At 41.7% G+C, this 288358-nt stretch overlaps 2 protein-coding genes and 1 long non-coding RNA gene across 5 annotated transcripts; 1 reads left to right on the top strand and 2 right to left on the bottom strand.

The window, feature by feature from the left end:
* Positions 1-346: 346 nt before the first annotated feature.
* Positions 347-230136, bottom strand: adcy8 (adenylate cyclase 8 (brain)). Of its 2 annotated transcripts, XM_033998809.3 has the most exons (18): positions 228028-230136; positions 174900-175049; positions 144178-144308; positions 142541-142652; positions 134744-134871; positions 131144-131302; positions 129399-129669; positions 101783-101980; positions 100471-100571; positions 98961-99162; positions 97472-97561; positions 90846-91018; positions 73057-73138; positions 63319-63477; positions 57532-57678; positions 48407-48499; positions 6620-6734; positions 347-2195 (listed from the first exon to the last, which is right to left on the bottom strand). In XM_033998809.3, the coding sequence occupies exons 1-18, from the start codon at positions 228895-228897 to the stop codon at positions 1708-1710; spliced, it is 3669 nt and encodes a 1222-aa protein (XP_033854700.2). In that variant the 5' UTR covers positions 228898-230136; the 3' UTR covers positions 347-1707. The 2 variants fall into 2 exon arrangements, with proteins under 2 accessions (XP_033854700.2, XP_033854701.2); XM_033998810.3 differs by lacking the exon at positions 101783-101980.
* LOC131736907 (SCAN domain-containing protein 3-like) lies at positions 211855-216908 on the top strand. The gene is made up of 2 exons (XM_059022600.1): positions 211855-212866; positions 216651-216908. The coding sequence occupies exon 1, from the start codon at positions 211861-211863 to the stop codon at positions 212557-212559; it is 699 nt and encodes a 232-aa protein (XP_058878583.1). The 5' UTR covers positions 211855-211860; the 3' UTR covers positions 212560-212866; positions 216651-216908.
* An 18449-nt stretch (positions 230137-248585) lies between the features above and the next one.
* On the bottom strand, positions 248586-253390 carry LOC117399553 (uncharacterized). Of its 2 annotated transcripts, none has more exons than XR_009328494.1 (3): positions 253316-253390; positions 252211-253219; positions 248586-252110 (listed from the first exon to the last, which is right to left on the bottom strand). It is a non-coding gene; the product is annotated as an uncharacterized LOC117399553 (long non-coding RNA). The 2 variants fall into 2 exon arrangements; XR_004663371.2 differs by having other exon boundaries at positions 252211-252438; positions 253316-253385.
* Between the last annotated feature and the right edge of the window lie 34968 nt (positions 253391-288358).

Here is a 288358-nt window from a genome sequence, read left to right on the forward strand (position 1 = left end):
AGCAGGAAGTATCTTCAACTATTCAACCTAGGTTGGTACCAGGACTGTATCTGAAAAAGACCACGTGAAAGACTGTTTTTCAAAGTCACATGCCACTGTTTTTCTAGTAATGATTAAACAAGTATTACATTCCAGCCAACTTAAATTCAAGATGGCTGTCTAACCAACCCCTTATCATTCAAATAATGCCCCTAGTATTTCCAGTTCTACTAGTTATTTCTTCTTTTTGTAACTGGGCAATGAAAAAAAAATGGGATGCAGTTTTCCAAAACGCACTCAGTCCACCAGCACTAGTTGTGAGATAATCAAGAATAAATAAATAAACACAGCTGTATTTTTTTGTCTTCAAAACTTTAATCCAGAAGAATGTATTCACATCAGTCAGATCAATTATATGTTGAACACTCAATAACACATTTTGTGATGGTACAGAAATAAGCAGCTAAAATGTATGGGTTTCACAAAACATCCTCAGTCCAGGACTTGGTGGCTTTTGCAAATTTAGGCACCAAATCCAAGACTGAGGACTTTGTACGTAGTTAAGAAATTATTAAATTATATAATATATGAAACACATATACAGTATATGTATATGAAGTGTTCAAAATGGTATATACAGCAAGTGAACATATTTTCAGTCAGTATTAAAAGTGCACAATAAAAATAAAAAAAAAACTCTAAAAAGGAAGTGCTATAAATAAAGGGCTATAAAGTTAACTTTCTTGTTTTTCTTTTACATTTACTTGGCTGTTTTAAAATGTATGCTGTCATGACATAACCATTCTTTTTTCCTTGCTCCCCCCTACTCACGGTTAAGGTCAGGTGCCGAAAAATGTCTGGGCACTCAAGTTATGCTATCAATAAAGATAGTTGTACATTAACACTGTCATGAGTTTAGCCTCTAACTACAGTATAGCCGATGTTAAGAACCCAGGAAATTAATGCTGCAATCTCGAAGTAGTACCTAGCACAGCTTATATCTGCTAAAAATAACTTAAAATGTGTGTTTTTAAATGTAGAAATTATTATTTGTGTTTTATGAAGTGACTAAGTCCTCAGATTTAACTTTACAGTGGTTTTAAACCTTCAACTCACTAATATCAAGTGAGTCAGGCAATCTGCTATCATTGTGCTACTTGCATTTCACATATCTCTCTCTATTCTTCCAGCAGTTACTAGAATCACAGGGTTTCTTCCTGTCCATTTTACTTTCATTTATTGGTAATATAAAATCCTCCAGCAGCTCTCAAGCTCCCCCTATGATGGCAGCCATTTGAAAGAACACAACTCAGTGGACTGAGTGCCTTTTGCAGAATCAGGAAAGGACTTAGTGCGCTTTGGAAATCGTACCTGTCTTTCGTTGCTAGAAACACAATGACTAAACCTTTTATAACCCTTTTGAGTGACATTATAATAGTATATTCTGTGTATGATGCAAGCCTTATCTCATTAGACCAATTTTTGACCACCATTTTAGAAACCCACTCTTAAATTGTGACTAGTTTAAGTTTGCTCAGTAAGAATGAGGTAAGCCCCAACAGCAAAGGTATTCATTGTAAAAGTGCCCTCATAGTTCACTTAAAAAAAAATAGACAAACTTCTAAATGACAATAGGCTGAAACCAGTTATAAAAAAACTAACCCCCTTTTTATTATTTTATATATAAAAGAAATACAAAAAGACATCAACACAAATAAAATAATATAATTATGGCAATTCAGTTTTGTCAGCAGCTTCGGCCTGGGTGACAGTTTCAGGTCCTCCAGATGTTAGCAATGTCCTCCTGTTATAGTGTCCCTTCATGATACCGGAATTGTTGTTCTCATTAAGAATCTGCTTCTGTTTTTGCCTGTTAAGAGACTGTACAAGCCCTAGAACAACGGCTGCTAAGGAATATTGGCCAGTCAGTTTTCTGGGCTGCATGATTAGTGGGTTTGGCTGAACTCTTCCCAGTAGGAAGTAGGTCTTGAGCTTTCCTTCTTGTTCGCTTATACCTTTAACGTAGATATCCCCCCGGTACTCAAAGGCAAAGCCACGCTCCTTCAGGATTAGGTAAGTTTCTTCAGGCACTTGTATTTTGCCACTGATGCCTGTGCTGTCCATTCGACTGGCCAAGTTTACCGTCTTGCCCCAGATGTCATACTGGGGTTTCTTAGCACCTATTACTCCAGCGACTACAGAGCCATGGGCAATGCCTAAAGATGAAATGAATAAATTGATTTTAATTGTGTAATAATAATCAAATACAAATTCAATATTTCTCAGTTTTCTTGTTACTCAGTGGCACAAGGGATCAAGAGTTTAGCATGACAATGCTGGAGTTCTGGGACCAATTACTGGTTCTAGGTTCAAGTGCCTCAAAGTAAAGAATGATGGCAACTTTTTCCCTCTAGCCTGTCTGCATACGACATGCCTTTTAAACCCGGGATAATTCTGGTCGCTCTTCTTTGCACTCTTTCTAGAGCAGCAATATCCTTTTTGTAACGAGGTGACCAGAACTGAACACTTCCAGATGAGGTCTTACTAATGCATTGCAAAGTTTTAGCATTACTTCCCTTGATTTAAATTCAACACTTTTCACAATATATCCGAGCATCTTGTTGGCCTTTTTTACAGTTTCCCCACACTGTCTAGATGAACACATTTTTGAGTCAACATAAACTCCTAGGTCTTTTTCATAGATTCCTTCTTCAATTTCAGTATCTCCCATATGATATTTATAATACCTAACAGCGCTTTGGAAGATGCCATCCACTAGTCAGGTCTGTACCCTCCACCCCACCGCTCCCACTGTACCTATTTGTCTCACCTGTCCTGCTATGACTGTCTCTCACATCCCTGTTCTGTCCTCTCGCCCTCGCCCTCTGCCCTCTCTCCGCTGCTGCTCCTCCAACCCCTCTAACCTCATCCCCCTGCCTCTCCCCCCTCCCGCACACTCTCTGGTGCACTCTGGATCTGTCACTCTTCTGCTAACAAAGCTGATTTCATCTCTCCCTTTGCCTCCCATCTCTCTCTCGATTTCCTTGCTCTCACTGAAAGCTGGCTGTCCCCTGATAACACTGTAACTCCTGCCGCCCTGTCCTCTCTCTACGTCCTGTCCCATACCCCGTGTCTCACTGGACGGGGAGGTGGGACTAGTCTCCTCTTCTCTCCCTCCTTACTCTTTTCTGTCCCCTCCGACCTCTCCTCATTCTCTGTTAACTCCTTTGAATTTCATGCTGTCCAACTTTGTCTCCCCGTCCACTACTGCTAATTGTACTGTACCGCCCCCCTGGACCCCTCGCTCACCTTCTCGATGAACTCGACTATCTACTCTCCTCCCTCCCCTCTCTGTTCACCCCAACTGTCCTGTTAGGTGACTTCAGTATCCATCTCTCCAACCCCAGCCACTCTGCCGGATTCCTCCCTCTCCTTCACTCCTTCGACTTCTGTCTCTCTCCATCCACCCCTACCCACAAAGCTGGCAGTCAACTGGACCTCACATTCTCCAGGGCCTGCCTCCCCTCCACCTTCTCTGTCACACCCCTGGACCTCTCTGATCACTATTTCATCTCTTTTTCTCTCTCTCTCCCCCTCTGTCCTTGCCTCCACTGCTCTCTCTCACCTCCCTCCTTTCGACTCCTTCTCACAACTCTGTAGACTCTGCTACCTCCACCCTCTTCTACTCCCTCACCTCCTCCCTCGACTCCCTCTGTCCCCTCACCTCCTGACCTGCTCGTCCCTCCACCGCCAGCTCTCTGCTTTCCTGTCCAACCACTCTCTGCTCGACCTTCTCCAATCTGGCTTCCGCTCTGCTCACTCCACTGAAACCGCCCTCCTGTCTGTCACCAACTCACTAAACTCTGCCCGAGCTGCCTCTCTCTCCTCTGTCCTAATTCTCCTTGACCTCTCTGCTGCCTTTGACACTGTTGATCACTCTATTCTACTATCCTCTCTCGCTGACCTGGGAATCTCTGGCATTGCTCTGGCCTGGTTCTCCTCCTACCTCTCCAACCAGGTAACCTGGTGTGGAGCAACCTCCACACCTCGCCCTCTCTCAACAGGAGTCCCCCAAGGGTCAGTCTTGGGTCCTCTCCTGTTATCTCTCTACACCCGCTCCCTGGGCCCCCTCATCGCATCCTATGGTTTCTCATACCATTTCTATGCTGATGATGCTTAGATTTTCCTCTCCTTCCCCACCTCTGACTCCACCATCCCCTCCTGTATCTTTACCTGTCTGTCTGCTATCTCCTCCTGGATGCAGTCGCATCACCTCAAACTCAACCTCTCTAAATCTGACCTCCTTTTCTTTCCCTCCTCCTCCTCCCCCTCCTCTGATCTCTCTATCTCCGTTCCTCTGGAATCTACCACACTCTCTCCCTCCTCCTCAGCTAAGAATCTGAGTCACCCTGGACCCCTGCCTCTCTTATTCCCAGCACATCTCCACTCTGGTACGCACTTGCCGATTCTTCCTGAGCAACATACGAAGAATCCGACCCTTCCTCACCAACTACGCCACCCAGCTCCTTGTTCAGGCCCTGGTACTCTCCCGCCTAGACTACTGCAACTCCCTCCTGGCTGGTCTCCCTGCGTCCGCCACCCGTCCGCTCCAGCTCATCCAGAACTCTGCTACTCGCCTGGTGTTCTCTCTGCCTCGCTTCTCCCACGCAACTCCACTGCTCCGCTCACTCCACTAGCTCCCGATCACCACTCGCATCCAGTTCAAGACTCTTGTACTAGCCTACAGATGCCTTGACCAGACTGCACCCAGCTACCTCCAGACCCTCATCTCTCCCTACACCCCCACTCAACCTCTCCGCTCCTCCTGCACTAGAAGACTGGCTCTACCTCCTCTATGCTCCCCTGCCTCCAGAGCCCGCTCCTTCTCCACCCTTGCCCCGCAGTGGTGGAATGACCTTCCTACAGATGTCAGGACTGCCCAGTCCCTGACCACCTTCCGGCGCCTCCTCAAGACTCACCTCTTCAGACAGCACCTGTAGAACTCCTCTTTTTTTCCCTATGGACACTCTTCCTTAAATGTGCTTTACTTGCTCTTATCTGCCCCCCTATTTTACTGCATTTAATCCTGTACTTTAGAGTACTGTAATCTGTCACAAGTGTTATTTAATCTGTAGTATTTTGTATTTAATTATATCCTGATGTAACTATCACTGACACTGTTATCTGCTCCATTATTGAATCGTATTTTGTTATACTTGTGCTTGCTAGAACCAAAGTCTTTGTATTTTTATCTTGGTCCTAATTGTATTATTACTTATACTGTGATTCTTGAAATGTATTTTTATTTACGACTGTAAGGGTGTCTGCTAAGAAATAAATAATAATAAATAATAATAATGCACATTTTTGTTGCCTGCATGCAATACCTTACACTTTTCTCTATTAAATATCATTTGCCACGTGTCTGCCCAGTTCTGAATGCTGTCTAGATAATTTTGAATGACCTTTGCTGCTGCAACATGTACTGTGTATCACAATTCTCAACATTGAAAACACATGTACTGTGTATCACAATTCTGAACATTTTGATTGCATGTCTCCATACTCCAGGGGAAAAGCATGGGTAATTAAGCAGCTTTGTATCTGGCTTTATAAGTATAGCAGCTATTTCAGGTTAACCTTATACTGTTATTTACAATGCTCACCCAAGGCTGACTGCTAGACAAGGATGCTGCTATCCACCCACAAAGGTCAAATATAAGTTGAGGAGACAGGTGATTGATCAGATTAAAAGGGTTGCTTTCCTCTCTAGTCTCCATGGACATTTTTAATCAGGTGGGATTGATTCTACTGTTAGATAGCTATCCTGACTCAACCCCACCTAACCCATGGCCACCTTGTCAAAGAGCATCTAAGGTTATGATGAAAAGTCTCAGGGCTACCTTTTCCTTAATTTATAAAATAACAGGCTTATCTTTTGAGTCCTGACAATTCCATATTCCATAATTTATTTATGTAGCACGACAATATTTGCAAAATACCATTTCTTAACACATCTCAGTGTACTCAGTTTCTTCAGTTTTCTTGTTTTAAAACACATTTAAACATTTAAAATTGCACCTGGTTTGGGTACTGTAGGGCCTTTTTCCATATAATTGGACACTTTCAACTTATTAAATTACTCAGATAAAAGGTTTACTAAATTTAAAATAATAAAGTAGAAGAATGAAAGCAGTTTTAGGTTTTCCTGGCCAAGGAGCACATAACAGTCTAATTCTGAGTTGCATACTTATAAAGAATTCAATAATTAAGTAAATTTATATTACTAGGGGTTTTCAAGTGACAAATGGTGAAAGCACATTACCTACTAAAAGAACTTTAAAAGAAAATACTTGAATAATGTGTAGAAAGTAGAACAATAAATAGAAATCATACACATTCCGACATAAAAGTCCTTCAGCTAAAAGGCCACATAGTACATCACAAAGTTTGTTTTCCAAACAAATGTCCCCGTCATGGCACAATGCTCGCTCCACGAGGTTCTGAGGTGTCCAGTTTGAATATCAACCCAACAGTAATTTTCAGGGATTATTAGCTTGCTGCCAAGAATTACCTTGTGCTTTGTGTTCAGTGTGCTAGCCAGCGAAACTGAAAATGGTCTTTATTAAGATGTACTCACCTATCCGCAGTTCAAAGTTATTAAAGGAGTGTTTGTTTATCTCTTGTATACTTTCATTAAGGGCTATGGTAAAGTCTGCCAAAGCACAAAGATGGCCCCATTTATCTTCACATTGCTGAAATGAAAAGGGAAAAAATGCATAAACTGGGTATAATTTAACATGTGCCGACACCATGGTGCTTTTATTATAGGGTTATATGTTATAGAACAGTGAATATCATTGTATGATGGAATACCTGCACAAGTAAGAGAACAAGTCAAGGCTGAAATCAGACAATTGTGATCCTATAACTATTTACTATATAGGGCAGCAGTGTGGAGTAGTGGTTAGGGCTCTGGACTCTTGACCGGAGGGTTGTGGGTTCAATCCCCGGTGGGGGACACTGCTGCTGTACCCTTGAGCAAGGTACTTTACCTAGATTGCTCCAGTAAAAACCCAACTGTATAAATGGGTAATTGTATGTAAAAATAATGTGATATCTTGTAACAATTGTAAGTCGCCCTGGATAAGGGCGTCGGCTAAGAAATAAATAATAATAATATATTGCTTTTTTGTTTATGTATAGTACAAGTTAAAATTCAACTATATATATATATATATATATATATATATATATATATATATATATATATATATATATATATATTGTAACAAGAATCACACCACTCACGGTTCTTTGCCCCTTTAAGAATAGACCCAGGACGCAATAATGGATTTTTCACGTGCTGACGCGCTATATTTTTAATAAACAAAACACAAAATAAACACCTAGCTCTATTGAGCACTAACTGAACCACATGAAACTCAAATAAACAGCAGGCTAAGCCGTTTACCTGCTAAACACCAAAAACACTCTGTTCTTTAAACTTACTTCTTTGTCCTTTTAGTGACTGCTTGGAAGCAGAGCACACCTTCTGCCTCCTTCTCCTAAGCAGCCCTGAGCAGACTGACTGCTTCTCCTTTATACCCTGCACCTGGTCCTAATTTACAATTACTATCCAGATACAGGGGATAATTAAACAATAGAACAATTAACAAATTAAATTAAACAATACAGCAGAACAATTAAATAAACTAACAAAAATGTGCCTGCGCACATGTCTTACGCAGGGAGGATTTTACCCCCCTCCCTGCTATGTTACAATATATATATATATATATTATGAAACAGAAGACAGACAACAAAGTTCATGCTCCAAACAGGTTTTATTTTTATAATCCTGGTCTGGTGACCACAAAGAATAATCCCAGGATGGCAGGGCGGCACTCCAGCAGTAGCGCTGGCAACAACAGTGCTGGGCACTCCGGCAGTGGCGCTGGCAACAACAGCGCTGGGCACTCCGGCAGTGGCGCTGTCCCATCTGGATGCGTAGATGGTAGGGTCGCTGATGGTAGCATGCCTGGCTTCTGTCGCGCTCCCCTCAGCATCATGAAGCTACCGTGCCACTCTCAGCAGTGCAGGGACTGCTGAGAGTGGCATGGTAGCTCCACTCCTCCTGTCGCTCTGTCCTCCTGTCCTCCCCCTTGGGCACACAGGATGGTAACTCCTCCCTCTGTGGCACGTAGGATGGCAACTCCTCCCTCTGTGGCACACAGGACGGCAACTCCTCCCTCTCTGGCTCTGGGGCAGGCAGTTCCATCTTCTGGCTCTTGGGCAGGCAGCTCCTCTTTTTCTGACTCTCGGGATGACAGCCCCTCTTTTCCGCTTTTCCTCAGTAGCGCTTCTGGTGGCTGCTTGTCCATGCCACCCCAACAAAAATTTCGGGGGGAAACCTCCTACAGGAGTATCGCCAGCTGTGGCAGGTCTGAGCACGGCAGTGGCTCTTCCTCTTCTTCTTCCTGCAGCTCTTCTGACTCGCTCTGGACCTCAAGCTCTTCCCACTCTAGGTCCATGTCCTCGTTCTGCTCATGGCAGTTGGCTTCCACATGCCCATAGTCCAGGGAAATAGAGCACATTGGTGCCCTGGCCCAGGATAACTGGGACTGCTCCACCTCCCAACACTCTCGGGGGATCCGGCTGACCACCTTGTCCATCGCATTCAAGTCCCCCTCTAGTGCAGGGTACTGCCCTCGGATCCCCTTCAGCTGGACCTCAGGCGGCAACTGCACAAAGTCCTGCAGCATCTCGCGGTGCCTGGTCTCCAGGTGTTTTCTCCCCTCCGTTTTTAGCCACTGGAGGGTGCTGGGGTCCAAAAGCCAAACCAAACAGCTTCCCGTTTGCAGCTGGCTTACCTGTAAAGTAGCTGCATGCTCTTCTATTCGTACAGTTTGTACTGTTCTTGGCTCCACATCCTCTTCATCATCATCGCTGAGTGATAAGTCAGCATCACTGTCGCTGGTATCGAAATCCTCTGAACCAACTTCACTCCCATTGCTCATTATAGAAAGACCACGTATGTTGCCATGTTTAGCTTTTCGCTACAAACTATAAAAACTACAACTAAACAAGTAAAACTAATAATAAAACAAAAAATAATAATTTAAAACACTATATATATATATATATATACACTTGTAAAAGTTGAATGGCTTCCCGCAATATATCTCTGTCTTCTAAACGCCCACAGGTAGATTGGAATCGCTACATGACACGCAATTGGATACAAATGTCAAATGACCCTCCCCTGACAGACATTCTACAGTACTAGCACTGCCTTAGAGAATGAAACCTGAAAAACTAGACTGAGAAACCGATCACAGAATAGAATGGGAAACTTGACGTACGCACGTACAGAATGGTACTGAAAGTGAGTTTTCATTTGACGTATGTGCATACGTCATTTTTGTTTATTTAGCAGTCATGGTGTTGAAGTGGTTAACCATATCATACAATCATAGAAAATGATGCACTAAAAATGGGATCAGCTGCATGCTATGCAATTAAGCGATTTACACAGTTACCCAGTATGCAAAAAAGTGGAGTCGACTGTACACATAATACAAAGCAGCAATTTTAAAGTTACATTAAAACCTGCTAAGATAAGAAAGCCGTTTTATAAAAGTGCGTTTTTAGTCTTGACTTGAAAACCATAACGGTCCCGGCTTCCCTGACAAACGAAGGCAGAGCACTCCATAATTTAGGTGCTCTACAAGAAAAAGCCCTATCTCCCGTGTTGCTTTTGTTGACCCTAGGAATAACCAGCAGCCCCGCATCCTGTGATCTCAGAGTGCGGCTTGGAAGATACAGGGTCAGTAACTCCTGCAAATAACTAGGTGCTAATCCATTCAGGGCCTTGTAAGTTAACTGGAAAACCTTAAAATCAATTCTATACTGCACAGGGAGCCAGTGTAAAGAGGCCAAAATGGGTAATATGTTCACTTTTCCTGGTTTTAGTCAGAATTCTAGCAGCGGTATTCTGAACAAGCTGCAAGCGGGATACCACACGTTTTGGGACACCAGAAAGAAGTGCATTACAATAATCAATTCTAGATGAAACAAAGGCATGCAGTAGTCTCTCTGCATCAGATACGGAAATAATTGGTCTACGTTTGGCTATATTTCTCAAATGGTAAAAAGATACTTTAGTAACTTCACTAATGAGTCTCAAATGATAGATCAGGATCAAAGATGAACTCTTAATTTCTAGTGTAAGTTTTGATGAGAGACAGCAAGGGTCGAGCTCATGTAATCCCGCATTTCCTTTTAGTTGGTTCTGTGAGCCCACTAGCATAACCTCTGTTTTATCTGAATTCAATAAAACAAAATTCTGTGACATCCAATGCTTGATGTCTGTAAGGTAAGTAATTAATAACACCCAGGCAGAAGAAATTCCTGGCTTTAGGGACAAATGTAGCTGGGTATCATCAGCATAGCAATGGAATTTCACCCCCTGTCTGTTTATAATGTCACCTAACGGTAGCATATATAATGAAAACAGCAAGGGACCTGGAATGGAGCCCTGTGTAACACCACAGACAAGGCAGCACTTGGATCTAGAAGAACTAAAACTGATGGAAAGCCTGAGTCAGAGCTTATCAGCAGATCATTCACAACTCTGACAAGAGCCGTATCGGTGCTATGTGCAGCAAAAACCAGACTGAAACTTCTTGAACATACCATTAAGAGTTAGAAATGTTTGTAATTGCTCGCCCCTCCCCTCCCCAACCCTGGCTCTCCTCTGTGCTCCGCTCAGCAAGAACCACACTGCAATCTGCTGAAAAGAAATGGAAGAGAACCAAACTCCCTGCTGCCCTAGACCTCTACCACTCTTCTCTCCTCCTTCTCCTCTATCTCCTCTGATGACTTTGCCTCTTCTCTTCTAAAATCTCAGATATCTGCAAACTCTTTAACACCTCTCCCTCCCCCCCAGCTGCTGCTCCTGCTCTACTTCCCTTCATCTCCTCCCTTCTCAACACCTCTCTCCTTTCTGGTCTCTTTGCCTCTGCCTTCAAACAAGCCTCTATCACTCCCCTCCTCAAAAAACCTACCCTCGACCCCACCTCCCTCCAGAACTATCATCCTGTCTCCCTCCTACCCTTCCTCTCCAAAACCCTCGAGCGGGCTGTACACCGCCAGCTCTCTGCTTTCCTGTCCAACCACTCTCTGCACGACCCTCTCCAATCTGGCTTCTGCTCTGCTCACTCCACTGAAACCGCCCTCCTGTCTGTCACTAACTCACTAAACTCTGCCCAAGCTGCCCCTCTCTCCTCTGTCCTAATTCTCCTCCACCTCTCTGCTGCCTTTGACACTGTCGATCTCTCTATTCTACTATCCTCTCTCACTGACCTGGGAATCTCTGGCAGTTCTGGCCTGGTTCTCCTCCTACCTCTCCAACCGCACTTACCAGGTAACCTGGCGTGGAGCAACCTCCACACCTCGCCCTCTCTCAACAGGAGTCCCCCAAGGGTCAGTCTTGGGTCCTCTCCTGTTCTCTCCCTATTTACTGCATTTAATCCTTACTTTAGAGTACTGTAATCTGTCACAAGTGTTATTTAATCTGTAGTATTTTGTATTTAATTATATACTGATATAACTATCACTGACACTGTTATCTGCTCCGTTATTGAATCATATTTTGTCATATACTTGTACTTGCTAGAACCAAAGTAATTGTGTTAATACTTGTACTATGATTCTTGAAATGTATTTTTGTTTACGACTGTAAGTCGCCCTGGATAAGGGTGTCTGCCAAGAAATAAATAATAATAATAATAATAACACTGTGTAACAAATTTTATTTTTTTTGGTTCCTGGGTAGTAAGTGTTATTTCCTAATTGCTTATGCCTCAAAAGTATAGAAAATGGCTATTATTCCCCACAAACTTTGCTTTTGTGACCAGGACAGTGATATTTTGAAATTGACCTATTTTCCAGAACATTCCAGATAGATTCAGTGCTGGGTGAAATAAATGTATTTTTGTAGGATGGTACAGAGGGGAAAAGAGAGCCAGTTCACTATCCCAAGAATTTGGCGGGAACCCACTGACCACTCAAGCAACTGCTACTTCTGCATGGTGGACCCTTCCAAACGTCGGACTGGCAAGAATGCACCTGCTATCACGTATCCGGACCTTCCTTCATCCATCGCCCCGGTGCCACACTGCCACGAGCTCCCCGTACCCACTCCTCCGGAGAGAGAGCAGCCGTCTTTAGAAGAGAGCAGCAAGTCAGAGAGCGAGGAAGACGTTGTAGATCCAGATGACAATTTCAGAGGTGGAGCTGAGGAGAGAAACCCATACTACCCCAACCAAAAAGACCTCAACGACTTGATTAGAGATCTTGGTCTCACCATGTCCAATGCCGAGCTTTTGACGTCTAGGCTCAAGCAGTGGAACTTGTTGGATGAAAGTGTACAAGTCGCAGATCAGAGGAAGCGTCACCAACCTTCGCGCGTCAAGATGGGCTCTGCTTCTGCCACAATGTGACCAGTCTGTTCGAGGCAATCGGAATCGCCTGTAACCAGAATGAGTGGTGCCTCTTCATTGACAGCTCATCCAGGAGCCTCAAAGCCGTGCTGCTCCATAATGGTAACAAGTACCCGTCTCTTCCCCTGGCTCACTCGGTGCACCTCAAAGAGGATTACAACAGCATCAAGACCTTGCTGGACGCCTTGAATTATGATGAGTACGGCTGGGAGGTCATAGGAGACTTCAAAATGGTGGCATTCCTGATGGGTCTCCAAGGCGCTTTTACCAAGTTTCCCTGCTGCCATTGGGACTGGCCACAGCGGACCGAGTTCTCTGTGGGGAGGAACATCGTCAAGTGGGAGCCACTGGTGGACCCCCAGAAGGTGCTGATGCCACCACTGCACATCAAATTGGGCCTTATGAAACAAGACTTCTTCCCTGAGCTGTCTGAGGCAAAGGTCAAAGCGGGTGTCTTCGTCGGACCACAGATAAAGAAGATCCTGGAGTGCAATGAATTCCCAAAGAAGCTTACTAGTAAGGAGAAAGCGGCTTGGAACAGCTTTGTCGCAGTGGTTCGGGGCTTCCTGGGCAATCACAAGGCCGAAAACTATGTGGAGCTGGTTGAGACTCTGGTGAAGAACTACGGCACAATGGGCTGTAGGATGTCCCTCAAAGTCCATATCCTTGATGCTCATCTTGATAAATTCAAGGAGATCATGGGAGCGTACTCGGAGGAGCAAGGCGAGCGCTTCCACCAGGATATACTGGACTTTGAACGCCGCTACCAAGGACAGTATAACGAGAACATGATGGGAGACTACATTTGGGGGCTGATTCGTGAAAGTGATTTACATTATAATCGTAAATCTCGAAAAACTACTCACTTCTAAATCTTTTGTAGTCATTTTTGTATTACTTTAGTATAAATACATGTTAATTTGGATTCATATGTTGTTTTTTTCTGACTTTATGTGAACGAAAAGACACAAATTCGCCCGTTTTCTCATTGGAAATAGGTAAATTTCAAAATATCACCGTCCTGGTCACAAAAGCAAAGTTTGTGGGGAATAATAGCCATTTTCTATACTTTTGAGGCATAAGCAATTAGGAAATAATACTTACTACCCAGGAACAAAAATTGTGTTACATAGTGTAATAATAATAATAATAATAATAATAATAATAATTATTGAACTGAAACAACTCGCTCTAGAACCTTATCTAAGAATGGTAGGTTGGAGATTGGCCTATAGTTATTGAGGACTTTAGGGTCCAAATTGTGTTTCTTAACCCTATCCGGTCCAATGTCGGACCCTGTCTGACATCATCAAAAAGACGCAAAAAACGTGTTTTAGTCGTTTTTTCTCCGGAAAAAGCAGAGAAAACCATTCAATGGCCGAGTGGGAGCGACAGGAGCCGAGACAAGCCGAAAAAAAAGGGCGTATCTCATTAATAGTCATACTTGCCCCTGGGATCAGATAGGGGCGCCATAAGGAAACAAGCTGCCTGTGCCTGCATCAGCGCTCAGAGAATATCACGGACATTTGCAGAGCTTTTTTCAGATGTTATAGTAATAAAATAATGATGTGGATCGCATTATTGAGGCGTTTGGTGATAAAATGAGTGATCAGGAGATGATTGATGGGTATGTACGACTATTATTATTATTATTATTTATTTCTTAGCATATGTGAACGCTATAGCGAACGAAAGGGTGGGGCGGGGCTGGAGATGCCTAGTGAGTGCTTTGTTGATATGCAGGGCCTTTTAAACCTGTTTGACTGTGGAAAAAAAATACTTTTAAACAGTGTGTCTAAAATTAACTGCGTGTGTGAAAATAAATTGGACCTGACGCGCCTGACACGCACTTAATAAATGGACTGCAGAGGGTTAAGCATTGGCTTTACCACAGCTACCTTAAGTGCTGAGGGAACTATACCGGAGGAAAGTGAACCATTTATAATTTTTAAAATGTGGGTATTAATAGCACCAAGAACATATTTTAATAGTTTTGTAGGATCAAGAGAGCATGTAGTAGCTCTCATATGTTGAATTAGCTCTGTCAATTCCTGTAAGGTAATCAAAGAAAAACCCCCATAGTAGCCTTAATAGAGGTAGTTGGTAAAATTGTGCTGGAGTCCTCATTAATAGAAAGTGTCTGTGGAATCTCAATTCTGATGTCTAGTATTTTATTTTTAAAGGACTATTAGGGGAAGGATTAATTAAAAGCAAAAAGCAAAAAGAAATCTAGGATTATTTATTTGTTTAAATCAAATTAGAATAATATGATGATCTAGCCAAAGCCAGAGCCTTCCTATATTGAACCAGGTGGCCCTTCCATGCGATGTAATGAATGTGCAATTTAGATTCCCGCCATCTCCATTCTATTTTACGACCCTCATATTTCACCTTACGAGTTGTATCATTAAACCACTGGAGCTTTTTTTAAAAGTCACTCTGAGTTTTGATTGGCGCTACAGTATCTAAGATACCAGTCAAGGTGGTGTTGTAGGTATTAACCAGCTCATCTACTGGTAATGAGCTCAAGAAAGCTTAACCGCAGTTGAAGAATTAATTACCTGGGATTTAAATGTACGGTCCACAGTCTGTAGATACTGGCAGATTCACATCAAAAAGAATGGCAAGATGATCATAAATAGTAAGATCTAGTTATGATGTTCTTAACAGCTAAACCACGAGAAATTACCAGATCTAAAGTATGGCCATGATTATGTGTAGAGCCTTTGACATGCTGGATATAATACAAGGAATCCAGTAGCCTCACAAATTCCAAGAATCAATGTATTACTAATCAACACATCAAACAGCTTTTACCACATTATATATAATACAATATGTAAGTAGTCTGCATTTCTTTCCCCTTTATCCCCTTGTTTCACTGCTCTGGAAAAAACGATAGCTTGCAGATGCAACCCCGATTCCCTGAAAGAGAAAATAACCATCAAGTATGGGATATCGCCATCAGGCGGTAGGAATTGGCTGAGCTTTATAGCAAAGCTGCCGATAGGCCTCTGCGCGAGCTGACGTGTAATCCCACCCCCCTGGTGGCTTACAATACATAGCACGCAGAGATCCACATCCTCTTTTGCTTCAGGCCGTGAAGGCTTCCGGAGCGACCTCGCGGCTTGATGGTTATTTTCTATTTCAGGGAACCGGGGTTCCATCCACAACAATCATTCTCTTTCAATTCGAAAGAGAACAGTGAACCCAAGCCATCGCGAGGGAGGGTTCTCGGCAGTAGGACAGCCTTATGTCATAACGCAACTGTGCAGGCAATCCATCTACGCATATACGGAGCAACGCCTCAGTGCTCGCAATGACACCTGTCCTAAGGTGGAATAATCAACACCATATTGTCAAATTACTCTATATGTCCGCATCTTGAGGCGTCATAGAGTGTAGCACAGATGCTTCAAATGATGGAGCAGAGGAATCCAGTACATTTAACCGGTAGAACCTCATAAAAGTATGTGGTGTAGTCCAGCTGGCTGCAGCGCAAATGTCAGACATGAATGTGCCTTCAGCTGCCCTGGCGGCGGAAGGTCTGCTGATTCATATGCTAATTTAATAGCATCCACTATCCAATGGGAAAGGCGTTGTTTAGACAACTGCTGGCCCAGAGTCCTAGAACCATGGCATACGAACAACTGTTCTGTTTGCCTCACGCTCCTCGTACGGTCGATATAACACTGTAATGCCTGCACCAGGCAGAGCACGTGTAACCGTTCTTCCTCTGGGGAAGAGAAGGGGGGAGGATGGAACACCATCAACATGGGACGGGGATATGACCTTGGGCAAGAAGGCCGAATTTGGGCGCATGGAGACTCTAGATGCGTCTCCTGCGAAACGAGTACAGGATGGATGTACTGAAAGTGCATGTAACTCGCCCACATGTTTCGCTGATACTATAGATAACAGAAACGCGGTCTTCATAGACACAAACTTCATATCCACTCTGTGGATAGGCTCGAACGGGGTCATGGCAAGGGCTTCTAGCACCACGTCAAGGCTCCACGACGGTAAACTGGTTCTTGGAGGTCGCAAGCGTCTTGCGCCTTTTAGGAACTGAGATGCCAGAAAATGGCAACCTGGCGATAGACCGTGAATACGTACATGGCAAGCCGATATTGCGGCTAAATACACCTTAAGTGTAGAGGGAGACTTCCCTTCATCCAACAGTTTCTGCAAAAACTGTAATATCACTGCCATAGGGCAAGATATTGGGACATGGCCCTCAGCCAGACACCAATCTTGAAACAACTGCCATTTGTAAGTATATTGCGACCTAGTAGAGGGCGCTCTCGCACTCTGAATGGTCAAAATAACTGCTGTCGAAAGCCCTAAGGCTGACAGACACTCCCGTTCAGGGGCCCGGCCCATAGCTGCATGAGCTCGGGATTCGGATGCCACAGCCCTCCCTGGGCTTGGGATAACAGGTCTGCTCACAGAGGGAGTTCCCTCAGGCAACCGTGCAATAATTGTACCAGGCTCGAGAACTATATTCTCCGTGGCCACCGAGGAGCGATCAGAATTACTTTCGCCTGCTCTACCCTGACCTTCTCCAAGAAGGCGGGGAGCATTGGTATCGGTGGAAAGGCATATAGGATCCCTGGTGGCCATTCTTGAGCCAGTGCGTTGACTCCTAGGGAGCTGTCGAGGTCCTTTACCGAGAACCACAGCGGGCAGTGCGTGGACTCTCGTGAGACAAAGAGATCCGCTCGCGCTGTGCCGAACCACTCCCAAATGCGCTCTACCACCCGAGGGTGAAGGTGCCATTCGCCCACAAGGGGACCTCCTCTGGATAGGAGATCCACTGCGTGGTTGACTCTGCCCGGTAGATGGACCGCTCGAAGGGAGGTTAGTCGTGGTTGCGTCCATAGAAACAACCGGGTTACCATCCGGTGAAGACCGGGGGACCGTAAGCCTCCCTGGCGGTTGATATACGCCACTACCGTCGTGTTGTCTGACTGCACTAACACGTGCTTGCCTAGAAGCACTAGCAAGAAATGCCGCAGGGTGAGGTCCACCGCTCTGAGCTCCAGAGCATTGATGTGGGCTGACCTCCAAGGTCCTGACCACACTCCACAGGTCCCTGTCCTGTTCCAGACCGCTCCCCAACCCTCGTTGGAAGCGTCGGTGGTGATCACTTCCCTCTGGAAGATAGGACCGAAGAGTACGCTCTGGCGGATGTTCGAAGGAACTTTCCACCAGCGTAGAGCTTCCCAGCAGGTTTGGGAAATTTTCAACCTGTGGCGTTTTTCTCTCCGTGGATGCAGCGTGAAGGCATTGAACCATGCCTGTAGAGGTCTCTGGTGTAGTAAGCCCAAAGGAAGGGCTTGCGAGGCGGCAGCCATCAACCCCAGCATGCGCTGACACAGCTCCATGCTGACTGTTTCTCTCAACCTGAATAGGGAGAGACACCGCTCCATCGAGGCAACTCTTTGTGTCGAAAGGGTCGCTTCAATGGAAACAGTCCAGATGCAGACCTAAAAATTTGGTCTGTTGGCTCGGCACAAGGCGACTTTTCTCTGAATTCACCTTCAGACCTAGACGCTGAAGATGGTCTGTGACAATCACTGTGTGCTGTGCCAACTGCTCCTTCAACTGCGCGCAGATGAGCCAGTCGTCCAGATAGTTCAGCAGTCGGACGCCTTGAGTCCGCAAGGGAGCCAAAATGGCATCCATACACTTCGAAAAGGTTCGAGGAGTCAGTGACAAGCCGAATGGAATGACATGGAATTTGTATGCCTTGCCCAGAAAGGCGAAACGCAAGTACTTCCTGTGACCCGGACAGATGGGGACGTGAAAGTATGCATCTGTTAGGTCCACGTGGTAAACCAGTCGCTGCGATGGTAAGACTGGATGGTGTGCCTGGATTTGTTCAGTATTCACAGATCTAGAATAGGACGGAGCCTGTCGTCTTTCTTAGGCACTAGGAAGTATTTTGAATAGAACCCTTGCTCGATCGAAGCAGGGTCTACTTGCTGAATAGCATGCATTCTGAGCAATGCTTGTATTTCCACATTCAGAGCTGATGACTGAGCGAAGTCCTTCACTGCAGTTACCATCACTCCCCGAAAGGGGGGGGGGGGGGGGGGGGTGTTAACCGGAATTGAAGGGTGTAACCAGTGAAAATGTTTTTTTGCACCCAGGTGTCGTCGGTGCACAGTTGCCAGAAATGGAGCTGTGGGAGAGTGTAGGGGTGGGTTGAAAGCTGCCTGGATGTTTCAGGGCTGCTTTGGTTGTGCTCGCTCACGAGGGGCCTGACCGGAGCCACGAGGGCGTGGTCTACCGCCTCCTCTAGGATGCCACCCCCCGCGCTGCGGCCTTACAAAGGTAGGCTGACCGCGCGCTGCAGTACTCCCGGGAGAGGACGTGCTTGATGCTGTGGTGGTGTCCTATGCCACTGTTGTTCTTGTGGGCGATTGGGCTGAAAGGGCTTATGCGGCCACATTTTCGCCATCTGCTGCGATGCCTCCCGGGCCTTAGCATCTCCTCTACTGCTAGGCCAAACGTGTGCCCCGGTGTAATTGGAGCATCTAATAAAGGGGCTTTGTCAGGTTCCTGAACTCTGGCCTGCGAGAGCCAGAGCTGCCTTCTGGCCACCACCAGCTGGTGTTCAGCTGAGCTAGTTTTACCAAGAGTTGGGCGATTAGCCCCAACTCAGTCCTAAGAGACACTGAAGTGTACTCTGGGAGGTCTTTTATAAGCGCCGCCTGATATACTGATAGGAGGCTGGCCACGTTGGACAGCTTAACCACCTCTGTAGCCGCCAAGTACCCCTTCTTGCGGTGCACCTCAGTGACCCTACATTGCCTGTTAGGGCACGCAGGATCCTTTGCCAGTCCTGAGAGCGTTGGCGTCTTCACCAAGGCTGCAAAGGCAGCGTCAACTGGTGGAAAGTATGCCAGGCCAGCTTCGCTCGCTCCCTGCATGGCAAAAACGGAAGCCTTCCGTGAAGTTGCAGGGGAAGAAGCCAGAGCCCCCCACGTGGACTGCACCTTCTTAATGAAATCAGGGAAGGCCGGGAGCATCCTGGGCTGCTGTGACTGTGCCGAAGGCGACTCAAAAAGAGACTGCCAAGGTTGTTCTACGGCTGGCCATTCGATCCCCAAATGCTTGCTCCACCAGTGACCATAGAGGGTCATTGGTTTCCAACACCTCCAACTCAGTCTCTTGCTCTGAGTGTTGGGAGGTTAACTCTACACTGTCCTCTTCAAGAAAAGGCTCCCCTTCTGATGCATCCCTCAAGATGGCATCCACGTCCCACACTCCTTGGGGTTGTTGCACGACCGGGACGGACAGAGGCTGTGGAGGAACCATCGGCTGGTTGGCAATCAGCCCGACCAGTTCATCTGTGGCTCATGCTTATAGTAATAGAAGTTAATGTAAAAAAAGAGGCTATATTTGTTGCTTGACTTGTGAACTGTACCGTAGTGTGAATGATCTATTTCAGCTCCATGTTATTATATAGGTTTATTCAGCCAGGTTTGACCCTTTGCAGTCCATTTATTAAGTGCGTGTCAGGCACGTCAGGTCCAATTTATTTTCACACGCACAGTTAATTTTAAACGCGCTGTTTAAAAGTATTTTTCTCCATAGTCAGACGGGTTTAAAAGGCCCTGCATATCAACAAAGCACTCACTAGGCATCTCCAGCCCCGCCCACCCTTTCGTTCGCTATAGCTTTCACCTATGTAAGAAATAAATAAAAATAATAATAATAGTCGTACATACCGATAAATCATCTCCTGATCACTCGTTTTATCACCAAACTCCTCAATAATGCGATCCAAGTCATTATTTTATTACTATAACATCTGAAAAAAGCTCTGCAAATGTCCGTGTTCTCTGTGCGCTGATGCACTGTCAGCCAGCTTGTTTACTTATGACCGCCCCGTTATCTGATACCAGGGCCTTGTATGACTAATCATGAGATACGCCTTTTTATTATTATTTTTTTGTCGACTTGTCTCGGCTCCTGTCGCTCCCTCTCGGCCATTGAATGGTTTTCTCGGCTTTTTCCGGAGAAAAAACGACTAGAAACCCGTTTTTTGCGTTTCTATAATGATGTCGGACCCATGGACCTGATAGGAATAATTGCAATGTTGGACCAGGTCCGACAATGGACTGCAAAGGGTTAATATCTCGCAAGACTATATGCCAAAAATAAATTCTCTTAACACTACTTCTGGAAACACTCTCCAATAATAAAAATGTTCAAATTGCTTCCCACCCACCTCATCTTTGTATTCTGGTGTGTTTTTTATATTTACATCGACATAAGTTGGCGACTCAGTGAGTGCAATAAGTTGTGGGGACCAACACTGGTATTTACATTTACTGGACCCGAGGACGACCCAAAGCCCCAGTGCATTATTTGTCAGGAGGTTTTGTCAAACCAAACTTAAATCTGCAAAATTGAGATGGCATTTATCTACAAAGCATTCAGAATGTGAAAATAATATTTTTTTTTAAACAAAAGAAATGGGAACTTTGCCATCAACAACTTTCAATGCGCAAATTGACAACATTCCTTGATGAACTGGTAGAGAAGAGTCAAGCCCAAGGATCTTGTTAAGTTAGGTACGTTATACAAATACCCAGTGCCCAGTACACTATCAAAGGATGAGATACCCTGGCGTAATAGACATTTTTTTGAATCTGCACAAAATAAGGATTTTAGAAATGGGTAAAATAATATCTCCAATGGTTTGTGTGGCAGAGCAGGGCTCTGCCCTTAGAAATACTGGCAGGGAAGGAGTTAAATTCTCCTCCCTGCCCAGATTGATTGCATTAGGTGGGAGCAATCAACCCATTAATCATTCAATTAAGGACTCAGCCACCTAGCATAAAAGGAGGCATCAGCCTCCCATTTGGGGGAGAGTTCTGGAAGGAGAAGAAGAGTGTTTTCTGTTTGTGCTGTGTTTTTGAATCCAGTGAAGGCAACGCCCAGCCTGGAAACCTTATTTTGTAAGTTTCGTTTTGTGTTTATTTTGTGCCTTAAAAACCTTTTTGTTTGGCCCTCGTGCCGATTTATTTTGAATTTTTGTATATTAAAAACTTTATTTTTGAACTTTTATACTGTCTCTGAGTCTCAAACCTCGGTCAATCCTGTCACAGTTTGTTATCCATAATCCTTCTGGAGCCCTAGGTAATGCTGTGTTTAATCCGGTGCTTGATAGCTCATCACAAAGCATGGCCTTGTCTCTCCCTTCCGCTTCCAGATATTTTCAAAAGTTTGTGCAAGAACTAAATGTTTGGGATGCGTGGCTGTGACAGAAATACAATGAGTTCTGGTGATAAATCTTCCTCCCGACCTGTGAGGGCGCTAAAGAACGGGAGGAGAAGTATCTGGAAGGGCTGGCCTGACAGTTCATTTCCGGGACCGGGAAGTGGGTCAGCCTGGAAGGAAGCGAGACTCTGTTGTAAGACCGTATTGATTTGACAGGTAAACGGGGGGCAGCTGCAAGTAATAAGGCAGCTGCAACCGTTTACCTAGATATCATGCGGGATTACATATAGGGGCCAGGGTAACGCTGTTCTTTTCCTTCGTTTGGGTTAAACCAAGGACCGAGAAGGACGAGACAGTAAAGTACTGTGATACTGTAAAGAGTTGCGTGTGTGTGTGTGTTTGTGTTTTGTTGAAAGCACTGTAAAAAAATAACTGTCTGTGTTTTTACAACCACCAGACAGCTAAAGCACATCCGGAGCTGTCGCCTTGGGCCAGCACAAGCCGGATCACCACTTCACGAACTGTCACCGAATAAAAAGTGTATTCACTCACCACCAGCACGACTGCACGCACCCGAGACGGGTGAACGTGTTTTTGTTTTCTTTATTTCAGGACTGTAACCTGTCGTTTTCATCCCCGCGCTCTACACATCGTTGTGTATTGCCGGGGTTTATTATTTACGGTCGCCAGACCAGGAAACAAAATAAATAAAAACATTTGTCACTGGATTATCGTTGTCTGCCTGTCACTCCCGCACTGCATCACCGCTACACCTGTTCCCCTTACTAACCACTTTGCCACACGTGGTGTCAGAGCACGGGACTATGGACCGCAACGCACTGGCGGAGCTGCTGCAGGCGCTGGAGAGCAGACGCGACGCAGAGGAGAGAAGGAGGGAGGAGCGCTACACGGCGCTCATTGAACGGGTAGGGCTGGCCGTTGCTGCAGCGACGACCCCTACCACAACACCGCTGATGTCGCCCCCGAAGGCACGGGCAATGAAGATGTCGGCGGAGGATGACCTGGAGGCGTATTTGGTGGCGTTCGAGTGGCTGGCTACCGCGGCGGCTTGGCCACGGGGGTTCTGGGCCAGCCAGTTGGGACCCTGCCTGATTGGGGAGGCTCAGGCAGCCTACCAAGCCATGAGTGACCATCACGCCACCGATTATGACCTGGTCAAGCAGGCTATCCTCCGCCGCCTAAACATCACTACGGAGACCCACCGGGCACGGTTTAGGGAGTACCGGAGAGCCCCGGAGACACACCCAGGGTGGTTGCAGAGCGGTTGTGCGACCACATGGTGCATTGGCTGACCCCCGGGAAGAAGACCGCCCAGCAGATGGGGGAAGCCATTGTGGTAGAGCAGTTCTGCCATGTGGTCGGCGCCGAGACCCAGGCGTGGATACGGCGCCACAACCCCGACACCCTGGAGGAGGCGGTCAAATTGGCAGAAGATTTCGAGGACTCCCTGACTTCTGCCCGGATCGGGATCCTGTCGGCCCCTGCCCTTCGGAGCAGCCGACCTCTCCCTCCCTCTCCTCCAACACCACCACCACCACCCCCGCGTTACAGGGACCCAGACCTCCTAGAGCACCGACCCCATTGGGCCCCCTTGCCTCCCCCCCATGGAGACCAAGGTTGGCCCCCAGCTGGGGTAGAGGTGCTGCCCCTGCCCCGTTGCCATACCAGCAGCGGGACAGATTTCTAACCTATGCCCCCTCTGTCCCTCCTATCTGTTTTAGGTGCCACCAGCCGGGACATCTGGCCAGGTCATGCCCCGCTGCCATGGAGTGTGACGTGGCCGCGTGCAATTGGGCACCTGAAACTGGTAAGCGTGGGGAAAATGGTCAGGAGGGGCCTTGTTTGATTAATGTTGTGTTAGGGAATGTGAAAACCCACGCATTAGTGGACACAGGGTGTGAGCAGACTTTGATTAGGACAGCTCTCCTGGGCGGTGTGTCGTGGCGGCCACGAGGTCAGGTGGCCATCTCCTGTATCCATGGAGACACGGCGGCATACCCCACATTAAAAGTATATTTATCGGTAGGACCGATAAAACGTCACCTTGTAGTCAGGGTGGCGGAAAGGTTGCCACACCCAGTTATTCTGGGCCGAGACTGGCCAAAATTCAAAGAATTGATGCAAATAATGGCAGTCTCAGCCACACACGTAAACGTGGCAGAGAAAGAAAAAAAAAGGAACGGATTGGTGATGTGTTTCCTTTTCACACTGAAATGTTTTCCCCTCTTTTCCGTCCTAGAAAAACAAATAAGGAGAGACGGACCGCGAAATGGAAGGGAGCATTTGTGAGACAAGGCTGGGGTCTGGTGGGAGAGTGCTGCAATGGTAACAAACGCCAGTCGAAAGGAGTGGGAATGCAGTGTGACCGAGAGAGCGAGGTTACTGGACCGACTAGAGCAGAGGTTATTCCAGCCCCTCTCGATGTACCGGACCCGTGGTACTCAAGCGCGGACCTAGTGTGGGGCCAACATAATGACCCGTCACTGGTGCACGCTTGGGGGCAGGTCCGGTCCATTGAAGGTAAGGATGTTGACGGTGCTGGGGCGCTAGTATATCCACATTTCAGTATCAAGGGGCAATTACTGTATAGGGTAAACCTAGCCGCGGGCACAGGACAGCCTGTAACACAATTGTTGGTTCCCCCGTCTTGTCGGACCGAGGTCATGAGGCTGGCGCATGATATCCCTTTTGCGGGGCACCTCGGAGCCGAGAAGACAAGGGAACGGATATTGGCTCGATTCTATTGGGTAGGTCTTCATACTGATGTGTCGAGATATGTAGCCACATGCCCAGACTGCCAGCGAGTAGCGCCGGGTCGAGTGCGCCCCGCCCCTTTGGTCCCACTGCCGATTATTTCCACTCCTTTCGAGCGCATTGCAATGGACATAGTGGGCCCTTTGCTACCTTCTGACTCCGGGTATACGCATATATTAGTGGTGGTGGATTACGCAACGCGATACCTGGAGGCAGTTCCATTGAGGTCCACTAGTGCCGCTGCAATAGCCACTGAGTTAGCGCAGATTATGGCTAGAGTAGGGATCCCCAAGGAGATTTTGACCGATCACGGGACCAATTTTCTGTCCAATACGTTACAACAGGTGTACAAAATATTGAAAATACGTCCCATCAGGACGTCCGTTTATCATCCACAATCGGACGGTCTGGTTGAACGTTTTAATCAGACCTTAAAGTCGATGCTGAGGCGATTTGTAACACAAGAGCAGAAACATTGGGCATCGCTTCTTCCCTACCTCCTTTTTGCGGTGAGAGAGGTGCCGCAGAGTTCAACGGGGTTCTCCCCCTTTGAGCTCCTGTACGGCCGGCAGCCTCGCGGCATTCTCGACCTGCTGAGAGAGGGGTGGGAGGAGCACAAAGGCTCGTCTAAAAATGTAGTGAAGTATGTGCTCCTACTCAGAGATCGCCTGGATTTGGTCGGTCGTTTGGCCCAAGACAACCTCAGATCGGCTCAGCACCGACAGCAGCAGCATTACAACAAAAATGCACGGATTCGAACCTTTCGACCAGGGGACAAGGTAATGCTGCTACTTCCCTCATCAGAATCAAAACTGTGTGCTAAATGGCAGGGGCCGTATGAGGTGATTCGGGCTATAGGGAAAGTAAATTATGAAATTAGACAGCCCGATCGCCGGAATGAACGTGAAATTTACCATGTTAATTTGTTAAAGCCCTGGCAGGCAAGGGAGGTCTTATTTATAGCCCCAGGCAATATGGAGGATGATTTAGGCCCCTGTCCAGAGACCCCGAGCACAAGAGCGATTTCAATGGGGGAACAGTTGGTTCCGGATCAGCAAAGAGAGCTGCGTAAGCTTATTGAGGAGTTCAGTGATGTTTTTTCTGACGTGCCCGGCAGAACAAACTTAGTTGAATAGGACATTATCTCTCCACCAGGGGTCACAGTGCGAGAGAGACCGTACCGGATCCCGGAAAGTCGACGAAGTGGCGTGCGCAAAGAGGTATGGGATATGCTCGAGCTTGGGGTGATTGAACCTTCCAGGAGCGAGTGGTGCAGCCCCATTGTCATAGTGGCTAAGAAGGACGGCACCAACCGCTTCTGCATGGATTTCAGAAAGGTAAAAGCTATTGCTAAGTTCGATGCGTATCCCATGCCTCGGGTCGACGAGCTTTTAGACAGACTGGGAAAAGCGAGGTTTATTTCCACTCTGGACCTGACGAAGGGATACTGGCAAATCCCTTTAACCCGCAGCTCCAGAGAGAAAACCGCATTTTCAACACCAGAAGGGCTGTTCCACTTTAAAACCATGCCATTTGGGCTACATGGTGCGCCCGCTGCCTTTCAGAGACTGATGGACCAGGTTTTACGCCCACATCATGAATATGCAGCAGCGTATATTGATGACGTGGTGATTTACAGCTCCACCTGGCGAGAGCATTTGGCTAGGCTTGCAGCCGTTCTTCAGTCTCTAAGAGCAGCCCGGCTGACAGCTAACTTGAGAAAATGTGCGTTTGCCAAAACAGAGACTCAATATTTGGGATTTTTAATGGGAAATGGAAGGGTGAGACCTGTGGTCACCAAAATCCAGGCTTTGGTTGATGCAGCGATCCCCAAAACCAAGACTCAGGTAAGGTCACTACTGGGCTTAGCCGGTTATTACCGCCGCTTCATCCCCGAGTACGTCACAGTGGTTAACCCGTTAGTCAACCTCACCAAAAAGAGTGCGCCAAATTTAATTAAATGGTCAGCTGAGTGTCAGGGGGCGTTTGATACGATTAAGCGTAATCTTTGCCAGGCCCCCACTCTTATTACCCCAGATTTCACCAAGAGATTCATCCTCCACACCGACGCCTCGGATGTAGGTTTGGGTGCAGTCTTGTCCCAAAAAGTAGCTGGAGTAGAACACCCGATATTGTACCTGAGCAAAAAAATGTTACCTCGGGAACGTAACTACTCCGTAGTCGAAAAAGAGTGTTTGGCCATTAAATGGGCTACTCACTCTTTACGATACTACCTGCTGGGACACTCATTTGATCTGGTCACAGACCACGCCCCACTCAAGTGGTTAAGCACAATGAAGGACAGCAATGCCCGGATAACTCAGTGGTATCTGGCATTGCAGCCCTTCATGTACCACATGGTACACCGTGCGGGGAAAGACCGTCAAAATGCGGATTATTTTTCCCGGGAGGGGGGAGTAATGGGAAAGGTAGGTTCAGCCGAGTGTTCCTTGGCTCCACTCTGAGCAGTGGGATATGTGACAGAAATACAATGAGTTCTGGTGATAAATCTTCCTCCCGACCTGTGAGGGCGCTAAAGAACGGGAGGAGAAGTATCTGGAAGGGCTGGCCTGACAGTTCGTTTCCGGGACCGGGAAGTGGGTCAGCCTGGAAGGAAGCGAGACTCTGTTGTAAGACCGTATTGATTTGACAGGTAAACGAGGGGCAGCTGCAAGTAATAAGGCAGCTGCAACCGTTTACCTAGATATCATGCGGGATTACATATAGGGGCCAGGGTAACGCTGTTCTTTTCCTTCGTTTGGGTTAAGCCAAGGACCGAGAAGGACGAGACAGTAAAGTACTGTGATACTGTAAAGAGTTGCGTGTGTGTGTGTTTGTGTTTTGTTGAAAGCACTGTAAAAAAATAACTGTCTGTGTTTTTACAACCACCAGACAGCTAAAGCACATCCGGAGCTGTCGCCTTGGGCCAGCACAAGCCGGATCACCACTTCACGAACTGTCACTGAATAAAAAGTGTATTCACTCACCACTAGCATGACTGCACGCACCCGAGACGGGTGAACATGTTTTTGTTTTCTTTATTTCAGGACTGTAACCTGTCATTTTCATCCCCGCGCTCTACACATCGTTGTGTATTGCCAGGGTTTATTATTTACGGTCGCCAGACCAGGAAACAAAATAAATAAAAACATTTGTCACTGGATTATCGTTGTCTGCCTGTCATTCCTGCACTGCATCACCGCTACACCTGTTCCCCTTACTAACCACTTTGCCACAGTGGCGTATCAGAAATCCAGATGTTAAGACTGAAAAATGTTTTTTCGCATACACAAAATATACTCTCGTATTGACTATATTTTCATTTCCCCAAATATCTTTCAGCATGTTATCTCCATGTATATACAGCCAATTATTTTATCTTATCATGCTGGCACTTCAATTCTTTCCTACTTCAGAATGAAGAATGTTTAAAACATCTGGTGAAGGTTTGAGAAACTTCCTAGAAATTAACTCTGATACTGAAATCAACCTTCATTATGGTAGGTCACTAAATGCTTTATTAGGCTGCTGGTACCTGATTTGCTTCAAATCTGAATAAAACATGGAATAAACAAATTCTCCAGTTAGAAGCCTCAATTATGCATCTGGTAAGCATGCAACATCCCCCAGCAGTTGCTGCCAACATTCTCTGTCTGGTGTGGACTTGCCCATACATTGAGACTGCACATTCTTCACCCACTGAATTGGTTGGAAGTGTAAGGCAAAACTTTGCCAAGTTATACAGATGTGGAAATCGATTAGAAACAGTCCCAAAACTCAGTTACTCAAGGGCATCTGGCATACTTTAATAAAGGCAATATATGCAGCACGTTCGTTTTCATGTTATTTGTCCCATCCAATAATTTATTTTATTAGTACTGAGTCAAAACCAAAAAAACGTGCCTATTCGGTTCTAAAATTCGAACTGTGTTTAAAAAGTAAGCAGCAGGTTTTTGAAGCGAGGTGGTTGTGCTAGATCGTACCTGTAGTACTGATTTAACTTGGCTACAATCAACAGGAATACTTTTTGTCTGGGTTGACTTTCCAGTTTGTTTTCTGAAAGCTGTTTATTTTATGTTCTGTTCAGCAGCCTCTGTAGTAGCCTTTCATTTAATGTGTGATTCTGAAGCTAAATAGCAATCGATCATATTTTCTCCAAAGATATATTACAAGATGTGCAACACAATTACCTCCATCTGCATGTACAGTTTCTTTGGGAAATATCTTGAAACGATCAGCATCCAAAATATATTTTGCTTTTTTTGCTTTGTCGTCCATTTCTAGTATTTTACATCCAATGCTGAAAACTAGATTATAGCAACCTAAATCAAAACAATGCAACACTGACTTTGTCCCACACCCTACTGTACAGTACATGTCACAGAAAGGCCAGTACAGACGCACAGGCTGATTAAAACGTTGTTGTCATTTGAATAGTAAACAAGAACGTTAACAGCTTTGGGAGCATTTTTTGTAAATGTTACTTGTCTAATGGTGTTTTTTTTTCTTTTGCCTAAGTGCAATGCACACGGGACGGTGAATGTATAAAAAAAAGACTATCTACAGAAGGAAGACACATAGTTTGCGTCGCTTGCGTTGTGCAGTAGTTCATTTAAACAAGGTTTCTTTTTTTTCTCTCCGTACTTGTCCGGTATACATTGGCCCCTAAAAGAGGTGAATTTCGTGGTGACCCCTCAATTTCCCGATTTCCACGAAATCGCAATTTAGGTAGACCCCTATACATAAGACAAGGCAGCTTTATTATGAATGCGCAGAACGGCTGAGTAGATTACTTGCATTAAGGTTAAAACAATCTGAACATTAAAGCTTCTATTGATGCAATTAAGGACTGCAATGGTGTCTTGCTTTCTAAATTTGAGCAAGTCAATAATGTTTTTCAATACTTTTATTCACACCAGATCTGGTTAAAATCAGGGATTTCTTAGACCTACTAGATTTACCTAGCTTAACTCAGGTTGAGATTTTAGAGACTCATTTAACACTGCAAGACTTGGAGCCAGCAGCACAATCTATGCAGAAACGAAAGCTATTGTTCTCGATATGGGATCAAGTTGGTCCACTAATACTAAGTTCTATTGATTTATCACTGCAAACTGGCTCATTCACAGAGATCAGAATCGGCATTGATTTCCTTGCTTGTTAAAAAAGGCAAAGATCCACTAGAATATTCTCACTATAGGCCTCTATCATTATTAAACTCCAATTTAAAATGATTTGCAAAGGCTTTTTCCAGGAGGCTGGAATTATGTATAAGCAACCTAATACACCATGATCAGACAGGTTTCTTGAAAGACCGACTTGCATCTGACAATATAAGTTGTTTTTTTATATTCTAAACTTGGCCCCGCATGAACCACTCTCTTGCGCAGTATTTTCTTTAGATGCTGAGAAAGCATTCAACCGCCTCGAATGGAATTACCAATGGGCAGCTCTGGAACACTTTAGCTTAATATGATCCGCAATCCTACTGCGTGCATGCAGACAGGGTCAGTTATGCCTCTGAACCTTTCGACTAAGAATACCCCTCTCCCCACTATATCCCTTTTCAAACACAGCTTACAGGTTTTACCTTCATGGGTATTAAGATATTCCCCAATTTCCAACAGATTTGTAAATAAAATATGGGAGATTCCTTGAATAAAATAAAAACAGATTTGGCAAGATGGTCTCCCTTACAGCTCACATTACATGATAGGCTCTCTATTATAAAAATGAATATACTCACTGGTATAATTATTTTTTTCATGCTTTTTATCTCTCTCCTAATAAATACTTAGAACAAATTAACTCCATAATAACTGGTTTTATTTGGAGGGGCAAGAGGCCAAGAATTAAACTGATGACCTTGCAGTGCCCCAAAACATTGAGTGGTTTGGCTGTGTCTGATTTTAAGTATTATTATTGGGCCTTTCAGCTAAGGGTTTTTAAATCATGGCTGGATTTAAGGATGACAGCTTCGAGGCAACCAATTGAAGAAGCCTATTAAACCAATTAGGCTTCAAGATCTCTTATTTTCCACCCCTAAAAATAGGGCTTTCTCTCTTCGAATTATTTAAAACTCATTGGATATATGGAAGAAAATTGACAGTTTTCTTGGCAACCCTCTGAAATTCCATGCTCTCACCTATTTTGAATAATTCCCATCTACTGACAGGCTCTCAGCCTTTTACCTATCCACCCTGGTCCACAAGAAATATACATATTTTTGATGACAAAGGCCTCCGCACGTTCCAGGATCTTGGGGAAGACTTATGTGCTTCCTGGTCTTTTTTTACTTTTTGTATCTTAGACTGCTCAGCACTCTGTGTCTATGGGGTACCACGGGATACTGCACTGCCTTCTCACCCTGTGTTGATCCTCATTGAACAGAAATGAAAGCTACACGCAGACTATTTTAAATTCACTCTGGATGTATCACAGCACAAGGTAGTGCTAGCATTGAAGCAAGTTATGAATTAGGTTTAACAACTGTGTTACATCAATGGTATTTTATCCGTGTAACATAATGAAATTGGAACCACCGACCCATTATTTGCTCGATAAGAGATCCTGTGTAAAAATAACAGAAATCCAACATTTTTTTTTTTTAAATAGCAGTTAAGGGTTTAAGATAAAGTAAACACTTTTGTTAGTGTTGAGCGACACACTGCAAGCAAGTAAGCAAGCCTGCCTGTCTCAGAGTCTAAAGGTCTTTTCACACCAAGCATGTCGCGTCAGCGTCCAGTGTAACAATTTCTTTTAGAATGCTGTACATGTTATGGAGGCTTTCATACCAGCTGTAATTGTTTTGATTGCTGTGTTCAAAATTAAACCATATATATTATTTTCCTTAATAATAACATTTAGATTGTGAACAAACTGAAAAAAAAACAGAGAGTAGGAAGGTCACAGCACACAGGCAGGCACCTACAGTGTCCAAGAAATGGGTTTCGGAAAGATAGAAGACAGAAAAAAGACTAGAAAGCAGATAAACCTCTCGTTTATCTACATTTTTCCAAAAGATGTTTACCCAACCAGACTTAAGTATTTTGTTGAGCAATGTTTAATTTTGGAGAACATTTGAATTTACTTTCAACAGAATTACAGAAGTGAACAAGCAAGCCTCCCAAAAACATGCCTCACTGGCATGGCACAGGCACAGCATTTCTCACAGTCCTTAGTGCAGATACAGTGCCTATAGTAAGTATTCACCCCCCTTGGACATTTTCACAGTTTGTTGTGTTACAACCTGAAATCTTGAGGCATTTAAATGGGATTTTTTTTTTCCTTTGATTTACACAACCTACTTAACACTTTCAATGTGTGAAAAAATGGGGGGTGGGGTGAAAAAACAAATCAATTAAAAATAAAAACCTGAAAAGTCTTCATTAGATAAGTATTCACCCCCTTTGCTATGACACTCCTAAATACGCTCAGGTGCAACCAATTGCCTTCAGAATTCACACAATAAGTTAAATGGAGTCCATCTGTGTGCAATAAAAGTGGTTCACATGATTACAGATTAAATAGACTTGTCTCTTTAAGGTCCCGCTTGTTGGGTAGTGCATTCAAAGCAAAGACACTACCATGAAGACCAAGGAGCATTCAAAACAACTCAGAGATAAAGTTGTGGAAAGGCACAGATCAGGGGAGGGGTATAAAAAGATTACAAATGCATTGAATATCCCTTGGAGCACAGTCATATCGATCATTAAGAGGTGGAAGGTATACGGCACCACCCAGAATCTGCTTAGAGCAGGCTATGCTCCCAAACTGAGCAGCCAGGTAAGACGGGCATTGGTCAGAGAAGCCAGCAAGAGGCCAATGACATCTCTGAAAGACAGCATTCCATGACTGAGATGGAAGAAACTGTCCATGTGTCAACAATAGCTCAGGTACTCCACAAATCTGGCCTGTATGGAAAAGTGGCAAGAAGGAAGTCATTTCTAAAAAAAGCCCATGTAAAATCCCACTTGGAATTTGCAAAAAGGCATGTGGGAGACTCTGAAAAGATGTGGCAAAAGATTCTGTGGTCTGACGGTGGTGGCAGCATCATGCTATGGGGATGCTTTTCATCGGCAGGGACTGGGAAGCTTGTCAGGGTAGAGGGCAAAATGGATGGAGCTAAATACAGGCAAATCCTTGAGGAAAACCTGCTTCAGACTGCAAAAGACCTAAGACTGGGACGGAGATTCACCTTTCAGCAGGACAATGACCCCAAGCACACAGCCAAAGCGACACTGGAGTGGCTAAAAAACAAGAAAGTGAATGTCCTAGAGTAGCTCAGACAAAGCCTGGACTTGAATCCGATTGAAAATCTGTGTCAAGACTTGAAGATTGCTGTCCACCAACGATCCCTATCCAACTTGACAGAGCTTGAACAATTTTGCCAAGAACAATGGTGTAATTGCTGCCAAAGGTGATTCTACTAAGTATTGACTCGGGGAGTGAATACTTATCTAACCAAGACATTTCAGTTTTTTTTTATTTTTCATTAACTGCTGTTTCACAATAAAAATTCTCTTGCCTCTTCAAAGTGTTGAGTAGGTTGTGTAAATCAAAGGGAAAAAAATCAAATTTAAATGCATCAAGATTTCAGGTTGTAACACAACAATCTGTGAAAACGTCCAAGGGGGGTGACTAGTTACTATAGGCACTGTATATGCGTATACAGTAATGTTGTTGAAGCTGACACCCTGGGATCCTTCAAGAAGCTGCTTGATGGGATTCTGGGATCAATAAGCTACTAACAACCAAACGAGTAAGATGGGCTGAATGGCCTCCTCTCGTTTGTAAACGTTCTTATGTATGTGCCACTTTTAAAGGTATGAGCATTTCTGCCAGTCCTTACTGCAGATCTAATATATCAAAACATAACTATTAAAGCCTTGCTTAAAATGTGATGTATTAGTCTATTAACATTAGAACTGCCACAGTAGTCATTTTGACGGTTTTCACTTTTAAATTTTAAATTACTCTGCATGTGTTAAAGGTCCGCGGTTGTCTGTTCTTGACTTTTCTTAAATACGTGTGTTAAATATACTGACGGCGTTTGAAAGTCTGAATCACAAAAATAAAAAAAGTTATGAGCACTTCTACCTAGAACCGCCAAAAGTAGTCATACATGCTTTTATTGTTAGTATAACCTACAATCACTATTTTTTATATGTATACAAGCCAGTTTGTTATCTATACCTCCGTTGAGTTTACAACAGTATGTACTTGAATAAAGGGGCATTCAGAACAGAAAATAGGAGGTACTTTTTTACACAGAGAATTGTGAGGGTATGGAACCAACTCCCCAGTAATGTTGTTGAAGCTGACACCCTGGGATCTTTCAAGAAGCTGCTTGATGAGATTCTGTGATCAATAAGCTACTAACAACCAAACGAGCAAGATGGGCTGAATGGCCTCCTCTCGTTTGTAAACTTTCTTATGTTCTTCTTATGTTCTTATATAGACTGCTGTCTTATAATATTACCATTACAAGAATTTTTCGTGAAATCTTGATATTTTTCCGTTTTGATTTGAGAGCAACTAAGATATATTTGCCTTGGCATCAGAAATTTGGAACGCCTTCATTGAAAACAGCATTGCCTGTTTCAAGCTAAACATAAAACATTACATGGACAAGCAGCTGTTTCTGACAAAAGCACGGTATCGCTGGACAAACAAACTTGTCAAATTTGGGATCACTTGTCTTGGCTGGCAGCGGAACCTACCTGTGCAAAGATGAAAATCTGGCCAGCTGGTCAGAGACTGGGTGACAATGTGTTAGGCTGATGTAACCATGCTTAGGAAAATAGATTAATGTTACTGTGTCAATGTGCCCCGCCCCTGTGTGCAATTGTGTGTTATGTGTTGTATGTTGCGTGTGTAAATGTTGGTGCATAGTCATTGGTACACGGGATATAAACGGGTCTGTGTTTCACGTGTATTTAAAAAGTGTATATTTGTATTTAGGCACGGGATTGCACATCACGCACGTGCATTTAAAATATAATGTGTGGCACGGGGTTGCACGTAATGAATTCACGTGCTGGGATTCAAGTGAATAATTAATTAGTAATTGAATCCCAGCACAAACAGTATAAATAGACGCACGTTTCTTGCACTCAGGGTTGGTGTTCGGTGAGTGGAGAACGGGATTGGAGACGGAGGTGAAATAATAATAATAATAGTAAAAGTAAAAGTAGTAGTTAACGTGTTTTCACTCACCGTGTTTGTTTGTCTCCGTGCACCGTTTGTCTGTGTAGTCCGTTTTGTTTGTCTATTTATTTTGGCGTGTAGTGCCGTGTCCAGTGTTTTTGTCTGTTCCAACCTTTTATTTTCTGTTCTGTTTATTAAACAGAACAGAAAATACAAAACCCCATCTCTCTGTCGTTTGTGTTCCTGTTTCTGGTCTGACGCCACTCACTCCGGCCGTCTTTGTGACAGTTACCAATATATATATATATATATATATATATATATATATATATATATATATATATATATATATATATATATATATACACATACCGCGCAGACATAGTTAAGGTTTGAACGAAGGTTCTGTTTAAAGTCGATTTTACAACCAGCTCAAAAGGGGGGTAAATCCCCTTCGATATGCATGAAAATTGGTGTGTGTGGTCGGATTGACAGGCTCAACAAACCCAGTGAACGGGGTAGCATTTGGTGAACTTTTTGAGATACAGCATGGCGATAAAAATAGCTGTTTAAAACAACAAAAAAAGACGCTTTTGAAAACACCTGTTGTAACAGAGGACAGGGACCTCTTCAGGCTAGACTAGTTCTTTTGGTGAAGTTGAACAGATGCCTAAGGATAGGCTCACGGTCAGATGAGTAGACACGGGGAGACAGGTAATTCCAGAACGTGTGGGTTTATTCAGAACGTGCATCAAGTAAACAATCCGTGTTTATAATCACCAATGAGGAGATAATATTATCCGTGTTATACTAGTATCTGTGTTATACTAGTATCTGGGTAATGCTAGTATCTGTGGTCTGTAATAAACAAGAAACAACAATTTCTATAAACCCTGCTTGTTCCAATAAACAAGGGATTAAGTAAACTAAGGAAACATTGCGATTGGCAGAGTGAATATGCATGAGCTTACTATGCTATGTTTACAATCATTAAACTTAAATCTTACGTATAAGTACTGATATCAACTTAAACAGAAATGATGATGAAATACTTATAACTAAGATTATTACTTACATTTCGGCACTGACGCACAGATAGATGAATTATTCGTGTAAGAAAGGGCTTGCTTACTCTCAGCCGTCTATGACAATACAGAAAAACCGACTTTCTAAGCTGACTCATAAGGAAACTGTCTCACTAAGATGACGTGTATAAAGAGAACAATATAACATTCATGAACACTAGAGGGGAGCATTTAACTGTAAATCAAAGACTTTCTAACACAGCCGCCCCCAAATTTGTATAGAAAATTTGCAAGTCAGGAGGAAAGTCTCTGGCTGTTCAGTTGGTTTGGATATCCTCATCCTCTTCCTTGAGAAAGGGAAGCCGGATCAGTCTGGCTACTGGACGGATGTAGGCCCGGTCCCGGACCTGGACTTTGGCTGTTCGGATGCGACCATCTGGTCCTCGGTGGGTCTCTGTAACCTTGCCGGTCGGCCACAGAGCACGAGGTAGCTGGGGGTCGACGATCATGACAACCTGATCAACTGTCAAGTCTTTGCAGTCCTTGTGCCACTTCTGGCGTACCTGAAGATCTGGGAGATAATGTCTTACAAAGTTGGCCCAAAAGTGGTCTGCAAGAATCTGGCTGTGGCGCCAACGGCGTCGGCCTAACAGATCGTTTGATGGGTATATCACCTGAGGAAGGGATGCATCCCGACATCCCATTAGAAGCACATTGGGAGTAATTGGATCCGGATCAGCTACATCTGAAGACACGTAGCCAAGGGGCTTAGAATTCAGAATCCCTTCAACTTCGATGAGGACGGTGCATAGAACAGGCTCAGTCACAGTACGGTCACCAAGCACCACGCGCAGAGCATTCTTCACCGATTTAATCTCACGTTCCCAGGTTCCACCGAAATGCGGAGCGTTTGGCGGGTTGAATCGGAAGGTCACTTTCTGATCGGCAAGCTGCTGTTTAAGTGAAGGCTCCATGCTGGCGATAGCCTCTTGTAGTTCATTATCTCCACCACGAAAGTTGGTGCCTCGATCAGAAAGGATTTCAAAGGGCTTGCCCCGTCGAGAGACGAAGCGTCGGAATGCCATCAGGAAGGCATCCGTGTCGAGGTTCTCCAAGAGGTCAAGGTGGACGCAACGGGTCGTTAGGCACTTGAATATAATGCCCCAGCGTTTCTCTGTTCTCCGACCAATTTTGATGGTGAAAGGACCGAAGCAGTCTACTCCTGTAGACCAGAAAGGGGGCTTATAAAGGCGTAAGCGTGCAGGAGGCAAGTCTGCCATCTTCGGCACTTCAGGGTTGGCCCGCCACCTACGGCATTGTTGGCAGGTGTATTGGTGTCGGCGGATGGCCTCTCGGCCGCGTAGTATCCAATACTTACGCCTGATTTCAGCAAGGACTCGTTCTGGTCCAGGATGGAGAAGCCTTTCATCGTAGTCTTGTATGAGGAGCTTTGTTATTGGATGGCTCGGGTCCAACACAATGGGATGGATTGAATCTGGGTCCAGGCCCTCAGCTCGGCGTAGCCTACCCCCTACTCTAATGAGTCTGGGGCACTGGTCATACTCGGGTGAAAGAGTCCATAGACGGCTATTTGCTGGTATATCTTTGCCTGTCTCAAGGGCATTCAACTCCCCTGAAAAGCTATCTGCCTGAACTTGCTGTAAGAGGAGGATCTCGGCCTCCATCCGGCATTCAGCTGTCTGTGTGGAACTTGTATCGCTGCTGGCCGCCCCATCAAGGGACTGCTGTGTGGCTACGATCAGGTCATTCCAGGTGCTGAACTGACTAGGATTGGGAAGGTTGATAGACTGTTGTATGGAGACATTTCCACAGAACACTGCTTTCTTCAATTCAGCAGGATCCTCTCCATACTCCGCGGATGGTATTGCCGGCCATTTCTCTGGTGGCTGAGACAGAAAGGGGGGACCATGTCTCCAGCGGTTGTGCTGACCTAGTTCTCGCAGGGATTTACCTCGTGTTATGTCGTCTGCCGGATAATTGGCCGTGAGATTCTGAATCTCTGAAATACCTTGTACCTGCAGGAGTCGGATTTCAGCCAGGTGAGGACAGTTGTGGAGTCGCTCCATAAAAGCACCTGTGTGATAGGCAGAGTCAGTTCTGTGCAGAGCATTTGGGCGAGCTGGGCTCCGGTGAGCGCTGCACAGAGTTCGAAGCGTGGCATGGAAAGCTGGCGTTTGGGAGCTACACGGGATCTAGCCATGACGAAGCTGACGTGGATGTGGCCATAATTGTCTTCCGTGCGAAGGTAAGCGACTGAGCCATATATGCGCTCAGCAGCGTCACAGAAGATATGAAGGTCCCTCCTTGAGGTTGATACGTTGGCACAAGGTGGGGTGTAGCACCTTGGCATTGTAACTCTCGGTAGGTCACTGAGCTCACTCTCCCAGGTAAGCCATCGCTCCAGCAGACTCTGAGGTTTGATAGGATCATCCCAACCTCTTTCTGTCTTCCATAGATCTTGGACGAGTACCTTGGCTCTGGCTGTATATGGAGTGATATAACCAAGGGGGTCATATTGACTGGCGAGAACCTTATAAATATTCCTCATGGTTGGCTCTGGGTACTCTACTGGGCGGTGTTTATAGCCTATCTCATCTGTACTGCAGTTCCAGCGTAGCCCAAGAGTAGGTTCTTGGGGGTCCCCGCTGCTCTGAGAGAGCCACAATTCACAGCTTTCAGATCTCGCTTCGGGAGGTAGGTGTTCGACTACAGAGGGCAAGTTTCTGGCCCACTGTCTGATTTCAAAGCCGCCGGATGACAGTTGATCGCGCATCTTGTCGATGAGCTGTTTAGCGGCAGCTGCCGTAGTCAAACTTTGTAAGCAGTTGTCGACATAGAAGGCCTTGTCGATGGAGTCTAGGACATCTTCATTTCCATCACTGTTGTCATGTGCATGCTTACGTAAGGCGAAAGTGGCACAGCAGGGGCTGCAGGTAGTGCCAAAGGGCAAGACTTGCCATTCGTAGACATTTGGGGGTTTGTCCCGTTCCATGCCTCTCCAAATGAATCTGAGCAGCGGCTTGTCTGCAGGCAAGAGGCGTACCTGGTGAAACATAGCTTTTATGTCACCACAGATTGCGACTGTGTGTTGTCTGAATCTGAGTAGTACTCCTAGCAGGGATGGACCGAGGGTAGGTCCCGGGAGCAGATGATTATTCAGCACTAGACCATCATGTTGGTAGGAGCAGTTGAACACCAGTCGGTTCTTGCCATTGTGCTGCACTACGTGATGCGGGAAATACCAAGATTCTTCTGAAGCTTCAACTTCTTCTTGACTCAGTATCTTTACATACCCTGCATCTACTAGCTGTTGGATTAGTTGGTTATGAACTTGAGCAAGTTGTGGATCCTTTGCAAGGCGTTGCTCCGTGCGTCGAAGGTTGGGGAGTACCGCCTCCTTCGTTGCTTGGAAGTGGGGGCTGTCTTGGACTCGAAGTAATGGTGTGGCGTAGCGCTGTACTCCCCTTTCGTCCACTCTGATGGTCTTTGTCTCCAGTAGTTCTATAGCCTGCTGATCTTGCTTTGATCGGGTTGCATGTTTCTCATTAATGAATGGTAGGGTGTCCACCTGCCAGAGTCTCTCAACATTCTTCAGCAGATCAGATGTTGAAGGCATAATAGCCGTCAGCAAACATTGCTGTTCACTGGTTTGTTGCTTGAGAAAACTAGCAGGACCCTGTAGCGCCCAGCCTAGGTTGGTACAAACTGCAACTGGAGCCCCAGGCGGGCCTAAATTCACTGGCTTTATGGGTATTACCAGATGTGGGAAGTCTGAACCAATTAGGACCATCGGATGAGCCTTGTCTATCTGGGGTAATGGGAGCCCACGAAGATGAGGGTAGCGCTTCTGTAGGACATTAGTTGGGTAAGAATACTCTGAAAGACCGAGAGTATCCGCTGTGAAGGCATGGTGTATCTTGTACTTCGTGCTGGGATCATCAGCAGGGGATATGTCAAACGTGACTGAAGCACCATGAACTTGTACAATGTCCTGTCGCACTGTTCGGAGTGTCATCGTTTCTGGTTGTTTTTTTAACTTGAGCTGTTGGACTGCTGGAGTCAAGACGACTGTCCTCTCGGATCCATCATCCTGTACAGCATAAGTTTCGATGGTTTGGCCTGCATGGTGTAGAAGCACTTTCACCACCTTCAGCATCACATTGTGAGGGCGGTTTGGCCGGTCGAAGTAGATAGTTTCAGGCTCGATGCCAGTCATAAGAACGTTCTTGCATCCTTTCTGAACAGCATCATGCAGGACAGTAAGGTGCAGCTCCTTACATGTGTTGCAAGGCTTCTTGAGGGTGCAAAACTCTGGAGAGTGTGATCGTCCACATCTCCAACAGCGTTCTTTCTCTGTAATCCACTTGATAATCTGTTCCGTGGAGAGCTTCTTGAACTCTGCACATGCATTGAGATAGTGTTCACTATTATCGCAACGGGGGCAGTATGGTTTCGGCTTGTCTTTCCTCTTTGTAGGTGATATCGGACTGGTTGAGGAGTGTGACGTTGGATTGGCTGGCATGGACTCTGTATTGTAGTACACTGATGTTGGTTGCTGTTTCTTCTTGAATGTACAGCGTTGCTCCTTCTTATCTGGCTTTTGGGTCTCTCCCTTATAGAGGACGGCTGCCCGGTTAGAGATTCGTTTAGCACGTGACTTGGTCTGCAGCCAGGCGGACAAGTCACAGAGAGTGTAAGTTTGGTCTGCATCAGCTCTCAGTATGCCACGGTTGATGCAGTACTCCACGAATCCATCACGGTAGCTTGCAGGTAGCTTGCTCATGAGTCGGTCGACGTGTGAGCCGCACTTTAGTTCGTATCCATTCTCTCCTTCGAGAGATTGCAGCATGCCAACCAGGGAGTGCACCGCTAGAGCGAAGTCATCAAAGTCTTCAGCGTCTCCAAACTTAATTGGTGGAGCATTCATGATGGTACCTATCTCACACTGAACAAGTTGACGTGGCTGCCCATATTTATCCTTCAGGGCCTGGAGTGCAGCAGTGTATGGCTTGGGGTCGTGCATATAAGCCTTGGCTAACTTGTATGCACTGGGGAGTTTTAGGCGACCTAACAGCACTTGGTACTTGTACTGCTCGGTGAGGTGACTATGGTTGTTCATAAGGCTGTCTAGTGCCATCTTGAGGAGGGCAAAGTCACTCCCTTTACCATTCTCGAAGTAGGGAAGGGTAGGCTTTGGTATACCATGTGAGGAGGCAATTAGCAGGTCCATCAGGTTTGGTGCAGGAAGTACCCCAGGTGGATACATAGGTTGCATGTATGGTGATGCTGCTGGTAATGCCTGGTAGGCTACCGATGAACAGGGTGTTTCTCCTACTGAGGGGTGAAGAGGCGTATTGACAGGGTGAGGCTGTTGTAGGTTAGCTTCTCCAGGTATAAACGATGAGACTGTGTCATGGACAGCAGGTGGTAAGTTGGCTGGAGAAACCTGATTGACTAGGTAAATAGGTACTGATCCCGTAGGTAGCACATTGTGGCCCGGGTCAGTCCCTGTGGTGGTGGGAGGGTAGGGCGTTGCCTCAGCGTTCAGAGTGCTCTGTTGGGCATTAGAACCAGTCTTGGTCTGCTGGGGGCCTGTAGGAGGCATTGCAGTGTTGCTCACTGAAGTAATGGTAAGCTGTTCTGCACAGGCATCACCTGAAAGTGACGTGATGCCCTCACTTTGTTCATTTTCTTTGATGAATGATGTAATCATCTGAGCTTCTTCTAGTTGTCTTTCTACCTTCCTGAGGCGCCGTTGTCTCAACAGTTGTTGTGTAAACATTTCTCTCTGTCGGAGGGCCTCACGGGCTTGATAATCTAGTTGTCTGTATTGTTCATCAGCCCTGTTGTCCTCAGCTATCTGACGTTTCAGCTCTTCCAGTTCGGCTCGTTTTTGTTCTTCCCGGAGAATGGCTGACTGTGAATCCCTGAGTGATGTGCTTGAGGCATGGCTGCGTGCGGTGCGTGAGCTGAGCTGTGTGATACGGCTGCTTCGCTGAGATGCGATATCAAACTTTCTGCTCTGGCATGAGCGTGATCTGCTTTGTGTGCTTGCCTCGCTCTGTGGTGCTCGGGCATGTTGTGTGGTGGAGGGTGCCCGTGACGGGTGGTATCCCATGTCATAGTCTGAAAGGTATTGCGGAATTTGTCTCTCCCGGTGGATACGGGCACGCACTGATGGCTGGCTACCTGTACTGATGGTTGGGCCCAGTGGTTGGGATATTGTCACTGTACAGACAGTCGGGGTGTCCACTACGGTGGTGGTGGCAACAGCAGGATAAGGTAGGCTGGTAGTTAATGGGTTAACTGGGTTCACAGCACTGGAGATATCCATGCTGTCTGCACTGGCGCCGTGGGTGACAGGATTAGGTCCATCAGCGTTTTGCTTGTTATCCATTTTATCCTTAGGTCAGTCTGTTCAGTAAGCTCCGGCTCGAAGGACCATGTAACAGAGGACAGGGACCTCTTCAGGCTAGACTAGTTCTTTTGGTGAAGTTGAACAGATGCCTAAGGATAGGCTCACGGTCAGATGAGTAGACACGGGGAGACAGGTAATTCCAGAACGTGTGGGTTTATTCAGAACGTGCATCAAGTAACAATCCGTGTTTATAATCACCAATGAGGAGATAATATTATCCGTGTTATACTAGTATCTGTGTTATACTAGTATCTGGGTAATGCTAGTATCTGTGGTCTGTAATAAACAAGAAACAACAATTTCTATAAACCCTGCTTGTTCCAATAAACAAGGGATTAAGTAAACTAAGGAAACATTGCCATTGGCAGAGTGAATATGCATGAGCTTACTATGCTATGTTTACAATCATTAAACTTAAATCTTACGTATAAGTACTGATATCAACTTAAACAGAAATGATGATGAAATACTTATAACTAAGATTATTACTTACATTTCGGCACTGACGCACAGATAGATGAATTATTCGTGTAAGAAAGGGCTTGCTTACTCTCAGCCGTCTATGACAATACAGAAAAACCGACTTTCTAAGCTGACTCATAAGGAAACTGTCTCACTAAGATGACGTGTATAAAGAGAACAATATAACATTCATGAACACTAGAGGGCAGCATTTAACCGTAAATCAAAGACTTTCTAACACCTGTACTGCTAATTAAGGAACCACACTTGGCATACACATAGTCCCGGAGTTTAGATGTGCAACAGGGTATTAATATTTTCGGGGGGTCCTGGTTTTACCAAAATTGAACCAAAAAAGATAACTGTCTGACGTCACTTCTGTCTGATGTCGGTGCTTGGCAGCGTTGCTTTCGACCATTCCATTTCACTGAATAGGGAGACATTGAATAGCCTATAGTTCAGCACACTTGTCAGATCTGTGTTTCTGTCTGGATAAAACTGGTAATCAGTAATAATAATTGGTGTTTGTGCCTTCAGTACTAGGGAAACTAATAATAATTTGTTTATCTAGGTAATACGCCCCCCCCCCAAAAAAAAACAAAACATTACAATAGTAATATTCGTATTGCAATTGTTTATGTGTAAAACTCGTCAAGACAGTACAGTAAAGTACAACTATACAGAATTCTATTTATTACATTTCGAGTAAACTTTTGGGCAATTCAATTTAGAAATGCATGTAACCTGTTATTGTTTTTATTTCATGTTTAATAAATACTCTTAGTATATCATAGATTATTATATACATTTTCAGATATCCAAATCACTATACATAATTCTATTTATTACATTTCAGAAACCTTTTTTTCCTTTGGTGGTTGATCCAAATATCTCCTATCTAATTCAGGTAAGAACTGATAAGACTTGAAAGATGCGCCTGACAGATAGAAGAGAGAAGAAGCAACGACAAATCTAATATGGCATCAAGACCTTAAATTGCACACAACGCATCCGTCTGCCTAAAAACCTGCAGGATTCTTACACAATCTTTCTAGAGAGAGTGGACAGAGCCACACAACATAACAAGAATAACTGCTCCCTGGCAGTACTGTTCAAATAATGTCACCAGCTCTTCAGCCTCAGGAACAGCCCTTGCTTTCCCCACCTTTCCAGCCTCAGATAGAGCCATTGCTGTCCCCATCTCTCCAACCTCAGGTACAGGCCTTGCTGTCGCCATATCTGCAGCCTCTCTGGCAGCCATTGCTGTCCCGACCTCTCCAGCCTCAGGTACAGCCGTTGCTGCTTCCACCTCTTCAGCCTCCAAGGCAGCCATTGCTGTCCCCACCTCTCCAGCCTCAGTTACGGCCATTGCTGTCGTCACATCTGCAGCCTCAGGTACAGATGTTACTGTCCCCACCTCTCCAGTCTCAGGTACAGCCATTGCTGCTTCCACGTCTTCAGCCTCAGGTACAGTCCTTGCTGTCCCCACCTCTGTAGCCTCCAGGGCAGGCGTTGCTGTCCCCACCTCTGTAGCCTCCAGGGCAGACTTTGCTTTCCCCACCTCTCCAGCCTCAGGTACAGCCGTTGCTTTCCCCACCTCTGTAGCCTCCAGGGCAGGCGTTGCTGTCCCCACCTCTGTAGCCTCCAGGGCAGGCGTTGCTGTCCCCACCTCTCCAGCCTCAGGTACAGTCCTTGCTGTCCCCATCTCTCCAGCCTCAGGTACAGTCCTTGCTGTCTCCACCTCTCCAGCCTCCAGGGTCAGTCTTTGCTTTCCCCCCTCCTCTAGCCTCAGGGGCAGGGATTAACAACATTTGATTTTGCCTCAATAAACCTGGCTTTTAAAAAAAATCTTTACATACTTGTTGTTGGTTGTTTGAATTTCCAAGATGCCTTCTGCAAAACTATGGAAATTCAGTGGCAAAAACTTTGTTAAAGTAACGTTAAGGTTTGTTTGCAAATGTCCAAAAGGTTAGGAAATTGCAAGTTAAGGTAGCCACGCAACCTTAACTCTGCACCCTTATGTGTATGTTTCCTGTCACACCTGACATCACATATGACATCATCAATGACATGGGCAATGACATCACTAAGCACATGACAAATTCTCCCCCAAGACTGGCCATACGGAAGTCATTGTGATTGGTAACATGTTCAGTAACAGCATTATCTTTGCTGTCGAAATGTGCTTTAACCAACAACAGATTTCCATGTACTCAGAAATGTGTAATTCATGTTGACGTATATAGTGATGAGTATTTGATGTTTGGAAAGGAGTACCTGAAAATGGATGGGACATGCAATATGTGAAACCCTACATATAAGATAACACTCCATCCATTAAATTTCACTCAGAAGACGCCAGTGAAATAGAAAAGGAATGTTCTGTAGTACTGTATGGTATACTGCTGCTCCATGTATACTGTGGTACACAAAGCAGTGTTTTATGTTTCTTGAAAGCATAAAATCCACACATTACAATCCACTTCTGCTTTATGTACTTCATTGAACTGCAGAAATCTGCAATTTTACCTAAACATTACAATGTCATAATTGGCTTCCAGCCATAAGATTATGTTAGCAAGAATTCTTACTGAAGTGTAAAGTTTGAAAGAAGAATGGGTAACAGTGCAAAAATAAAATGAATAATAATACTGTAGAAAATGCAGTGACTCCTTTTGCCATGTGAAACAGTGTAGTTCATACAAGAAAGCCAATTATTATTATTATATATTTCTTAGCAGACGCCCTTATCCAGGGCGACTTACAATCGCAAGCAAATACAAATACATTCAAGTGTTACAATACAAGTCATACAATAAGAGCAAGAAATACAATAATTTTTTTCAAGTGTGACAAACCACAATTCAATAATACAGCAGATAATAGTGAAAGTTACATCAGGATATGATTAAATAGTGATAGTTACATCAGGATATGATTAAGTACAAAATACTACAGGTTAAACACTTGGCAGATTACAATATTCTGAAGTACTGGATTAAATGTAGTAAAATAGGGGGCAGATAAGAGCAAAATAAAGCATATTTAAATGAAGGGTGATAGTGTCCCAGGATACAACAGAGGAGTTCTACAGGTGCTGTTTGAAGAGGTGAGTCTTAAGGAGGCGCCGGAATGTGGTCAGGGACTGGGCAGTCCTGACATCTGTAGGAAGGTCGTTCCACCACTGCGGAGCAAGGGTGGAGAAGGAGCGGGCTCTGGAGGCAGGGGAGCGTAGCGGAGGTAGAGCCAGTCTTCTAGTGCAGGCGGAGCGGAGAGGTCGAGTGGGGGTGTAGGGAGAGATGAGGGTCTGGAGGCAGCTGGGTGCAGACTGGTCAAGGCATCTGTAGGCTAATACAAGAGTCTTGAACTGGATGCGAGCGGAGATCGGGAGCCAGTGGAGTGAGCGGAGTAGTGGAGTAGCGTGGGCGAAGCGAGGCAGAGAACACCAGGCGGGCAGCAGAGTTCCAATGTTGTGGATTCCAGTATTAGAGTTTGGAGTTAATTGGTTTTATTTAAACATTGGTGAAATAATGAGCTTGACAGCAAAGATTGTGGGAATGCAGTTACTGAACATGTTACCAATCACAATGACTTCCGTATGGACAGTCTTCAGGGAGAATTTGTCATGTGCTTAGTGATGTCATTGCCGATGTCATTGATGATGTCATATGTGATGTCAAGTGTGACAGGAAACATACACATAAGGGTGCAGAGTTAAGGTTGCGTGGCTACCTTAACTTGCAATTTCCTAACCTTTTGGACATTTGCAAACAAACCTTAACGTTACTTTAACAAAGTTTTTGCTATTGAATATATATATATATATATATATATATACTGTATATATAAATGTACACGTCAAAATGATTACTGCTGGCGGTTCTAGGTAGTAGCATAAACCTGGGGGTTCTAGTGTTAAAAAATATTATTATCCCTGTGCTGCAATCATTTCTAAAACATATTTTTGAGGTTAAAAAAACCCCCTGTATCATACACTCAACACTGGGTGAAGCTCGCTCCGCCCCACCCGAATCACTGTTGCACTGTTGGTTTAAATGACGATGCATTATAGACACCTTCAACAGCAAATAGTGTAAATCTTACTTTGGCCCTGTGACAAGGATGACAGAGTTTTGAGGCTCAGAGACAGTGAAAAGGGCAAAATAACGATCTTTATTAAACAAAAAATAATCAAATAAATAGGCACAAGGGCCAAACAAAAAGGTTTTAAACACAAAATAATAAACACAAAACAAAACTTACAAATAAAGCTTCCAGGCTGGGCGTTGCCTTCACTGGTCAAAAACTTACAAAACACAGCACACACAGAAAAACACTTCTTCTCCTTCCAGAACTCTCTCACCAACTGGGAGGCTGAGGTCTCCTTTTATGCTAGGTGGCTGAATAATAATTGAATAATTAATTGGTGGATTGCTCCCACCTGAAGCAATCAACCTGGGCAGGGAGGAGAATTTAACTCCATCCCTGCCAGTAATTCTAAGGGCAGAGCCCTGCTCTGCCACAGGCCCCGATTGTTTTTTAAAATTTCAGAGTAAAGAAAGAAATACGTCTTTTTCACCTTTCTGTATGTCCTAAGATCAAGGGCCTATACTGTCAGAAAGCTTAGACTGTCTACAAACATGAATCAACATCGACAAAGACTCGAAATGGAGCTTGAATAAGAGTAGCGCTAAAAAACAAAAACTCGATGCCACGGAACTGCAGCATTTCGCGCTGTCATCATATTTTGACCAGGGCGGAGTTTTGAGATCACAGAAAGAAACTACAAGCAAAAATAAAAATAAGTTGCACATGGTATTTTTTCTTCAATTCTTTTACTATACTTAAATTTTCGACCAGCTTCAAAACGCTTGAGATGATGATATTTCTGAAATTGTACATCTTTAAAAGGAAAATAAAATAAAAACCAATAAAGTATTTATACTTCTAAATAATGCAGAAAGATTGTGCCTCACTGATTAGTATTCAATTATACGAGTAAACTGCAAAATTCATGAACAGCACCGATCATTCTGAGCAGAACTCTCCTTAGAGGCAGAATCGCCAGATGCCTGCTTCACCCACCCAATGTATATTAAATATTTATAACACATTCTCATTTAAATTTGTTCTGCAAAATACATATAACTATTATTAGTGCTCATGAAATAGTACTAATGTTACAGCACTGAGTGCTGAAAGATATAAAAAATGTAATTCTGAGACTAAGGAAATGGTGTGTTCAGTGACTTCAGATTGATTGACGCCTTTGGTGTGAAAGCAACTTGACGGCGTCAAAATACACTGGAAGCTGAAGCTTTGACACGACGCACTTATTGAGAAAAGATCTTAACTTGTCGTGAGAATGACAGCTTGCTGTTTAAAATGTAAAGGTGCAGAGCGTCATTATTGTGAAGATAAAATGTACATACCATTGTGTATAAAAATGTAGTGTTAAAACAATACACTCAAGCTGCAATATAAAAATAAAAAAGTAAATAAATTAACAATTAAGCTGTAATAAATTCTTCAAGACAATTTGTAGACATTACAGCTAAAGTATTTTGTGCTTGTGGAAGACACTTTCAATAAAAATTAATTTCAAGTTTAATCTTTTAGTTTTCTATACATATATAGAGCAATTTTGCAATTTTATAAGCACAATATTGAGAATAAAGCATGGTAGAAAGTCATTGCGGTACAGTTGATGTGAAGAATGGGATTTCTTGATGTGTTAGAGCATGCAGCTGGCATAACTGGTGCAATAACCAACAGATGAAATGTTAAAATATACATACATTAGCAAATGTGGAGCACATGCAGAGGGCTAATACCTGTTTTTCAGGTGACAGTCCTGACACAGCCATGTAGGTGCTCCCGATAGTTTTAATTTTTTCAATATCTTGAAATCGTTCTTCACCAAGTAACTAAAAAAAGAATAGAAAATGTATCATTCAGCTTTCATCTCAATTTAGATTAAAATAAATTAAATTAAATTAAATGGCATCTGTCTCCTGAGATAGAAACAACAGGGATAGTGGAGGCAGGTAACCCACATACACAGTAATGGGTGTTTGCAATAAACTTTAGATAATACATTTTATTTTTTCAATGACAGTAGAGAACTATGCTGCCTCCTGTACAATCAAATATGTTCAATGTATTCAAGTCAGATGGCCTTTTGCCAGATAAATGAATCAGTAGCAAAAAAAATAAAAACACTTAATGGCAACAAGGTCAGAGAGGTACCGTATTCCTTCGAATTTAAAGGGTATATAAGGACCTTTTTATTTTATTGTGTTACATGTTCCCATGTGTTGCTACAACTGTTTACGTAAGGTGTGTGTATTGTTTTAATTATTATTTTATTTTACATTTTGACCACTTTTTAAAATTTTTAAATTGCATTCCCTGCCTCAAGATGGCTTCCCATGGACCTCAGAACTACATTTCCTATTATCCTCCTGCTCACTGGTGAATCCATCTCAGTTACATATGTGAGCAGGAGGATGATGAAGCCATCTTGAGGCAGGGAATGCAATTTAAAAATTTTAAAAAGTCAAAATGTAAAAAAAAAAAATTAAAACAAACAAAAAAAAAATTAAAACAATACACACATCTTACATAAACAGTTGTAGCAATGTTGAAATGCTACAAACTCGTCTATTAGGCATATTGGTAATGCATATTGTAATAATGGTAAATGAACACATGGTATCTGTACAACAATGAATCTCTCCATTATCCTCATCCTCGGAGTTGGAGGAGCCCTCTTTATTGCTTGACATCTCCCAGACAATGTCATCTTCTGTTCCGTCAAACTAGTTTGATATATAACATTTTCTGAAGGAGTGCACCACAGTCTCTGTTGACAATCCATTCACACAGAGGGGCAGATGTGCACGGTGCATTTGTCCAGTAAGTGTCAGTTGTTTATCGCCATTCCCAAGCCATTTCTGATAAAGATGTTTAAGTGTATCTTTAAATGGCTTGTTCACACAGATGTCCAGGTCTGTTTTATGGTCACGCAGTGTTTTTTGTTAACTGCATCGGTTGTAAGCATCCAGCACAAGCATTGCATTCAATTTTAGCAAGGCTCCAGGACGCCGAAACCACACTTTCTGCAGACAATCCAGTACAAGCTCCTCCGTCATCCATCCTTTTTCTGTACTTGAACAAAAATGCCTTTTGGGAATTTTTCTTTCGGCAGGGTTTACGCTTACAAATGACATATGGAGGCAGTTTGTGGCAGTCTGCTGTCACACAGAGCATTACAGTAATGCGCTACTTCTCATTTCCAGTTGCGATTAATCTCACCTGTTTTTCTCCCTTTTTATGAACTGGCATTGCTTGGCATGTCAAAAATATAAGGGAGTCTGATCAGCATTTCCAATCTGTCCAAGCTGGTACTGTTTGTTACAACAGAGCCGAATAACGAAACGCTGGAATTGTACAGCTTCTCTTCGAATCCGTCAGGCAGCTTCTGACACAGAGGTTCGTATGCATAATGAAAAGCCTTGACGTTTCATAAACTTCTCCACCCAATCTAAACTTGCTTTAAATTGTGAACGCTGTATGCAAGCTGCATCAGCCACCTCACAGGCTTTGGCACGAATCACGTCTCGACTGACAAGTAAGCCAGAATTTCGTTGTTGAATTAAAAAATCACCAACACTCTTCTCGATTTCTGGAAACCGCACATGTTTTGATCCACTAAATCTTTAACTTGTTTTTTTTTGCTGTCTGAAAGCTTCAATTTAACACTAGAACGACCAAAGTGGTCATTTTGATCGTTTTTGGAATTTAAATTTAGATTGCGGTGTGTGTGTTTAAGATACAGAGTTGTGCTTTACTGCCTTTTCTTAAATATATGTACTAATTACCCTGACAAAGAAAGAATCATGTAGCTGCAAAAATGAGCGAGATTAAATACAATCATACCTATTCTGACCAGGAGCGGTCAAATTGACAGCGACATATAAAACATATTATAACAATTAAATTTTGCTGTATTATTTGTATTTATCAGTCGGGACTTGCCGGCATGTATTGCAGTTTGATTATATCAGTCTGCATTCCTCAAGTAAGCGGTCTTCTGACATTTTTATTGTTTCAATGAGCCTCCTGACAGCCCATCAATCAGCCTTGAGAGTGCACGGCATCTGGATGTCTGTCTGCACTGTTTACTATACAAGTCACTCGTTTTTCTAAGAAATTCATTGTTACCCCAATACATGTTGAAAATGGATCGCGGGAGACAGAGGACAGCAAAGCAGTGTTTGGAATTACTGCAAAGTTTACCAAACAACGATTCTGATGCAACAGAGACAGACAATGACGAATCTGGCTCTGAAGTAGACTGGGTTTGCGAAGATGAATCTTCTAGCAGCAGTGACAGTGAGAAGGATGCCAGAGAAGTGCCAGAACCTAGCGCGCGAAGAGGGTGAAGGAGATCCCATGGGAGAAGAAACAATCCTGTGGCAGCCCCTGCAAGGATGCCAGCCACTTCACCTGCAAAAGCCCCTGCACCTGATCCAGCCACTACTTCACCTGAGGCAGCCGCTTCTCCAGTGGTAGCGCCAGAACCACCTGGCACTCAAGAGGCTGGTAATGATGGCACTGTTTGGAACACTATAAGTCCTGGTGTTGAAGCTGCAGGTAGAAGGGGTGAACATAATATTTTGAGTGAAGTTCCAGGATCCACGGCATATGCAAAACGCAACATTGAATGCTTTTCGCCAATTGATTGACATGCATACGCTTCACCACAAACAACATTGCACTGAAGCAGAAGCCCACCGACAACTACAAGATGATTCCTGGTCAACGCCCTTGGAGGAATTAGAAGCTTTCATTGCACTAGTAAATGCCAATGGAGCATTTGGTGCCAGAAGCCTGAGTTACTGTTGATAGCTGTGCCAAATGCACAAAAGCAGTCTGTGGGTAAGGGCACTGCACATATTGAAAAGCGCAGGATCTTTGTGATTTGTGCCAGCACAAATGTAAATTATGCCCATTCTGTTCAAATGTTTATTTATTCATGTCATTTTGATTATAGTATGTCTGTGCATAAACACATAGCTTCGGTTGCATATATGCACTTTGTTATGTAGACAATATAAACCCATTTATTAAAAAAAAATTGATACTCATTTACATTGTTTCAGTTGTACAGTTTTGTTTGTACATGATATACCTGTATATACATAAATTTATTTTCAAATATTTGTTTATTTAATTTTTTACCATTTTTTGAGGTTGCGCTTTATGTAATATGTCTGTATATAAACACATTTCTGTTCAAATGGCAAGTATCTCATTCGTCATTTGTCCAGTGATCAACTAGAAAGGGTTTTATACCTTACTTCAATCCATTCATCCCTGCTGTACATCAGAGTTCACTCTCGTTCGGCTGCCCCAGTGTGTTTTTCCACATTTTCCTGTGTGGATCATTATGAATTTAGATATCAGCTCAGGTGAAGAAGCAAGCCTTCTGGGGGAATTTCCTGAATTTTTTGATTAGGGCGCCGCTGTGGAAGATCCTAAGCCTTCTCCATCTCTGTTTCTAAAAACAGAATCCTCCCCTGCAGCTCCAAGACATAATACTCAATTGTCTCTTAAGGTTCCTCGTATAGCCAACTGGCCAATTCCATGACTTCTAGAAACTTTATTTTCCCATGGCATCCCAGTTAACCCGGAGACTTCCCATTCCAAAATGTTTCGGCTATACTTGGATAAAATTTAACGTGCAAGCAACTTGACTTCCGTAACTGCAGTTACAAAATCTGCTTCCCCTGAACCTCAAGATAATAAAAAAGGACTGCCAAAACCTGCACTACTCCAGAAAAACTAAAGTCCCCTACCTGGCTTCCCCCGAAAGGCAGCAGTTTCCAGTCTTCCCCACTAATGAAAATTGCGGCTTCCTTTCAGCAATTCTGGACTTCAAAATTTGGAACAAATCAACAACCATCTCAAAATGCTACAAAGCAAATCCCTGCTACCATCTCCACAACCGGAAGTCTCAAGGTCCTTCCACTGGATCTCTCTTCATCCCGCTAGCTGCTGCAGTCTCTGCTCGAGTCAGGAGCCAAATCATCTCAGGTAAAGAGATAAATTTAGTTTCCATTTTGCTTTCTGCTTCTGCTGATGTTATTGACAAATGCATGGTTGATTGTGGTGATTTATCAGTTATATTAAAAAACAGTGACCCACATCAAAAAATCTCAGCGCTGCTTTTGGGGTATATCGGGACATTTTATGTGAATCTTTTCCAGACAGTGGTACAGTGGTAGCCATAATCAGCTATAAAATGGCAAAATATGGTACTGCGATAAAACTGTAGTCAATGCAATATGCAGTTTTGCTAGCCTGTCCTGCAGCTTCTGTATGCTAGAGCCAGCCGATTATCTGACTAGAAACTGGTTTGTCACAGATTACTACTGAAATACAGTGTAAAATGCGTATGCACACCAACAGTGTGTTGATGGCTGAAGTGTAATGCTGGCTCCAGGGATCAACCACAGTGCAGCCTTCCAAGCACATCAGCATGACAACCGTCTGGACTGAGCTGAGTAGGGCACTTCTCTGGGGTCTTCAAGTGGGCACCTTCCATCCTTGGTGTTTCCTCGACCAGCCCATGACACCTTAAGAGGGCTTGTGACCGGGTCTTACGTCACGTGCGTGGATAGCCGCTGTTAAACAACACAGAGAGACAACTGGGGGTGGAGTTGAAACACCGGCACAGGTGCGCAGGATTTATTAATACAAACAGAAATGAAAGTAAAGGTGGTCATGTGACGTTACCAGCCATGGTAACGCACAGAGGACACATACAGCAAGCTGTACAAAAGGCAAAATAAAACATAGTACAAAAACTACAAATAAGCGCTAGCCTTATAAACGAGGCGTCCCGCTCCAGGAACCGGCTACACTACGGAACCCTCGCTATACATCACATGGGATCACTATCCTCTAACTAACCTACTCATGAGCCGCTATTCATACAACGACTCATGCTGCTTCATACAGCCTTGGCTGGGCATTGCCTTCACAAGCACCGCTTGCAGTCTCAGGGTTGCGTAGCTGTCGTTCCTGCAGAATGGACCCTCTCCTGAGTATACGCCGCTCCCCTCTGGCATGGCGTTACAGTCGCCCCAAACCATCTCCCGCGGATGCTTTTGAACTGACGGACACTCGGTCAAGACCCACCCACCTGCTGATTGAGGTCCAGCACAGCCAATCACTTGCTGCCCTTCCGCTCAACCAAGCCTAGCAGGCAGCAAGTCTCAATCAAGCGCCCGTCTGTAAACAATAATGTAATGAAACAAATCAACTCCAAAACGACATACAATAAACCCATTTCCCCATACAAATGATACCAACACTAAATACACACGTGCAGGGCAATCGCCCTACTACAGGGCTCAACAGTGATTCTGGCGTCCCAGCATCACCTCCCTCCATCCCCTGCTCAGCTAAGCCCAGCTTACTTACCTTCCTTTCCATCAACGTTGCTTTCTTTCTAATATGCTTGAGGTCCCCATCCAGAATCTTTTCGTCTAAACCAGAGCCAGTTGCTGCTCCTCTCTGCTGCTTCAGATAAGTTCTTCACTATGCGTCGCAACTCTTGACCACTGAATCTGATGTCTGAGAAACCGGGTTGTGAGAGTGTGCCACAAATCCACAACAACCCACCTCCACTGGGTAAACCTGGACTCTCCATCCTCGCTGTTCCACTTCAGCAGCTAGTTGAGCGTACCGAAGCATCCTCCCATGGCACTATTAACTCTACCAGGTGACCAAGGCGTGCTGATCCAGACCACAAGACAATATCAGGTCGAAGGTTAGTGGTGGCAATCTCAGGTGGGAAAATAAGCAGTTTCCAGTTGTCCTAGACAAGTTTTAGTTTTAATGACTTTTCTTGGAGGTTGCTCCCCTGGAAGAAGGAATGTTGTTCTTTGTGTGTCATATATTTTGGCATTGGTGGCAACCTGTTGGTCATGCTGCGCTTGTCTTCCAATGCTAAGGCCAAACATTGCAAAACCTGGTCATTATGCCAAGTGAACCGTCCTTGACCTGCCAAAATGTGTCTTAATGTAGCTGGTGGTGAACACAAAGGACACCATGGATCCTCTCCTACCCATAGATTAAGATTCTGTGATGATGGGAGAACATCATATGTTGACCTGACGAGGAAACTGTGTTCCATTGTCCATAGATCTTGCCAGCCAATCTTGCGTTGTTCCACACTCTCCCATCTCATCCATTCTCCCTGCTTGGCCTGGGAAATTGCCTTTATGCACCTCATCCTCTCCTCCTGCTTTTGCACCTCGTTGACTACCTCCATTGAGCTGGGGATGCTTTGTGCCATGTAGGAGCTGAACTGAGACCAAGGCCTCCTCTTCCATGCTGTACTTGCCCCATGATATCACCGATATGAAGGGCAGCCTTTGCATCTTCCACAGCTTCCTTTGCCTCCCTCACGCATTCGTCGTGTACTCTACCAGTGTTATTTCCAACTGAACCTTGGTGCACTTAAACTCCTTGGTTAGAGCTGAGACTGGCAGCTGTAGTATCCCTTTACCATACAGTCCCACTCTGCTGATGTATGAACTGATTAATGCTTCCAGCTTCTCTGCTGCTGTCAAGGAAACCTCATATACAGTGAGTGGCCACAGCAGTCTTGGCAGTGGACCAGACTGAAAGCACCAGAGTTTAAGTTTGCCTGGTAAAGTGCTGCTGTCTATGCTCTTCAACTCTTGCACTGCTTGTTGTCTCACTTCTCCCACGTAGTTTAAGTAAGGTTTAATACAAATCTCTGTTGAAATGTAGTTAAAATTTCAGTTTAACAATTGTAGATTACCTTTTGTACTTCATCCCCTTGATGATTTTTTAGTTATTGACTTCCTGTACTCCTGCTCGTATATCAACGTTCAGAAAAACTTGACAAATTTGTGTGCCCCTTTTGGAGGAGAAAAGAAAACATCCTTCTACTTCAGAGTTTCTAGATATAGTTTTTGACAGCGTTAAAATGCAGGCTTCCTTACCCCAAGAGCAATGACAGCGTATTTACTTTTTTTATAGAAGCATACCTTGTGGTAGACACAATTACAAAATGAGTGCTTCTCTCATTACTCGGCCACTTGAATTTTGCCATGCGTATAATTCCTCAAGGTAGATCATTTATATCCAGGTTATTAGATTTAGAAAAGTCTATGGATTCTCTCCAATCGCAGTTTAAACTAGATGAAGGCTGCTGTTCAGATCTAAAATTTTGGTCTCTGTTTTGTAACCATTGGAAGGGCATCTCTTTTTTTTTATAATGACCATTATGATACCTCTCCTTCTATAATGATTTCCATTACACAAGAGTAGATGTTAAAACTTCAAGCTGATTTGAACTCGGCTCTCGCCAAGATAAGCACCAACTAAGATGCAGCTTTACAGTAAACTAATGTGATCCATATGTGTCTCCATCCATTTGCGCTTCCTTCTGTATGATGATGTAGATTTCCTTCTGTCTGGTGTTGATGGCTGAAGTGTAATGCTGGCTCCAGGGATCAGCTTATTACCTCCCTAGCGCATCAGCACACACAACGGCTGCGATGCTGGCTCTGAGGATCAACCACAGTGCGGTCTCCCCAGCGCATCAGCATGACAACCGTCTGGATTGAGCTAATTAGAGTACATTTCTGGGGTCTTCAAGTGGGCACCTTCCATCCTCTGTGTTTCGTCGACTAGCCCACGACACCTCAAGAGGGTTTTTACAATTTTTACAATTTTACACTGATGTGGCTCCCTCTATCGGTTTCGAGGTCTGTGGTTTGCAGAATCCTGGCCTCACAAATTAAATATTCCCTGACAGCAAAATCCATAGCTCTTTTCGAGCTCTACCGTATCGTTGCGGCTTGTTCAATTTCGGGCCACTCATGGAAATGGAAACAAATTATAGTTAATTGCGATATTGAGGCTACCGTCCAAATCATTAACAAAGGTCAGTCACCTATTCCAATAATTATGAAATTAATGAGACGTCTCACTTGACTTACTTACAGCAAGTTTCACCTTGCATGCTGCTTCCATCCCTAGGCCGATTTAACACAGTTGCTGATGCCTTGTCCCGATTTCAATTTCAGGAATTCCATCGTCTGTGCTAGGATGCCCCAGGGGGCAGCATCGGCTGCTCAGGTGGCTAACGTATTCCAACTGAGCTAGTGCCGTTAAGTAGTAAAATATAATCAAACTACAATTTGGCATTTAAAAATGGCTCCTTATTTGGGGAGTGGCAGCTCCTGCCCCCTCGTAGCTACCAAAGGCCAGGTAGTATCAATTGGTTTTGCGGTCCAATGGCCTCATCTTTTTAGGGAAGGCAGATAGCCTGCCCTCCTGCCCATGCCTTCTCTCCAGTCAGCTTCTCCACTATCAACAAACTAAATTATGGGCAGGGGTACCTCGAAGGGCAAGGCCAAAGATGTAATGGAAATATGTATAATGTATTATTTGTTGTCTAAGCTTTAATAAATATTGTTCTATTGCATGAGTTTTCTTAACTGAAATTTAGCTAAGCGGTGGTTCAGGCAGGGAACTCACTTTTAAGCTAGATTAAAACTGTAAACATCAAGCATATCTCATTTGCATTTTCTAATAAAAAAGAAAAAATGAATGAATGAATAAATAAATAAATACATACAACAATGATTTTCCTGTTCCTGGTATTTACAGTATATATAGCCTTGATGGCCATTGTAAAATTTGTAAAAATGTAGCTTTTTTATTTAGTAGTTCCTATATCAACCTGATAGGTAGTTTCAGAAGAATTTATTGTCTCTAATAAAAGTACAAAATAAATTGTAGAAAATGTTGATCTGTTCATGTTTAAAGAGTAATGGATATTTTTGTGATATGTTTTAGATTGGATAATACAATCATCATGTATGGCAGTTTTAACATAATAAATCACCTCATCAAAGTCAGCGATGATTTCATTGAGAAGACGTAAACATTCCACTCCTTGGTTATTCATCTCAGTTTGGGAGTAAAAGTCAGCAAATCCTGGGATTGATGCAAACATCACTCCAACTGCATCGTACGACTGAGAGTACAGTTCCTAAAAGAAGAAGAATACAAGACACTGTATTAAACTGTAAACATTTCAATTAAAATAAAAAGTAAGCAATGCTCCACAATCCACACATTATCTGTAATTTGCCCACTGTAGAAACTAAATTATCTTTGAAGTTATTAAAGTACACTTAATATGCTTCCTTAAAGTGACCTTCATTTTCTTTTTTTAAGTCCACCGCTTTAGCAAATCTTACTAAATAGAATATTAAGACATTTCCATATACAAATTTCATAGCAGTAGCAATAACTGAACTGATCTGTTACTGTTAATAGCTGTATGCTAATTGAATTGTTGTTCTTCGCATTTCCCTTGTTTCAGGATTGCCTTAATCTGTAGATGTAAATTGAAGGTTTCATTTATAATTTTGTAGTTTTTACTTTATATTAAGAATATAATAAACATACTTTAATAGGGTTACCAGTCTATTTTTGCCATGTCTAATAGCAAATGTCCACCACTAGAAACTGTATATGGCTACACTGTATATATCACTGTCAGTGTATACAGCTACACTGTATATATCACTGTCAGTGTATACCGCTACACTGTATATCACTGTCAGTGTATACTGCTACACTGTATATATCACTCAGTGTATACTGCTATACTGTATTATTATTATTTATTATTTATTTCTTAGCAGACGCCCTTATCCAGGGCAACTTACAATCGTAAGCAAATACATTTCAAGTATCACAGTACAAGTAATAATACAATTAAGAGCAAGATAAATACGGGAGGCGATACGGGAGGGGGTGGTGGAGTCAGAGGTGGGGAAGGAGAGGAAAATCGGAGCATCATCAGCATAGAAATGGTATGAGAAACCATAGGATGCGATGAGGGGGCCCAGGGAGCGGGTGTAGAGAGAGAACAGGACCCAAGACTGACCCTTGGGGGACTCCTGTTGAGAGAGGGCGAGGTGTGGAGGTTGCTCCACGCCAGGCTACCTGGTAAGTGCAGTTGGAGAGGTAGGAGGAGAACCAGGCCAGAGCAGTGCCAGAGATTCCCAGGTCAGCGAGAGATGATAGTAGAATAGAGTGATCAACAGTGTCAAAGGCAGCAGAGAGGTCAAGGAGAATTAGGACAGAGGAGAGAGAGGCAGCTCGGGCAGACTTTAGTGAGTTGGTGTATATATAATGAGTTGGTGTCAGTGTATACGGCTATACTGTATATATCACTGTCAGTGTATACTGCTACACTGTATATAATTCTGTCAGTGTATACTGCTACACTGTATATAATTCTGTCAGTGTATACTGCTACACTGTATATAATTCTGTCAGTGTATACTGCTACACTGTATATAATTCTGTCAGTGTATACTGCTACACTGTATATAATTCTGTCAGTGTATACTGCTACACTGTATATAATTCTGTCAGTTTATACTGCTACACTGTATATAATTCTGTCAGTGTATACCGCTACACTGTATATATCTCTGGCAGACAGATATTGCAATTATCACACCAAATGAGGAAAAAGGGAAATTATATTTATGAACCCATTTCCTCAGTACTTTCTTATACACAGTTAGTGAGATTGAATAAGCTGAAATACCAGAAACCACGCAGGTATCTATTGAATAGTCTATAGATTTAGCTTTACTGAATAATAGATGCCGTGGGTTATTAAAAGCTTTGTAAACACAAGGTGAAAGTATACAGATTTAAAACCAAGTTAACAAAGGCTTGATGTTTGACTGAAATGCTTTAGTTTTTATAGTAAAATGTTTAAGGTTATGGCTTAGTCACCAGAGTGAAGTGTAGCAAGTGGTGAATGGGCTACAAAATGAAACATTGCCATTGTGTTCTTCTTCTTGTGTCTTTACACCATGTTTGACCATTTTTCTACACATGCATTTGCCTGTTTGTTGTTCTTTGCAAGGTCATTGTGCATGTGCGGACACTGCAGCAGATGTCGTATAGTCTGAGGCTCAGTGCTGCAATCACAGGTGGTTGAGCACATGGTATAGCCCCACTTCCTCATTGCTTCCTTTGAGCGTCCGACTCTGGTGTGTAGGCAGTTGAGACATCGCCACCTTTGCTATGGTTCATCAGCCCCTGGTGGTAAGGACTCGGCTGCTGGTATATCAATTTTTTCTACGTCACATTTGGTCTCTAGCCTCTCATTCCACATCGTAATCAGGTTTCTTTGGGTGTGGCATGGAGAGGTTGGGTGCTGGTGAGGAAGCTCCTGCGTGACCAGTCGCTTGCGTGCTGGGGAGTGGTCATACAACAAGTGTCTCACATCTGCTTGTCTTGATCGTTCTGTTACAAACTGTTAAGGTTGCTAGGCTTCTGACATTCTGTGATGCATCAGTAACTGGCATTCAGGCTGGGGTCGAGCCTCTTGGCATCTCTCCCATACAGAACATGCATACTCGGCGGTGGAAAAGCTGAGAGTCAAGGCAGTGGTTCAAATGGTTAAGGGGCTAGCTCCCCATTTTGAGTTGGTGAGCTTGTATAGAATGTTGTTACGGGTGCTCACCCTCGCTTTTGTCTTTGTGATATGTGCTTTGTATGAGAGGCTTCGATCAAGAGTAACACCAAGGTAGACTAGTTTCGATTAGTGAGATAGCGGGGTCCCAGACCATGTGACGTTGAGCTGATGAATGGCCTTATGGTTTTTCAGGTGGAAGGCACAGACTTATGTTTTCGTTGGGTTGGCACGTAATTGGTTTCTATCATAGTGTGAAGTTAGTCCGGTTAGCGCCTCAGTTAAGAGTTGTTTCAACGTAATCAAAGTGTTTTGGGCTGTTATGCGCAGATTATCTGCATAAATTAAATGTTTTCTTATTGAGTCGTTTGTTTGGTCATTCATATAGATGTTATATAGCAGTGGTGCAAGTACACTCCCTTGAGGGAGGCAGTTTTGCTGTCACCGCCATTGGTTTCACTTCTCGTCCAACTCGACAAAGAAACATCTGTTTTCGAGAAGTGTTCATATAAGCTCTGTAAGGTGTAGATCTTTTGTCATTTCCAGCGTCTTGTAGAGGAGTCGACAGTGGTTGACAGTATCGTAGGCGGCTGTTAGGTCAACGAACACAGCTCTGTGATTTGACCTCTTTCGAATCACTTTCAGTATGTTGGGTTATGTTGAGCAGCTGACTTCTTGTTTTTCCAGGATGAAAACCACCCTTTTTGTGGATTAGGTGTTTATCCACGTGTGGAGCAAGCCAGTTCAGTATGAGTCTTTTGTACAGTTTGTACGTGTGGCATAGCAACGAGATGGGTCTGATGCTCTTTGGATCAGATGGATTTTTCCCTGGCTTCAGGAGTGCCATGACATGAGCATGTCGCCATATCTTTGGAATTTTTTGACTGGCTGTGCTTGAGTTGTATAGGCAGAGGGGCCATTCTTGGGTCTGTGGTCTAAACTGTTTGATTTGTTCAGCTGCAGGGATGACGTCAAGCCAGAAAGAAGCACAAACAGACAGGCAGTACTCGGGTGAAACTGAGACGCAAAAGCTGCGCTAAGTGCGTTTAATAAACAAACAAAAATAAAAAGGTTGAACACAACACATGACACAGCACTTTACGCCAAAATAAGTAGACAAACAAAACTGACTTACACTTAAACAGTGGACGAACAGACAAACGAACACGGTAAGTAAAAAATAAACTATTTTAAATATTTCCTTTTTCCTTAGTTTTTAAATTCTCTCCACTCCACACCCGTTCTCCACTCACCGAACACACAACCCCGAGTGAATGAAACGTGCATTCACTCCAAATAATTAATTATTCACTTGAATCCCAGCACGTGAACTAAATTTGTGCAACCCCGTGCTCACTTGCCCCGCCACTGTGTGTATTTTATGTTTATGTTGCGTGTGGTGTATTAATGTTGGTGTATCGGTATTGGTGCACGGGATATAATGTGGGGTTATGTAGCACGAGTGTTATAAAATGTATATTTGTATTTAGACACGAGGATGGCACAATCGGGAAGTGCACAAAGTAGTTCACGTGCAGATGTACCGAGATTCCAATTGAATGATTGATTAGCAATCCAGTGTAGGTACAGCTGCATAAAAGGGTGAATGTTTCACTCACTCAGGGTTAATGTGTTCAGGAGTGGAGAAGAGAGTAAAAACTAAAAATAATTAAAACAATTTCTACATATGCTGGTTTTGCCATCAGCATACTATTTGTCACTGTTTGTTGTTTGTTTGTTTGTTTGGCCAATGTGCCCTTTTGTTTTGTGTCAGTGTTTTGGCTTTGTTTAAATCTTTTATTTTGAATTAAATGTGCCACAGCGCTTTTCATTACACCAGTCTGTTGTTGTCTCCATTCATTTCCTGGCCTGACGTCACCCCCAAAGCCATCCTGTTCACAGTGGGTCATTGCTTAATTTAAGTATTATTGTCCATGCCTTTTTGCTGTTGTGTGTCATGTCAGTTGACTCGATCAGGGTCTGCCAGGATTCCCGGCATTCTTAATACCACAATTTTGGTCATTGTGTTATATTTGGATGAAAGGCCAGTGTTCCAAATGTATACACATTGGCTTAGGATGAGCATACAAGCAAGTCATTTACAAGGACATGAATCATTTCTCTGTCAGTGTATGGATGAAGATACCTAAACATAATGATGTGATTGATTGACAGCAATAAAGCTTATGGAACACTTTAATTAAATGGTTATTAATTGCAGTGCAATGTATAGGAACATTTTAACATGTTTAACAATTAAAGGAAAAAGCAACATTTCCAGGGGTAGCAGGCCGATCAGTGACAGAAAACCAGTTCCAGACAGATGTTTGTGAAATTAATCCAGGTAACGTTTATTCGTGTGTCTCCCGGATATCTATTAAGTTGATTATGCCTTTTCTCCGATATTACAAACAGGATATTCTTGCAAGTTTGAAGCTGCCAAAGTAATGCACAGACTACACGCTAACACTTAAAAGTAAAGAAAAAACTAAAAACTAAAAAATGTGTCCACCATTGGAAATTTCTTTAGCTTTTATCAGCTTACGTTTCAACTCTCCTAACAGCAAACATGATCTATATAGACTGCAGGTAAATCACTAAGCCAGCCAGTTTTTCAAACAAATGTTTTTCAGTATCAATTTTCTGATACCATTTTAAAGAAATGTGTTGACTAAAAAGAAAAAAATCTACTTAGTTGTGACCAAGATGATATAATAAACTTGTAGTACTGCCGTAAAAGAAAGCACCGATGAGCAAATGCTGCAAGTTGCAGTCATCCTGAGATGTTGGATATACCTTCCTGTAAGCACCCGGGCACCGTTTCTTGATACCGCACTCAGGTAGACAAGATTAAAATCGATACATTTTTTTTAATCAAAGCCCATCAGTGTGATTAAATCGATTAAAACCCCTACAAAAACACACATTCATGTTATTGCCCCTCTGTTTTGACCTAAAATTAAATTTTTAACCCCCCTCGGTGCCATTATCTGAATATTTTAATTTCAAACCAAGTTTCAAAAGCAACTATGAACATAAATACACAGTAGAGGAAATAGCAGAGTAGGTACAGAATTAGATAAAGTGACCTCATTATATATGCCCCTGGCAAAACAACACATTAGCATATAACATGGGGCTCTCTGCTTCTAAACAACATATTTATTCAAGCTGTGTCCCAACCTCATTGTCTCTATCCTTCTCCAGGAAGTGCCGAGCAACGTGACTGGGCAGAATGTTCCGGAGCATGTTCTCGTTATGTTCTCGTAGCTCCTTCATTTCATTGATTTCCTCTTTGGCCTGCACACGCCAGAGGAAGTCTAGGCGGGCTGTGTATTCCAGCTGCAGATTAACATACAAGAGAAATTAACTGGGTTAAGGAGCTGAAGTATTAGTAAAGTGTGACTGGAGTATTAGTAATCAAATTGCTAGAATTAGGTATTTTCTCAGGTTGTTTGTTTATCATTTTGTTGCTGTTAACACATTTAAAATATATCAAGGTTTATCACTTTTCTTTTTACTGAAATAAAGCTGTTGTTTATTTCAAGCAGATTGGCAAGATACTTTATACCAACTGTTTTAGTTGCATTGAAGTTACAGTAAACCAGAAAATGGCCTTTGTGTTCCCCACAGGGTTTAGTATCCAAGAAAATGTTCACCCCACAGAGAAACCTGCATAATATATGGTGAACTTTATATGCTATATATACATTCACTCACTCTGTACATTAGCTTGTAATTTGCCTTAAAGGTTAGTGTCTCACAAAGCAGGATTGGAATTCTTACTGCTATAGTGTTTACTCTAACAAAATACCATTGGGATACCAGTATAATGCCATTATTGGCATAATTTAATTACTTTTCTGTGGCTTGTTGATATAAATTAAAGAAAACTGTTGTTTTAGACAGATGATGCGTCTACATTTACCATTTGCTCCTAATAGCAGAATATTGTATTTAAAGTAAATAAAACTTTGGTCATTCAGTTGCAGTCATGGTACAGAAATATTGATTTTGCTAACAAGCGTAAATTGCAGTAAACCGTTTATAATAACCATGGTTATACCAACACAATAGTATCATATTGAGGAAAATAAAGAAGGCATGCACATTAAATCACACTAACGGTATTTAACTAATAAGGTCAACTGCCTACAATATTACATGGAAAGTCAGTTTATCCATGGCAATATCAATACAACAATTTGTGCAGGTTTGTACAGTAACAAGACAGAACAATACATGTTTATTGCGGCTTACTCAGAGTTCTGAGGGAAGTTCTCACAGCCCCTGGCAGCATCATGCCTGATCTCAATGCTAAGTCCTGAATTCCCACCAAAATTTAAGAAAGAAAAGTGATCCTGTACCATTTTGTACAATGGTAAATGCCTTTTTTTGACTAGTCTAAATGCGTGTCTGCCAAATAAATACATTATAAATACCAATAAATAATGTATATGCTTTACTGTACCTATCTGTGCTTGACAAAGCTTACCTATGCTTTTACCATGCTTTCATTATGTTTTACTACACTTTGATTTGCTTTTACTATGGTCAACTTTTATAAGGGACAAGCCATACCACACAGAAGAATCTGAGGATTCATTTTTGGAGAACATGATGGTTGTATGTTATTATTATTAATGTAATTCCTAATTCCGAGTTGTTACCTATTGCTAATAGATGCTTTACTGCTGCTTGTTTATATAGTACTCACATTTCCTTTTTCACCTTGTGGTGAGGGTGTCTGAGGCGGTCAGGAGGTATGAAGGAGACTCAGAGTTCAAGAACTGCGGTTTTAAGCACTGGGGAGCGCATTTATTTCACACAAATAATCAACAAAAAACACTGCTCACAACAAAATACATAGGAACAAAATAACCTACTCAAGGACCAAAATAAAAGGTTCAAACAAAAGACCAAACCGTTGTAGGCTGGGCATTAGCCGTCACTCTAAAGTTTTAAATATAATGCCAACAAACACTCACAGTGTAAACTCACCCAACTCCCTTCCTCCAAACAAAACATTTTCCCTTCCTAAATACCATGTGTCTGGAGCCTCATTACTCATCAATCATTCAATTAAGACTCCAGCCACATTCTCACATATATTTGGCAGGGATAAGAAATGAATCCCATCCCTGACAACCACCACCAACACATAATACATTTTAAATTATAATACAATACTTACAAGCAAGGCTTAGCCCTGCCTCCTCTAATTATGTGCAGGGCTTTTCTTCTGCCCTGCCACACACCCACATTGTCACAAGTTACAGCATGACATCTGTCATTAATAAGCAATTGTACAAGATTATTAATGAATTTAGTTTTTGTGAATTGTGAATTTAGTTTTCAAAACTTGCGGGTGTGCCTGATCATGGGAGCAAAAACAGATTGAATTATTGCCCTAACATCCTTACACCACTGGGCAATAGTCTCCATCTGTCATGTGATTGGTTCACATCACTGTCAGTCGTGCCCCTTTTTAAATGAACACCTTTCATCTCCACTCTTCACAACAAGAGAAAATGTCTAAATGTGAAAAAACTGCTGAATAGCGATTCTGTGACTTAACAGAAAACAAATTAGAAAACATACTGCAAAAGAAAGATGCTCCAAACACTAAAATGGTGATTAAAATGTCACTGCCACTATTTTGTGACTTTCTGAAATTCAGACAAATTCAACTCGACGATATAAACAAATTTGACGGCCTGGATATAAACTGGATTATGCACACCAAAAAGACTTTGCGGTATGAATTTCAAAAACAATTTCTGTTATTTATTTATTTATTTACTTATGCTGCATCAGCTATATTTAAACAAAATATATAAGTCAATGTTTACTTATATATGCTTGTGACAGGATTGACCGAGGTTTGAGACTCAGAGACAGTTTTAAGTTCAAAAGTAAAGTTTTTAATAAACACAAATACAAAATAAACCGGCACGAGGGCCAAACAAAAAGGTTTTAAACATAAAATAAACACAAAGCAAAACTTACAAAATAAGCTTTCCAGACTGGGCGTTGCCTTCACTGGATGCAAAAACAGAAAACACAGCACAAACAAAACACTCCTTCTCTTCTAGAACTCTCTCCTTCCAACCCTCCCCCAGCCAGGGCCTCTCCCCTGGCTTTTATTCCCTGTGGCTGGAGCCCAATTAATCAATAATAGCTAATTATTCAATTAGGCCTCCAGCCACAGTCTCACATGTTTTCCTGGCAGGGAGGAATTTTAACCCCCTCCCTGCCAGTCCCAACCATGATCATAAAGACAGGGCAGTCCCCCGTCACATATCCCCCCCCTTGTGCCAAGCACAACATGGCCTAAATGGCCACCTCCCCCCTCAGTCTTAGTCCCAGAAGAGGGGGAAGCACAGTGTCCATGGGGGTGGCCATGGTGGGACGTCCGGCACCACACAATTCTTCGTGGCCGGCAGCTCCCTCTTCCGGGGCTCCGGCCACACACTATCTTGCCACGAAAGTGCCGCTGGGGGAGCTGGTCTCCTGACCTCCCTCCCCCTCTTCTTGGCCAGCAACTCCCCTCCGTAGGGCTCCAGCCATAGTGTAGTGACCCCAGGCGAAGCAGGATCCCTGGCAACCCCAGGCGAAGCAGGATTCCCGAAGACCCCAAGCGACGGCAGCAGCAGCGGACCCTCGGGAGGCGACGGCAGCAGCAGCGGACCCTTGGGAGGCGACGGCAGCAGCAGCGGACCCTCGGGAGGCGACGGCAGCAGCAGCGGACCCTCGGGAGGCGACGGCAGCAGCAGCGGACCCTCGGGAGGCGGAGACGGGAACGGCGGCCCGGCTCCCTCTGGTGGCGGAGGCGGGAACGGCGGCCCGGCTCCCTCTGGTGGCGGAGGCGGGAACGGCGGCCCGGCTCCCTCTGGTGGCGGAGGCGGGAACGGCGGCCCGGCTCCCTCTGGTGGCGGAGGCGGGAACAGCGGCCCGGCTCCCTCTACTGGCGAAGGCGGGAACGGCAACTCGTCTCCCTCTGCTGGCGGAGGCGGGAACAGCAACTCGTCTCCCTCTGCTGGCGGAGGCGGGAACAGCAACTCGTCTCCCTCTGCTGGCGGAGGCGGGAACAGCAACTCGTCTCCCTCTGCTGGCGGAGGCGGGAACAGCAGCTCGTCTCCCTCTGCTGGCGGAGGCGGGAACAGCAGCTCGTCTCCCTCTGCTGGCGGAGGCGGGAACAGCAGCTCGTCTCCCTCTGCTGGCGGAGGCGGGAACAGCAGCTCGTCTCCCTCTGCTGGCGGAGGCGGAAACAACAGCAACTCGTCTCCCTCTGCTGGCGGAGGCGGGATAGACAGCTCCGACTGTTCCCCATCTGCTGGCGGCGGAGGGAGAGACAGCTCCGACTGTTCTCCCTCTGCTGGCGGTGGAGGTGGGAACAGCCTGTATTCTTCCCCTGCGGGTCCCTTCAGCCCTGGGCCTGTGGGCTTCCCCTTCTCGGGCCGTGGACGCACCGACTCCTCCCGCTCGGGCCGTGGACGCACCGACTCCTCCCGCTCGGGCCGTGGGCGCACCGACTCCTCCCGCTCGGGCCGTGGACGCACCGACTCCTCCCGCTCGGGCCGTGGACGCACCGACTCCTCCCGCTCGGGCTCCTCCCCCTCGGGCTGTGGACGTTCGGGCTCCTCCCTCTCGGGCTGTGGACGTTCGGGCTCCTCCCTCTCGGGCTCCTCCCTCTCGGGCTGTGGACGTTCGGGCTCCTCCCTCTCGGGCTGTGGACGTTCGGGCTCCCCCTCTCTGGGCGACGGCAGCGGCCCCCATTCTGGCTCTCGGGACGGCAGCTCCTCCCCTTCTGGCTCTCGGGACGGCGGCTCCTCCCCTTCTGGCTCTCGGGACAGCGGCTCCTCCCCTTCTGGCTCTCGGGACGACAGCTCACCCCTCTCTGGCTCTCGGGACGACGGCTCACCCCTCTCTGGCTCTAGGGACGACAACTCACCCCTCTCTGGCTCTCGGGACGACAGCTCACCCCTCTCTGGCTCTCGGGAAGACGGCTGCTCCCTCTCTGGCTCTCGGGACGGCAGCTCAACCTCCTCTTCAGACTCCTCCACGTCTGGCTCCCAGTCGAGCTCTCGACACGCGTCCTCTTCATGCCCGTACTGGCAGCAGTGAGCGCACCACTCCTCTACTTCACTGACGGGAGCCCCTCCCATGTCTACCTCCAGGTAATCCAGCACCATGCTGGCAATATCCTGGAGGGAAACCAGGTGGTGTCGTCTCTCCCACTCTTCCCACCTCTCCCCATCTCGACGCCACAGCGTGCGGATGGCTATGGGAAGGTCGTGGGGGAGGTCTGCTTCGGGGTGCACCAGCCACTCCCAGATCTCCCATGATGGTGGTGAAGGCGGTGATGTTGGAAGTGGTGGGGTGGCTGCCGAGGACGGGGTTTGCAGCTGCTCCTGGTCCGGGTTGTGGTGGCATCCTGCCCAGCTGTGGCCATCCGCCTCACAGCGCCCACACCAGTCAGCTGGTGGCCCATCTGGACAGGACCTCCACCGATGATCCTCCTTCCCGCACCAAGAGCACCACGGAAAAAGGCTGGCTGGGTCCTACAGCTGGGGTGGCTGTTGTTGCAGCAGCTTACATTTCTTCGGCTGCTGCATCTCCTGCCTTTGCCGCTGTCTGCTCTTCTTCCCCATTTAAATAAAGTTTCCAAAAAAAAAAACTCCCAAAATTCAAGAAAAAAAAATTACTGCTGTGAGCCTCCAGGTGGCGCTATCCCACTTCTGACACCAACTGTGACAGGATTGACCGAGGTTTGAGACTCAGAGACAGTTTTAAGTTAAAAAATAAAGTTTTTAATAAACACAAATATAAAATAAACCGGCACGAGGGCCAAACAAAAAGGTTTTAAACATAAAATAAACACAAAGCAAAACTTACAAAATAAGCTTTCCAGGCTGGGCGTTGCCTTCACTGGATGCAAAAACAGAAAACACAGCACAAACAAAACACTCCTTCTCTTCTAGAACTCTCTCCTTCCAACCCTCCCCCAGCCAGGGCCTCTCCCCTGGCTTTTATTCCCTGTGGCTCCCCCCTCAGTCTTCCCTAGGGCTCCAGCCACATTCTCACATGTTTTCCTGGCAGGGAGGAATCTAAATTTACTGCCCAGTTTACTAACAGAGAATGCATTAATTTATATTCACAGTATTTGGCTAATTTAGATACCATACTATGCACACTACATGTATTGTGAATGATAATTTAATGTGTACGATAATGTCAGAGACTTACCCGTGACCACCGTGATATCAAAAGCCCCAGCAGTCCAGGCGTATCTTTTGGTCAGTAGCTTATTGTGAAGGTGGAGGTGGCTTACATTGACCCTTTAAGCCAATCACAGCTCACAGAGGTAGTAAAATAGCCAATCAAATAGTACACAGGATCCGTTTTCTCACACACACAGCACACATCATTTTGATTAGGATAGCGAAGCGAAGGCTTGTTTAAATTATTTATTTTACTTTGTGTAAAATTTAAAATCAGTAGCCAAAAAGTTGTTGGAGATGTCACGGAAGCAAAAGGTGGAGGCGGAACACAGAAGATTCCAAAATCGTTAGCCAGATGATTACTTGTTTAATGAATAATTTTGACGGCAAGGCAATATGTCTGATTTGCAGTGCAACGGTTGCAGTTATGAAAGATTATAACTATGGACAAAGAGTGGACTGGCTAGCAGAGTGCTGGAAAAAATTAAAGAAAGAAATGCAGAAGCACCAATTTTCTTACACAGGATTCTGCATCAACAGACATTATATGTAAAAGTTGCAGAATTAGAACACGTTGAAAGGGCTCCCGAGTGGTCCGTAAAGGCGCTCCACGTGGAGTGCAGGATGCACCCTATGGCCTGGAGGTCCTGGTTTGAATCCAGGCTATTCCTCTGCCGACCATGGACGGGAGTTCCCAGGGGGGCGGTTCACAAAATTGGGGAGTGGTCAGCCAGGGTGCCCTCGGCTCACTGCGCACCAGCGACCCCTGTAGAGTGGCCGGGCGCCTTCGGGTTTGCCTGTAAACTGCCCAGTGCTGCAATGTTGTAGCTCTGGGTTGGCTGCATGTTGGGCCTGCAAACTGAGAAGAAGCGGCTGGCTGACGGCACACGCTTTGGAGGACAGCATGTGTTCATCTTCGCCACTCCCTAGTCAGCGCAGGGGTGATAGCGGTGAGCTGGGCATAAAAAACAATTGGATATTTCAAATTGGGAGAAAAACGGGGTCAAATCAATTGGCGACTACTAAATTAAAAAAAAAAAGAACACGTTGAGCATTGTTATCAAGTGTGCAGGAAAAGAAGTGCATTTCAAAATGGTACTGTTTACTATTTTGCATTTTCACAGTCAGTATCTTTTTTCCAGTGCTGTTAAGAATGTTATATTTTGGAATATACGTTAAATATTTAGCATTATACATCTTTTTTTTTTTTTTTTTTTACTGTTTGAGATTTCCATTGAAATAAAATACTATATTTCCCATTATATTACATTTGTGATTGTGGCGGAGTGTCCCGCCCCTTTGTTTGTTATTTATTTATATTATGATTTATGTTTATATTACGGTGAAGCGCCGCATATTTTGTTATTGTTTTGTATTTTAAAAACTGCGCGAGGATGCATGACTGATCAGCTAGTGATTTATTTAACTAGCTGACAGTCATGCATCCTTACTAAACTTGTGCAGACTATGGCCGAGGGTTAATAAGATAATTAACAGCTAGTTAACCCCTCGGCCAGGATATCAAAGCCTCCAGCTGTCCGCGCTAAAGCGAAGAGTGTACAGAGTAGAGTACAGGAGAGCGAGCAAGGAGAGAGTGTTATTAAAATATAAACAACTGCTAAGCGTGCTGGTTTTTACACCAGCACGATACTTATTTGTTTATTTCTGTTTGTTTGGTCAACGCGCCTTTTTGGTCAACATCCTTTAGTAAATACCATGTGAATACAGCTCATCTCATTATTCTGAGCTGGATGTTCATTTAAATACATTATCATGCATTACCATACAAATCACATATTCATTCTGATTACCATAGTATGGCACAATAAAATTAGTGTGCACCATAATATGACCACTATTTTGTGCAATAATGTATACAATTGCAATAATAAATACGGAAATCATTAACACGCACAGTAATTGCAATTATTGCACACCATAAAGTTTAGCACCCTTTCGTAAATGAGGCCCTAAATATGTACTGTAGACTCGGCTCATAATGGAAAATGAAATGTCCCTCGGGAAGACTATTGTTACCTGCAGGGTCCCATTTAGCACCCTGTCGGTAACAATAGTTTTCCCTCAGGTCGATAGTTTTTCACTAAGCCCTCCTCTCCAGTCCGTATTTACTATATATATGAAAATGTAGTCCAGCCAGGATGAGAATCACCTGGCACTCATTTAATTAGGGACACCTGCATGTAATTAAGCAGGCAGGTATAAAGAACAGGTCTGAAATGTTTGTGAGTGTCTGCATGAAGGCTACCTGTGTGAAGCTTATATGAAGTCTGTGTGTGTTCAGACCTGAAAAAATGGAATTTAATACTTCTATTTGTATAAGTGTTGGTTTTTTGGTTACCTATTATTATTATTATTATTATTATTATTATTATTATTATTATTATTATTAATAATAATTTATTTTTTTCCTAGCAGACGCCCTTATCCAGGGTGACTTACAGTCGTAAACAAACAGATCTTTACTCAAAACCTGCTGATATACATCGATACCTACATGTCACCTGCACATCCTATTCATACAAAAAGAGCCATTCCCGAACAATTGGGTATAAGGTTACAAATAATCTGTTCTGACAAAACTGTCTCTAAAAAACAGAGGAAGGAATTGAAAATACCTTTAAAAAAAGTATATGAAGAACAGATTATTGAGAAAGAATGTTTTAAAAGTGAATAGTTGACAAACTGAACAGAAAAACTACTTGAGTATAATAAAAGAGAAAAAAGGTTAAAAGAGTACATTGATAATATATTCAAAATGATTACCCAACATTTCAAAAACAGTTTGGAAGCATTTAGGAAACTTCATAATTCAGAAAAAAAAGTACCAGTAGTGGCTTTTAGATGGGATGCAAATTTAGCTGACATCAACACAAACATGTGCAAAGACAAAAGTAAATCGCAAATAGAGAAAATAAATATTTAGTCTTAAGGGACCTGTCATGCCAAACTAGCAACCTTGTTAATGGTATATTTTGCCAAAAAATGTAACAAAATATCAAAGAATACAGAATCACCTATCAAACATAAGAAATACAAATGTAAATGAACCAAAAGTTCAATACTTTACAAAAAAAAAAAAAAAACATAACAGGAATGACCTCAAATTTGTAGGTTTAGAAGATACAAAATTAGAAAATGTACAATACAGAAGAATAAAGGAAAATAAATGGATAATAGACTTAATACCATGATGCCTGAAGGTTTAAATAGTAAAGAATGGTAGATCATTACATCATTAACTATGTTATAAACTACATCACAAGCACATTAATAGATTTAAATAGAAATAGATGAGTACAGATACCATGGCATCAAAAGAGCTAAAATACCTCCACTGTTTGTTTTCAAACACACTTTCCCTTGACAAAGATATGTTAAATATAACAAAATGATAATTAAAATATATAAAACAAATGTGTCATCTTAGCATATACACATTTTTGTTTTATATTTTAACTTTAAACATTGCAGCATATATACTGGTAAGGTTAACTTTATTTAAAACCTGTAAATTAAAAAAAAAAAAAAGTAAATTATTTAGTATGTTATTTGTAACAAACTTTGGTATGGCCTTTCTCAGACGCTAAATAAATGAAATGTTGTCATATTTCTGTGAATTGATTAAATGTAGATGTGAGGCTTCATGGTAAAAATAGAATTTAAGTACTTGCTATACCTGTTGGCCATGATAAAACACTGCTAACAGAAACATTCCCATCAACAGCAGGGATGTCTCCTTGGTACCCAGAAAGTCTTTGCTGTAAATACAGAAAAGAAAAACCATTAAGAATGACTTTTTTGAGTTTATTTCAGTTTAGTTCATTCACTTTGTGCCCGCAGGGCCTGCACAGGTACATATCGCAATAGTGCAAGCAAAGAGAGCAATGATTCTCAGAGCAGCTCTGTGGAGATTTCTCAGACTGACATAGAGGTAGAACACAGTGAATGTAAAACCTTCTAGAAGTGAGCAAGGTGAGCAAGTGGCAGAAGGTCACCAAGTGACCTTCTGCCACTTGATGGTTTAAGAGAGGAGTGACTAAGAAGGTTATCATAATTAGAATCCCAATTTTAGTAATTTCATAGAACCCTACAAGCAAATTTTTGTATAGACTCAAGCTTCTTAGTATTGTATTTTTTAAATAGATCCCAGGCAAAACAGTTGTGCTCTAAGATAGGTCTTACCAAGCCTTTGTAAAGATGTAAAACAACATTTGGACGGGCCTCTCTAAAGGAACGAAAAGTAAACCCCAAAACTCTTCTTGCTTTATCACAGACATAATCAACGTGCTGTGCCCAGAGCAAGTTATCGGATACTGAAACCCCCCTGCTCCAAACAAAGGCATTGTTGGAGCTGGTTTCCTGGATGGGGAAATAATCATACATTTAGTTTTGGAACTGTTCAGTTTCAAGTAATTAATCCAAACCAATCATAAACTACATCAATATAATTTAGAAAATCTACTGAATCTGTTCCTGGAAGTATAATTGTTTTATAAAACGTAGTGAAATCTATAAACATAATAATACTGGTATATTCTGAAAAATGAACAGTTGCCAAGTCATTAACATACAAATTAAACAAAAAAGGATGCAAAACAGACCCCTGAAGAATGCCAGATATCACTGGTAGCTTAGAAGAAAGTTGTCCCTGGACAACAACACTTTGCCAACACTTTGCCAACACCCCATAAAACCAGCCTAAGATACCTTAACTAAACCCGTATTTAGAAAGTTTTGATGAAAGGGCTTATGTGGAACTGTGCCAAAGGCTCTGGGGAGGTAAAACAGCTGTACCGTAACTGGAAATCAAGTTATAGCATGGATCAAGAAATGTTAGAAGTGCATCCCGTTCCTGAAGTTCGAAATCCAAACTGAGATTTCTTTAAAGCCTGGTTAAAGGAAAGGTAATTTTCACAAGAACTGTACACAATCCTCTTCAGAACCTTAGAGACAATAGGTAAATGGAAACTGGCCTAGAATTAGAAACCAATCCTGAATCACCTCCTTTCTGAATTGGAGTGGCCCATGAGTGCTTCCATTGTGAAGGAATCACTCCCTGACTTAGGGACAAATTAAACAAGAAAGATGTGGAGCAATGGTTTGAGCAGTGTACCTAAGCATTGTAGCAGAAATGCCATCTGGGCCAGTAGCTGAGTCCACAATCTGGACTGGGGAGCATTGTATATCCTCTAATAAAGATGTCGGCAAATGTGTACTGGAATCAAATGGAGTATCAACTGGATTAAAACAAGGAACAGAAAGCATATTTAAAAGATCAGCTATCAGCTACAGTCTGCTGAGACTTGCCCATCTGACATAAAGCAAGGCACTGTCCCCTTCCTAGAACTGGCCTTCATCATAGACCAAAACGTCTTAGGATTTGAAAAGTTTTGATGAATACTTTCTATCCATTAAGTTTTAACTTGCCTTAGTAAGCTAGTTTATTTTTATGACTATGAAAGGTTTCCCAAGCAAAAAGAACATAAGAAAGTTTACAAACGAGAGGAGGCCATTTGGCCCATCTTGCTCGTTTGTTTGTTAGTAGCTTATTGATCCCAGAATCTCATCAAGCAGCTTCTTGAAGGATCCCAGGGTGTCAGCTTCAACAACATTACTGGGGAGTTGGTTCCAGACCCTCACAATTCTCTGTGTAAAAAAGTGCCTCCTATTTTCTGTGACTGAATGCCCCTTTATCTAATCTCCATTTGTGACCCCTGGTCCTTGTTTCTTTTTTCAGGTTGAAAAAGTCCCCTGGGTCGACATTGTCTATACCATTTAGGATTTTGAATGTTTGAATCAGATCGCCGCGTAGTCTTTTTTGTTCAAGACTGAATAGATTCAATTATTTTAACCTGTCTGCATATGACATGCCTTTTAAACTCAGAATAATTCTGGTCGCTTTTCTTTGCACTCTTTCTAGAGCAGCAATATCCTTTTTGTAACGAGGTGACCAGAACTGAACACAATATTCTAGATGAGGTCTTACTAATGCATTGTAAAGTTTTAATGTTACTTCCCTTGATTTAAATTCAACACTTCTCACAATATATCTGAGCATCTTGCTGGCCTTTCTTATAGCTTCCCCACATTGTCTAGATGAAGACATTTCATAAACATAGGTCTCCTAGGTCTTTTTCATAGATTCCTTCTTCAATTTCAGTATCTCCCATATGATATTTATAATGCACATCTTTATTGCCTGCGTGCAATACTTTACACTTTTCTCTATTAAATGTAATTTGCCATGTGTCTGCCCAGTTCTGAATGCTGTCTAGATCATTTTGAATGACCGTTGCTGCTGCAACAGTGTTTGCCACTTCTTCTATTTTTGTGTTGTCTGCAAACTTACAAGTTTGCTTACTATACCAGAATCTAAGTCATTAATGTAGGTTAGGAATAGCAGAGGACCTAATACTGATCCCTGTGGTACTCCACTGGTTACCTCGCTCGACTTTGAGGTTTCTCCTCTTATCAGTATTTTCTGTTTTCTACATGTTAACCACTCCCTAATCCATGTGCATGCATTTCATTGAATCCCTACTCCATTCAATTTGAGAATTGACAATTTTTGTGGAAAAGTTATATAGTCTCATTGGACCAGATCATTTTGTTGAAGAATGCTTCAGATTCCTGTTCATACTTGCCAAATTTTAGATATTTTTAGCTGCTCGGACGATTCTCCTACCTGCTGTACCTGTAATTTTCTTTGGATGTCCACTTCTGTTTTAAGCATTTCAATTTAATTTGTGCTGTGGGTCTTCTTGATTATTGCTATGATTGTGGATTTTGGTATTCCATATTTTTTATACTGTTCTGTAGCCATTTCTTTTGTTGTAGTTTGCTATGAGTGCTTTTCTCAAATGTGAAAAGCAGCTCCTGACAAAAACAAAAATTGTGGATGGGAAGGATACATTTAAAGCTGACTGGTATTCAGATTTGAAACATCTTGCTAGTGGGTTCAGATGGTTTACTGCTACACCTTAATTTCCCATACAGTTTGGTAATGGAATCTGCTAATATTGATCTGTGCCAATGGGACCCATAGGCTGCCATTCATAAGAAAAGGTGTTAAAATACAACATGTTTTTTTACATTATAATATATATACTTGCTTCAATGAAGCAGAAAAGTTGGGTTGACTCACCATGAAATTGCTATAATGTTGGAATCTTTGATTTCTTAAATGTCTGATTGCTAAAACAGAAAGACAGAGTGTGGGGGCAGGTAAGAGTTCAATAAATACCAATCTATTTTCCCATAAGACACTGTGACAGGATGAGGCCAGAGACAGACTGCAGTTCAAACTAAATACTTTTATTAAATAAAAGACTCAAAATAAACAGGCACGAGGGCCAAACAAAAAGGTTCTTAAACACAAACAATAAACACAAAGTAAAACTTGCAGAAATAAGGCTTCCAGGCTGAGCTATGCCTTCACTGGAAAGCAAAATTTAAAAAAAAAAAAAACAGCACACAAAGAAAAACCCCACTTGCTTCCACAGCTACCTCTCTCTACTGAGGCACTGAGGCCTCCTTTTATGTCATGTGGCTGGGTGCTGTTGTTAATTATTCCCACCTGACACAATAAACCTGGGCAGGGAGGAGAATTTAACCCCATCCCTGCCAATATTTACAAAGGCAGAGCCCTGCTCTGCCACACACCTCCCCCCACGTACAAAGTACGCAGGCCGCAATCGGCCAAACTCCTCGTTTTGGGACAAAATCACGATTTTTGAAAATGCTTCGGGAAACTGGGACAGCCTTTCTGACACTGGGACTGTCCCAGCCACACCGGGACGTTTGGTAGTGTCAACCTTTTTGGGTTAAATTAAATTCGGTGATATGCTTGGTGGCACAATAACTTTTAAATACATTTCCAAATTGCATCAGCTGAACACAGGCTGTCGGTTTTGCTGCTCTTTCCTGCTGTTTTAACCTTTAGCGGTCCATTTATTCAGCGCGTCTCAGGCGCATCAGGTCCAATTTATTTTCACACACGCATTTTATTTTAGACGCACTGTTTAAAAGTATTTTTTTCACAGTAAAACAGGTTTAAAAAGGCACTGCATATCAACAGGACACTCAGTACAGCCCCGTCCTACCCCTTGTTCGCTATATTTTTCAAATACCTCTTAATAATAGTACATACCGATAAATCATCTCTTGATCACTCGTTTTATCACCAAACTCCTCAATAATGCGATCCAAGTCGTTACTTTATTATTATAACATCTAAAAAAAGCTCTGCAATGTCTGCGATGTTCTTTGAGCACTGGATGCAGAAGCAGCTATCTTGTTTGTTTATGTCCGTGTTATCTATGTGGTGTCGGGGCTATCAGTATTCATGAGATACGCCCTTTTTTTTGGGGGGGTTCTCTCGGCTCCTATTAGTGTCACTCAGCCACTGAATGGTTTTCTCGGCTTTTTCCAGAGAAAAACTGACTAGAGATCGACATTGGACCGGAAAGGGAAAATTGCGATGTCGGACCAGGTCAGGGTTAATCCATCAGCAAGGACAAATCTTACTGTGTTTTAATTTAACACTGCCTAACCTTGTGGTTCGACAGTGCTAATATTGCACACTAACCAGGTCCCACTTCATACTTAGGGATACTGGATGATAAGATTTCACTGTGCCTTGCATACACAAGAAGTTCTATAAATTGAAACCTACAGTGCCTATAGAAAGTCTACACTCCCTTGAACTTTTTTCACATTTTGTTGTGTCAGTGCCTCAGAGTTTCATGCATTTAAATGAGGATTTTTTTCCCACTTATCTACACACCATACTCCATACTGTTAAGGGGAAACAAGTTTTTATTGAGAAATATATATATATATTAAAAATACAAAACTGAAAGATCATAATTGGACAAGTCTCCACCCACCTGAGTTAATACTTGGTGGAAGCACCTTTGGCAGCAATTACAGCTGTGAGTCTGTTGGGATAGGTCTCTACCAACTTTGCACACCTAGATTTGACCATTCTTTTTTACAAAACTGTTAAAGCTCTGTCAAGTTCCTTTGGGAGTGTTGATGGACAGCAATCTTCAAGTCATGCCACAAATTTTTGATTGGAGTTTGGTCGGGGCTCTTTTGTTCCTTAGCCACTCCACTGTAGCTTTGGCTGTGTGCTTTGGGTCGTTGTCATGCTGAAAGGTGAATTTCCGTCCCAGTTTCAGCTTTCTTGCAGAGGGCAGCAGGTTTTCCTCAAGGACTTCTCTGTACTTTGCTCCATTCATTTTCCCTTCTATCCTGACAAGTGCCCCAGTCCCTGCCGATGAGAAACATCCCATAACATGATGCTGCCACCACCATGCTTCACAGTAAGGATGGTGTTCTTTAGGAGATGCGCTGTGTTGGGTTTGCGCCAAACATAATGCTTTGCATTTAGGCCAAAATGTTCTATTTTAGTTTCGTCAGACCACAAAACTTTTTGCCACATGGCTACAGAATCTCCCGAGTGTTTTTTTTTTGCATACTTCAAAAAGGATTCAAAGTGGGCTTTCTTGAGTAATGGCTTCCTTCTTGCCATACAGGCCAGATCTGTGGTGTGCTTGGGATATTGTTGTCACATGCACACTTTGACCAGTCTTGGCCATAAAAGCCCGTAGCTCTTGCAAAGTTGCCATTGGCCTCTTGGTAGCCTCTCTGATCAGTCTCCTTCTTGCTCGGTCATCCAGTTTGGAGGGACGGCCTGATCTAGACAGGGTCTTGGTGGTGCCATACACCTTCCACTTCTTAATAATCGTCTTAACCGTGTTCCAAGGTATATTCAAGGCCTTTGATATTTTTTTATACCCATCCCCTGATCTGTGCCTTTCAACAACTTTGTCCCAGCGTTCTTTTGAAAGCGCCTTGGTGCTCATGGTTGAGTCTTTGCTTTGAAATGCACTACCCAGCAGAGGGAACCTACAGGAACTGCTGAATTTATCCTGAAATCATGTCAACAGTCTCTTGACACAGGGGTTGTACCGACAGACTGGAAAATAGCAAACGTAATACCTAGCCACAAAAAGCGAGACAAAACCGAACCAGGTAACTACAGACCAATAAGCCTGACTTCTATTATATGTAAACTTATGGAAACTATAATAAGATCCAAAATGGAAAATTACATATTTGGTAATAGTATCCTGGGAGACAGTCAGCATGGTTTTAGGAAAGGGAGATTGTGTCTAACTAACCTGCTTGATTTTTTTTGAGGATGCAACATCGACAGTGGATAATTGCAAAGCATACGACATGGTTTATTTAGATTTCCAGAAAGCTTTTGACAAAGTCCCACATAAAAGATTAATTCTCAAACTGAACGCAGTAGTGATTCAAGGAAATGCATGCACATGGATTAGGAAGTGGTTAACATGTGGAAGACAGAAAGTACAGATTAGAGGAGAAACCTCAAAATGGAGCAAGGTAACCAGTGGTGTAACACAGGGATCAGTATTAGGTCCTCTGCTATTCCTAATCTACATTAATGATTTAGATTCTGGTATAGTAAGCAAACTCGTTAAATTTGCAGACAACACAAAAATAGGAGGAGTGGCAAACACTGTTGCAGCAGCAAAGGTCATTCAAAATTATCTAGACAGCATTCAGAACTGGGCAGACACATGGCAAATTACATTTAATAGAGAAAAGTGTAAAGTATTGCACACAGGCAATAAAAATGTGCATTATAAATATCAAATGGGAGATACTGAAACTGAAGACGGGATCTATGAAAAAGACCTAGGAGTTTATGTTGACTCAGAAATGTCTTCATCTAGACAATGTGGGGAAGCTATAAAAAAGGCCAACAAGATGCTCGGATATGTTGTGAGAAGTGTTGAATTTAAATCAAGGGAAGTAATGTTAAAACTTTACAATGCATTAGTAAGACCTCTTCTAGAATATTGTGTTCAGTTCTGGTCACCTCGTTACAAAAAGGATATTGCTGCTCTAGAAAGAGTGCAAAGAAGAGCAACTAGAATCATCCCGGGTTTAAAAGGCATGTCGTATGCAGACAGGCTAAAAGAATTGAATCTATTCAGTCTTGAACAAAGAAGACTACGCAGTGATCTGATTCAAGCATTCAAAATCCTAAAAGGGGACTTTTTTGTAGTTATTTTTTAAAACATACTTTTATATTTCACTCATTGCCTTTAAACATTCAATCATAACATTGTCTGGAACTTATGTAAGTAGAAGGCATAATAATGATCACATTGACAAAGATTTCTTAAACGATTTCTTTACCTAATATATATATATATATATATATATATATATATATATATATATATATATATATATATATGTTTTATTACTGATGCGGCTATTATTATTATTATTATTATTATTATTATTATTATTATTATTATTATTATTTTTATTATTATTCATCGAAAAAACAACCCAGCATAAAAAAAAACCCTGTTGTACTATTCCTGGATTAATACTACTGCCCCCTTCTTTATAGTTTGAAATTTATTTACACAGAATTATAAAGAAAAAATCCAACATTTGGTGTTAAATTGTTTGAACCAACTGCTAAATCACAATGGAGTCAGTTTATTACTCACTTTAATGCATTTAAAATTATACTGTATATTTTCTTATCAGTTTACTTTAAAAGGGTATTCTTTACTGATGTTTTTCATTGTCGTTTAAAAAAAAAAAGTATTTGCTTTTATTCATAACTTTGTCTAAGCAAAACAAAGCATTCATTGAATAATGCTTATAATCTCCTTATTTGTAAATACTATTAGGCTACATACACACACGGGCTAAAAGTGGTTGTGAGTACACCTTTTGCTCTTAATACGGTTTGTATACACACACAGATCGGTTACAAAGGGCAGCAACAACTGCACTAGTTAATTCTGTTCAGAACAAGTAGCAAGTTTGGTAGTTAATTCAGTTTGGTTTGTGTGTGTGTCTGCATTTTTGCACACTTTTCACATTGTATTTGGTCAGATTTTTTTGTGGGTTGTAGTAGTATAGTAGTAGTAAGTTCCTGCTTCTAGTAATTTTAACTAACTACATTTGGTGATATTGTAAGGTGGTGTTTGAATTGGCTGAGTTAGTGTGTGAGTAGTACCAGGTGAGTGGCTAAATTGATTAGCATTTGATTTTGCTATTTGATTGGTTTCCACACAGTTTAGTTGGTTCTTTTGCCAAGCAGGTGTAACATTTAATCAAGCAGCTTATTTCGGCGCCAGCACGAAGTGCCAGCAAACAGAAGAGCCTCAACAAAAGAGCCGGGAGTCTAGCTGTGGGAGTCCAGCAAGGGGAGGCCTGCGCTGAGACGCTGTTCGACTGGATTCAAACCTAACGGGGCTCTGGAAGAAGCTATCTACTAGTCAGGTCTGTACCCTCCACCCTACTGCTCCTACTGTGCCTTTTGTCTTGCTTGTCCTGCTATGACTGTCTCTCACATCCCTGTTCTGTCCTCCCGTCCTCGTCCTCTGCCCTCCATCCGCTGCTGCTCCTCCAACCCCTCTAACCTCATTTCTCTGCCTCTCCCCCCCTCCCGCACACTCTCTGGTGCACTCTGGAACTGTCACTCTTCTGCTAACAAAGCTGATTTCATATCTGCCTTTGCCTCCCACCTCTCGCTCGATTTCCTTGCTCTCACTGAAACCTGGCTGTCCCCTGATAACACTGTTACTCCTGCTGCCCTGTCCTCTCTCTACGTCCTGTCCCATACCCCGCGTCTCACTGGACGGGGAGGTGGGACGGGTCTTCTCCTCTCTCCCTCCTTACTCTTTTCTGTCCCCTCCGATCTCACCTCACTCTCTGTCAATACCTTTGAATTTCATGCAGTCCAAATAACCTCTCCCTGTCAACTCCTGCTCATTGTTCTGTACCGCCCCCCTCGGCCTCTCACTCACTTTCTGGATGAACTCGACTATCTACTCTCCTCCCTCCCCTCTCTGTCTACCCCGACTGTCCTGTTGGGTGACTTCAACATCCATCTCTCCAACCCCAGCCACTCTGCTGGATTCCTCCCTCTCCTTCACTCCTTCGACTTCTGTCTCTCTCCGTCCCCTCCTACCCACAAAGCTGGCCGTCAACTGGACCTCACCTTCTCCAGGGCCTGCTGCCCCTCCACCCTCTCTGTCACCCCCCTGGACCTCTCTGATCACTATTTCATCTCTTTTTCTCTGTCTCTCCCCCCTCTCCCTGCTCCTCCTACCCCCACTATCACCTCTCTCCGTAACCTCCGCTCTCTCTCCCCCTCTGTCCTTGCCTCCACTGCTCTCTCTCTCACCTCCCTCCTATCGACTCCTTTTCACAACTCTCCGTAGACTCTGCTACCTCCACCCTCTTCTCCTCACTCACCTCCTCCCTCGACTCCCTCTGTCCCCTCACCTCCCGACCTGCTCGCCCCTCCCCTCCCCATCCCTGGCTCTCCTCTGCTCTCCGCTCGGCAAGAATCACACTGCGATCTGCTGAAAAGAAATGGAAGAGAACCAAACTCCCTGCTGCCCTAGACCTTTACCGCACTCTCCTCTCCTCCTTCTCCTCTACTCTCTCCTCTGCTAAATGTGCTTATTTCCAATCTGTAATCCAAGCCTCTACTAACAACCCACATAAACTATTCTCTACCTTCTCCTCCCTCCTAAACCCTCCCCCCCTCCTCCTCCCTCCTCTATCTCCCCTGACGACTTTGCCTCCTTCTTCTCTTCTAAAATCTCAGATATCCGCAAACTCTTTAACACCTCTCCCTCCCCCGCACCCCCTCCTGCTCCAACCCCTACACCCACTACATCCCCTACTAACTCGCCCTCCTTCTCCACCTTCTTGCCCCTCTCAGACTCTGACCTCTCCTCCCTGCTCCAGGGTCACAAACCCACCACGTGTGCCTTGGACCCCCTCCCCACTCACCTCTTTCAAGCTGCTGCTCCTGCTCTACTCCCCTTCATCTCCTCCCTCCTCAACACCTCTCTACTTTCTGGTATCTTTCCCTCTGCCTTCAAAAAAGCCTCTATCACTCCCCTCCTCAAAAAACCTACCCTCGACCCCACCTCCCTCCAGCGCTACCGTCCTGTCTCCCTCCTACCCTTCCTCCTACCCTTCCTCTCCAAAACCCTCGAGCGGACTGTACACCGCCAGCTCTCTGCTTTCCTGTCCAACCACTCTCTGCTTGACCCTCTCCAATCTGGCTTCCGCTCTGCCCACTCCACTGAAACCGCCCTCCTGTCTGTCACCAACTCACTTAAGTGTGCCCGAGCTGCCTCTCTCTCCTCTGTCCTAATTCTCCTCGACCTCTCTCTTGCTGACCTGGGGATCTCTGGCACTGCTCTGGCCTGGTTCTCCTCCTACCTCTCCAACCGCACTTACCAGGTAGCCTGGCGTGGAGCAACCTCCACACCTCACCCTCTCTTAACTGGAGTCTTGGGTCCTCTCCTGTTCTCTCTCTACACCCGCTCCCTGGGCCCCCTCATCGCATCCTATGGTTTCTCATACCATTTCTATGCTGATGATGCTCAGATTTTCCTCTCCTTCCCCACCTCTGACTCCACCATCTCCTCCCGTATCTCTACCTGTTTCTCTGCTATTTCCTCCTGGATGCACTCGCATCATCTCAAACTCAACCTCTCTAAATCTGACCTCCTTTTCTTTCCCTCCTCCTCCCCCTCCTCTGATATCTCTATCTCTGTTCCTCTGGAATCTACCACACTCTCTCCCTCTTCCTCCGCTAAGAACCTTGGAGTCACCCTGGACCCCTGCCTCTCTTATTCCCAGCACATCTCCACTCTGGCACGCACTTGCCGATTCTTCCTGAGCAACATCCAAAGAATCCGACCCTTCCTCACCAACTATGCTACCCAGCTCCTGGTCCAGGCCCTGGTACTCTCCCGCCTAGACTACTGCAACTCCCTCCTGGCTGGCCTCCCTGCGTCCGCCACCCGTCCGCTCCAGCTCATCCAGAACTCTGCTGCCTGCCTGGTGTTCTCTCTGCCTCGCTTCGCCCACGCTACTCCACTACTCTGCTCGCTCCACTGGCTCCCGATCACCGCTTGCATCCAGTTCAAGACTTTTGTACTAGCCTACAGATGCCTTGACCAGACTGCACCCAGCTACCTCCAGACCCTCATCTCTCCCTACACCCCCACTCGACCTCTCCGCTCCGCCTGTACTAGAAGACTAGCTCTACCTCCGCTACGCTCCCCTGCCTCCAGAGCCCGCTCCTTCTCCACCCTTGCTCCGCAGTGGTGGAATGACCTTCCTACAGATGTCAGGACTGCCCAGTCCCTGACCACATTCCGGCGCCTCCTTAAGACTCACCTCTTCAAACAGCACCTGTAGAACTCCTCTGTTTGTATCCTGGGACACTATCACCCTTCATGTAAATGTGCTTTTTTTGCTCTTATCTGCCCCCTATTTTACTGCATTTAATCCTGTACTTCAGAATACTGTAATCTGCCAAGTGTTTAACCTGTAGTACTTTGTATTTAATCATATCCTGATGTAACTATCACTATTTAATCATATCCTGATGTAACTATCACTATTATCTGCTGTATTATTGAATTGTGGTTTGTCACACTTGTACTTTGCTTGAACAAAAGTTATTGTATTTCTTGCTCTTATTGTATTACTTGTATTGTAACACTTGAAATGTATTTGCTTACGATTGTAAGTCGCCCTGGATAAGGGCGTCTGCTAAGAAATAAATAATAATAATAATAATAATAATAATAGTATATAGAGGGAGTCTGAGAGAAAAAATGACACCAAAGTTTGGTGCTTCTTTCATTTGTTTGGTCTGCAAGGTAATCAAACATGCAATTTTCAGGTGTGAAAAAGTTATTGCCCCCCCCCCCCCCCCCCCCCCCCGTTAACTCAACCCAATTAAAGGAATAATTAGGGTCAGCTGTTTGAGTACTTGGTTAACAACCAGGCCTGATCTGGGCCAGCCCTGGCCAATATAAATCTGACTAACTTTGGCCCTTATCATCAGAGTGAAGTTGTCAGCAACAGGTTCTAGAGGCACATCATGCCACGAACAAAAGAAATTCCTTAAGACCTCCGGAAAAAAATTGTTGATGCCTATCAGTCTGGAAAGGGTTACAAAGCCATTTCTAAGGCTCTGGGGCTCCACCGAACCACAGTCAGAGCCATATTGTCCAAATGGAGAAAGTTTGGGACAGTAGTGAATCTTCCCAGGAGTGGCTGTCCTGCCAAAATCTCTCCAAGAGCAAGGCGTAAAATTGTCCAGGAAGTCACAAAGAACCCTAGAACGACATCCAGGGATCTGCAGGCCTCTCTCGCCTCGGCTAAGGTCAGTGTTCATGACTCCACCATCAGAAAGACACTGGGCAAAAATGGGATTCATGGCAGAGTAGCAGGGCAGAAACCATTGCTCACTAAGAAGAACATGAATGCTTGTCTCAAGTTTGCCAAAAAGCACCTGGATGATCCTCAAGAGTTCTGGAACAATGTTCTATGGACAGATGAGTCAAAAGTGGAACTTTTTGGCCGACATGGGCCCCGTTATGTCTGGCGAAAACCAAACACTGCATTCCACAGTAAGAACCTCATGCCAACAGTTAAGCACGGTGGTGGTAGTGTCATGGTTTGGGGATGCTTTGCTGCATCAGGACCTGGGTGCTGTGAGAGACTAATCAATAATTACAGGAAGCGTTTGGTTGCAGTTATTGCTGCTAAAGGTGGCGTAACCAGTTATTGAGTCTAAGAAGGCGATTACTTTTTCACACGGGGGCATTGGGTGTTGCATAACTTTCTTTAATAAATAAATGAAATATGTATAACAATTTTGTGTTATTTGTTCACTGAGGGTCCCTGTTATCTAATATTAGGTTTTGGTTGGAGACCTGATAACATTCAGTGTCAAAAATATGTAAAAATGCAGAAAATCAGAGGGGTCAAATACTTTTTCACTGCACTGTATATCTATCTATCTATCTATCTATCTATCTATCTATCTATCTATCTATCTATCTATCTATCTATCTATCTATCTATATATATATATATATATATATATATATATATATATATATATATATATATATATATATAAATACACACACACACACACATATACCGGTAGGTGCCTGATGACCTAAGTTGATTTTGTAATATTGATGAACAGTAAATGTATAGCAATGGTAAATAGTGCATACATGTAATATACTTTTTTGTTATTTAATCAAAGTACAGTTGTATAATATTTTGTTGTAAGAAAAAACAAACGGATTTTTGGTTTTGCAACTTAAATAAAACAATGTGGGACAATTCGTATCCCCAATGGTACAGTGTGACCGTAGCTTGTTTTTCCACCGATATTGAACCTCTCATCTGTGTGTTTTGGTACTCCAGGAAATGTCTCTGGAAATGACAAAGATGCATATACGACTCCTGAGACATGCGTACATTTTTAATCCAGTTATTTGGAAACCACTCAAGTCGTTCCCACCAGCCTTCTGGTCGGAAGATCGCCTAAATGTTTCGGTCTACTGTCATGGTAATGCAGATCGTCGCCACTGTATTTAGCAGTGCAGAAAAAGCAAAACGACGTCTCCGCTGGTTTTGCAGAAAAGAGCATAGCTGTGCTTGACGAGCTCTCAATCGAGTACGTACAGTACTTTCTTCCAAAAGCATAAACAAAAGAAGCATCCATGTTGTCACACAAAACCTCACGATCGGCATGTAATGATGACCCGAGTTCAGTGGTTCGTTTAAACAGGGACTGCACTCACATCAATAATGAAAGGTGTATGTGTGTGTACAACAAACAAACACAGTGAGTGCCGTTTGTAAATACAGTTGTCGGGCCAACTGCAGTGTGTGTGTACGTAGCCTTATAGTATTATACTTTTAGTACTTTGCTCCATAATGCAGTTATATGACTTACTTTCTGTACAAATGCCAGCTGCACTCATTGCGTCAAATGTGCTTTAGTATATTCTTAAAATGGTGCTGCAGGGAATTAATTACGGTATGCTAAGCGGTACAAAACAGAGGAGAGTGCGATTAACATAACATGCACATAAAAAAAGAAAGTGAAACAATATCACAAAAATAGAACACTGATGACACAGAGTCAGAAAATGAATATCCTAAAACACACATACAATATATATAAATATATATGTACAGTACATATGTGCAGACCAAAGAATCTGGGGACCTCGGTTTGAATTGAAGTGTTCTGTAACACAAACCGTAATGCAGAACTGTCATGCACGAAAAGGCTGATTCTGTGGCTCTTTAAATGCAAGTCTGCCAGTGTGTGGGGTTCACGGTGCACTTACTGAGGCAAGTGTGCATATTTGTATAGGGTGGCTATCCATGGATCTGAATTCATCCTGCTAATATTTTGTATGATTTTTCTTGTTTGTTTATTTGTATTTCTAGATAAAAAAAAAAAATAATATATGATTTATTTGCAACAGGGGTGTGAAAAGAGAGAAAGGATCAATGTTGTAAATCTCCCTCCCGACTGGAAAGGGCGCTGTGTAAGGATGGTGGTATGCTGCCTCCTAGATGGACTGCCTTGATGGTAGGTGGAAACCGGAAGGTGACCATATTAGGGGGAGAGCGTAGTTGCACGTACCCGGAAAGACTCCATTGCAATCCGCTGCGGGACGACCCTCTATTGGAGAAACCATGGCAACGGGTTGATTGCAGGGAGGACTTTGTGGGTACAAAGGGGAAGCAGCTATGTCAGTACGCCGCCTTACGCTGACAAACGTAACCAGACAGCCGGAGACTGTATGGTTTGTTTTGTTACGTTTATGTTTTGTATTTGCAGAGGAGGATTGAGCACCCTAGAGCTGTCGCTAAAAAGCCAGCAGTCGCTTCGGAGCACTTCCCTGCACTAACACCACATTCTTGTTCACCCGATCCGTGGAACCGAGCACGTACCCTTTCGTGCACTGAGGACGTGGGACCGACCAAGTCCATTGGATTATTGTTGTAATTATTATTTTTGGGTTTGCAAGCCCGCCGTGTACCCCCCAAATACCACTGCTGGTAGAGGGGCGGACTGTTTATATTGTGTTAAAATAAACACAGATTGTTTTTGGGAGACGTACTGTTTGGACAGCCACTTTGTTGCACCACACCACTTGCACCTGACGACAGGGGTCAACATGCCTTTAAAGTGTGACAATGTTTAAATTATATATGCCAATATGGATTAAAATAATGAAACTGGAAGCAGAACAAGCTCTGCAATGTTATACAGCTAACTATATTATAACAGCCGCCTGGTCAAGTAAATGCCTTGTTTTTTTTTGTTTTTTTTTTATGAAAGTTGTTTTTAATGGTAATGGTAAAATGTATTGTACTCTATTTTTACCATTGAAAATTGAATGCACAGCAGTCTCAGTTTATTGCAGGACCTCATCTTCACCAGGGACTGCTTGCCCCTTGCCCTCTCGGACACTCCTCTTGACTGACCACTACTGACCATCTCTGACCACTACTTTATCTCCTTCTCTGTCGCTCCCATCCCTTCCTGCTCCGCCGACCCCCTCTGTTACCTTCCGTCAAAACCTCAGTTCCCTCTCCCCCTCTGTCTTCTCCTCTGCTAGTCTCTCGCTCCTCCCCACTATCGACTTCTCCAAACTCTCTGTAGACTCAACTTCCTTCCTTCTCTTCTACACTACTCTCTGCCAAACACTTCTACTTCCACTCTATCATTCTGTCTTCTATCAACAATCCCTGTAAACTTTTCTCTACCTCCTCCCTCCTTAGCCCTCCCCACCTCTCCTAACCCATACCCTGTCCTCTGCTCACTCCCTCCCCTTAACACTCTGCAACCCCTACTATCCTACCCTCCCTCCTCCTCCTTCTTGCCCCTCTCGGACTCCGATCTCTGCTCCCTGATCCAGAGCTATAAACCCACCATATGTGCTCTGGACCCCCTCCCCACTCACTTCCAGGCTGCTGCCCCTGCTCTACTCCCTTTTATTTCCTCTCTCCTCAACACCTATCTGCTCTCTGGCTGCTTCCCCTCTGCCTTCAAAGAAGCCTGCATTGCCCCCATCTTAAAAAAAACCCTACCTGGATCCCTCATCCCTCCAGAACTACTGTACTGTCTCCTGCCACCCGTTCCTCTCAAAAACCTTTAAGCGAGCGGTACACCATCAGCTCTCTGTTTTCCTGTCAACACATTCCCTGCTCGACCCCCTCCAATCTGGCTTTCGCCCAGCACACTCCACTGAAACTGCTCTGCTCTCCATCACGAACTCTCTTTGCTCATGCCGCCTCCCTCTCCTCTGTCCTAATTCTCCTCAACCTCTCTGCTGCCTTTGACACAGCTGACCACTCTTTTCTCTTGTCCTCCCTTGCTGACTTGGGACTCTCTGGCACTGCTCTTGCCTGGTTCTCCTCCTACCTACCGGGTGTCCTGGCGTGGCTGACCCTCTGCCTCTTGCTCTCTTTCGAGAGGTGTTCCCCAAGGTCCTGGGACCCCTCCTGTTTTCTCTCTACACCCGCTCCCTGGGTCCCCTCATCTCCTCCCATGGCTTCTCGTATCACTTCTATGCTGATGATGCCCAGATCTTCCTCTCCTTTCCCACCTCTGACTCTGACATTTCCTCCTGTATCTCTACCTTTCTCGGACATCTCTTCCTGGATGCACTTGCATCATCTCAAACTCAACCTCTCCAAATCAGACCTCCTTTTGTCCCCCACTGCTGATCTATCTCTATTCCGCTGTAATCCACCATCCTCTCTCCCTCCTCATCCACCAAGAACCTTGGTGTCACCTTGACCCCTCCCTTTCCTACTTGCAGCACATCTCTACTCTGGCACGCTGCTGTTGCTTCTTCATCTTGGTTCATGCACAAACACCATTTTTGAAAAAGTCAATTGTACTGACACAGGCATGATGGTTTTCAGGTTTGAATTTAATCAAGTAAACTGTTTTTAAACTGAAGCAGTTTTAAATTTAATTTGAAAATGTAGATCCGGCAGCCATCTTGTTTAACAAAACAACACCATTTTGCCATATTTGAATTCTATTGTCACTGGGATGATGCCTACCAAGTTGGGAGTAAGGTGGTTAAATGGCAAGGTTGTCTATCAAGTTTGTGCAAAGCAAGTCGCTACATAAAAAACGTGGCCACCGTGAGCCAATCAAATTTTGCGTTTTGGCAAAATCCTAACAATAACAATAGGTTTCCCAGCCTCTCTGGCTTGGAAGCCTAATAGCCTAACCAGCTGCTTCTCTTATTGCCTGACATGCTTCCAGGCAGTAATATGCTTTAACCCAAAAGAACATGCTAGGAAGCGCAAGCATAACAATTTAAAGGCATGGAAACTGAACTTTATTTAACCTAATGTAGTACCAGATACAGATACAATCACTTTAACTGTGCTGAAAGTTTCTTAGTCTGTCTGCAGAGACACAATGGCAAATGGCTTATGTAAAAGTATGTTGTTTGCGATTAAGCTGTGAGATAGCTGGAATTATAAGTAGTAAGTTGCTTGTTTACTTACTCAGCATTGTGGTGGAAGCTGTCATAGCGCACAAAGAGTGAGGTGTAAATAGTCTCGGTCAGCAGTGAATAGATGGTTATCATAATAAGTAGTACTGCTAGCTTCAGGACTGAGTTGAGGCGAAGAAACACAGCACAAGTCACCATAGCCAGGATACCAGTGAAGACAAAGTACTGGAAACAAGAAGAAATAAAATACACTTGTATTAGCTTATCCTTTTGTATTTTTGAAGGAGCTGAAGTTTGTAGCACAGCTGCAGCACAACCTAAAAGAAACCCCTTTGAAAATAAATACATCAGCAGCAAAATTTGAATCTGTCAAAAACGCAGTTTTTTCTTTTATTTTTCAACAAAACATATTCTAACGTTACTAAGCTGACTGTGAACAACACAGTAATCAATGAAGTAATAGTACTGTATATCCAAACATTTTAATAAATCAGTTATTTAACAATATTAATCAATTTGAGTAAGAACTCGATTTAGTTACTATTGAAACATATTAATAGCTTCAAATTAGGTCACAAAACGTATTAATCATAGGCATCAATTGGATTTCTAAATTAATGTTATCAAGTACAAGTTAGTATGAAAACATTTCTATGAAAACATCTCAAAACATAGCCCATTTGAGCTCAGAAAAAAAGGAAATGGGCTCAGGACTGTGCGCACCTAAAGGCTGGGCCCGGTTGCAGACGCGTCCCTTGCACCTCTCCTCACGCTGGCACTTGCTTTGTTTGTCTGTGTTTATTATTTGTTATTTATTATTTTTTTTGCCAATGTGCCTTTTGTTTTGTGGTTAGTGTTTTGTTTGTTTAATAAAGAAAGAGCGCATTTGCGCCTCACCACACAGTACTGAGCCTGGGTCTATTTCCTGGTCTAATGTCACCCACGAGGGAGAGCCTTCATGCAGTGTATATGCCTGCAAGGTTACACAGAGTAACCACAGCATTTAACACCAGAAGTCTAATTAAGGTGTGTGGCTAACTACCCCGATAAAAGTGTGTTAAAAGGCAGAATCAGTGGCTGTCCTTAACACGGGTCCCAAAACTAGGGTTCTGTTCCTCTATGACATTCATTCGGTAAAATCTTGTAAAAGGCGTGACCCAAACTGCAGCGTTGCAATTCTCTGCGACAGATGCGCCCTGGAATAACGCTCAAGAGGTTGCAAGACCTCTTGTGGAGTAACCAGTGATCTTCTCTGGAGGGGGCAGATTGGCTAGATTGTATACAATCCTGACCGTGTGTACAGTCCACCTCGACAGCCGCAGTTTAGAAAGGGCTTGTTCATGAAGCTTAGACCCGAAGCAAACAAACAATTGATACCAACATAATACGCCAGCAGGGTTGCCAGATTGGGCGGATTCATGCCCAATTGTGCTTGTAATTTTATTTATTGTGCGTGAAAAAAATAATCGTTTTAAAGTCTTAACTATATTTTTATGCAAAATAAAAGGTATATGATACACAACCCTTAGTGTTTACATCACTGTTGCTAAACATTGTAACAATAACAAGCATCAACATCTGTGGATATGATGTACATTGCATTATGGGTAGCGTATGTTTCATGCACGCCTGTTAACAGAAGATATATACTGATTTAAAATACAGTATACAGGACAGAGTGGGAGTCTGATCGTGAATTAAACATAGCGTGTGTTCTCTCAGATGTCATTTGTTGCAGATGACAGTTGAAATAGAATTGGACTAAAACTGCTGTCAAACATACTCCACATTTGATTTAGACTGTAAAGAAACAGCCTAACCTCAACCTCATTTACAGCAGGCCCCTCGGGAGCTGCTGGCAAAGTTTCACAGCAGCATGTATAGCAGCTATACAAACAATTTCAAGGTGACTGCAGGTGCACATAGTTTAATGAACGTTTAAAGACTTACGCATTTTAGTTCATACATAAAGGACATTTTCTTTACATTTTTTGTACATACATTCTTGGATATATATCTTCACACAGACAAACCTGTAATCAGAATTCAGGTAGGTTAGAAATGTTTTTCGCTTTAAATGTAAAGGTTTATTGATGTATATTATCAATTATAATAAGGAAAGCAATTGTATTTTTTCATTAAAATAGCTGTGTAGCTTTACTAGTCGCTTAACCCTGGCTACAAGCTATTTTTTTCCTTTGAAGACCTTTGCTTATGCAGTTCCAAATGCTCTAACCACTCTGCTATGCTGAGTTCTGATCATTCTAATACCTTAAGATAAAAATGTAGTAAGAAACTGGAATACAGCATGTATATCGGGTTATTTTTTAGCTAGTCTAGGCAAATATTAATATTGGGCTACTTTTGGGCTGGTATTTAGTTGACTTTGGGCAACAAACGTATTTTAATTTCTGGCAACCCTATAGGCCAGTGCCCTAACTGGACACAGTGTATGGCGCTTTCTCTCCCCGTCAAACTGGAAAGGGGATGGATGGAAGGCCTCCAATTCCACTGACTGCTTGATATGGAAAGCAGAAATGCTTTTAGGGAGAAAAGCCTGCCAGGTAGACCTTAAGCGTGGAGGGAGATTTCCCTTCGTCAAAAAGGTCCTGCAAAAATTGCAGTATATCTGCCATGGGAAGATACTGATATTAATAAATCTACAGGCTCACAGGAACCATGTTTAGTTTTATGTGATACAGCTACCTCAGCCTGCAGCAAGAATTGCACAACAGCGATATGTAGAGGGTCCTGCTATTAGAGATGCATGGCTATCTTTATTTTTGTAACCCGACAGTGTACTTTTATTTTGTATCACATTTTTGTTTCATTAGCTTATTTTGTATCTCTTTATACCAAATATAGCATCCTCATTTGCACTGTACTTATATGACTGTTTCTGCTTAATGTCGCGTCAGAGTGGTTCATAATATGAGGTTGGTCCTAAGCCATTATCTGTATCTACTTGGTTTCTGGTCACAAACCCACACTGACAAAGAATGTTTTTAAAAAGAATCGTAAACTAAATACTGGACAAGTGGTTTATCTTCACCATCGCTGAATGAATCCTTTGGCAACAGCAGTGTCTTGCAGAGGGTACAAACCAGACGGTTTGAATCTCGGACAGTAAACAGTCCATCTCATAAATCCAGCCAACAGGGTCGAAACAGCAGATCAATTGAGAACAATGGGCTGTCTCGGAACGAGAACAACCAATGGGAAACACTCCACGTGGACTCGGGCACAGCCCAAAATGAACAAACTGTCCAATCACAGGGGTAAAGAGAAAGTTACAAAAGCATGTGTGTGACGCTCAAACAGGGTTCCCGACACGAAATCCAAGGCTCTTGATACACAAACAAGTCTCTGAACTGTGATAATCTGAAGATCCAGCCTGCGACCGGCTGGAACAGAGATACTGTTTTCGGACACTCTAGTATGAGATAACTACTCCAGTGTTTGCCTTGGTGTGAGAGTCTGCAGCGTAAGACGTCTAAAATCCTAAAAGTACATGTAATCAAATCTCTAACTTAGCCCCAATTGATCACCGGAGAAAGACTTGTATGAACATTTGAAGTCGACGGAGATTTAAATATATTCAGTCTTGTATTAGCTAGCAGTGCCAGAGTTTTGCGATGGAATATTCCAGACATAACCGGATGAAGAGTGCACATCTTGTGGAGGATTTGCTGTTTCAATGGAATACCTAAATAGTTAATGACTCTTGTTTTTGCAAAGACATTTCTTTCGTACCCTGAAGTGGAGACGAAACGCGAGGAAGGCAGATCCCGGAACCTGGACCTTTCCTTGCCAGCAGGAGAGCCTTCGAGTTGAAGACACGGATCAGCTGGAGGAAGCAATGAACGACCGTTAAGTATTCAATAAGTAGTGTTTTAATCCTCTTATGAACTTGAGAATAAGCAGACCTTAAAGTAAAATTAATGTTTTGTTTTAGGTAGAATGTAGAAGTACTATTGCTTTCAATTCATACTTTGGGTTAATGAACACTATAGTAATTGTTTGTATGTGATTTATACAAATTGATGTGGGTTTTACAAGGCAATTATCATTCTGTGTTTAAGGCTAGAATCCAAATTTAGCTGTCTGATAATAGATAATTCTCGATAGGTTGTCTGGATGCAAAGAATCTCCCATTGATTGTGATGGACCGCTAATCAACTATCGGGAGTGGAGTGTCGTTGTTTATATTTTCTTTTATTTTGTACTGTTTAGTTTAGTTAATTCTTCCTTTCTGTATTACTTTAGTTAAGTTGTTGCACTTTTATTATTTTTCCTTTATTTAGTATTATTTCTAATAAAACTGTTCCTTGATATTCACTAAAAGCGTTGTCTAGTCTGATTATTTCAATAAAGGTGGGTTCTACATGATTTTGAATTCAAATATGATATTATATGATTACAACTTAAATTAGTCCAAATACAAATATACACTGCACACTACATTAATACAGAATTGGAATATCGAATAGCATTGTTGATTGCCAATAAATAAGTCGTGAAAATTCCACACCACATTTTATTTTGAGAGTGGGTTAAACAATGTTTGTGTTGTGCATTGTATCAAGCTGCCTCATCACATCCTCTTTCCTTATAGATATTAACACCTGACTCTCTTCATCGCTTCAACGGACATAAGTGGAGGATGGACTGTATGATACTTTACAAACACATTTAGATCCGTGTAAGATAAGCATTATGCAAAGTTCTAGGGAAGACGGAGAAAAAAGTGGGGTTATCTGCTAAATATGATAATACATGAACGTGTATTAGAAATGTAACTGGATTCATTAATGAAACTGTGTGTTTTGATTAACAGGGCAAACTGCTGTGTCTTTAGAAGGGTGCCTCTGGCTTGCAGACATACTGAACTATGAGACTTACTAATTAGAGGACCGGCGCCTGAACTGGATTAGGCTGAGCGGACAGTTGAATTATGTACTGTAGTCGCTGTAAACCTTACAGAGACTGTTATCAGACAAACCAGTCTGGGTCTGTTGTACACCTAAAACCACAGTATCCAAAATAAACTGTGCCCTGCTACCTGCGTAGCTAAAAGATTCAGCGAAGAGGACAGAGCGGATGGGCGCTGTTGTGGATCCTATACTGAGGACTGAAGACTGAGGACTGTTGCAGCTGTTTGTTGATTCTATCGAGAATTGAGAGGAGAGCTTTTTGTACTGGACACTTCAACAGATTGAGTTTCCAAAACAGTGGACCAAAAGCCTAAGCTTCAAGGAACTGTTGAGTATAATTCCAGTTGCATTTTCCTTTCATGGAACTAAATTAATTAATTGTAACACATTCACATAGAATTGAACTGTTAATTATTTAGTTTGCACACTTTGCGTGTGAATTAACTTTTAATGAAACTTGATGAAGTAACTATAAGTAATCCACCTCAGAATTTCTTTAAAAGTAAACTTGCTATATACTTAATCTACATACCATTAACAAGCTTAATGTGATATATTCTAAGATTGTCTGCATCATTTCAGTTAGGCTGGGTGTGTGCTTGTATGTGGGCATGTGTGTGTGTGTGAGCAAGCAAGTTACTAGCTACGTCGAGCTACTGCTTTGTGTGTGAGGAGACAGGCGGTGTCATATTTCAATTGCCTGCTAGCCAGCATGAGTGCAGTGAGACTTTTGAATTGTGTTTGTGCTTAGAGACTAAGAGATTTACTTTCTGACTTTTCTGATTTCTGTTTATTATTTGTGTACTTAATAAAATACTACTGTTGATTAAACATCCCTTGTGTCTGCGCATGAATGTGTGTTCATAGTAAATCCTCAATCTTTGTAACACGTCAATTAAATATTATTAATAAGAGAACTAATCAACCCAGATAAACATTAAAATATCAATTATTGAATTGTTCCTACACTACAACATCAATCTGATAAAGGAAATACTGAAAACAAAACATTGATTTCACCGCTGCAATCTTTGGACCATGGTAACTTACGTATTCCCCTGTGACTTTTATAGCAGCTTTAGGAAAGGACTTGAATGAGCTAATTAACATTTTCACGAGAAACCCATGTCTACATGTGTAAGTGGGCGTTGATTTCACAAGCATTTCCTGGAATCTCACAAGTAATTGAGACTTTCACTTAAAATACTGAGTTTCACGAGCTTTCTCTGCCAAGTTTCACGCGCATTGTCCATTCACGTGGAATAAACCAACAAGTAAACTGACCTATTGAGGCACAGCAACTATCAATCAACCAGGTAAAAATCCTTTCACAAAGGATGGAAATCAAACTTTACAGGGAATGTACAAGTGGCATGCAGCACACACATGAAAGGGGGCAGGAAAGTATTTGTATCATCATTTTATAATGCAGGGATTCGATCAATGCATTATTTTCATGCAGGGCTTGTTACCATTCAGAGATGTTCATAGAAACATGGGCTCAGATATCAATTTCCTGAGCTTGACGCACTTGTACCTTGAGTGAATACAATGAATGGCTGCAGCAGCAGTATGTGTCAGAGTACCTTTGAATTTATGTAGAGCTAGGTTTAGCCAAGCTGATACTTCATTTTCATTAATTCAGCAAATAAAGCAGTTTTTAAACATCAGAAGAAAAATCAGCCAAGCACATCAGTCTTCTTTTATTTCAATTGACTATTTCAACTGGTTAAAATGTAAATACCTCTGGGTAGAAGCAGATATCTGGAATTGAAGCAGATGCATTGAAAGTCTGGTTTCTAAAGGTGGTTGATTTGTCAAAATCACACCATAGCTGTAAAGAAAATATAAAGATGTGAGCACTAAAAAAGGCAAGATATTTCCATACCTTTGAAACAACTTGCATATCTTTATAGCACAAACATCACATTTATTAACCTCTTGTGTGGGCTTATTTTCATTGTATTTTTATGAATAAGTGGTTCAATAAAATCATCCCTTTGGTAAAACATTAGAAGGAGTGATATAGTTAAAAAGCAGTGGTAATAAAATCTATCACTGCGCATTCAAATAGAACACGCAGCTCCCAAACCATGGGAATGGGATTTTGACAATGTTAACTACCATGTGGATAACCATTTTATTATCTTTAAACTGAATACCCTGGGGAAAGGAGACTGACATTTTGGAGGTAAAGTAACTATCCATGATGAAAAAGCTGGACAATAATTAGAGCTGCTTAACAATACAAAGTGTTGTTTAATGCAAACAATGCAAAAAAAGTATGCCCACCACTGCCTTGAGGAAATCATTTTCTAAGGGTTAGGTAAAGGTTAACAGAAATATTATGTTGATTGCCTCATGTTGATGACAGGAGTAACATACTGGAAGTGCATTATATGTCCCCAAGTCAAAAGAAGTGTGAAGTCAAGCTGTTTGTCTATGTCATCTTTTACTGTCATCAACACTAACATGATAGTGGTTGTACACTTTAGTAAAGATGTATATACAAGATGTGGGGCATTAACATCGGGATATCATTAACAATAGTGCATTACCCTGAAAAACAAACAAAAGCTCAGAAGAACCATTATCGTAACAGACAACAACATTAAGCAATGGCAACAGAATGGATTTGGAATATTGTACAGTTATCCTTGTATGGTACAATACTAATAGAAGTATGGTAGCATGATAATGCCATAGAATGCCACAGTGTATAAATACAATTGTATAAATCATTGTGTGAGGATGTGTGGGGGAGTTGGAAGATATACTGAAGAAAAATAAATTCAATGGACTAGCTGCTTGCGGTTCTCTATTACTTCAGTATGTGAATATTGTTTGGTCTGCCAGCAGAACTGTCATTTTTTGACAGTTCATGCCAATTATATTTCTATTATTAAAATTACTGCAGCAGCTGAAACAGTAACAGCAATAGTGCAGCACAAGTGGAAGAACAAGTAAAATAGTATCAATGTCATAGTATCAATGCCTAGACTAGAAGACCAGGCATCACTTACTCTCATATAATACATTAAAGAAACACAGATTTTGCCTGTTTATTTTTATGACTGGATGAAGGAAATTTGAAAAAGTGTCCTTGTTAGGTCAGGTAAGCATGAAAAATGCAGTTCAAGTGTACAAAGAGGGGCACAAAGGAAACCGACAAACAGCCTTTTAAGAGCATATTATTTTTCCTATCACACAAGTAATCACAGTGTCATACTTACAATATTTATCACGGCTCCAAGGAAATTTATGAGAATGGATGCGAAGATGATGACATTCCTGGCTAAGTAGGTCTCATTAATCCAGCAGCAGGTTTTGCGGAGCACCAACGGCAAACATTTGTAATCCTCTGCGGTGGTTATTAGCACAAGGGCAGAATGCAGCATGATGAGAATAGAAAACTGTATCACCATTGTTATCATCCTGCGAAGACACACAGCAGAAGATCAAGAGGTCAGAGCTCCACACAGCCTCTTTAATCCAGGGGTATTCAATTACATTCAGGGCCAGATAAGGAAATGTCCAAATGTTGGGGGGCCACAGGGTGCTCATGGTGTGTGTATCGGGGGGGGGGGGGGGGGTAACCACTTACAATGATACAATTTCTGATTGCCATTTAATAATACAAAGCAAATATAGTTATCACTGTAATGCTATTAAAACTGCATGCAAGTAATCTTCATTTTATTAAAACTATTACATTAAAATGGACATCTAATTTCCTTTCTTTGTCTAAAATGTTGACACTTGCTCGCACCGTCTTTGTTTTTGAATAATTACTGCGCAACAAGTATGCCAGTTACGTAATGAAAGCTTGTCAATTAGTAACGTTGGCATGGCAAATTTACATTGACAGCGGCGCCAGCCTTTCCATTATGAGCATTTTGCTAAAACTGCCCAAAAATAGACAACCCATCTAGCATCATTTTCTCCTGCAAAACATAAGTTAAAACATCCCAATTTTGCGGAACACAACACCCAGTTGGCAGCACTGCTGACGGGCCAGACAGAAGGCTCCCGCGGGCCGTCAATTGAAGAATGCCGCTTTAATCTGTAACCATAATGGCCCACCCACACCACTTGCTGGTATGTAGTATGTGATGCAAAAGAATAAAGTTATACTGCACCTTCTGCCTAACTTTATATTGTTTGGCTCATATACGAAATTAAATAGAAAATGAAATACATTTGTATTAGCTCATTTGATGACAAACATGCAATAGCTTGTTGTGTTTACTCTAGTTATAATGATGCATTACATATAATATACATTTATTCTACTAATTTGTTATATATTTCAAAAACTACATCTCCACCTCCACCATAAATTCATAAATACCTCATTAACACTTTTTAGATTCTAAATAAATTATGTACATTTTATTAATTGTGCATGATAAATGTAGTACTGTAGTAAAAGATTTACTTATTTTTTGGGGAGTCATATTTGAATAAATATACCTTGGGGTTAAAAATCAACTATATGATGTCCCTGTTACTGCAGTTTATAAAGAAAGCAGAGACTCACATCCAAAATACTGTAGTTTTCTAGCACTAAGTCTCCCGTGGGTTTTCCTAATGTGCATAAATAAATAAATCACAAGGAAGTACCACATTCCTTGTTTAAATATGCATGGTGATATGTGCACAGAAACATTTACTCATGTTAAAAGTTACTAGCCCATGCAGATTCATTTGTCAACATGCCTTAACGTCATGCTTTGCCTTTACCTTGACGAAGGAAGTAAACTCTGGATAGTCGTGATAAATATGAGAACTATATAAGCACAGACCAGGTTTGACTTGAACACTTCATCCCTCATCTGAGAATACTGTGGAAAATTAAAACAAACAAAAAAGTCAACTCACTTGAAATATCCCACAGTGCACTGCTTTGAACATGCTACTTCTGCAAGCAAGGGGTAGAGTGCAATGGGCTTCTTTGGGGCTGAGCAATTTACTTTTGGAAGTATGATTCAATTTAAAATGGCAATTCACGGTTTAATAAATTAGTCTGTTATAATCAAGGATTTTAAGAGATGCAAGCCCCATGATCACCCAGCACTGAACCTCTCTCTAAAAGGGCGCTGGGAAATTAGCAAGAGGATGTCTAGTATGTTTAACAGCTATGCCAACAATGGAGGACTAACATCTACTAACTCTACATTAAACCAAATAAAATAAAACAGGTTTAAATTATAGAAAATAAAACTAGTTAAATAATAATATTATAAAAAAAATAATTAAACACTAAGGATACATAAAGAGGGATACAAAAGGGAAAAAAATTGCAAAAAAAAATGAAAGAATGTAAAACGTCAACTCTTTCAACAAGACTTGTACTGACAACAAGTCCACAGCATACATTTCATCATGAGTAAACTAAAGGGCTACCTTGTGTAATAATTTCATTTTTTTTTTTATAACAAAGCTACAAAAGACATGCCAAATACCATTTAAAACATGGTTAAGGCTTTGTGTTACTGCAGCAACATACATGACCTAAGAATGTATCTTTCTGCGATAGAGCAGGTTTATGGGTTTTAGGCAGTTCAAGATTTCCAGACCCCAGAGTGATTTAAACACACACTGTTAACATCATGTGAATACATTCGAAAAACTGATAAAAACATAAAAATGCAATTTAACCAAAGACAGACCTACTAAGGCACTGCCAAATTACAGTTTAAAGCCAGAATAGAAAGCGACAATAAATGTAGAATCGTGGGGAGTTCTGAGTTAAAAAAAAAAAAAAAAAGTGTAAATTGCGCAAACTGAATCCCACTTGAATGAAAAATGACTTAAATAGCTAAAATTAGTTTTCTGTTTTGTTTTGATGTTTTTGTGTAAAAAAGTTTTTTGAATATAATTGTTTTTGGTAATATAGCAAATTGTGTAAATAATATGTGCCTCACCTGCATCTCAAAAAACACAAACCACCTAGATGAGACTACAAACAATCTTTAGCTTACTCATGGTAAAGGTATAGTAGATCTTTTCAAATCTTACTCTGATACAAAAAGGCTATCTAAGACCCAGCTACCTTCTCTTCCAGGTTGGAGTCTTTAAACATCAGTGAGAAAGGCTTGATATGCTCTCTTCTCAATTTATCGCCACTCCGTAAGTCGATGGCATGCTCTATGCGCTTGTTAATTTCCTCAGGACCAGACTGGACATGCAAAGCTTGCGCAAGATGGTTTGGAAGCAGATTTATTGAATTTCTTGTGAGGGCAGCCAGAGTCTAGGGGAAAGCACATGCAAATAGAATAAACCTGCTAGTCCCCTCTGGTTACAATGAGATGTTCTAGATTAAATGGCTCATAGCATTTCATGCATTTTCACCAAACATTCATACAAGGTCTTAAAAACAGTGCTGGTTGCTTGAGATAATACTTACTTTTATATTTGAGATTTTATCTATCAAACCTTTCTTAATGGACAACCAAGCTTTAACATAATGGTCATTAATAACAAAGCTTTTTCTGAAAGTCTGTTTTGATGGATTAAATAAAGTGTTGTATGCATGAAACAAATAACCATTTAAAACAGTTTCATGAACATGGAAGTGTATCCATCAAAACAGACTTTAAATAACTTATAAGTGAATTGGTTTAACAAGGCCCAATACTTGAAAATAATCTTCTTTCACTGTTCTACATTATGAGTGGAAGCTAATAAATCCAATGAATAGTAGTGGTACTGAAATTAATATTATTTTAATATAATGTTTTATGGTGCAAAACCTTATTTATAAACACAAATGTGTAGTTTATATCATATATGTGGATTTGATTAAAGTTATAACGAATGAAGTGCTATGGACGAATACAGAGCCTAAATATGTCAGAATTTCCAATACAAAACCCCTTCTGTGACAGTTAACATGCAAGTTACTCGTGGGTACAAAAATACAACGTAACATACTCATATAATGTTGTTGCAGCTGACAAATGTTGTTGAAACTGATAAATGTTGTTGAAGCTGATAAATGTTGTTGAAGCCGACACCCTGAGATCCTTCAAGAAGCTGCTTGATGAGATTCTGGGATCAATAAGCTACTAACAACCAAACGAGCAAGATGGGCTGAATGGCCTCCTCTCGTCTGTAAACTTTCTTATGTTCTTATGTTCTTATATGTGGTGTCCGTTTTCAGCAATGACCTTGATTTTTGCATGTAAAAGCTCCATAAAGCACCATGAGTGGTGTAGCCAATAAAAGTCAATAAAAATTCCCAGGTGCTGCTTTACTTTAGGATTGAGGTTCATTCACAAAAGGCAAACTCTCGTAGTGTGTGTTGGCAGCTAATAGCCAGTGCCATTGTCCTTCAGCTGAATTCAAAATCACTAACTCTTATAATACTCTGTTCACTTTGTACATAAAAGAGACTTAAAGTTGTTTGGTTCTCAGCTGTCCAACAGATAATTAAGCCATAAAGGTTGAGTAATATTCAACAATCAATAAATCATGTACAATAAGCCTCCTACACTCAGTTACTATCACAGTGAAATGTTCAAGTCAAATAGAAACATAAATGATGTCTTTGTGAAGAAAGATTTTGATTATGTCATATAATGTCTATTAAATCAATAAGGGGGCGGATGAGCAGCCTTGTCAGCTCTACTGCATCTTATCAAAACTGCATTTAGAAGCTTTTATAGACGCTTCCTAAAAACGATCCATCGTCTTTCTTGCCAAATTACTCTTGTTATGTTGTCAAGGTCTCTTTTCAATTGCCAGCACAATAGGATTTACTGTCAGTTTGAAGGCTAAGTGAAATATTACCTTTCAATGCAGAGTTAACTACAACATAAGACCCTGAATATTTAACACCTGTATGTCAACCCTCTCTCAAAACAAACTAGGAGTCTTAACAACATTTGAAATATTTGACAAGGATACAATGCAGTTTGTATCTCAATAGTGTTGGCTTTTAGGGTGTATTCTTTTGATGGGTGTGGCATTTGTTCTACAGAGGGAGGAAGCCTTGAGGTGGAGATATCCCCATGGCCAATATGGAAATGACAGTCAAGAGTTTTAGGAAAAACAGAACCAACTTAAAATGATCTTGTTTTTTAATAGCTGGGCTCATAATGTAGGACTTCATTTGATAGAGCCCAAAAGCCTAGACACACGTGATTAGTGCCACTGCTCTACACATACCTTTAATGATTAATGCTCAGAGAATAAGCTATTCCTCCATCTTGCTTCTCAATGCTGTAGGTTTTACCCCACGTGACATGTGCTGCAATCCAATCCAAAAGTTCAGACAGGTGTACTGCTTTGATCGTGTGTGTCCAGGCCTTAAAGAGTAAGTAGCGGAGTTCTGAAAAATGTAGCGTTATACGTCCCCACGTGTTGCTACAACTGTTTAAATAACATACCTGTAATTGTTCTTTGAATTGTTAGCATCCTGACAACATTTCACACTTATAACTTTAAAGTGTGTTTCAAAGCTGTTTCGTACCACATCATGGACGTACCACGTCAGGATGTTAATGAAAAGAAAAATTATAGGTACATGATTTAACCCTTTCAGGATCAAGCATTTATCAGGACTAGGCGTTTTTTGGCTGTAGTTGACTCTCTTCCTATAAAAATTCACTAAAAATCTAAATTATCAGTAATAAGAAGAAAAAAACGTACTGGATTCATTTAGTTCATGAAATAGTATATGTATATATCCACTCGTTTCTTGATATTTATACATGTAAAAACATATATATTTAAAACACGAGACTGAGTAACTGTTCTAATATAATTATAAGTTAAATACATCAGATTTACAGTGTTTCCCCCTTTTTTTATTAGCCTTAAACAAGTTCCCTTGATGTTTTGTTTCAGTCACTCCCCTATCCATTGATGTGTGTTTCAAGCCTGTACTGCAAAGTACGGTAGCCCTGTAAGTCATCAAAACTAAGTGCTTTTTTTATCGTGTGTACATGGTCACGGTCCTAGAAGCCCACTTCAGTATGATCGTGTTAACACGATCTCGGTCTTGGGGACGTGAAACTATATTTTTCGGAACTCTGCTACTTACTCTTTAATTGTGGAGATCCTTGTGATGGATCGATTTCTGCGATCCATGCTTTAGCTTTGGGAAAGTGGGTTGGACAAGGAGATCCTGCTAATTTGGATGAGTTTGTTGCAGTGGTTGAGAGACAACTAGCGGAAGAGCTCCTAAGCTATCCACTCACAAATCCTTTGACCCGGAGCACATGCTTTCTGACTTTGGGAAGCTGTCAAGTATATCATTATATATATGAGCTCATTATTTACTGACTGTGGCAATGCGCCCCGCCCCTGTGTGCATTTGTGTGTTGTGTTGTATGTTGCGTGTGTTAATGTTGGTGTATAGATTGGTACACGGGGATATAAACGGGTCTGTGTTTCACGTGTATTTAAAAAGTGTAGATTTGTATTTAGGCACAAGGAGAGCACAAATCACTTCACGTGCTGGTTAAATGTAATATGTGAGCACGGGGTTGCACAGAATTAATTCACGTGCTGGGATTCAAGTGAATAATTAATTAGTAATTGAATCCCAGCACAACAGTATATAGACGCACATTTCTTGCACTCAGGGTTGGGTGTTCGAGAGTGGAGAACGGGTGAGAGAGAAGGAGAACGTAAAGTAAAGGAAAATAATAATCTATAAGTGTTTGTACTCACCGTGTTTGTTTGTCTCTCCGTGCACCGTTTGTTAAGTGTTTATTACGTTTTGTTTACCTGTTTATTTTGGCGTGTAGTGCCGTGTCCTGTTTTGTTTTGTGTTAAAACCTTTTATTTGTCAATAAACGCTGAGTGCCGCCATTGCACTCAGCTCATCACAACCCCAAGTCTCTCTGTATTCCTTCCTGCTTCTGGTTTGACGCCACCCACTCTGGCCGTCTTTGTGACACGTGGTGTCATCGTGGGATACTAGCGCCTCCAAGCGTCAGACCAGGAGAGGGGGTTTTGTGAAAAAAAAAAAAAAAAAAAGAAAATAGTAAAGCGAGGATGGGAAGAAAGAGCTGCAGGAAGCAGCAGAAGCAGCAGCAGCAACAACAGCTGCAGCCCTCATCCTGCATGCCGGGCTGGGAGGAGGACAGCCACAACGGGGCAGTAGCCACCCCTCTACCCCCACTGCCACCGGGTTCCCCACCGTCCCGGGAAATATGGGACTGGCTGGTGCACCCCGAGGGGAACTTCGCCAGTGACCTCCCCTGGGTTATTCACGCACTGCAGATGCGAGATGGGAAACGATGGGAGGACTGGGAGCAACAGCACAACCCGGCATCCGTTCGTGACCTCACCATGGTGGTGCTGGGTTACCTAGCTGCAGACATGGGAGGGATGCCTTCCAGTGAGCAAGAGGGAGAGGAGCAGTCGCTGCCCTCTCCAGTACCTGAGTGGGAGGAGCCTGAGCGTCCACAGCCCGAGTGGGAGGAGCCTGAGCGTCCACAGCCCGAGTGGGAGGAGCCTGAGCGTCCTACGCCCAAGTGGGAGGAGCCTGAGCGTCCTACGCCTGAGTGGGAGGAACCCGAACGTCCTACGCCTGAGTGGGAGGAACCCGAACGTCCTACGTCTGAGTGGGGGGAACCCGAGTGTCCACAGCCCAAAAGGGAGGAGTCGGGGCGTCCACAGCCCAAAAGGGAGGAGGTCGGGGATGATGGCTGGGAGGTTTTTTTAAAGAACCTCGCAGCAGAGTTATGCCCTGGCTGTGGGGCTTATGGGCACACGTTAGCCATATGCCCCACCCAGTATGAAGAGGAGGAACTAGCGCCCAGACGGGGGGACCGCGAGCGTCCAGCGCCCAGACGGGGGGACCGCGGGAATCCGAAGCCTGAGAGGCAGCTGTTCCCACCTTCACCAGCAGAGCAAGAATGCCTGCTGGTTTCCCCATCACAACCAGCAGAGGAAGAATGCCTGCTGGTTTCCCCATCACAACCAGAAGAGGAAGAATGCCTGCTGGTTTCCCCAGCACAACCAGCAGAGGAAGAATGCCTGCTGGTTTCCCCAGCACAACCAGCAGAGGAAGAATGCCTGTTGGTTTCCCCAGCACAACCAGCAGAGGAAGAATGCCTGCTGGTTTCCCCAGCACAACCAGCAGAGGAAGAATGCCTGTTGGTTTCCCCAGCACAACCAGCAGAGGAAGAATGCCTGCTGGTTTCCCCAGCACAACCAGCAGAGGAAGAATGCCTGCTGGTTTCCCCTTCAGAGGCAGAGCCGCACCAGTCCGCTGCAAGAGAGGCAGAGCAGCACCAGTCCCCTGAAAAAGGGGGAGACTACACGCTGCTCCCACCTCAGTCGCCAGGAGACTACACGCTGCTCCCACCTCAGTCGCCAGGAGACTACACGCTGCACCCACCTTCATCGGCAGGAGCAGAGCAGCCGGAGCTGCCTCTGCCTCTGCCACCTACACCGAAAGGAGCAGAGCAGCAGGAGCTGCCTCTGCCTTCGCCACCGCCAGGAGCAGAGGAGCAGGAGCTGCCTCTGCCACTTCCAGGAGCAGAGGAGCAGGAGCTGCCTCCGCCACTGCCAGAAGCAGAACAGCAGGAGCTGTCTCTGCTTCCCGTACCTCCACCACGGGGAGTACGGTGGCCGGAGCCCCAGAAAGGGGAGCTGTCGGCCATGAAGAAGGGGGAGGAGGTCTGGAGACCACCAACCCCAGCAGCAGTTTCGCTGCCGGAGATCATGGGGGAGGTCAGGAGACCTGCTCCCACTGCAGCAGTTTCGCTGCCGGAGATCGTGGGGGAGGTCCGGAGACCTGCTCCCACTGCAGCAGTTTCGCTGCCGGAGATCGTGGGGGAGGTCCGGAGACCTGCTCCCACTGCAGCTTCTTCGCTGCCGGCAGTACTGTGGTCGGAGCCCCATCAAAGGGAGCTACCGGCTACAAAGACAGGGGGAGAGGTCAGGAGACCACTTTCCCCAGCAGCAGTTTCGCTGCAGGAGTGGACCAACAGGCTGTCAGCCGTGCCACTACCGGCAGGGGTGCTGACAGCATGGCCAGCCATGGGCCCACTGAAGCCTCCCTTCCCAGCCCGAGACTTTGTCCTGGACTGCTGGATTTTTAAGGGGGGAGGTGGCCGTTAAGGCCATGTGTGCTGCGCACAAGGGGGGGTATATGTGGCAATGCGCCCCGCCCCTGTGTGCATTTGTGTGTTGTGTTGTATGTTGCGTGTGTTAATGTTGGTGTATAGATTGGTACACGGGGATATAAACGGGTCTGTGTTTCACGTGTATTTAAAAAGTGTAGATTTGTATTTAGGCACGAGGAGAGCACAAATCACTTCACGTGCTGGTTAAATGTAATATGTGAGCACGGGGTTGCACAGAATTAATTCACATGCTGGGATTCAAGTGAATAATTAATTAGTAATTGAATCCCAGCACAACAGTATATAGACGCACATTTCTTGCACTCAGGGTTGGGTGTTCGAGAGTGGAGAACGGGTGAGAGAGAAGGAGAACGTAAAGTAAAGGAAAATAATAATCTATAAGTGTTTGTACTCACCGTGTTTGTTTGTCTCTCCGTGCACCGTTTGTTAAGTGTTTATTACGTTTTGTTTACCTGTTTATTTTGGCGTGTAGTGCCGTGTCCTGTTTTGTTTTGTGTTAAAACCTTTTATTTGTTAATAAACGCTGAGTGCCGCCATTGCACTCAGCTCATCACAACCCCAAGTCTCTCTGTATTCCTTCCTGCTTCTGGTCTGACGCCACCCACTCTGGCCGTCTTTGTGACACTGACACATTGCTTTTAAAAGGTTTATAAATGTTGTCTATGTACTGCATGGGAAGTCGAAAACTGAAATTCCTTAACAAAAGCTATTGACCTTAATTAATGTCACCAATACGATTCAGCATTAACATTGCAGAATATAGCTTTAACTTTGGTGGAATAACCCTTAGAATGTTGTTAAACAATGGCTCTTCATATTCTCATACTAATACCTTGTTTCCATCAGAACCATGAAACCATCTCATCTCTTTTCAAAATAAACTACAATGCTTACTAGAACCTGCAGTCCCAAATAAAAGAGGTTTGTCTCCTACCAATAGAAATTGGTAAAAATGTGAAAATGTAAGATTGAACCCATGGAACCGATCGGGTTAGTATGATAGACGTTATGAAATATGTTGGCCCATTCATTAGCCGAAGCAAAGGCCTCAAACTTTCAATTTACTGTAACATTGTTTCTATCCCCACCCCCTCTTGTTTTATCACCATCTTTAGAAACAGATTTTTCTAACCAAATATTTAAATGAAGTCCATTCATTTCAGATAAAAAGAAAATTCAAAATAAGTTTGTCTGCACTCTAAAATAAATGTATTGCTGTTGTGAGAGTGTAGTCCTAGGAAAAAAAGGACTACATCTCCCAGAAGGTCACAGGCTGAAAAGCCTTCATTTTGTTTAATTGTTTTATTAGTGATTATCCCCTGCACCTGGTGATTATTGTAAATTAGAGCCAGGTGCAGGGTATAAAAGAAAAGCAGCTAGTCTGTTCTGGGTTGCTGTGTGGAGAGCCCGCTTGTTAGTGTGCACAAGCATAGGAAAAATAAAGGTAGTGTAAACCTGTGTGGTTTTGTTTGTATGTTTTGTATTACAGGTAAACAGCTTAGCTGTCCTGCTTGATAGTTAAGTTCCTGTTGTGTATTTTGAACGGGACGAACCCCAGCTCTCTCTCCCATCTCTTCTTCTGCTCTTTCTGGGCAGTGGTATTTCGATTGATCTTGTCAATCAATTCTTTAAAATCCATTTTTCTGGGTTATAGGGCCGCCCACACATGCTGCCACCACATGTAACCCGGCCGGCACTCACTGTCGTTCGTTTGCCCCTTTAAAAACACTGACCCAGGACACAGAAATGGAGGTTTTTAAAGCGCAGACGCGCTATTTTAATAAACACAAACAAAACACAAAACAAAACAAACACCTAGCTCTTTTTTGAGCACTTAACTAGAACACAGAACAGGAACTTAACTATCAAACAGGACAGCTAAGCTGTTTACCTGTAATACAAAACATACAAACAAAACAAAACCACACAGGTTTACACTACCTTTACTTTTCCTACGCTTGTGCACACTAACAAGCGGGCTCTCCACACAGCAACCCAGAACAGACTGGCTGCTTTTCTTTTATACCCTGCACCTGGCTCTAATTTACAATAATCACCAGGTGCAGGGGATAATCACTAATAAAACAATTAAACAAAATGAAGGCTTTTCAGCCTGTGACCTTCTGGGAGATGTAGTCCTTTTTTTTCCTAGGACTACACTCTCACACTGTATAAATTAAAGTAAATATTTTTTTAGGTTTGGAAGTTACAGAGCTTACCTTCATTTCATATAATATTCCTATTACTTTTAATTTAAGTATCTCAACTCAGAAATTGTAAACAAGGAGGATCGTGTGACCTTTGTGAATGATGGCTGCGTAGATCTTCTCCTTGACTCACCTTGTTTATTTTGTTATTCTAAAATATTAAAACTCTGTTTTTTCACTAGTTTTCTGTACATCCGTGATCAGTAAGATGAGAGCTATTACAGCCGACCAGTCCAAATCAACGGACAGGCCTCGCACTCTTATTTTCAAAATGCTGAGGTACTCGGATCGTCAGGCAGTGTTGCAGGCAGCCAGAAAGAATGCCTATCAGTCTATGGCTGGCAATATTAGGGTTTACCCAGACTACAGTAACATCACGGCTCAGTGCCGCAGGGCCTTCTCTCACCCCATCACCTTCACTCGTTCCAGAGGCATCAGGAGTTCCTCCTTTATCCAGTGACTCAAGATTCATCACGGCTCCACGGACCATCTCTTCCAGTCTCCTGACGATTCCCAGGCCTTTTTGGACTCCCTCGGCCTTGCTGGCCCACTCCAGGATCGGTCCTTCTCCCATGTCCCTGATGATGAGACTCTTACGGATAAAAGGAAGATGAGTGTCGTCGCCTAGATCTCAGTATGGGGGTTTCTCTTTTCGGCCGCTGCCTGCTTGCAATAACGTGGATCATCTGCAGTGACTGTGGGACTTTTTTGTTAATTTCTTTTTTCTTATTTTTTCTTATATTTCTGTTGCATTTTTTCTTGAATGTGATATCGACATAACTGAGGTAACACTTATTTCCTGTAAAAGTTGTTATACTCGTGTTGATTATTTGTAATTTGGAGATTTGTATAATATTTCTAATGAGGGGGGTGAGCAATGCTCTGTTTGCCATGTTCACCAGTGTCACGAGCATTTATTGTGCAGGGTGGGGGGGGGGGGGGGGGGGGTGTGTGCTGGTCGTTCGTTTTACCAGTACCATACTAATGGTTCTGTGGGGTGGGATAGTGGGATTGGGGGGGGGGGGGGCGAGGGGTTTTGGTGGCAACCTCTTAGGGGGGGTATTGAGAGGGATCTCGATGAAACCACTGCTGTGTTTTTTTGGTATAACCTGATTGACCTATTCCCGCTTGAGAGAATCTTGATAGGATTTTTCTCTGACCCGTATATTTAGTTTTTACTATCTTGCATATCGATCTCTGATCTCTGAATTTGTTTTTGATACTGATAAATGTGTTGTCTTGGAATATGTGGGGGCTTAACTCTCCCAACAAATGGGTTTGCTGTCTTGATCTTTTGTGTAGAAAAAAAATAGATGCTGTCATGGTGCAGGAGTCTCACCTTAAACAACAAGACGTTCCTAGATTTGCTAACAGACACTTTTACGTGGCCGCTTCCTCTTCTGCACATAATAAAACAAAGGGCTTGTTGATGTTATTGCGCCACAGTTTTCAGATCTCTATCTTGGGTACGGGGGAGACGGGGAGGGATGAATAACTTATTTAAAAACCTGCATTTCGGATAAAAAAATTGCTTTTGTTTACGCCCCAACAATGTTTGATCCAGACTTTTTTAATTCATTGACTTAATTACTAGCTGTCTGACTTTAGATTAATGATTGGTGCTGATATGAATGCTGTGATGAACTCGGCTCTTGATAGATCAAGTATGCAGCGGGGAAGTATGCAGACTTTGGCATCCTCCACACTGCAGAGTTTTACATATAATTTCAGTCTTGTTGATGCTTGGCGGGTTTTCAATCCATCAGTTACAGAATTCACTTTTCTTTCGGCGAGACATAAATCCTTCTCTAGGAAGAATTTCATTTTTGTATCGAAATCTCTCTTTTCCAAAGTGCATATTTTTAGAATGGGGTACCCCTCTGCACCTGGGCAATTTATTATTTTGCATTTGTTTTGTTTTATTATTATTATTATTATTATTATTATTATTATTATTATTATTATTATTATTATTATTATGTATTTATGTATTTTAAATGACGGCATAGCCGTTTTGTTTTGTTATTTTTTTATTAAATGTGACAGCGAAGAGCCGTAGGTTTTGTTTGGCAGCGTGGATGGTAAGCCCCATCCACAATTTAAAAAACCTTGTGTAGAAGGTGGCCATCTCCCAAATTAATTAAGTGATTAATTTGTTGCTAATCGGCAGATGGTCACCTGGATAAAAGCTTGCAGCTCTCTGCACCCGGGGTGGGTGTTCGAGAGGAGGAACGAGAGCGAGAGAAACAAAAGTAAAAAGAACAACTAGCTTAAGGATCCGTGAAGGCTACTGCCCAGCCGGACCTTAGGGTTGTATTTGGTGTTCGTGATTTAGTTTTGTTTAAATCTTTTGTTTTGCTCTGTGAGCAAGTGGGTTTTTTTGTTAGACCTTTTATTTTATTTTTTAAATAAACGACGCCACAGCGTCTTTTGCCCTGCAGTACTTGTTAGTTTTCCTTCCTGCTTCTGGCCTGACGTCACCACTACAGCCATCCCTGTCACACGTGGTGTCCATTCTGGGATTCACCAGCGCCTCCTTGACTCAGGCCAGAAAAAGTACTGCAGGTGCCTTAAATTATTTTTTTGGGGATTATTGTTTTTCTTTTTGGAGTGAGGAAGAAAAGGATGGGGAGGAAGAGCTGCAAAAAGCAGCAGCAGCAACCACAGCAGAGCACGAGGTGGTGGTCCCGGGTGCCAACTCAGTTTGGACCCACCAGACTGGGCGACTGAGCAGGAACAATGGAGGGCTGAAGGGGCCCCCATGTGCAGCGCCTGTGGTGAGTTTGGGCATGACAGGGAGGACTGCCCCTACGGTGATCCCCAGTACGAAGAGGCCTGGAACCAGGGCCTGGTTGGGGACGCTGCAGAATGGTTCTGGGCAGTCAACCAGACCCAGGTGTCCTCAACGCTCAAGAGTGAGGAGCCCGAACGACCACCACCCAAGCCTGCACCAGCAGAGAAAGAGTGCCTGCTGGTTCCACCACCATCACCAGAGGAGATCAGCTGGGAGGCCCTCCTCCACACTGTAGAGGCATCCTACTGGTGCCCCATCTGCGGAGAGCAGGGGCATTCCCCACTCAACTGCCCCCTCCTACCAGAGGGGTGCCTGCTGCCTTCACCACCAGAAGGGGAGGAGCCCCTGCTGCCTTCACCACCAGAAGGGGAGGAGCCCCTGCTGCCTTCGCCACCAGAAGGGGAGGAGCTGCCTCTGCCTTCACCACTAGAAGGACCAGGACAGGATGCTGGCGGTCCTCAGCAGCTCCTGCATATGCTGCTGAGCAGAGCACGGGGGAAAACCACCTGGGCCGTAGCGGCCACGAAGAGGGTCAACCCCAGCACCCCAGCTAGTCCTGATTCCTTCACCAGGGGGAGAAGTAGAGCTCCCGCTGTTGCCTTCATGGCCAGGGGCTTCCCTCCCGCCATCACCTCCCGAGGGTCCGCTGCCGCCGTCGCCTCCCAAGGGTCCACTGCCGCTGTCGCCTCCCGAGGGTCCTCTGCTACCATCGCCCGGGGATGCCACACCTGCTCTGCTCGGGGATGCCACGCCCACTTCACTCGGGGGTGCCATGTCTGGATCGCCTGGGGTTGCCTGCGACAGGCACCAGCCACCCTGGATCGGGCGATCCAGCTGGCAGCACAGTACCAGGCAGCAGAACCAACGGCCGTTAAGCTGCCTGGAAACAGTGTTACTCTAGCATCATCCCCTCTCTACTGGCCCTAGGGAAGGCAAAGGGACTGGGGGGGAGGGGTAGTCTGATCTTTGGATGGAGTGGGGTGGCGGGAGCTCCCGGCCCGAGAACTGGGGTGGTGGGGTCACCCACGGGCTGCTGCGGTGCTGGACCAGGGTCTCTTGCATCCCCGCCATGGGATGTGACCTCATCCGACTTGCCCCTTAGATAAAGGGGCATTCAGAACAGAAAATAGGAGGCACTTTTTTACACAGAGAATTGTGAGGGTCTGGAACCAACTCTGCTTGAGATGAGATTCTAGGATCAATAAGCTACTAACAACCAAACAAGCAAGATGGGCTGAATGGCCTCCTCTCGTTTGTAAACTTTCTTATGTTCTTATGTTCTTAAGACTCCAGCAGACGGGTTTTGTGATTCCTGTTTCAGTGGATGATACACAAACCCAGGCCCTCTTAGATTCACGGTGTAGTCCGTCCTTAATAGAGGAGAGCTTAATCTCACCGGGGCATAAGCAAATAACAGGACAGGTGCAAATTAAATGTATTCATGGGGATGTGCGCTCTTATCCCAAAATGTATTTGAATTAAAAAATTGGTCAGCAGGTGAGGCGAGTGCAACTGGGTTTGTGTCCTCGGTTGCCAGTGCCTGTAGTTCTGGGGCGGGACTGCGAGCAGTTCAAAGATTGGTTGGCTGCTGTGACAGCCCTGTCCTCCCTATTGGCTAAGAAAGAGGAAGTAATTGGAAAGATCTTCCCCTTTCGCGACACGGCATGGTATTGCCATAGATTTAACACTAGAACCGCCACAGTAGTCATTTTGACAGTTTTCACTTTTAAAATTTAAGTTACTCTGCATTTGTTAAAGATCCCCAGTTCTTGACTTTTCCTAAATACATGAATTAAATATACTGACTGCGTTTGAAAGTCAGATTCACAAAAATAAAAAATTTGTGAGCACTTCTACCTAGAACCGCCAAAAGTAGTCATTTTGACTGCTTGTTACAATACATGCGTTTATTGTCAGTATAACCTACAATACGCTATTTATATATGTATACAATCCAGTTTGTTATCTGTACTTCTGCTGAGTTTACAGCAGTATGTATTTGAAAAGAATATTGCTTTTGACATCTAGATATGTGTTATCCAAATATCTATTGTAATCCTATCAATTCCTTGAAGAACTGCCGTCTGGCTGTCTACGTGAGCATATATAGTCTGCTGTCTTATAATATTACTATTACAATCATTTTTCGAGAAATCTTGATATTTTTGCATTTGATTTGAGAGCAACTACTTTGCCTTGGCATCAGAAATTTGGAACGACTTCATTGAAAACAACATTGCCTATTTCAAGCTAAACATAAAACATTCCATGGACAAGCAGCTGTTTCCAACAAAAGCACGGTGTCGCTGGACAAACAAACCTGTCAAATTTGGGATCAAATTTTGGCTGGCAGCGGACCCTACCCCTACCTGTGCAAAGATGAAACTCGCCCAGCTGGTCAGAGACTGGGTGACAATATGTTAGGCTGATGTAACCATGCTTAGGAAAATAGATGAATGTTACCAATATATATATATTTTTTTATTTCACTGTAATTAGCAAAACAGTTGAAGAAAAAAAAAAAACAGCCTGGTTGCAAGAGAAGAAGAAGAGCGTTTCTACCATCTGCGCAAAACCTCACCGGTGTCCAGTTGCTGTATCTTACAATGTACTGGACATGGCAGCCATCAATTCCTTAGTTTTGCACAATGAATGCACTGGGGAAAATATCATCTTATGATGCCAGCGAGTTATTTTATTTTTTATTTTATTTTTTATAAATAATTATTTTGATTTTACAATTGTGTATGTAGGCCTACATACAACCAGTTTACAGCTGGTTACACAATATTTTCTTTTGAAATGTTTATTTTATTATAGTTTTTCATTTTTTGAAGTCGTGCTATGCAGTAGGCTAATGTGAAAACAAGGCTTTTATGTTATTTTTGTAAATAATGACTTTGTTTTCACAATTTTGTATGTACATATAGCAGTTTACACTATCTTCTTCTGAAATGTTTATTTTATTATAGTTTTTCATTCTTTACATCATGCATTATATGCGCAAATTTTTCGAAAATAAAGTCTTTTATGTTATTTTTGTAAATAATTACTTCATTTTTACAATTTCGTATATACATATAGCAGTTTACAACTGTTTACACAATATCTTCTTTTGAAATGTTTATTATAGTTTTCCTTTTTGCATTACATGTGTTAATTTCGAAAATAAAGCCTTTTCTGTTCATTTTTTCATTTAAATACGATGTTTCTGCTATGCAAATGTTAGATGTGATGTTCATAAATAAAACTTGAGTTGTATCTGATAGTTTGTGTTTCATTTTCATATCGAAGCTGATTAAAAATGTACCTGTCAAAATGACTACTACTGGCGGTTCTAGGTAGTAGCATAAACCCGGCGGTTCTAGTGTTAAACTGTTAAATCACCAGCAGGTGGGCGTTTGGGGTGTTTTGGAGGATTGGTTAGTTTGAGGATCAGTAAATATGCTTGCTTTGGTCTCCCACCATAATGAAGCTGTACTTTCAGATTAATCCAACAAGACGTTTGTTCAACTTCACATGCTTTCATGGAAACAAACAAAAATAAAATACATACAAACAGTACATGCACTGCATATGCAGCTCACAGCTATAATAAAAAGTAACATGGAGACCACATTTATCCATCAGTAGCTTTGATAGAAGGCTGACATGACCAGTCAAAAACAAAATGGAGAATAACCATTTAAAAAACAAATGCATAACCCACATCAGTCACAAAACTACTAAGTTACCTTACAATTAATTAATGACATCTTCTTTTCATCAATACCAATAAGAGATAAAACCGAGTATAGCAAAGCATTATTAGTTTCAATCTGCACCTCAATTAACAGTTATCTGAAATAAAAATCTCTTATTAATCTTAATAACCCTAAATATTATTCCAAATTGGATGAATAAATGAAATAAATCAAGCTTCAGGAAGTATTGAACTTTACAATCACTGCTTCTGGGTTATTCCATACATACTGTATTTATGCACTGATTTATTTGCAAGCCTGAGAGTGAGCATTTTGACCTCGAACTTACAATCAAGGTTAAGGACTTGTCCTAAGTTTCCCTGGAGAACACTGTAGATCAGGGGTCTCCAACCCTGGTCATGGAGAGCTACTGTGGCCGCTGGTTTTTGTTTCAACCAAACCCTCAGTTACTTAATTGAACCAATTATTGGTTTAATTAGTCAAGATTAACAGGTGTTCCAGATCTTTAGCCACTGATGATGTAAAGACACCTATAAAACCTGCTGGATAGGGGCTCTCAAGGACCAGGGAGGGAGACCCCTGCTGTAGATCACATTGCAGACAGATTGATATTCTCAGTAATTAGTTTAAGTCTGCTGAGACACTTGCTATCACCAATTAATCAAGCTAATTTACTCAGTACGCAAGTGCAGAGACACAGGTTATCACCAATTAATCAAGGTAATCTACTCAAAGTCTGGGCAACACAAGAGGGTTAACCAGGGTCCGACCCAGGTACATGGTTTCACACTATGCAGGATTGTGACCCGGTTAGCCATGACCCGGATCCAGACACAGTTAGGCGTGCCAGTGTGAAAGGGTGCAGTAGAATATCTTAAGATATTAGTAGAGCATTGCATTTGAAGAGCCGAAATCCTAAATGTTTTTTTCTTGTTTTGTGTATGGTAAGCCAAGAAGGACTTTCCATCATAATTGCATGTAACTTACAGTTTTTAAGCTAAGCAATTATAAGAGCATCTCTTACAGTGAAATTTATGGAAGTTGTTTAGACCAACTACTCGAATGTTATGAGAGTTAGTCCATTGATAAATTGCTGTCTAAATGCCTTGTTTGTCATAACGTTGTTTAATGTAATATTGACTGTGCAATAGTTTTTTAAGAACGTATTGCCTGCTTAATTGTTTGTGTTGATATTCTGCATTATTGGTTGTTGTTGATTTTATAAACGTATTATTAGATTGAATGCATTAAATAAATTCCTTTGTTTTAAAATATATTCCTGGTAAAATGTTTGCCCATTGTAAAAGACAGAAGATCGACACAGAAGCTGTCTTTGACACATCCCGTTTTTGAGTACATCTTAAATGTTTTTTCATCATTTTCTTTGTCATTAGTTCTCTCGCTCTGCCTCTCACCCACGCCTGCAACAGTGTGTGCACAGGTGGTACGCTCAAAACACTCACGAAAAAAACACTCTGGGGAGTATTTTTAGAGTATGTTCAAAGCACTCTACTAGTCACTTTCAAAACACTCTACTTCTATGTTCAAAACAACACACTACATACTTTCAAAACACTCTCAAGCTCAAAACACTCTACAGTACATTAAGTTCAAAGCATTTACATTGCTTTTTACAGTTATGGTATACATTTGTATTTTCCCCAAACATTTTTCAGCTAAAGCTAACTGAATTAACCAACAAAGCAATGTACTAATAGAAATTGCAACTGTACAAACATATTGCATATAAAAATACCGAGTTGAAATACAAAGCAAAAAAAAAAAAAAAAAGAACTATATACGCATAAAAAAAATTTTGTGGCTCATCTTTGTCGTTTTTTTAGTGTACCTTGTGTTTGTACATTAGTTGGCCATCTGTAATGAAAAAACACTGGCAAGTCTCGGAAAATTAGCCTTTCTTCCATTGTTCCCTTTAAGTGCATCTTGGTATTTCCCAAATTAGTTGCACTGTCTATTAGGCCGGCCAGAGACGCGCTTACAACTGTATTGTCATATTTTCTACATTTTCTTTAAATTCTCAAATTAATAAATTGAAACCTGCATAGTAAAAAAAAGTCCTGTATAGCGTTGGGCAGGTTTTTGGGTACCCGTGCCGACCTGTAATGTGCATTTATGTTGTGGTAGAGTGGCTGATAGTAAGGCTGGTCAACGACAGGAAGACAAATGGCAAGCCAAATTATCATTTAGCAATATCTCTAAATATTTGAAGATATCTTCAAATATTTAAAGATATCTCTAAATCATTTTAAGATATCTAAAATACATTTAGCAATATCTCAAAATGATTTACAGATATCTTTAAATTGAGCTTTAAATGAGATATCTAAAATGCATTTTTAGATATCTTTAAATCATTTTAAGATATCTCTAAATGTTTTTGAGATATCTTGAAATACTTTTCAGATATATCTAAATCATTCAGAGATATCTCTAAATAATGTCCTGTTCATTTAAAGATATCTCTAAATCATTTAAAGATATATTTAAATCATTTGAAGATATCTTCAAATAACTTCCTGTTCATTTAGAGATATCTCTAAATCATTTGAAGATATCTTCAAATAACTTCCTGTTCATTTAGAGATATCTCTAAATCATTTGAAGATATCTTCAAATGAACAGGAAGCTATTTTGAGATATCTGGAAATGACTTCCTGTGAAAATGCTCTATGTTTTCAATGGACTTCCTGTCTATTTAAAGATTTTTTTTAAATGAACAGGAAGTTATTTAGAGATATCTTTAAATGATTTAGAGATATCTTTAAACCCCTCATTTTAAGATATCTCTAAATGACAGTTTGGCGTGCCATGCTAGCACAATCCATATGGTTTCCATAGTATTTAAAGATATCTGTAAATCAATTTGAGATATCTTTATTTCTTTTTTAGATATCACAAATTGATTTACAGATATCTTTAAATTAATTTTAGATATCTTAAAAACTGCACAATTAAAGATATCTGGAATTCAATTTGAGATATCTGGAAATGTTTTAGAACAAAAGCCTAGCTTTGTCACAGATCACTAATTGTACTTTCACAGGAACTAAACTAACACGGGACAGCTAAGCTGTTTTCTCGTTACAAAACACGGTTCAGTTCAATGTTTAATACACAGTTGTAGTATCAAAAACCAACCCTCAACCCCCAAGTAGGACCCCCAAGCCCTCTGTTTTTTTCTGCCTATTTTTCTGGCCACCAGCCGCCACTGGATTCTCTGTATACTATATCTAAAGTCTAGATGGCAAATAAATGAAAAACTACTCTTGTAGCAGTTATTCTCACATTTTCCTAATGCAAGGCATTGAAATGTTACTAACACAATAGGTTTCTGTAACTTTTAGAGTAAGGCAGTTTGGATGGAGTTAAGGGCCCAGAGAAAAAAAAAGAAAAATCTTTTCCCTGGACCTGCTATTTCAATAGGGCCTAACCTCTGAATGTGAAAGTGAATGTGAATGCAGCTTGGTTTGAGATAAGAAATTTGGAGAAGCTACTCATTAAATATATACAATTTGGTCCCTCATATCCCTTTCATACACACATACAGTGCCTATAGTAAGTATTCACCCCCCTTGGACGTTTTCACAGTTTGTTGTGTTACAACCTGAAATCTTGATGCATTTAAATTGTGTTTTTTTTTTCCTTTGATTTACACAACCACTCAACACTTTGAAGAGGCAAGATAATTTTTATTGTGAAACAACAGCTAATGAAAAATAAAAAAAACTGAAATGTTTTGGGTAGATGAATATTCACCCCCCTGAGTCAATACTTGGTAGAACCAGCAATTACAGCTGTGAGTCTTTTGGGGCAAGTCTCTACCAGGTTTGCACATCTGGATCGTGCAATATTCGCCCATTCTTCTTGCCAAAATTGTTCAAGCTCTGTCAAGTTGGATGGGGATCGTTGGTGGACAGCAATCTTCAAGTCTTGCCACAGATTCTAAAATCGGATTCAAGTCCGGGCTTTGACTGGGCCACTCTAGGACATTCACTTTCTTGTTTTTAAGCCACTCCAGTGTCGCTTTGGCTGTGTGCTTGGGGTCATTGTCCTGCTGAAAGGTGAATCTCCGTCCCAGTCTTAGGTCTTTTGCAGACTGAAGCAGGTTTTCCTCAAGGATTTGCCTGTATTTAGCTCCATCCATTTTGCCCTCTACCCTAACAAGCTTCCCAGTCCCTGCCGATGAAAAGCATCCCCATAGCATGATGCTGCCACCACCATGCTTCACAGTAGGGATGGTGTTACCTGGGTGATGTGCTGTGTTGGGTTTGCGCCAGACATAACGCTTTGCATTTAGGCCAGATAGTTCAATTTTTGTTTCATCAGACCACAGAATCTTTTGCCACATCTTTTCAGAGTCTCCCACATGCCTTTTTGCAAATTCCAAGCTTTGCGGAGTACCTGAGCTATTGTTGACACATGGACAGTTTCTTCCATCTGTGACCAATGCACTTCTTACCCAGCTGCTCAGTTTGGGAGAACGGCCTGCTCTAAGCAGATTCTGGGTGGTGCCGTATACCTTCCACTTCTTAATGATTGACTTGACTGTGCTCCAAGGGATATTCAATGCCTTTGAAATCGTTTTATACCCCTCCCCTGATCTGTGCCTTTCCACAACTTTATCCAGGAGTTGTTTTGAAAGCTCCTTGGTCTTCATGGTTGTATCTTTGCTTTCAATGCATTACCCAACAGTGGGACCTTACAGAGACAGGTGTATTTAATCTGAAATCATGTGAACCACTTTTATTGCACACAGTTGGACTCCATTTAACTTATTGTGTGAATTCTGAAGGCAACCTGAGCTTATTTAGGAGTGTCATAGCAAAGGGGGTGAACACTTATCTAATGAAGACTTTTCAGATTTTTATATTTAATTGATTTGTTTTTTCACCCCCCCCCCCACATTTTTTCACACATTAAAAGTGTTGAGTAGGTTGTGTAAATCAAAGGAAAAAAATCCCATTTAAATGCATCACAATTTCAGGTTGTAACACAACAAACTGTGAAAACGTCCAAGGGGGGTAAATACTTACTATAGGCACTGTGTGTGTATATATATATATTTGAGCTCAAAGAGCCAGCTGCCCAACGTTTCGATATGTTGTACATATCTTTCTCAAGGGAGCCTGTGTTTGAATCCAAACATTGGAGGTATTTATAGGTTTTTGACGGCATGACAACTACTTGTTATTGTTTACATTCAAATTCATGATTTATTCTTACATGATGTAATGGTGTTCTATATATTGTGACATCATTGTTACTTCTATCTTTGAATCTGTATTAATTCTAATTAACACTACTTTACATAAACTTATCTTTTTATTATATCATGCAATGCTGGCTCTGAGGATCAGTCTAGATTTGGCCTCCCCAGCGCATCAGCATGCACAACTTTTGAATGAATTTTGTTTATTTATTTAAATGTTATATATTTATTGAAGTTAATTAGTTCATTCTTTTCTGTTGAGTCCCGCTGGCATAATCGTGTTCAGTCTATTTATCCATTTACTTTCTTTTATTCTTCTATATGTCGCATTGTCTAATTTGAGCTGTTCTAATACTACAAACTTTACATCATTTATGTCATGTCCCTGACTGGTGAAGTGCTGTACTATTGGTTCATTCATTTTTTTATTTCTAATTAACGAAAGGTGGTTCTGAATTCTTTTATATAAAGTAGTTCCAGTCTCTCCAACATATTTGATTTCATCACATTTTTCACAGGCTATTCCATAAACAACATTGCTATTTTTACAGTAGGTATTAGTTTTTAGTGGATATGTGGTGTTCTTATGTTTAATTATATTTTTATGTATGTCTATGTGTTTACACACTTTACATCTACTAGTGCATATGTTAGTAGAACCTATTTTGTCAATTATTCTTTTATGTTTACTGTGAACTAAAATATCACCTAAATTAGCTTCTCTTTTGAATGCTACAACTGGGGCCTTAAGAAATACTTTTTTTAATTTTTCTGAATTATGTAGAATCCGCAAGTGTTTCCAAACTATCTTAGAAATATTGGGCAAAAGTTTAGAGTAAGTCATTATTAATGGGACTCTTTTGACATTTTTATCTCTATTTTTATAATCTAGTAGATCATCTCTTTTTAGTTTATCCACTTTTCTTAACTCTGTCTCTATAATTCTTTCTTTGTATCCTCTTTTTTTAAGATTTGTTTTTAATACATTTCTTTGTTTTACATAGTCACTTTCTTTTGAGCATATTCTTCGTATTCTTATTCCTAGACCCTTTGGGATTGCCCTTTTAGTGTGTATCGGATGTGCAGAGGACATGTGTAAATACTGGTGCATGTCAGTAGGTTTACAGAAGAGGTCAGTCTCAATTGAACCTTCTTCAAGTTTTACTATGGTATCTAAAAATTATATTTCTTTCCTTGTCCATCGAAGGTCCACCTTAATATTACTGTGTATTTCATTTGCCATTTTATGAAACTGGAAAAGAGATTCTTCTCCATGTGTCCAAACCCCCAAAATATCATCTACAAACCGAATGTATTCTAAAGGTTCTCTTTCTGATTTTCTAAGTAATTGTTCTTCCCATTTCCCCATGTATGTACTGGCAAAATGCATTCCTAATTTAGATCCTATTGCTGTACCATCGTTTTGTTTGTAATTCTTATCAACAAATGTAAAATAACTGTTTTCTAAAACTATGTTGATCATGTTCAGTACCTCTGCTGTAGGTATTGATTTATCTAGTCTATTATCTAGTGCTTTTTGACAAGCTTCTAAAGTTTCTTTACGAGGGACACTTGGGTACAAGGATTTTACATCCATGCAAAATAAAATTGTATTCTCTGGAAGGTTGTGTTTTATTGATTCAAGTCTTTTTAAAAATTGTGTTGTATCCTTAACATAGCTTGGTAATTTCTCAACGTGCGACCTAAGTTGCTATTTCAGCTATTATGTGTGTTGGATTATCAATCTTGCTGACTATCATTCGCATAGGGTGATTTTCTTTGTGCATTTTAGGATTTCCTCTTGCTAGGCCTGTTCTTGCATTATGTGGCTGCATGTATTTTTTTAATTCTTTTGATATAATTCCTTTATTGTATAGTCTCTCCGCAATTTCCTTAACCTCTTTTACCGATTTATTGATCTTATTGCTTTTAACTTCTTCATATGTATATGTATTATTTAATTCACATTCTACAGATTTCATATAGTCATCTGTGTTCATTATCACTATTCCTGAGCCTTTATCTGCTGGTCTTATCATTATATCATCATCATTTAACAACTCAGTCATAGCTTGTTCCTCAATATTGGTTAAATTAAGTTTACATCTTTTCTTTAGTCCTACTATTATTTCTTGTTTAACTACTTCAATATACATATCTAACCATTTATCTCTTCCATCCGGAGGAGTCCATGTGCTTGTACTATTAACCTTAATCCCATGTTCATAATTACCCTCTGAATCCGAGATATTTTCATTGAAAAAATATTCTGCTAATCTCATGCGTCTCTCCCACTCCTTTAATTCAGTGGCCAGTTTATCTTTATCGATGTATCTTTTAGTCGGTATAAATTTAAGTCCTTTGCTCAGTACCGCTTTTTGGGATGTGGTTAAAGTTTTACTTGATAAATTGAATACTATGTCTTCTGTCTTATCTTTTGTGTATTTGGTACCATGTCTATCTTTGGGTCTCCTAACTTTCTGTTTTGAATTCTCTGTCCTATTCATGTTTAACTCTCTATTTTGCATTTTATTATTTACCTTAACCTGGTTTATTTTTACTGTTTTAGATTTATTTTGATTATCTTTCTTAATTATGCCACAGTATTCAGATTTTCTTCCGGTTTCATTGTCTTTAAATACAATAACTGAGAAATGGTTATTGTTGTATAAAAGATTAATTGGATCGTTCTTATTTTTAATATATTCTATTGTGCCTTCGTATTTAAAACAGTCCTTATTCTTTAAGTCTATGTATACGTGTATGGGCCTATTTAGGAGGTCTACAGCTGCCAGAACTTCTGCCTCTGCCAAGAATCTATACTCCCATCACTTAATTTCATTTTTTCAATATGGGTCACTGAGTCGATGTACATTTCATATTGTTTTATATTGCTTTCCATTAGTTCTATTACATTATGTCTAATTGTTCGATGGTCATTTTGTGAACCGTATAAAACTACAGCTAAACATCTAAAGAAACAGTTCCCGTCCTTCTCTATTTGAACTATGTTGTAGTCGTCATAACTCTTATACTCGCATTGCTTAAGCATTCTATTCGAAAGTGTTTCAGCAGTGTTTTCCTTATTCTCTGATTTGTTATGATTTGAAATTTTAATGTTTTCTAGACCTATTCTATTTTGTAATCCCGGTTGACCTCTTAATTTGTGTAATTTCATTATCTTTTTGTTGTTCAAATGTTCTAGTGTTTTGTTCTCAAAGTTGTCTACTTTACGAAGTAACTGTCTCATTATAGTTGTAGTCAGATGTTTACATACCCCAATGGAAATTTATAATTTCTAGAGATTTCTCAAAAACAAATTATAGGAAAAGTTTTGCATTTGTGGAGGATAAAAAAAAGCTACAAGACATAGATGTCTACAATTATTTATTTCAGCAATTTTTTTGCAAAACTCCAAAAATGCTCATTCAAAAGTATTTATACCCTGACAAGGAAAATGACATTAATACCTAGTTGAGGCACCTGTAGCAATACTAACCTCTTTTAAACAATTAGGATATTTGTCAATGAGCTTTAGTGATTTTTGATCATTCTTTAACGAAAAATTGTTCCAGTTCATTCAGATTCCAAGGACTTCTCTTGTGCACAGTCTTCTTCAACTCATAACAAAGATTCTCCATTGGATTTAGATCGAGACTTTGACTAGGCCATTCCAGAACCTTAATGTTATTCTTCATCTCCATTTTGAAGTATATTTTGATGTGTGCTTTGGATCGTTGTTGTGGTGGAACGTCCCGTTGCGCTTTAAACCAAGTTTTGTAGCAGAGGGTTTCAGAAGATTGGCCAATATCTTTTGGTATGCTATGGAATCCATTTTATTATGTATTGGAACTAAATTTCCTGTGCCATTAGAAGAAAAAACAGCCCCACAGAAGGATATCACCACCTCCATGCTGGACAGTAACCCCACAGAAGGATATCACCACCTCCATGCTGGACAGTAACCCCACAGAAGGATATCACCACCTCCATGCTGGACAGTAGGTATGGTGTTCTTTTCTTTGTATGCCTCACCAGACTTTCTCCAAACATAACGACTATCAGCATGACCAAATAGCTTGTTTTTGTTTCATCACTCCACAAAACCTTTGAACAGAACTCTATCCATATCAATCATTCAAATGCCGTTTTGAAAACTTTAAGCGATTGTCCACATGACGTTTTCCTAAGAGTGGCTTTTTCCTTGGACTGCGACCATTGAGACCTATGGTTGAAATGGAAACCCCAGTCCCACTTGCAGCCAATTCACTTTGAATATCTTTGGAAGTCAATCTGCGATTGTTATTAATCTTCTTCACAATTCTTCTACTTGTTCTTGGTTAAAGAACCTTCTTTCTTCCAGACTGAGGGAGCATTGTGACAGTACCATGAGTCTTGTACTTCTTGATAATAGATAGAATAGTTGAAATTGGGATACTCAAATGCTTGGAAATCTTCTTGAATCCTTCTCCAGCTTTATGACAATAAATAGTTTTCTGCCTAAGGTCTTCAGTTAGCTCTTTACGTTTTTCCCATATTGACTTATTGGTAATGACAGCAATCATCCTATGCCTAACCCTTTTATACTCTCTCACATACAATCTAGCATTTTCCAGACTTTTCTAGAATTAGGTCTTGTGGCAGGATGGTTCTTGTACTCTGGTCAAGGGGTTAACTAGCTGTTAATTATCTTATTACCCCTCGGCCACAGTCAGCATGAGTTTAGTAAGGATGCGTGACTGTCAGCTAGTTAAATAATCAGTCGCTGATCAGCCACCCATCCTCACGAGGTTTTTAAAATATACAAACAATAACAAATACGCTGCCCTTTTATCTGCGCCGCAAACAAAAATACAAATAATAATAAATATTCTCCCCCCCCTTCTTCATGGCTGGCAGCTGCCCTTCATGGGGCTCCAGCCACAGTATTTCCTGCCACATGGCAGGACTGGTAGCGATCCCAGGCAAAACAGGACCCTTGGGAGGCGACGGCAGCAGCTGCGGACCCACGGCAGGCGACGGCAGCAGCAGCGGACCCTCGGGAGGCGAACTCGGGAGGGGAGCCCCTGGCCATGGAGGCGGCAGCGAGAGCTCCACTTCTCCCTCGTACCCTGTAACTGGTGGCTCTCCAGGCGATGCAGAGCAACAGGCAGCCCCAGGCGATGCGAAGCAGGCATCTTTGGGCGGTGCGAAGCAGGCATCCTTGGGTGGTGCGAAGCAGGCATCCTTGGGCGGTGCAAAGCAGGCATCCTTGGGCGGTGCGAGGCAGGGCAGGAGCAATTCTTCCCATGACGGTGAATGTGGAACCAGCAGGTATTCACCCTCTGCTGGTGGAGGTGGGAGGGGCAAACAGTCCTCCCACGGCGGCTGAGGCGGAACCAGCAGGCATTCACCCTCTGCTGGTTGAGCTGGGAGTGGCAAGCAGTCCTCCCACGGCGGTTGAGGCGGAACCAGCAGGTATTAACCCTCTGCTGGTGGAGGTGGCGGAGGCAGAGGCAGCTCCTGCTGCTCTGCCCCTAGCGGTGGTGGAGACAGAGGCAGCTCCTGCTGCTCTGCTCCTGGTGGTGGTGGAGACAGAGGCAGCTCCTGCTGCTCTGCTCCTGGTGGTGGTGGAGATAGAGGCAGCTCCTGCTGCTCTGCTCCTAGTGCTGGAGACAGTGGCGAGGGCTCCTCACCCTCTGGCGTTGGAGATGTCAGTGATGGGACCTCTCCCTCTGGTGCTGGAGATGACAGCAATGGCTCCTCTCCCTCTGGCGCTGGAGACGACAGCAATGGCCCCTCTCCCTCTGGAGCTGGAGACGGCAGCAATGGCTCCTCTTCCTTTGGTGCTGGAAACAATGGCGAGGGCTCCTCTCCCTCTGGCGTTGGAGACAGCAGCGATGGCTCCTCTCCCTCTGGCGCTGGAGACGGCAGCGATGGCTCCTCTCCCTCTGGCGCTGGAGACGGCAGCGATGGCTCCTCTCCCTCTGGCGCTGCAGATGGCAGTGATGGCTCCTCTCACTCTGGCGCTGGAGACGGCAGCGATGGCTCCTCTCCCTCTGGTGCTGGAGATGGCAGCGGCGAGGCTTTTCCCGATGGAGCTGGAGATAGCGGTAGCCCTGCCACATCTGCAGCCAGGTAGCGGATTACCATGTCCGCAACCTCCGGGAGGGACACTGGGCAGTGTTGCTTTTCCCAGGCTTCCCATCGCTCTCCATCTCTGGCCCACAGGAGGTTGATCACATCGGGGAGGGCCTCTTCAGCATTCCTCCCAGGCTCCACCAGCCAACCCCAGATTCCCTCAGAGGAGAGTGAACTCGTTGGCCTCTTAGCCAGCGGGACCTCTCCCCCTGACGCCGGACGCTCAGGCTCCTCCATCTCCTGCCATGCGTGGCTCTGGCTGAGTGGAAGATACCTGACCTCGCCACACAGGAAGCACCACCCTTCCTCATCCAGACAGGCAAGGCAAACATCCGGCGTAGTAGAGACGTGACGGGACCTGTGACCGGGCCCGCGCTGCTCTTGATGCGCCTCCTGTTGCTGTTGCTGCTTTCTTCGGCCGCTTCTTCCCATTTTTTTTTTTTCAAAACACAAAAACCACTATTCGAAAAAAAAAAAAAAAGTCCTTTCTTTCCTGGTCCGGCTGTTGGAGGCGTTGTTTTGTCCCACGCAGGATACCATATGTGGCAGGATGGCTTGCAGTGGTGAGGTATGGTGACATCACGGACCAGGAAATAACAGAACCAAAACAATGGATGGGCGGGTGAAAGCTGAATTCAGCTGAATTTATTAACTAAATAAACAAAACAAAAGATTTCAATAATCAACAAACCAAAAAGGCACAAGGGCCAAACGAATAAACAAATACGATTTAGCAGTCGTTTTTAAATGTGTCTCCTCTCTTCTCGCTCTCTCCGCTCCCCGTACTCTCCTCTGTACACTCTCCCCCCGCAGCACGGACAGCTGCAGGTTCTTATACTCTGGCCGAGGGGTTAACTAGCTGTTAATTATCTTATTACCCCTCGGCCACAGTCTGCACGCGTTTGGTAAGGATGCGTGACTGTCAGCTAGTTAAATAATCAGTAGCTGATCAGCCACGCATCCTCACGAGGTTTTTAAAATATACTAACAATAACAAATACGCGACGCTTTTATCAGCGCCGCAAACAAAAATACAAATAATAATAAATAAAGTATATGGGGGCGGGACACTCCTCCACAGGTCTGCATTATCATATTGAAATTTCTAGCACCTTGTAGACAATACTATCATAGCTTGAAAGGGTATGAATACTTTTGAATTAGCATTTTTTGAGTTTTGCAAAAAAATTTGCTGAAATAAATAATTGTAGACATCTATTTCTTGTAACTTTTTCCTCATCCACAAAAGCAAAACTATTGCTACAAAAGATTTTTCCTAAAAGTCTTTGTTTTCTAGAAATTTCTAGAAATTATAAATTTACATTGGGGTAATTCTATTGGGGTATTCCTTAGATATGAACTGAAGTATGTCACTTAAAAAAACGAATAATAATAAAGAAACAAAACAAAAGAAACAACTTACTTCAGATCCCAGCAAAACGGGGTCGCCATTGCTTAATTCAAGCATGCTTAGTGTTTAGGTGTGCATAGAAGAAATGGACTTACATTCTGCTTTCCCACAATGTTATCAAAAGGAAGTTCAGGGCTCCAAGATCCTTCAGTAAAGGTGGTACTGCTGTTTCGTCTGTCTGAAGAGCTAATTGACTCCTTCATAATGTCTTCTGGTAAGGTCAGAAGACTCTCTTCAGGCTGCTTTATTAGATATGTTTCGATATTGTGTTTCCTTAAGAATTCATTCCTTTCCTTGCCATGCCCTTCTTCCACTTCATAGTCCCCGTTTAGACAATCCAGGGCAGCTTTTGAGATATGAATTCTCCTAGAAAGCAACAGTTAGAGTATACATATTGCCAGTTGTGAATTGGTTTTATGATGTTTAGACCATCAAGCTCATTAAACTTGTGACCTGAGCCATATTCAAACCCAGCCCTTCAAGCTGTTGTGTTTACAACAGGAAATGTGACCATAAGTTTTCATACCAAAGTTGCAACTACGCTTCAGATCAGTATATTTCATGGATAATTGTGATGACAGCATTCAAGCCTTTGAAGAGTTTTATGAAAAGCACTTTAATTGAGGAGCAGTTTTCCAAAACACACTCAGTCCACCAGCACTAGTTGTGAGATAAATCGAGAAAAAAAAATAAGCATCCCTGTCTTTTTTTTCTTCAAAAGTTGAATCCACTAAAATTTATTCACATCAGTCAGATAAATGATATATCTAACACTCAATAACACATTCTATAATGGTATAGAAATATAAGCACCTAAAATGTATGGGTTACACAAAATGTCCTCAGTCTTTTGCAAAACTAGGCACCAAATCCAAGACTGAGAACTTTATACGTACTTAAGAAATGATTAAATGAAATAATATATGAAACACATATACTGTATATGTATATGAAGTGTTAACATATTTTAGTCAGCACAATAAAAAAAGGAAGTGCTATAAATAAAGTGCTATAGAGTTAACTTTTTCTTGTTTTTCTTTTACATTTACTTGGCTGTTGTTTTAAAATGTTTGCTGTCATGACATTCTTTTTTCCTTCCCCCCTTCTCATGCCCTCAACCAGGTTGAGGTCAGGTGCCGAAAAATGTCTGGGCAGTTGAGTTATGCTATCAATAAAGATAGTTGCACATTTGCCTACAGTAACGAACATATACTGCAGCAATACTACAGTAAGTAACATGAGTATTAGCTGCAATCTAAGAATCTCTTATGAGCTAAACCGCTAGCTACAGTATAGCCGATATTAAGAACCCAGGAGACTAATGCTGCAATCTCGAAGTAGTACCTACCACAGCTTATATCTGCTAAAAATAACTTAAAATGTGTTTATTTAAATGTAGAAATTATTATTTGTGTTTTATGAAATGACTAAGTCCTCAGATTTAACTTTACAATGGTTTTAAACCTTGTGAGTCAGGCAATCTGCTATTATTGTGCTGCTTGCATTTCACACATCTCTCTCTATTCTTCCAGCAGTTACTAGAATCACAGGGTTTCTTCCTGTCCATTTTACTTTCATTGATAGGTAATATAAAATCCTCCAGCAGCTCTCAAGCTCCCCCCTATGATGGCAGCTATTTGAAAGAACACAACTCAGCAGACTGAGTGCCTTTTGCAGAATCAGGAAGGGACTTTAGTTGTATGAATCAGGGTGACTGAATAAAATGTAAACCAAATGGTGTTTTGTTTGTATGATAATAATAACTGAAAACACTGATATAAAAATATACTTTTTTTTTTTTTTTTTTTAAACTTAGACAGGTGTTATTTAAATGGCTTACCCTGGTATTCCACCTGATTCAAGTTTATTTGCAATGTCTACATCCCAGGACCAGACATCAAACTGCCATTTCCGCAGACCCAGCACCCCGCACAGCACAGAGCCAGAGTGGATCCCAATCCTCATGTCAATGTCGTGCTTCGTGCGTGACCTTACATATCTGTTTCAACATATTAAAAGAAAAATAGAATGTAACTTTTTTCAAATGTTGGGGTTCAGTTATTATCTGATAACAGGGATGTACAGTGAAATACAAATGTCCTGAAACAAAATGTGTTGATACGAAATACATATATATACAGTGCCTATAGAAAGTCTACACCCCCTTGAACTTTTTTTCACATTTTGTTGTGTCAGTGCCTCAAAGTTTCATGCATTTAAATGAGGATTTTTCCCACTTATCTACACACCATACTCCACACTGTTATGGAGAAAAAAAAAGATATATTAAAAATACAAAACTGAAATATCATAATTGGATAAGTCTCCACCCCCCTGAGTTAATACTTGGTTGAAGCACCTTTGGCAGCAATTACAGCTGTGAATCTGTTGGGAGGGGTCTCTACCAACTTTGCATACCTAGATTTGACTATATTTGACCATTGTTCTTTACAAAACTGTTCAAGCTCTGTCAAGTTCCTTGGGGAGTGTTGATGGACAGCAATCTTCAAGTCATGCCACAAATTTTCGATTGGATTTAGGTCGGGGCTCTGACTAGGCCACTCAAGGACATTAACCTTTTTGTTCCTTAGCCACTCCAGTGTAACTTTGGCTGTGTGCTTTGGGTCGTTGTCATGCTGAAAGGTGAACTTCCGTCCCAGTTTCAGCTTTCTTGCAGAGGGCAGCAGGTTTTCCTCAATGACTTTTCTGTACATTGCTCTATTCATTTTCCCTGCCAATGAGAAACATCCCCATAACATGATGCTGCCACCACCATGCTTCACAGTAGGGATGGTGTTCTTTGGGTGATGCGCTGTGTTGGGTTTGCGCGAAACATAACGCTTTGCATTTAGGCCAAAAAGTTCCATTTTTTCGTCAGACCACAAAACCTTTGCCACATGGCTACAGAATCTCCTGAGTGTTTTTTTGCATACTTCAAATGGGATTCAAGGTGGGCTTTCTTGAGTAATGGCTTCCTTCTTGCCACCCTACCGTACAGGCCAGATTTGTGGAGTGCTTGGGATATTGTTGTCACATGCACACTTTGACCAGTCTTGGCCATAAAAGCCTGTAGCTCTTGCAAAGTTGCCATTGGCCTCTCGGCAGCCTCTTTGATCAGTCTCCTTCTTGCTCGGTCATCCAGTTTGGAGGGACAGCCTGATCTAGGCAGGGTCTTGGTGGTGCCATACACCTTCCACTTCTTAATAATCGCCTTGACCGTGCTCCAAGGTATATTCAAGGCCTTTGATATTTTTTTATACCCATCCCCTGATCTGTGCCTTTCAACAACTTTGTCCTGGAGTTCTTTTGAAAGCTCCTTGGTGCTCATGGTTGAGTCTTTGCTTTGAAATGCACTTTTCAGCAGAGGAAACCTACAGGAACTGCTGAATTTATCCTGAAATCATGTGAATCACTACAATTTAACACAGGTGGAGACCACTTAACTTGGTGGGTGATTTTGAAGGCGATTGGTTACACCTGAGCTAATTTAGGATTGCTATTACAAGGGGGGTGGACACTTATCCAACCAAGCTATTTCAGTTTTTATTTTTAGAATATTTTTTTCACTTGGAAGTTGTGGGGTAGGATGTGTAGATAAATGAAAAAAAAAAACTATTTTAATGAATTTAATTCCAGGCTATAAGGTAACAAAAGGTGAACATTTTGAAAAGGGATGTATACTTTCTATAGGCACTGCATATATATATCAGCTGTGCAACTCCAGTTTGAATAATACATATTATAATAACAATGGCCTTGTATATTTGTTGCTGTTTTTTTAAGTACCCCTGTTTATTTATTTATTTGTATATAGTTTTGTTTCTGTTGTAAATAAGTATATATTTCCTCACAAATAACATACTTGAGATGGATTTTGAGAGGGCTGTTTTTTAAGCCTAATGTAACAATTGTGATTTTGGAAAATGTACCCTGGTGAGCCAAAAAATTCAAATGGGGGTGGGGCTTTTTTGTCTGTTTTAACCCACTCAAGATATTTGTTTACTACATCTCAAGCGAAATCTGCTAGAGTCAAATTGTGTAGTGCCTGATTAGAAACCAAGCATTCACATTGTGTAGTGCCTGATTAGAAACCAAGCATTCAATGCCTTGGATGAATAAATGCTTCCATAATATCTCCCAATAAGTCATTCCCTGGTTAGCTCCTGTTGATTTCAATATATACAATATACAATAATACTGAATGAATGTCCACCAGACCATAACACTAATACTGATATTAGTATTACATTATATATATATATATATATATATATATATATATATATATATATATATATATATATATATATATATATACTAACTAACTGAAGGGAGGTATGTTAGCTAAATAAAGCAATTATTCCCTTATACAGAACATAATAAAACTGGGGAAAATAGACTGCAGTACCAGCTTGCTGACCACTAGAGGTCATTGCTCTGCAGAAATCAAGATCCTCAGAAACACCTGGGGTTAGCCCTTTTAACTGTGTGTCTGTGTAAACAATCGAAACAAAAACACATTGTAAATGTGAAAAAACGTCAAGTTATCAGAAGTGCCCAGCCATTTAAAGTGGAGATATCAAAAACACAAGCCAAATTTCAAGAAACCATTGGGGCAACCTTGCCCAGGACAAAGCAAATAGGCACAACTGTAAAACCGATGGGGGCCAAGATTGCCCCAATTGTTTCTTCTAACTTGTATCAAAAACACAAGCTAAGTTAGAAGAAACAATTGAGGCAACCTTGGCCAGCACCAAGCAAATAGGTACAATTGTAAAAGCAGTGGGTTGCCCCAATTGTTTCTACTAACTTGGCTTATGTTTTGATGCAAGTTCGATCTGCTTTTACTGTGCCTGAAAAACACAAGTTACAGTTACAGGGTACCAATATTTATGAATGAACTCCACTGACTTTCATAGAGTTGGAGTCATAAATATCGGTACCCTTTGCCTTAACTCAGTTAATTGACCAGATTTTTAACTACCACTTGGTAAGATGAATTCAACACACTCACAAGAGGTGTCATTGCCGTGTAAGTATAGTGTATCAAACAATATTTATAACACTTAATACATTGGTAAATAACATTGTTGCAAATAGAGGGTATGTCAACTTTTGACGACAACTATATATCTTGTGTAAAAAGAGTCAAAGGCTATTTCATAGTCCCAAGCAAAGTGGTAGTTCGCACTCGTTGCTGGTTTGAATCATATATAGTGCTATACAATAAAAATGAATTTCCTCATTTCTATCGAATACAAAATATATGATGAAAGGCTTCTGATACAAAATCTCTGAACAAAGAGATTTTAGATGGTTATACATTTTAAAAACCAAATGTCTGCTGCAGAGAGTGCAGTAAAGCCACTTAAGATTATATTGGTTATGGTCAAATCTTTATTACAATAAAGTTGAAGTTTTCTATAACACCAACTTGTACCTGATTGTTTTGATCATGCTTAGTCCCATTTCGACACAGCAGTGAGCATGATCTTGTCGTGGCTCAGGCAGTCCAGACACACAGTAGTAGCAATCGCCAAGGATCTTTATTCTTAAGCAGTGATGTTCCTGAGAGAAAGGGAAGTCATTATGACATGGAGCAGCACGTCCATTATTTAATGACAGGGTGTTGTAATATACTGAAATAACACAATGGATGTGGGCATTATGAGGCACAACACAACACCCTGGAGAATCATAATTCGATTATGAAATGGTATTTATCATTGTTTCTTACTAACATACTAAAAAGGCACTTGCACTCAAGGATTTTCATTGGTGTGTCCTTCTGCTGTTTTAAAACAGAAGGTTCAGGTGAGCAGCGCTGTGTGTGTGTGCATGTGGTGCTATATTTATCATTTTACAGATGGTATTAAAAACAATTTAGTACCAGCAGCCAATCAGCTTCTATCAGACAAGTACTGGCTTTTTCATTTTGACTTGCTGTAACGAAAGCTCAGTTCACAGCAAATAGTAAACAGAGACAATAATGCAATTTATACTCATTTGCTCTAGTGAGTAGGTGATGTTGTGAGAGGTGCTGAGGATATAAAAAATAAAAAGCATTGGGGTTTCAGGCATTTTGTATTTTTGTAGTGAAAGAACAGGTTAGAGTGGATTAATAAAGTCCTCATACATCATTTCACAATTTCTTGATTGTTTCAATGTGGGAGTTTTTTTCGTTGAATGTTACTGTTGCATATCTTTTTGCATATACTGTTGCATATCTTTTTCCTGACGTGTCTGTTTTTATTGAAAAAAGTTGGAAAACATGCTTTATTATAACGGAAGGGGTTCATGGAGTCCCCATTTTCTTACATTTCCCGATATCCTTTTTGTTTCTGTTTACCATTTAGCGGATTAATATTTAAATATAAATATTTTGTGATGAGGCTCCAGCCATGGTTATATTGTGACATTTTTCAATGGTTGGAATGTGTGATTGACCAATCAAAGAGCAGCATCTCTGCCTGCCATTTTATAATGTATTTCATACCTCTTCAAACAGCAAACAACCAAACACCATTCATTTTAGTTGGGGAGGATTTTGATTACTTTTATATCAGACAGCAGATCAGCCTTGAGTTTCCATGTTGAATCATTCATTTGATGAGCAACACCGCAGGAAACTCAGATGAAGGAGATAGACATGCAACGTTTGGGTCTTAGTCTACATAAAAGGCATGGAAGTGTGAATTATCATATTTAACAAACACCAAACTTTTTTTATTTCCTATTTTCAAAATTATAATTTTGATAACATTATATTGTAGCAGTCCTGGGGGGTAGCTACATGACTCATTTTAGGGATGATTAGTCACACAGGCCCTCATATTTCAGGCACGAGTTTCCGTTCTGGTACACAGAGGTTAGAGAGACTGTCATGGAACGGGCTGTGAAGAGGTCCAACGATTGTGTTCTGGTGCCTGTGAAATTTTCCTGGTGCTTTTAAATAATAGCCCCCGTAGTTTGAGCTCATTGGTGGGGCATTTTGTTACATCAAGCTTGACCTCCTGATTTGACCACCACCTGATTTGTTTGTGGTGAGGACTCTGCTCTTTTTTTTTTTTAATAATCAATCATCTTATTTTTAATTGTCTGCACAACCGGTGTAACTCCCACCCCTGGTACACGACACTAATGTGTCACTAATGAGTGCTAAAGAATACCCAGCAGTGATCTAGTTAAATATAGGATTATTATAAAACACTCTAGCTATATCTCTAGAGAAGTTGTTACTGGCAACAGTTACAAATAGGGGTGTGTAGATACTTAGAGATTCCAAGTAAATGCTTTTAATATGTTTCAAGACAGCAGGTATTAATTAAAACAGAAATAAACCTGTTAAAAACATGTTAATTGCAAAACACAAAGTTATGCTTTTCACATTTGCAATTTACACATTATTAATTATTATAAAAATACAATGTATTCTGGCAAAGTGAATTCATAAGAATGTATCTAATTTACACTGCCAAGAATGTGTAGACTGCAAATGATGGGGAAAAGCATCACTTTAAAAAATGGATTGGCCTACAGACTGCAGATTACCAAAAGGTATGCTGGGACAGGGCCAATAATGATGTGTTAACATCATTACTGGCCCCATTTTCGTTGTGCTTGGAATGTGTTGGCTCTTCATTTGTTTTTCATGTTAATTCAGGTTATGAAAATATTTGAAATACAATGTTAAAGATACATGGCTTCATCCTGGTAATTGTTGTAGGTCACATGTTCTGAAGACAGCTAGAATGCATTTGAACTGAAACACATGAAGTGAAAGCACCAGGAAGCAGCAGTAACTTTTAATGTACAGTATATTGTTGTTTTTAACATATCCGTATATTGCTAATGCTAATAATGCTAGATTATTTTGCATGATTTTGAAAACCTTAACACAGGTAAAAGCCCATACATTCAGATTTCAAATAAGCTTAATAACTTTAACATTAGCTTAGTAAATCTTCTCAATTTTTGAAAAACATTTTTAATGGTGTAGGATATATAAATTAGAAGTACACAAATTAATGTATTTGCTCAGCCCAGTCCCCTGCAGTCCTAATTAATTATGTTTTCCATATTTTCAAACAAGATGATAAGAAAAATACAGAGCTCAACTCTTTTTAAATAAAAATAAATCAAATTAGACATTAAATAAATCTCTTGTGCCTTTAAAATAAAGATGGGCATGCCTGAAATAAAATGAAACACGTTTTCATAATGCAGTGCTAGCATTTGTATCTGTTCTTTAATCAATATTTGCACCATCTTTTATTATTATTACAGTAGATCCATCTATGTCATTGGCACACACTGTTATTATTATTACAGTAGATCTTAGCTCTATCATAGGCACACCCTGTTATTATTATTACAGTAGATCCATCTCTGTCATTGGCACACCCTGTTATTATTATTACAGTAGATCCATCTCTGTCATTGGCACACACTGTTATTATTATTACAGTAGATCTTAGCTCTATCATTGGCACACCCTGTTATTATTATTACAGTAGATCCATCTCTGTCATTGGCACACCCTGTTATTATTATTACAGTAGATCCATCTCTGTCATTGGCACACACTGTTATTATTATTACAGTAGATCTTAGCTCTATCATTGGCACACCCTGTTATTATTATTACAGTAGATCCATCTCTGTCATTGGCACACCCTGTTATTATTATTACAGTAGATCCATCTCTGTCATTGGCACACCCTGTTATTATTATTACAGTAGATCCATCTCTGTCATTGGCACACCATGTTATTATTATTACAGCAGATCTATCTCTGTCATTGGCACACACTGTTATTATTATTACAGTAGATCTTAGCTCTATCATTGGCACACCCTGTTATTATTATTACAGTAGATCCATCTCTGTCATTGGCACACACTGTTATTATTATTACTGTAGATCTTAGCTCTATCATTGGCACACCCTGTTATTATTATTACAGTAGATCTAGCTCTGTCATTGGCACACCCTGTTATTATTATTACAGTAGATCCATCTCTGTCATTGGCACACCATGTTATTATTATTACAGCAGATCTAGCTCTGTCATTGGCACACCATGTTATTATTATTACAGTAGATCCATCTCTGTCATTGGCACACCCTGTTATTATTATTACAGTAGATCCATCTCTGTCATTGGCACACCCTGTCATTATTATTACAGTAGATCTATCTCTGTCATTGGCACACACTGTTATTATTATTACAATAGATCTTAGCTCTATCATTGGCACACCCTGTTATTATTATTACAGTAGATCCATCTCTGTCATTGGCACACACTGTTATTATTATTACTGTAGATCTTAGCTCTATCATTGGCACACCCTGTTATTATTATTACAGTAGATCTAGCTCTGTCATTGGCACACCCTGTTATTATTATTACAGTAGATCCATCTCTGTCATTGGCACACCATGTTATTATTATTACAGCAGATCTAGCTCTGTCATTGGCACACCATGTTATTATTATTACAGTAGATCCATCTCTGTCATTGGCACACCCTGTTATTATTATTACAGTAGATCCATCTCTGTCATTGGCACACCATGTTATTATTATTACAGCAGATCCATCTCTGTCATTGGCACACCATGTTATTATTATTACAGCAGATCTATCTCTGTCATTGGCACACACTGTTATTATTATTACAGTAGATCTAGCTCTGTCATTGGCACACCATGTTATTATTATTACAGTAGATCCATCTCTGTCATTGGCACACCCTGTAATTATTATTACAGTAGATCCATCTCTGTCATTGGCACACCATGTTATTATTATTACAGCAGATCTATCTCTGTCATTGGCACACCCTGTTATTATTATTACAGTAGATCCATCTCTGTCATTGGCACACCATGTTATTATTGTTACAGCAGATCTATCTCTGTCATTGGCACACCCTGTTATTATTATTACAGTAGATCCATCTCTGTCATTGGCACACCCTGTTATTATTATTACAGTAGATCTATCTCTGTCATTGGCACACCCTGTTATTATTATTACTGTAGATCTTAGCTCTATCATTGGCACACCCTGTTATTATTATTACAGTAGATCTAGCTCTGTCATTGGCACACCCTGTTATTATTATTACAGTAGATCTATCTCTGTCATTGGCACACCCTGTTATTATTATTACAGTAGATCCATCTCTGTCATTGGCACACCCTGTTATTATTATTACAGTAGATCTAGCTCTGTCATTGGCACACCATGTTATTATTATTACAGCAGATCTATCTCTGTCATTGGCACACCCTGTTATTATTATTACAGTAGATCCATCTCTGTCATTGGCACACCCTGTTATTATTATTACTGTAGATCTAGCTCTGTCATTGGCACACCCTGTTATTATTATTACAGTAGATCTATCTCTGTCATTGGCACACCCTGTTATTATTATTACAGTAGATCCATCTCTGTCATTGGCACACCCTGTTATTATTATTACAGTAGATCTAGCTCTGTCATTGGCACACCATGTTATTATTATTACAGCAGATCTATCTCTGTCATTGGCACACCCTGTTATTATTATTACAGTAGATCCATCTCTGTCATTGGCACACCCTGTTATTATTATTACAGTAGATCTATCTCTGTCATTGGCACACCCTGTTATTATTATTACTGTAGATCTTAGCTCTATCATTGGCACACCCTGTTATTATTATTACAGTAGATCTAGCTCTGTCATTGGCACACCCTGTTATTATTATTACAGTAGATCCATCTCTGTCATTGGCACACCATGTTATTATTATTACAGTAGATCCATCTCTGTCATTGGCACACCCTGTTATTATTATTACAGTAGATCCATCTCTGTCATTGGCACACGCTGTTATTATTATTACAGTAGATCTATCTCTGTCATTGGCACACCATGTTATTATTATTACAGCAGATCTATCTCTGTCATTGGCACACCCTGTTATTATTATTACAGTAGATCCATCTCTGTCATTGGCACACCCTGTTATTATTATTACAGTAGATATAGCTCTGTCATTGGCACACCCTGTTATTATTATTACAGTAGATATAGCTCTGTCATTGGCACACCCTGTTATTATTATTACAGTAGATCCATCTCTGTCATTGGCACACCCTGTTATTATTATTACAGTAGATCTAGCTCTGTCATTGGCACACCCTGTTATTATTATTACAGTAGATCTATCTCTGTCATTGGCACACACTGTTATTATTATTACAGTAGATCTTAGCTCTATCATTGGCACACCCTGTTATTATTATTACAGTAGATCCATCTCTGTCATTGGCACACCCTGTTATTATTATTACAGTAGATCTAGCTCTGTCATTGGCACACCCTGTTATTATTATTACAGTAGATCCATCTCTGTCATTGGCACACCCTGTTATTATTATTACAGTAGATCCATCTCTGTCATTGGCACACACTGTTATTATTATTACAGTAGACCCATCTCTGTCATTGGCACACACTGTTATTATTATTACAGCAGATCCATCTCTGTCATTGGTACACCCTATTATTATTATTACAGTAGATCTAGCTCTGTCATTGGCACACCATGTTATTATTATTACAGTAGATCTAGCTCTATCATTGGCACACCATGTTATTATTATTACAGTAGATCTATCTCTGTCATTGGCACACACTGTTATTATTATTACAGTAGATCTAGCTCTATCATTGGCACACCATGTTATTAACCAGACTAATATATTTGCATTAGTGTGCCTAATGCATGGATGCTTTTAGACTGGGCAATTAAACTTTTACTAAAGAAAACGGGGAGATAATTATGAAATATCTGTAGGGAATTAATTTATGCTGGTGCCCTTCAGAGAACATACAATTATAATGCTTTGCTTGGGTTTGAAGCACAATAAAACTGCTGTTGCATATTTACTTAAGTACATGATCTTTACAATCTCTGTATTCTACGTCCTGGCTTAAGGCAACTGTTAAAAATAATGGTTGACTGTACTGTATTGAAACTAAAAATATATATGTATTTTTTTTTTTTTTTTTTTCATTCAATGCATCTTGTTTTTAGACTATGCTGCCACAAAGGCAGTACATTCTGTCTAGGTACCGAGGCACTTGCTTTGAATATACATGCTGAGTCTCTTTCTTCACTTAAAATAACAACTAAATTAGGCAGTAATACCAAACTGAGGAAATGTCAAGAAATTAACTCTCTCAATGATAAATTATTTTTAAAGAAACTGTATAAGAAACTTAGGTGTTGATTCTATCCACCCTGGGATCACCACAAACATCTGGGGCTAATACAGCTGGATTCCTTAATTCTGTAAAATGGCTTCTCCGGTTGGGATATAGGTTGATTCAATTAACCCCTAGTTCAATTAGACACACGTTTTCCTGATGAAAACATAAGCTGAAATGTTTATCTGCTAATATGTTTTCTATTATACCAATCTTCTGTGATATACTGTATGGTAATTCCAGTTGTAGAAGGGTGTGGCAGGGCAAAAGCCCTCCAAATGTAAATAGTGTGTGGGGAAATATAAGGTTGGCATGGATGGGGTTACATTAATCACAGGTGTGGCCATTCTCCAATGAGGTAATTGAGTGCTAATTAGGGAATGGCCACATGTATAAAAAGGGGAGAAAGCCTTTGTTTGGTGGAGGAAGTTAGGTGAGTGTGTAGACGGTGACGGTGACGGTGACGGTGACGGTGACGGTGACGGTGACGGGTGGTGGTGAAGGTCCAGCCTGTATTTTTTATATATAAACCTGTTGTTTTGGCCCTTGTGCCTTTTACTTTGGTTTTGTATTAAATACCAAACTCTGAGTCTCCTTCCTCCCGGTAACAGCTTGTGCCGTGATGCTATCCTGCCACAGAGGGATTTATGAATATGATCCTTTATGATGAAACTACTGAATATGCCTTATTGTGAAATTAAATTTAAACTGAGCAAATCTGGAGCAGTATTTATTTTGATTTCATTGACATGTGCTCAGTAATCATTAATTAATCATATCTCTGAATATTTCCCAGCTGATTGAATTGTTCCTATAGTCTCTAAATTCCTAACTAAGAATAATAAACCTACCACAGGAGTTGTTATTTATGGATTCTTGAATTCTTTCCCTAAGAAAACAGTATATGTGAACTAGTAGGTTGAGATAATTTTTCATTAAATAAGTTTAATAACAGTCAACTCACGTGTGCAAGTCGATCAAATCTTGCAAACAGTTCATTTAACATCCTGACCAGCTCTTGCGCAGATAAGGTGGTGGAGAGGTTGGTGAACCCTTTCACATCTGCAAAAAGAATGCTGAATAAAATATGGAAATATCACATTAATATTGCATTCGATTACATCTAAATCCACCTCAGAATACCACATTCAGCACAAAGTACAACTCCCCATTTTATTGCCCTATCACAAGGATAGCATATTTCTACTGAATGTTTTTACTAAATTAACCTCAACTTTATTTGTTGCATCCCCCACATATTTTATAACTGTCTTCACTACCATTTTAAAAAAATCACTAAAAGAATGAGGATTCTTGTAAAACTAGAAGATGGGTTACACGACTCCTCAGACTTTAAAGTCTTAATGGTACAGTGTACATAAGTGGTGGGTGCAAACATATACTTTGGCAAATCTGCAACAGACCACAGAATAAAAATAGACTCTCAAGTCACAAGAATTAAATTATTGTAATACATTTTATGCTGTGACAAATATTTGAATATCCAAACACTGAGTATAAAATGTATTAGACAGTTGAATATAAGGTAATTTGGTGGAATACTTCAACACAGCATAATAAAAAAGTATCAATCTGAATAATTTTTTTTTTTTCATAATATTGGTAGTTTATTCAGTTACAGTAACAGTCAACCACTAAATACACAAAAGACCAAAAAAAAAAAAAAACTTATTTCTGAATATCTGACCCAGAACTGACTAATGAATGGCTCATTTACAAGTTAAATTTACCTAAATGAATACTAGTACTACATCTCTACTAAGAAGACAACTTTATTAACAAATCTCTCTAACTCCCATTAAAACCCCACATACTGTATCTGTCTTGAAAATGATTATTAAAATGATTGAGTTGCATATATTCTTGAAATGTATTTTTGTTTACGACTGTAAGTCACAATGGATAAGGGCGTCTGCTAAGAAATAAATAAATAAATAAATTAATTAATAAATTAATAAATTAATAAATTAATAAATTAATAAATTAATAAATTAATAATAATAATAATAATAATAATAATAATAATAATAATATAACATTATTGAATATTATTGCTGTTCCTAATTTGAAAACCACAGTCAACAGCAGGCTAATATAGCATATTTAACTATTCACCACTAAAACTGTGAAATAATTTAGCTAGTGTAAACAATCCACTGCTACAGAACTTCAGGAGAGAATATTATGGTATTATATGTCAAATTTGTAAGAAATTACTGAAACAAAAACACATGTATTTTTAAGCTTTTGTAAGCTTTATTTCATGATACTATATATATATATATATATATATATATATATATATATATATATAGATATAGATATAGAGATATATAGATAGATAGATAGCTAGAGAGAGAGAGAGAGAGAGAGAGAGAGAGAGAGAGAGGCTACTATATGGTAATAACAGCATGCTTGTATGATACTAAAGGACCATTTTCATAAGGGTTATTGTAAAGTCTGTTGTGATTAATTTAAATACGTAAGCTGTACGATATATTATATGTTTTGAGAACTCTGCTTGATGCATTGCACTGGAAGGGAGTATCTGTTATATAAGACTTGTCAGAAACATCTCACCTGACATTCTCATAGCGGTGAATGTAGATTTTGTGAAACTGGTGCTGCAGATGCTCATCTTCCACATTAGCCATGTCATTGATCATCTCCAGAACTACAAATCGAGGTAATACAGATAGAACCAGCCTCTCCTGAGAAGAGATGCATCAAACTGTTACACACATTCATGACTTAACATGTACTGTAGCTTCAAAAACATGGTCACAGATGTTCAAACTATGGATCACTAATTTGATAAATGCAGAAAACATCAGATATACTGTATTGGTACATTGAGTGTTTTTGTGGTCATGCAGGATTATCCATGTTTTTTTTTTTCTTTCACATCCAGTCAAGATAGACCATGATTGATCTATTGTTCTCTTCTGCATGACTAAGTGTAACTATTGGAACATTTTAAAGATATCAACAAAACAGTGTTATTTCAGAATAAGAGTAAGAAAATGGTCAGAAAAGTTCTCAATCAAAAATACTCAATCAAAATATAAGGTTATATTTATAAAATGTATAACTTATTTTTTATGCTAAAGTGGTAAGGTAAACATGCATCCATAATATGACATGTAGTACTTGATGCACTAAAGACGTAATGATATCTTACAATGTGTATATAGTGTAACAGAGTGGTGGCAGAGCAAGGGAGAGACAGGGACAGATGTGTGGTTGTTTTCTGCCTCTGTGTCTATTGGTCTGTATTATTCTGAATTTGCATAAATGTGTTACTTTGTTTATCATGTTGTGTCTGTCTGGTTTCAGCCAGGTCTACAAAACCTGTATTTATTAGTGCTGTGGCCTTGTCGGTTCCTGTTCTGTGTGTTTGTTTAATGAAGAGCTATTGAGTCATTTTAAAAAACTGTTTCCTGCACTTTCTTCCACCGCCACGGCAATATTTTATTTAACTTTATATACAGGTAGCATGGTTGTGACCAGGTGACATATTTTATTTAACTTTATATACAGGTAGCATGGTTGTGACCAGGTGACATATTTTATTTAACTTTATATACAGGTAGCATGGTTGTGACCAGGTGACATATTTTTTTTGCTCCTACGGATAATACAAAAATGTATTGATGTACTTGATTGTATTACTAGTTTATAAATGTATTCTCATGTTTGTATCCATCATATTGCAGAGGAACCATTGAACCAGCGACCTTCACACCTTAAATGTCAATACACTCACAACACTGCCAAAGTGTGAGGTGGCTGGGCATACCTGATTGGTATTCAGAGGAAGCACTGCACTGTTACTACTAGATACCTCTGGAACATTGGTGAGCACTGACAACAGCTTTCCCATCATCAGATTCCAGGAAAAGTGGAAACAAGTCTGTTTCTACAACCTTCACGCTAGTAATAAAAATAAATGGAAAAACCTTCTTCACTGAGCCTTGGATTGTGCCCTGAACCAGAAAATAGTTATGCTAATTAGTACTCCTCCACTGTATTTGTCTGAACTGTCATGGTGTAATCACACTAATAGAATTGCAAAATTATCTCAATTTGCCCTGTAAGAAGCCGTCTCCACATAAATGCTTTTAAGTGTTTCCCAAGTAATCCCTCAGGAGAGAGAAAGGAAAGTGCCCTGATGTACCTTAAGCAACGATATTTGTAATCTGTAGACTTTTGAGAATCTCCACATTGACCTAATTTCCATTACAGCCTGGTGCATTTCAGCTGGTTTAAAGCTACAGTGACCCCTTTCACAACCAAATTGTGCCTTTGACTTGTCAAAGTGTAATTACCCACTAGAAATGTCAACCCTTCTCTATATAATAGAGCAAAAATGACACCACAAGGGACATAATTATGTCTTCATAATCGAGAAAATGATTTAATTTGTATTTTTGTTGCTTTATATTGAGTCACAACATTTTGGGTAAACAACTCGTGTTTCTGTATGACAGTTTTATACAGAAATGGTCATATAAATACTACATATGGACATATCATTTTAATGTTTTGTTTTTTTTACTGCAGGAAATTAGCATTGTAGTTTTTCCATTTACTGTGCTTTTACCATGCCCATAGTATGCATTTACTAAACCTTACTGTGCTTTTACCATGGCTTGTAAACATTTTTTTCTGTGTAAATCCTGTGAATAGAAAAATAAAAGATATAACGTACCACAGTCTTAAATTACTTAAATGGAATAAAACATACTCAACACAAAAAGCGCTCACTCGGTTGCTATTGGTTACACAATGGTTGCGTACCAATCAATAACAATCTGACAAATTAAAACCACTCATATTGTATCTGTGATTATTTGTTAAGCCTTTCTCTTATCCTTTTAATGTAAAATCAATTTCACTTTGCCTGTTTCCTTAGTAATGCATCATCTGTGCATTGAATTGTGGGATTGTAGTCCTAAACAAGATATAACCTTTGATTAAACTCAACAAAGAAATACATATCCCAGTATGCACAGCAGTCGATTGTTTGATTTGTCAGTTTACAGCCTCTGTAAGGCAATAAAAAAGTTCCCTGGTGAAAGGAAAATCCGCTTCCAAGCAGCTTTGAAATCACTCAATGCGGAAGTTAATTGCCATTGCTTAGTATTTTACTGTAAAGGAGAGGAGGGAAAGACAACTTTTTGGTTGTGAAATTAACATTTTCATTCATAGGCTTGTTCGGCTTCATTTAATAGATAGTCAACCTCAGTTAACTCGACTGATGGATAACTCAACACCTTCACTTAATTTGACAGACATCCTTGGTCCTGAATTCTCTCCATATAAAATATATGTATCCTGCTTTTTAATTTTTTAATTCGACACCATGCTGTACTCGGAACTCGACACTTATTACCAGTACCGAAGGGATAAAAACTGTTAAAAAGTCTAGTGAATAACTCGACACTGTCGATTCACATGACTGACCTGTGACCTCTGACTGGAAACGGATCGTTCTTTCATTTATTCGCAACTACCAAGTGCTGCTGGTTACAGTGTAAGCCCATAATGAGTGAGAAGCAAAAAATGTGTTCTTCTTCAACTGACGTTATTCAGGATAACAAGCTTGTCAGCAGAACTTTCAAAGCATGTGTTTTTGCATACAAAACAATTGAGTTGTACCGAGTTTGTACAGTACTGTATACTGGAGTTGATTCATTCACTGCAGTTCTTTCAACCATTTTCATAAGGACTTTTAACTAAAAATAAACTTGCAAATACTGTAATACTGTAAACGTGTGAGTTCTGTTATTTATATGCATGTTAATGCCATGGCTCGCGTGCACCCGTGGTTAAATGGATGGCATCCCCGTGGGGTGTCGAGTTAACCTAGGTTAACTGTACTTGGAAGTATTGCAAGTATTTGCACAGCCCTAACTGGTCTAAGCATACACCAATGAGGTGTTCGCTAGACAGCCTACAATATGCTTAATGAGAATACTAACATTATGCATTGTTAGTTCCCTTTCAATTCGAAGATGACCAACAACAAAAACTTTTGGGATATGCCTGCCACAGGTCAGGTATTTACTGAGCATTTTATGTCAGAGCTGTCGATAGGGCCCTCCGAGGAGTGACGTCCTCGGTCCTGCCTACCGAGGGAATAAGTAGTCACTCCGCGGAGATCACGTTCTCTGCTTCTCACAATCAGGTAGGTAAGCGAGGTATAACTAACCTCTTCAGTTGCATGATTGATTCTTGTAAAGAGCTCTCACTTTGAGTTTTTCTGCTAATTCCCCTGCAATTTATTGCTGGAAGTCGGCTTGCCACCTTCCCCGGAATTGGAAACTATATATACACAATTACCTCCAAAATTATTGGCACCCTTGATAAAAATGAGCAAAACAGACTGTATAAAATAAATAATACCAGTACAGAGCTATATTGTAATTTTCCAACATGTGGAATATATTTGACTTTATTAATGATTCAATGGAATCAACCAACATTACACATTTCTCAAATTATAAATTTTCAGTACTTTGTGCACCCTCCCCTTGCAAGGATAAGGGCACTGAGTTTTTTTCTATAATGTTTAATAAGATTGGAGAACACATTGGGAGGGATCTTAGACCATTCCTCCATACAGAATCTTTCCAGATCCTTGATATCCTTCGGTCTGCGCTATGGACTGCCCTCTTCAATTGAAACCACAGGTTTTCAATGGGGTTCAAGTCCTGAGACTGAGATGGTCATTGCAAAATGTTGATTTTGTGGTCAATTACCATTTCTTTGTGGATTTTGATGTGTGCTTGGGGTCATTGTCTTGCTGGAAGATCCACTTGCGGCCAAGTTTCAACCTCCTGGCAGAGGCAACCAGGTTTTTGGCTAAAATGTCCTGGTACTGGGTAGAGTTCATGATGCCGTTGACCTTAACAAGGGCCCCAGGACCAGTGGAAGCAAAACAGCCCCATAACATCAAAGATCCACCACCATATTTTACAGTAGGTATGAGGTTCTTTTCTGCACACGTATCCTTCTTTCAACGCCAAACCCACCGCTGGTGTGCGTGGCCAAAGAGCTCTATTTTCATCTCATCTGACCATAGCACCCGGTTCCAATCAAAGTGCCAATGCCGTTTAGCAAACTCCAGGCACTTACGTTTGTTGGTTGCTCTCAATAAAGGCTTTTTTCTGGCAACCCTTCCAAATAGCCTATTGGCATGGAGGTGGCGTCTAATTGTAGATTTGGAGACTTGGTCACCAAGATGCAGCCAAGTTCTGTAATTCTCCAACTGTGGCCCTTGGATTTCCCTTTGCCTCCCATCTGCCTCACTATGCGTTGGGGCAAGATACACTTGCGTCCTCTACCAGGCAAGTTTACCAATGTTCCAGTGGTTTTGAACTTTTTAATTATTTATTTATTTATTTCTTAGCAGACACCCTTATCCAGGGCAATTTACAGTCATAAACAAAAATACATTTCAAGAATCACAGTACAAGTAATAATACAATTAGGAGCAAGATAAAAATACAAAGACTTTGGTTCTAGCAAGCACAAGTATGACAAAATACCGTTTAATACCGGAGCAGATAACAGTGTCAGTGATAGTTACATCAGGATATAATTAAATACAAAATACTACAGATTAAATAACACTTGTGACAGATTACAGTACTCTAAAGTACAGGATTAAATGCAGTAAAATAGGGGGCAGATAAGAGCAAGTAAAGCACATTTAAAGGAAGAGTGATAAGTGTCCAGAGGGAAAAAAGGGGAGTTCTACCTATTGCCCTAATAGTGGTAAGTGGTATATTTAGTTTTTTAGCCATTATTTTGTACCCATATGAAGGTCAACAACCATTTGTCTCTTTTCATTTGTGAGTTATTTGCCTTTCACCATGGTGATGGATGACAAATGGATTTCATATGCGTGTTACCTCATTTTTATACCCCAGTGAAACAGGAAGCCATGGAAGACCACAATACAGTTCCTTAAGACTGAGATGAACTTAAAGAAGTAGAAGTTGAATGAAGTAGAATGAACTTAAAGAAGTAGAAGTAGAATGTTAATGCAGATTTAATTCTGTTTGATTTTATTTATAAGAATCTTTAGGGGTGCCAATAATTCTGACACCCATCTTTTTGAAAAAAAAATAGTATTACTTGTATTAGAATAAAAAAATATGGTTTTCCCATATATTTGAACATCAAATAAAGCTCATTACCTGTGTTGTTTATTTTATACAGCCTTTTTTGCTCATCTTTATCAAGGGTGCCAATAACTTTGGAGGTGACTGTATATATATATATATATATATATATATATATATATATATATATATATATATATATATATATAAACAAAGAGAAAAGAGAGACTCTACCTGGATCCAGCTCTGCAGCACCCGCTGTTTGTTTCTGATACTGTCTGAAGGCAGTGCTCAACACTACACTGCCTACTAGACACCCGGCCCAGTAACCTCGGTGTTTACGCCCTTGGTGATCGGTGCCCCCAGTGCCACAGAGCCTCGATGCCTCAGTGCTTCACCGCCTTCAGTGCATCGGTACCTCAGAGCCTCAGCACCTCGACGCCCTCGGTGCTCAGATGCTCCCTGCATCGGTGCGCTTAGTGCCCTTGGTACATACGTGCCTCGGAGCCTCGGTGCCTCTCAGACGCTCCTTGCATCGGACCCTGCTCAGTTTACAGGAGCGGCTTCCTCAGCCAGCTCAGCTGAGCCCATTGCAGCGTTGGGAGCCCCGTCTTCCCCTCTCCTCCATCTGCCTTCGAGTCCTTCACAGAGCATACCCTGAGCACAGACTTCAGCCCACCAAGCTTGCAACCACTAATGGTCTCCTTCGAGGAGCATTAACCAGGCAAGGCACAGTAGGCAGGCCAAGGATATCTCGGACCTGAAGAGCCAGATGGCTCAGGTCCTAGAGTACCTGGTTAGCCAGCAGGCTCTTCCCCCTGCTCCTGCCCCCATACCGACCACTGGCAGTCGCGGACATCTCAGAGCGAGACGGGGCGATGAGCGAGGGGGAACACCTGTGTGAAACATTGCTGCAGACCACAAATGGACATGGCTTTCATTTGTTTACAGACAGATTTTACACAGGTTACAACCTGGCCATGGAACTGCTAAAAATAAAAATCCACCTTACTGGAACAGTAATGGCCAACAGAAGAGTATTGCCAGCACCAGTGAAGCAAGGCCTCAACCTGAAAAATGGACAACACGGTCATGGTGCTAGGATGGAAGGACAAAAGGCTAGTGCTCATGTTGAGCACCTTCCATGGCAGTGACTGTGAGAAGGTATGCGCACCATCAGGTCTTAGCAGAGAGTCTGTTGTTAGGCTGCCAAAGTAAGGAACAATAGCAGAGACATAACCAGTTTCACAGTCAGCTAAAACAAACATACACTATGCAAATGTCTCTACCTGGGATAAATAGTTCACGACATTTTGTGTCACATAGTTGACCGCATTCCTGACCTTTTGCCCTCTGCTAACAAAAGCAGCCTGAGGCACCTGGGTGGGGGGAAGGCAAAGTTGCAGCATCCAAAAGATCTGCAAGAAACGTGATCTCTTGAATACGTCTCAAAGTAGCACTCCCTTGAACTCCCTTATTTATCACAGTAAATGAGAGTTTTGTGAAAGCATCTGCAGTTACCGATGTGCGTTTCCATCCCTCCTCCGGCTGCGCACCTGGTTCGTGGTCACTTTCCTCAGATTCCAGTAAGTGAAAAGTGTACTTCCTCGTCACTAGATTGATCAAAATCATCATCCAAACTGCTTTTGTCTGTACTTTCTGCCTCATCCATCATCTGTGCAATTTCTTCAGACCGCCTTGAATTTCTCTGCCTGCTGCGTCTCTGCCATTTTTTCTCTGTGCGTCTCAGTCTCTGTCTGTGTTCAACTCGGCTTTGCTCAGCTTGTAAATGGTCTATTTGGTTGTTTCCACATTCTTTCTGATCAGAGATGATTAGGGAATGACTTGTCTCAGCTTTTTTCGGCTTAAACGCAACACAGGCTGTGTTAGAGCGTGGTTTTCTGCAATGTCGGACAAAATCCAACAATGGACCGAAAAGGGATTTTCGTGATGTCCACAAAGGGTTAAATCAAGGTTTTGCCTATAGAAAAAAAGTACTGGAACAAGGTTCTGGTGCGTTCCGGCTGGATTTCCCCAATGGGCAGAGGGAATTCAGTTTCCTATCCTCCTCCGAATCAAGTTCCACTAGTTCCACTGATTGGTTCAAGTGGAAAGCCGTAATAACCTTAGGTAGGAATGGAGGGTTTGTGCGCAATGATAGCCTGTTTCCATTATCCCAGACACGCATACAGGAATTGTGCACAGACAAAGCCTGTATCTCACTGACCCACTGAGCGGAGGTGATGGCCAATAAAAAGGCTCTTCATATAGAGATATTTAAGCTCTATGGAATGTATAGGCTAAAACTGGGCCTTAGTGAGAGCCTCTAATACCATGTCCAGACTCCACTCGGGGAGGACATCCTTTCTAGGGGGAAGCACCCTTTAGAAAAAGGGTCACCAGAATATGGGCGCCCGGGGATACTGAGTCTATGGGGACGTGGCATGCAGATATAGCTGCCAGGTACACTTTCAACATAGAGGGGGGCCTCTATAGCAAATCTTGCAGAAACTGTAAAATAATTGCTATTGGGAAAAAGATGGGGTCATGACCTCTGGCCATACACCACTTTGAAAATACCTCCATTTGTAAGCATACAGTGCTCTTATGGAAGAAGCCCTATTGTTCTGCAGTGTACTAACGACCGCATCTCAGAGCCCTAAGGTGGACAGATGGTCCCGTTCAGGGGCCAGACCCACAGCTAGAGTCTGCCCGGTTCTGGTGCCAGAGGGTGCCTTACGCCTAACTGAGGAGATCCATGCGCAGCGGGATCTCCCAGGACTGGCCTCGCAGCAGCTGGCAAAGGTTTGAAAAACAGATTCTCCTGGGCCATCTGGGGGCCACCAGGAGAACTGTCGTTTTTTCTCTCCTGACCTTCTCGAGGAAGGCAGGGGGCAGCGGTATTGGCGGGAAAGCGTACAAAAGCGCTTTGGGCCATGCTCGGACCTCCAGCATATTTATGTGCAGGGATGTTCAGCGGCCTGTCCAGGACCCACTGACTCCTCTGCCTGACCAGACAGCACCCCAGCCCAGGTTAGATGCATCTGTCGTCACTACTTGACAGTTGTGTATCACTCCCATCACTACACCTTCCCGGAGGTTTGTCTTCCCAGCATAGGCGAGACATGGTCAGCTGACGGTGTCTGTCACGCTTGGGGTGTAGCCGAAAGGCAATGAGCCACGCTTGGATCAGGTGCATGTGGAGTAACCCGTTGGATGGCTGATGAAGCTGGGGCCATCAGACCCAATAGTTTTTGACACCACACTAATTGCACTGTGAACAGCATTGGGAATACCTCCGAGATCGCTGCTGTGTTGAAATCCCACGTCTGGCTCCCTCCCATCAAAGGGAGGACAGAGGCACTGAGGCTCTGAGGCACCAAGAGGTGCCTAGCCTTAACCGCGTGTAGTCAACACAACTCAGGGTAGCGCATAGCATACACCGGGGTGGAAACAGGCTCGAGTGGCTGCGGTAGGCAATCAGGGGTGCAGTACAGGGAAGCGCACAGTGCTGCACCAGGATTCAGCGCGGCGATAACCTGGTTCTGGACCACGTGCAGTCACACAACGGGGCAGCGTGTTGGACAGGAAGAAAAAGTGTACTGCTTTTTTTTTTTTTTTTGAACTGCAAAGGCAGTAATAGGAAAAGAAAATAGAGGCTCACACAGCAATTGAGCTATGGGAGAATAACAGTCACCAGGCCAGACGGGTGAGCTTACTACCAAGCGCGCCAAGTAGGCGGGCTGAAACAAACCAGCAGATTCAACTCAACAGTGGGGCACAGCAGACCTGGGTCCCGGTGGAGGAATCACGCAAAGCAGTAAAGAAAAAAACACATACACGCTGTGGCAGAGTGGTTGCAGTGATGACGTCACGGACCAGGAAGGAGCAACACATAAACAATGAATGGGCGCTCAGCTATTTTATTAAATAATAACACAAAAACAAAAGATTTAAACAAAACAAAACACTACAAACAAAAGGGCACGTTGGCCAAACAAACAATAACAAAACAAGTATATTTAAATATAGCAATTGTTTTTCTCTCCACAAAGCACGTCTCGCCTCTGACACTCTCCCCTTTGCGCAGACAGCTGGAGGCTGTTATCTAGCTGTTAATTATCTTATTAATTAATTAAATAATCTTATTACCCCTCAGCCACAGTCTGCACGAGTTTAGTAAGGATGCGTGACTGTCAGCTAGTTAAATAATCAGTAGCTGATCAGTCACGCATCCTCACAAGGTTTTTAAAATATAAAACAATAACAAATATGCAGCACTTTTATCCACGCCGCAAACAATAATACAAATAATAATAAAACAGTGCACATATATATAGGGGCGGGACACTCCGCCACACATGCCCCCCCTTGTGCGCAGCACACATGGCCTCACCAGGCCACCTCCCCCCTTAGTCCTCAAAGTCCCGGTTTACAGTCCCTGCCCAGGAACAGGGGCAGCAACAGGCAAAAGGTGGCGGCCACGGTGGGAATGTCCTTCTCCCACCCCAAAAGCTGTAGTGGCCAGGCTGACCGCACACAGGCCAGCTCCTCCAGCCAAAGCAATCTTGCGGCCACCCGGCGGCCTGTGGGGGTGGTCTCCTGACCTTCCCCCCTACTCTCTGTAGCCGGCAGCTTCTGGGGTTCCGGCCACCGAATTTCCTGCAGCAAAACTGCTGCGGGGGGGAGCTAGTCTCCTGACCTCTCCCCCCATCTTCATAGCTGGCAGCTTCCCAGGCGAAGCAGAGCCGGCGGCGACCCCAGGCAGCGACAGCAGCAGCTGACCCTTGGGAGGCGAACTCAGGAGGGGAGCCCCTGGCCATGGAGGCGGCAGCGGGAGCTCCACTCTTGCTTCCACTGTCCCTCTGTTGTGGGGGCTGGCCGTTCCTCTCCCTTCCCCTTTTTCTTCCCATTATTTAATTTATTTATTTTTTCCCTCCAAAAAAAACGATTTTTGAAAAAACAAATAAAAAAAACTCACTTTGCTTTCCTGGTCCGGCTCCTGGTGGTGTTTATCCCACGCAGGACACCATATGTGGCAGAGTGGTTGCAGTGATGACGTCACGGACCAGGAAGGAGCAACACATAAACAATGAAAGGGCGGGTGTGAAACTAAGCGCTATGGCGCTCAGCTATTTTATTAAATAATAACACAAAAACAAAAGATTTAAACAAAACAAAACACTACAAACAAAAGGGCACGTTGGCCAAAAAAACAATAACAAAACAAGTATATTTAAATATAGCAATTGTTTTTCTCTCCACAAAGCACGTCTCGCCTCTGACACTCTCCCCTTTGCGCAGACAGCTGGAGGCTTTAATATTCTGGCTGAGGGGTTAACTAGCTGTTAATTATCTTATTACCCCTCGGCCACAGTCTACACGAGTTTAGTAAGGATGCGTGACTGTCAGCTAGTTAAATAATCAGTAGCTGATCAGCCATGCATCCTCACAAGGTTTTTAAAATCTAAAACAATAACAAATACGCAGCGCTTTTATCCGTGCCGCAAACAATAATACAAATAATAATAAAACAGTGCACATATATACACTGAACAAAAATATAAACGCAACATGTAAAGTGTTGGTCCCATGTTTCATGAGCTGATATAAAAGATCACAGAAATTTTCCATACGCACAAAAAGCTTATTTCTCTCAAATTTTGTGCACAAATTTGTTTACATCCCTGTTAGTGAGCATTTCTCCTTTGCCAAGATAATCCATCCACCTGACAGGTGTGGCATATCAAGAAGCTGATTAAACAGCATGATCATTACACAGGTGCACCTTGTGCTGGGGACAATAAAAGGCCACTAAAAAATGTGCAGTTTTGTCACGCAACACAATGCCACAGATGTCTCAAGTTTTGAGGGAGCGTGCAATTGACATGCTGACTGCAGGAATGTCCACCAGAGCTGTTGCCAGAGAATTGAATGTCCATTTCTCTACTATAAGCCGTCTCCAACGTCGTTTTAGAGAATTTGGCAGTACGTCAAACCAGCCTTACAACTGTAGACCATGTGTAACCACGCCAGCCCAGGACCTCCACATCCAGCTTCTTCACCTGCGGGATCGTCTGAGACCAGCCACTCGAACAGCTGATGAAACTGTGGGTTTGCACAACCGAAGAATTTCTGCACAAACTGTCAGAAACCGTCTCAGGGAAGCTCATCTGCATGCTTGTCGTCCTCACCAGGGTCTTGACCTGACTGCAGTTCGGCGTCGTAACCGACTTCAGTGGGCAAATGCTCACCTTCGATGGCCATTGGCACGCTGGAGAAGTGTGCTCTTCACGGATGAATCCCGGTTTCAACTGTACCGGGCAGATGGCAGACAGCGTGTATGGCATCGTGTGGGTGAGCGGTTTGCTGATGTCAACGTTGTGAACAGAGTGCTGCATGGTGGCGGTGGGGTTATGGTATGGGCAGACATATGCTACGGACAATGAACAATTGCATTTTATGATGGCAATCTGAATGCACGCAGATACCGTGACGAGATCCTGAGGCCCATTGTCGTGCCATTCATCCGCCGCCATCACCTCATGTTTCAGCATGATAATGCACGGCCCCATGTTGCAAGGATCAGTACACAATTCCTGGAAGTGAATTGTGAAGTGAAAATGTCCCAGTTCTTCCATGGCCTGCATACTCACCAGACATGTCACCCATTGAGCATGTTTGGGATGCTCTGGATCGACGTGTACGACAGTGTGTTCCAGTTCCCACCAATATCCAGCAACTTCGCACAGCCATTGAAGAGGAGTGGGACAACATTCCACAGGCCACAATCAACAGCCTGATCAACTCTATGCAAAGGAGGTGTGTCGCGATGCATGAGGCAAATGGCATGAGGCAAATGGTGGTCACGCCAGATACTGACTGGTTTTCTGATCCACGCCCCTACCTTTTTTTATGGTATCTGTGACCAACAGATGCATATCTGTATTCCCAGTCATGTGAAATCCATAGATTTCAATTGACTGATTTCAATTTCAATTGACTGATTTCCTTATATGAACTGTAATTCAGTAAAATCTTTGCAATTGTTGCATGTTGCGTTTATATTTTTGTTCAGTGTATATAGGGGCGGGACACTCCGCCACAACGCACACAACAGCAAAGCTGTGAGGGCAAATAGAACAGACACCACGGCAACAGGGCTGAACTGAATTTCTAAGCACACCGAGAGGGCAGGCCGAGACAATCCAGCGGAGTCAACTCAACAGCGGGGCGTGGCAGAGCTGGAGTCCGGTGGAGGATCATGTGTCTCTTTCTTTTCTTTCTTTCTTTCTTTTTTTTAGCTGCAATAACAGAGGAAATAACACAAAACAGCCAGCGCTATAAGGTTAGAAAACCAAGGCGCTACGCGAGCCAAGGCACCAGGGGAGGCACACAGGCTGAAGATGCGGCGGGCGAGAGCTCAATTAGTTGAAAAACAACAGAGCAGATGGGAGAACGCACTTTTTTTTTTTTTTGAAGGCCCAATGCACTACTCGACAGCGGGGCAGAGGGTAAGCACAATCCCAATGGAGGAACACATGGCTGACTGAACGACAGCCAGCAGAGTCACTCAATGATGGGGCGGCAAGCAAAGCAGGCCATGAGAAAGAAAAAAGACACTCAAATGGAGCTGCTGATTCCACGAGAGCGGCAAGCCAGCTCTCAGCACGAATGCAAGGGAAGTGCAGTCGACTCAGAGGAGCTCTTTCAAAACGCACTCAGGTTAGTGACACAGATAGCTTACTTTACCATTGTGAGAGGCAAAAGAGGAAGTGAGCTCTGCGGAACGACTACTTATTCCCTCAGCAGGCAGGACCGAGGACGTCACTGCATGAAGGGGCCTGGGGTTGCTGAAGGTCCCGCTTCGCCTGGGCTGGCTATGTCCTTTGCTTCTCCTAGGGTTGCTGCCTGTCCTGCTTCGCCTGGGGTCACTGCCGGCTCTGCTTCGCCTGGGGTCGCTGCCGACTCTGCGATGCCTGGGGTCGCTGCAGGCTCTGCTTCGCCTGGGGTTGCTGCCGGCTCTGCTTCGCCTGCCGGTCGCTGCAAGCCACGAAGAAGGTGGGGGAGGTCAGGAGAACAGCTCCCCCTGCAGCAATTTTGCTGCAGGAGATCGGGTGGCCGGAGCCCCAAAAAGGGGTCTGGAGACCACCCCCACAGGCAGCCGAATGGCTGCTAAAATTACCTTGGCCGGAGGAGCCGGCCTGTGTGAAGTCAGCCTGGCCGCTACAGCTGTTGGGGTGGAAGGAGGACCTCCCATCGTAGCCGCCACCCTTGGCCCATTGCTGCCCCTGTTCCGGGACTTTGAAGCAGGACTTTGGGACTAAGGGGGGAGGTGGCCGTTGGGCCAGATGTGCTTCGCACAAGGGGGGGATATGTAACAGGGCGAGGAGCCCTGTACATGTATTTGTTTATTTATTTCTAGAACAGGGTTTATTGTTTTATAAATATAGCGGCAAAGCCGTGTTTTGTTATTTTTTTTTTATTTTTTATTTTTTTTATTTTTTTTTTAAATAATTTAGTCGTTGCCAATTAGTTTTTTTATTATTTTCTTCCCAATTTGAAATGCCCAATTAGTTTTTAGGCTCAGCTCACCGCTACCACCCCAGCGCTGAACACACGCTGTCCTCCGAAGCGTGTGCCGTCAGCCGCCCGCTTCTGTACACGCTGTGAACTCACCGTGTAGCCGCCTCAGAGCTACAGCGTCGGAGGACAACGCAGCTCTGGGCAGCTTACAGGCAAGCCTGCAGGCGCCCGGCCAGACTACAGGGGTCGCTGGTGCGCGGTGAGCCGAGGACACCCTGGTCGACCTAACCCTCCCTCCCCCCGGGCGACGCTCTGCCAATTGAGCGCCGCCCCCTGGAAGCTCCCGTCCACGGTCGGCTGTGGAATAGTCTGGACTCGAACTCGCGACGTCCAGGCTATAGAGTTTTGTTATTGTTTTGACGGCGTAGCCAAATGTTTTGTATTGTTTAGTAGGTGGATGGGAAGCCCCATCCACAGTAATTAAAAACCTCGTGCAGAAGGTGACCATCTCCCGAGTTTAATTAGTTGTGTAATTGTTGCTAATCGGGAGATGGTCACCTGTATAAAAGCCTGCAGCTCTCTGCATTCCTGGGTGTGTGTTCGGAGGAGGAACGGGAGAGCGAGAGGAGAGAAACGAAACTAAAACTAAAACTAAAAGAAATCTGTGTCAGTGAAGGCTACTGCCCAGCCTGACCGATCTACGTGTTTTGGGTTTGAGATTTGGTTTTGTTTAACTGTTTTATTTTCACTCTGTGAGGAAGTGTGTTTTTTTGTTAAAACTTTATTTTTGTTGTTTAAATAAACAGCGCAAACACCTTTGAACCAGCAGTACTGCCTGTTTTTCTTTCCTGCTTCTGGCCTGACGTCACCACTCATCATTCCTATCACAAAGCTGAATTAAACTCCTGATGTACAAGTGTTTTAGTTTGTTGCATCACAGATACAAGATCATTGTCAACTATTACTGCTTCTTTCAGTTTTGTAACTGCTGAACCCCAGATATATTCTTGTTTCTTATCTTCTTTCTTAAGCTGTTTTTGTTTGGCTGCGAATTTTGTTTTGCTTGTGTAAACTGCAACTCGCTGCTGTAGAAAACGCTGCACTCATATGCCTGCGCAGGTTACGCTGCTATGTTTCGGAGAGAACATTTGAAAGGTGTCCAGGCCTTTTTCAGGTAGCTGGTGATTCTCTTGTTTCTCCCACTGAACGCAAATACTGCATTGTGAGGTTTATGTCAGTAAGTGTTTTTTTCTTGTATTTAATTTTTTTTTCTCTTTTAAAAAAGTTTGTTTAAAATCTTCTTGTGAAGCTCTTTTTTTTCAAATTGTCCATATTTTAGTTTTGAATGCAACCTATTGTCCACTTTGCTGTTGACATAAAGCAGCCCAGGCAGGCACTGCACACTGAAGACGCAGGAAGGAGTCTAATCTAAAAAATATTAGTCACAGTCATATGTATGAATGTAACTAATACCAGGATTTAGGGGTCTGTTGCCATGGTAACATAGAATATACAGTATATTGCTCTATCATATTGGAGAGCGAAGCATATACCACGAGGACTAAGCATGAAAGAAACCTATATTTAGAGCTAAAGGCCCAGTGTTTCTAGAAAAGTGGAAGTGTTACAGATCAAAGAGAAGCTACAGAGTAAAGTGGAATTAGAGGAATATAATGCACATGAACAAAAAACAATGGATGTATTACGACAGTTAGAAAATGAGTTGAAATCATGCAAATTAAAAACGTATGAGAGACACACAGGACTACAAAGACAGAACTGTATATAACTGGCATGGCAAATTCAGGAATTATAAACAACGCTGTGACATAAGGAATTCTACAAACTTCCTGTCTTCCACGACAAGTGAGGGTGACTCAAGTGAGGGGACATTTATTATTATTTTTTTTAAACTTGTGTTTATTAAATTTTTGCTTTTAAACAACTCATACAGAACGAAATATATATGTATATATACATACACACACATACATACATAACATTAACACTGAGATACATAAGGTTATAAATGATGGTACTTAAATATCAGAATAGCAATACTGTAATAACAGTCAAAGTGAAAAATAAAATAGTAAAATTATACATATAAAAAAAAGAGACAAAAATGTATATATACACATACATACACATACATACACATACACATATACACACGTACATATACACATATACATATACACATACATACACATACATACACGTACATATACACATATATATATATATATATATATATATATATACACATGTGTACATACACACATACATACCCACACACACAAACATATAACCCTCCCAAAAGAAAGAAAGAAAAAAAAGGGTTACAAGGAAAATAAAACTTCTTATATAGTGACTCTTGCATTATTCATTGTTCAGACCGTTTAGACCGAAGGGCAATCCAAAGTACCCTCCTTAGTATACTTTCTTTTCCAAATCAACTGTTATGTGCGATCATGCAGGTCCTACTGTCATGACATTAGCAGGCTTCTAGTTAGTACACAAGTAATGCAATACATGAATAATATAACACACAGACATCAGGATCTCTATAAATAGCTAGTAACATGTGTCAGCATAATTTCCACAACTCAAAAATTGTATAAAAGGTTCCCAGATATCCTGAAAGCATCCTGATTTCCCCTTTATTATGTATGTTAATTTTTCCATTGCAAGACATAAGGACAGTTCCTTTAACCATCGGTCCACTCTTGGTCTATTCGTATCCCTCCAATGCAAGGCAATCATTCGCCTGGCGTGGAGTAAACATAGGTCAATCATTTTCCTCTCATTGGGAGTCAGATTACAGCCCTCAGGGTAAGCACCCAGTATACAGAGTTTAGAGGTAAAAGGCAGCCTCTTAGAAATCATTTGAGATAAATAATCAATAACCTCACACCAGAACCTCTGAATATCAGGACAAGCCCACAAACAATGGACTAAAGTGCCCCTCTCCAGCCCGCATTTCACACAGCTATCAGGAATATCTGAATTAAATTGATGGAGTTTGGAAGGGGTAACATATGTCCTCATAATCCAATTGTATGGCAGCAGTTTATATTGAGTATTAATCGTTTGGGATTGGGCTTTAGAACAGATCTCACTCCACTCTATTATGGAAATGTCTACAGATAAGTCCTCACTCCAAGCAATTCGTCTGGACTCTGAGGACTCCTCCGATTTAGCAACCAGTATGTTATATAGCTTAGAAACCTGCCCCCTCCCATGTCCCTAACCAGAGGCGACGGTCTCCAAAGTTGACAATGCAGGCTGGAGAAGGGAGTGGCTCTGTCTAGAGTAAACAAAACTACGGAGTTGTAGATATTTAAAGAAATGTTTGCGTGGGACTCCAAATTTGTCTATTAGCTCTTCAAAGGACATTAGAATATCATTCTTAAACAAGTCAGCAATTTTTTCAATCCCCCTATTGGCCCAAAGTTTAAATCCTGAATCAGATTTTCCGGGTGTAAAATCATCATTCCTCCAGATTGGAGTGAAACGAGACAGTTGTGACTCTTCACCCATATATTTCTGTACCTCATGCCAAACACTGATTGTGGTCCTGACAAAAGGGTTCGAGGTTTGTTTTTTCAGTTTCTTAACATATATAGAGGCATGTTTGAAACAGAGTGCATTTCAATTGATACCCAGGGCAGAGGTTCATTACGTGAAAACCAGCACATAGCAGCTCTCAACTGTGCTGCCCAGTAATACCATTGTAAATTAGGGAGTTATAGCCCCCCCGTCATATGGCAAATATAATAGAGTTAAGTGGAGCCTAGAATGCTTTTTATTCCAAATAAAATTTACTAATAGGCTTTTCATTTTGGAGAAAAAGAGTGGAGGGGGAGAGAGGGGAATAGATTGGAAAAGGTATAGAAATTTGGGAAGGATGCTCATCTTAATTATATTTATGCGACCAATCAGGGAGATAGGCATTTCAGACCATTTGTCTAGTGATTTAGTTATTGATGAAATGAGGGGATTATAGTTGGCTAGAATAATTTTATTTATTTCAGGAGTGATTCTTATACCCAAATAGGTAAAGCCCTCTGGGGAGTTTAAATATTGAGTTTTTATTTTTGGTTGGAGTCTCTCCTGCTCATTTAAAAATAGTATTGAGGATTTAGTATTGTTTATTTTATACCCTGAGAATTTTCCAAAATTAGATACAAGTTCTGACAGGGCAGCAATAGAATCAGATAAATTTGACAGGAACAAAATAACATCATCAGCATAAAGTGCTATACGGTGTTCTAAGTGACCTATTTTTATACCTGTTGTCACAAAGACGGCCGGAGTGGGTGGCGTCAGACCAGATGGAGGAAATAAATAAACAGAGAGATGGGGTTTTGGTAAAGCTGAGCGCGTGATTGCGCTCAGCATTTAATAACAGACAGAAAATAAAAGGTTTGAAACAACAAAAACACAGGACACGGCACTTGTAGCCAAAATAAAAGGACAAACAAAAACGGACTAGACAGTGCACAACACACAGACGAACAAACACGGTGAGTGAAAACACGTTAACTACTATTTTTACTTTTACTATTATTATTATTATTTCACCTCCGTCTCCAATCCCGTTCTCCACTCACCGAACACCTAACCACGACTGAGTGAAAATGTGCATCTATATATACTGTTGTGCTGGGATTCAATTACTAATTAATTATTCACTTGAATCCCAGCACGTGAATTAATTCTGTGCAACCCCGTGCTCACATATTACATTTAACCAGCACGTGAAGTGATTTGTGCTCTCCTCGTGCCTAAATACAAATCTACACTTTAAATACACGTGAAACACAGACCCGTTTATATCCCGTGTATCAATCTATACACCAACATTTACACACGCAACATACAACACAAATGCACACAGGGGCGGGGCGCTTTGCCACATATACCCCCCCTTGTGCGCAGCACACATGGCCTCAACGGCCACCTCCCCCCTTAAAAATCCAGCAGTCCAGGACAAAGTCTCGGGCTGGGAAGGGAGGCTTCAGTGGGCCCATGGCTGGCCATGCTGTCAGCACCCCTGCCGGTAGTGGCACGGCTGACAGCCTGTTGGTCCCGTCCTGCAGCGAAAAAGCTGCGGGGGCAGGTGGTCCCCCGACCTCCCCCTTCTTCATAGCCGGCAGCTCCCTCCTGTGGGGCTCCGGCCACAAGAACTCCTGCAGCGAAACTGCTGCTGGGGAAAGTGGTCTCCAGACCTCGTCCCCCTTCTTTGTAGCCGGTAGCTCCCTTTGGTGGGGCTCCGACCACAGTACTGCCGGCAGCGAAGAAGCTGCAGTGGGAGCAGGTCTCCGGACCTCCCCCACGATCTCCGGCAGCGAAACTGCTGCAGTGGGAGCAGGTCTCCGGACCTCCCCCACGATCTCCGGCAGCGAAACTGCTGCAGTGGGAGCAGGTCTCCGGACCTCCCCCACGATCTCCGGCAGCGAAACTGCTGCAGTGGGAGCAGGTCTCCTGACCTCCCCCACGATCTCCGGCAGCGAAACTGCTGCTGGGGTTGGTGGTCTCCAGACCTCCTCCCCCTTCTTCGTGGCCGACAGCTCCCCTTTCTGGGGCTCCGGCCACCGTACTCCCCATGGTGGAGGTATGGGAAGCAGAGACAGCTCCTGCTGTTCTGCTTCTGGCAGTGGCAGAGGCAGAGGCAGCTCCTCTGCTCCTGGAAGTGGCAGAGGCAGCTCCTGCTCCTCTGCTCCTGGAAGTGGCAGAGGCAGCTCCTGCTCCTTTGCTCCTGCCGGTGTAGGTGGCGGAGGCAGAGGCAGCTCCGGCTGCTCTGCTCCTGCCGATGTAGGTGGCGGAGGCAGAGGCAGCTCCTGCTCCTCTGCTCCTGGAAGTGGCAGAGGCAGCTCCGGCTGCTCTGCTCCTGCCGGTGAAGGTGGGAGCAGCGTGTAGTCTCCCCCTTTTTCAGGGGACTGGTGCTGCTCTGCCTCTCTCGCAGCGGACTGGTGCGGCTCTGCTTCTGAAGGGGAAACCAGCAGGCATTCTTCCTCTGCTGGTTGTGCTGGGGAAACCAGCAGGCATTCTTCCTCTGCTGGTTGTGCTGGGGAAACCAGCAGGCATTCTTCCTCTGCTGGTTGTGCTGGGGAAACCAGCAGGCATCCTTCCTCTGCTGGTTGGGCTGGGGAAACCAGCAGGCATTCTTCCTCTGCTGGTTGTGCTGGGGAAACCAGCAGGCATTCTACCTCTGCTGGTTGTGATGGGGAAACCAGCAGGCATTCTTGCTCTGCTGGTGAAGGTGGGAACAGCTGCCTCTCGGGCTTCGGATTCCCGCGGTCCCCCCGTCTGGGCGCTGGACGCTCGCGGTCCCCCCGTCTGGGCGCTGGACGCTCGCGGTCCCCCCGTCTGGGCGCTGGACGCTCGCGGTCCCCCCGTCTGGGCGCTGGTTCCTCCTCTTCATACTGGGTGGGGCATATGGCTAACGTGTGCCCATAAGCCCCACAGCCAGGGCATAACTCTGCTGCGAGGTTCTTTAAAAAAACCTCCCAGCCATCATCCTCGACCTCCTCCCTTTTGGGCTGTGGACGCCCCGACTCCTCCCTTTTGGGCTGTGGACACTCGGGTTCCCCCCACTCAGGCGTAGGACGTTCGGGTTCCTCCCACTCAGGCGTAGGACGTTCGGGTTCCTCCCACTCAGGCGTAGGACGCTCAGGCTCCTCCCACTCGGGCTGTGGACGCTCAGGCTCCTCCCACTCGGGCTGTGGACGCTCAGGCTCCTCCCACTCGGGCTGTGGACGCTCAGGCTCCTCCCACTCGGGCTGTGGACGCTCAGGCTCCTCCCACTCGGGCTGTGGACGCTCAGGCTCCTCCCACTCGGGCTGTGGACGCTCAGGCTCCTCCCACTCGGGCTGTGGACGCTCAGGCTCCTCCCATTTGGGCTGTGGACGCTCAGGCTCCTCCCATTTGGGCTGTGGACGCTCAGGCTCCTCCCATTTGGGCTGTGGACGCTCAGGCTCCTCCCGCTTGGGCTGTGGACGCTCAGGCTCCTCCCGCTTGGGCTGTGGACGCTCAGGCTCCTCCCGCTTGGGCTGTGGACGCTCAAGCTCCTCCCGCTTGGGCTGTGGACGCTCAGGCTCCTCCCCATAACTGCGGAAGGGACAGTGGGCGAACAGGTGATCCTGGTCGCAGAGGAGGCACCCCGGCGATGGCTTGTTACATCGCCGTGGATGCCTGGCCCTTAGGCGGCACTCCTCCTCCCTGTCTTTCACCTCTTTATCCGTCTCTGCCTCCCGCTTGGGCTGTGAAGGCAAAACCAGCAGGCATTCACCCTCTGCTGGTGGAGATGGGGACAGCAGGTACTCACCCTCTGCTGGTGGAGATGGGGACAGCAGGTACTCACCCTCTGCTGGTGGAGATGGGGACAGCAGGTACTCCTCTGCTGGTGGTCCTGCTACCTGGGCTGCTGTTCCATTTATGGTTGCCTCCAGGTAGCTGAGGACAAACTCCACACCTTCCTCCAAGGTGTTTGGGGTGTGTTCCTCCTGATAGGCCTCCCATCTCTCACTGTCCATCATCCACAGGGCCCGGACGACTATGGGCAGAGACTGGGCCTCCAGCCCAGCATTCTCTAGGAACCAGCCCCGCAGTTTGATGGCGTCTTCTGCCATTGATTTTTTTTTTTTTTTTTTTTTTTTTTTTTTTTAATCCAGACCCCTCCTGGTCTGACGCTTGGAGGCGCGGCTATCCCACGATGACACCACGTGTCACAAAGACGGCCGGAGTGGGTGGCGTCAGACCAGATGGAGGAAATAAATAAACAGAGAGATGGGGTTTTGGTAAAGCTGAGCGCGTGATTGCGCTCAGCATTTAATAACAGACAGAAAATAAAAGGTTTGAAACAACAAAAACACAGGACACGGCACTTGTAGCCAAAATAAAAGGACAAACAAAAATGGACTAGACAGTGCACAACACACAGACGAACAAACACGGTGAGTGAAAACACGTTAACTACTACTTTTACTTTTACTATTATTATTATTATTTCACCTCCGTCTCCAATCCCGTTCTCCACTCACCGAACACCTAACCACGACTGAGTGAAAATGTGCATCTATATATACTGTTGTGCTGGGATTCAATTACTAATTAATTATTCACTTGAATCCCAGCACGTGAATTAATTCTGTGCAACCCCGTGCTCACATATTACATTTAACCAGCACGTGAAGTGATTTGTGCTCTCCTCGTGCCTAAATACAAATCTACACTTTAAATACACGTGAAACACAGACCCGTTTATATCCCGTGTATCAATCTATACACCAACATTTACACACGCAACATACAACACAAATGCACACAGGGGCGGGGCGCTTTGCCACACTGTTATGTTCAGATGATTACGTATGGCAATAGCCAAGGGTTCAATCGCTAGGACAAAAAGTAAAGGTGAGAGTGGACACCCCTGGCGGGTGCCTTTTGACAGTTGAAATGGGCTGAGTAGAGAACCCGTATCAACTGAAGAAAATTATTGCCAAATCCAAATCGTGAAAGTGCATGGAATAAGTAACTCCATTCAACCCGGTCAAAGGCTTTTTCTGCGTCCAGTGACAAAACAGCTTTGTCTGGCGCCCCTGCGTTTTCATAAACAACATTAATTACTCTTCTAATATTGTGAAATCCCTGTTGGCCCTGAATAAACCCATTCTGATCATTGTCTATTAATTGTGGGAGTAAAGATTCCATTCTGCTACTCAACACCTTTGCAAGGACCTTAGTGTCCGAGTTCAAGAGCGATATTGGTCTATACAAGCCCGCACATTAATGGATTTTTTCCAGATTTAGGAATTAATGTGATCATAGCACATCTCAAAGAAGCAGGGAGCAGTTTATTTTCAAATGATTCCTCATACATGGCTAAGAGAGGATCCACTAGTTTGTCCTTAAATATTTTATATAGGTCAATTGGGAGACCATCAGGACCAGCAGCTTTACCACCTTTCATATTAGATATGGCATTTATTACTTCAGATTTCTCCAATTCTTTATCTAAATTAGAGGTTTGATCTTCAGAAATAGATGGAATCTGAAGATTACCCAGAAAGTTTTGCAGGTTTACCGAGTCTCTGTTAGTTTCTGATTTGTATAGAGTTTCATAATAGGATTTAAAGGTACTATTAATTTCCTTAGGGTCCGTTGACACAGAGCCATTCTCTAATTCTATTGCATTAATTGCTCTTTCAGACGGTAGAGCTTTAATGCGCCAGGCCAGAAGCTTTCCAGCGTTTTCTCCCTGATCATAATACGTTTGTTTTAGCCTTGTCATACTAGAAATTGCTTTATTAATAGAAAGTTTGTTGTACTGTGCTCCCAAGGAAACAAGGTCTTTTTGAGCTTTAGAAGTATTATTCAGAAGAACCTCCCTTTCCAAAGCTTTAATTTCATTTTCTAATTCACTCATTTTGAGTTTAAAAGCTTTAGTTTTAGAACTAGTATAACTAATGATCTGTCCTCTGATAAATGCTTTAAAGGCTTCCCATCTAACTGAGGCCGTGGTCTGGGTTGTGTTAATTTCAAAATATATATCAATTTTTTCTCCTACAAATCCTAGAAAGTCTGAATCTTTAAACCACTCTGAGTGCACACGCCATTTTGGGGGGTCAGCGATCAGTTTAGAATCAATATAAGATAGTGAAATTGGTGCATGATCAGATATAACAATACAGTCATATTTACAATCCAAGATTTTGGGAATAAGTGCGCTAGAGATTAAAAAATAATCTATTCGAGAATAAGATTGATGCGTGCTTGAATAGCAGGAGTACTCTTTTTTTGTTGGATTAATCTTTCTCCAGACCTCGCACAAATTAAGATCCGAAGTGGATTCCAGTATTATTTTCCTACTTTGCTTGTAAGATGCCTTTGAATTTACAGAATGATCAAGAAGTGGATTCAGAGTACAATTAAAGTCCCCCCCCCCCCCCCCCCCCCCCAATGATATGACCTGGGAGCGATGGGAGAGATAAAAATAAACTACTGAAAAATTTGGGGTTGTCTGTATTAGGCCCATATACAGTGCCTTGTGAAAGTATTCGGCCCCCTTGAACTTGCGACCTTTTGCCACATTTCAGGCTTCAAACATAAAGATATGAAACTGTAATTTTTTGTGAAGAATCAACAACAAGTGGGACACAATCATGAAGTGGAACGAAATTTATTGGATATTTCAAACTTTTTTAACAAATAAAAAACTGAAAAATTGGGCGTGCAAAATTATTCAGCCCCTTTACTTTCAGTGCAGCAAACTCTCTCCAGAAGTTCAGTGAGGATCTCTGAATGATCCAATGTTGACCTAAATGACTAATGATGAAAAATAGAATCCACCTGTGTGTAATCAAGTCTCCGTATAAATGCACCTGCACTGTGATAGTCTCAGAGGTCCGTTTAAAGCGCAGAGAGCATCATGAAGAACAAGGAACACACCAGGCAGGTCCGAGATACTGTTGTGGAGAAGTTTAAAGCCGGATTTGGATACAAAAAGATTTCCCAAGCTTTAAACATCCCAAGGAGCACTGTGCAAGCGATAATATTGAAATGGAAGGAGTATCAGACCACTGCAAATCTACCAAGACCTGGCCGTCCCTCTAAACTTTCAGCTCATACAAGGAGAAGACTGATCAGAGATGCAGCCAAGAGGCCCATGATCACTCTGGATGAACTGCAGAGATCTACAGCTGAGGTGGGAGACTCTGTCCATAGGACAACAATCAGTCGTATACTGCACAAATCTGGCCTTTATGGAAGAGTGGCAAGAAGAAAGCCATTTCTTAAAGATATCCATAAAAAGTGTCGTTTACAGTTTGCCACAAGCCACCTGGGAGACACACCAAACATGTGGAAGAAGGTGCTCTGGTCAGATGAAACCAAAATCGAACTTTTTGGCAACAATGCAAAACGTTATGTTTGGCGTAAAAGCAACACAGCTCATCACCCTGAACACACCATCCCCACTGTCAAACATGGTGGTGGCAGCATCATGGTTTGGGCCTGCTTTTCTTCACCAGGGACAGGGAAGATGGTTAAAATTGATGGGAAGATGGATGGAGCCAAATACAGGACCATTCTGGAAGAAAACCTGATGGAGTCTGCAAAAGACCTGAGACTGGGACGGAGATTTGTCTTCCAACAAGACAATGATCCAAAACATAAAGCAAAATCTACAATGGAATGGTTCACAAATAAACATATCCAGGTGTTAGAATGGCCAAGTCAAAGTCCAGACCTGAATCCAATCGGGAATCTGTGGAAAGAACTGAAAACTGCTGTTCACAAATGCTCTCCATCCAACCTCACTGAGCTCGAGCTGTTTTGCAAGGAGGAATGGGCAAAAATTTCAGTCTCTCGATGTGCAAAACTGATAGAGACATACCCCAAGCGACTTACAGCTGTAATCGCAGCAAAAGGTGGCGCTACAAAGTATTAACTTAAGGGGGCTGAATAATTTTGCACGCCCAATTTTTCAGTTTTTTATTTGTTAAAAAAGTTTGAAATATCCAATAAATTTCGTTCCACTTCATGATTGTGTCCCACTTGTTGTTGATTCTTCACAAAAAATTACAGTTTCATATCTTTATGTTTGAAGCCTGAAATGTGGCAAAAGGTCGCAAAGTTCAAGGGGGCCGAATACTTTCACAAGGCACTGTATATAATGCATATTCGATTAATTTAAAACATTTGGAAGAAAAAGAGACAAAAGGGTATTTGAAAAATTTAGAACATATAGAAGTTAAAAATAGCAAATGATCTAATGTATTCTTTTCAGTAACTTATATACAGTACAGCACACAACAAAGTACCATATTAAATACATCAGTTTTAAAGTTGTGATATCCAGTTTCTGCACACAAACCTGACTGTCTGCCCATTTGCAATTTTGCAGATAATATAATATAGAGATTTATGAATGAGATTGCTTAGCACTAGCCAAGATGACAGAACAGGTGCCCAACACAGGGATTGATCTATATCAGACACTGCTTATATTAGAGTGACTGGGACAGAGCGTGACTTAGTTTTGTGACTTCCTTCTGCATCTTGTTTGTGACATGGGCATTTTCAGTCCCAGTCTGGCCACATGGTTCAGATTATGTAAACATATAAAATGCTTTAAAATAAACTTAATACCTTTTAAGCTTTCTGCAGACCCGTCTGGTAGTTAATCTGTCAATCAGAACATGATTGACAGATTAACTAGTTTTAAACTTGTCGGTTTCAGTATTTCTGGGTTATTATGCAATTTTCAAACAAATAGTACATTTATGGAAGGGTTCTTCTTGAGAGAGTGGTTTGATTGTATGTAATAAATGCCTATAATAAGTTTCAGTGATTCAATAGTAGTACGTAATATCCGAGGAGTACGCAACATCAGAGTACTTATTAAAGGATGTGTTTTGATAGTTTGCTTGTTTGGGCCCCGGTTCCATGGGAGGCATGTTATACAATAGTCTCTGTATATAGGAACACCTCCTAAGAGAACACCCTTGTGGTGAAACAGATTTTTCCCATTGTAAATGCTCTGCCTAAAGGAACAGGAACTTCTCTTAAAAGAACACCTTTTTGTCACTGCTAGCAATTCGTTCACAACTGATTGTGGCAATGTGCCCCGCCCCTTTGTGCATTTCTGTGTTATATGTTGCGTGTGGTGTGTTAATGTTGGTGTATAGATATTGCTGCATGGGATATAAATGGGTGTGTGTAGCATGAGTTATTTAAAATGTATAATTGTATTCAGGCACGGGGATTGCACTTCACTTCACATGCATTTAAAGTAGTTAATAATATGTGAGCACAGGGTTGCACAGATTTAGTTCACGTGCTGGGATTCAAGTGAATAATTAATTGGTAATTGAATCCATCCCAGCACAATTGTATATATAGATGCACGTTTCACTCACTCTGGGTTGTGTGTTCGAGAGTGGAGAACGGAAGCGAGAGAGAGAGAGAGAGGAAACATAAAAGTAAGCAAAACAACTGTTACTACGTGCTGGAGGATCAGAAGCAGCCCGGTACTTGTTTTGTGTTTAGCGTTCGTCCACCCTGTTTGTTAGTGTCTATTCGTTTTGTTTGTCTGTTTATTTTGACCTCAAGTGCCGTGTCCTGTTTTCTGTTTTGTTCAACCTTTTTATTTTCTGTGTGTCATTAAAACACTGAGCGCAACAGCGTCTCAGATTCACTCACCACTACTGTCTGTCTGTGTACTCCTTTCTGGTCTGACGTCACCACTAAAGCCAGCTTGTCACACTGATACAGTGCTGTTTTGTAACCTGATAACTCATCATCATCAAACTTAAATTAAAATTGATTATTTTATCTTTTCAAATGTGACTTGTCATCGCGAGAGTGGCTTTAGGCTCTTTATTAAATCTTTGCAGAACCAGAACTAGCGCCATATCATTGCCTCGTTTTGTATTCTGATTTCCACGATTGCACCTGTTTCTTTTGCTACAAAAAGCTGGAAATTGTTGGAATTCCTGAAAAAAAACTGATTCAGGCACAAGTCACTGAGCAATTTGCTGTTTTTTGCTCTGATGAGTTGCTTCACCATTCTGTTAAATCATTGTGTGCATGTTGCTCCTGTACAGGTATTCATAATTAATCTAGCTGCTGCTGCATTTTTTAACGTGTGTAGGGGTGCTGTGTTAATTCCGTTTTGTTAGTTTATTAATGTTAGTTTGTCTGTTACTTTATTATGATAGTTTATTAACATATACTTGCCTATTGCTTTTCTCTTATTCTATTTATTTCATATGTTGATGCACGTGTGTCATGACAAGTAATAAATATTTATTTATTTATTGATTCATATTGTGTCTGGTGGTCAACACTTCAGCTAAGAGAACACTTTTCAGTCTTATTAATAAACAAGTCAGAAGTTGGGTGCCAGTACAACCTATAATTTGACTAAACAAATACATGAACTGCGTGCTCTATGCATTGTAAATGCTGTATTGTGGTCTGAGCCACATCTAAATCTGCCATGTGATATCCCATAGTCACAGAACATTCTGGAATAATGTTGCCGGGGGAGACTCTGTATCAGAATAGATTCGCTGGGAGGCACTGAAAAGGGGTGTTTCTGTTCTGCCACACCAGCTCAAGACTCCTGTGAACCCTGCCACCACAGGGCCCCCCCCAAAGCACTAGACTTCAGTGATGAACATATTTTTTGCTTTTGTTAAAAGTAATCATCCCAATGATCTATGATGGCAATATGTGTGGTGCCTGCTTGAAATCCAGCACTGTGATAGGCTCAGTCTTATGCTTTGATGATGAGCGCAAAGAAGGCAATGTGAGCGTTTACCGGTAGGAGCATTAGGCTGTAGGTAGCGTTTCGATTTCCGTTTTTTTTACGAATTTTACTGAAAAAGTACACAATGTTTTTTAACTGAAAGTCGTTTTTTACTGATTTATACCCGATTTTTTTGCCTACTTTCGGCATTTTCACAGTATTATTTTCTACGAAATACACAATATTTTGATTAAAATGCCGTTTTATTTTGACTCTGATATTGTAATAAGCAGCCCTACATTGCATCCTAGGATACAGCAGGTACGTTAGATGTCAAATTACGTTCAAATGTCGCACATTGGTTCTCTGTTCAGAAACACATTATCACCGTATTCTGTTGGCCAATTAAAGTCTGATTATTGTGGCAATTGCTGGGCGTAGTAACTATTAGCTTGATCAAAAACTAAATTGAAATGCTTACATTTTGAGTGGATGAGGAATGGGGAGAAAACATAAATCATTTTATGAATATTCAAAAGAAAACTAATATTTCAAAGTATACAAAAAGCAAAAATAGCAGAAGTGGGCCAGATGAGGCAGAGGATGTATAGCGCTGCAAATACTGCTGCATTGAGGTACATGTTCGCGCTGACAGAATAAAAGAACATACCAAAAATAAGTGACACATTAAACTAAAACAAGAAAGTGAACTGGGGGTCAAGCAATCCATTGCTGTGGCTTTTGTGTTATTGAATTTGTCAGAGCTCTGTGCTTTGCTGGACAGTCACTGTTTATTGCAGAGAGGTATGTATTGGTGACTTAGTGCGACAGTACTGTCCATCAGCTAAAACACTGTCTAATGCCCACAGTCGTTAATATTTGACAGAAAATGGTGATACTTTAGCTGGTAAACTTATGTAACGCATTCATGGAAATGTCCAGTGTGATTTTTGATGGGTTTCCCAATGGCATGCACCATCCAGTTCTGTCAATTTTCTTTTCTATGATTTCAAGGTGAATAAACCTGGCTTGTTTTGTGCTGATGTCATGTTCATACCTTCTGCAGATACTATTTCCGTTAGCACAGCGATTGTCCAAATGTTAGCAAAGTACCAGCTAACTCGGGAAAATGTGGCCTCGACTTGCACAGATTCTGATTCATCATACATGTCAGGGACATTAAACTTAATAAGAAACCAGAACTGCTGCGCATCATATTCCACGTGTAAAGTGTGTATACTGAGATTTTTTTCCTCAAATCTTTACCGATGTTTCAATTAAAAACATTTTTTTACCGATTTTATCCCTATTTTAATATGTATGTAAAATAAACACAGAGAAATTCCCGTTTATGTGCATGTTTAAAAGTAAAAAAAAAAAAATGTCCAGCATTGGAAATTTCTTCCACTTACGTTTTAATGCTCCTAACAACAAAACTAACAATATACACTGTAGTTAAATCACTAAGCCAGACAATTTTTCAATATTAATTTTCTGATACTGTTTGAAAGAATATACATTGAATAAAAGTTACTTGCGAATAAGATGATACGATAAATTTGTAGTACTGTTATGCATTTTATCTGGCTCCAGAAACCAGGATTCCATTATGAACCTCTGTCTTTGAGACCTTTTTTGCTCTACATCAGGAGTGTCAAACTCCAGTCCTCAAGGGCCGCACGGTCTTCTGGTTTTCATTCCAACTTAAGCTCTCAGTTAACATAATTGATCTAATTATTTGTTGAATTTGACATATTTAATATTGTTCTAGGTCTTTTACAGTTGATGGTTTTAAAAATGCACTTAATTGAAGGTACAAACATTTTGAGGCCTGAACAGAAGTGTTAAATGTGTCCAGTTAATCAAATAGTTAGACCAATTAAGTAATTGAGAGCTCGGGTGGAACGAAAACCAGAAGACACTGCAGACCTCCAGGAACTGAGTTTGACACCCCTGCTCTACAGGGACCCATTGATCTCACCTCACTTCCTAAGCTTTTTGAGTAGTGCCTAATTTTGCTGGTTGGAAGCACTGTCCTGCCTTCATAGGTGTATTCCTGCACTTGCAGACCTAACATTTACACTCACATTCACCCTGATGCTTCATAGGGCAGCAGTGTGGAGTAGTGGTTAGGGCTCTGGACTCCTGACCGGAGGGTTGTGGGTTCAATCCCCAGTGGGGGACACTGCTGTTGTACCCTTGAGCAAGGTACTTTACCTAGATTGCTCCAGTAAAAACCCAACTGTATAAATGGGTAATTGTATGTAAAAAAATAATGTGATATCTTGTAACAATTGTAAGTCGCCCTGGATAAGGGCGTCTGCTAAGAAATAAATAATAATAATAATAGTAATTTCTGACTGCATTTGTATATCATGTCATACCTGTCTCTGATTTTCAGTCTCCAGTCTCAGACGTGCCTCTATACACCTCCTGGTCTCAAGGAAAGCTTGGCGTTGCGCTCTGTCCGACAGGTAACTGATGAACAGTCCAGCTGTATTCATACACATGAATAGTACCGCCTGGGCAACCAGCTGAAAGCAGAGAAGAGATTAGTGTGAATGAGCAAGAATGCTAATAGAAATGAATTATGTATAATTTGAAGACGGAATTTACTGAAAATGTATTAATTTTGTAATTGTATCAATGTAAAAACAAATAAGTAATTTGTACAACATACAGTATGTAACCAGCAGTGGAGCGCTTACCACTTAAATGAACTTTCAATATCTTAGTGAGTGTCGTTCTAAATGTAGCCATGGATGGATTTATTAAAAGTTTGCTTAATTTTTCAAGTGAAACTTCTGATGTTTCAGAACTTGAAAATGACGAGTGATATTTCTTGGGGGGTTGGTCAGACTACAGCTCAAAATATTCTTTGAAGATCCAGCAATCGATCTTTATTTCAAGGGGTTCCTAACAAGTAAAGTGCAAGTGATTTATCAATGGCACTAAATCCTGGCATATTTTATTAGTTATAATACATGACAGCTAGACTTAATTTGACGCTTTACTGTGATAATTGCATTTGCTAACAAACTGAATAAGATAAATGTTTGTTTGTTACACAATCTTTTTGCAGGTAATTTCTACAATAGTTACAGATGGCATATTTATTAACTACAGTTTTTAAACTCCAAATTTTATGCAAAAATAAATAAATAAAAAATAATGTACAGTATAATAATAATAATAATAATAATAATAATAATAATAATAATAATAATGTAATAGCTCTTAGCCTTCCTGGAGTTGCAAAGCAACTGGTAATTAAGAAAGGAGGGGGTAGCAAAGCTTTAGCGAAGATAACAAGCATTTTATTTTGCCATGTGTCCCAACTTCTCTGATAATGTGTAGCTCCCAGTCTCCCAATAATTTTCATGGCCTGGGGTCATCCTAACCCTTTAGGCCCAAACTCCAAATTAAATTAAATAAACCTTAATGAGCCATTTTGACACCTCACAATGCAAAAGAAAACATGTAGTATTTTAGTTCAGTCCTAGAATGTGTGATGCTTCATCCACTTCATTGCGTGAGTGAGAGGATACTCCCCTGGTAATGTACCCACTTTCAGTTAAACAAAATGGAATGGGTATTCTGTTACCATTCACATTACTCCAAAATGGTACATATAAAACCTCAATTGAATAAGTGGTGTTGAGTCTAAATAGTTATATTATAAAATGCTCTTAATTACATTAAAAATACATACATGAACTGTAATTGACTGGCTGCCCAGCAACCTCTATCTGTTTGTAATTAAACTGTTTTTACAGCACATTACATACACAAAAGGTGGTATTGTATCTACCACTGACAAGTACAAAGCTTCCTCTTTATACAATTATTTTAGGGGTCTTATGTAAGCACAGTTTTATAATGAGAATTCAAGCAAACAATGTATTATGAGGAGAATGTGAGCCATGGCCTTATACCATATATATTATGAATGAATGGTTGCATTATAGTACTGTTAAGATATAAACTAAAACCTGAGAATAACAATGAATGTGTTTTCTTTCAAAGTGTAATCACTGACTGATCTGGATAAAGGCATATTATTATTATTTTTTTAACACAGAATAGCCAGGGTAGTCATGGAGAGTAGGGGGTATCTTTCCTATTTCATAGCTGAATAGTCCCATTCAAATGTAAGGGAACAGGCTAATGAGCTCTGCAGCAGATTATCTCTTTATCACTAGACTCAGTTACAGATTCTAGACCCATGCGTGGATCCAAAGATATGTGAAGGACATCCTGCAACACAGCAATGCGAGTGAGGGACAAAAATGTTATCATTGAAACTATAAACAGCACACTTCCTGAAAATTGTGATGTATAATCTGGATAATAGGTAGTCCACTGTTCTAAATTTATTTCCATGGCTATTGGCATTGAACATATTTAAAGAAAAGAAGCCAAGCTTTATGAAGATATAGTATACTATAAAAGTAACCCATCCTGTACTGATAAGTAAACATGACCAGGGCCGGGGCTCAGCAGCTTGCCACCCTAGGCAAAGCTTAGCACGGCACCCTTATATCAGTCAGGTAATGATTATTTTATTTATTTTTAAAATCATTAGGTTTTTGATTCAGCTTGTATTGTGCAATCACTCTGTGGTCTCGTATATAACTGTTTTAAAAAATTGTACGGACCATGTAAGATTTTAAATTGGATTTACCACGGTATATGGGATTTTGAAATTGCTGTTTCATAATTTCAATAACATCATCATTTTGTTCCATCAAAACATTACACACAAAAGACAACATTCCTCCGCCCAGGCGAGCAACCGCCAAGAAAAGGTGTTAAAACCAATCCTCGCCCAGGACAACTGGAAGCTGCTAGAGACTGGAATATGCTGGCAGATGTTGGTCAACGGCTTATTTTTCCACCTGAGATTGCCACCACTAACCTTCGACCAGATATTGTCTTGTGGTCTGGATCAGCACGCCTTGTTCACCCATGTAGAGTTAACAGTGCCATGGGAGGATGCTGTAGATGAGGCGTATGAGAGGAAGAAACTGCGGTATGCTCAACTAGCCACTGAAGCGGAACAGCGAGGATGGAGAGTTCGGGTTTACCCAGTGGAAGTGGGTTGTCGAGGATTTGTGGCACACTCTACAACCCGGTTTCTCAGAGACGTCGGATTCAGTGGCCAAGAATTGCGTCGCACAGTGAAGAACTTATCTGAAGCAGCAGAGAGGAGCAGCAACTGGCTGTGGTTGAGACGGAAAGATTCTGGCTGGGGACAGGTAAGTAAGCTGGGCTGAGTTGAGTGGGGGACGGAGGGGGGTGATGCTGGGACGCCAGAATCACCGTCGAGCCCTCTTGAGGTGTCGTGGGCTAGTCGACGAAACACTGAGGATGGAAGGTGCCCACTTGAAAACCCCAGAGATGTACCCTACTTAGCTCAATCCAGACGGTTGTCATGCTGATGCGCTGGGGAGGCCGCACTTTGGTTGATCCCCGGAGCCAGCATCGCAGCCGTTGTGTGTGCTGATGCGCTAGGGAGGCAAAATAAGCTGATCCCTGGAGCCAGCATTACACTTCAGCCATTAACACCAGACAGAAGGATATCTACATCATCATATGGAAGGAATCGTAAATGGAGGGAGACACATATGGATCACATTAGTTTACTGTAAAGCTACGTCTTAGTTGGTGCTTATCTTGGCGAGAGCCGAGTTCAAATCAGCATGAAGTTTTAACATCTACTCTCGTGTAATGGAAATCTTAAACTATAATACAAAACCAAATGTACTGGCTAAAAATTAATGTTAACACAACACTATAGGGAAATAGCCAACCATTTTAAAACGGTAGGTTGTGGGGCAGAAGGCATGTTAGAATAAGGTAAGCAGACCAAAAAGTTTTTAAACTTATGTAGCACACATTATGGATCATAATTTAACATTAATCTGAGCCACCAAATGATCAAACGTGTTGGGAAACAAAAGTGTATCTAAGGTGAACATTTAACTATTTACACTCCCAATGTACTGCACATTTTGAAAATACAAACTTGTACAAAAACTTAGCAGAGAGGGCACCACAGACATTGTCACGCCAATGACTAACTTTCCCAATACTGTCAGTCTAATTACACACAGCACTGTAATTAACCCCTTCTTTGCTGAATCCTTGTGACGCTCTATGCTACAGGAGTTTGGGAGTAGGCTGTTTTACATCAACAAATGACCATATGTTCCCTTTCAGATACCCCAGGTAAACTATATATTGCTTTTTTTTTTCTTGTCAAACTCTAAAGTTTTCATTAGTACCAAGTTTTTGTGGGTTTTTTGGTCCCGTGACCACAAAATACAGCTATTATTGTAAACAAAATGCTCCTTTTTCATAAATGTATTATACCTACATCACATTTAGTCCCTAAATTCCAAATGTTTGATGTAAGATTGTAGAAACTGTTAAGCTGCTGGATGTGCTTGTAACTATGTGCAGATCTTTTCATTGGTTTTGGGGGTTTTACGTGCTCTAGACCAGTGGTTTTCAACCGTTTCATCTCAAGTACCAATGTTTCCAGCAGGGACCACCAGGTGTACCAGTAATTATGTGCAATCTTAAACTGCTGTTGTAAAAGCGAGACCTACCCCATTACAACCAGGTTTGTGTCTGTACTCGCTTGTTTGTTGTCTCATTCTGTTGAATGGTTCATCTATTCATGAAATCTGCATGTTTATATTTTTTATATTTTGCAAGTGTTGTGTATGGAATTGGTGACCGCACCTTTAATTGTGTAGAGTTGTACAGGCGTTTACATGCCCTAGACTGACACCAAAGATTTTAGAAATGGGTAACATCACCCTTCAATGGTTTGTTACCCATAATTCCTCAGGAGTCCAAGGTAATGTTGTCGCATGACTTAAAAAAACAGTAATTTGTACTACTTTTGGTTACGTTACCTTAGGTACTGGTACAGCATGTGGCATGGTGGTTTGTTCTGGGGTTTATTCAGTCCTTCCAGTACTTGTTTACAGTGTGGTACCTTTCAAAACAGCATGGACAGTAGTACCGTGTATCACTCCCTATGCCCTTGCGGGAACATACACTGCACTTTTTCTTTCTGCACTGGCTTGTATTTTCTCCCAGACTGTGGAAGCCACTGTTTCCAATCTTTCAGCCTCTGGTATTCCTTGTGTAGCAAACACAAGGCTGGCGATCACAGAGGTCTGAAAGTCCAGAAATGTGAGCCGATTTTCTGGTGTCGTACTCAGGTACACTACATAGTCGTTGTACAAAGAAATCTGGACCATGCACATGCCAAGCTTCTTATACCATGCCATGTTCTTCCTTGCGGCATTGTACGGCTCCAACAACTGGTCTGTCCTATCCACACCTCCCATGTATTTATTGTACTCCAGGACACACTTTGGCTTGCTTGTGTGTGTGTCCTGACCTTGCACGGAAACTGCTACAATGGCCTCATCGTGGATGGTGGTGAGGAGGTACACATCTTTTTTGTCAGTGAATTTAACTGCCAGCTGTTCCTCACAGCGCAGAGCACTGGTTTTGCCACGCCTCTGTTTGATGGCTCCCAATTGTGGTAGAAATCCCTTTCTGTTGTGTCTTATTGTACCACAAGCCATTGTTTGTGATGTGTACAAGACCCTAAACAGAGGGATCCCTGTGTAGAAGTTTTCTACATACAAAAGGTAGCCAAGATTTAGGAGATCCCACACCATCTTCTCAGTGGTCTGGAAGCATAGGGAGCAGCCATGTGGCTCAATCAGAGAGTCCTTCCCTGTGTACACTGAAATGATGAGTGTACCTAGTGGAACTGTCAAAGAGGTTGTACAGTTTAATCCCATAATTGGCACGCTTCATGGGAATATACTGTTTAAAGAGAAGCTTCCCCTTGAACAGCAGGAGGGATTCATCCACAGATATATTTTGTTCAGGTGTATATGTCTCTTGATATTTATGGTCTAGAAGTGGCTGTAATTTGAAGAGACTGTCAAATTGAGGATGGTCCCACGGGAGAGCCTTAGAATTGTCGTTGTAATGTAGAAACTTTGAAGATTAACTGTAATCTGTCCCGGGTGATTGTGGAGGGGAACACTGGGGCAGCATGGATTTGGTTGGCGGGCCAAAATAAATCCATTCTAGGTTTATCCCCTAGTCCCATTAGAAGTGATAAGCCCCAAAACTTTTTCATTTAAAAAACATTTGTGAGGACACACTTATGCACTTTAGAATGTGGCCCCAGGTTGTTCCCATGCTGTGCCAGATATTGTTGGGCATTGTGGGATATATTCCCTGAATATGATATTAATACCTGAACATGTATTAGTGATACTGGACTAATTAATGAAACTGCTGTGTCTTAGGAAAAAAGCAAACTGCTGTGTCTTAGGAAAAGGGCCCCTTGGTTCCTGGCAGGAATACTAAACTGAAGATGACCAGGGCTAGGAGGGGGCATCTGGACAGGGTGAGGCTGAAAAGACAGTGAAGAGGCCGCAAAACTGCAAACACAAGTGGTTTGGTGCAAGGAAGACATAAAATATAGATGTCAGCAAGTCCCAACTGCAACAACAAGTGTTGGACGAAAGGAAGCAGACCAAAGACAAATCTCAAAGATTTATGAGTTAAAAAGACAAGATACACAAATGATCTCCTGAAAGTGGCAACTCAGCAGAGTGAAAAGACTATAAATATCCAAGCAAAACTAAACATTTTGCACTCCACATCGAATGCTAAACAAGGTGCTGTCACTCTGCTAAGCAAAGCTGCAACTCCGGGACCCTGTCTAAAAATGGACCCAAGACGGGATTCTGCCTGAAACAGACCCAAGAAGAGGAAGCAAGCTGCAAGTGAGTCAATACCACAAGCAACGAGACTGAGGCCCGGCTGGAGGACTGCTGTAAAACTTACAGAGACTGTTATCAGACAAACCAGTCTGGGTCTGCTGTACACCTAAAACCACAGTATCCAAAAGAAACTGTGCCCTGCTACCTGCGTAGCTAAAAGATTCAGCGAAGAGGAAAGAGCGGGTGGGCGCGGATGTGGATCCTATACAGAGAACTGAAGACTTTGTTGCAGCTGTTTGTTGGTTCTATCGAGAATTAAAAGCTTTGTTTCCAGGTTTGATCCAATGTAGGGTTGAAGACTTTGAGTATAATTGCAGTTGCATTTTCCTTTCATGGAACTAAATTAATTAATTGTAACACATTCACATTGAATTGTACTGTTAATTATTTAGTTTGTGAAACTTTATATTTAGTGAAACTTGATGAAGTAACTATGAGTAATCTACCTCATTGCTGTATGAAGAATTTCTTTAAAAGTAAACTTGCCATATACTTAATCTATATACCATTGATAAGCTTAATGTGATATATTCTAAAATTGCCTGCATCATTTTAGTTAGGCTGGGTGTGTGCTTGTATGTGGGCGTGTATGTGTGTGTGCAAGCTACTAGCTACATCACAGCTTGCTTGAGCTGCTGCTTTGTGTGTGTGGAGACAGGCGGTGTCATATTTCAATTGCCTGCTAGCCAGCATGAGTGCAGTGAGCATTTTGAATTGTGTTTGTGCTTAGAGACTAAGAGATTTACTTTCTGACTTTTCTGATTTCTGTTTAATATTTGTGTACTTAATAAAATACTACTGTTGATTAAATCTTTCTTGTGTCTGCGTGTTTCTGTGTGTGTTCATAGTAAATCCTCAACCTTTGTAACACCTCAATTAAATTATTAATAAGAGAACTACTCAACCCAGATAAACATTAAATTATAAATTATTGAATTGTTCCTACAGCATACAAATTGGTGTGTGTTACCAAATATTCAAAAACGAACACCTGAAAAATGGTGCGCCAGAAAAGAGGGTATTTGAGACTGGATGATGGTAGGGGGGAAACTGTGGTATAATGGCTGAAATCTACCACCCCACGGTCCAGACCCACCTACTGTACTGGGTTCAGGCAGGGCTCAGGCTCAGTTTCAATGGGCTGGAGGAAGTGCCACTTCACTTCATATTCACTGCCAGAGTTATCTGGCACAAAATCCCTCTCTGAGTCACACTCTGTTAGGAGGTTAGCAACAGCATCTGCACTGAGCCACCTTCTTGCCATTTTCTACCCAAAATAACCTCCACTGCTGAGTACAAATACAATTATAAAAATAGAAACATGCAATAATAAAATTAGATCCTATACAATTACAACGTGTGTTGTGAGGGGAGAGGAGATAAGTCAATAAAAAAATAAAAACACAAAAACATTTTTTTTTAAATGGAGCAGAAGAAGAATCAAATCAAACCAGTAATTGCAAATTGTTTTTGGGGGTATGGGGAAAGAAGAAAAAATCTAATCAATATACTATAAATCAAAGTCTTCTTTTGTGTGGATTTTTTTGTGTTTATTTTAACCAAATATAGAACACGAAAAAATAATTATAGAAACATTTTTAAAAGCACCAGGAGAAAAAAAAAAAATACTATCAAATCATAGGGAGAAAAAAATATATCCTGAAAAGTTTTCAGGGGGATGGGGAGAGGAGTTTTGGCACGTGGACATTACAAATACAGTACTCGGAAGAGGCCTGAAGGAGTTGAAAACAACTATCAATACTGTTATACCATATACTATTTCTGGGGATTGTTGTAAAATGGTGGATCATGAAGCGACATGATCAGATGCCGAAATCAAGGCACATTAATATCTGGAGGGATGAAATCGGTCAAGGAGAACTTCAGTTCAAAACGAAATGCACATGTTATGATAAAAAGTACCTTGTGTAAATATAAAATACTGTGCATGATGGGATAATGTCATATTAAGTCCCACAGTCCATTGCGCTGCTAAGAACTGTAACCGAATAGCGTAATAGTGTACGCATTAAGAACTGTAACCGAATAGTGTAATAGTGTACGCATTAAGAACTGTAACCGAATAGTGTAATAGTGTACGCATTAAGAACTGTAACCGAATAGTGTAATAGTGTACGCATTAAGAACTGTAACCGAATAGTGTAATAGTGTACGCATTAAGAACTGTAACCGAATAGTGTAATAGTGTACGCATTAAGAACTGTAACTGAAATAGTGTAATAGTGTACGCATTAAGAACTGTAACCGAATAGCGTAATAGTGTACGCATTAAGAACTGTAACCGAATAGCGTAATAGTGTACGCATTAAGAACTGTAACCGAATAGTGTAATAGTGTACGCATTAAGAACTGTAACCGAATAGTGTAATAGTGTACGCATTAAGAACTGTAACTGAAATAGTGTAATAGTGTACGCATTAAGAACTGTAACCGAATAGCGTAATAGTGTACGCATTAAGAACTGTAACCGAATAGCGTAATAGTGTACGCATTAAGAACTGTAACCGAATAGTGTAATAGTGTACGCATTAAGAACTGTAACCGAAATAGTGTAATAGTGTACGCATTAAGAACTGTAACCGGATAGCGTAATAGTGTACGCATTAAGAACTGTAACCGAATAGTGTAATAGTGTACGCATTAAGAACTGTAACCGAATAGCGTAATAGTGTACGCATTAAGAACTGTAACCGAATAGTGTAATAGTGTACGCATTAAGAACTGTAACCGAATAGCGTAATAGTGTACGCATTAAGCCTGACTAAACATGAAACGGTACTTTAGTGTGAGCTGGATTAATAAAAGGTTTTTGAGTACGGTTCTCGAGATTGGTTATGTAGTACGGACATGGCCAAAGTCTCAGGTACAAGGTTTCAAGTACAGTAACTGTTATAAAAATAAAAAAAATATGTATCACACGGTTCCTAATGTTTATTTTAGCCTGTGATCGTTGAACTTACACCACTGGGCAAAAGGAAAGGAAACCACAAGGTTTTAACTACCTCCCCACACACGTGATGAGTTAAAATGTTGCAGATATGACAGCCTCAGAAATAGGACATCTTCCTGTACCGTCACAGCAGAAAATAACTGGATGTGTTACTTCAAAGCTAATTTCATGAAACACAGCTCCGTAACACAGCTTCTAATAAAAAGAAAACATTATTTATTATTAATCCTCATTGAACAGAAACTAAAGCTGCACGCAGATTTTTGAAAATGCAGTCTGGATGTATCACAGCACTAGCCAGCACTAGCGTTAAAGCAGGCTATAATTTAGGGTTAACAACTGTGTCACATCGAATAAATTTTATCTGTGTGACATAATGAAATTGAAACCACTCACCCAATATTATCTTTAAGAACTTTTTGATGAGTGACCCCGAGTGAAATAACGGCAATAAAGCATTCATTTATATACTGTATATAGAGTATATATAATATATTTTAAATTAAGACGTACCTGGTACGTCTGGCAGCACTGAGCGAGCATTTTTGAGGACGTACCAGGTACGTCCAATAGCAGTCAAGTGGTTAAACTAACTTCATGCTAGAATGCTTGCACAAGTCCCAATGCATACATTTTTTAAAAATGTTCTTAAGGGTAAACATGAAGGCAGCAAACACTGTCTGTATGCACAGCAAATACACTAACACGAAAAACAGTACTTCACAACGTTAGCATTATTATTGATACATTTTTCAGTTGTAATTGAGATGCGCAAATGGCTTATCAGGGATCAATTGACTAACAATACACACCTGTCTATTATGCATTGGTGATGATGGGAGTGTAAACCTGAACTGTCTCAGCCTGTCCCGGTGTTAATATGCCAAATAGTGTCTTCGGAAGAAAAGTGCCATCTGGTCACCCTAGTAATATCGACATATGGGTAAGTAGGAGGATGTAAATGTGTTAGCTAGTCAGTAAAAAAAAAAAAAAAAAAAATCATTTTTACCACAGAATTCAGCTCATCTCCGGGTCCCATTTTAGTATTAAACGTCTATTTACAGGTTAGTAATATTACCAGTGTCATTTTTTTATTGATTGATTCGGGACTTCAGAGATCAGAATTTAACACATTTTATTAACATTGGTATTTACTGTCAAATTATGTTCTGATAGCTAAAATGGATGCCTGTCTAGTAGTGGCTTACTTGAAATTTCATGTCTCCATTAAGGATGATGTAAGTCAATCATAAAGCAATTTTCTCTATAGAACGGCATAATAAATAGAACAAACCCAAGTTACCATTGATCACTCCATATCATGCGAAAGAGCATTTGGATAGGCTGCCCTCCCTAAACTTGCCGCCCTAAACGGCTGCCTAGTTTTCCTAGGCCTTGCTCCAGGCCTGAACATGATCCTTCAAGTCTTCTATGAAAAACACGGGGGGGGGGGGGGGGGGGGGGGGGGGCGAATTACAGTTGCAGCTATCAATACAGTACAAATGCAGAGCATGATCACCAAAATAAGCTATGTGCTACAAGTTCAGTAGAAGTCTCTGGAAAGTTTAAAATATACACTAAAATGTGTTTATAATGTGTTCCATAAGATTTATGGTTAATTCTGGAGCATTTCCCAGTGTAGGGTTGTATTTTACAGAATAATTAATTTGCTTTAAATTATGAACAGGACAATACTGCATTAACTACAGGGAATGGGACTGTAGAAGCTGTGAACCAGAGAGTGTAAAATTATATTTTTGCAATTAAGATTAATATGTTTTGTTGCCATCTATTGTTTCAGAGTTAGTTTGCTGGTTTTGTCTTTCTTTTGCATGTTTTTTTTACTTATTTCTAAGTTCAGAAATTATTTTGAAGGAAAATGAATCAACTAAATAATAAGCCCTTTTTCATCCATCTTTTTAACAAGCTAAGACTTATGCACACAAGCAAATTCACCCAAAAAACGGTGTGGAAAACTGTTTTATTTGACTTGTTACTCGCATGACAAGTCTGCGTGGCAGAGGTGGTTTTATGTTTTGCTCGCTGCGACATTATATTGGACATTCGTATGGAAAACTGTAGTGAGAGTATTTCTGGTGAGACTGTCACTGTAATATTTCAAGCCTGTTCTTGTGTTTATTATTGTTATTCTACTGGCGATAGAGCCGCAGTTTATGTATCGTGCATGCTGCTGACCAAGTGTGTTTGATATTTAAGCCATAGTGCCCATCGATGAAGGCTCTACCCCCGGAATATTTGCAACAAAAAAGGAGATGTTTGTAATAGTCCATGAGCCAGGGGGGCTGGTCGGTACCAAATGGGGGGACGAAGGCTCACTATGATTTTTGGCAAGGTCTGGACCCCTAGAGATGGAAAATAGGTAAATCTGTTTTATCACCACATTTTCAACTATACCCCAAATTCACCAGTAGCTAGATTTCTACAATTGTGAAGCAGGGTCTTTATCTCAATCTCCCATAACATATTTATTGTTTAAGTTAGGGCATTGAAATTAACAGCTAAGATAGTCAAGCACCTGCACTTGCCAGTGTAACAAACAGCATTCAATTATCTTCACTGGTTTGCCATTGGCAGCTGCTCTATTGCACCTTATCTTAAATGTAGTTTTCTAACCCTAAAAATTAAGATATAAGTTAATCTACATATCTCAACTCCTTTTTATAAGATGTTATTAGTGTACTTTTATATAGAGCAATGTATCAGAGTCAATTTAAGACCTTTTGTAATTTTCTTGGTCCTGTGTTAATGTGTTTACCCCTACTCCCATTGTACTTTCAGTGAAAAAATTAATCACAAGCCTACAAATACTGTAAAACTGTTTCCAAATGCTTCATAAGCGCTATTTTATCTTATACAAACATTTATTATGTAGTATTTGCTTGTTTAAAATGACAAAAGTTAATCTTGATGTTGAATAGGTGTACTATACCATATATCTACATGGTGTATATACCATATGGACACATCAACTAATCCGTTTGCTTTGCTGACTTATGAACATTTCATTTCTTTTTTAAGTTAGTCTTTACTATTTAAAAAAAATAATAAAAAAAAACACTGTTGTGCCTTGTGGAAGGGTGGGGGTATTCACTGACACAGGAGACAGAAGATTTTATTTGCAAACACCGCACAGGTGCCCAGATTTATTTATTTTACTTATTTATTTTTTTATTTAGTTTAGCCCGCAGAGGGCGCTGTTGTCCGTAGTCTGGATACTGCCAATAGTAAACCAGGACCACGGGGTTACCAACAAAGGTATCCCAATCCGTGCACCTTCAAGTGCTCAAAAATAATAATGAAAACAGAAGGCGAAAGAAAAAGGGAAAATAAAACACAGTAATAAAACTACAACCAAAAGTGCTGCTTATGCAGTGCCCCCACTGCCGCTAAGCCGGTCAGCACGGTTCTCCGTCCTACACTCAGCTGTGCCTATACACTGGGGTTGGCCAGTGTTCCCCATACCTCTACACACGTCCCCTCGGGTACGTATTTATTTATATTGCTCTGTGAAAATTCGTTTTTTTTTTAAATTTTTTATGAAAGGCTGCCCCCTCAGCCGGGCTCGCCTGTTCCTTGTTTCACGCTGGCCTCTTCTGCCAGTGACACTGTATTTCCCCCAACACGGCCACCCGAGTGCACAAGCAAGCCAGTTCTTATGGGCCGAGCAGTCTCCCAAGGCCCGCCCCTCAGCCACTCAGAGAGAGGGAAAGCACACACACACTCTTCCCCACCTCTCTGTGTCATCGCCATGACCAACAGGCGGATCCCACGAGACTGCTGCCCTCTACCTGCAGTAATACTGATGTGCCAGACAGTCAGTCCAGATCTCCCCTGTTACATGCCTCTTTAGTGATGACATCAGACCAGAAAGGAGTACACAGACAGTCAGTAGTGGTGAGTGAATCTGAGACGCTGTTGTGCTCAGTGTTTTAATAACACACAGAAAATAAAAAGGTTGAACAAAACAGAAAACAGGACACGGCACTTGAGGCCAAAATAAATAGACAAACAAAACTAATAGACACTAACAAACAGGGTGGACAAACGCTAAAACACAAAACAAGTACCGTGCTGGTGCTTCCAGCACGTTGTAGCAATTATTTTCCTTTAGTTTTAAATAGTTTTTACCTCCTCTCCACACCCGTTCTCCACTCATGAACACACAACCCCGAGTGAGTGCTTTGTGCATCTATATATACATTGTTCTGGGATTCAATTACCAATTAATTATTCACTTGAATCCCAGCACGTAAACTAATCTTACATTTTAAACATTCGTTCTCATTACCCACATTATATCCCCAACTACAATACACCAACATTAACACACGCAACATACAACATAAAACACAAAAATACACACAGGGGCGGGGCACATTGCCACATATACCCCCCTTGTGCACAGCACACATGGCCTCTACGGCCACCTCCAAAATCCCCAAAAGTCTCGCTCGAAGTCCCGGGCCAAGAACAGGGACTTCAAGGGGTTCATGGGCGGCAATGTTGCCAGTAGCCAGGCATAACCGCTGACAGCTCCCAGGCTGACTTCTTCAGCCGGGGCAGTCCTGGCAGCGGAAAAGCTGCGGGGGCAGGTGGTCCCCCGACCTCCCCCTTCTTTGTAGCCTGCAGATCCATGAGGCTCCGGCCACAGCACTTCCTGCAGCACAAGTGCCGCAGTGGGAGCAGGTCTCCTGACCTCCCCCACGATCTCCGGTAGCGAAACTGCTGCTGGGGTTGGTGGTCTCCGGAACCTCCCCCCCTTCTTCGTGGCTGGCAGCTCCCCTTGGTGGGGTTCCGGCAACAGTACTTCCTGCTGCGATGCGGAGCAACAGGCAGCCCCAGGCGATGCGGACCAACAGGCAGCCCCAGGCGATGCGGAGCAACAGGCAGCCCCAGAGGATGCGGAGCAACAGGCAGACCCAGGCGATGCTGAGCAACAGGCAACCCCAGGCGATGCAAGGCAGGCATCCTTGGGTGAAGCGAGGCAGGCATCCTTGGGTGAAGCGAGGCTGGCATCCTTAGGCGAAGTGAGGCAGGCATCCTTGGGCGATGCGAGGCAGGCATCCTTGGGCGGTGTGAGCCAGGCATCCTTGGGTGGTGCGAGGCAGGCATCCCCGGGCGGTGACGTGAAGGCATCCCTGGGCGATGACAAACTTAGCTGCAGCTCCTCTTGTGGTGGAGGTGGGAGTGGCAAGCAGTCCTCCCACGTTGGGAAAGGCGGAACCAGCAGGTATTCACCCTCTGGTAGTTGAGGTGCCAGAGGCAGAGGCAGCTCCTGCTGCTCTGCTCCTGCCGGTGGAGGTGGAGGAGGCAGAGGCAGCTCCTGCAGCTCTCCTCCTGGTGGCGAAGGTAGTGGAGGCAGAGGCAGCTCCTGCTGCTCTGGTCCTGGTGGTGGCGGAGGCAGAGGCAGCACCTGCTGCTCTCCTCCTGGTGGTGGAAGTGGTTCAGGTGGTGGAGGCAGAGGCAGCTCTGCTCCCAGTGGTGGAGGTGGGAGCAGCGTGTACTCTCCTGGCGACGGAGGTGGGAGCAGCGTGTAGTCTCCCCCTGTTGCAGGGGACTTGTGCGGCTCTCCCTCTCTTGCAGGGGACTGGTGCGGCTCTCCCTCACTTGCAGGGGACGTGTGCGGTTCTCCCTGTCTCGGAAGTGGAAAACCAGCATGGCATTCTTCCTCTGCTGGTGGAGATGGGGACAGCAGGCATTCTTCCTCTGCTGGTGGAGATGGGGACAGCAGACATTTTTCCTCTGCTGATGGAGATGGGAACAGCAGGCATTCTTCCTCTCCTGCTACCTGGACTGCTGTTCTGTTTATAGCTGCCTCCAGGTAGTTCAGGACCAACTCCACACCTTCCTCTAAGGTGTTTGGGGTGTGTTCCCTCTCATATGCCTCCCATCGCTCCCTGTCCATCAGCCACAGGACCCGGATGGCTATGGGCATAGACTGGGCCTCCAGCCCAGCATTGTCCAGGATCCAGTCCCGCAGCCTGATGGCGTCTTCTGCCATTGCCCTTTTTTCCCGCAGTACTCTTTCTGGCCTGAGTCCTGGAGGCGCTGTTGTCCCGGTTCTGACACCACGTGTGACAGGCTGGCTTTAATGATGATGTCCGACCAGAAAGGAGTTCACAGGCAGACAGTAGTGGTGAGTGAATCTGAGACGCTGTTGCGCTCAGTGTTTTAATAACACACAGAAAATAGAAAGGTTGAACAAAACAGAAAACAGGACACGGCACTTGAGGCCAAAATAAACAGACAAACAAAACGAATAGACACTAACAAACAGGGTGGACGAAGACTAAACACAAAACAAGTACCGTGCTGGTGCTTCCAGCACATTGTAGCAATTATTTTCCTTTAGTTTTAAATAGTTTTTACCTCCTCTCCACACCCGTTCTCCACTCACGAACACACAACCCCAACTGAGTGCTTTGTGCATCTATATATACAATTGTGCTGGGATTCAATTACCAGTTAATTATTCACTTGAATCCCAGCACGTGAACTAATCTGTGAAAACCCCGTGCTCACATATTTAGTACTTTTAATGCACGTGAAGTGAAGTGCAATCCCCGTGCCTAAATACAATTATACATTTTAAACACTCGTGCTCATTACCCGCATTATATCCCGTGTACCAACTACAATACACCAACATTAACACACGCAAGATACAACATAAAACACAAAAATACACACAGGTGTGGGGCACATTGCCACAGCCTCCCATATATGGGACACGAGCCACAGATGGGTACGTATTTTGTTATGCAATATATCATACTAAATAATATGAATTTATATCTTTGTCATAGTAAACCATAAACCAAAATACAGTACCAATTACAAAAAACTCGGTCTAAATATCTTAACTTCTTTAATGCAATGGTTTTTGTGCACTTGTATATTGAGTAATGTATTAGGGTCAATTTAGACCTTTTGTAATTTTCTGGGTGTAATTTTCTAGGTGCTGTATTAACCTGTTCTGTGCTACAGAATATGCTAAATCTATATTGGTTTTATGGTTTCTAAGACATTGTATTGTGTGTGTGTGTGTGTGTGTGTGTGTATATATATATATTGTAAGACAGCATGGAGGGGGTTAATATCCTCCCTGCATATCCTCCCTGCATATGCACATTCTGTTTAATTGTTAATTGTTTTATTGTTAATTATCCTCTGCACCTGGTGGTAATTGTAAATTAGAACCAGGTGCAGGGTATTTAAGAGAAGCAGTCAGTCTGCTTGGGGCTGCTGAGTAGAAGGAGACAGATGGTGTGTTCTGTGTCCGAACAGTCAATCGAAAAAGTAGGTGTGGTACAGCGGTGCAGTTTATTTTGTTTATGCCAGGTAAACGGCTTAGCCGTCCTGCAAGCTAGTCAGGGACCTGCATACTGTTTAGTCAGCGCTCCGAAGGAGCTAGGTTTTTGTTTTGTTTATTTTGTTTTTGTGTTTATTAAAAAATAGCGCGTCAGCGCTGGAAAACCTCATTTTTGTGCCCTGGGTCTGTTTTTAAAGGGGCAACAAACCGTGAGTGAGTTGCAGCTTGTTTACAATATATATATATATATATATATATATATATATATATATATATATATATATATATATATAGATATATATATATATATGATACAATGTCTTAGAAACCATGATAGTCATCATCTGGCTGTTCTGCAGAGGAACTGTCATCACATCCCATTGCCTGATTGTCACAGTCAGAAAGTCTACACATATCAGTGGCCACTTGCCAAGCAGACACATTCAGGCAGTTTGCAGCTCCTGAGACAGTTGCAGGCCAGTATATCGAGCACAGCCTGAGGTGCAGGCTTTCCTTCCATCAAGTCTACTGCGAGCTTCACTTCCCCATCCTGTGTTTCCCACTTCCAGACTCTCCCAATAGAGCTAGGTGTCTCTGGGTCCTTTTCCAGACACCGCCTCCATATTAAAGCCTGGTAATCGGCCCGTTGGGCATGTTTCTTTAAACAGTCTCTGCATGGGGGCAGTTGGTGACTCTCAATCTCACCTTTCTTCGCACAGAATAGGTGATATCTCAAATCATTTACATTCAATGTAGCAGATTTGGCTGCATAGAGAAGGCATGTGAACTTCTCCAATTTGTCCATCAGCTCCTCAGACAGATTCCATTCCTCCCCCAACTGTGAGAAGGCTTCCTGTGATTTGAGGGCACTAATTTTCCCTTTGCTTGCAAATGTGCTGACTGTGTCACATCCTGTATATGCATGCATGCCTATGAGGGCCTGACAAACATGTATGCCAGCAGCACCTACTATTTTCTCAATGTCAGGGACTCTTGTGCGTGCTTTAGTGCCACATTTCTGGAACAATGGGATCCTGATGCAATCTTGGAATGCCAAGCACATGATGAAAACATCAGTGTCCTCTGAGCTTATAATTACTGCTTCAGCAGCATATGCTGCATGTAGCAACAAGCGACCATCTGCTTCCTCTTGTGTACTGTTGAGATCAGGCACCTCCTGGCTACCTTCAGATGTGATCTTGCAGCATTTGTCTTCAGAGGTTGCAAAGAGTACCTTATCCTGAAGTCTCTCAGTGTACTCTGACTTTTTCCACTCATTCACCCAAAAGGAGGCTTGTTTTGTTTCTGACCTGGCTGAGAAATTTTCTCCACTGCCTTACAATTTGTGAGGCTGTGATGCTTTGTAGCTGGAGCTTCCCCTCTAACTGTTCTTTCACTGTTCTTTATAGATGTTTCCTGGTATGTGTCAAACACCACATCAATCCTTTGACTCCTACTTCCCTCCCTCAGAGCCATGGATAGCACAGCAATGGATGGCACAGACATGGATAGCACAGCAATGGATAGCACAGACATGGATAGCACAGACGTGGATAGCACAGACATGGCCACTCCACCAAAGTTGGCATTTATTTAGCTGGTGCTACATTCTTCTGCAAGCATGTGGCTAAAGCAGCTTTGTTGGTCTTTTGAAGGAGACCTTCTGGGGTTGCCAATGTCCACGGCAAAGGCCCCAGAGGTCCCGGCTCTGTGCCATCACAGTGATGTGACCAAAGAGTGCCCTGTCTGCTTTCAGAATTATTGCCCTCCCATTGCTCTTCACCTTCTTCTTGCACATACTGCTGAAGGTTTTCAGCTTGTTCATTTTCATGGGTCATGGAATTTCTTCATCGGCGGGTTGCTCTCAAGTCTCTCAGTTCTGAAGTCAGCATAACTTTGCTCTCCTATTTCATATGCCTTCATCAGGTCACAGGCTATTTCCTGAGAAGCTGCTTTTGCTGTGGAGATAATATATCGAGTCGAAATACCTACATTTATGCTGCATAAAGCTGGAGAATCGGCGCACGGAGAGGTACTACATCAATCATTGTACAGGTAAGAACCAAATCAACAAAACAAGGCGTAGAAAAAATATGAGATGTTAAGTCAAAGCTAAAATCATGAAACATAGTAATCAAAGGAAATGTTTTATTATCATTCTGCATTGAAAAGAAAACAAAAGTTACGCATAGGTAAGATAGCCATGAATTGTGTTCAAGTAGGCTGTAAATTACATTTAACAAGAAAGTCTCATGAAAGATATTTTAATCGTGTAATATAATTAAATTAAAGCCATATGTTATGTAATAATTCTTCGATGAGCGACCCTGAGTGAAAAATGGCAATCCAGCTCTTTTTTTTAAAGAAAAAACTGTTTAACTATATGACATATGTTCGCAGGACAGAAGGGGTTAATACAGCACCCAGAATATTTACAAAAGGTCTTAAATTGACCCTGATACATTACTCAATATACAAGTTTACTAAAACCATTGTATTAAAGAAGTTAAGATATTTATATTAACTTTTAGCTTTTAGTAAAAACAACTGTTTTGGAAATTTAATTTTAGGTACTGTAAAATAGAAAGGTTGCCAATGGAAAACCAGTGAAAATAAATGAATGCTGTTGGTTGCACTGGTAAATGCAAGTGCTTGACTATCTTAGCTGTTAATTTCAATGCCCTAACTTAAACAATTTATGGGAGATTGATATAAAGGCCCTGCTTCACAGTTGTAGAAATCCAGCTGCTGGCAAATTGGGGGGTATAGTTGAAAATGTAGAGATAAAACAGATTTGGCAAAGAGTTAGCACTGCTATCACCTATTTTCCATCTCTAGGGGTCCAGACTTTGCCAAAAATCATAGTGAGCCTTTGTCCCAAATGGTACCGATGGCCAAATTTTGGTGTCCTGGACTATAAGAGAAGTGAAATAAAACAGAGGGTCAGGTGTATGTCGGCATTTGTAAACTTGGACCAAAAAGATGCACAGAATGATCTCTGCCTTGCCTACACTACAGTTTGGCAAAAGCTGTTACAATTTACAACAGGTAGCATCTTTAAAGAAATTGAGAATAAGAATAAGAAATGTGGTGACTGCCTTTTCAGTGAAACCCTGAAATCGCCGTTTGCGCACAGAATGTGTGATGAAAGCACTGACCAAAGTGACACGAGTCAGCTTATTATTTACCATAGTTTTGTAAATGTTAAAGCAGGTTCAATAAATATCTGCAAGCTGTAATACAGAAACTCTGGTGCAGACCTATTCAGTTGCTTGGAAAATTAACAAAATAATGATCAAGTACAGAACATTGTGTGGTTTAAATCGGACGGTGCGTCAGTAATGCTAGCACACCATTATGATGTATTTTGAATGGAAGAGAATGAATCTGCACTGCAAATCTACCTCCTGGCCTGGAAGGGCGCTAAGATTGATGGTACACCTTCACAGGGATGGGCCGACTCGATGGTAGGACGGAACCGGAAGTCGGTCATCTTGGTGAAATGACCTAGCTGTAAGACTGCTGAACAACTCTATTGTGATCAGCTGTGGTGTATGCGGTGATTGGCGATTGGATAGAGCTTAGCGCCGTGCTGGGAGGAGTTTGGCAGGACAAAGGCCCCTTGCGCTGAAAAGAATAATTGAGCCAGATCGTTGTTGTGTTTTGTTTTATTTTGTTTTGTTTTGTTTAGATGCCGAGTCATCAGGAGCTGAAGCATCCAAGCCAGCGAAACCCCCCGGATATCACCAGGAGCACAACAATTCACTGAACACTTCACTGGAAACTTTCAATGGACATTTTCACTGGACACTTCACTGGAAACTTTCACTGGACACTTCACTGGACACTCTCACTGGACACTTCACTGGAAACTTGCACTGGACATTTTCACTGGACACTTCACTGGAAACTTTCACTAGACACTCTCACTGGACACTTCACTGGAAACTTTCACTGGACACTTCACTGGAAACTTTCAATGGACACTTTCACTGGACACTTCACTGGAAACTTTCACTGGACACTTCACTGGAAACTTTCACTGGACACTCTCACTGGCCACTTCACTGGACACTTCACTGGAAACTTTCACTGGACACTTCACTGGACACTCTCACTGGACACTTCACTGGAAACTTGCACTGGACATTTTCACTGGACACGTCGCTGGAAACTTTCACTAGACACTCTCACTGGACACCACTGGAAACTTTCACTGGACACTTCACTGGAAACTTTCACTGGACACTCTCACTGGCCACTTCACTGGACACTTCACTGGAAACTTTCACTAGACACTCTCACTGGACACTTCACTGGAAACTTTCACTGGACACTCACTGGAAACTTTCACTGGACACTCACTGGAAACTTTAACTGGAAACTTTCATTGGACACTCAATGGACACTTTCACTGGATACTTTCACTGGAGACTTTCCCTGGACACACTCACTGGGAGCACCCGCCTTTTTCCTTGGCACTGTGGATTTTTGTGTGTGCGTGTTGTCATGAAAAATAAACATAGTAGTTGTTGTACATAGACCCTCTGTTCGGACATTTAGTCATTCCCGCACCACTCACATCCTGACAGGTATGTTTATTTTAGATTATAATTAAATGTATGTCATATATGATCATGTCCATTAGTGAGGTCAGTGTTTTGTAAAGTGCCCATCATGTAGCATGACTGTGCCGATCCCTGCATATGATGTGTATTGTTTTAAGTTGAATTACTGTAACTGCTCTGTCCGGTGCTACCCAAGCAAGTGTTTTTTATATAAAAAAATAAACATAGGTTATTCAAGAATAATTATTTTTGATAATTATGGGCGGCAATTACAGCTATGGAAAAGGTTTTGCGGCACCCGACACAATTAATCAATTTTGTTTTATAAAGTTGAATGAAACCTGCTGAATAATGTTACCTTAACATGTTGAATTACATACCACTGTAGTTTTCCATGTACTCAACGAAAAACTATTAAAAATTGAAAACTCTGACATTTCGAAATCTAACATGAGAAACTGTACTACTATTATGGCTTAAATACTATTATGGTGTTAAAATTAAATATCTAAATTATGTTCATGTAGTTTTCTTTTTTTTAAATATGTCTCAATCCTAAAATTCTAGGTGATGCAAAACTTTTGGTCATAGCTATAGATTTGATTGATATATGATATGTGTCATTAAGTTTTAATTAAGTGCCCCATCTGGAGATGTGCTGCGTTGACGATGTAAATACCACCATATGACTGAAAAAAGTATGCGCTAGCTTATAAAATTCGTTCAGAAAGTATTTCCATTGAATTTGTGTGTATCATTTATCGTACAGGATACATTTTTATCCACCCCTATCAAATGTATTTTTTTTGTTCGTTTTCATCTGTTTTCATCACAGATGTCAAGCTTTTTTGTATACACATGAGTATTAGCGCATAAAAAAGTTTCATGTGTTTGTGCTCCAGTCGAGCGGACAGGCTGTGATTGGCTGGTTTTGGTGGATAATAAAATTAATTTGGACCAATTGTGTCTCTGTTTAGTATTAACTGTCCAATATAACTACTGTGTATTAATGCTCGCTATAGCTGGAAGTTGATTGGCTGATGATACTGAATCTTTTCTAAATTACAAAATATTGCTTTATGTAGCCTTACCTTAATGAAGTTGCTGTGGCTTTACATGTGGGATAAGTGTTTTGTTATAGCCATATGTTTGGTATTCTTCCAAGAGAAGAGATAATGCTAATGCTCAGTCTTTACTGGTAAAAGTTAGGGACTAAAGAATAATAATGACAATGATAATAATAACAAGTAAACATAGGATATTGCAATAGTTTATCAATCGTCTGTTTCTAAACAAAAACAGTATTGATGTAGGGGTAAAGGAGAAGAAACATGTTTAATGTAAAATATATGAATATTTATTGTAAAAAAAATATGAATGGAATGAATGTTAAATAAGTGTTTATTTTTGTATAAAATCATTTCAGTTGTAAATGTTTATTGAATATTTCTTCCTGTTAGGAGTTGGCAGGGCTGGGTCTTATTTAACGCCATGTCTTTCCTGTGCTTTGTGTCATTTGTGATCTTGTCTTTGGGTACGTCAGTCATTTTGTGTATAACCTGTTAGTCTGTGAGCATCAGTTGTCAGTTCTGTGAAGTATCCTTCCTGTGCCAAAAATAAATATTTATGCCTGTGAACACTACCAAGTCGTTGCTTCCTGCATTCCAAAAACCTCTGTGTTCCTGAATTGATAAATGTGATTGTGGGTAAGCTCGGACCCTCACCCTGTTACGTTACTATTTATAAAGTATTACTTGTTTTCTCATATAATAAGCATTTATCTGTTACAAATAGAGGTGTTTAAACCACTATCAATATCAGAGGAAATATCTTCTTAAACCAGTAGTGAATAATATGCTGCACATTAATTATAATAGGGATGTTTCCCTACTTCCATTTCTGTGTACAAGGTTTTTCAAATACGCTCTGTCAATAGCATCGTGTTATTCTTAAAGAAATTTACCAACTGTCAAATAACTTTATAAAACTGTCAAATGCATCGAATGTCATGCAATGTATTCATCACGTAAAATACACTAACATGATTTAATCATAACAATCTACATGCAGTACTTTGCTTTTCTGGGAACTCTAGAGAGGGTAAATCCCTCGACACCCTTTCAGATGGCAATGCGACAGGTTTAGGCATGTCGACACACCTGCACCTCATATACAGTATCATAAACAGCAACATTACCCAGTACTGATCAATCCACAGGGTCTGTGTACAAATATACAACATGCCAAAGTTTACCATAAGTAACCTTAAACTGAACGCAAAATCAATTTGACCAAAGAACTAAGTCCCATGGAAGAATCTAGATAATAAGAGTAAAACATAAAAAAGATTAGTCCATCAGGTCAATTGCTTACTCTGCAACTGCAAGAGAAAGAGCTCACACATTCTGTTAGGACAAGGAATTAACTGCTAAGAAAAAGTAATACAATTTGAGAGAATAAATAAATAAATAAATAACTTTATTTGCGGAAGTCTGATTCTGTTTAAATTTGGCAGGTAAGAGACAATGACAATATTTGCTGTCTGCTCAGCAATAAGGTTAGGTGGCTGTGAGAACATGTTGTGGAAATGAAAGTCATAGAGCTGTTATTCATTACTGTAACTTTATATAAAGTCTGTCTATAAAATAAAGTACTGTATTTTCTTCATTTTCATAATTAGCGAAATTAACAATTGCTAATAGTTATTTTTTTTATTATGCAACGTTCCATGTGGAATTAAACCCCTAACCTAGTTTAAGAATATAATTTTATGCACCAAAACAAATATGTTGTCCAAGCCATTACTGTTTAGCAGAGATTAAAAACACACTGGATTCAAATGATCTCCAAAGAGCAAGCTTCTTGTATCAGATACTTGATTATGAAAATTAGTTCCAATATCAAATAAAAGTTTATACTTATATTTTTCTCTCTTAACACAATTCTGCCTTAATCTATTTGTATAAACTTCTCTATGTGACCAAAATAGGTATTCTTTTGAGCCACAAGAAATGTGATCAGTGAATTAACACATAAACACAACAATATGTAATAGAAATACTGGGCTGTCAGGCCACCACTCTCTTCCCCTAAACAGTTTTTTAAAGACTCACCACAATTACTCTAAAAACATCTATAAGCCTATGAAAGCTCTATCCATTTAATATAATACAACATAATAAACAAAGGTATTGAATATGATCCTAAAGTAGCCCACTGACCACTGATTCTCTGGCCATATCTAGGCCATTCCCTGTCTTAAGTTCTCATCAGTTATTAAATGGGAATCTTTAAAGCATTATAATAAATATAATATTCAAGACCTCTTTGTAGATTCACCTTGTTGAAAGCTACATAGGTCAGCTAGTGAGGGCTGCTGTTTTATATTGTGACCTATGAGACATGCTGGTTCATTGCCATTCAGCATTTATAAGATAAACGCCATACTACTCGCCAAACTGCGTGAGGACAACATAAGATATGCAGCTTATGAAGAATAGATCCTCCATTCTGGTGGCTTATTATAAGATGCTGTACTGTATATAAGACTCACCTCTTCAAAGAGCACCTGTAGAACTCCTCTGTTTGTATCCTGGGACACTATCACCCTTCATGTAAATGTGCTTTATTTTGCTCTTATCAGCCCCTATTTTACTGCATTTAATCCTGTACTTCAGAATACTGTAATCTGCCAAGTTTTTAACCTGTAGTACTTTGTATTTAATCACATCCTGATGTAACTATCACTATTTAATCATATCCTGATGTAACTATCACTATTACCTGCTGTATTATTGAATTGTGGTTTGTCAAACTTGTATTTTACTTGAACAAAAGTTATTGTATTTCTTGCTCTTATTGTATTACTTGTATTGTAACGCTTGAAATGTTTTTGCTTACGATTGTAAGTCGCCCTGGATAAGGGCGTCTGCTAAGAAATAAATAATAATAATAATAATAATATAATAAAAAGATAGCTTCTTATAGTAGTCATCCATTGAGGGTGATATAAAGTGTTAACATTTTTATAGAAACATTTTTAAGGATGTGTTGTAAGTGGTCACTGTATTTAAAGATCCATAAACATGATATTAATTATGTTATTAACAGTTAGAAATTACAAATTGAAATAACAATAACAATAACACTGAATACAATACAATTTAAAAAATAAATTCTTACTATAACATGTCATAAAAATAAAATAAACACCTATTTTTACATGATTCATAAATAGAAAAACTTAAAATCTTAAAAAACTTAAAATCTGTAAACTAAAGCATCACCATTTTAATTTTGGCATTCAAGGTTGAGGGTGGTGTTGTCCACAGTTGGTTTCCTACAATAACCTACAATGTGTCAGTTTTGTTATACCCCTTCAGTTATGGAAAAATGTAGCGTAAAAACACACCAATATCTTAACACTATATCATCTTAACATTATAATAATCAGAACCTTCATTATTCAACTACGTGCCCTCAAGGCTTTCAGCTATCTCATATTTCAACTGGTTGGAAGTGCTTGAGAGACTGCTTCTGCATCATTGCATAATAAAACCTCTTATAGTCACAGTGTTTTTCTTACTATTCTGTAATGTTACAGCTTTGCTACAGTGGCTAGACATCTTTGGTGTAACCAATATAATCCATCTGCTGTCCTGCTGTCCTTACTTTAATTGGGGCTGACGTGAGAACTCCTTCCATTACCACATTACATTACATCAATGAGTATTTGGAACTGCAAACACAAGTCAAAAAGGAAGTTAGAAAGGCCAAGAGAGAGATAGAAATCAATATTGCTAAGGGGGCTAAAACCAATTCCAAAATGTTTTTCCAATATTATAACAGCAAGAGAACATTCAAAGAGGAGGTTAAATGTCTAAGAGACACAAATGGCAAAATCATAGATCAAGAAAAAAAAAATAGCAAATATATTAAATGATTACTTTTCACAGGTTTTTACAAAGGAGGACACGGACAACATGCCCCACATGTCGACCTGTTCCTATCCAGTTTTAAATAACTTTAGCATAACAGAGGCAGAAGTGTTAAAGGGACTAGGAGCTCTTAAAATAAACAAATCCCCTGGGCCGGATGAGATCCTCCCAATAGTACTCAAAGAAATGAAAGAAGTTATTTACAAGCCGCTAACCAAGATCATGCAACAGTCTCTTGACACAGGGGTTGTACCGACAGACTGGAAAATAGCAAACGTAATACCGATCCACAAAAAGGGAGACAAAACTGAACCAGGTAACTACAGACCAATAAGCCTGACTTCTATTATATGTAAACTTATGGAAACTATAATAAGATCCAAAATGGAAAATTACCTATATGTTAACAATATCCTGGAAGACAGCCAGCATGGTTTTAGGAAAGGGAGATCATGTCTAACTAACCTACTTGACTTTTTTGAGGATGCAACATTGAAAATGGACAACTGCAAAGCATACGACATGGTCTATTTAGATTTCCAGAAAGCTTTTGACAAAGTCCCGCATAAAAGATTAATTCTCAAACTGAACGCAGTAGGGATTCAAGGAAATGCATGCACATGGATTAGGGAGTGGTTAACATGTAGAAAACAGAAAGTACTGATTAGAGGAGAAACCTCAAAATGGAGTGAGGTAACCAGTGGTGTACCACAGGGATCAGTATTAGGTCCTCTGCTATTCCTAATCTACATTAATGATTTAGACTCTGATATAGTAAGCAAACTCGTTAAATTTGCAGACGACACAAAAATAGGAGGAGTGGCAAACACTGTTGCAGCAGCAAAGGTCATTCAAAATGATCTAGACAGCATTCAGAACTGGGCAGACACATGGCAAATTACATTTCATAGAGAAAAGTGTAAAGTATTGCATGCGGGCAATAAAATAGTGAAATTGAAGAAGGGAACTATGAAAAAGACCTAGGAGTTTATGTTGACTCAGAAGTGTCTTCATCTAGACAATGTGGGGAAGCTATAAAAAAGGCTAACAAGATGCTTGGATATATTGTGAGAAGTGTTGAATTTAAATCAAGGGAAGTAATGTTAAAACTCTACAATGCATTAGTAAGACCTCACCTAGAATATTGTGTTCAGTTCTGGTCACCTCGTTACAAAAAGGATATTGCTGCTCTAGAAAGAGTGCAAAGAAGAGCAACCAGAATTATCCCGGGTTTAAAAGGCATGTCGTATGCAGACAGGCTAAAGGAATTGAATCTATTCAGTCTTGAACAAAGAAGACTACGCGGCGATCTGATTCAAACATTCAAAATCCTAAAAGGTATAGACAATGTCAACCCGGGGGACTTCTTTGACTTGAAAAAAGAAAAAAGTACCAGGGGTCATAAATGGAGATTAGATAAGGGGCATTCAGAACAGAAAATAGGAGGCACTTTTTTTCACAGAGAATTGTGAGGGTCTGGAACCAACTCCCCAGTAATGTTGTTGAAGCTGACACCCTGGGATCCTTCAAGAAGCTGCTTGATGAGATTCTGGGATCAATAAGCTACTAACAACCAAACAAGCAAGATGGGCTGAATGGCCTCTCGTTTGTAAACTTTCTTATGTTCTTATGTTCTAATGCAACTCATTAATCAAACATGTTCTTCTGAACGAGCAAAAGAAACCTGTCCCCATTGGAACCAGTCACTGTCAATGCTAAATGGCCATGTTTTGGTGCATACATCATCAAGAGATGGATGTTCTTGCTGATTCCTGTTTGTCTGCTAATGCCTTAGGGTGGACTGTGTTTGTACACTTTTGTTGCTGGCACTGTTATAGTAACTAATAGGTCTAAGAGAGGAAAGTGCATTCTAAATCTATTTACAATCTAATTAAACCCCAACCCATTTGAATAGCTCGGGTGACGTATGGTGGCTTTTAATAGATGCTTGGAGGTAATCCAATCTAAAATAACACAATCAGTTTAAATCTGAGGTCAAACCTGGAGGTACTCCATGTCATAGATCTTTATTACTATATATAGGAGGTGATAACATCTGGCCCACCTGGAATCTAAGTATTGGTACAGGTGAATACATACATATTGTGAGATCATTAATATTGTTATTTAATTCATCAAATATCGGAAGGGGGGCCAATAGGAAAAGGTACAGTATTTCAGAATTTCACAAATTCAGTCTCATGGACAGGCACAAAAACTAATGCAACTCAGGATAACTAGTAGCAATGAGGGCTTGCCTGACCACCATAATAGCAACAAAATCGGTTTTAAATAAATTACAGACAATAACAGCATGATTTTCAAAAGGGGCATAATAAGAACTAGGGTGCAAAGTGATTTCTAAAAGCTGATTTGGGTCACTAAGTATATGGTTTTCAAAGGGTTTAGATGAAATGATTTGTGAATTCACTTGTTGACCCTTTAAAAATATAAATCAAGTGATGTGGTTACATAAATCAGGTTTTAAAAATAATTTTGCGATCTAGTTCTTATTTTGCCCCTTTTGAAAATCATGCTATATGTGTTTTTATTCTCTCCAGAGAAAAAAGTTATGTGACTGTGTGGCAATGTGCCCCGCCCCTGTGTGCAATTGTGTGTTATGTGTTGTATGTTGCGTGTGTAAATGTTGGTGCATAGTCATTGGTACACGGGATATAAACGGGTCTGTGTTTCACGTGTATTTAAAAAGTGTATATTTGTATTTAGGCACGGGATTGCACATCACGCACGTGCATTTAAAATATAATGTGTGGCACGGGGTTGCACGTAATGAATTCACGTGCTGGGATTCAAGTGAATAATTAATTAGTAATTGAATCCCAGCACAAACAGTATAAATAGACGCACGTTTCTTGCAGTCGGGGTTGGGTGTTCGGAAGAGGAGAACGGGTGAGAGAGAGAAAGGAGTTAAAATAAGTGATATAATTATAAGTGTTTTGTACTCACCGTGTTTGTTTGTCTCCGTGCACCGTTTGTTAAGTGTTTTGTCTGTCTGTTTATTTTGGCGTCAAGTGCCGTGTCCCGTGTTTTTGTTACAACCTTTTTATTTTCTGTATTAAATGCTGAGCGCAATCACGCGCCCAGCTTAAACCCAAATCTCTGTTTGTTGTGTTCCTGTTTCTGGTCTGACGCCACCCACTCCGGCCGTCTTTGTGACACGTGGTTTCAGAAGTGGGATCGACAGCGCCTCCAGGACTCAGGCCAGAGCAGGAACCGCAGTTTTGGATTTAAAAAAAATATATATAAAATAAAAAAAAAAAAATGGCAGAAGACGCCATCAAAGTGCGGGACTGGATGCTGGAAAATGCTGGGCTGGAGGCCCAGTCTATACCAGTAGTCGTCCAGTTCCTGCAGTTTATGGATAGGGAACGATGGGAGGCTTATGCAAGGGAGCAGACCGTAAGCACCTGGGAGGAAGGTGTGGGTTTGGTCCTCAGCTACCTGGAGGCAATTATAAGTGGAACAGCAGCCCAGGTAGCAGTCCCACCAGCAGAGGAAGAATGCCTGCTGTCCCCGTCTCCACCAGCAGAGGAAGAATTCCTGCTGGTTTTGCCTCCACAGCCCAAGCGGGAGGAGCCTGAGTGTCCACAGCCCAAGCGGGAGGAGCCTGAACGTCCTACGCCTGAGTGGGAGGAGCCCGAACGTCCTACGCCTGAGTGGGAGGAGCCCGAACGTCCTACGCCTGAGTGGGAGGAGCCCGAACGTCCTACGCCTGAGTGGGGGGAGCCCGAACGTCCACAGCCCAAAAGGGAGGAGTCGGTGCGTCCACAGCCCAACAGGGAGGAGTCGGTGCGTCCACAGCCCAACAGGGAGGAGTCGGGGCGTCCACAGCCCAAAAGGGAGGAGTCGGTGCGTCCACAGCCCGACGAGAGGGAAGTCGGGGCTTCCACAGCCCTAGGACCCAAGCTGCCAGCAGAGGGTGAATACCTGCTGGTCCCACCTCCACCAGCAGAGGTTGAATGCCTGCTGGTTCCACCTCCACCGCAGTGGGAGGACTGCTTGCCCCTCCCACCTCCACCAGCAGAGGGTGAATACCTGCTGGTTCCACCTCCACCGCAGTGGGAGGACTGCTGGCCCCTCCCACCTCCACCAGCAGAGGGTGAATACCTGCTGGTTCCACCACTGCCAGGAGCAGAGGAGCTGGAGCTGCCTCTGCCTCCACCACCGCCAGGAGCAGAGGAGCTGGAGCTGCCTCTGCCTCCACCACCGACAGGAGCAGAGGAGCTGGAGCTGCCTCTGCCTCCGCCACCGCCCAGAGCAGAGGAGCAGGAGCTGCCTCTGCTGCCCGTACCTCCGCAGGGAGTACGGTGGCCGGAGCCCCAGAAAGGGGAGCTGCCGGCCACGAAGAAGGGGGAGGAGGTCTGGAGACCACCAACCCCAGCAGCAGTTTCGCTGCCGGAGATCGTGGGGGAGGTCAGGAGACCTGCTCCCACTGCAGCAGTTTCGCTGCCGGAGATCGTGGGGGAGGTCCGGAGACCTGCTCCCACTGCAGCTTCTTCGCTGCCGGCAGTACTGTGGTCGGAGCCCCACCAAAGGGAGCTGCCGGCTACGAAGAAGGGGGAGGTCGGGGGACCACCTGCCCCCGCAGCTTTTTCGCTGCAGGACGGGACCAACAGGCTGTCAGCCGTGCCACTACCGGCAGGGGTGCTGACAGCATGGCCAGCCATGGGCCCACTGAAGCCTCCCTTCCCAGCCCGAGACTTTGTCCTGGACTGCTGGGTTTTTAAGGGGGGAGGTGGCCGTTGAGGCCATGTGTGCTGCGCACAAGGGGGGGTATATGTGGCAATGTGCCCCGCCCCTGTGTGCAATTGTGTGTTATGTGTTGTATGTTGCGTGTGTAAATGTTGGTGCATAGTCATTGGTACACGGGATATAAACGGGTCTGTGTTTCACGTGTATTTAAAAAGTGTATATTTGTATTTAGGCACGGGATTGCACATCACGCACGTGCATTTAAAATATAATGTTTGGCACAGGGTTGCACGTAATGAATTCACGTGCTGGGATTCAAGTGAATAATTAATTAGTAATTGAATCCCAGCACAAACAGTATAAATAGACGCACGTTTCTTGCAGTCGGGGTTGGGTGTTCGGAAGAGGAGAACGGGTGAGAGAGAGAAAGGAGTTAAAATAAGTGATATAATTATAAGTGTTTTGTACTCACCGTGTTTGTTTGTCTCCGTGCACCGTTTGTTAAGTGTTTTGTCTGTCTGTTTATTTTGGCGTCAAGTGCCGTGTCCTGTTTTGTATTCCATTGTTCAAACCTTTTATTTGTTAATAAACGCTGAGTGCAGCCATTGCACTCAGCTCATCATCACCACCGTCTGTGTATTCCTTTTCTGGTCTGACACCACCCACTCTGGCCGTCTTTGTGACAGACTGTCACCAAGTAGTTTATACAAAGATTTGAGATAAACACTTAAACCGTTAAATCTTTGTAACCATGCTGTAAAATCTGTCAGATTCAGACTGTAATATTTTTAAATGTTGGACCTCATTCATTTATTTCCATCACTATTTAAAAGTGTATATTGTTACTTTAATTAAACCATGAAAATATCAGCTCCACAGGTTTTTCCTAAAAAATGTTATCCGTGTAACCAAAAACATGTAGGAAATTATTATTTTTTGGTTCCCTGAGCAACTGCAGAAAGTAAATAGATTGAAGTTAGCAGGTTACGACTACTCCCACAGCACACCTTGCTATGCAGAGGTGTTAGTAATAGTTAGTTTTTTTTTTTTATTTAGTCGTTGCCAATTAGTTTTTATTATTTTCTCCCCAGTTTGAAATGCCCAATTATTTTATTATGCTCAGCTCACCGCTACCACCCCTGCGCTGACTCGGGAGGGGCGAAGATGAACACACGCTGTCCTCCGAAGCTTGTGCCGTCAGCCGCCCGCTTCTTTACACACTGCGAACTCACCGTGCAGCCGCCTCAGAGCTACAGCGTCGGAGGACAACGCAGCTCTGGGCAGCTTACAGGCAAGCCCGCAGGCGCCCGGCCAGACTACAGGGGTCGCTGGTGAGCCGAGGACACCCTGGCCGACCTAACCCTCCCTCCACCCGGGCGACGCTCTGCCAATTGAGCGCCGCCCCCTGGAAGCTCCCGTCCACGGTCGGCTGTGGAATAGCCTGGAGTCGAACTCGCGACGTCCAGATAGAGCGCATCCTGAACTCTGGCGAGTGCTTTTACTGGATGCGCCACTCGGGAGCCAGTAATAGTTAGTTTTGACTGGTTAATGTATGCTAGAAAAAAACATTTGCTGTGTACCTCAGAACAATACAGTGCAACAATAAATCTGAGGTGAAGTGTACTTAAACACCTGGCTGTATGAGTTCAGTGTACTTAAACACCTGGCTGTATGAGTTCAGTGTATTTAAACACCTGGCTGTAGGAGTTCAGAATATTTAAATACCTGGCTGACTGAATATAAGAACATAAGAACATAAGAAAGTTTACAAACGAGAGGGGGCCATTCGGCCCATCTTGCTCGTTTGGTTGTTAGTAGCTTATTGATCCCAGAATCTCATCAAGCAGCTTCTTGAAGGATCCCAAGGTGTCAGCTTCAACAACATTACTGGGGAGTTGGTTCCAGATCCTCACAATTCTCTGTAAAAAAGTGCCTCCTATTTTCTGCTCTGAATGCCCCTTTATCTAATCTACATTTGTGAACCCTGGTCCTTGTTTCTTTTTTCAGGTCGAAAAAGTCCCTTTGGTCGACATTGTCTATACCTTTTAGGATTTTGAATGCTTGAATCAGATCACCGTGTAGTCTTCTTTGTTCAAGACTGAATAGATTCAATTCTTTTAGCCTGTCTGCATACGACATGCCTTTTAAACCCGGAATAATTCTGGTCGCTCTTCTTTGCACTCTTTCTAGAGCAGCAATATCCTTTTTGTAACGAGGTGACCAGAACTGAACACAATATTCTAGGTGAGGTCTTACTAATGCATTGTAAAGTTTTAACATTACTTCCCTTGATTTAAATTCAACACTTTTCACTATATATCCGAGCATCTTCTTGGCCTTTTTTTATAGCTTCCCCATATTGTCTAGATGAAGACATTTCTGAGTCAACATAAACTCCTAGGTCTTTTTCACAGTTCCCTTCTTCAATTTCATTATCTCCCATATGACATTTATAATGCACATTTTTATTGCCTGTGTGCAGTACCTTACACTTTTCTCCATTAAATGTCATTTGCCATGTGTCTGCCCAGTTCTGAATGCTGTCTAGATATTTTTGAATGACCTTTGCAGCAGTGTTTGCCACTCCTCCAATTTTTGTGTCATCTGCAAATTTAACAAGTTTGCTTACTATACCAGAATCTAAGTCATTATTATTAGAATAGAAATAGCAGAGGACCTAATATTGATCCCTATGGCACTCCACTGGTTACCTCGCTCCATTTTGAGGTTTCTCCTCTAATCAGTACTTTCTGTTTTCTACATGTTAACCACTCCCTAATCCATGTGCATGCATTTCCTTGAATCCCTATGCGTTCAATTTGAGAATTAATCTTTTATGCAGGACTTTGTCAGAAGCTTTCTGGAAATCTAAATAAACCATGTCATATGCTTTGCAATTATCAATTGTCGATGTCGCATCCTCAAAAAGGTTAGTTAGACAAAATCTCCCTTTCCTAAAACCATGCTGACTGTCTCCCAGAATACTGTTACCATATAGGTAATTTTCCATTTTGGATCTTATTATAGTTTCCATAAGTTTACATATAATAGAAGTCAGGCTTATTGTTCTGTAGTTACCTGGTTCGGGTTTGTCTCCCTTTTTGTGGATCGGTATTACATTTGCAATTTTTTGTGTCAAGAGAGTGTTGCATGATTGTGCTTAGTGGTTTGTAAATAACTTCTTTAATTTCTTTGAGTACTATTGGGAGGCTCTTATCTGGCCCAGGGGATTTGTTTATTTTAAGAGCTCCTGGTCCCTTTAACACTAGACGGACCGGAGATATACTCATACCTAAAAGCCCCGCAGCAGTCTTTCTGACGGCTGTATTCAAAACACTGTAAATAGTATAACGAAAGGAGAAACAGTCGGATGTAATTATTTTTTTTTTTATTGTGTAGGTCACATAAACATCTGAACAACCGAAGCATATATATATATATATATATATATATATATATATATATATATATATATATATATATAGTAACACAGCAGGGAGGGGGTTAATCCTCCCTGCATGGAAGAAAACATGTGCAGAATGCACAGTTGTGTTAATTGTTAATGATCCCCTGCACCTGGTAATTATTGTTAAATTAGAACCAGGTGCAGGGTATTTAAATGAAGCAGCCAGTCTGTTCTAGGCTGCTGTGTGGAGAGCCCGCTTGGTTGTGTGTACAAGTGTAGAAAGGTAGTGTAAACCTGTGTGGTTTGTTTTGTTGTGAAGATTTTGTTTTGTGTTCCAGGTAAACAGCTTAGCTGTCCTGATTTATAGTTTAGGTTCCTGTTATGTCTAGTTAGTGCTCGTAAAGAGCTAGGTGTTTGTTTTGTATTTTGATTTCTGTTTGTATTATTAAAAGTGCGCGGAAGCGCTGAACCCCCAATTTCTGTGTCTGGGTCAATTTTTAAAGGGGCAACGAACCCGAGTGGGGGCAATACGTTACAATATATATATATATATATATATATATATATATATATATATATATATATATATATATAATTAACATTTATTTTACAAATCAAAACAAGAAAATGTAAATAAATATACCTCTGAACAGACATCGGTTTACAACATACATATTTATAAAACTGAAACGATAGCAATACATTTTAACTTTTCAACGGCAATCGGTTTATTATCAGATGAGCAAAAGCAACTGAACACCACAAATAAATAAACTTAGAAAAAAAACATTTTACAGAAGCGCACAGCACAAGAAGTTGAAGAAAGTCTAATTTTTTTTTTCTTTTTTATGACTAAAGGGTATTCCTTTACCTTGAGTCTAAGGCTGTTCACAATCAACACAGATAATGTGCTTCTCCACGCCACCTTTCTGCACAGGGCACAGCTGTTCGAAGTTTTATTTTTATTGCACTTGCCAACCTGGCATTTGCGTCTCTTGCATCTCTCAGCGGGGTTGCCAGCTTCAGCTGTGGGTACAGGCTTGGCAGTCTCCCTCTGTTCCAAATGCTTCATGTAAAGTTGCTGTACTAACTGTAAAATATATTCTTTCCTTGGTAAATTCTTCTCCGTGCATTCTTTGTAAAGTACCCAGGAGTTGATGGCTGCCAGGTCCAATACATTGTAAAAAATCTGAACAGACCACCGTCAGGAGCCAGCTTTCACAAAATACTTCTGTGCCATCTGATCCAAAACATCAACTCCATATTTTGTTGCGTTGTCTCTTGTATTTATTTTCACTAGTCCCAATGCTAATTGACTGACCAAAGCAGCACAGCTGGCAAGCAGGCGCCAGCTAAACACATTGTGGACTGGTAAATAAAAATAATAAAGTAGAATACCATTCTGTATAATGAAAATACAATTGTTTTCTGTATGGTCAGCAATATGACTACTCCCGGGGCTTTTAGGTATAATGTAATATATCTCCTTTATTTCTGCACTCCCGTGTTTCATGCTTTGTGAGAATATTTAATACATACGGACAGAAAGGTACATGAACGCACAGCCCCATATGTGTTACACGACTGGAGAAAATTACATTTTAAAACCAAAAACTGCCAAAATGACCACGGCGGGGCTTCTAGTGTTAACACTTCTGCCTCTGTTATGCAAAAGTTATTTAAAACTGGATAGGAACAGGTCGACATGTGGGGCATGTTTCCCGTATCCTCCTTTGTAAAAACTTGTGAAAAGTAATCATTTAATATATTTGCTATTTTTTCTCTTCATCTATGATTTTGCCATTTGTATCTCTTAGACATTTTACCTCCTTGTGACAGAAATACAATGAGTTCTGGTGATAAATCTTCCTCCCGACCTGTGAGGGCGCTAAAGAACAGGAGGAGAAGTATCTGGAAGGGCTGGCCTGACAGTTCGTTTCCGGGACCGGGAAGTGGGTCAGCCTGGAAGGAAGCGAGACTCTGTTGTAAGACTGTATTGATTTGACAGGTAAACGAGGGGCAGCTGCAAGTAATAAGGCAGCTGCAACCGTTTACCTAGATATCATGCGGGATTACATATAGGGGCCAGGGTAACGCTGTTCTTTTCCTTCGTTTGGGTTAAACGTTTGGAGAGAGAAGGATCGAGAGAGGAGCTCTCATCGTTAAAAAGAAATAATTACGTGTTGTGTTGTGTTGTGTTTGTCTGTGTAATTGTCTGTGTTTTTCATCACCAGACAGTTAAAGCACTACTCCGGAGCTGTCGCCAAGGGTCAGCACTATCCGGAGCACCACTGCACCCCGCACTATCTGTGTTTGCCCCAGCAATACTGCACTCACCCAGGACTGGTGACCGTCTGTTTGTTTTTGTTCAGGACTGTGCCTTGTTTATTGTTATCCCCGTGCGTTACACATCGTTGTGTATCGCCGGGGATTTAGTTGCTTTGCGGTCACCAGACCTGGAAAAAAAGAATAAAGCACTGTTTTCACTGGAATACCGTTGTCTGCCTGTCACTCCTGCACCGCATCACCGCTACACCTGTTCCCCTTACTTACCACTTTGCCACACGTGGTGTTAGAAGTGGGATCATGGACCGCAACGCACTGGCGGAGCTGCTGCAGGCACTGGAGAGCAGACGCGACGCAGAGGAGAGAAGGAGGGAGGAGCGCTACACAGCGCTCATTGAACGGGTAGGGCTGGCCGTGGCTGCAGCGACGACCCCTACCACAACACCGCGGATGTCGCCCCCGAAGGCACGGGCAATGAAAATGTCGGCGGAGGATGACCCGGAGGCGTATTTGGTGGCGTTCGAGCGGCTGGCTACCGCGGCGGCTTGGCCGCGGGAGTTCTGGGCCAGCCAGTTGGGACCCTGCCTGATTGGGGAGGCTCAGGCAGCCTACCAAGCAATGAATGACCAGCACGCCACCGAGTACGACCTGGTCAAACAGGCTATCCTCCGCCGGCTAAACATCACTACCGAGACCCACCGGGCGCGGTTTAGGGAATACCGGAGAGCCCCGGAGACACGCCCCAGGGTGGTTGCGGAGAGGTTGTGCGACCACATGGTGCATTGGCTGACCCCCGGGAAGAAGACCGCCCAGCAGATGGGGGAAGCCATTGTGGTAGAGCAGTTCTGCCATGTGGTCGGCGCCGAGACCCAGGCGTGGATACGGCGCCACAACCCCGACACCCTGGAGGAGGCGGTCAAATTGGCTGAAGATTTTGAAGACTCCCTGACCTCTGCCCGGATCGGGATCCTGTCAGCCCCTGCCCTTCGGAGCAGCTGAGCTCTCTCTCCCTCTCCTCCAACACCATCACCACCACCCCCCTCGTTCCAGGGACCCCGACCTCCCAGAGCACCGACCCCATTGGGCCCCCTTGCCTCCCCCCCATGGAGACCAAGGTTGGCCCCCAGCTGGGGTAGAGGTGCTGCCCCTGCCCCGTTGCCATACCAGCAGCGGGACAGATTTGTAACCTATGCCCCCTCTGTCCCTCCTATCTGTTTTAGGTGCCACCAGCCGGGACATCTGGCCAGGTCATGCCCCGCTGCCATGGAGTGTGACGTGGCCGCGTGCAATTGGGCACCTGAAACTGGTAAGCGTGGGGAAAATGGTCGGGAGGGGCCTTGTCTGATTAATGTTGTGTTAGGGAATGTGAAAACCCACGCATTAGTGGACACAGGGTGTGAGCAGACCACAAGGTCAGGTGGCCATCTCCTGTATCCATGGAGACACGGCGGCATACCCCACCTTAAAAGTATATTTATCGGTAGGACCGATAAAACGTCACCTTGTAGTCGGGGTGGCGGAAAGGTTGCCACACCCAGTTATTCTGGGCCGAGACTGGCCAAAATTCAAAGAATTGATGCAAATAATGGCAGTCTCAGCCACACACGTAAACGTGGCAGGAAAAAAAAAAAAGGAACGGATTGGTGATGTGTTTCCTTTTCACACTGAAATGTTTTCCCCTCTTTTCCGTCCTAGAAAAACGAATAAGGAGAGACGGACCGCAAAATGGGAGGGAGCGTTGTTGAGACAAGGCTGGGGTCTGGTGGGAGAGTGCTGCAATGGTAATAAACGCCAGTCGAAGGGAGTGGGAACGCAGTGTGACCGAGAGAGCGAGGTTACTGGACCGACTAGAGCAGAGGTTATTCCAGCCCCTCTCAATGTACCGGACCCGTGGTACTCAAGCGCGGACCTAGTGTGGGGCCAACATAACGACCCGTCACTGGTGCACGCTTGGGGACAGGTCCGGTCCATTGAAGGTAAGGATGTTGAAGGCGCTGGGGCGCTAGTATATCCACACTTCAGTATCAAGGGGCAATTACTGTATAGGGTAAACCTAGCCGCGGGCACAGGACAGCCTGTAACACAATTATTGGTTCCCCCGTCTTGTCGGCTGGAGGTCATGAGGCTGGCGCATGATATCCCTTTTGCGGGGCACCTCGGAGCCAAGAAGACGAGGGAACGGATATTGGCTCGATTCTATTGGGTAGGTCTTCATACTGATGTGTCGAAATATGTAGCCACATGCCCAGACTGCCAGCGAGTAGCGCCGGGTCGAGTGCGCCCCGCCCCTTTGGTCCCACTGCCGATTATTTCCACTCCTTTCGAGCACATTGCAATGGACATAGTCGGCCCTTTGCTACCTTCTGACTCCGGGTATACGCACATTTTAGTAGTGGTGGATTATGCAACGCGATACCCGGAGGCAGTTCCATTGAGGTCCACTAGTGCCGCTGCAATAGCCACAGAGTTAGCGCAGATTATGGCTAGAGTAGGGATCCCCAAGGAGATTTTGACCGATCACGGAACTAATTTTTTGTCCAATACGTTACAGCAGGTGTACAAAATATTAAAAATACGTCCCATCAGGACGTCCGTTTATCATCCACAATCGGACGGTCTGGTGGAACGTTTTAATCAGACCTTAAAGTCGATGCTGAGGCGATTTGTAACACAAGAGCAAAAACATTGGGCATCACTTCTCCCCTACCTCCTTTTTGCAGTGAGAGAAGTGCCGCAGAGTTCAACGGGGTTCTCCCCCTTTGAGCTCCTGTACGGCCGGCAGCCTCGCGGCATTCTCGACCTGCTGAGAGAGGGGTGGGAGGAGCACAAAGGCTCGTCTAAAAATGTAGTGAAGTATGTGCTCCTACTCAGAGATCGCCTGGATTTGGTCGGTCGTTTGGCCCGAGACAACCTCAGATCGGCTCAGCACCGACAAGAGCAGCATTACAACAAAAATGCACGGATTCGAACCTTTCGACCAGGAGACAAGGTAATGCTGCTACTTCCCTCATCAGAGTCAAAACTGTGTGCTAAATGGCAGGGGCCGTATGAGGTGATTCGGGCTATAGGGAAAGTAAATTATGAAATTAGACAGCCCGATCGCCGGAATGAATGTGAAATTTACCATGTTAATTTGTTGAAGCCCTGGCAGGCAAGGGAGGTCTTATTTATAGCCCCAGGCAATATGGAGGATGATTTAGGTCCCTGTCCAGAGACCCCGAGCACAAGAGCGATTTCAATGGGGGAACAGTTAGTTCCGGATCAGCAAAGAGAGCTGCGTAAGCTTATTGAGGAGTTCAGCGATGTTTTTTCTGATGTGCCCGGCAGGACAAACTTAGTTGAATATGACATTATCTCTCCTCCAGGTGTCACAGTGCGAGAGAGACCGTACCGGATCCCGGAAAGTCGACGAAGTGGCGTTCGCAAAGAGGTATGGGATATGCTCGAGCTTGGAGTGATTGAACCTTCCAGGAGCGAGTGGTGCAGTCCTATTGTAATAGTGGCCAAGAAGGACGGCACCAACCACTTCTGCGTAGATTTCAGGAAGGTAAATGCTATTGCTAAGTTCGATGCGTATCCCATGCCTCGGGTCGACGAACTTTTAGACAGACTGGGAAAAGCGAGGTTTATTTCCACTCTGGACCTGACGAAGGGATACTGGCAAATCCCTTTAACCCGCAGCTCCAGAGAGAAAACCGCATTTTCAACACCAGAGGGGCTGTTCCACTTTAAAACCATGCCATTTGGGCTACATGGTGCGCCCGCTGCCTTTCAGAGGCTGATGGACCAGGTTTTACGCCCACATCATGAATATGCAGCAGCGTATATTGATGACGTGGTGATTTACAGCTCCACCTGGCGAGAGCATTTGGCTAGGGTTGCAGCCGTTCTTCAGTCTCTAAGGGCAGCCCGGCTGACAGCTAACTTAAGGAAATGTGCGTTTGCCAAGACAGAGACTCAATATTTGGGATTTTTAATGGGAAATGGAAGGGTGAGACCTGTGGTCACCAAAATCCAGGCTTTGGTTGATGCAGCGATCCCCAAAACCAAGACTCAGGTGAGGTCACTACTGGGCTTAGCCGGTTATTACCGCCGCTTCATCCCCGAGTACGCCACAGTGGTTAACCCGTTAGTCGACCTCACCAAAAAGAGTGCTCCAAATTTGATTAAATGGTCAGCTGAGTGTCAGGGGGCGTTTGATATGATTAAGCGTAAACTTTGCCAGGCCCCCACCCTTATTACCCCAGATTTCACCAAGAGATTCATCCTTCACACCGACGCCTCGGATGTAGGTTTGGGTGCAGTCTTGTCCCAAAAAGTAGCTGGAGTAGAACACCCGATATTGTACATAAGCAAAAAAATGTTACCTCGGGAACGTAACTACTCCGTAGTCGAAAAAGAGTGTTTAGCCATTAAATGGGCTACTCACTCTTTACGATACTACCTGCTGGGACACTCATTTGATCTGGTCACAGACCATGCCCCACTCAAGTGGTTAAGCACAATGAAGGACAGCAATGCCCGGATAACTCGGTGGTATCTGGCATTGCAGCCCTTCATGTACCACATGGTACACCGTGCGGGGAAAGACCACCAAAATGCGGATTATTTTTCCCGGGAGGGGGGAGTAATGGGAAAGGTAGATTTAGCCGAGTGTTCCTTCGGCTCCACTCTGAGCGGTGGGATATGTGACAGAAATACAATGAGTTCTGGTGATAAATCTTCCTCCCGACCTGTGAGGGCGCTAAAGAACAGGAGGAGAAGTATCTGGAAGGGCTGGCCTGACAGTTCGTTTCCGGGACCGGGAAGTGGGTCAGCCTGGAAGGAAGCGAGACTCTGTTGTAAGACCGTATTGATTTGACAGGTAAACGAGGGGCAGCTGCAAGTAATAAGGCAGCTGCAACCGTTTACCTAGATATCATGCGGGATTACATATAGGGGCCAGGGTAACGCTGTTCTTTTCCTTCGTTTGGGTTAAACGTTTGGAGAGAGAAGGATCGAGAGAGGAGCTCTCATCGTTAAAAAGAAATAATTACGTGTTGTGTTGTGTTGTGTTTGTCTGTGTAATTGTCTGTGTTTTTCACCACCAGACAGTTAAAGCACTACTCCGGAGCTGTCGCCAAGGGTCAGCACTATCCGGAGCACCACTGCACCCCGCACTATCTGTGTTTGCCCCAGCAATACTGCACTCACCCAGGACTGGTGACCGTCTGTTTGTTTTTGTTCAGGACTGTGCCTTGTTTATTGTTATCCCCGTGCGTTACACATCGTTGTGTATCGCCGGGGATTTAGTTGCTTTGCGGTCACCAGACCTGGAAAAAAAGAATAAAGCACTGTTTTCACTGGAATACCGTTGTCTGCCTGTCACTCCTGCACCGCATCACCGCTACACCTGTTCCCCTTACTTACCACTTTGCCACACTCCTCTTTGAATTTGGTTTTAGCCCCCTTAGCAATGCTCATTTCTATCTCTTGGCCTTTCTAACTTCCGTTTGACTTGTGTTTGCAGTTCCAAGTACTCTTTCTGTGTACTTTGTACTTGGCCCCTTTTAAACTCACTGCAAAGTGCCTTTTTTTTCTCTCTCTCTCTCTCTCTATATATATACACTACCGGTCAAAAGTTTTAGAACACCCCCATTTTTCCAGTTTTTATTGAAATTTAAGCAGTTCAAGTCCAGTGAGTAACCTGAAATGGTACAAAGGTAAGCGGTAAACTGCCAGAGGTTAAAAAAAAAAGTTTAGGTTACCAAAAACTGAAAAATAATGTGCATTTCAGAGTTATACAAAAAGGCCTTTTTCAGGGAACAAGTAATGGGTTAACAACTTACAGCTGTTCTGCAGCAATGGAAGTAAATTAAGCCTTGAAAGTTGATGCTAACAATTCCTACAGGTGTCCCAACTTTTGTTGATTACTTACAAACCCTCTGTCTGTATAAAAGCAGTGTTGGAACAAACTGTGTTACTACACCCTCTTAAGCATTATTTGGACAGTATTGTACTGCATGAAGTAGTATATTGCTCTCATAATGGCGAGAAAAAGGCAATTAACAAAGGAAGACAGACAGACCATTATAACCCTTAAAAGTGTAGGTCTTTCCTTTAGAGAAATTGCAAAGAAAGCCAAGGTGTCAGTGAGTACAGTTTCCTACACCATCAAAAGGCACTTGGAAACTGGAGGAAACTCTGACAGGAAGAGGTCTGGCAGACCCAAAGCCACAACAGAATCAGAAGACAAGTTTCTGAGAGTCAACAGCTTGCGTGATAGGCGGCTCACAGGACAACAGCTTCAAGCACAGCTTAACACTGGTCGAAGTAAGCCAGTCTCAGTTTCAACTGTGAAGAGAAGACTTCGAGCTGCGGGTTTGACAGGTCGAGTGGCAGTAAGAAAGCCATTGCTAAGATGGTAAAATAAGAAAAAGAGGCTTGCCTGGGCCATGAAGCACCGCCAGTGGACTACTGAAGACTGGAAGAAGGTCTTATGGACCGATGAATCAAAATTTGAAATCTTCGGTTCATCACGCAGGGTTTTTGTACGCCGTCGAGTAGGCGAAAGGATGGTTCCTCGGTGTGTGACACCAACTGTCAAACATGGAGGAGGAAGCGTGATGGTCTGGGGTTCTTTTGCTGGATCCAGAGTCAGCGACTTGCACAGAGTGAGTGGCACCCTGAACCAAAACTGCTACCACAGCATTTTGCAGCGCCATGCAATACCCTCTGGTATACGCCTAGTTGGTCAGGGGTTCATCCTACAGCAAGATAATGACCCCAAACATACCTCCAGGCTATGTCAGAACTACCTTAGAAGAAAAGAACAAGACGGTAGGCTTCAAATCATGGAATGGCCAGCACAGTCTCCAGACTTAAACCCCATCGAGCTGGTTTGGGATGAACTGGACAGAAGGGTGAAAGCAAAGCAACCTACAAGTGCAACACATTTGTGGGAACTTCTGCAACAGTGTTGGGAAGAACTTTCCGAACAATATTTGATTTCCATTGTAGAAAGAATGCCACGAGTGTGTTCGGCTGTTATATCTGCAAAAGGTGGCTACTTTGATGAGTCAAAAATTTAGATTAAATTTTGTTAAACAAAACGATTTCCATGATTTCTTTTTTATCTCCAATTGTTTATTTGTTCTATGCTTTAATTTCAGACTACATTGAGACATTAAACTGCGTAAATTTCAATAAAAACTGGAAAAATTGAGGTGTTCTAAAACTTTTGACCGGTAGTGTGTGTATATATATATATATATATATATATATTTTTTTTGTAAGACAGCAGGGAGGGGGTTAAAACCTCCCTGCAGAAAAAACATGTGCATAGGCACATTTTTGGTTTAATTGTTTTGTTAATTGTTTTATTGTTAATCATTACCTGCACCTGGCTATTATTGAAAATTAGAGCCAGGTGCATGGTTTATAAGGAGAGCAGTTAGTCTGCTCTGGGCGGCTGCTGAAGAGGGTAGAAGCCTGACTGTGCTGGTGTGTGGGTACAGCCGTAATTTAAAAGGGAAAAGGTAGAGTGAAACCTTTTTTGTGTGTGCTGTTTTGTTTTGTTTTGATACAGGTAAACAGCTTAGCTGTCCTGTTTTTAGTTTAGGTTCCTGTTTTGTTTTAGTTATTGCTCAAAGAAGAGCTAGGTGTTTGTTCTGTTTATTTTGTTTTTGTATTTTCATTAAAAATAGTGCAACCGCGCTTTCAAAAATCAATTTCTGTGTGTTGGGTCAGTGTTTTTAAAGGGGCAACGAACCGCGGAGAGGGGCGATTATTTTACAATATATATTAATTGAACTATTAAACCATTTGGGCAATTGTTTTAGATTTAGATTTGTCTACTTTTGGGATGTAATTTTTTTGTGCCTCTAGTACTACATTTAAAAAAAAAAAGTCATCCTTTTTCCATGGATGTTTTCTCTGTTTTACTCCAATCTACTTCTGTTAGAAATGTATGAAAAAGCAACGTACAGCACTTATATTTTGTAAAAAGATCAGCTGTGCCAATGCAGTTAAGATGTGACATTGGAGGAATGCAGGATCACGCTATTATTTTTCTCATGGCGACTGCATAGCTGACACAATTAGATGCCAGGCATTTTGTTTAAATTTCAACAGCAGGCAGCAAGCATACATTTATATGTAGTACACAGCATTCTAAAACAAACACCACACTATCATGAAGAAAAGGCTGCAAATGAACAATGTATGTTGGAATGAATACAACCCCCAAAAATCGAATGAACATCTGTAAACTACCAGCTTCCTGCATGATGGAAACCTATTACAGGAATACAATGTTTCATGGAATGAACACAATAACTTACAGTTGCCACCCTCCAAAACCCTCTAGTACTGCAGTATACTGACACCCCAGGGAGGGTGATATAACAAGGGTCATAAAAAATCCAATAAAGTACAAAAATTGCAGGTTAGCAGATTACAACATGAAGGATAACATCAAAGATAAAATGTTATTTTCTGCATTTTAATTGATTATTAGTATCTTGCTAGCAGTAAAGTGAGAGTAACTGTGAGAGAATTTCTGGACTGTTTAACAAGTGTGGGAATCAAATTGGCAATCCAATAGCAAGCAAAGAGTTCAAGATTTAACCCTGACTGCATTAAATCTCCAAAATCAATTCACTGGTTGATTGAGATAAACAGTTCCTTGAGTGAGGACCCCCAAAAATGAATGAGCATCTGTAAACTACCAGCTTCTTACATGGTTGAAGCCTATTCTAGGAAATTAAATATACTATCAGACTTTCCATGTGCCTCCCTGCACTCATGAATCCCGTCCACAAAGTAGGTGTTTTAAAAGATACTTATCACTTGGAGTTGTTTATTTTTATTTTGTACAATAAATTAAATTGAATTGCCATTACATTGAGTAAGGTAAATACAGTATGTGTAGAACATTAAAGCAGACCATCAAGGAAACAATTTAAAAGCTTAGAGCTTTACATAACATTTTGAAATGATCCCAACCTAAAAGCAATCTATAACAAAATGGTCCAGATGTCACTCCATACAAAGTGTTATGCAGTATATTACCAAAGCTGCTATCCACAGATATAAATTCAACTAAGCTTAAAGATGAATTAAGAAGGACTGGTAATGTTATAACTAAACTACTTAGATTGCCTGACCTAGAAAATATTTTAAAATGACATGATTTGCATTGAATGTTTTAAATATTTTGTCCTTGTTGTTTGTCTGAAATCACCTATATTCTATGACTAACCTCATCTAAGGTATGGGAGATCTTATCAAGTTGCCCTTGAAACATGTATTGAGTCATTCCTAGCGGGCATTATAAAGTGACTGAATTCCTTCCAATATAATTTCCACCCAGTACACACTTTATCCCTTGCATAAATGCTTTCAGGATTTTTTGACATGTTTAAAAGGATTATGGATGCAATAAGGTTGTTTTTTAAACCTTTTTCATTACTATGATTGACTCAGAATGTCATATTTTTCCATATATATAAGAAAAAAACTTTTCCAATTGTAATACAAATTGTTATTAACATTATTGCGCAGAAGTTATTGTGAGTATTAGATTCTGTGAATGTAAGGTGTCTGTCAGTACACTCATACATCTGTATGTCACAATTGCATTTTTACATAAATCCACAAAATGTAAATCAGTCATTTTAATATACTTTATCATGATACTACAATCTAATTTGCTTACCTCTACCACTTATCCAATTGTTATTTTACTATTTCTTATTTTATACTATTTTAAATATGTCATATACGTCATATTGTCTTGCTGATAGCTCTAATTTTAAATTTACAGCCCTAGCAAGAATGTATGTTGATGACATACTTGCTCCAATTCTTACTGGCATAATATATCAACACCCACACATCCACCCAGGAAGATTCTGTTTGAAAGATAAGACTTCAGAAGGTTAATTCTGTGAAAATAATTTCTGATACATACAAACACTTGTGACATTTCAAAATCTAACATGAAATGTACTACTATTATGACTTCTGGCAGTCTTTTTAGCGATATCATTTTGTAGTTTCTTTGATTACATGGTGTTAAATAAAATATTTAAATTATGTTCATATAATTTTTTTATTATTATTATTATTATGTCTCAATCCTAAAGTTCTAGGTGATGCAAAACTTTCGGCCATAGCTGTACATTAGCTACTGATTAGTCGGGCCACTTCTCTAACTTGATAATAAAGGATTACTAGGATTTTTTGTAAAGGATTATTAGATTGTTTGTTTGTTTCTTTGATCTCTTGTTTCTTTCAGCCTTCTTTTTGTGTAACATAAGGAAGATCTCAATATTATATCTATAAATTACATAAATAGACTAGCATATTCAGGAGAGTTAATTGAATCACAAAAATAACTGAACACCCACTCTTTCTCAAGCTGATCACGGTCAAGGCAACAATACTGTAATAGTCTAGCATTCATCTTTTCCACAAGGGAGGGCTGTATTTTGTATATATAAAAAGCCCAGATTTTGCTCTCATAAGCAAAAATGTATCATCACTCGTTGCCTAGTTGGTGTTTAAAGATCCACCTGGATCATTTACTGCCAGTTTCCTATAAACTAACTTCACATAAACACTAGTATTCATTTCTAAGGACTACTTTAGTATATATATATATATATATATATATATATATATATATATATATATATATATATATATATATATATATATATATATATTTGTACCCCTGTAACTGAAAGCTTTAATAAAATGGTAATTCCTCACCCAGCATGTGAACAGGTTTTGTTTAAAATGTTATCAATTATTTCTGGCTTTTTGTACCATGTTTTTTCTGTTTTATTTTACACGTTAGACACATACATTTCCAACACAGTGTGTATGTGTGTGTGTGTATGTGTGTGTATCTGTGTATTTAATGTATACAGTAACCCTTAAGCTGAGGGTACACTAGTCTACATGTTGCAAGAACAATGTAGAAAGGGCTACTTTTTTTCGTAGAAAATGACGTGCAAGCTATATGTTTCAACTGTATCAAAGGACTGTTGATTTTGTAGAAGCAACATTACATCATAGAATAAATCAGCCAATGAAAGTGATGTAAAAAGTCATGTGACTAGCTTCTTTGCTGGCAAAAAAAACAACAAAGAAAAATGGCAGAGAAAATGAATGCGAAGCTGGTGTGGAATATTGTCAGCAAAACTCTCCTTATCATTTTTTTTAGGGTGATTTGTTTTCCATTCTTTTTCTTTTAAAGGTGGTATAGGCAAGTAAATAAGCGTTAGTCGTCCATTCCTGGTAGTTAAGACCAATATCAGTTAATACCACGAGATCTCGTGGAACGGCATTAAAGTCAACACACTTATTGTTATAGTCCTTGAAAAAAAAAAGATTTACTATGATCAACCGTTTTAAACATAATGTTGTGTTGACATTATAGTTTATTATTAGAAATTACAAAATAAAAGCCGGTCTGGTACCGATGGTGAAGCATTAGAGCGTTCATGTTAAACTGCAACGGTATGTTAATGGTATATGTTACGTTTTAGTTCACAAGTTGTGTTTTCAGTGGTCATTTTGTCTCAAATAAAGGATTTCATTTGATACAACTTAATAGTGATGGATAAAGTGAGTTCTGCTTTTTGTTTAAAGCCGTTTGAACATCGCAGTTCAGAAGACGCAACTTCCAAATATTGTCACACAGTTACTGATATCTGATTTGTAGAAAAACAAATTCTCACCTGACATAATTAGGAATTCTGTTCAAAATAATATAATAATACAAAATAACAATTATCACATTTCAACTTATCTCTAGTTACAGTTTTATTTACACTTTTATTTACACAAATAAAACAGAAAAAACATTCAAGCCACAAACAATACATTCAGAACAAAAATGATGAGGTTAATGTAAATATTACTAATACAATCCTATACACACACATTTAAAAATGCAAGGGGACACTAGTCTACGTGTTGCTAGAAAATGTAGAATGAAACCTGTTGCTTCTACATTGTTGCTTCAAATTTCAGGGGACACTATTCTACACTGCGTAGAAATTGTAGATAGAATGTTGCTGGACAACACAGAGAAAACAATGCACAGATGATAGTTCCTATTATGGAGGGAGATCACTGTCAAAAATATTTGTATGCGTAAAAATAATTTGTACTTATAATTACAGGTACAAATCAAAAATACAAGTACACATAAAACAACAGTACAACTCAAGAAAAGTTATGGGAACAAAACACAAAGTTATGACTATGACTCAAAATGTTAGGAGTACAACTCACAAAATTACGAGTTGGCTAGAGCGTGAAATCACTGTAAAAATAGTTCACAGAGGTCACAGGACAGGCTGTTGATTGGGGGAACAATCAATGAGTATTTAACAGCGCATGCGTCCAGCACCTTGCATTGCTGATAGAAGGGAAGGAGTGGCTGCATGTTGGTGAAATGTGTAGGTGGAATTTTCAAAGCTGGAATATGGCACAAAGTCGCCCAACAGATGGACAGTCTCAGTCTCAGCAAATATCTTCTATATACACAAGATAGTCAACTCTCCATTTTTTTCCCTCCCTGCCGATGAGATGCATCATGGGAATCCAAAAAGTTCCGGTGGAGACTTTTATTCAATCTCTATAATGTAAAGTCTGCTTCATTTCCTATTCAAAGCTTTCTCTTTTGAAAACGATTGCGTTTTTTTTTAGCACGATTCGCATGGATTTGTTTAGAGACACCCCCCCCCCCCCCCCCCCCTTAACACATACGTGTTATTATTTCTACGATCGATGTTTCACTTGGCCTGACAAGAGCTCTTTATCACCGAAGTGCTGTCCAAAATTGCAGACTCTCATGAATATTCATATATCAGCAGTGCAAGGTGCTGGACGCATGCCCAATCAACAGCCTGTCCTGTGACCTCTGTGAACTATTTTTACAGTGATTTCACGCTCTAGCCAACTCGTAATTTTGTGAGTTGTATTCCTAAAATTTTGAGTCGTAGTCATAACTTTGTGATTTGTTCCCATAGCTTTTCTTGAGTTGTACTCATATTTTTTATGTGTACTTGTATTTTTGATTTGTACCTGTAATTATAAGTACAAATTATTTTTACGCATACAAATATTTTTGACAGTGATCTCCCTCCATAATAGGAACTATCATCTGTGCATTGTTTTCTCTGTGTTGTCCAGCAACATTCTATCTACAATTTCTACGCAGTGTAGAATAGTGTCCCCTGAAATTTGAAGCAACAATGTAGAAGCAACAGGTTTCATTCTACATTTTCTAGCAACACGTAGACTAGTGTCCCCTTGCATTTTTAAATGTGTATGTATAGGATTGTATTAGTAATATTTACATTAACCTCATCATTTTTGTTCTGAATGTGTTGTTTGTGGCTTGAATGTTTTTCTGTTTTATTTGTGTAAATAAAAGTGTAAATAAAACTAACTAGAGATAAGTTGAAATGTGATATCGTTATTTTTTATTAATATTATATTATTTTGAACAGAATTCCTAATTATGCCAGGTGAGAATTTGTTTTTCTACAATCAGATATCAGTAACTGTGTAACAATATTTGGAAGTTGCGTCTTCTGAACTGCGATGTTCAAACGGCTTTAAACAAAAAGCAGAACTCACTTTATCCATCACTATTAAGTTGTATCAAATGAAATCCTTTATTTGAGACAAAATGACCACTGAAAACACAACTTGTGAACTAAAACGTAACATATACCATTAACATAATGTTGCAGTTTAACATGAACGCTCTAATGCTTCACCATCGGTACCAAAACCTTTTTTTTTTGCCAACACATCATCATGTTTAAAATGGTTCATAATTGTAAATCATCTTTTTTCAAAGAATATACTATTAATAATTGTGTTGACATTAATGCTGCTCCACTACATCTTGTGACATTACTGACAAATTGGTCATTAACTACCAGGAATGGACTGATTCAAGCATTCAAAATCCTAAAAGATATAGACAATGTCAACCCAGGGGACTTTTTTGACCTGAAAAAAGAAACAAGAACATAAGAACATAAGAAGAAAATAAGAAAGTTTATAAACAAGAGGAGGCCATTCAGCCCATCTTGCTTGTTTGGTTGTTAGTAGATTATTGATCCGAGAATCTCATCAAGCAGCTTCTTGAAGGATCCAAGGGTGTCAGCTTCAACAACATTACTGGGGACTTGGTTCCAGACCCTCACAATTCTCTGTGTAAAAAAGTGCCTCTTATTTTCTGTTCTGAATGCCCCTTTATCTAATCTACATTTGTGAACCCTGGTCCTTATTTCTTTTTTCAGGTCAAAAAAGTCCCCTGGGTCTATACCTTTTAGGATTTTGAATGTTTGAATCAGATCGCCGCGTAGTCTTCTTTGTTCAAGACTGAATAGATTCAATTATTTTAGCCTGTCTGCATACGACATGCCTTTTAAACCCAGGATAATTCTGGTTGTTCTTCTTTGCACTCTTTCTAGAGCAGCAATATCCTTTTTGTAACAAGGTGACCAGAACTGAACACAATATTCTAGGTGAGGTCTTACTAATGCATTGTAAAGTTTTAACATTACTTCCCTTGATTTAAATTCAATACTTCTCACAATATATCCAAGGACCAGGGGTCACAAATGGAGATTAGATAAAGGGGCATTCAGAACAGAAAATAGGAGGCACTTTTTTACAGAGAATTGTGAGGGTCTGGAACCAACTCCCCAGTAATGTTGTTGAAGCTGACACCCTGAGATCCTTCAGGTAGCTGCTTTATGAGATTCTGGGATCAATAAACTACTAACAACCAAACGAGCAAGATGGGCTGAATGGCCTCCTCTCGTTTGTAAACTTTCTTATGTTCTGATGATGAACCCTTATTTACTTGTCTATACCACCTATAAAAAAAGAAACTTTTTTTTTTAAATCACCCTGAAAAAAACGATGACTGTGACTGTCTCTCTCTCTCTCTCTCTCTCTCTCTCTCTCTCTCTCTCTCTCTCTCTCTCTCTCTCTCTCTCTCACAATATCCCACACCAGTTTCACATTTGGCTTAACACATTTTCCCCTTTCCTATTTTTTTCTGTATCCAGCCGAGCCTGCACCAAATATCCTTAATCACAAACGAAGACGAAAACGTAGAGGAAGCACAAAGCATAAGATTCACAGATAGAAAACAGAGTAGCAATGCTGAACATGCAGTCTACATATTATATGTGCTTTTAAATATACCAGTATATATTTGATAGTGGTTCAGTACAGCTTTTTTTACTCTATCTAATGAGGTTGTGACATTCAAGATTCAATAAGAATTCTTTCAGTAAGAATATTATATACTTTGTATATGTATAAATGTATACTCTATGCTGTAGATGCCAAGTGAAATGTCACTCTGTGTTTCTTTGTCCCACTTGTCTCATACAGCGCACAGCATCAATTTGTGGTATTTGTCAGTTCTAGGTAAAAGTAAGAATTATAGTAATAAGAAAAAAAGTCCTCAATTAACAAAAATTATTATCTTGTTTTAGATATAAACCACTTAAGGGATAAATTGCATTCACGGCTGACAGACAATAGGTGAAAACAAATGTGCCTTTTTCGCCTGATTTTGGCTGATAGACCATCCTTACATACTAATCTTTCCTCCCAGAAAGCCCAGAGTTTTACCTCGCAAGAATGAAAAAATGACTAGACTAAACAGACAAGATAAAAACATAACTATTTGTTCGATTGATGCCTTTTAGTGGGAAGGATAATGAAAGCGTGGCCACAATGAATTTACACTACTTTAAAACAAAACTCTAGAGGGAGCCAAAACTGCATTTTGTGGACAGGGAGAATGCCTTTCAGAACCTTTTATCTGGACAGCTCCGCGTATCTTTCTCTTCGTCAGTGGGTCCAATGTTTTGTTACTTGCAAAATAAGGCAAGAAGATATAGAAGAATTGCTTATTTTGCGCATACTCTAATTAGGAGAATTGCATAGGATTATAGATGTCAAGACAATATATTTAAATAGAATACAAATGTGTCACCAGTTGAATAACGTTTTTCTTTTGTTAGGTGGCTACTAGAGATAGAGAGAAACAATGTCCACAATAATAATAATAATAATAATAATAATAATAATAATAATAATAATAATAATGTATTCGTTCACTATCTGTACATTATTCATACACATGGACTAAGGATACATAAGGTTAGTGAAATGTCTAATGCTTAAAAAAATAACGTTTGCTTAGAAAAAAATATGGTAGACAATAAGTTGTAATAATATATATTTTTAAATAATGAATGTTTAGTGGGAAAATGTATTATGGGATGTTATATATATATATATATATATATATATATATATATATATATATATATATATATAACATCCCATCCCAAACTGTCATTCAACATTTTTTGGCACGTTGTCTAAATTAAGAATGGAATGATAATGTTGTTTCATAATACCTACCTGGTTTGTAAAAATCATTGCGTTTTGGGGGATAAACAGTTGCACCACAATATGAAGAATAGAGGTCACCAATCCAGCGAGTATAGCCCACGTCAGTGGCAATGGAAGCATACTGTAAGTGGCAAAGAGAGTGAAGAGCACGTAACCGATACCATCCCCAAGGAGGCCATACCCAAGCCTTGATGCCAAAATCTGAGTGGCCATAGTCCCCCAAGTCACCACACCGCTGTATTGCAAGTAGCTGTGAGAGGTCGTGTCCTTCCTAACCACCACTAAGGCACATATCAGCACCTCAATGCCTGTGAAGAAGCCCAGTAAAATCCCTTTTATTGGGTCCATTGTGGCAGAAGCCAAGGTAAGGTGAAGAACCAGTAGGGTGAGCTTGGTAAGCACGTCCAGGATGTTCATGACTACAACTGATTTACGTCTCTGTCCCAAGAAGTAACGCTGGTAGAGCCTCTCTAGGTCCCTGGATTTAAAAGAGTTTCTCAACGTTGGGAAGATGACCCCTCTGTAGGTGTATCCCCAGTTAAGGAAGAAGTCCGAGTTACTCGGGGCACAGTCTAGCTGCAGGAAGCCCAAATCACTACTTGCCCTTTCCGGGAATACCTTGGTCCCACCATTGTTATGTCTGTCCCCTATTGATGTTTTGCTTGCAGACTGCTTTCTAATGCTTTGGCTGTAGGAGTCGTCCGAAGTTGTGGTTTTGGTGCTGCTTTGTTCGTGTATAAATCGTTGCTCTGTAATGTGCCTGACAGCATTTTGCCAAAGAAGTCTTTTGGGTCTTGTGCTGCTGTTACTGATCGGGGTTTTGTTAATGACATACAGCTCGTCGTTTGCACTTGAGCATTTAACTTCAGATAATTCCATTGTTTGCAATAGTTTCCGAGTACTGCTTTAATTAAAATAAAAAACAAAAAAACAAATCTATGTAAATATACGTGTTGCTTTTTTATTTTCCATTCTGAAACCAAGGGCACTTGTATCCATGGATTTGAGGATGGTCAGATTGAATAAATCTGACATAGATCAAATTCATAAAAGTCCTTTCTCCAGGAGTTTAATTTTAAAAACTGCCGCAAAATGTTGTCTCTTTTCGAGAAATATTCGCGTCTCATTTTAAATAAGCAAAACACTTCTGTTTAGTCTAGTTTACAAAGCTTTGGCTTTTATATATATTTTTTATAGGATTAACATCCAACAGAAGAACGTCTACGAACATTGTGCCCATCACTCGCAGCAGACTTAACATGTAACAACATGTATTAAACCCATTTTATCCAAGGTAATATTTAGCAGCAGTCTGTACATGATATTCAGAAGTAACTTTGAAAATGAGACGATAGTTACACACCACTGCGGTGCTGTTGCATACAATCCACGGTAAAGAAGTTTATAAACCCATTTATGCTTTCTAATTAAGTTAACACTTTTTGTTTTAGTGTATTCCATGTAGCTGCACATACAGACATTACGGTGTTATCTATTAATTAGCATAATTAGGTCTTTCCATTTGATCAATTTGATATCTGCAGTTTAACAAACAACTACAGCTACATATGTTCAAAGAAAGCATAGCTCATAACCATAACAGTAGAGTGCTTACATTTTGAAGAATCGGTCAAAATGTCTAAGTTGAATATAAATACTACATTAATCGCATGGAATTTGGTGCTAAGGTCTTCAGATTTGCTCGAAAAAATCTTCAACTTGTTCTGTTTATGTACGCTTGCTCCGTTGCATATTCTCATATTCTCATAACGAAAAACGGTTTTGACTTTGATTAGCAGTTAGATGTGTCCCATCAATAAAACCATTTATCTTCAAAATGACTTAACACCTGGCCAATGTACAGATGGCTGAATAACACTCCAGACGAGCCTCGCGACCCAAGACGATCCACAAGCAATACATTTACCACACTTACATTTAAGTCCTTCTGAACCAAATCAATACTTTTCCAATGAAAAAATAAATATCCAAATAATCATCTGACTGTAACCCTGCAGCAAGGAATGCGTTTCTTTCCCTGTGTGGGATTTTCACTGGCGATTTGTATGCAGGATAATAAAAGGGAGCCGTGCTTCCTCTCTTGGCTAGAATTAATGTTGATAGCATTAGAGCTCAGTATAGACTGGATTAGCGGAGCAAAGACCTAGGCTGAGGAGGTAGGGCAAATGGTGTCAGCTGGGTCCATCTGACGTCATCCTATATAAATACACTTGCATTCCTTTGTCATTAATGATAATACTGCAGCTGGAAGAGAGTGAGAGAGAGAGAGAGAGAGAGAGAGAGAGAGAGAGAGAGAGAGAGAGAGAGAGAGAGAGGTTGCAGGACGAAAATGTCTTGAATAAAAGCAACAATAGGAACATTTTTTTTTAGTTATTTGGCACACATGCTTTACAAGTCCACAAAGAATGATATGTTACATAAGTAAAATGACTCGTGCAGTCCTGTTAACCTGCAGACTTTGTTTGCCGGGACTTTGGACAATTCTCCGTACAGATGTCAGCAAGCCTTTCATTTCTGCAAAAGTCATGTATGGTCTGTGGTTACTGCATTCCCGCCTGCACCTAGTAGGATTTAAGACCCAGGTGAGCCTTGTGGTAGGCATGCATTCAGTGCGCGAGGCAAGCTCACATACTTGACCATCTGGCTGCACGTGCGTCTTCCCTCCCGGTAATATATATATATATATATATATATATATATATATATATATATATATATATATATATATATAGGGGAGACTGGGGACAATTATAAGGACGGTTGTAACACCTTGAATTTCTTCAATCAGATGCAAGCTAGGGTGCTATCACTCAATGGGCACATGCTCAGTTCAAATTTCTGTCTGCCGGTGGAAGAGGAGTTGTCTGTGCCAAAGCCCTGAGATGTTATCTACAAAAATCGATTTTTGACCTTGTAGAGTCAAATTTTTCCCCATTTTTTTTTTGTGATACATATATCTCTGTTATCCAGTTTATGGATCCAGGCTTTTAGCATTGTCATCCCTGATCTCTGTACTTATAATTGACACAATTGATTGCTCTTAGTTTTGTTGTTTCTTGCTGGAACCTGGGGTTTTGTAATGGCTCCCTGGGTAGGAGCCAATTCTAACACGTGTTACAATTGACCCCATACACCATTAGCTGAACTATATTCGGGAACATGAATCTTGCACTGAAGGAAACAAAATGTTCATATATCACAATTGTGACTCAGACTGACATTCTTGCTTGATAAGGTCTATAATTTTAGGGATGTTAAAACTAGAACAACAAAAAAACAATTGTATGTGAACATTTTTATTTTTCAATAAAGATACCCAGTTTTTTTTAATTAATAAAAACAAACATATTTGCTTCATGTGAAAATTGATCTTATTCAATAAAACATTAAATTCGTGAGTTAAATTAAATGTGTTGTTATTTATTTAATTATTCTTCACAGAATTTTACATCTGACCCCACCCCCCGTTACAACTGACCCTGGCCATGGGGTCAATTGTAACATCGGACAACTTACATTTCAAACCCTCTTGCCATATGTATATCAGCTCTTAAAACAGGATAATGGGTATTGGTAAAGGACAGATGTAAGTTGTTTGTATCAAAGTCTGGTCAAACTAGTTCAAATCATCTGTGCGTAATGGAGAAAAAGGTAAAAAATGTTACAACTGTCCACAGTTTCCCCTATATGTGAGAATATTGTGTTGGCCAAGAAGCTTGACATTTGCATTATATATATATATATATATATATATATATATATATATATATATATATATATATATATATATATATATAATGACCAAATACAGCGCAACCCCATCACCGCGGGACCCCTTTACAGCGACAGACCACCACAGCGAGCCCCGTTACAGCGCATCACTGCGCACAACTTTGGCTGCATGGTTTGTTTCAAGTTATTGTTATTATTATTTTTTTTTACACATTACCTTAACAAGTTGCTCTTCTTCGTTAAATACATATTTTCCATGCAGAGTTTTGAAAACGGACTGTGGCAGAGTGTCCCGCCTCTATGTATATGTGCACTGTTTTATTATTATTTGTATTATTGTTTGCGGCGTGGATAAAAGCCGCCGCCATTATCTGTTATAGTTTTTGTATTTTAAAACCTCGTGAGGATGCGTGACTGATCATTTAACTAGCTGACAGTCACGCATCTTTACTAACCTCGTGCAGACTATGGCTGAGGGGTAATAATTAATTAATAGCTAGTTAACCCCTCGGTCAGAATATAAAAGCCTGCAGCTGTCTGCGCTCAGGGGGGAAAGTGTCAGAGATGAGACGGGTTTGGAGAGAGGAGATTTAAAGTAAAAACAATTGCTTTATTTAAATATACTTGTTTCGTTATTGTTTGTTTGGCCAACATGCCCTTTTGTTTAGTGTTTTGGTGTTTGTTTTGTTTTGGTTATTTAATAAAATAGCTGAGCACCGTAGCACTCAGTTTCATCTCCGCCATTAATTGTTTGGTTTTTGTTTCTGGTCCATGACGTCACCACTCACACGCCACTCAACAACAGCTCGGTCACATATGGTGTCCTGTGTGGGATAAACAACGCCTCCAGGAACGTTGGACCAGGAACAGCAAAGGGCGTTTTTTTTTTTCGAAAATAGTGTTTTTTGTATTTGAAAAAATAAATAAATAATAGAAGGCTGGAGCTGAAGAGACGGTTGCAGGGAACTGGAGGACCTCCTCGGTGGTCTGGAGGACCAAGGCTGGTGCCTTGTGGGCACATGGTGGCAATCTGCCCCTTCCAGGATGAGGAGGAGGAACCGGCCCAGGAGAGGAAGGTAGGGAGAAGGAGCAGGAAGAGAAGGGGGAGAGGGAAGCTGCAGCAGCAACAGCAACCACAGCAACAGCAGGAGGAGGTAGGGGATGATGGTTGGAAGGTTTTCATAAAGAACCTCGCGGCGGAGTTATGCCCTGGCTGTGGGGCATTTGGGCACACGTTGGCCATATGTCCCACGCAATATGAAGAGGGAGAACTAGCGCCCAGACGGGGGAACCACGAGCGTCCAGCGCCCAGAAGGGGGGAGCCAGTGCATCCAGCGCCCAGAAGGGCGCAGCTCGTGCATCCAGCGCCCAGAAGGGGGGAGCCTGTGCATCCAGCGCCCAGAAGGGGGGAGCCCGTGCATCCAGCACCCAGAAGGTGGGAACCCATGAATCCAGCGCCCAGAATGGGGAAGCCCGTGCACCCAGCGCCCAGAAGGGGAGACCGCAAGCATCCAGCGCCCAGAAGGGGGGAGCCCGTGTATCCAGCACCCAGAAGGGGGGACCGCGAGCGTCCAGCGTCCACCGTGCATCCAGCGCCCAGAAGGGGGGAGCCCGTGCATCCAGCGCCCAGAAGGGGGGAGCCCGTGCATCCAGCGCCCAGAAGGGGGGAGCTCGGGCAGCCACAGCCCTGGGGGGAAGGCCCACAGGTCCAGAATCTAGGCCTCCAGCAGCAGAGGAAGAATACCTGCTGCCTCTGCCTCCGCCATCTCCACCACTTCCACCAGCAGGAGCAGAGCAGCAGGAGCTGTCTCTGCCTCCGCCACCTCCACCACCAGGAGCAGAGCAGCGGGAGCTGCCTCTGCCTTCGCCACCTCCACCGCTAGGAGCAGAGCAGCAGGAGCTGCCTCTGCCTCCTCCACCAGCAGAGGGTGAATACCTGCTGGTTCCGCCTCCAATAACGTGGGAGGACGGCTTACCGCTCCCACCTCCACCAGCAGAAGGTGAATACCTGCTGGTTCTGCCTCAATTGCCGTGGGAGGACTGCTTGCTCCTCCCACCTCCACCAGCAGAGGGTGAATAACTGCTGGTTCCACCTCAACCGCCGTGGGAGGACTTCTTGCCCCTCCCACCTCCACCCGCAGAGGGTGAATACCGGCTGTTTCCGTCTCAACCGCCGTGGGGGAGCAGCTTACCGCTCTCACCTCCACCAGCAGAGGATGAATACCTGCTGGTTCCGTCTCCACCGCCGTGGGAAGGACTGCTCCTGCCCTGCCTCGCTCCGCCCAAGGATGCCTGCCTTGCTCCGCCCAAAGATGCCTGCCTCGCTCCGCCCAAGGATGCCTGGCTCGCTCCGCCCAAGGATGCCTGCCTCGCACCGCCCAAGGATGCCTGCCCGCACCGCCCAAGGATGCCTGCCATGCATCGCCTGGGGTTGCCTGCTGCTCCGCATCGCCTGGGGTTGCCTGCTGCTCCGCATCACCTGGGGTTGCCTGCTGCTCCGCATTGCCTGGGGTTGCCAGCTGCTTCGCATCGCCTGGGGTTGCCTGCTGCTCCACATCACCTGTGGAGCCACCAGTTGCAGGGTACGAGGGAGAAGTGGAGCTCTCCACCTCCATGGCCAGGGGCTCCCCTCCTGAGTTCGCCTCCCGAGGGTCTGCTGCTGCTTTCGCCTCCCGAGGGTCTGCTGCTGCTCCTGGGGTCGCCGCTGGCTCTGCTTCGCCTAGGGTCGCCACTCGCTCTGCTTTGCCTGGGAAGCTGCCGACCATGAAGAAGGGGGAGGTGGAGGTCAGGAGACCACCCCCACAGGCCGCTGGGCGGCCGCATGATTGCTTTGGCCAGAGGAGCCGGCCTGTGTACAGCCTGGCCGCTACAGCTGTTGGAGTGGGAGGAGGACCTCTCACCATGGCCACCACCTTTGGCCTGCTGCTGCCCGTTCCTTGGCTGGGAGTGTGAACCGGGACTTTGGGGACTAAGGGGGGAGGTGGCCGAAAAGGCCATGTGTGCTGGGCACAAGGGGAGGCATGTGTGGCGGAGTGTCCCGCCCCTATATATATGTGCACTGTTTTATTATTTGTATTATTGTTTGCGGCGCGGATAAAAGTCGCCACCATTATCTGTTATTGTTTTTGTATTTTAAAAACCTTGTGAGGATGCGTGACTGATCAGCTACTGATTATTTAACTAGCTGACAGTCACACATCCTTACTAAACTCATGCAGACTATGGCCGAGGGGTAATAATTAATTAATAGCTAGTTAACCCCTTAGCCAGAATATAAAAGCCTGCAGCTGTCCGCGCTCAGGGGGGAAAGTGTCAGAGGCGAGACGGGTTTGGAGAGAAGAAATTAAAAGTAAAAACAATTGCTGTATTTAAATATACTTGTTTCGTTATTGTTTGTTTGGCCAACGTGCCCTTTTGTTTGCAGTGTTTCGTTTTGTTTAAATCTTTTGTTTTTGTTTTATTATTTAATAAAAGAAGCTGAACGCCGTAGCATTTCAGCTATCACCCGCTACTTCCTGGGTCTGTGTTTCTGGTCTGACGTCATCACTGAAGCCATCCTGTTCACAAGGACACTTCAGAAGCAATTCATGTTCAAAGCACTTTTTTTTTTAATTATTTTGCATACAGTACCAAAATAAATAAATAAAGTCAAAACAAAGTGAAACAACATTCTGTTTCCCTCTCTAACAAAAATAGTTCCAGTGTCACACTAATATCTGCTCAGTTGGAAAATAATTTTAAAAAAATATATATTATTATTAATAATAATAATAATAATAATAATAATAATAATAATAATAATAATAATCCTGGCTTCTTTTCAAATAAACATGGTTTCTCTTTTTTGTGCAACTTTACGATATTATTATTATTATTATTTTTATTATTATTATTATTATTATTTATTTCTTAGCAGACGCCCTTATCCAGGGCGACTTACAGTCGTAAACAAAAATACATTTCAAGGATCACAGTACAAGTAATAATACAATTAAGAGCAAGATAAATACATTGACTTTGGTTCTAGCAAGTACAAGTATGACAAAATACGATTCAATAACGGAGCAGATAACAGTGTCAGTGATAGTTACATCAGGATATAATTAAATACAAAATACTACAGATTAAATAATACTTGACAGATTACAGTACTCTAAAGTACAGGATTAAATACAGTAAAATAGGGGGCAGATAACAGCAAGTAAAGCACATTTAAGGAAGAGTGATAAGTGTCCAGGGGGAAAAAAAGAGGCGATCTACAGATGCTGTCTGAAGAGCTGAGTCTTGAGGAGGTGCCAGAAGCTGGTCAGGGAATGGGCAGTCCTGACATCTGTAGGAAGGTCATTCCACCACTGCGGGGCGAGGGTGGAGAAAGAGTGGGCTCTGGAGGCAGGGGAGCGTAAAGGAGGTAGAGCCAGTCTTCTAGTGCAGGCGGAGCGGAGAGGTCGAGTGGGGGTGTAGGGAGAGATGAGGGTCTGGAGGTAGCTGGGTGCAGTCTGGTCAAGGCATCTGTAGGCTAGTACAAGAGTCTTGAACTGGATGCGAGTGGTGATCAGGAGCCAGTGGAGTGAGCGGAGCAGTGGAGTTGCGTGGGAGAAGCGAGGCAGAGAGAACACCAGGCGAGTAGCAGAGTTCTGGATGAGCTGGAGCGGACGGGTGGCGGACGCAGGGAGGCCAGCCAGGAGGGAGTTGCAGTAGTCTGGGCGGGAGAGTACCAGGGCCTGAACAAGGAGCTGGGTGGCGTAGTTGGTGAGGAAGGGTCGGATTCTTCGTATGTTGCTCAGGAAGAATCGGCAAGTGCGTGCCAGAGTGGAGATGTGCTGGGAATAAGAGAGACAAGGGTCCAGGGTGACTCCAAGGTTCTTAGCTGAGGAGGAGGGAGAGAGTGTGGTAGATTCCAGAGGAACAGAGATAGAGAGATCAGAGGAGGTGGAGGACGAGGAGGGAAAGAAAAGGAGGTCAGATTTAGAGAGATTGAGTTTGAGGTGATGCGAGTGCATCCAGGAGGAGATAGCAGACAAACAGGTAGAGAGATACGGGAGGGGATGGTGGAGTCAGGGGTGGGGAAGGAGAGGAAAATCTGAGCATCATCAGCATAGATATGCTATGGTAAATTAAGATTAGGCATTGAACAAATGAATAATGAAAACAATTAAAAAAATAACATCTCTGAAGATTTCTATTTAACTGCTAACTTTAGCCTACCCTAGAAGTTTTGGCAGTCTGTTATGCAGGATTTATTTTTTATTTTTTAAGCCAAAGTTTTTTTTTAACCTTCCTGAATGATTCAATTCAAACAATCAACAAAATAAGTATACTTCTGGACAAAACATGTTTATTATTATGATATGGCCTTGCAAATTATTATTATTATTATTGCTAGTATTACTATTATTATTAATACTTATTAGTAATTATTTGTAAGAATAAAGTCAATATATGAAACTGGTCTGTGAATTAATCAAAAGGGAGAATATTTCAGCATAAACATAGATATAACATTACTGACCTTTAATAGCTTATTGTATTCGGTAGCAGTATACAGTCATAAAACTTGAATGGACCAATTTGAAAAAAAAAAAAAAAAAAGAAATCCTGCATAACCGACTGTCAAAACTTCTAGGGTAGGCTAAAGTTAGCAGTTAAATAGAAATCTTAGGAGATATTTTTTAACATTGTTTTCGTTATTCGTTTGTTCAATGCCTAATCTTATTTTACCGTAGCATATCGTAAAGTAGCACAAAAAAGAGAAGCCAGGATTATTATTATTATTATTATTATTATTATTATTATTATTATTATTATTATTATTATTATTATTATTACACCGTGTAACAATTATTATTATTTATTTTGTTCCTGGGTAGTAAGTGTTATTTCCTAATTGCTTATGCCTCAAAAGTATAGAAAATGGCTATTATTCCCCACAAACTTTGCTTTTGTGACCAGGACAGTGATATTTTGAAATTTACCTATTTTCAAGAACATTCCAGATAGATTCAGTGCTGAGTAAACTTGGAGTAACTTCTAGAACTTTCTAGAACTTTCCAGTAATATAAATAGTAGTATAAATACATGGGGCCTTAAACCCACCATTTCAGTTTAGTTCCAGCTGCCTAAGTGGATACATATCTGCATTTTTCTGAGATGGCATCAAGAGGCTGCAAGCACCTGGCAGACGCATTTTGCTATGTCTGCGGCCAATTTATCAAGACAAGAGCGAAAAAGTACTCCGTGGAAGCATCTGCTAAGATGTATGAGGCCTACAAGGCATATTTCGGCATGCCTGTCGGGGATCAAGACAAACCCTGGGCACCTCATTTCACCTGCTAGCACTGCAAAAAAACTCTGGGAGGTAAGATGGACAATTGTTGCTCGGAATTTTATTTTAATTTTAAAATGTTTTACAATTTTCAATGTTATTGAAAAAATATATCATATATGAAAAATGTTGCGAGAATCTCTTACACATTAGTCATGGGTGAAATAAATGTATTTTTGTAGGATGGTACAGAGGGGAAAAGAGAGCCATGAAGTTCGCTATCCCAAGAATTTGGCAGGAACCCACTGACCACTCAAGCAACTGCTACTTCTGCATGGTGGACCCTTCCAAACGTCAGACTGGCAAGAATGCACCTGCTATCACGTATCCGGACCTTCCTTCATCCATCGCCCCGGTGCCACACTGCCATGAGCTCCCCGTACCCACTCCTCCGGAGAGAGAGCAGCCGTCTTTAGATGAGAGCAGCAAGTCAGAGAGCGAGGAAGACGTTGTAGATCCAGATGACAATTTCAGAGGTGGAGCTGAGGTGAGAAACCCATACTACCCCAACCAAAAAGACCTCAACGACTTGATTAGAGATCTTGGTCTCGCCAAGTCCAATGCCGAGCTTTTGACGTCTAGGCTCAAGCAGTGGAACTTGTTGGATGAAAGTGAATTGCGTTGAAGCAATACTACTGGTGTCCAGCCTCTGTATTCAGCTTGATGTAATAAACAGATGTCCATAAACTCTGTCCTGTTGTCTGTGTATTTTATTTGCACAAAACAAAAGTTTTCCGTCTCAAAACTTTAACACAAACGGCGGCCTCGCCAAAACTTCTAATTTGCAGAGATTGTACTCACTCTCTGCTACAACTAAACAAACATAAACCGTGTCATCTTCACAAGTAATAGTACAACTATTCTGTTGTGCAAAGTAAACGCCAAATAAACAGACTTGTTTTTAACACAAGAAACTTACTTTTTATGACGAGTGTATTAGCTAGTAGACTTCAACAAACAGATATGTTTCACGCTGAGATTCCAGAAGTCTGTAGAACTCTCGGGTGGTGTATTCCCCACTGCTACACACCCCGAGTGATCTGCTGACTTCCTTATATGTCAACAACTCTTTGATTCATTAACCCAGGGCTTCTGGGGAACGTAGTCTTTGTGGCCAGCCATTTCTTAAAGGGCCTAAGCCCTTTACTATCACAATATATATTAAAAAGTAACTTATTGCCATTATATTTTAGCAGTAGGGCAAATATCCGAACAAATATTTAATACAAGTTTTACTGTAAAAATAATGTAATTGTATGTAAAAATAATGTGATATCTTGTAACAATTGTAAGTCGCCCTGGATAAGGGCATCTGCTAAGAAATAAATAAATAAAATAAATACTTGAAGTAAAAAAAAATCATTTGCCAGAAATTACAAATCGGGCATCGTAAAAGGCTTATTGTGAAATTAGAAACGCTTAACGTGGTTAAATGTGTTTAAATTTAATTCAAATCTTTAGAAACTTTGGAAATATCAAGCCCAGTACTTGTGTTATTATAAAAACCCTGTTATTTTATTTTTATTATTAACATACACAGTATAATAATCACGTTAAGCCTCCCGTTTAATGTTGCTTAGAGTGTGCTTGTTACACAAGCCCAGTGTTGCCAGATCCTTCCCCAAAAAACTGAAAGATGAATGCAAGAAAACTTTTAGAATTGCCCCTAATAATACCTCTAGGAAAAAAACTAAAACAAAAAACATTTAGCTTAAGGCCCTGTTTTTCTAATTGTAAACACAAACAATTAGGCTGCTGAAATGTTCACTACATACTGAAATTATTAAGAGACACTGAAATGCAACTTTAAATAATTCCAGAAGCACATCATATTAAATCCTGTTACAGTAGATTCTTGTTAATTGCATAGTCTGTGATATTTACATATCATTGCAAATGTAGCTGATTTAGGAGTATTTTTTTTTTTTTTTTAATTTCTTAGCAGACGTCCTTATCCAGGGCAACTTATAATTATATTACATTGTTTTTTACATACAATTACCCATTTATACTGTTGGGTTTTTACTAGAGCAATCTATGTAAAGTTCTTTGCTCAAGGGTACAGCAGCAGTGTCCCCTACCTGGGATTGAACCCACAACCCTGTGGTCAGGAGTCCAGAGCCCTAACCACTCCACACTGCTGAATACTAGGGGCAGCAACATTAGCAATATTAATATTAGGGGCAGCAGTGTGGAGTAGTGGTTAGGGCTCTGGACTCTTGACCGGAGGGTCATATGTTCAATCCCAGGTGGGGGACACTGCTGCTGTACCCTTGAGAAAGGTACTTTACCTAGATTGCTCCAGTAAAAACCCAACTGTATAAATGGGTACTTGTATGTAAAAAATAATGTGATATCTGTATAATGTGAAATAATGTATAATATAATATCTTGTAACAATTGTAAGTCGCCCTGGATAAGGGTGTCTGCTAAGAAATAAATAATAATACTAATAATAATAGAGTGCGGAGTGTCACTTAATGTAAGGGCAGCAATAAATAACTTAGTGAAACGTTTAACGCCTTGCTATTGTACGTTCTCAAAAATGCTCGCTCATTGCTGCCTAACATACGTCCTCATTTAAAAAAAATAAATATAGTACCTGTAAATAATAAACCGTTGAATTCGAGAACTGCAATCCCTGTCTCCGTCTGTCTTCACACAACGTTACATTGGTGTTCAGAAGTGGGATTATGGAGTGAACACCTGTGACAGTGAGGGCAGAGGAGGACATTTCGCTGCTGCTAAGTGTAGCCCGTCTGTGGCAGAGCCTTGAACAACTTGCCGCTGAGCTGGAAACTGCCATCAAACAATGGGCCCAAGGCGGTACAGGGGAGGAGGAGAGTCAGTGATTCGCGAGATCAGAGATCAACACACAACAGGGCGGGGTGATGTGAGGACACAAAGGAGGGAGCGACTGCAGATGTGATGTCAGCGCGAGGTGCGGAAAGACCTGCAAATGTAAACAATAATGGCGGCTCCCATATTGCAACACCAAAACAAACCGGTGAGCCCCACTTTGAAGATTTTTATGGGCAGCTTGACTGCAGTGCAGCATTGAGAAAGCTAGTTAAGCCCTGAGATGGGCCCCGCGCCTGTCATGGGAGGGTAGAAGAGCTAGGGGGAGGTGAAGACGCTGTGAGGAGGACTGGAATGACGGCACAGCACGGCAGTGGGGTTTCATGGGGGGGTGAGGCAGCTGGGAGGCCTTTGCCATGCAGCTTAATATTGGCACAGCTGCATGGCTGGACCAGCAGCAAGAAGCCGGCTGATAGCGGCACTGAGGGGCGAGGTGCAGCTTGTCCTCCTGAACCTTCCCCCGACTGCCTGTGAAGTTACCAGTCCCTGAGCGATTTTGACGGTTTGGCAATTTCCGACCCAGAGGGCCTGAAGCTGCAATTAAGGCGATGCCTGCGCCGGAAGGGAGAAATCCTGGCCAGGTTGGCCTTGGAGCTTGAGAGGGAGCCGGCTAGCCTACGTGTTCTCCACCCCTGCTGAACAGGAAGAGCAGGCAGGCCTACAATTTGTGGAAGCACTGGGGCCTGGGGAGCTGAGGAAATATCTGAGGCTACAGCGACCCCTGACTCTGCAGGCCGCACACCGTTTGGCCCAAGAATAGGAGGAAGTGATGGCTGACGAGGGGGCAGAGGGACCCTGACCCAAGTACGCCTTGCCCAGCCCTGTGAGGATGAGACTGAGGCCAGCCAGCCCATCCCTGCTTGACTCCCAGAGATAGTAGCTCTCATCCGGGCCACGTCAGCACTGCCCATCGTGCACCTCAGGCCCGTGCACACCTGTGTTGGAACTGTGGTCAGCCAGGCCACTTGCAGCGTCAGTGCCCCATCACCTCTGCCAGAAACCAGCCGCCGGGAAACAGCGTGGGGTCCATGTAAGAGAGACAGTGTGGGCCCCCCACCAAGTGTCCAAAACCTATACCAACCCGGTTGCGCTGCCAGCCAGAGAAGCCCAACAGCACAACCGGGGGAGTGGGGGCTCCACTCCCAACAGAAGCAGCTGACTGCACCCCACCGAGGGCTGCTGTCATTGTCGGGAGGACCTCGGTGGGGGACTTCTGTCACGTTCCGGTTTGGATTGAAGGAGTCCCATGCACAGCATTGGTCGACACGGGGTCAGTGGTGACACTGGTGCATTCTTGACCTGGACTCAGCTTGACCTCCATACAGGGACATTACACTTACAAGGGGGCCTGGCCCTGGCCCTGGCCTACCCGGAGGTGTCAGCCTACCCCCCGGCACAGCTGGTCCGTGACCGGGACCCATTCGGCCTCCGCACACAAACAGCCAGTGACGGGACCCCCCAAGCACCCCTGGAACAACAGCCAATAACTCTCTCCAGGGACCAGCTCACTCCAGCACAGAGGCCTCTGCCTGCACAGCCGTCCCGGGGGAACTCAGCCCTCCCCCGGGGCCAGCCCACTCCAGCACGGAGACTGCCACCCCCAAACACAGCTCTCTCCGGGGACCAGCACACTACAGCACAGGGGCCGTTGCCTGCACAGCCTTCCTGGGGGAACTCAGCCCTCCCCCGGGGCCAGCCCACTCCAGCACGGAGACTGCCACCCTCAAACACAGCTCTCTCCGGGGACCAGCACACTACAGCACAGAGGCCGCTGCCTGCACAGCCTTCCTGGGGGAACTCAGCCCTCCCCCGGGGCCAGCCCACTCCAGCACGGAGACTGCCACCCTCAAACACAGCTCTCTCCGGGGACCAGCACACTACAGCACAGAGGCCGCTGCCTGCACAGAGATGTGCAAGCAGTTGAACATCCACAAGACCCGTACCACTCCACTCCACCCTCAGAGTGATGGTCTCGTGGAGCGGTTCAATTATACTCTCACAGTCCAACTCGTGATCAGCATTGCCAGTCACCAGCGTGACTGGGACACTCACCTGCTTCTGGTTTTGCTGGCCTGTTGGATAGCAGTACAAGATTCAGCCTCCTGCACTCCGGCCTTGCTCATGTTAGGATGTGAGCTCTGGACTCCAGCTGCATTGATGTTTGGCTGGCCACTGGATGCCCCATTCGAGCTCCCAGGTCCAGAGTTCGCCAGGAGGCTACAGGACCGCCTGCAGATGGCTTGCGCTTTTGCCAGGGACCAACTGATGGCTGCAGCCTTCCGACAGAAGCGGAACTATGACACCCGGGCAAGAGGGGGACAGTTCGAAGACGTGGAACTCGTGTGGGTCTACAGCCCCCAGCGGAAGAGGGGCCGCTGTCCCAAACTCGATAGCCACTGGCTTGGGCCATGCCAGGTCCTGGAGAGGATCAACCGGATTCAACTAGCTCCCAGAAAGGATCTAACTGGTTCAGCTACCTCCCAGAGGGCGACGGATGGCCCTCCACCGAGACCGACTGGCCCCCTACAGAGGACAGGACCCGGCAGAACATGCAATGAATATATATATATTGTAGTGATCCTGGCTTTTGCGAGAACTGGACTAGAGTCGCTGGGACGAAGTATTGTAAATCTGTTGTTATCTGTTCATTCCCTGTGTTGTGTGCCTGATCACGCCATTAAGAGCATTACACTTTAGCCATCAACACCAGGCAGAACGATATCTACATCATCAGATGGATCACATTAGTTTACTGTTTATTTTGGTGCTTATATTGGCGAGAACCAAGTCTGAAATCAGCATGAAGTTTTAACATCTACTCTCATTTAATGGAAATCATCTAGACATTGTTAATACATCTTCAAAACAATCTTACCAACATGCAATTTTGAGTTTTGAAGCTACATCCAAATTATACTGTTAGTGAAATGAAAATAACATTTGCATGGCTTTTAAACTTATTTGAGGTATTCACTTAAATTATAGCTAAAATGTTTTTCTTTGTTTTTTTAAATTTCACACGGACTTGCTATAATGTATTAAATACTGGCCATGTTGCATTTTCTTCCCCCAAAAATGTATAGGAATTCCACATTTGATATGTTTGAATGGTCTACTAGTAGGCAGATCCAGTGATATCACTTAATTTAGTGGTTCCCATGTGTGGCTTTTCCAGTCAATTATAGTCCACAACACCTTGTTTCAACTACATGCAGTTTGCTAGTTGATTCAAATAAAACGTCCTCAAGTTGATGTACTGTTTCATTTAAATATACTTCTCACATATTCACATATCCACATGTTCAAACAAACATGCACATTAAACCCACACAGCAAAAGCCAAACAGATGGAGAAACAGAATGCAAAGCAAAGGATTATGGATTAATTTCACTATTCTGAGAAAGGCTTATATTTTTTTATTTGGATTCAAAATGCAGTAGAAATTTCTTACAGTATTAGACCTGTCTTTGTGCAATGTATTTAATCCCCTAAATATCAACACATGTCAAAATAAGCAATTATAAAATCATGCAGCTCTGGAAATTATTTGCTGAGTGTGGTGTGGCATCTATTCAGTGTTAATTAAAGAGTGAATTATATAAATACTACTGTTGTTTAAGGCTATAGTTCCACACTACTGGGTCCAGGAGTATAGTCCTTCAAAGATTTAATAGCAGAAGTTCCTCTGAGTAAACAAGTTAATACATTTACCATAGAATAGTTTGTGGATTCAAGGCCATGGGGTTTTGTGGCAGTGTGCCCCTCCCTGTGCGTATTTTTGTGTTTTATGTTGTATGTGGCGTAATAATGTTGGTGTATATGTATTGGTGGACGAGATACGTAGCACAGGTGATGTAAAATGTATAATTGTATTTAGGCACGGGGATTGCACAATCACTCCACGTGCAGATTAAAGTGGGCATTAGGATGGAAGCACGGGGAGCACAATTAGTTCACATGCAGATGCACCGAGATTCAGATGCAGTGTTTCACTCACTCGGGTTTAGGTGTTCGGTGAGTGGAGTACGGGTGAGCGAGAGAAATAATTGAAACTAATAACAATTGCTGCGCATGCTGGATGACCAGCACGATACTTGTTTTTTGGGCTCGTCCACTGTTTGTTTGTTTGCCTGTCTATTTGTTTTGGCCACCGCATCGTTTTGTTTATAAAAGTGTTTGTGTTTTATTAAAACCTTTTACTTTGTTCATTCATTTATAATAAACACGCAAGCAGCGCATTTCACTGGCCTCGCAGTCCTGTGTGTTGTGGACTTACTTCCTGACCTGACGTCACCACGGAGCTACCCGTGACAGGTTTCTTTAAAGATCGAGAAGACTTTTTAGAAATGAGTAACAATGGTTTATTATGTAGCCAACATTAAATAATATCCTTTTTGTAACGAGGTGACCAGAACTGAACACAATATTCTAGGTGAGGTCTTACTAATGCATTGTAAAGTTTTTGACATTACTTCCATTGATTTAAATTCAACACTTCTCACAATATATCCGAGCATCTTGTTGGCCTTTTTTATAGCTTCCCCACATTGTCTAGATGAAGACATTTCTGAGTCAACATAAACTCCTAGGTCTTTTTCATAGTTCCCTTCTTCAATTTCACTATCTCACATATGATATTTATAATGCACATTTGTATTGCCTGCATGCAATACTTTACACTTTTCTCTATGAAATGTCATTTGCCATGTGTCTGCCCAGTTCTGAATGCTGTCTAGATCATTTTGAATGACCTTTGCTGCTGCAACAGTGTTTGCTACTCCTCCTATTTTTGTGTCGTCTGCAAATTTAACGAGTTTGCTTACTATACCAGAATCTAAATCATTAATGTAGATTAGGAATAGCAGATGACCTAATACTGATCCCTGTGGTACACCACTGGTTACCTCACTCCATTTTGAGGTTTCTCCTCTAATCAGTACTTTCTGTTTTCTACATGTTAACCACTCCCTAATCCATGTGCATGCATTTCCTTGAATCCCTACTGTGTTCAGTTTGAGAATTAATCTTTTATGCGGGACTTTGTCAAAAGCTTTCTGGAAATCTAAATAAACCATGTCGTATGCTTTGCAATTATCCATTGTCGATGTTGCATCCTCAAAAAAGTCAAGCAGGTTAGTTAGACACAATCTCCCTTTCCTAAAACCATGCTGACTGTCTATGAGGATATTGTTACCATATAGGTAATTTTCCATTTTAGATCTTATTATAGTTTCCATAAGTTTACATATAATAGAAGTCAGGTTTTGGTCTGTAGTTTCCTGGTTCGGTTTTGTCTCCCTTTTTGTGGATCGGTATTATGTTTGCCAAGACAGTTTTGGCCAAAATATACAATGACTCTAAATAAAACATATTTTAGTATCTTTTAAAAATACCCAAATTGGTCTATTTGATCTAAATGTATTTTTGGGTATCTACATATACAGTGACTGCGGTTGAGGGTTATTCTGAAAAATGATTGTCTGTCTGTCAATGGCATTAACATCCACTACTGGAAATATTTCTTATATGAGGGAAAAGCTACAGTCCACAGTGTGGTTTTATAAAGTGTCTGTACAGATGTTCAGATTTTCTCTTCAGGGCTGGGTTGCATCAGCGGTGCATAAGTTCTTACTTAGCTTAAAATGTATGCATACCTTTAAGGAGGTGTAAGCTGTTTGTAAAATCAAAATACAACATGACACGGCAACTTTTGCTCCTTGAGCTTTTCTTTAAAGATGATTTTATTAATAGTTTCCGTCGGCAGCGAATCCTGCGAGACTGCATACATCTTCTTGATAATTACAGGACATCCTATTAGATTCTAAAGTTTAATATAGGATTTAATAGGATACAAATTTCTTATAGGAATAATATTAAAGTTCCTATATGAATTATTTCAGTTTTTGAAGGATTCCTATCAAATTTCCTGTAGGATTTTTTCACCAGGGTTATATATTTTTATATAATGAAATATTTATATTTAGTATCCGTACAAGGTACACAGTGTTTGAGACAGTTTAGATTTTTATGAATAGAAAACGTCTCAGAGACATAGAACATTAATTAACGTTATTAAAGTTATACTGTATTGATTAATAATTTATAAACTTTCCTAAAACTTTCCTTAAATTTCAATATTTTATACCATATTAATGTATGCATATAACGACATACCTTGAATTAGCTGTCTGTCATGGGGAGACAACATGTAAGAGGAGCCACGGGAATTTTTGTATTTATTTATTTATTTTAATCGTAACACATACACATATATAATTCATCTTGATTTTTATAAATAACACAGGGAAGGTTTAAGAAGTAATAAATAATTAATCTCTAAAATTAAACATTCTTAACATTCCCATGAAGTTATAGGTTTGTTTATTTTCGGTAGTTTTATACATTGTGTCCATATGTGTTAATTCAGTGTCTCCATCACTGTACCAAGCCCTCTGAAATATCCTCACTTCTAATTGGCTACTGAGCAGTAATGATGTCACCGCGACGAATACCTCGTTTCCACGAACCTGCAGCACCGTGGTGGCATTGTTCTGTCACTGTTATGAAAGCTTGCCACATTGTTTCCATGATTTTTGTAAAAACCCATACCATGCCGTGCCAGCATCCTTTCGTACCCGATGCTGGCACGGCACGGTAGCTGCCCAGAGCCAGGGGTGTGTGTGCGAGAATGTGTAATGAAACGGAAAAAATATCAGTAAACAAACAAAGAACTCTGTGGGAGGATTTTCAAATTAAAATGTTGATAAAAACATGTTGAGAATATAACATCCAAAAGCAACTGAATACTGCCGTTAGGAACATAAAAGTGTCACTTTATCTCACCAGCCTACCGGAATAGAAATAAATGTTTCCAGGTGCTGTGAAAAAGAAAAAGGAAAAGCATTTTGGCCATTCACAAGGCTTATTGAAATGGAAAAGATGTAGAGGGAAAGTTACAGATTTGCAGCAGCTGAAAACCAGCGATTATTTGTAGATTTGCTTGTTTTAATAATAGCAGAAAAGTTTGCTATCAAGCAATACCGTCTATGAGACTGCTGCCTTCTATGTAAATAGTTTATTGATATTTTTATTCTGCTTTTGGTCATTTTGATTTTTTGTTCATGAAGTTTAATAGTTTATTAATTCATACATGTTCTGTAAATAAGATCAATAATTACAATTAAACAAAATGTTATTGTCAAAGAGTGTTTATGCAAAACCTATGTGAATTTACAATATAACTTTATATAACTTAATATTGTTCTGATTCATAATGTAAACCTTCTATAGCGGGCTTTACGTTGTCATTTCCAATTTTTTTTCCTGCAAGTGTTTTTAATATAAAAACAATTAAAACCATCGCTTAAAAAACAAAACAAAATAAATGATTCAACACATCCATCTTGACGCGTCTTCGATACCATGTGTTACATAGTTACCATTGTACATATTGCGTCATTTCTGTTATCTACACAGATTTATATATTTTGTGGGGACAACTTGGCATTCTTCCATTACTGTGTTGTTTAAGTATCATGATGACACGGTATGGAAATAATAATCCTGGAAACGGGTGTGGGAGGGGGAGAACACTGTCATTTCAAAAAGAAAAGATGATAACCGCACACTCAATTGCAATCCAAAAATAATTTATTAAAAGCCGACTTTTTGACACCGGAGTGTCTTCATCAGTGTAAAAGTTTGTATAAAACAGACATATTTAAAGGTTTCAAGTAATCAATCACAGGTGAAGAAAAGTCATTGCATTCCCGTGAAAATTCAATAATTAGTATAAGATCAATCAAGGAAGATTAACAAAGTCAATTACCAATTTAGAGTTACATACTTAAATTGTTAAGTTTGACAAAACCAATTTTATATTGAGAAATAAATTAATTTATACAATGTATACAAGAAGCACTTATCAATTACCATATACAGTACTTGCTGTACAAAAGTATAGACAATTAATATAGAAATATTTTAAAAAGAAATATACAACATTAAGGAGGCACATTACTCAGACAAAAAATACAAATCTGTATAATCATATACATTTTTAGATGAATTAATATAGTCAATTGCCAATTAAGGTCTCATGATTAAGTTACATAGTTCAATTTTTCTATAAAGTAAACAAAACAATTTTAAATCAAGTAACAGATATTTATACAGTTTTCACAAGAAGCACTTAAAATCAAATTCCACATTCATACCTTGGAGGGTTAATGTTTTCAAAAAATCTATCCAAAATCCTTCTGGGCAAATAAACCTTTTCAATTCCTAAATAACGAAGAGAGGAGATAGGATGAACACTGAACATAGTGATTACCCTGTGAGAATTAATTGGTGATTAACAGCCAATACCCCCACGAACTTTAGGTTTAAGGTTAGGTTATTGTTGTGTGTATTTAAAGTTACAGCCAATACCCCACAAACCATAGGTTTAGGGTTAGGTTATTGTTATGAAATAAACTTTGTTTTAGTACCTAAATTCAACATTGCGAGATTTTAGTACCTAAATTCATCAAATTCATACCCTGCAAGAGCTACGCTGTGGGAGCCTAGCCTTTTGAGGAGTACAATGTTGAAAAATGAACACTGTTAGGGACATTTTCTAACAAGTGCACAAACAGTACAAACAACAAGCATGAGGAAGAATTACTGAGAACATAAATAATGTTAATCCACAGCACAAACAGTCTGTAAAAGACGCAGAGAAGCAGTAGAAAAATATGGTGCAGGACGCTAAAAAAGAAATATTTTTAACAGGAACATTTAAAAAATTGATAGCGGTCCTCCAACCAAATTGAAAAGAGCAACTGAACTTGGGGTACAGATTTTCGGAGAGGAATCCCCATTTTAGTGACTCCTGTTAGGCTGGAGAGTGGGTTTGCTCAGGAGGGTGTAACAGATTCAGTTTCAGAACTTGTTGCAACAAACAACAGAGTTACTGAAATTATTTTAGATGTATCACAGTAGATTGAGGTAGATAGGCAGATGAAAAAGGTAGAATGTTTTAAAATCAATACATTGTGACGTCTTATGTTCTATGTTAGCCGTTCGGTAACAAATCTCTAGGTAGCCAGGAACGTGTAACGTATCGAATGATGACGGAGGCTGACTTAACACTAGAACCGTCGGATTTTCGAACTACCTAGAACCGCCATGTGGGTCACTTTGACCCATACATTTTTAAACTGCTTCGTTATGAAAATGAAAGACATGCTATCGGATACAACTGAAAAGTTTTATTTCTGAACATCATATCTAACATTTGCATCATAGAAACACCATATTTAAATGGAAAATTAAACATAAAAGGCTTTATTTTTATAATTAGCGCATACAGCACAACTACAAACAGTGAAAAAATATAATAAAATATACATTTCAAAAGAAATGGGTATGTACATACCCGTGTACAGGTGCAAACGGGTATATGTACACACAAAACTGTAAAACCGACATCACTGTTTCTAATACTACATAAAAATAAAACATAACACTACTTCCGGTATGACGGCTGCATTGTACTCTATGGAGGAGCGTACACTTCTGCCAGCTGACTGTGCCTGCATCCAGGAGCTGTGTTGTAAACACAGACGCAGTTCCATTGAACACTATTGTGTAAACACATGTAAACTGTTACATACAAACTTGTAAAACCGAAATGTTTTTTTTTCTAAAAGTAATATAAAAAAAGTATATATAACACACGTTTCATATTAGGCACATGAGTTGTTATCCTACCTGTCATTTCAGTTTGCTGTATGCATCTGAGTGCAGCTTGCCGTATTCCAATCAAAATGACTACTTTCAAGATTAAATATTTCCTTCTGATATATTCCCAGTTGTATTTGTGGAACAAAACCAAGGATTGATGTCTCCAGGTACATTGAAAAATAAGCAACTAGGCTTTCACTGAGTTTGCATCTTGACAAATCCACAATCATAGCAATCTCTGTCTCGTAGTCACTCTACAAACAAAGAAAGGCTTGAAATAAAAAAAAACAACATGTGTGCTAGGAGGAGGCGTGTCTTTTTTGTTGCATTTACAAAAAAAATATATATATATAATTTTTGCGATTCTGGCTATTAGTCAGGATATTTAATTCATATATTAGGAAGTGTCAAAAACGGACACATACACATACGATTTAGAACGGAAGAGTAATTAACATTTTAAATGCAAAATGGGTCAAACTGACCCACATGGCGGTTCTAGTGTTAATTTGGCTGTTAGCTCGTATAGCGTTACGTCATCATCTATACCTATTCCCGCTAGCTGCCGGCAAAGATTTTCTCTAAAATGAAGATGAGAATATTTTCTTCATCTTTCAAAACCGGCTGTTCCCTCATTTTTTTCATGTGACTCTTGGGAGAGAAGGAAACTGTTGGTGACAACTATGTCAATGCAGTGGTTTATTACAAAATTAGATTTTGGTTTGGCTGATAAAGTTTAAAACACGTGGCTTTTAGATGATCGAGGAGGCAGCTCAGTTTACGTAAGCGATCAGTGTTATTTTCAGTGGTGGGATCGACGATATGTTGCACAGCCATTATCACCTTGAATCGATTGCTTGTCATGAATGCCCTAGCCCATAAGCCATGATGCAAAGAAGCCATGCTCCGATACAAATGAACAGTAGCTAACCATACAATCATGTTAACTCCTCTGGGGTAACTTCGTTCCAACCGCCTTGACTATTACCGTAGCTAGGTTTTTCTGCAACCAAATGCCATCCTTGAGCATTTGAAAATTTGCAAATATCATTGATGATAACCTGCGTGAAAAAGAGGAGGACAAAATCTATTTTGCGGGTAAACTTATCTGTGGTGAATTGAAGAGCACGGGTAACCATGGGGAGGTCAACTCCTACAGGACGACTAGGTCTGAAAGGGAGCGGTCTCAGTGCCTCATGGTCTGCGTCTTCATACGTGAAGAAACCTGGCTCTGCGTCACTCTCTTCATCGACAAAGTGGCCTGGAGCAGGTTCCGCAGAAGCATCAGGTGTGGAGGCAGTAGTGTGGTCAAGTGTGTAGCGAGCGAGTGCAGACCTGTCTGGTGACCAGCGATCTGGTGCATTGCGACGACGTGTACAGCGGCGTTTAGTGGACAAGGAGTGTGCATGGTCTGCATCTGTGGTGGCCATACTATAAAAGAAAGACAATCTATTAGGAATACATAAAAAGCTATTTTGAATATGCAAAAAAAACCATATCAAACAATGGATACTGTAAATAATGCACTTACTTGACAGTGGAAGTGCTGGGCTGGGGCTCATCTGGAACGGCTTCTTCCTCTTCAGCTCTACCCTCTTCCATCATCAGCTCCTCATCCAGCTGGTCCTCTTCTAGTGGATCCATCCCCTCGTGATCCTCAAGGAAAAGGGTGTCGATATCCTCAAGATCAATTGGGCTTTCTTGTGGTCTTCAGGGACTCCATCAGTTTCTTGTAGTTTCTTCCAGCCATCTTTCAAACCTGCACTCCACCCACACATAAAACAATTCAACAATCAATCAATCAACCAATTTATTTTTATATAGCACCTTTCATGGCAATGCCATGCCAAATCACTTTACAAGAAAAATACAAAAAATACAAATTACAATGTCATAACAAAAACTAAAAACAGGATTACAAAATTGCAGAAACTATTCACCTCAAAAAAAAAAATGAAATGAAGACACATTTCATTTTTGACATATAAATATATGTACTGTATATTACCAGACTTTCAATAATTTGGTATTATGGAGAAGATAATGTGTATATACAAGAGTTATAGAATTCAACCACTTATAGCAAGTCAAAGAAGTAAACAAAAAGAAAACAATGAAATGAAGGCACTAATTGCATTTTTGACATAAATATATGTACTGTATATTACCGGATTTTCAATAATTTGGTATCATGGAGAAAATAGTTATATACAAAAGTTATAGAAGTCAACAAGTCAACAGCAGCAGAAAAAATAAATACAAAATAAAGTCTACAGAAAAACAAACGATATGGTGATAAAGCAGTAAACGTAAAAACGCAAGGTTGCAGATATATTTTCTATTCGTTCTCAGGAGTACAACTAGAAAGTGAATTATGTTGGATCAGAGCGTGTTTGATATGATGATAAAGCAGTAAACGTAAAAATGCAATGAATGTGGCAACCACTTTTACCAAGCAAACAAATACATAAAAAAAAAAAAATGAATAAATGTGTGTGTACTGTCAACAGCACAAGCCTCTTCTCATCCTTTTCAAGTGTCTGAAGAAAAAGAAAAAAAAATGAAATACTATTCACGTTCTTATTTTAGATATCGAATCTAAATGTTTATTGAATTATAATTTCAGAGACAATTACCTACAAAAAGAGCCGTAGATCAGGCGTCTGTTCTGTTGTGGCCAGAGTTGTGTGACTCAATAAAAACTTGACGTGTATCATCCAAATCTGCACGTAGGGATACAGTTTTTCTTTTCCTATGACCTAGCTTTATTTAATGACAAGGCTCAGAAACACTGATTTGTTTCCCCCACGGCTTATTTTTAAAAGCTGTGAGACATCTCGGAAGAGAGAGCGCGTCATCGGTGCTGAAGCACCTTAATCAGAATGGCTCGGCGCCAAAGAGTTGCAGTGTATAGGAATGATATTTGTAAATAGTATTTCTAATATTTTAATGTTTCTATATGTGTAATCTGTTTAAGTTTATGTACTGTACATATTCTACGTAGTAAATTGATTTTTAAATACATTTATCAAATAATATTATTGTCTGTGAAATAAGTAGGCATTATTCATATACCCATGTATCTCCCAGAGTCTTCATCATGGAGGTTTCCCTGCTGCTCAGTTGCATGGCAACAGAGACCCAGACTCAGAGTTAGCCTGGGGCGGAGGAGGCTAATATTTTAGGCTAACAATAAGTCAGTTTAACTTTTTATGCAACTAGCTAACTTTCATTAGACTAGTCTAAGTGACAAAACTAAGACTGGTCTAGCAGTTTAGACTAGTCTAAACCACTTTTATGCAACCGGCCCCTGGTCTTTAGTGATAAACTAACAAAGTATTGTCTTAAGTGCGTGTGGTGCAACTGAAATAATAGAGTGCTTAGTTATAAACTAACTAGTTACATCTAAGGACTTAGTGGAGACTTTACGTTCTAATTTAGGAATGAACATACACATGGCTGGTGCAACCCAGCCCAGGGCCCTATTTTAATGATTTTAACAGCTTAAATAAATTTATTGTTGAAGCACACAAGGGAAAGAGCAGTAGCGAGAATGGGAGCAAAAAAGAGTAAACAGTAAACAGAAAGTACACTAGGAAAATCCATGTCTGGCTGCTGTTTCACATCATTTGATTTCACTGGTTGTCAGTGGTTAATGGTTTAAACAGCACTGGGATGTTTTGTCTGTTATTCTAACTTAAGCCAAAGTTTAAATATTTCCAAGGGCCAGCTCCTGAGGTAGTGCCCATAATTGCACTTCCTGATTGGTGGATGAAAGTACTGAGGTTTGATATTATTTTACAGTACAGCAGTTTCTTCCGCTACATAAAATACTAGGACTTGTTGCATAATTCTGGTTTGATCGTTTCAATAAATTATTCAATAATTTCATTCATTCAAAGAACTCTCCTGTGGTCATACTTCATAGTTTATTTTTTTAGTCTTGGGGTGAGATATACTCTATACTTTTTCTGCTTCACAGCACAGATTACCTCCCTTAATAATAGCAGCATCTTATAATTGCATATCTGGAAACATCATTAAATCACCCATATCTTTAAACACTCATTCATAAGACCAGGGAGACATTTCAAAGACCCCCTGTGGCACAGCAAGAGCCCTGCCTGTAAATAGTGTTGGTGTTTGGATGTGTTTTAGTGGTGGTTGGCAGGGATGGGGTTAATTCCTCTGTCTGCCAAAAATATGTGAGAATGTGGCTGTTCCCAAATGGAATAATTGGTGTTAATTGGGAACAGACACATCCTATAAAAAGAACCCACAGCTCCATTAGAGAGAGACTACCAGGGAGCTGGAACAAAGAGAAGATACAATGTTTTGATCCACTTGTAAAAGTATATGGGTCAGTTGCAATGAACTGAAAGCAGCGTACTAACTGGGGGTGATCCCATGGTTAGTACAGAGGCCCATACTAAACTTGTATGCAAGTTAAATACCAATTGTAACGAACTTGGCAGCTCAACTGCGTACTAAAAATGTTCTCAATTGCAACAAACCCAAAGTAACTGCTGCTGCCCTTTAGAGCAGTGGTGTGCAAAGTGGGGGCGTAGAGAGTCAGGAAGGGGGGGTGCGACTATGACTAAAGGGCAGTTCTGTAAAAAAAAAAAAAAAAAGTTTTTTTTTTTAAAGGATAGAACATTTTAAAATAAATACATAAATAACAGCTAATTAGTCCAATCTCTTTTACAACCTGCTAGTCTGTTGGTTAGTAATTTGCGTGCAGTATCCAGTGCATAAATAAACATTTATATCTGCACACTACCAAGCTGTTTCCTGCGTTGTACTTGTAAAGACCTCTGTGTTCCTGAGTAAATAAAGCCATGTTCACACTTGTATCGGTACGATACTAGTACAGTTTGTTTCAGTATAGAATATACCAGTACAAAATCACTTTCTGTCCTTACTCACTTTTCAATACCGGTACAGTACCGATACAGTTGCGATATACCTGTCCACATTCATGTATGTTTAAATCGACAGTGTTCGGGTTCTGAACTCGTTAAAATGCGAAGCAAGACGTGCACATGCTTCAGAATATTGACTTAACTGTATCGATACCGTGTCGGTTTACATGTCCACACTTAAGCTGTTCCGAGTCGTAGCGAAACAGTACAGGTACGAAACCTGCTCTTTTTTGAGTTTCGTACCGATACAGTTATATCAGTACGACACTGATAAGAACTCCATTCTATGCAGATGTTTCGGTACGGTTCCGCAACAATACCAGTATAAAAATGCTAGTGTGAACAGGGCATAATGTGATTGAGGGTGGGGGTAAGCTCAGACAATGACCCCGTCACAGACTGATTTTATGATTTTGGAGTTAAATCTAGGAAAAAATCCACAATTTACATGAAACCTGTTAAACAAACGTTTTAATATGTGTGTCTGTGTTGGGGGGGGGGGGGGGGGGGGGGGGGGGTGTTGCACGACAAATTCTACCCTAAAAAAGGGGGGTGGCATATAAAAAGTTTGCACACCACTGCTCTAGAGGAAATTAAAGCATGGAACTAAGTTAGTCTAACAATTTCTAACCAAAATCCATATAGTTTATCTATCTATCTATCTATCTATCTATCTATCTATCTATCTATCTATCTATATATATATGTGACAAATGCTAAATGGACTTCAAATACTTTCCCATACAACAAATGTTAATTTATTAACATGAATTTGGCAGAGGTCTTTATCCAAGGTGACATACAAGGAAAGCAGTTTATATAATAACAACATAAACACAGTAATCACGTAGTTCATAATAAAAGGGCAGCAGTGTGGAGTAGCTGTTAGGGCTCTGGATTCTTGACTGGAGGGTCGTGGGTACAATCCCAGGTGCTGTACCCTTGAGCAAGGTACTTTACCCAGATTGCTCCAGTAAAAACCCAACTGTATAAATGGATAATTGTATGTAAAAATAATGTGATATCTTGTAACAATTGTAAGTCACCCTGGATAAGGGCGTCTGCTAAGAAATAAATAATAAAAAATAATTAACAGGTATGTACCAATATAGGAAGCAAGTTACATAAAACAGTGTTTCCCAATCTTGGTCCTGAGGACCCAGTGTTTACTGATTTGTGTTCCAACTGAGCTTTAAATTATGAATTGAACCCTCAATTGAATGAATAAAATATCTAATCAGAGCATTTGAATTATTTGTAGAAATGGCTGGCTGCACAGGCCTCAATTAGCACTAATCTAGGACTACCTAATGTTAACTCAGGTAAGGTAGTCCAAGATTAGTGCTGATCAGGGTTTGTGAAAGCAGCCAAAAGAGTTGGATATTAAGTTATTTCTAACATTGCATTAAGTCACTAATTGTTAGTTCAATTGGGGGATCAATTTAATAATTGAGAACTTAGTTGGAACACAAACAGCAGACACAGTAGGACCAGATTTGTGAAAAACTGACATAAATGATGAGATATATGTATATATTTATATATGTGTGCATTGCACAATTATTCTTTTTACTTGTTTTGATTGTTATGTTTAATAAACATGAAGTTCTCAAAAGTGTCCTTTAGTTTGCATCTTTCAGGTTGATCAACTTTACCAGCAATACTGAAAAGTCTCTCTACTTTATTATGAGCATTATTATTGAAAAGTATTTAAATGCATTTGAAATTGAAATATTTTTGAAGCTTTCCCATGATTTTAAATTTAAATGCAAATTCTTATATTTCAGAATATACAAATACCAATAGTTCAGCAGATTGCATTTAAATTATTATTATTTATTTTTTTAGCAGACACCCTTATCCAGTGCAACTTACAATTGTTACAATTATATCACATTATGTTTACATACAATTACCCATTTATCCAGTTGTTTATACAGAATCTATCTTGCTCAAAGATACAACAGCAGTGTCACTCACCTGGGAATGAACCCACAACCCTCCGGTCAAGATTCCAGAACCCTAACCACTACTTCGCACTGCTGGCCCCAAGTCTGGATACAAAGTAACGTGTCGATTTAAACCAAAGTAATGGTTTTGGAAACATTTTGGGCTGGTGTTTAAAATCTAAGCAATAAACTTAGCGAAAATGGCACAGATTAAACACATAACGAGTTCCAAATGACCCTAGTGACGTATAAACACTGCTGTTTAGGAATAGAGAGAATATATATTTTTTTTTACTACACACACATGCCATTTACATACAAACATTTCACACGTCTGTGGTTTTACAGTGTAAATGTATGAAAAGAAGACAGATGTAGCCATAATACAGTCAAATTTAGTGTCACTTCTGTTAATTTCACACTCTGCTTATTATCATCAAATTGAAATGTCCCGGCCCGAATATAATGCATGCTGTGACTTTGATGTTTTTAAAATGTATTAATGATCAATGCAGTGATAAAATAACTGCAACTTTTATACATGCTTTCCTGTTTAAACATGTTTAAATCGTTCATATCGATAAGGCAGTTGCATTGATATATTAACAGTATTTTCATGATTTTGGTTTAATACAGTATATGGATTGGAACTAAATAAAATACGTATACAGTATATTAATGTATACTAATGTGTCCATTTCGTTTATTTTTTTAACCAATGGTTGATAATGCATTGCTGAATTTGTTGCACTCACGTACAAGATGGTGTCTGGGATTATCCAAATGCAATTAAAAACAGCGGATGGAGGCATGAAATAAATATATTTATAACTTCTCTTATGCAATTACTTGAATAGTGATTAATAAAATAAGTCATAACAGTGCGTCTCATGTGCCTTATAGAAAAAAGTGAAAGAGCAGCATGCCGCACCAGCATGGTGTGCTGTAATGGAATCACAGATGAAACGTTCTACTAGGAGAGAATAGTAGTGAGTAGCTGGTGAGCCCAGCGACCTGGGAATCTTTTTTAAGGTGAGCAAAGCGAGGTGGGAATTATTTTAGACGAGCGCAGTGAGCTGGCATCAATAAATTAAAAGTAAATCAGCTCATTTTTGCTGTTTAATCTACTGTTTGTTATTGTAAACAAGTAAAACTTCAAAGAAAAGTTTAAAGTACCTGGTATTGCCAGGCAGTCTCCCATCCAAGTACCAACCAGACATGCATATTATTATTTTTTTTTTTAGCAAACAGACTTCTCCAGGCCAACTTACAATTGTGACATGATTTCCGTTACACGAGAGTAGATTTTAAAACTTCATGCTGATTTGAACTCGGCTCTCGCCAAGATAAGCACCAACTAAGACGTAGCTTTACAGTAAACTAATGTGATTCATCTGTGTCTCCATCGATTTGCGCTTCCTTCCATATGATGATGTAGATATCCTTCTGTCTGGTGTTAATGGCTGAAGTGTAATGCTGGCTCCAGGGATCAGCTTATTGCCTCCCTAGCACATCAGCACACACAACGGCTGCGATGCTGGGTCCGGGGATCAACCACAGTGCGGTCTCCCCAGCGCATCAGCATGACAACCGTCTGGATTGAACTAAGTAGGGTACATCTCTGTGCGACGCAACTCTTGGCCACTGAATCCGACGTCTCTGAGAAACCGGGTTGTAGAGTGTGCCACAAATCCTCGACAACCCACCTCCACCGGGTAAACCCGGACTCTACATCCTCACTGTTCAACTTCAGTGGCTAGTTGAGCATACCGCAGTTTCTTCCTCTCATACGCCTCATCTACAGCATCCTCCCATGGCACTGTTAACTCTACATGGGTGAACAAGGCGTGCTGATCCAGACCACAAGACAATATCTGGTCGAAGGTTAGTGGTGGCAATCGCAGGTGGAAAAATAAGCTGTTGACCAACATCTGCCAGCATTTTCCAACGACTACAGATAAATAATGAATCGCCTAGAAAAAGTAAACAAATATTAGCTAATATACATAGACGTACACAAACACCTAACTTTTGGCATCACATGCCTAGACCTATTTAGTTTTGCCTTATCTCCTGAGGAGTAACAAGTTCAAAAAATGGAAAAACTAATCGAAAATAAAAATGTATTGGGGCTTCTGAGTGGCACATCCAGTAAAAAAGTACTCGCGTAGAGTGCAGGATGCGCTCTATAGTCTGGACTTCTCCGGTTTGAGTCCAGGCTATTCCTTTGCCAACCGAGGACGGGAGCTCCCAAGGGGTGGCGCACAATTGGCCGAGCACTGCCCGGGGGGAGAGAGGGTTAGGTCGGCCTGGGTGTCCTCGGCTCAATACTCACCAGTGACCATTCCAAAAATCAATTCTCCAACAAGGGTCTGGTTTCTGATCTCAAAGTAATTAATGAAACTTTTTTATCCTTTTTTTCTAATTTATACTCCTCTGACAACTCATCCACCCTGGAGCGATGTCTTGCTTTTCTGCAAAATCTTAACCTTCCCAGTATTTCTCCAGAAGATACAATGATGCTGGGCACTGCAGTATCTCTAGATGACTTGTACAGGTAGTTAAATTAATGGCGACATAAAAATGTACGTCCGAGTGATTACATCTCGTTTGGAGAGAGTGGTTGACAAATTGATTCACCCGGATCAAACTGATTTTATTAAAAGTCGACTGGCTGTTGAAGACATCCATCGGTTACTACATGTGATCTCCAATAGTGATAAATTAGATTCTCCCAGCGGAATATTAATTCTGGATGCAGAAAAAGCCTTTGATTGTGTGGAATGTTTTAGAAAAAATTGTCCCTAACTTTATTAAGATGATTCAAGTCTTATACTCTAACCCCGCTGCGAGGGTCTCTGCTGGTGGAATAGTCTCTTTTATTTTGTATTTCTCGTGGCTCCAGCCCCGCCCCACCCCTTGTTCCTGTATTTTTCACATACCTCTTCATAGTCGTGCATACTGATAAATCATCTCCTGATCACTTGTTTTATCACCAAACTCCTCAATAATGCGATCCAAGTCATTAGTTTATTACTATAACATCTCAAAAAGCTCTGCAAATGTCTGTGATATTCTTTGAGCGCTGGATGCGGAAGCAGCTATCATGTTTGTTTATGTCCATGTTATCTCTGTGGTGCTGGGGCTATGTGTATATTTTTCAATAGCGACTTGAGTTCTAATGTTACAATGTACTCGTACATCCTCACACAGTCTGGGATATATGAAGATTACGAGGCAGGTGTATATGCAACACTTTTGGTTATGTTAATATATTTAATATTTCATATTTAAGTAGATTATGCTTAAAATGGCTTTAAAATATACAAAAGAAACTGTAAATGTCCAAGAAATTTATGTACACAGAGTGCGAGTTGCAAGCAATCAAATGGCATCTAATGTTAATGTGAGGTTTCCCCAAACACCTTCTGAAATGTAAAGAGTGAACTTTTAATTGACTGAGCGAGTGCTTTGCTTTCTTTTGATTAATATTACAAAATGAATCAGAGGGAGAAGTTGAACAAACAAATATTTATTTGATATGAAGGGTTAAACAAATGTTCCATTAACAATTACTTTCTCTGCTTTGACTGTCTCGCAGGACGCTGTGATTTGGAACAAGACCCCCACCCTTCTCCTATGGAGCCCATTTTTGTCCTTAATGTTTCATTGAAGTTAATGTTCTCGCTGATTCAGCACCAAAAAGCCTTTCATAATTCCCCGCCACTTCTGCTAATACATTTAGCTCCTGGTCTGTAAACTTTACATTCCTCACTCTGACCTCCTTGGTCGCTGTCATTGTGACAAACTCAGAACTGTACTTACCTTTTCATTCCAGCGCCCTTATGAATTCTGCACGTTGTGACAACTTGCAAATTAATCATTTAGCTCTCTTTATTTGTGCATATAATTAGCTTAGTGGATAGAGCTACTGCTGGTTCATTTTTGCGCGCGGTGTGGCTTCCCCCTGCCATGCAGTTATTCTGGTCATTTACCGCCATTATGTGAATGAGGCCCATAGTAAGAATGTCTCAAGAGAAAGAAGCAGAAACATTTTAAACCTTGGCCTGGACCAAATCAAAACTTTGACCCACCTGCTAATTGCAAACTACAAACCAAACAAAACCCAATGGTGACTTATTTTTTTGTCTGAGGCTTCTTCTACTTATAAAAGCTCTGCCATCAAGTATTTGGTTGTTATTTGCAATTAGTGGGTGGGTTAAGAGTTTTGATTTGATCTAGGTCCTAGAGAAAGCTCAAAATTATAGAAAATTATAGAACAATAAAACTGCACTGTTCTTAAACAGACAGACAAGTCCAAAAAGATGAACATTATTTTATATAAATCAGGAGAATCAGGGAATAAAAACTGAAATTGACAATGTGAATCATATGTGGGAATTAAAAAAATAGGCGTATTGGCATTCTTCAGAATCGCTAATAGGAGAATACATTGAACATTTGTATGAATTCTCCTCTAATGCTCCTCTCAAACATTTGAGAATATAATCCAATATGTGTACATATTGTGTTGAAACATGTCATAGTATATTCAGAGAGAAAATAAGGTGAACTTTTTTTTTTGTTTATGCCGCTTATGGTTTTGGGTATAAAGTTAAAAAAAGAAAAAACGCCATTCACCAATAATGACTGCCCAGTGATTAAAGTATATACTATTCCAGTTAATTATGAAAAATGTTTTTATTTTTTTTTATTTTTTTTTAATTAATAAAAACTGAAAGTTGGTAGATGGTTTTAACATGTGTGGGTAGTTATTTGAGTTAGTTGAGTGGTGGACGGATGGGGGTGATGCTGGGACGCCAGAATCACCGTCGAGCCCTCTTGAGGTGTCGTGGGCTAGTCTACGAAACACTGAGGATGGAAGGTGCCCACTTGAAAACCCCAGAGATGTACCCTACTTAGCTCAATCCAGACGGTTGTCATGCTGATGCGCTGGGGAGGCCGCACTTTGGTTGATCCCCGGAGCCAGCATCGCAGCCGTTGTGTGTGCTGATGCGCTAGGGAGGCAAAATAAGCTGATCCCTGGAGCCAGCATTACACTTCAGCCATTAACACCAGACAGAAGGATATCTACATCATCATATGGAAGGAAACGTAAATGGATGGAGACACATATGGATCACATTAGTTTACTGTAAAGCTACGTCTTAGTTGGTGCTTATCTTGGCGAGAGCCGAGTTCAAATCAGCATGAAGTTTTAACATCTACTCTCGTGTAATGGAAATCATTACATTTGTGGACAGGTGGTTATTACATTTGTGGAAGGTATTACATTTGTGGGCAGTTATTACATTTGTGGTTTGTACACAAAATTTTGTTTCAAGCATTTATCAGTTTGTTTATATAGCATGTCATTGTGTGTGATAGCATTAAACCTGTGTTTTCAAGTGACCCCAGAGAAAGTCTAAGGGCATGTACAAAATGATGCACAGAAGCACTGTCAAGCCGGACCATCAAGGTATGGTGAAAGGATGTTTAGCAGGACAGACATGTAGGACTCTGAAACTGAAACATCAAAACAATGTGGCCCAATACAGTGACTCTCAAAAGTATTCACCCCCCTTGGACTTTTCCACATTTTATTGTGTTACAACATGGAATCAAAATGGATTTAATTAGGAGTTTTTGCCACTGATCAAAAAAAAAAGTCCATAATGTTAAAGTGAAAAATATAATCTACAAATTGTTCTAGAGACAGGTGTATTTAACCTGAAATCATGTGAAACACCTTAATTGCACACAGGTGGACTCCATTCAACTAATTATGTGACGTCTAAAGACAATTGGTTGCACCAGAGCTTATTTGGGTGTGTCATAGCAAAGGGGGTGAATACTTATGCAATCAATTATTTTCTGTTTTGTATTTGTGATTAATTTAGAACAATTTGTAGATTTTATTTTTCACTTTGACGTTATGGACTTTTTTTGTGTTGATCAGAGCAAAAACTCCTAATTAATCCATTTTGATTCCATGTTGTAACACAATAAAATGTGGAAAAGTCCAAGGGGGGTGAATACTTTTGAGAGCCACTGTAACTTTATTGTTGTGGACGACACAAGACTATTCTTGAACAAACAATTACTGATGTTGACCAGGAACAGTGTCAAAAGGACATGGTCTATTCTGGAAAGCACATTTCAAAACAGCTATCAAACCTAAACTTCCTTAAAGACATGAATCACTGAGGAATGGTCTGAATTTACTGGGAATTATGGACCAGTCGCTACTTTATGACAGAATATTCTGAATAAGGTAAAACAAGAGAACATATGTTGCTTCTTAATTTAAATTAGCGCTAGTCCATAAAGAGATATGTAACCCAATATGCAGCACAGTAATTAAAAACTGCTAAATATGGAAAATGAAGTGTCTGCAATTACCACCTGCAGCAGCTTGATATCAGATTTCATATTTGTTAACAGCTTTTATATTAACATCTTTTTCAAACACAAAGTAGTGCCTATTGTTTTATTTTCTTATAATATAATTCAATTCAAACACTACCCTTCAACAAGAAATTGGGACACATCATGAGGAACTGGAACACACCTTGTTGTAGTGGTACTGCAGCCTTTTCATGAATTTAGAATGACTGGGTTGGAGACTCTTCTTGCCCATTTTAATCCATTCTTCTCCACTCATTTATATTTATCCCTGAGGAGATAACGGTCCCACATTGACAGTCACAATTGCAAAAAGTGTTTATTTGGGAGAGATGAAAGAAGAACTAGTCTCAGTCATATTGCATTCGATTAATATAGCATTGCAATGACATAATACACATTTATTCTCAGGGTCTTTATAAGCAATAATGGACACTACTCTCAATTATTTTATCAAAATAAATATTTATGAATAAAATAATAGTTATTCCTTCCATTATTATCAGTAATAAGGGAAAAAAACATACCTGATAACATTAGTTCATGAAATAGTATCTGCTTATATTCACCCATTTCTTGATTATAACCTGATTTTGAGGGGTATGTTTTCTCAGCCGTTTCAAAACCAGTCGGAACGCAATTTGGCACGCATGGTGTCCGTGTTATGGAGAATTATTTTTGGTATAGATTTTGAAAATCCGTTTGGTAGTTTTAAAGTTACAGAATGTTGTAAAAATTAGTTTTTACAAATTATTCAGACATGTTTTTGCGCTCAAATAACAAAAAAAGGCTGCAAGTTTAAATACCTCCTTTGGTAGGCTGGTAGAAATCATTAATGATGAGTGCCTTTTTGTGGAACCAACAAAATCGATCAAGTAATTACCAAGATATTTGGGATTTTCCTCGCACATGCGTGGTTAGTTTTTTCATAACTATGAAAATACGCCTGCGCACTTCGTTTAAATGTTAGAATGTTCGGTCCCCCATTGACTCTCTTGTTAACTTATGTCTGAGCTGAGCTGAGGAGTGATCCAGAGTGTGTAACTGAAGGCCGGAGAACAGCTACGCAGTACCTCTCTTTACAAAGCAAGGGCTGCATTAAAAAACAAAATAATAACAAACTACAAACCTGTAATCAAAAATTACGTGTAGCAGCAACGTATGTTCATGATAATAGATGAACTGCATTTATTATGTTTTATTATTTGACAAGACGATACTTCCTGCTTTGCTGTTGTGGTCTAGACTGGAGACAGACAGACAGACAAGGTGGCAATGTAAACAAGGTTGAACTGTTGTTGATGGGATGGTAGAATTTATTTTGGGTTAAATAAAACCTATTTCATTGATTAAATATGCATCGGAGTCCTTAATAAATACCCACGTATATGAATTTACACAAAATCTCAGACTCACTGTCGGTTGTACATCAAATTAAAAATCTAGCTTTTGTGAAAAAAAAGACTTGCAAGTCCACTCATTTCAGAACCACATTCACAACAGCTCGTCTTATTTGAAATCCAACAATTTTTCAGTGTCAGTTTTCAAATTGCAATACTGAGGTATATGGAATAGTCCAATCAATTATATATTTTTATACTAATATTGCAAATCAATTTTTACATTTGTAAAGTATTGTTCCCTTAAATTTTTATTTTATTATTATTCCACACCATTGCACAGACTCCACATAAGTAAACAGAAAATTAAAATACACTGTCTATTAATGAGAAGTATGTATAAGTGTATAATATATTTAAAATGTGATCATACTTGGAAATATTTGCTTTAATAATAGAGGATGTTGCAAATACCAAGATGGTTTGCAAACCTAAAACTTACAGAGAAACCTACAATGGAAAAAAATCACGTACTTTCCATTGCATATGTATACAGATATTTTAACTCAGCATTCCAGTAAAAAAAAAAAAAAGGACATTTAAAACAAAAAAAAATGTCCATTTTTTTGTGACAGTAAGAGCTGACAAAGCCAAAAAAGATGGGAAATTGTCAGGTAAGACCAACACTGTGCTCTTACTTCACCCATGTTCTGACAAGGCTTTCCAGCGCACACTGCTTAATGATACAGTAGGTGGGTTCACTTCAGACAACATTGGCAGTCACCACCACTGGGCAGATCAGTGAGTTGCTGAGGATTCAAAAGTTCTCTGAAACAGCCCAATACAGTACATATCCTTTAGACGTTTTGAAGAGTCACTGTCCTTTGTGATTAAAACCAGGTATTCCAGTGAAATTGTGTGCTGTTTATTATGAACAACATTACACAACTATGTGTAATTTCCAATACAAAGATGACTATTCTGTGGCAACCTACATACATGTTCAAGGTGTGTCCATTTCTGCTAAACCAACAAAAAAAACTGTAAACATGAATCTCTTCAGTTAAAAATCGAGAAAACAAACCCGATGATTGACTCTACTCTATGTCCTTTCAATTATCTCATTACAATGCCACACATACATTAAATTTATTTTCCAGCATATTAAACACAAGTATAGCTTTCGTCAACAAAATAAATAAAAATAGCTGAAAGGGTTGAAAACAAAGGTTACTGTTAGAAATGTTTGAATACTTCAAAAAGAAAAGTACAGAAGAAATACATTGTCTCACTTCACATGTGTTCATATTCTAATTGTTCTGATTATCTTTTACAATTCACATGTCAATAGTTTTAGTCACAAACAACAGTGGACTTTCTTAACTTCTAAAGCAGTGGTTCACAATCATGGACCCTTTATGTCTGCTGGTTTTTGTTCTAACTGAGCTCTCAGTTACTTAAATGAACACTCAATTGAACTAACAATTTGGTTAATCACATTTTTAAACTATTCTTCAGCTTATAAGAAGTTGGAGATTTCAAATGCTATTCAATTTCATACATAACTTGAAATCTCCATCTCTTTCAAATCATTCAACAGCTTCGATTAGGCCAATTGTTAGTTTAATTGAGTGTTCAATAAACAAATTTAGTTGAAAAAAAATAACAGCAGACACTGGAGTCCCAGGACCATGATTGAGAACCACTTATCTAAGGCATATTAGGTTGTTTCAGAGAACTTTTGAATCCTCAGCAACTCACTGACTGTCTTTTTTGGCTTTGTCAGCTCTTACTGTTACTTAAAACGTAGTTTTGTGTTAAAACACACACACACACACTATATATATATATATATATATATATATATATATATATATATATATATATATATATATATACAGCTCTGGAAAAAATTAAGAGACCACTGCAAAATTATCAGTTTCTCTGGTTTTACTATTTATAGGTATGTGTTTGGGTAAAATGAACATTTTTGTTTTATTCTATAAACTATTGACAACATTTCTCCCAAATTCCAAATAAAAATATTGTCATTTAGAGCATTTATTTGCAGAAAATGACAACTGGTCAAAATAACAAAAAAGATGCAGTGTTGTCAGACCTCGAATAATGCAAAGAAAATAAGTTCATATTCATTTTTAAACAACACAATACTAATGTTTTAACTTAGGAAGAGTTCAGAAATCAATATTTGGTGGAATAACCCTGATTTTCAAGCACAGATTTCATGCGTCTTGGCATGCTCTCCACCAGTCTTTCACATTGATGTTGGGTGACTTTATGCCACTCCTGGCGCAAAATTTCAAGCAGCTCGGCTTTGTTTGATGGCTTGTGACCATCCATCTTCCTCTTGATCACATTCCAGAGGTTTTCAATGGGGTTCACGTCTGGAGATTGGGCTGGCCATGACAGAGTCTTGATCTGGTGGTCCTCCATCAACACCTTGATTGACCTGGCTGTGTGGCATGGAGCATTGTCCTGCTGGAAAAACCAATCCTCAGAGTTGGGGAACATTGTCAGAGCAGAAGGAAGCAAGTACCATCCTTACCTTCAATAGACCGGACCTGTCCCCAAGTGTGCACTAATGAGGGGTCATTGTTTTGGCCCCACAATATGTCCTCACTTGAGTGCCACATGTCCGGTATATTGAGATGGGCTGGAGTAGCTTCTGCCCTAGATGGCCCAGTAACCTCATCCCCTCTGTCACACTGTGTTCCGACCTCCTTTGACTGGCGTTTGTTACCATCCGAGCATTCTCCCACCAGACACCAGCCTCGTCTCCTTGATGCTCCCTCCCATTTTTTGGTCTCTTTATCTGTTTTTCGAGGATGGAAAACGGGAAAACATTTCAGCCTGTAAGGGGAAAATATCACCAATCATTTCCCCTTTTACTTTTTCTGCCACGTTTACGTGTGTGGCTGAGACTGCCATTTAATTTCATTAATTTCTTTAAATTTGGTCCAGTCTTGGCCCAGAATAACCGTGTGTGGTAACCTTTCCGCCACCCCTATTACTAGGTGACATTTTGTCGGTCCTACCGATAAGTATACTTTTTAGTATAAGTATAAGTATAAAAGATTAATTCTCAAACTGAACGCAGTAGGGATTCAAGGAAATACATGCACATGGATTAGGGAGTGGTTAACATGTAGAAAACAGAAAGTACTGATTAGAGGAGTGTGACAAGTTGTGAATGGTGTAGTGCAAAAGATGTAAAATGTCCAAACAGACTTCTTCCAAAAATAATCCTTCTTTTATTTTCAAAACACAAATACCAAAAATAATACTCATCAAAAATAATAATCCAAACGACACTCCATGTACGAAAATGTGCTCTTCTCCTCCAAGGTTTGTGGTGCGTGCGCTGTGCTGTGTTGTGCTGTGCATTGAGTGCGTGCTCTGGGGTTCATGCTGGCTCTGTAGCTACAGCCTCCCATCCTCCGGCTCTTCTGCAGAATACACAAAACAAAACACGTAACAAAACAAAACACAACAGCTCAACAGAGCTCGTTCAACCTCTCAGCCCAAGGGGAGGTACTGACGTAGCTGCTTCCCCTTTGTACCCAGCAAACTCCTCACCCCTCCTAATATGGTTACCTTCCGGTTTCCACCTACCATCAAGGTGGTCCATCTAGGAGGCAGCATACCTTCCCCCTTACACAGCATCCTTTCTGGTTGGGAGGGAGATTTACAGCATTGATCCTTTCTCTCTCTATCACAAGGAGAAACCTCAAAATGGAGCGGGGTAACCAGTGGTGTACCACAGGGATCAGTATTAGGTCCTCTGCTATTCCTAATCTACATTAATGATTTAGATTCTGGTTTAGCAAGCAAACTTGTTAAAATTGCAGACGACACAAAAATAGGAGGAGTGGCAAACACTGTTGCAGCAGCAAAGGTCTTTCAAAATGATGGGCAGACACGTGGCAAATGACATTTAATAGAGAAAAGTATGCATTATAAATATCATATGGGAGATACTGAAATTGAAGAAGGAATCTATGAAAAAGACTTAGGAGTTTATGTTGACTCAGAAATGTCTTCATCTAGACAATGTGGGGAAGCTATAAAAAAGGACAATAAGATGCTCGGATATATTGTAAAAAGTGTTGAATTTAAATCAAGGGAAGTAATGTTAAAACTTTACAATGCATTAGTAAGACCTCATCTAGAATATTGTGTTCAGTTCTGGTCACCTCGTTACAAAAAGGTTATTGCTGTTCTAGAAAGAGTGCAAAGAAGAGCAACCAGAATTATCCCAGGTTTAAAAGGCATGTCGTATGCAGACAGGCTAAAAGAATTGAATCTATTCAGTCTTGAACAAAGAATACTACGTGGTGATCTGGTTCAAGCATTCAAAATTCTAAAAGGTATTGACAATGTCGAACCAGGGGACTTTTTCGACCTGAAAAAAGAAACATGGACCAGGGGTCACAAATGGAGATTCGATAAAGGGGCATTCAGAACAGAAAATTTGAGGCACTTTTTTACACAGATAATTGTGTGGGTCTGGAACCAACTCCCCAGTAATGTTGTTGAAGCTGACACCCTGGGATCCTTCAAGAAGCTACTTGATGAGATTCTGGGATCAATAAGCTACTAACAACCAAACGAGCAAGATGGGCCAAATGGCCTCCTCTCATTTGTAAACTTTCTTATGTTCTTAACTGCGATAGCCAAAGAACTAGTGCAGATTATAGCCAAAAGAGATATTGACTGATCATGGAACAAACTTCTTGTCTCAAAGATTACAGCAAGTATACAAAATACTCAGAATACGTCCCATCCGAACCTCTGTTTATCATCCACAGACAGACGGTTTGGTGGAACGTTTTAATCAGACTTTAAAGCAGATGCTGAGACTTTTTGTGATTCAAGAACAAGAACATTGGGCAATGCTTCTTCCCTACCTCCTTTGTGCAGAGAGAGGTGCCGCAGAGTTCGACAAGGTTCTCCCCCTTCGAGCTCTTGTACAGTCGACAGCCTCGCAGCATCCTCGATCTGTTGAGAGAGGGGTGGGAAGAGCACAAAGGCTTGTCCAAAAATGTACTGCAGCATGTGCTCCTACTGAGATATTTGGTCAGTCGTTTAGCCCAGGACAATCTAAAATCAGCTCAGCACTGGCAACAGCAGTAGTACAACCAAAATGCACGCATTCTGATCTTTCGACCAGGAGACAAGGTACTGTTGCTTCTTCCCACTTCGGAATCCATACTGTGTGCTAAATGACAGGGGCCATATGAGGTGATTCGGGCTATTGGGAAAGTGAATTATAAAATTAGACAGCCTGAGTGCCGCAATGAGCGGGACATTTACCACGTAAATTTATTTAAGCCCTGGCAGGCAAGGGGGACCTTATTTATAGCATTCCGATAGGGGAACAGTTACTTTCAGGTCAGAAAAGAGATCTGTGTGAGTTAATTGGAAGGTTCAAGGATGTTTTTTCCGATGTGCTCAGCAGAACTAACCTTGTTGAGCATGTCATTATCACTCCCCCAGGTATTACGGTTCGAGAGAGACCTTACAGGATCCCGGAAAGTCTACAAAATGGCGTTATGCTCGAACTTGGGGTGATTGAGCTTTCCAGGAGCAAGTGATGCAGTCCAACAGTGACAGTTGCCAAAAAAGATGGCACCAACCGCTTCTGCGTTGATTTCCGTAAGGTAAACATACCCCATGCCTCAGGTCGACAAGCTTCTAGATAGACTGGAAACTGCTAGGTGTATCTCCACTCTGGACCTGGCGAAGGGATACTAGCAGATCCCATTAACCCGCAGTTATAGAGAGAAAATCACATTTTCAACACCAAAGGGGCTGTTTTATTTCACAACCATGCCCTTTGGGCTTCATGGTGCGCTCGCTGCCTTTCAGAGACTGATGACCAGGTTTTACATCCACATCGTGAACCACATGTGGTTATTTACAGCTCCACCTGGCGAGAGCATTTGGCTAGGATCATGGCCGTCTTTCAGTCTCTCAGGGTAGCCCAGCTGACAGCTAACTTGTCGTTTGCCAAAACAGAGACTCAATATTTGGGATTTATAATGGGGAATGGAAGGGTGAAACCCGTTGTCACCAAGGTCCAGGCTTTGGTGGACACGGAAATCCCCAAAACCAAGGCTCAGATGAGGTCTCTACTGGGGTTAGCCAGTTATTACCGAAAATTTATCCCTGAATATGCCACAGTGGTCAATCCTTTGGTAGACCTCACCAGAAAGAGCGCACCAAATTTAATGCCAGGGGGGCATTTGATATTGTTAAGCAGAGACTTTGCCAGGCCCCTGCTGTCATCACTCCAGACTTCACGAAGAGATTCATCCTCCACACCAATGCGTCGGATATCGGTTTTGGTGCAGTCTTGTCCCAAATGGTAGACGTCTTGTCCCATCTTGTAAAAAATATGCTCCCTCGCGAGCGCAACTACTCACTCTTTAAGATACTACCTGCTAGGGGCATTCATTTGATCTCATCACTGACCACGCACCACTCAAGTGGTTAAGCACAATGAAGAACAGCAATGCCCGGATAACTTGTGAAATCTGGCATTGCAGCCCTTCATGTACCACATGGTACACCGTGCAGGGAAATAACACCATTATTTTTTGCGGGAGGGAGGAGTAATGGGAAAAGCAGATTTAGCCGAGTGTTCCTTCGGCTCCACTCTGAGCAGTGGGATATGTGACAGAGATCGAATGATTCTTGGTGTTAGATCTCCTTCCCAACCTGCGAGGGCACTGTGTAAAGGGAACTGAGTACCCTGGACTAAATGGCATGGGCATGACAGTTTATTCCCAGGGTTAGGTGGAAGTCAGCCATCTAGAAAGGGGGCAGAGCTACAGTACACAAACTCAATGACCCAGACGGGAAACGGCGTGGCATCTGCGGATTGGAGGAGCGGATGCGCTCATTACCAAGGAGTCATGACTGAGGGTATAAAAAGGGGACGTAGTAAAGTGATCTGTTCCTTTGTAAATGGTTAGAGAGAACCTAAAAGGAGAAAGGTGAAAAACGTTTGTTTGTTGTTTAGACTACTAACACAATCCAGAGCTGTAGCCAAAGGCCAAACCAGACACCCGCACTTCTCTTGTTTCACAGAGAACTGTATTTGCACCACGTGCACTAATTCACTCACTAAAGAACCTGTGTTTTGTGTTACGTGTGGGTGTATAAAGAACGGGACTATTGGTTTTGGGTCAGACCTGGGGATTATAAATAATGTGATACATGCCGCTGTTTCACTTTACATAATTATTGTTTACTGTTGTTTTGCCATTAGGCTTTGGGAAAATACAACCAATAAACACCATTGCACCTGGATATAGTTGTCTGTCTTTTCAGCCTACACTCTTAGGGAGAACACCGTTCCTCCGCAGGGGCTAGGCTTTGCTGTTTCCCTGCTGTTGAGTGATTCTGCTGGCTGCCGTTCACGCAGTTTTGGCGAAATAAAAATAAAAACTAATATTATTGTGGAACTGTTGTTGTTGCGTGTCCACCTGTGTGTTTGTGCTGTGTATTTTTGCTGTGTGTACAACAACAGCCAGTCAGCTGTGTAATTCCTCCACCAGGGCTGTGTCCTTCATGCCCCGCTGTTGAGTAGACCTTGCCGACTGCCTCGGCCCATCCAACCCGGGGTGTCGGGCCTTCAAAAAAAAAAAAAGAAAGTGTGTTCTCCCTTTTGTTTTTTTCCCCCATCACCAGCCTTCTGACTTGGGCACAACGGAACCTGCTGTCCCTACGGGCAACGCATCTTCCTGGAGTGGAATGGAGAAGTGGGCAGCGGACCTCCTCTCGAGGGAGGGTACACATCTGTCGGAGTGGCAGCTCCACCTTCAGGTGGTGGAGCGCAGTTGGGAATAGTTCCCTGAAGGCACAAGTCTATCTCTTCATCTCGGCAGAGACGATGCACTTCCCCCTGTGGTACTCCCTTCACCGCTTAGGCGGTCCACTCGGCATCGACGCCCTAGCCCACGAGTGGCCCAGGACGTACCTTTACGCGTTCCCGCCAATACCGCTGCTCCTGGCCTTCCTAGAGAAGGTCTGGTTCGAGAAGGCGACAGTTCTCCTAGTGGCCCCCCGGTGGCCCAGGAGAATCTGGTTTTCAACCCTGTGCCAGCTCCTACAACGGCAGCCCTGCAAGATCCCGCTTTGCCTGGATCTCCTCAGTCAGGCAAAAGGCACTCTCTGGCATCCGGAAGCAGGCAGGTTCCAATTATGGGAGACCCCTGAACGGGACCGCTGGTCAGCCCTAAGGATAAGTGGAGATACTTTCAGGATTGGTGTCTGACTAGAGGTCATGACCCTGTATCTTGCCCTATGCCAGTTATCTTGCAGTTTCTGCAAGAACTGCTGGATGCCAGTAGGTCATCTTCTACTTTGAAGGTGTATCTGGCGGCCATTTCTGCGTGCCATGCCCCCGTTGATGCTGTATCTCTGGGTGCACATTTCTTGGCGACCCGTTTCCTCAAGGGTGCTTGGCGATTACACCCTCCATGGAGGGACGTTCTCCTCGAATGGAGCCTTGATATTGTGCTAGAGGCTCTCACAAAGGCCCCGTTTGAGCCCATACACTCCATAGAGTTGAATTATCTGTCTATGAAGACAGCCTTCCTCTTTTCTCAAACACCCACTTGTTCTCAGTGGCTGTCAAATACTGTTTTAAAGGTCATTGGGCTTGCAGCTTTTTTTCTTTTCAAGGATCAGTGAATCAGTATCATTTTTGGAAAAGACATCTGACTCATGGGGATGCAATCCAGTAAATAAAGGCAATAATAGGTAGACGGGACTGTAAGTAAGAGTAGCCGCCAAGAGCACTGTAAGGAAGGGGAAAGATTCACAATGGTCAGTACCAAAACTGATCAATAAAATGTGACAGGTTTCACTGAAGAAGCCATTGTAGCACATCAAGGGATTTGTGCAGCGAATCAATAAGTGCATACTTAGACATCAAGGATATACAGTGGTGGCATGAATGTTGAATTACTTTTTCTGGCAATTCTTAACAGCATCATCAGAACACATGCTTGCAGTAAAGTCTTTTTACATTTACCACTCTGAAAACACTTACAAAACACTTACAAAACACTTGGTCTTGTGGGCTTGCTTGAGACTTGCCTGAGAGGTATCAAAAACCACCTTATTGACAGTGACAGTCAGGTAAATCAATACTCAATTTGTATTTCACATCATTTCTGAGAGCCACAGTAAATAGAGGTGGATAATTGGAACTTTGATGTACCTCCTTATGAATACCTTTTGTGAAGAGGCAAATTATTATTATTATTATTATTATTTCTTAGCAGATGCCCTTATCCAAGGTGACTTACAATTGTTACAAAGTATTGCAGTATAAAATATCACATTATAAAATATCATACAGAACATCACATTACAGATTATTACTATTATGTGTTTATTTAGAAGACGCTTTTATACAAGGTGACTTACAAAGACTAGGGTGTGTGAACTATGCATCAGCTGCAGAGTTACTTACAACTACGTCTCACCCGAAAGACTGAGCACAAGGAGGTTAAGTGACTTGCTCAGGGTCACACAATGAGTAAGTTCTTACTGCGCAAAATACTACAGTGAGTCTTAATTATATTCATACTTGGCACCAGTTTCTCTTTATATTAACTTTTCTGAAGTTAGATTCATTTGATGTGCCATATGTTTAACAAAAAACTGATACTACTATGAAACATCTCAATGCCTATCTTCTTACTAATTAATTAAACAACAGAGGAAAGTAAAATGACTTGTATGTGATGCTATGCCTACTGTATATACTAACATTTATGGTGAAATACCTTTTATCCATTGACGCTCAGCATCATGGCATCCGTGAAATTAAACAGTTCAAGTAATTATATAAACATCTGCATATTTACCATGGTTTGTTATTATTATTATTATTTATTTCTTAGCAGAAGCCCTTATCCAGGGCAATTTACAATCGCAAGCAAATACAAATACATTCAAGTGTTACAATACAAGTAATACAATAAGAGCAAGAAATACAATAATTTTTGTTCAAGTGTGACAAACCACAATTCAATAATACAGTAGATAATAGTGATAGTTACATCAGGATATGATTAAATAGTGAAAGTTACATCAGGATATGATTAAGTACAAAAATACTACAGGTTAAACACTTGGCAGATTACAATATTCTGAAGTACAGGATTAAATGCAGTAAAATAGGGGGCAGATAAGAGCAAAATAAAGCACATTTAAATGAAGGGTGATAGTGTCCCAGGATACAACAGAGGAGTTCTACAGGTGCTGTTTGAAGAGGTGAGTCTTAAGGAGGTGCCGGAATGTGGTCAGGGACTGGGCAGTTCTGACATCTGTAGGAAGGTCGTTCCACCACTGCGGAGCAAGGGTGAAGAAGGAGGCAGGGGAGCGAAGCGGAGGTAGAGCCAGTCTTCTAGTGCAGGCGGAGCGGAGAGATCGAGTGGGGGTGTAGGGAGAGATGAGGGTCTGGAGGTAGCTGGGTGCAGTCTGGTCAAGGCATCTGTAGGCTAGTACAAGAGTCTTGAACTGGATGCGAGCGGTGATCGGGAGCCAGTGGAGCGAGCGGAGTAGTGGAGTAGCGTGGGCGAAGCGAGGCAGAGAGAACACCAGGCGGGCAGCAGAGTTCTGGATGAGCTGGAGCGGACGTGTGGCGGACGCAGGGAGGCCAGCCAGGAGGGAGTTGCAGTAGTCTAGGCGGGAGAGTACCAGGGCCTGGACCAGGAGCTGGGTAGCATAGTTGGTGAGGAAGGGTCGGATTCTTCGGATGTTGCTCAGGAAGAATCGGCAAGTGCGTGCCAGTGGAGATGTGCTGGGAATAAGAGAGGCAGGGGTCCAGGGTGACTCCAAGGTTCTTAGTGGAGGAAGAGGGAGAGAGTGTGGTAGATTCCAGAGGAACAGAGATAGAGAGATCAGAAGAGGGGGAGGAGGAGGGAAAGAAAAGGAGGTCAGATTTAGAGAGGTTGAGTTTGAGGTGATGCGAGTGCATCCAGGAGGAAATAGCAGACAGACAGGTAGAGATACGGGAGGAGATGGTGGAGTCAGAGGTGGGGAAGGAGAGGAAAATCTGAGCATCATCAGCATAGAAATGGTATGAGAAACCATAGGATGCGATGAGGGGGCCCAGGGAGCGGGTGTAGAGAGAGAACAGGAGAGGACCCAAGACTGACCCTTGGGGGACTCCAGTTAAGAGAGGGTGAGGTGTGGAGGTTGCTCCACGCCATGTTACCTGGTAAGTGCGGTTGGAGAGGTAGGAGAACCAGGCCAGAACAGTGCCAGAGATCCCCAGGTCAGCAAGAGATGATAGTAGAATAGAGTGATCAACAGTGTCAAAGGCAGCAGAGAGGTCGAGGAGAATTAGGACAGAGGAGAGAGAGGCAGCTCGGGCACACTTAAGTGAGTTGGTGACAGACAGGAGGGCGGTTTCAGTGGAGTGAGCAGAGCGGAAGCCAGATTGGAGAGGGTCAAGCAGAGAGTGGTTGGACAGGAAAGCAGAGAGCTGGCGGTGTACAGTCCGCTCGAAGGTTTTGGAGAGGAAGGGTAGGAGGGAGACAGGATGGTAGCTCTGGAGGGAGGTGGGGTCGAGGGTAGGTTTTTTGAGGAGGGGAGTGATAGAGGCTTTTTTGAAGGCAGAGGGAAAGATGCCAGAAAGTAGAGAGGTGTTGAGGAGTGAGGAGATGAAGGGAAGTAGAGCAGGAGCAGCAGCTTGAAAGAGGTGAGTGGGGAGGAGGTCCAAGGCACACATGGTGGGTTTGTGACCCTGGAGCAGGGAGGAGAGGTCAGAGTCTGAGAGGGGCAAGAAGGTGGAGAAGGAGGGCGAGTTAGTAGGGGATGTAGTGGGTGTAGGGGTTGGAGCAGGAGGGGGCGCGGGGGAGGGAGAGGTGTTAAAGAGTTTGCGTATATCTGAGATTTTAGAAGAGAAGGAGGCAAAGCCGTCAGGGGAGATAGAGGAGGGAGGAGGAGGGGGGGAGGGTTTAGGAGGGAGGAGAAGGTAGAGAATAGTTTACGTGGGTTGTTAGTGGAGGCTTCGATTACAGATTGGAAATAAGCACATTTAGCAGAGGAGAGAGTAGAGGAGAAGGAGGAGAGAAGAGTGCGGTAAAGGTCTAGGGCAGCAGGGAGTTTGGTTCTCTTCCATTTCTTTTCAGCAGATCGCAGTGTGATTCTTGCCGAGCAGAGCGCAGAGGAGAGCCAGGGATGGGGAGGGGAGGGGCGAGCAGGTCGGGAGGTGAGGGGACAGAGGGAGTCGAGGGAGGAGGTGAGGGAGGAGAAGAGGGTGGAGGTAGCAGAGTCTACGGAGAGTTGTGAAAAGGAGTTGATAGGAGGGAGGTGAGAGAGAGCAGTGGAGGCAAGGACAGAGGGGGAGAGAGAGCGGAGGTTACGGCGAGAGGTGACAGTGGGGGTAGGAGGAGCAGGGAGAGGGGGGAGAGACAGAGAAAAAGAGATGAAATAGTGATCAGAGAGGTCCAAGGGGGTGACAGAGAGGGTGGAGGGGCAGCAGGCCCTGGAGAAGGTGAGGTCCAGTTGACGGCCAGCTTTGTGGGTAGGAGGGGACGAAGAGAGACAGAAGTCGAAGGAGTGAAGGAGAGGGAGGAATCCAGCAGAGTGGCTGGGGTTGGAGAGATGGATGTTGAAGTCACCCAACAGGACAGTCGGGGTAGACAGAGAGGGGAGGGAGGAGAGTAGATAGTCGAGTTCATCCAGAAAGTGAGTGAGAGGCCCAGGGGGGCGGTACAGAACAATGAGCAGGAGTTGACAGGGAGAGGTTAGTTGGACTGCATGAAATTCAAAGGTACTGACAGAGAGTGAGGCGAGATCGTAGGGGACAGAAAAGAGTAAGGAGGGAGAGAGGAGAAGACCCGTCCCACCTCCCCGTCCAGTGAGACGCGGGGTATGGGACAGGACGTAGAGAGAGGACAGGGCAGCAGGAGTAACAGTGTTATCAGGGGACAGCCAGGTTTCAGTGAGAGCAAGGAAATCGAGCGAGAGGTGGGAGGCAAAGGCAGAGATGAAATCAGCTTTGTTAGCAGAAGAGTGACAGTTCCAGAGTGCACCAGAGAGTGTGCGGGAGGGGGGGAGAGGCAGAGAAATGAGGTTAGAGGGGTTGGAGGAGCAGCAGCGGAGGGAGGGCAGAGGACGAGGACAGGGGGACAGAACAGGGATGTGAGAGACAGTCATAGCAGGACAAGCAAGACAAAAGGCACAGTAGGAGCAGTGGGGTGGAGGATACAGACCTGACTAGTAGATGGCTTCTTCCAGAGCCCCGTTAGGTTCGGATCTATTCGACCAGCGCAGTAAATACTGTATGACTCTAGGGGTTAGTTTTTATTTTGTGTTCATTATTATTTGCAGGGAGGATGTTTTTGACTTACACATATATTACAACACACATGGATGCACAATGTATGGGTTCATATAACCACACAAATAGAAAAACCCATAAATAAAGTGACAGAGGATAAACTCACCAGCCTTTAAAAATGTGCTTAGGTTTTTTGCTAATTAGTCAACTGTATCAAGGAGGCAGGTTATATATCATCATCAGAGGAAAAATAAATAATGTATTTTCTTAACAAGTGCTTATATGCACTAGAATTAAGGCACTGTGTAAATCATGATTTCACAGACTGCACGAAAGTCGTGAAATAATCGCAGCATTGGGCTATTTTCAATATTCTTAAGAAATAAAAATATATCGATAGCAAAAAAAAAAATCACATTTACTAAACTGTACAGCTCTGCTGTGTGATTGCATGTACTATTCGCTGTGCACATAGTGCTGTGCAGTGATTATGTCATGTGACTATATGCAGTCTAGGCAGGAAATTAAAATACTACACACTGTAAACAAGAAAATGGATGCATCTAAAAAGGCAAAAAATGTGTTTGCAGCAGATCGTGTAAAGCAGTATCCAGCAGGAGTTTTACACAGTGATGGAGGTAAGCTCTTCTGTACATTACATTGAAAGACAACATTCAGAGGGCATGTACTGGTACAGAGATATTCTATTATCAAGCAGAAGAAAGGTAAAATACATGAATACTGTCGATCGGCAGATTGATTTGGATCAGTGACACTGAGACCACGGCTCGCGAGCCGCAAGTGGCTCTTTAACTTAGCACCTGCAGCTCTTCAGCAGATTCATTTTTTTAAACTCCCATGTGTGTCTTCAATCACAAACACAGTCTCTGATGAATCTATCTGCCCCATTTGCATTGGTTATTGGGAAATGTAGTTTTATATTTAGCTCAAAATGTAACCGATAGATTCTATTTCGAGCATATTGGGCTATTTATAAAACCCTATGCAAAAACTAACGCAAATTTCTGCAGTATTTGCAATACTGAACAATCATAATTCTTCACTTTGTTAAGTGTTTCCTGAGGAGCTTCCAAGAGCTGTGAAGTGAAAGAATGTTGACTGTTAAAAAATGATGATATGAGGGTGAATGTAGATGTTTTTGTGAAGAATGGGGAATGGAGTTTTTCTTTGTCGAGGCTGGCAGAGGTAAATGTGCCTGTTTATTATGTGATGCCACACTGGCTCAATTCAAAACATCGAACTTGGAGAGTACAGTGATTTAATTCTGCACACTGAAGTAAAGTGGCTTTCTCGTGAACGCATGCTCGCCCAAGCCTGTCATCCAAGGGACCTGCAAAAAGGTTGCTGACATGAAGCTCAAAAGCAGGGGCACCTTGGAGCTAGGCTCTACCTCAGCAGAGTGTGCAGGCTCCTCTCCTTCTTCCATCTTGGTGGGGAAAAAGTCCTCATCCCTGGAGACCACTATCGAAAGCACGTCCTCATCCTCTGCCATCCATGCAGGTGATTCCAGCTCACCCTGAGCTCCCCTGGGGGAGACAGGCGCTAGTACTGGGGCAGGCACTGGCAGAGTTGGAGCTGTGGTCAGAGCAGCAGGAGCTTGCTGCCATGCCAATAACTCCAGGACCTGGGCCATCTGTGCCTTAAGGTCCATTATGTCCCTCCCCTGCCTCGAGCACTGAGGTACTAGACACCGTGCGCACTAAGTACCGTGTGCACCGAGTGCACCGCATAGACCGAGTGCACTGAGGCACCGAAGTACAGTGCGCACCAAGTGCACCGAGCACTGTGAGCATTGGGCACCGTATGCACCGAGGCACTGAAGTACCAAGGGCTGAGCATGCACTGAGGTACCGAAGCAACAGGGGGGGGGGGGGGGCAGCTAATGCAATGGTGCCTACCCTAACTGCATGGTCACACACCTGGTCAGCACGCAGCATACGCACAGGCTGAAGGAAGCCATGGAGGGCGAGTGAAAAAAGGGGAGAACACTGTGGCGGAGTGTCCCGCCCCTATATATATATTTGTGCACTGTTTTATAAACCTGTAAATAAACCTGCAGCTCTCTACCCTCAGGGACAGTGTACAGAGGAGAGCTTAAAACAACTATTAAAAACAACTGCTAAGCGTGCTGGTTTACACCACCACGATACTTATTTGTTTATTTGTTTGATCAACGTGCCTTTTTGTTGTTTGTTTAAATCTTTTGTTTGTTTTATCATTTAATAAATACGCTGAGCGCCGTAGAGCTCAGTTTCACCATCGCCATCCATCGTTTTGTTTCTGTTTACTTCCTGGTCCGTGACGTCATTACCCACACGTCACTGCAACAACAGCACTCGGTCACAACACACAACGGCGGAGTTACTCAGCGGCGGGGATACACACACTTAACCCATTGTGACAGAGATCGAATGACACTTGGTGTTAGATCCTCCCTCCTGACCTGTGAGGACACTAGGTGAAGGGAACAGAGTACCCTGGACTAAAAGGCATGACAAATTATTCCGGTGGGTAGGTGGAAGTCGGCTCACTAGAAAAGGGACGGTGCTACGGTACCCAAACTCAATGACCCGGATAGGAAACTGCATGGTATCCGTGGATTGGAGAAGCGGATGTGCTCGTTAACCAAGGGGTCATGAGGGAGGGTATAAAATAGGGGCATAGCAAAGTAATCTGTTCCTTTGTAACTGGTTGGATTTGACCTTGAAGGAATACCGTGCTGTAACAGTTGTTTGTCTTTGTAGACTACCAGTAACACGATCAGGAGCTGTAGCGCAAGCCAGTATTAACCCGGACATCACATTTCACTCCCGCATTTCACAGAGTACTGTAAATCACATCACTAGCACCTCATTTCACTCACTGTCTTGTGTTTGTGTTTAGTGTTGGTGTATGTAAAACCTGGACTTTTTTGGCTGCGGGTCAAACCCAGGGATTACAATTACAAGTGATGCACGCCTCTGTATCACTCTAACATTTATTATTTACTGGTGTTTGCCTTCAGGCTCTGGACATTTTCATTCATTAATAAAACACCCTTGCACCTGAAAGCAATCGTCTGTGTGATTAATCTGCTTTGCACTGCACTTACCTGTATCCACTCACCACTTTGCCACACCCATTTATTCAGAGCCTGTCAGATCTAATTTATTTTCACCCAAGCTGTTTATTTTACATGCCCTGTTAAAATAATTTTATATTCACAGTAAAACTGGTTTAAAAGGCACTGCATATCGACATGACACTCAGGCTTGCATCTCCAGCCCTGCCCCGCCCCTTGTTCGCTGTATTTATCACATATCTCTTCATAGTCATGCATACTGATAAATCATTTCTTGATCACTCGATTTATCACCAAACTGACTAATGCTATCCAAGTCATTATTTTATTACTATAACATCTCAAAAAGCTTGGCAAATGTCCATGATTTTCTTTGAGCGCTGGATGCGGAAGCAGCTATCTTGTTTGTTTATGTCTGTGGTGAAGGGACTGTGGTAGTGCTCAGATCCGCCTCCTTTTTTTCTGGCTTCTCACAGCTTCTCTTGGCCTCTCTCGGCCATTGAAAAGTTTTCTCTGTTTTTTCCGGAGAAAAACCGACTAGGGACCTGTGATTGATGCCTTTTTGATGATGTCGGACAGGGTCTGACATCAGACCGGAAAGAAAATGTTTTAATGTTGGACCTGGTCTGCACAGGCAGTCACTCACACACGACAGAAATGCATAGTACACACAGCCTGCAATGCAAGCGAGGCAGGCTGTGAAAGAAAGGAGCAAGAAATTAGAGCCGCTGATTCCACCAAAGCGGCAAGCCAGCTCTCAGCACGAATTCAAGGGAACTGCAGTCAACTCAGAAGAGCTCTATCAAAAACACACTCAGTTCAGTAATACAGAAGTTTACCTTACAGTAGGTGAGTGGCAAAAGAGAAAATGGTCTCCGCGGGTTGACTGTTTAATCCCTCGGTAGATGGGACCGAGGACATCACCCCACGGAGGGGCCTATCGGTAGCTCTGACATACAATGCTCAGTGAATACCTATCTGTGGCAGACATATCCCAAAAAGTAATATTGGTGGTCGTCTTCGAATTGAAAGGGAACTGTATTTGTAGCCTTATGAACTCGAGTCTCATCTGAATAAAAAAAAAAAAAATGTCCAGTCATTTTTTTTTTAAACCAGGCAACAAACACTCTAGCAGCGGTTCTCAAACTTCACAATACTGCAACATCCTTCTACCAATAAAATGTACTTTGCGACCCCACTGCCCTGTGTTACTGCAGAATAGTTAGTATTGATAAGTTGCAAGGCAATATCAACAAAACTAATAAAGCAATTGCTTATTGTTACAGCCAACAGTATAAAATAAATACTACTTTTTTTTTTTTATTACATTACTTTATGGGAGGGATGAGCTTGCATGGATGAGCACAAATGCTTGAAACGAGGCTCTGTGTGGCTGAGGTAAAGGTGAAGGTCATCTTCAACAGTGAGGCGGATCCTGTACTTGTTTTTTAGTAAATTGGGTGCAGAAAATCCTGATTCATAAAGGTGGGTCGACAGAAAAGCCAAATGATAGCGCTGGGTATTCTTGTTGCACATAAATCCAAAGGTTAGCAAGAAGTTGTCAACAACAAAATCTGACCTTTAGTGTCTTGTTACAAGAAATGACCATCAGTGTTTCTTCTACTGTTAAGTGGTAAATTAGTGCTTGCAGTCACTCCGCAATATTTTGTACTGTTGGTCATTTTTTTTAAGAAAACAAGGCCTACTGTTTTCTTAATATCTATTGAGACCCTGAGAGTAAAATTACAACAAACAATTCTAAATCACAGTAATCAGGCTTTTATTAGTAACATATAGGTAACATTATACAAAGAAATTCACTGCTACTAGAGTTCAGGCCCGGCGTTACGGACAGGCCTGAACTCTAGTATCCGCGCAAGTACTGGCTTTTTCTTTTTGATTTGCTGTATTTTTAAGCGTAGTTCACCAATGCACAGTAAATACTAAACAAAGACACAATTGGTCCAAATTAATTTCATTATCCACCAAAACCAGCCAATCAATACTTTGCATCGACGAAAGCAGCCAATACTGTACCTGCAACTGCCGAGAGCCAATCACAGACTGTCAGGTTGACTGGAGCACAGCCACGTCATCTTTCAACAACAACAAATCGAGACGCGGACAGTTCCGTAATATTGTTCAATTCATATGTAGATTCAAGAGAGAAAGGTTTTGACTGAAGGTAGAAACATGGTGAGTTAGGAGGCATTTTAGCGTGGTATTTAATGAGAGATTGTATTGGTAGTTCAGACTCCATCGTACACAGACTGTCCAGTAATTGCTCTGTTCATTCCTTAGGAAATGTCCAAATTATAAATAGGGGTTTAAAACACCAACATGTTAATAAAACATTTAAATCGATTTACTAATTAAAAATGCATCGTTTTTCTCTTTATGTGTATGTCATCCTTGTTTTTTATTTAAAAAAAATGTTCAGGACTATTTTCTTAGAATGTCTTTACTCAGCGGAAAGGTACCCGACGAATCAGTACAAGTTCAAGGTTAGTAGTAGAGAATACAAGCTAATTGATTTGTTTTTTTAAATGAGCCCGCCCTAAAAAAGTGGATGCCCCCACACAGCGTTCATGCTGCCACCGGGCCTGCTAGAGTCTATGATCTAGCCCTGTGACAGGATGAATGATGTGGCGCAAAAGACTGCAAATGTCCAAACATATTCTCCCAAGACAAGTAATTTAATAATCCAAACAAAGAACAGAAATATTCACAAAAATAATCCAAACAGAAAAATAATACACCCCGATACCAGCGATGGTAATCGGGGCAAAACAAAACAAGGTCCACGTTCCAAAAATAACAAACAAAAAGACACTCCTTAACCACAATCCTCCGTGCACGAAACTGTGCTCTTTCCAAAGGGGACTGTGGTGCGTGTGCTGTGCTGTGCGATGAGGGGCGTGCTCTGAGGTTAGTGCTGGCTCAGTAGCGACAGCATCCCATCCTCCTGCTCCTCTACGAAAACACAAAAACACGTAACAAAACACCCAAACATACACCAGCTCCGGCCGGTCAATTATTGTCTCAGCGCAAGGGAGGGGATACTGACGTAGCTGCTTCCCCTTTGTACCAAGAAAACTCCTCCCTGCAATCATCGCGTCGCCTCGTTTCTCCAATAGGAGGGCTGCCCCGCAGCTGACTGCAATGGAATCGTCCCGAGTACTTGCAGCTACGCGCCCCTCTTAATATGGTTACCTTCCGGTTTCCACCTACCACTGAGGTGGCAGATCTAGGAGGCAGCTTACCTTCCCCCTTACAGAGCGCCCTTTCTAATCGGGAGGCAGATTTACAGCATCGATCCTTTCTCTCTCTCCATCACAAGCCCTAATACTGAGTAACAGATAATGTATAATATGTAGCTATTAGCACTGGACAGTTGTCAGACCTCTCCTGCCTTTTCCAACTGTGAGTGAGTTTAACATTGTAACAATACTTAAAGACTCCAACCCCCACCCACAGCCCACATATTCCTCAGATAAGGACAGAGAGAGAGAGACAGACACACAGACAGACAAATACACACAAACACAGGTGCACACACACAGGGGTGGAAATTGCATAGCATTTTCACCCATTCCCCCTATAGCAATGATTACATGTATCGAACTAGTTCAGTTCTCAGCAAGAACTAGTCAAGTAAATGATTACTAAAATGGTTAAAAGTACCAGATGTTACGGTCCACACCTTGAAAGGGAAAGAACAGTGTTCGGACCTTTCACATTCACAAACCCATGAATCGAAAGTTTAGTAAAATACAAAATATAAAATAAATGGTAATGCTTATACTTTTGAAATGAAAAATTAAACCCAGAGCTAAACAACTCCTTTGAAAATCCTATCCCATACTTATCAGAGTTGTAATGTAATTGGTTTTGTGTTGCTTTTCATTAGTGGTTACACAGTATTCTCCATTACCTGTGTATGCATAGTTTACCACTTGTGCTTTGGCAATTTGCATATGTGTAATAAAATGCCTGAAAGGTTAATAATAATGTTTTGAACAACCATTGTTTCATTTACATCATGTCTTTTTTTTTTTAATATAGGAGTTATGCAATGAATTCCCTGTATAAGTTCCCTCACAAATCTATTTACCTTCTCTACAAGCTGGTTAGTAACTTCATTGCCCATATTAGGAGTTTCTTTGTTCCAAACTCTGTTCAGCTGAACCCCCCCCCCCCCCATTACATGCAATCATTATCTTGTCTTGTTGCTGGCTGGACTACACATATACAACACTCAGTAGTTTACAATTTTTTTTACAAAGTTTATTAACTTCAGTGCTTAACTCTTACAACCCCCCTCTTAGATATTCCTGTGGAATACACATGGGGTATATACAACACTAATGGCGATTCATCTCTGTCTTGCGTTGTCTAGGTGCTCACCGAGATCTTACCCGTCATTGAAATACATCCTACATTCATTCAGGGAGGTGCAAGTCATTCTGGGGTGCGTACAAACAGGCATGCTTAAAATCATTTGAATAAGTACATGATTGTCCTAAATTATTGCAAAATTGGGACCTGTAAACCCCATTGTCTGCGCGTGAAAAGTTCTGTATGGTCAGCTGACAGTTCCTGCTTCCTGTTGCCAGCTGGATGTCCCTGTTGCCAGCACAGTTCCATTGTTGTCTCTGACCAGGTCCTGGTTTTCAACACTTTAATCACCATCAGAAATCAGCAACAACTTCATTTCAGATCCAACCTGAAAGAAATCAAGTGGAGTATTTATCCTTTGTTAACATCTTTCACTTGGACTGCAAGGGGGCCCTTCACTCCTTTATAACCACCAGCGTCTGCTTATTTCAGTCTTGGGTTTTTTCAGAACCTATGTCACCCCCTTGTTGTAAACATAATATAAAAGTGCCACGGCCATGTTTTGTAACGAAAAAGCGTGGATTTTACAGACAGTAGAAAGGACCTGGTCATGAACATGCGTGCCAATTTAGGTGTCGATTGACGTTGCGGTTTAAGACAAGAAGATTGTTGAGTATTTGGTGCCAATCCAGCATAGCGGGCAAAGTAATTGTTCAATTGACCTCGATTGGTTTTTTATAGGCCATTGCTGCACTATCTGCTGCCATCGTCATAGTTCCACCTTAAGTTGTTTTTAACGGCAAGAATTTTGAAAAATTTTGGGAATTTCCACGAGATCCAATGTGGCAGTCGAACCATGTGACTTTCATTCGGGGACACCAGTCTGGTTGTCCAGCCATAGGCATTACTTACGTATGCCTTTTCATAACTCTGCGATGTTGTTTATGCGGAAAAATAATAATAATAATAAACATAACAATAGGCTTCCCAGCCTTTGGCTTGGAAGCCTAAATATCAGTTTGCAACCCTCATGATGGAATCCAAAGTGGGCCTGTTGTTTGTAAAGAACAGTGTTTATTTTAGTCACCACGAAAGATTTAGTGCTTGTGTTCTCTTGCCTGCCTGAGACTGAAAGGCCATACACCGTCAAACTTCGGGGGCCCAATTTTGATGACAGGGCAAACCTCTAATGCTAGGGCAAAACATGTTTGCCCCTGATTTTGATGAACAACTCGGCTCTAACATCGAATATTAAATATCAGCTCAACTTTCAATTCAAGGTCTGCCCATTCAATTCGATGTCTATACATTAAATTCAATGACTTCTCATTCGGTTCAAGGTCTGTGCATTTAATAGTTGAGGTTTGCAGTTTTACAGTGTCAATCATTCACCCGACCACGCCCACTTCCATCAGGGAACTCAGTGCCTGTCCTTGGTATCTGCTAACCTGTTCAGCCAGTAAGAGCTTTCTTTGGTTTTGAAACAAAATACTGTAGTCTTATCTGTAGTTACAGGCAGTAGTCTTATTTGTACATGTTTCATCATGTTTAAGAATGTTATTTGCATTGTACTATATGTAATCATTGATTTTTGTTGTACAGCAATTATTAATTTTTTAAACAACGTTAATTTTCTAATGTTATTGTAATTAGCTATCCATTTTATACACATGAATGTAGCCGATAGGCTACCTGTTGAGAGCCAGCGGCAGAATTATGCTCTGCAAAAGATTATTCTAGCAAGAAATATGCTTTACAATATTTACCTTTTATATGTCTATATGTAATCATTGACTTGTTTTATGTATTTATTTTAATATAATGGTCATCAAAGCAAACCCTAATGGATCGAGTAAGGGTTGCAAATCTTTTGGAAGAAGTCATAAGAATGTTAGGCTCAGAAAAACTCTAGTACTGAGCTTACCTCTGCTGTTGTGCCTGAAAGCTATTCTGTAAAGTACCTTAGGCTGGATTGCTGCTTTGGCCATGGAATTGTATTTATTTGACCTTTGCAAAAGGACCTAGACAACTATGTTCACAAACAGGTAAAATCAACAAGTGTATGTTTTTATATTTTATAGGATTCCATGGTATTTCTTAGGTATTTTATTTTTAGGAATATAGTCTAATTAATCTTATCGTACTACTTATTTCCTCCTGAGATTTATTCTAGTACTATCAGTTGTTTCCTGCTGTATAATTGTTTTTCATATTTTCTATGCTTAAGTTATTGTTACACAAGTTTAAATAACCACAGGACCATTGGCTTTAAAAATGACAAATAAAGTACCTCTGATATGCACCACATAA

Source organism: Acipenser ruthenus, chromosome 4 (assembly GCF_902713425.1).
Source record: "Acipenser ruthenus chromosome 4, fAciRut3.2 maternal haplotype, whole genome shotgun sequence".
NCBI lineage: Eukaryota > Metazoa > Chordata > Actinopteri > Acipenseriformes > Acipenseridae > Acipenser > Acipenser ruthenus.

Excerpts from the sequence above, each read along its gene's own strand:
- LOC131736907 (XM_059022600.1), top strand. The coding sequence starts at position 211,861 with ATGGACCGCAACGCACTGGCGGAGCTGCTGCAGGCACTGGAGAGCAGA.
- adcy8 (XM_033998809.3), bottom strand. The coding sequence starts at position 228,897 with ATGGAATTATCTGAAGTTAAATGCTCAAGTGCAAACGACGAGCTGTAT. Across the intron at positions 142,653-144,177 it reads CACCGCTATGAGAATGTCAG|CATTCTTTTTGCAGATGTGA; the intron begins GTGAGATGTTTC and ends TATTTTATTCAG. Across the intron at positions 57,679-63,318 it reads AGAAGGATAGAGACAATGAG|GAACTGTACTCTCAGTCGTA; the intron begins GTTGGGACACAG and ends TTCTTCTTTTAG.